At 44.5% G+C, this 239,676-nt stretch overlaps 6 protein-coding genes across 11 annotated transcripts in view; 2 read left to right on the top strand and 4 right to left on the bottom strand.

The window, feature by feature from the left end:
• The window catches only part of LOC122920077 (5-hydroxytryptamine receptor 3A-like), a 20,749-nt gene extending 20,037 nt beyond the window's left edge, over positions 1 to 712 (bottom strand). Inside the window, exon 1 of the mRNA XM_044269287.1 lies at positions 676 to 712. Coding sequence (XP_044125222.1) covers positions 676 to 712 — 37 coding nt within the window. The remainder of the gene's footprint in view (positions 1 to 675) is intronic.
• A 13,389-nt stretch (positions 713 to 14,101) lies between these two features.
• On the bottom strand, positions 14,102 to 98,330 carry HSF4 (heat shock transcription factor 4). The gene is made up of 13 exons (XM_044270981.1): positions 98,208 to 98,330; positions 44,338 to 44,446; positions 42,213 to 42,340; positions 41,513 to 41,637; positions 32,120 to 32,195; positions 30,266 to 30,330; positions 26,383 to 26,479; positions 23,926 to 24,050; positions 21,805 to 22,029; positions 20,618 to 20,723; positions 18,323 to 18,388; positions 16,894 to 16,978; positions 14,102 to 14,332 (listed from the first exon to the last, which is right to left on the bottom strand). The coding sequence occupies exons 1-13, from the start codon at positions 98,328 to 98,330 to the stop codon at positions 14,199 to 14,201; spliced, it is 1,464 nt and encodes a 487-aa protein (XP_044126916.1). The 3' UTR covers positions 14,102 to 14,198.
• Positions 98,331 to 111,655: 13,325 nt separating this feature from the next.
• Positions 111,656 to 127,597, bottom strand: FBXL8 (F-box and leucine rich repeat protein 8). Of its 3 annotated transcripts, none has more exons than XM_044270355.1 (3): positions 127,430 to 127,597; positions 124,357 to 124,534; positions 111,656 to 113,051 (listed from the first exon to the last, which is right to left on the bottom strand). In XM_044270355.1, exons 2-3 carry the CDS (start codon positions 124,506 to 124,508, stop codon positions 112,052 to 112,054), a joined length of 1,152 nt encoding a protein of 383 aa, XP_044126290.1. In that variant the 5' UTR covers positions 124,509 to 124,534; positions 127,430 to 127,597; the 3' UTR covers positions 111,656 to 112,051. The 3 variants fall into 3 exon arrangements, with proteins under 3 accessions (XP_044126290.1, XP_044126289.1, XP_044126287.1); XM_044270354.1 differs by lacking the exon at positions 127,430 to 127,597 and adding an exon at positions 127,295 to 127,423; XM_044270352.1 differs by lacking the exon at positions 127,430 to 127,597 and adding an exon at positions 126,892 to 127,023.
• An 8,678-nt stretch (positions 127,598 to 136,275) lies between these two features.
• On the bottom strand, positions 136,276 to 146,776 carry PDCD2L (programmed cell death 2 like). Its single transcript, XM_044270261.1, has 8 exons — positions 146,644 to 146,776; positions 146,225 to 146,326; positions 144,639 to 144,802; positions 143,406 to 143,475; positions 142,990 to 143,318; positions 141,149 to 141,262; positions 136,835 to 136,980; positions 136,276 to 136,741 (listed from the first exon to the last, which is right to left on the bottom strand). Exons 2-8 carry the CDS (start codon positions 146,321 to 146,323, stop codon positions 136,611 to 136,613), a joined length of 1,053 nt encoding a protein of 350 aa, XP_044126196.1. The 5' UTR covers positions 146,324 to 146,326; positions 146,644 to 146,776; the 3' UTR covers positions 136,276 to 136,610.
• A 2,429-nt stretch (positions 146,777 to 149,205) lies between these two features.
• On the top strand, positions 149,206 to 196,686 carry TRADD (TNFRSF1A associated via death domain). 3 transcript variants are annotated; one of them, XM_044269898.1, is made up of 7 exons: positions 149,219 to 149,302; positions 152,165 to 152,389; positions 156,830 to 156,915; positions 189,687 to 189,825; positions 190,658 to 190,938; positions 191,285 to 191,486; positions 194,284 to 196,686. In XM_044269898.1, exons 4-7 carry the CDS (start codon positions 189,696 to 189,698, stop codon positions 194,586 to 194,588), a joined length of 918 nt encoding a protein of 305 aa, XP_044125833.1. In that variant the 5' UTR covers positions 149,219 to 149,302; positions 152,165 to 152,389; positions 156,830 to 156,915; positions 189,687 to 189,695; the 3' UTR covers positions 194,589 to 196,686. The 3 variants fall into 3 exon arrangements, with proteins under 3 accessions (XP_044125831.1, XP_044125833.1, XP_044125832.1); XM_044269896.1 differs by lacking the exon at positions 152,165 to 152,389 and having other exon boundaries at positions 149,206 to 149,302; XM_044269897.1 differs by lacking the exons at positions 149,219 to 149,302; positions 152,165 to 152,389 and adding an exon at positions 149,311 to 149,597.
• A 16,791-nt stretch (positions 196,687 to 213,477) lies between these two features.
• Positions 213,478 to 235,503, top strand: B3GNT9 (UDP-GlcNAc:betaGal beta-1,3-N-acetylglucosaminyltransferase 9). Of its 2 annotated transcripts, XM_044269891.1 has the most exons (3): positions 213,478 to 214,189; positions 214,285 to 214,317; positions 233,112 to 235,503. In XM_044269891.1, exon 3 carries the CDS (start codon positions 233,172 to 233,174, stop codon positions 234,399 to 234,401), a length of 1,230 nt encoding a protein of 409 aa, XP_044125826.1. In that variant the 5' UTR covers positions 213,478 to 214,189; positions 214,285 to 214,317; positions 233,112 to 233,171; the 3' UTR covers positions 234,402 to 235,503. The 2 variants fall into 2 exon arrangements, with proteins under 2 accessions (XP_044125826.1, XP_044125825.1); XM_044269890.1 differs by lacking the exon at positions 214,285 to 214,317 and having other exon boundaries at positions 213,479 to 214,238.
• Positions 235,504 to 239,676: the final 4,173 nt, after the last annotated feature.

Raw genomic sequence — 239,676 nt, forward strand, 5'->3', positions numbered from 1 at the left:
CTTGATCTAAAATACCACACTATAAATTTAGCTTAAAGGGGTTGTCTATTGAAAAATATTCTACAGTTTTCAAGCCAGCAACTAGATCTGAATACTTGTGCAATTGCATGTAATTAAAAATTTAGCATTGCCACTGAGTTATTCACTGAAATCTATCTGTATAGCGCCACCTGCTGTTTTCCCTTTTTCTAAATTCTAAGGTTGACATACATACTCAGTTCCATCTTTCAACTGCCATTCAGCTTTTTGAGGAGGCCTCCTAGCAGCTTATCAAGCAAAGCAAGTCCATTGTATAGCAGCTGTGCTTGGTATTGCAGCTCTGGGCCATTGACTTGAATGGGACCAATGAACGGGACATCACTGGCCTACCGAGAGGCCGTGGCACTCACCAGTGCACCAAAGCCTCCTCAGATAGCTGATCAGTAGGGGTGCCGGGTGTCAGACCCCTGTTGGTCTGATATTAATGACCTATCCTGAGGTCAATATCAGAATCAGAGAAAACCCCTTTAAAATATTAATAGTCTAATGATAGCTTTACTAAAGGTAGAACTTTCTTCCAGATATGGCACCATTCTTGTCCATGAGCTGTGCATGGTATTGCAGCTCCATAATGGAGTTGCAATGTGTTATACTTACAAGTGGTGTCACATAAGCTATTTGAAAAAGAACACTTACCGCAAAGAAGAAGCATAAGAAGAAGAACCCTCTGCATTTCATAAGCAGTCCTGAGCCCTAGAGACACCAGCTTCCTTCAGATCTCATTGATAATCTTGAAACCCTTGGCATGTCAAAATCCAGCAGTGGAACTGGACAAACAACTTCTGTGGGGGTACATGTTCCTCCACAAGAACAGGAATCTGAGGATGGAACCTGGAGAAGCAGACTATATACTGGAGACAACACTAAAGCTGTAGATTTATATAGCGTGTACTTACCTGGGAGTGGTGGAGACGAGGGAGGAGAAAGCATGGGAAGGTGGAACCGAGAAACGATAGCTACTCTGAATGCATTCTTTCTTTTGTTAAATAACAAGGTTAATTCAGATGGATTGAAAAAAGAACAAAGCAGAATGATGACATGGGTAAAGGGGGTCCTGCTGCTAGATACTGTATGTCTCTATTCTGTCTCCATTTTAGAAACACAAAAACATCCAAAAATACAAAGAATCAAAAAATGACAGCAAATTTAGAGAGAGGTTCCAAAAAGAATATTCTCCAATAGTAATATGGGCTCCGTGCCGACCCATCAGCAGGCAACAGACTCTTCTCCGGTTCCTCATCACCAATTTATAAATCCAGCTTACTGACAAAAACTTCATAATACAGTTTTTAACCAAACCAGGGAAGTTAGAAGGGGAAATTCAATCAAAGTGACCTTCTGATATGTCATAGAACACAATGGTGAAATCTGTGATACTGGACCACCGCTGATTTCCAGAATAGAAGGGCCCCATAGGGAGCTCAAACCCCTTTAGACTTAGTGGAAATCTCTAGGTAAAGGGTCATTGATTTGAATGGTTCTTTGCCTAGATTATTATATTAGATTTTCATTTACCTTAGATCAGGTATTGAGAAGGGCTTCAACATACACTATGTGACTCCATTTAACTGGCCATACATATTAGATGTACAGTATGTCAGCCCACTGATTTTAGGGATTGGGAGACCATCTAATGTGTTAGGTTTCCTAACTCTCCCCCAATAGCAGATGGTGGGGGCATAAGGTTCAGACAATTGGATTTCACGTGCCCATTCCTTTTGTTCTCAGGGAGGTAAGCCACTGCCAGAGATGTATGACAGCAGCGTTCTCCCCTTTCCCATTCACAACATATGCACGATCAACCGAGCCGAGTGTGCATGTGCATGAGGGGACTGGGAGAGATAGGTATTGGCAGAACACGAGTGTTAAAGAGATCTGCCAGGCAGTTCCCTGCCAGAGCGCTCTGGATCCGGGATTGCCAGACGCTACCTGATGCCCACCAGTCCCATTAACTATAATGGGGACCAGTGGAGATCCAGCCTCAACCTGGCAAATATGCCAAGAATCAGCTGGACAAAAATTGCTGCATCCAGCGGTACTTGTCTGACAGATTTTCTGCATTATTGCCGGGTTGCGGCAGGATCTCTGCCGGCCTCCATTATAGTTAAAGGGGTTGGCAGGAATTCAGGCAGAGTCCAGCAATGCCAGATCCAGAGAGCTCTGCAGGGAACATCCTGCCAGGTCTTTTTTAACACTAAAGTAAAACTAACATGTGTATGTGCGGTATACCAGACCTCGCAGGCGAATTATGTGTGAGGTCACGGGGTGAGCATTAGGTGGGCCGAGGTAAATACAGTTCTGGTTACTCATGGTTATGTCGTCCCTGGGCAGGCTTGCATAAGTGATGAGGAGAATGGCACAAGGATTCTCTGGGGCACACTCTGGTGTAAGGGACACTGGCCAGATGGTGGTTTGAGGTGCCCTTGGTGGTCTGTATTAACCACTTAAGGACCACAGGTTTATACCCCCCTAGTGACCAGGCCCTTTTTTACAAATCGGCACTCCACAACTTTAGCGGTTTATTGCTCGGTCATGCAACTTACCACCCAAATGAATTTTACCTCCTTTTCTTCTCACTAATAGAGCTTTCATTTGGTGGTATTTCATTGCCGCTGACATTTTTACTTTTTTTGTTATTAATCGAAATTTAACGATTTTTTTGCAAAAAAATGACATTTTTCACTTTCAGCTGTAAAATTTTGCAAAAAAAACGACATCCATATATACATTTTTCGCCAAATTTATTGTTCTACATGTCTTTGATAAAAAAAAAATGTTTGGGCAAAAAAAAATGGTTTGGGTAAAAGTTATAGCATTTACAAACTATGGTACAAAAATGTGAATTTCCGCTTTTTGAAACAGCTCTGACTTTCTGAGCACCTGTCATGATTCCTGAGGTTCTACAATGCCCAAACAGTAGAAAACACCCCACAAATGACCCCATTTCGGAAAGAAGACACCCTAAGGTATTCGCTGATGGGCATAGCGGAAAATGATGATGATTTTATTTTTTATTTTTTTTCTTACAAAGTCTCATATTCCACTAACTTGCGACAAAAAATAAAAAATTCTAAAAACTTGCCATGCCCCTCACGGAATACCTTGGGGTGTCTTCTTTCCAAAATGGGGTCACTTGTGGGGTAGTTATACTGCCCTGGCAATTTAGGGGCCCAAATGTGTGAGAAGAACTTTGCAATCAAAATGTGTAAAAAATGACCGGTGAAATCCAAAAGGTGCACTTTGGAATATGTGCCCCTTTGCCCACCTTGGCAGCAAAAAAGTGTGACACATCTGGTATCGCCGTACTCAGAAGAAGTTGGGGAATGTGTTTTGGGGTGTCATTTTACATATACCCATGCTGGGTGAGAAAAATATCTTGGTCAAATGCCAACTTTGTATAAAAAAATGGGAAAAGTTGTCTTTTGCCAAGATATTTCTCTCACCCAGCATGGGTATATGTAAAATGACACCCCAAAACACATTCCCCAACTTCTCCTGAGTACGGAGATACCAGATGTGTCACACTTTTTTGCTGCCAAGGTGGGCAAAGGGGCACATATTCCAAAGTGCACCTTTCAGATTTTGCAGGCCATTTTTTACACATTTTGATTGCAAGGTACTTCTCACACATTTGGGCCCCTAAATTGCCAGGGCAGTATAACTACCCACAAGTGACCCCATTTTGGAAAGAAGACACCCCAAGGTATTCCGTGAGGGGCATGGCGAGTTCCTAGAATTTTTTATTTTTTGTCACAAGTTAGCGGAAAATGATGATTTTTTTCTTTCTCTTTTTTCCTTACAAAGTCTCATATTCCACTAACTTGCGACAAAAAATAAAAAATTCTAGGAACTCGCCATGCCCCTCACGGAATACCTTGGGGTGTCTTCTTTCCAAAATGGGGTCACTTGTGGCGTAGTTATACTGCCCTGGCAATTTAGGGGCCCAAATGTGTGAGAAGTACTTTGCAATCAAAATCTGTAAAAAAAATGACCGGTGAAATCCGAAAGGTGCCCCTTTGCCCACCTTGGCATCAAAAAAGTGTCACACATCTGGTATCGCCGTACTCAGGAGAAGTTGGGGAATGTGTTTTGGGGTGTCATTTTACATATACCCATGCTGGGTGAGAGAAATATCTTGGCAAAAGACAACTTTTCCCATTTTTTTATACAAAGTTGGCATTTGACCAAGATATTTTTCTCACCCAGCATGGGTATATGTAAAATGACATCCCAAAACACATTGCCCAACTTCTCCTGAGTACGGCGATACCACATGTGTGACACTTTTTTGCAGCCTAGATGCGCAAAGGGGCCCAAATTCCTTTTAGGAGGGCATTTTTAGACATTTGGATCCCAGACTTCTTCTCACACTTTCGGGCCCCTAAAAAGCCAGGGCAGTATAAATACCCCACATGTGACCCCACTTTGGAAAGAAGACACCCCAAGGTATTCAATGAGGGGCCTGGCAAGTTCCTAGAATTTTTTATTTTTTTTGCATAAGTTAGCGGATATTGATTTTTTTTTTGTTTTTTTTCTCACAAAGTCTCACTTTCCGCTAACTTAGGACAAAAATTTCAATCTTTCATGGACTCAATACGCCCCTCACGGAATACCTTGGGGTGTCTTCTTTCCGAAATGGGGTCACATGTGGGGTATTTATACTGCCCTGGCTTTTTAGGGGCCCTAAAGCGTGAGAAGAAGTCTGGAATATAAATGTCTAAAAATGTTTACGCATTTGGATTCCGTGAGGGGTATGGTGCGTCCATGTGAGATTTTATTTTTTGACACAAGTTAGTGGAATATGAGACTTAGTAAGAAAAAACAAAACAAAAACAAACAAAAAATTTCCGCTAACTTGTGCCAAAAAAAATGTCTGAATGGAGCCTTACCAGGGGGGGGGGGGGGGGGGGGGGTGATCAATGACAGGGGGTGATCAATGACAGGGGGGTGATCACCCATATAGACTCCCTGATCACCCCCCTGTCATTGATCACCCCCCCTGTAAGGCTCCATTCAGACATCCGCATGATTTTTTACGGATCCATGGATACATGTATCGGATCCACAGAACGCATGCGGACGTCTGAATGGAGCCTTACAGGGGGGTTATCAATGACAGGGGGTGATCAGGGTGATCACCCCCCTGTCACTGATCACCCCCCCTGTAAGGCTCCATTCAGACATCCGCATGATTTTTTACGGATCCATGGATACATGGATCGGATCCACAAAACGCATGCGGACGTCTGAATGGAGCCTTACAGGGGGGTTATCAATGACAGGGGGTGATCAGGGTAATCAGGGTGATCACCCCCCTGTCACTGATCACCCCCCCTGTAAGGCTCCATTCAGACATCCGCATGATTTTTTACGGATCCATGGATACATGGATCGGATCCACAAAACGCATGCGGACGTCTGAATGGAGCCTTACAGGGGGGTTATCAATGACAGGGGGTGATCAGGGTAATCAGGGTGATCACCCCCCTGTCACTGATCACCCCCCCTGTAAGGCTCCATTCAGACATCCGCATGATTTTTTACGGATCCATGGATCGGATCCACAAAACGCATGCGGACGTCTGAATGGAGCCTTACAGGGGGGTTATCAATGACAGGGGGTGATCAGGGTAATCAGGGTGATCACCCGCCTGTCACTGATCACCCCCCCTGTAAGGCTCCATTCAGACATCCGCATGATTTTTTACGGATCCATGGATACATGGATCGGATCCACAAAACGCATGCGGACGTCTGAATGGAGCCTTACAGGGGGGTTATCAATGACAGGGGTGATCAGGGTAATCAGGGTGATCACCCGCCTGTCACTGATCACCCCCCCTGTAAGGCTCCATTCAGACATCCGCATGATTTTTTACGGATCCATGGATACATGGATCGGATCCACAAAACGCATGCGGACGTCTGAATGGAGCCTTACAGGGGGGTTATCAATGACAGGGGGTGATCAGGGTAATCACCCCCCTGTCACTGATCACCCCCCCTGTAAGGCTCCATTCAGACATCCGCATGATTTTTTACGGATCCATGGATACATGGATCGGATCTACAAAACGCATGCTGACGTCTGAATGGAGCCTTACAGGGGGGTTATCAATGACAGGGGGGTGATCAGGGAGTGTATATGGGTGATCACCCGCCTGTCATTGATCACCCCCTGTAAGGCTCCATTCAGACGTCCGCATGTATTTTGCGGATCCGATCCATGTATCCATGGATCCGTAAAAATCATGCGGACGTCTGAATGGAGCCTTACAGGTGAGTGATCAATGACAGGGGGGTGATCAATGACAGGGGGTGATCAGGGAGTGTATATGGGTGATCACCCGCCTGTCATTGATCACCCCCCTGTAAGGCTCCATTCAGACGTCCGTATGATTTTTTACGGATCCATGGATCGGATCCACAAAACGCATGCGGACGTCTGAATGGAGCCTTACAGGGGGGTTATCAATGACAGGGGGTGATCAGGGTAATCAGGGTGATCACCCCCCTGTCACTGATCACCCCCCCTGTAAGGCTCCATTCAGACATCCGCATGATTTTTTACGGATCCATGGATACATGGATCGGATCCACAAAACGCATGCTGACGTCTGAATGGAGCCTTACAGGGGGGTTATCAATGACAGGGGGGTGATCAGGGAGTGTATATGGGTGATCACCCGCCTGTCATTGATCACCCCCCTGTAAGGCTCCATTCAGACGTCCGTATGCTTTTTGCGGATCCGATCCATGTATCCGTGGATCCGTAAAAATCATACGGACGTCTGAACGGAGCCTGACAGGGGGGTGATCAATGACAGGGCGGTGATCAATGACAGGGGGGTGATCATGGGTGATCAGGGGTTTATAAGGGGTTAATAAGTGACGGGGGGGTGTAGTGTAGTGTAGTGTGGTGTTTGGTGCGACTGTACTGACCTACCTGAGTCCTCTGGTGGTCGATCCTAACAAAAGGGACCACCAGAGGACCAGGTAGGAGGTATATTAGACGCTGTTATGAAAACAGCGTCTAATATACCTGTTAGGGGTTAAAAAATTCGGATCTCCAGCCTGCCAGCGAGCGATCGCCGCTGGCATGCTGGAGATCCACTCGCTTACCTTCCGTTCCTGTGAGCGCGCGCGCCTGTGTGCGCGCGTTCACAGGAAATCTCGGCTCACGCGAGATGACGCCAATCGGCGTTAGCGTAGCCTGGGAGCGCCGCGGAGATGACGCCTTTCGGCGTTAGCTTAGCGGTAAGTGGTTAATGTGCCAGTGGCAATGTCCCTTGTAGTCGTGACGCCAGTACCTTTTGTATGGAGGTACAACCATTTACTGTAGTGTTAATTGAGGAACTTGAGACTGAGGTAAGCAGGGTGAAATTCAAGGTGGAACTTTACTGAAGATGACTTTTGATAACAGTACATCCAAAGCATTAAACAGTCTGTTAGTACAGAGATATCACTACTGCAATTTCTCTGCTGACAGGTGTAAATGTCCCTCTCCAACTAATAAAAGTAATGAATTTGCAGCCTTATTGGTAGAGGACTTCAGGAATGGTCCTGGTGATCCTGGTACAGGCTGGTGAAGTTGCCAGAGGCTGGTGACTCCTTCACGTGGGGATCCAAAGGTCCTGAGGCACTAATAGGATGTGGCCATAATCCTTTGGAGGTCTCCTTTCTTTAGTATTCTCAGTGTATATAAAGCACTTCAGCTCTAGACCGAAATATGGCTGAGGGATCAAGATTGCAGACAGCACTTGACACAACTGGTCTCTCAACTGCAACTCTAGACTCAACTGAAACCAGATCTAACTGGCTAGGCCTAAACTGGACTATATATATAAGGGAGGTATTCTCTCCCCCTAGTGGTAAGCTCAGTGTAAATACAGCTAAACACACCTGTTAGAAGGGATTATGCACAAGGATGCATTGCAGCATGACAACAGGCTAGTATAATACAACAACTTTGCAGTACCCATTAGGGTAGTGGGACGCTGCATATGGCCAACATTAGGGGTGGACTTTACAGTACTGCTAACTATGATCACGCTGCAACAAATTTTTTGCGCTTAGTTTTGGGGAAGGTAAAGCAGAGGTTTTGTCCTACCAAATCACAACCATGTTGTGGATGTGATACAATGCTTTGGCTGGGACAGGATGTGTGGTTCTATTTGATGACAATACATCCTATGTCACCATCTTGCTCTAGCCTTGATCAGACCTCCAGAATGTACTTAAAAGAGAACTCATATTTGGTGCACAGTTTTAAAGAGACTTTGGTTAAATTCAATCTGGCCTGGTTACTGACTCTCCTAAAACCACGCACTGGACATTGCATCACTGTCAAGCACTGCCTTGAGCATTAACAACAAGGGCACCCCCAAACTACCATCAGGTAGAGAGCCTGCAACTACAGGGAGTGCCCCAGGGGAATATACTGTTTGGTGCCCCTCCTTGACTGCATCAACCCCAGGGTGCGATGGCCTGAGGAAGTCCACCATGACACATCATCAGGGCCACTAGGACTACCATCCTCTGCTCCAGCTCCCGATGGGCTTGTACTTGGTTTGTGTCTTTGGCAGCGTACAAGGCAGGAGTGCAGAAGCAGATGCAATGGCCATCGAATGGTGATGGAGTCATTGACCAGGCCAGTTGGTTGATATAAAGTCTTAGAATAGGAGTAGTAGCACATCCAACAGTATCAAGCCACAGTTTCAAGCAAATCACTGTGCAATTCCTCCCAAATAGCAACGTATGGATCACAGCAAAGATGGGTTGTGGTACTCCTCCTTCACTCTGTCTTTCTAAAGTCTCTCTGCAGTACCTTGGGCACACAGTTGAAGTTCTGGGTATATGTTCTGTAATTTCTGAGCTGAAGGGTACAGAATAAAGATAACGCTAGCCAGACTCTCTCAAAGTGTGGAAGGGTTTGCTAGCAATGTTCCACCTCACAGCAGCAAAGTCTCTTTCTGCTATAAATGACCATAATACCTTGGTGACTGACTGTAATGCACAGCCTTGTAGATTCTGGACCTTCTCATTTCTTTTCTCTCTTGAGCACTTTTGTAGTAGAGTAGCTCGCTTCCGTAGCTGTAGACTCTGATACTCGAGTCTAGCTCTAAGGAACTCACACAACACAGCTCTTCCTCAGACAATTGACTAACTCAAGGCCATCTCCTGGCAACCTAAAAGGGTTGAGTCACGGTGTTAACCCTGACCTATTCATACAATGCTGTTGGGTATACAAATTCAGTGAATCAGATCAATTTTAACATTACAATTTTTTGCAGCGACCCTATTCTAGGGTACTGTGGATGGGTGGGCAAAAGTTCCCACAGACACACTCCAAAATCTTGTAGAAAGCCTTCAAAGAGTGGAGGCTGTGTTATCTTCAAAGGAGGGGGGGGGGGGGGTCAAGTCAATATTAATGCCTATGGATTTGTAATGAAAGCTCCTATAGGTGAAATGTATAGGTGTCTCAATACTTTTGTCCATATAATGTATATTGAGGGCAGAAGGCATAGCAGTTCACATACTACTGTACCGTTGTATCCAGAGGCTATTTACTTACATAACCAGACAAATTTATTAACACTGTCCACTCCCCTCACCTGTGGGAACAGTGTGTTCAAAACTATCCTAGAACAAACTATGACGCGGACAAGCTCTGTGAGAAAACAATATTTATTGAATTTGGGCTGTTTGTAAAACTGTACAAATTTACAGCGTAGTGCAAATAGGTCTTATTAGTGCATCAGATTCAAGTAGAGCTACAATGTATACAGCTACTAGTCCCTACTATGGAGTATATACAGCAAAGAGCGAGGTACAGGTAATGGATATGGGAGGTGTAGTCTAAGCAAATATGAGGAAGTTAGCTACATTTCTATGACCACATAATGTATATAACATTTTAATACCATATTTTACTGATAGTCACAGAGAATACAGGTTGAAATGGTGAACACATAGGCGTCAGCCATGTTCATGTTCTTTCAGCAGTCATTTTTGTTAAGGCTCAAAAGTCTTGGCTAAGGTCCCATGTTTGGTAGAGCTTTGGATGGGGGACACCAGCGCTTCTTTCCTGGAACATATCATTTGTGGCCACCATACCTTCTGTATGAGAATGCTTTCTCAGCTGGTAGAGGACATGGCAGACGGCTGCACCACTACGTATAGGCAACAAAAGCGGCATGTTCTAAAGAAAGTAGACAAGAAGCTCTGCAAAGATCTCCACATCACAGAACCTTTGGTAAAATATTTTTTAGTGACTGGAGGCCGATCCTAACTTTGGCAATAATGTAATTTTCTGTTTTTGCCCAGAGGGTTAAGTTCAGACTGGGACTACCAGAAATCATTTCCTTGGACCACTAAGCTCATTAGACTACCATGACTTCATTGTTTCTCAACGCTGAGATTTTATTGCAGCAATCTCTTTGTTCTTCTGCCTGTCACCATGTAATCTTTGACTAATTTCTTGAAGCATTCCTTAAAAAAGTCTCAAGCAAGTCTACAGTGACACAACACAAACATAATGCAAGCGACTTTTTATGTGTATAAGGTGGACACATTCATAATTTAATTCCTAAACTGTAGCTAGATGGTAAAAAATAAATAAATCCTGACCTGATGGAGATGATCTCTTAAGACGTTAATGCACCAGTCCCATAAATATCAACATATGGGTTATCTAAAGACCTCAAGCACTCAGCCCTTCAATGCACACTGGAAATTGCAATGCTTGCTTAGAGATATCAGACAAGCAAAATAAATATCAACTTTTTAATACAACACTACACCCCAAATCTTAGCATACATTGGTAAAAAGAAGAATCAGCATGTCGATTATACATCCATGTTTAGAGCTGCTAGGAATTTCATGACTATATGAATTCTATGAGCGCGGACACTTATACGGACAATATGGGATTAAGCTGTGGGACTAGTGCATTAGACGCCTTTCATCATATGGTTATGGACAGGGAGTAAAAAAAGACAGAAATCTTCAAATCATAGGGAAGTTTAGCAAATCAAGTGTGATCCAATACATGATGCCCTGGTTTTCAAGAAAGTGGAAGATGATAAGAAGTCACCATGTATTGTAAGAAGCTACAGAGTACTTTCCATAGGTTATTTCTAATAGCTGCATATTAAGGTAAATTTTGACTCCACACTAAGCAGCATTAATTCTATCGGAAGTATCAAAGGTGGCATTGGAATAGGTGTAATTGATCTCTGTAGTAAAACAGAACCATAAAGATGACCAACGGTTGCCCTACCAGAAGAGTGACCTCTTCATGGCATGAATGCAGGTGAAATATATATGCCAGTTACAATGATACAATGTTCTTTATTGCGCTTGGCATGGAATGTCAGATGGCTAAATTCAAAATGGCTGCCATCAAGCTGAGTAGAACAGAGGTTTTAGGCTAGACTTCCTTTTAATAGATTGGTCTGATCCAAATGAATACTGATGGATCCCGCTTTTAAGATTAGAGCCTGTAACAACCATGTAGTTCTTAGTCACAGACCTCCATGCAATAGAAAAAAGCTAAATTATGGAAAAATGGCATAATACAAAGCATCATGTAGTCCATACAGGGGAACCGAGAGCAAACATGCCTTAAGCCTCATGGAAACAATACGTAAAAAGTGGAGGAATAAATTAAGCTCTAGAATTTGGTTGTTATGAGTAACTGGCCAACATTTTGTCTGCAATATGGGGTAACCAAATTGCCTCCACAACAGGAACAAATCAGAGTCCATGTTTCATGTTCCCAGTGCACTCGACGATATGAAAGCTACACTCCGATTGGTTGCTAAACTCTCCCACTTTTGTTAACCCCACATACTTAGAAGTTGATTGCAGTTTGGGGATAGTTGAAATACATACACAATTCAAGTCAGTCATGGACAAGCTGTCCAGGAGGCAGTATGCCAGGGGAGAAGATGACAAAGCAGCAAATTAACCCTTAGTAGTGTAAACGGTGCCCTGGAGTTAAAGGGGTTAAGATACAGAATACCGTCATGTTACAAAGAAACCTAGAAATATATGAGATGGGTAAGTTATATATAAAAAGAACAAAGCTCAACTTTGTTTAAAAAATAAAACCCTCTACCTGACCTTTAAAAACATCAAAAAATTACCAGCGCTTCCCAGAATCTATAGCGGCTCACGGCAGGTAACTCATTACATTCAGCAATACCCTATTACCTTCCTCACCGGGGCAGAAGAAAGGAGCAGTGAGGTCGAATGGGAACAGTTTTACCGCATAATAGGCCATAAACGTGTGGCATTAATCCCTCAAAAGCCAGGAGAGATTTACTATTCATGTGCAAAGTATTGATGGCTCTGAAGAGGTTTTCCATTTTTGTCTCATTTGATGGTTTGCTCCTGAATCCCGTTAATTATACATACATTCAAACGTGAAGGTGCCTTACATAGACACCCAGAATCCTCCTCTCCCCTGCTGAAAATGAACCTTCTGCAAGATATAGTAATACAGTATACAGTAGAATGAATCCAGATAGATCTAAAGAACTGGAAGAACTCGATATGCTATCTCTTTATGAGTGGTGGTGGTGGTCCAACCTCTAGGACCCCACCAATCCTGATAATGAAGGGGATGCAGCACAGTTTGAACACTATGGAGGGAATCAAAACTGGCGTGTGCTAGGCCAATCTTGATATCCCCTGCTCTGCCGTGTCCCACTAAAAATTTTCAAGCCAGCACCTGGATCTGATTACGCAAGTAATTACATCTAATTAAAAATTTAGTATAGCCAGTGAGTTATTCATTAAAATCTATCTGTATAACGCCACCTGCTGTTTGTTCTTTTTCTTAGTTTTCTGTCCATGTCACTGAGGTGGATGCACATGCTCAGTTCCATCATTCAACTGCCTCCTGAGCTGTGATAGGGAGAGCATGGACACGCCTCCTGAGCTGTGATAGGTGGAGCATGGACACGCCTCCTGAGCTCCAGCAGAACGGACACTCCTCCTGCCAGCTTCATATAAATATAGTAGAGCAATGAATGAGGAGATCTCTGGACCCATGTGAGGTCCAGGGCTGGTTCTAGTTTTGTTAGAAAGAGATTGTCATGTACTATATGATGTCTGATCTTCATTTTTTACATTTGCAGCAACCCATGGGAGAAGGCAGAGAGCATGGGAATGGTAGTTGTTACACTGATCAGCATAATGGTGGTTCGGAGTGGCTGCCCTCACTCTAACACTCGCTGGGCTGTGCAGTGGTCAGAGAGCGCACTCTTTTCTTCCCTTGGAGTACATCCTGAACTTTGATGTCTGATTTTCATTTTTGTTACATTAATCATGGTATAACCCCTTTAAGTGCATCCTCCAGCAGTCCATGCCTCTACTCAACTTTTCAGAAAGTGAAGAGGGTGGTGTAAAAACACCAAATGCTGCTAAGTTTGTGACAGGGTTTGCATATGGGGGTCGATGTATCTCCTCCTAAGTCCTTTTCTGAGATTTTCCTGCAAAGCAGAGCTCCTGACCACACATCGGGGGCAAATGGGGGCGGCATTGTGCAGGAAAAACAGTGAAGGAGACAAAGCACTATAACAGAGTAACATACCCTTCATTCTCAGGTTGGGTTGAAGTCCCATAGGTCCCTCTAGATCAGGCATGCCCAACCTGCAGCCCTCCAGCTGTTGCCCTGGACAGCCTACAGCTATTAGGGAATGCTGGGAGTTGTGGTTTTGCAACATCTGGAGGGCCGCAGGTTGAGCATCCCTGCTCTAGATGATAAAGTAATGACATATCCCAACAATAGGCATTCACTTTATAAGAGTGGTGTAACCCTTTAAAACTAGATTTTCAAGCAATTTACAGAAGAAAATACATTCAATTTGATTTGATTTAAAACACCAAAGCCATCATCCACCACTTCCATATTGTGTCCGCAGGGAATGAAGATAAAATAGGTGAAAGGACATTATACTTTTATACAGTTTGGGGCTTGGTCTGGATCCCTGAACCCGAGTCCAAGATAGAATTCTGAAAAGTGAATATTGCTCATTTCTGGCATCCTAGTACTGTATACAGTGCAGTAGCTCCATTTTCATTCATTATACAGTGTTCCAGTAAAGTGGCACTCTACATATGGCATATACTGTATATTAAGATGTAACGGTTATTCATTCCTCTCCTCTGGAGGGTGCAGTCTAAGGGCAGCATCGCCTTGAAGAATGCCGCTGGAGAGGTAGGACGCCATACTGTCATCTGCACCAAATAGTGACGAGGATCCTGCTAGGTTCACCATGTCTTCTGTCATAAAATGCACTGCATTCTCGATATCTGGTTCTTTTCCTGAGAAACATCAGAAATCTACTAAATATTGTAAGAAATTAGAGGAATGCATAATCATCACAGGGCAAACATCAGTGCAACTCCACCCAGAACCGATCACATTGCCCAGGCGACATTTTTCTTTAGGCATTTTCTAGTGCAGTATCCCCGACCTCGAGGTATCTGCAAAGGTATTGTATATTAGACTGTGTAGTTTTTATGTTTTGGCCATACATTCCAGTAAGAGGTATGGCAGGCAAATGGTTGGCAAGAACAGGGCTTACCACCATATTCCTCCCATCTTGGTAAGAGTAGGGTGGTCCTGCTTCCTGCCAGGAGGGGTAGTTCCTGTGTAGTCCAGGAAGGGAGAGGAAGCACACTTCAGAGCTCCTGCTCCTGGAAAAAGATTTCTCCAGAAAGACAGTCTCTATTGAGCCTCGAGTAAACACTTGAGAGGCAAGACAGCAGAGGGAACATCTAAAAACTGCATTACACACACTGCTGTAAGGAGAGAGACTACAGCTCAGACACCCATCACCCAAACCACAACTAGGTCAGAGAAAATTCAAGTCTAGACCCGACAGTGGACACGTATACCCACAAGTGCTAAGTTGCAGCCATCCAACCTGTCTCCATACCTCCTTAACTGGTGCCAGTTGCTGCTACTGAATGTAAGTTATATTTTGTATTACGTAAAAAGAGATTCTTATATGTTCACCTCTGGCCTCATTCTTTAAACTACATTTCCACTTCACTGATACCCAGGGAGCAACGGCCTGAGGGCGTACACTGTGACACAACTCCTCATCAGGGCCACTACCACTCTCATCCTCTGCTGCAGCTCCTCAGGAGCTTACTGCACTAGCAAAATAATTTAACTTTTATAAGAATTTACAAGTGTTTTTATCTTTTAGAAATCCCATTATTCTGTGATTTTACATCAAATATTTAGTGAAAAAAGGCTGTGGGACTGAATGCAAAAGCAACTACTGTAACTAGCAAGAGTCATAACCCAGTTACACACTAGGGGATTCTATGGTCATCTAGCTCTGGCCTTATTTTGTGCCTTTTGTTTTTACATTGCCGATGGGTTTGGCACACAGGTTGTGAGCAGTTAAAACCACATAAAAAGCTTATTGGATGCATTTTTGTTTGGCTTTTCAGTGTGGTTGTGGGTGAAGCTCATCTATTTAACATGTTTCACATGTGGAAAATCAACCAGATCGAAAACTTGGCATAAACGCATGCATTTTTTCATGTGATGCACCCAACCTGACCATCTAAATAAACTTGCCTAACCAAGATCTTGCGATGTCTGTCTCTCAGCCCAGCAGCCGCTGCTGCAGTCCCTAGGACAGTGCTGGGGGATATCAGGAGCACCACGTGAAGCAGTCGCCCAACCGTTCTGAAGGAGACAGGGGGTGGCATGTACTAAAGTTACCATGCTGGCCAGCCAAGCTAATCAGATACTTGGAACACTGAACCATCCATGGCTCTGGCTTGAGGTCCAATCACAGATATAGGTGGAGGATTTAAATGAGGCACTGACTGCTCAGTACCTGTGATTGTGTATAGAGTCCTGGCTCTTGTTTGTGCTTCGGTACTTTGTGTCTGAACTCAAGACCTTCTAGTTAGCCCTCTGTTTACCAACCTTTGCTAGTTACACTGATTAACCTCTCATCTACTGATTTGGCTACATATGTACTCTCCAGGTTAGGACCTTGGCTTGTTTAACTAATTAACCTCTTGTCTGCTGATTAGGCTACATCTGTACCCTCCTGGTTTTGACTTCAGGTAGTTTGATTATCCTTTCTGCTTTCTCTTGGTCATCTGTTCTGGTCTGTGACATAACCTGGGTGCTTAGAAGACAAGACCAACCTGCCTGGCAGCGGCTTTGGTGAATACCTAAGGTTTGCCTTATTTTCTACTAATTGGAGTGGTGTATGACGACAGGTAGCTGTTTCTGAGTTTTTTTATTTTTTTTCTGTGGTTCCTGTCACAGATCTCTGTACTTAACACCCTCAGAATAAATTCAGAATATTTTAGCTAAAGTGGATATTGATGACCTGTTCTCAGATTAGGTCATCAATATCAGATTGGCAGGGGCAACTCCCGGCACCCCCGCCGATCAGCTGTTGGAAGAGTTAGAGGCGCTTATGTGAGTGCCACTTCCACTTCAAGATTACCTGTGCATCATCTCGCTTGTAACGGCGGCACAATTTGAGGGAGAATGTATATCTGTGCACTGCACAACCCCTTTAGATCTTTGAACCCTCTTCCCCTGCCTCTAGCCCTGACAGCAGCTCTTATCTCTCCCTTTGTTTTTCAGACAGGAGACATTCTTTCAGAACTAGATGAGAAACATTTTCTGCACATGGAGAAGGAACCTGTCAGTTTTATACTCGCACTTGTTGACACAGGAACCAAGCACCGCACTCAGAAATGATAAGGGGGGGGGGGAGTTCAGCAACATTTCCACTCCTTGGGCCCAATAACTTGCCCATGACATGCTCACTTTTCATTTGAAATATTAGTTTTACCTGAGCAAGAGTTGAACTGTGGATTCATCCCTTTAGGATGCATTTCACTTGCATTCCTCTCCAGATCCATCGAGAGCTGTTGTACCTGAATATAGACCATAAAACTATTAACTACTATGACGTAGTATATTTTATGTGCCAATATTGCTAATCCCTAGATGCATATTTTTCAACTTTAACCAAAAGTGAATTTAGAGGTCCTCCAAGATGTTTCACCTTCCACCTCTACTGATTAGGGTGGCCAGATATTCGGCATCAGGCCAGACAGTCAGTCCAGTTTCCTGGCACACTGTACTCTGTCCGGCGCAGGGCCCGGCACCGTTACAAGGAGGTGGCGTGACTTACTAAAGTTGGGGGCATGGCTTAGCAGAGTTGGGGCATGACCTGCAATTTTCTCCTTTTTGGCTGGTGTAGTTTTCACTGTTCTTCTAAGCCAGAAAACTGGTGTAGAAGATGACATACAGTAAGTGGCGAGCCTCTGGCCCTACCCCCTTCCGCACTCTCAACACGCCTCCGCTTCAGGGAAGAAATGGCCAGCAGAGAAATGGCACTTGCACAACAGTTTTGTGCAAGTGCCATTGACAAAGTCGGAAACGTGCAGTTTGCACCTTTTTCACTGTACAAAAGTGATGTATTTTAATGGTAAATGTGGGCCAGTATGTCCTAACTGTATCAATAATACTGTACATTACTTGTACTTAGGGCTAGTGTTAGGGGGAAGGTGAACTGGGCAATTGCACAGGGCCCCCATTCCTAAAGGGTGCCCCTTACTCAGCTGTTCTATAGCCACTGCCACTGGGAAGATTGCATCGACTGCACACAGTGATTATTGTGTGGCACACTCTGTAACAACAACAGCAGTGACTACGAACAAGGACTTTTACTGCATGAGCTGACGCGTGATGGCGTCACAGTCATGTGTGCAGGAGGCAGAGCTCAGCAGTGTGAAGGACCTGTGATGACATCATCATCATGAGATCAGTGCAGGAGGCAGAGCTCAGTGCTGGTGAAGGACCCATGATGATGTCACCGTCATGGGGTCAGTGAAGGAGGCCGGAGTTCAGTGGTTGTGAAGGACCTATGATGATGTCACCATCATGGGATCAGTGCAGGAGGCAGAGCTCAGTGGTGGTGAAGGACCTGTGATGGCATCAGTATTTTAAAAAGTGAGAATGTTTCTGAGCTAAACTAAGGTGTGAAATACTTGGCAGGATGGTTTGGGATGATGCTACAGGGTGTTTTTCAGAAAATGAACAGGAGCATTCCTTCTGCTAAAGTGCAGAGGAGCACTTAACTGACACCTATCTGGTACTGAACCTGCACACATCAGAGGAACCTGCACCACCTTTAGACATCTAAGTGTTGAGAGATCTAGTACAAGGAGAATTCTTTGCAGAAGTCACTTGTAGAAAAACATAAACATTCTCACCGATGACAGAGAGGTGTCCACAGCTGGAAGACTCCATTCACCTACACAGAGGCCGGCACTGAAAACCTGCAAATAGTATTACTCCTGTAATATAATCAGCATACATATTGTGTCCACATAAAGGACATATTGGCATGGTTATACAATTTCAGGATGGGCCTACACAGCAGTGTTGGTTGTGTGACCATAAAATGTGAATATTTTATGGTATGATTTGGATATGAGTCGCATGTGATTTGGGATTTGTAGCACCCATTAGGGTCCATTCACACATCCGCAATTTCGTTCCACATTTTGCGGAACGGAATTGCGGACCCATTCATTTCTATGGGGCAGCACGATGTGCTGCCTGGATACAGAATTGCGGATCCGCACTTCCAGGTCCGCAATTCCGTTCCCGAAAAAAATAGAACATGTCCTATTCTTGTCCGCAATTGCGGACAAGAATAGGCATATTCTATTAGTGCCGGCGATATGCGGTCCGCAAAATGCGGAACGTACATTGCCGCTGTCCGTGTTTTGTGGATCCGCAAAAAAAAGTTGCGGACGTGTGAATGGACCCTTAGACAGTAAAAAAAAAAATGACATGTCAGCAGTGTCGGACTAGGGGTTTGTGGGTCCACAAGAGGAAATTATTCCCGAGGCCCAACCCCTATATCATCAATAGAGTCTAATAGGTTTTGAATCAAACTAATAGACCCTAGTGGCAATTGATTAGCTCAAAGGGCAACAAAATTAGTTTTTCCTCCTAAACCTTTAGGATCATCTATGGTATGGTCAGAATCTGGGCCCACCGGAGGATCCTTTTATACTCTGGTAGGCCAGTCCAACCCTAAATGTCAGTTACATGGGACCTACATTGAAGTCTATGCTGATGAAGCAGTATACAACCTACAAAATAAAATTCCAGCAGATTTGGATTTTTTGCCACCGTCACATATCAGACACTTGTTGTTTACTACAATGTGACCAAATTTACAATCACTTGCAATGTCGCATTGTGATCTGCATGTGGTGTGACCAAAGTCGCCATGTAACCCTACTCTAATATAAGGAAAATAGATATGTCCTTAGTTTTAGAGAAATAACCTAAAAAGGTTTCATGCTTTGCTAACATTCAGTGTTCTTTTTTTTCCCCTTCTGCCCCAGTGAAAGTTGTACTGGGAGCCACGTGCAGGTACATCTAGGAAATATTCCTCCATCCAGTACAATGACTAACACACCATTTAGGTGTGGCCTAGCCAAGGAGCAGTGTGCACCATGACGTGGACATACACTTAGGATTAAGATCAGCCACAAAGTGACGATCCAGCCATCAACATGTCGGAATACACTGGGAGACATACTTTAAAAAAAAAGTGTAAAAAAAACTAAGCTTAGTTTCAAATAACTTTGTCCCAAATTCCAATGTGACAGATCACTTCCTTGGTAAACCATAGTCTGCCGTTGGTTGCATAAAATTTAAACATTTTAAAATCTGCCATTTGAATTGACTTTTATTCTTACACTTCACTGTATATATGTACACTATTTCAGAACCCCAGACCTGGGGGTATCTGCAATAGTTTTATTTGCATTGTAATGTTATGTTCCTGCCGTACATTCCAGCATAGGTGAAATATGGTTGGCAATGGTTGACAGGAACAGGGCTAACCACCCTATTCCAACTCCTCTTGTTAGGAGTGGGCTGGTCCTATTTCCTGCCAGGAAGAGGAGTACGAGACCAACCAGAGGGGAAATAGGAAGTTCATGTCAGAGCTCCTACTCCTACTGTACTCCAAGGGACTGTATACAATTCTCCTGTGAGACCTTTACTCCAGGAAAAGTGCCAGATGCAAGAACACTGCTTCAGAAAAGCTTCATTGTGCCTACACACCAGAGTGATTAGCAAAATCACTGCTTTAAAGAACCTTCTGCAGGTGAGTGACTATGACTCAGACACTTATCAGCAAGATCTCTTCCTGAACAGTCAAACACCAAGACTGTATCACATTGTGAACACCTATATCCACAAGTGCCTGGTAGTGCCATTTAATTGCCACCTAACCAGCCACCACACCTCATCATTTGGTTTGCCAAACTGTACTTTGTCCCTAAGACTGGGGCTGGATGTTCCATACGTTATATGTTTACTTCTGGCCTGATTATTTAAACTACCTTTTTACTGTACTAAACCCCAGAGAGCAACGGCCTGAGGGAGTACACCCTGACACAACATCTGATCTAGTCCACTACCACTCCCATCCTCTGCTCTGGCTCCTCAGGGGCTCGCTGCACTATCCAAGAAATACTTACATCTAGAACAGCAGCAGAATCCAGACTATAATGCTGACTTCTGAGCAGCAACTGTAGTCCTTCCAAATTGACATCAGTACTGTCCAAAGAGTCTGGCAGCTCTTCCCTAGAAAAATGAATCGCCACAGTTTACTCATGCCTTTTTCAGGTTACATCCATGTGTGGTGTGCAGGGGTGGATTGGCCATAGACCTTACAGGGAAGTTTCCTGGGGCGCCGAGGCCGAGGAGGGCGCCTGAGCCTTCCTCATGGCCGGCCAGTAGAAGTTTTTGGGGATGTATTTTGTCTTGCTGGCAGTATTTTGTGATGCACTGTGGTATTTGTTCTGTTGGGGTGGTATAACTGTGCCACATCTATGGTTTTCTGGCCCTGCCTTCCATCAATTTGGACCAAACTACAAAATAGGGCCACTTTCAGTATTTTTTCCAGGACCACTTTAAGTTCCCAGTCCACCCCTGCTGGTGTGTGGTTCTGACTTTAATACAGGGTGCAGCGGTTGCAGCTAGTTCCCTCTTACTCGGTGCCACCAAGTCTCCTTAGAAGGAGGATTTGGATACTGTCTGAAGGCTCCGTGACATAGAGCCTCCATAGCCCCACAGTAAAATATAGCACTGATTAAATATTATTTGCAGAGCCAGGTAAACTAATTTAAAAAACGGTTAACCCTTGACAGGCTGGCAGCATGGGGAAGAAAATGGAAGATTAAATTAAATTTTAATTTGAAATTCAATTAACTGAAAACGAATGCACATAGGCCACAGTAATGGTATGGGGACAACAGAACAACTAAAGGACTTAGGTCTTCTGGTTACAAGTTAGCTAAGCAGCAGTACTCAATGTCAGACTGCAGCTGCAAAAGCAAATAAGATTTTAGGGTGTATAAAAAGAAATCCCAATGTACCCCTCTTATAAATCCTTTGTAAGGCCACATCTTGAACATGGGATTCCGTTTTGGGATCTGCATTGTAAAAAGGATATGGGAGAACTATGAAAGGTTCAAAGGTGAAGGGATGGGTGGAGGAAAAAAGATGTCTTAGCTTGTTGAACCTAATGGACACGTGTCTGTTCCTGTACCACGGCTATTATGAGTGATAAGATGCCCATAGCCTGCCTTGGTTATGGACCCACTGTTATTCTACTGCTGATGTAAGTCACCAATCATAATATGATGACCCAATATCCACCAACCTTGCCAAGGAACTGCTTTGTCCTCGTGCCTCCAGCTGTTGGGATCCTGAGGGCTGAGGTGGACTACAACTTTCTTTTCCTTCCAGTATGGATTGAACCATTGCCACTGGTAACACTGGTGGGTCAGTGCATGCACCGCAGCCGTTTAGGGAGACATCTCCTTCGGATGATCCCTTTACTACTGGACTGATCGGCTCTTCTTTAATCAGTAGAAGACACTTGCCCCTATAGGTAAAGCACACAGAATGCAGATACAATTTTAACTCCTTCACAGCTGAGAACTTTGGCATCTAGATGATGACATCAAGCGATAAGAGTAAACATTTTTTTATTTGTAATTCAATGGAAATAATTTAACCAAACCAGCAACATCCAAATATGTGGAATCCTGGCATCAGCTGGTAACATCAATTAAAGGGATTGTCCCACCATATGAACATATCCCCTGTCCACAGAATAGGGGGTAATACCTGATTAATGGGGGTCTACTGCTGAGACCACCAACAATCACAAGAATGCGGTGCCAGTGTGAATGGAGCAGTGGTCATGCCTGCACTTTGCCACTCCATTCAACTCCATGGTACTGCCAAAGAGGAACCGAGTACAGTGCCCACCTATATTTGTCAGTCCCACACAGCTGAATGGACGGCCATTCCAATCACTCCGGTACTCTGACTTCTAATTCCTGGGATCATGGCTGCTGGTTTCAGCAGTTGAACTCCCACTGATGAGATACTTATACTGCATAGGGGATACATTCTTATGGTGAGAGAACCCCTTTAAGAGATCATGGAGTCACCATTAGACCACAGAAATATGATTTTAATGGAGACAATACATTTGAGGCCTAAATGATCTGCCCAGATAGACCAACTTAGGGTATTCTTACGTTGGCTCATGCCATGTCAATAACAAGTGACGATCGACCTTAATAAAGTTGATGCAAAATGAATGGGGGGTTAACCATCGTTATTATGATCACTTAGCCCCCATTCACTTTTCATGAACCTACAAAAAACTAGTCTTTAAATGGCCAAAATAAAGTTTATTAAATTAATCGCAATAATATAAAAAGATTAAAAACACAACCACTGAAGTGTGGTACCACCCGAGGGACACGGTAAATGTATAAATATATCACATGTAAAAAAGGCCAGTATGACTGTAGGGTCAGTATAAACACCTCAATGTATTCAATTTTCAGACGTATGTATGGGTCATGAATTTAAAGTGCCTAGTGTCAAATACAAATTACCCAGATAAATCATAAGTCTGAAAGAAAATAACAAACACTCCTCACAACGGCAGAAAAGTAAGATCATACAGTGAGACAAAGCTTACCCATGCTGGTACTGACAACCTCAGGAGGACCGGACACCCCGATGCCCGTTTTGGCAAAACCCCTTCATCTCCCCCAGAAGAAGGGGTTTTTCCGAAACGTGCGTCAGGGTGTGCGGTCCTCCTGAGGGTGTTCCTTTGGGTAGTACCGCACTACAGTGGTTGTGTTTTTCATCTTTTTATATTATTGCGATTAATTTAATAAAGTTTATTTATTTTTAAACATTTGGCCATTTAAAGAATTTAAAGACTCGTTTTTTTGTAGGTACATACTATTCTCCTGAGTTGGCTTTTTTTGAGGGGAATTTAATGTTGAGACTCTTGTTGGCTGGTAACCTATATGTTCCCATTCACTTTGCATAGCGTCGGCAGCGTGTCTTCTGTTCACAGGATGATGTGCTGCAGATAAATGAGGACTTTAGGTGCCACATCAAAGAAGCAATCACCCAACAAACACGCATTATGCTCAGCAGTTAGGTGATCAGTGGAACCTTTACAGGGGCCAAAAGTCGGGAACAAGCATTTGTAGGATCTTTCATTCCCAATAACTGGTGCAAAAGGGCCCTTAGCCATCCAAATGTATAGCTACATCACATACTGTATATCCATAATGTGACCAACTACTAAGGTATCATCAGCTCACAGTCGGTGGTAACACAACAGGGCTGAAGTGAGACATGGAAATAAAACATGGCAAAAGAAAAAATTGTAGACAGAAAATACAATTTCCTATATGATAATGTTCTGTCTGGATCCAGCTCCAGATGTCTCACACATGTTTACCTTTCTCCTTCAGTGCTAGGCTGGGCAGTCACTGCGCTGGTGGGTAGAGTCTCTGTCACATCCGATATTATAGGCCCAGCACTGACAGCAGGACTGCTTAAAGAGGAAGCTGGATCTGTAGATGGCTACAGGGAGAATATATGAAAAAATCACAACCAACTATGAAGATCGCAAGGTACAAAGCAGGGAAAACTCTAAGATATAGACCGACTTGCACATGCCCCAACATGGGCACTCTCACTAGCCTGGACATGCTCAGAATACAATAGCACACTGCTACAATGGCGTGTTGGTTTCTTGAGGATTTAAATTTGGGCCTATTGTTTCTATGGTGGTTCATGTTGCCACTATTCTGTGCGTCCTGGCCTTAGTTACTTGTGGGTGTGAATTATTGCCAATGTGTTTGTATCTCTCCTCAGTTCAGTTTTGCATGATTTAATGTTCCCTGGTCTTGTTTTTTCATTTGTTTGTCTAATGAGTTTGTTAAAGGGGTTGTCCGGGTTCAGAGAATCGTTTTAGTCTTTTGTCCTGCCCTGGCTGTGCACTCTCAGTGTCTGCTCTCAAATTATGTTAGATTTTTGCATGTTCGGTCTGTGTCTGGATTCTGTGAGGTCTGTTCCTTGATTCTGTTTGTATTAGTTCTTTGTCCGTCGGCCAACTGACTTTGCCTGTTATCCTAGTTCTGTTTACCATGCTCTTGTGTCTATTCCGTGTGTGTCTGAATTCTATCCTAGTTCTGTTTACCAATGAATTCCCAAGTTCTAGTTATTCTCTGTTCTGTCTTGCTAAGTTTCTATACATGTATCTGCTATGTCTGAACTTTGTCCTGGTCTGTTTCATGGATTTTGCATGTTCTCTGCCTGTTAGTCCTCAGTCTGATTCTGTCCCTGTTTTGCCTTGCTTTTGCTTGTGTCCTGCTAGTTCTTTCACTGGTTCTGTCCATGATCTTGCTCATGTTTCCGGTGCCCTGTATGGGTGATTCTGACAACTACACTGGGATTATTCCAAGAAGTTGCGGCTTGGTGGTTCCCCTGCAACTAAGTTCAGATCCCTGTTTAAGGCTTAAAGGGTAAATACCAGGGGACCAGCAGGAAAACACCCTCAGGTGTAGCGCAACGTCAAACCATTCAGTTAGCACACTGGTTCCACAACCATTGTCTATAAGACATAGTTCACCACTGCCAGAAGGTGGTGGTCGCTGTAACCACTGAAGCCATGAAAAAAAAATAATGAACACACTGGATGGAAAGGAGTCAAGATTTTGAATGCTATAGTAAAGGAGAATGGTGGTATTTGCAAAATATGTATGTTCAAGCTTAACCTTTATTGTTGAGATGGGAATATCCCTTTAAGGGTGTACTGCCCCTAATTGAATAAGGTGATTATGTGTACATGGCATTCCAAAAATGTTCTCTTTATTGTATTGCGTTATTACTCCAGAACAAAATTGGAGATTAGGCCACCAAGCTTCTGAGGCGCAGCCTCACACACACAACACTATTTGGTATCTGCATTTTTTTTTCCAGATAGCACATTGACCCATTTATTTATTGGGGCCATTCACACATCTGTAGTATTTATAATTCTGTCTGGCCGTCCTGCAAATTATAGAACATGTCCTATTCTGGTGTAAATAGTCATTTCTATTGCTGGGAGTGAGAAAAATGCGGACTGCGCAAAGGAGGTATGCGTATTTTGTGGATCTGTTGACTGCGGACACTGGTGTTTACATGAAGTTTAACTTATTTAACGCCGTCCAGGTTTGGGAACATATGTATCATCATTTTCAGCACAAAACGCCCGCTACTTAGAAGGAATACCAGAAAAACCTAATAATAATACATCAAACAAAGGATATGTTGTTTTCAAAGGGAATCTGTCACCAGTAAGTGCACAGTTCAACCAGGCACAATGCCTCGTGGGGCTAGCTCAGTTGAACATAATGATTTAACTTAGTGATTCATTGCTTCATTCTAGAGAAAAAGTACTTTTAATCCATATGCAGATGAGCAGTTCAGTGCACAGAGGGCGGGCCTAAGCCACTAAGTGCAACCTTGCTCCCCCTGTTAACTCTCCAAGCCCCGCCCTCTCCTTTCTGATTGACAGGGCCTGCTTGTTATATAGTCATCTTGCTCGTCCCTGTCATATAAGAAGGAGATGGAGGGGCTGTTGTGCCATTCCTGTATTATTCCTACTAGAAGTTTGTGAATGAATAATAAAGGAATGGACCCTTGGACCATGAGAATAGATGCTCCAGAACTGTAATTACATTAGCAATGCGAGTAGTTACTAAAACAGATGTGTCAGGAGAGACCAAAGAAGATGGTACCCCTATATCTGTCAGTCCAAAATTTAACTATTTATGAGCAGCTCAATATTTTGCAATACACTGGTGTTTATGTCGTTAAATATGCCCCTGTGCCGACACCAAAGCAAGCAAATAATGGGAAAACTCACCGACTGAATGTAATATGGGTCATGCAAGGAGTCTACAGGATGTCTACTATATTTGGACACTGGTAGGCCAGAGGTTCCATCATCCAACATAAGGGGTCTAAAAAAGGAAAGGTAGAAATCTATTGTATTCACAGAAATTTCAGATCTATAGAAAAATTACATGAAGACAAACAACAGCAAGTGTCTTCTATATGCCCCATATTCTAAAAAAGTCCTGCATACTCAAGCAACAATTTAAGTGATTGACTAGATACGGGGTAGGAACAGGTAATAGGGATTTTTGTGTCAAGGCTTCATCTTGTTATACTGGTTTGCCACATTACACCAGGTATCGCTCCCTTCTGAGAATCCTGAAAACTAATCCAGAGATGTAAAAATGAGGAAGAACTGTAGATTTTTCAAAATTTAAAGGGTTTCTGTCATCAGAAAAATCGTTATGTATCTGGCTGGCATTAGCGATGTGCTAATGTCAGCAGAACATAACTGTATGCTTTATAACTCCCTGCCTGCCGCCGTTCCCTCAATATGAAGAGTTTTATAATATGCTAATGAGCCTCTAGGTGCTAGTGGGGCGTTGCTGCAGCACCTGGAGGCTCCGTCTTCTCACCCTTTGGCACGCCCATGTCCAGTGGATTGACGTCCTAGTTCTCCTCTGTGCCCATAAAATCCTGCGTGTGCGCCGTCCCGTTTAGTATTTGGCGCAGGCGCAGTGAGTGAAGCCGGCAGCAGGAGAACGTCCTTCACTCGTCCTTCGAATACTAAACGGGACGGCGTACGCGCAGGATTTAGGGAGCACCGAGGAGAACTAGGACGCCAATCAACTGGACATGGGCGTGCTTAAGGGTGAGAAGACGGAGCCTTCAGGTGCTGCAGCAACGCCCCACTAGCACCTAGAGGCTCATTAGCATATTATAAAAGTCTTTATTTTGAGAGAACAGCGGCAGGCAGGGAGTTAAAGATCATACAGTTATGTTCTGCTGACATTAGCACATCACTAATGTCAGCTACATAACGATTTTCCCTTTAAGGTATAATTAAGCTTTATTTTTTTGCACTTCCTCAAGTCTCCTATTACGTGCCATATTCACACATGATGAATCGAGACGTAATTTGAAGCCCCTGAGCTCCAATGCAAAATCTATTAACATGCATTTAGAATACTGGAGTCTACTTAGGTTGCCCTTGGGTCTCCTCAGGTATCGGGGTCTTGTTGCGGCTGCTACCTCTACACCCCCTATAGCTACATCAGTGCTTGTTTATCTTCAGACATTTGTCCATCAAGACACTGATATAAGCCCCTACCGAAGACTGAGGTGATCAGCCATGTCTGCTAAAACCAGAACCTTAGAGGACTATTTCATACTTCCTAACATTTTACTTGGCAAATTCGGGACATGTAAGCTATGCCCCAGGAATGTCTGAATCCAACCAGGGACCTTCTAATATTGGGAGATGCTTACTTAGTCCTCACCCATTTCAGTCCTGGACAGCCCAAATTTTCCAGGACTGTCTCTGAGCATTATGGAAAGTCCCTGAAAATTCAGGAATGTTTATAGAAAATAAACCTTCTTGCCCCAGGGGTGATCCAAGACTAGAAAAGACAGCAGAATATATAGTAAAATATAAAAAGAGACATACTACTCACCTGTGCAATCTCTAGCACACTAGATGCTCCTGTAGTCCCCCCGCTAGTCTTCATTACTTGCAAGTGGTGACTCCTGCAGCCAATCACTGGTAGAACTGGTGATTCCAGTAAGTACAAGTGAATATTAAGGCAAGTGATTGACTGCAGTGGTCACATACCAATCTGGCATGTAGTCAAAGAATGGAGGCGTTCTACTGAAACATCAGCACCTCAGAGAAATGTCCCTTATATCTTACTATACAGTCTGCTAAAATATTTTTGAATTTTGTTTCTCTTAGTCATGGAAAACTCTTTAAAAGGGTAGTCTGAGTGTTTAATATTGATAACCTATCCTCAGGATAGGTCATCAATATATGATGCCCAGCTCCTGGCACACCCGCCAATCATCTGTTTGATGAGGTCACGGCGCTCCAGTGCCAGTGACATCACGTACAATGGTCACATGACATGAGCGCAGCTCAGTTTCATTCAAGTGAACTGGCCTGGGCACAGCCACTATACAAAGAACGGAGCTGTACTTGGAATTCTGTGAAGAGTGCCACGGCCTCTTCAAATGTCTGATCAGTTGTAGTGACTGAGGACAGGCCATTGATATTATATTCCTAGAAAACCCTCTTTTTTTCCTCTACCTACAGAAATGGAATTCAATTGAGGTGACAGTAATCAGATTTTATTAAAAAAAATTCATGGACCATTTACAATGGTTGTGACCCTTTTACTATGGCAGGGTAACAAGGTGGTATCTATAAGTGTGATATGAACACGTTCATGGCCGAGCTGTGGATCCTGCATGCAGATTATTAATAAATGCCATGCTGCCCCTCTACATGCAGTTTGAAACGAGTAAAGGTGCGGCAAACCGTATAATAGAGCAGCACCCCAGAAGGACAACTGAATAGGGTTAATTACTATTAACAGACCAGACTTAATGCAATGTTTCTTGAGTTAAAATTTGTGATTTGGTAAGTACATGCACCACAGTATGGACAACATATGGTTAACCACTTGGCAAAGTGTGTTAGATTGTGAAGGTGATGGACCAGGTCCGTTCCCTGGTTAGAGAGAGTCTAGTCTGAAGCAACTTGGATAATAGACATGTGTAAGAGATCTCCTGTACAACTAGGCCTAACTTCAGATAACTCTAGTCTCTGAGCCTACAACTACCTAGAGAACAGCCATACAACCAGAATACCCCTGAAAGAGAGAGACCAAACATCTGAGAAGGTCTATAACCCATAAGGCCTGTGCATTGGACTCAAGACAGTAAGATGTTCTGCTTGATTATGGCAGAAAGAATTTACACCAGGGAATATTGCCAAGCCATTTTACTTTGAAATGGATTGGCCACCCATATCTCAGTTCTGCACCCCCTCAGTCCGGGACCTGCAGAACGACTTAACAATACCCTTATTGCAAGCCTGTGGTTTTGCTTAGAGACTGCAAAGTGTCTTTAGAGAGAAGAAATACTATAAAATCACTATCATTGTTGCTGTCCATACCCTGCTATAGACAGATTATTGCACTGTGATACTGTATACCTTAAAACTATACCTTGCTGCTATTTGTACTACATTAGTACCTAGTAAAGAGACTTTATTTATTACAACAAGCTGGCCTGACTATTGTCTCCAATATCCACGGTCCTGGCTTGCACCCAGCCAAACATCCAACTTCAAGGGCCCCCCAACTACCACCAAACAGGAGTCCCACAGGTGCACCCTCTAATCACTGTACGGCCCAAAGAAGCCATAACCACCACTCCCATCCTCTATTCACTTCTCCTGGGTCACTGCAATAGCACTCTTAATTTGGTAGAAACTAGTGACATCACTCTGGATAGTGAATTACCTACTGCGCATAATGGTTTGGTCCACAGTATGACTGAAATGTCCTGACATTCCCTTTCAGACAAATGTCAGTTTGTCTCAATTTTGCTTATGAATTTTAAAATGTTCACATCACCCCCTCTCTTCCGTACACACCCCTTGTTATCCGTATTGGATGATCATGCTTATCTGCCTATTTTGGGATGCCTTTTCCTTTCTCTGCCCCCACAATAGTCCCAGGAGCTGAGAGGGCACTTCATACACAGTATTTTGAAAGCCGGTGGTCAGCAGATCTGACTCAGCAGGTCCATTCAGCGCCCATCACTAGGGTGAGCGGGTCAGGTGATCTGCACTCAGGGCCACGCTGAGCTTGTGATTTTGTTGGTGGGGGTGATCTCCTGTAGGCACTCACATCTTTCTCTTTATCCCAGCACTGGAGGGGCCAGGAGGCAGCTGTCCGAACAGAAAGTGGATTAACTGTCATGAAAAAGCACAGAATTGGGTGTTAGTTACAGAACGCGCTGACCTCTCACCCTGTGTATGTACTGATAAAACCATAGGAAAAAAACTAATTATGATCCACACGCAAAAACACAAATGCAATCACACTCTGCAACCAGCACTCTGCCCTGCCTTTATGCTGGATGTTGAATAAGGCATTGGTGTACATTTTGGCCAAAGCGTAATTAGCCACTCACCACGTCAAGGTCGCCTTCATGAGTGGTCCCTAACACTAGTTCCTACCTGTTATGGGCCACGACAGCCACACAAAGTCCAGGGAGCGCAGATACAGCACCTGCATAGGGTTGTGCGGGCTGAACCCCCCATAATTATGATCCACACCTCACTTTATTAAGGTGCAATACAGGTGAAATATAATCTACCGTACATGCATCATCATACACAATCAGTGCATGCTATTCCTCATACAATGCTATGGAAGACTTAGCAGTATTAATATTTCAGTATCAGCATCAGGTCACCTGTGGAGATTGGATAGATAGATAATATAGATAGATAATAGCTAAAGAATAGTACATGATATGGATGACCTGTCCTCAGGGTAGGTCATCAGTATCAGATCAGTGGGAATCTAACTCCAGGCAACCACGCCAATTAGGTGTGTGAAGGGGCTGAGGCCAGGGGTGGAACGGCCATGGACCCTGCAGGGAAATTTCCCAGGGGGCTGATATCCAGGGGCCACTCAAGCCTTCTTGATGGCCGCATGCCAGGTACATAATGATCTGATGCTCAACAGCCACAGGTGCCCTCCTGAACTCAACTGTGATACAGCTGAATACTGTGGTTGGGGCGGCAGTATTTTGTGCTACCCTGTGGTATTTGGTTCTGCTGGGGCGGTATTCTGTGCTGCACTACAGTGTTGCAGGCACTGCCTACTTCTGTCGTCCCAGCCTACTTGTTTTGGCCCATCTTCTGTCAATTTGGACCAACCTACAATATGGGGCCACTTTTAGTTTTTTTCCAAGGCCACTTTAAGTTCCCAATCTGCCCCTGGCTGCGGCGCTCTTTAGATGTTTACCTGCCCACTGTCTAGACTGTAGTGGCGGTGCAGTGTAATTACAGCTTCCTCTCCCATTTCCGTGAATTACTGCAGGTGAACACCGAAGAAGACACAAGCGTGTAGCTTCTTAGAGCATCTGATCATCATCCTAAGGATAGGCCATCAATATCATGACACTGCACAGCCCCTTTATAGAGGACCTCCAATGATAGGCTTTGGAAAAATGTTCTTTTTTTTGTCTCTGATGATGTCCATGTGATATATGTGTGCTGTCCTGAGTTTTTCATGGACCACCAGACTTGGGTGAGCATGTTTGGGCAAAAAAAAGAACCAAAGTAGATTGTGCCACCATCTTCTTCTGCGAACCAACAGCCCACAGAAAAGAAAATGTAATTGAATTCACATCCGTGTGCTGTCAATGGAGAACATAGACAGCACACGTCTGTGATTTACTGGTGTGAGAATAAGGCCTAAGGCAGTCTTGGCATTCCTACAGTGAAATATCTGGCCAATGAGTCAATATTTGCTGCATTATCTAAGAATATGCCAGACCAGCTGATGAAAGAGCCTGAAGGCACCAACACCCTAAATAGCCAAAAGCTTTTCCTCCTAACCAATTCAACATGTGGAAGTTACCATACCTTATGTGTATGGGTTCAGGGGAACCCTATTAAACATAAGGTGGTCGGCTGGTCCTGCTGGTCTTAGAAAGTCTTAGACACTTACAAGGTCTTAGAAACTCACCTTGTTGATGATTTTTTGCTGTTGTGAATGGTTTTGTCTAAGGGAGACAACCTCTCTCCACAGGACTTCATTCCGCCTACAAAACGAAAAGAGTCAGTTCTTTTAATAATGCTGCTTCCTCTGTTTCCATGGTAGTTATGCCTCTGGATCATAATCACTGATGTTTGTGGCAATTGCTGCATTTCTACTGAACTAAACTTAGATCATCATAGGACCGAGTAGAACTGGAAGCTTGTTGAGCTCGTAATATGGATGGTAAAATACGGTCATATTATAGCTGTGTGACTGGATTTTACCATCCATATTATTCTTATACGTATTGTAATGTACTTAGAGTAAGCTATATGATTAGATTTTGCATCTGAACATAGTCAAACCAAACAAGGATTACTAGTGCAGAGGCCCCATGCACTTTCAGTATTGAAGACCAAGCTGTAGAAGACACTTGGGCCAACAAAGCAAAGCAACCTAAGGTTAGATGCCTACAGTTTAGCAGGTTGCTGAATGTCCTTATATAGACCAGTCCTGCATGAATACTTACTGGAAGTACTCCAGTAAGTATGTGGTATTGAGGCTTATTGGCAATGCCCAATTGGAAACGAATATGCAAAGAGTTGCCTCCCAAGAAAGAGAGCCATCTCGCCAGTGCCACCGATTGGAAGTGGCTCCCTACGGGTCGAATTCCAACTTTCCATCAAGCCTTAGGATTTGACAAGGGAATGTAACCATGCTAGATATCCATCTGTAGATAACTGTTTTGGGTTGCTTGTCCCTCATCAGTATGGAGTAGGATTCTGGTTGTCTCAGTGTGATGCCTTTGAACCATTTTAGGAAAGGTGCTAAATCTCCTTAAGGAGACCATTCCTGTATGGAGACTTACTGGAAGTATTCCATGGTATTGAGACTTATTGGCAATGCCCCATGGGAAACGAATATGCAAAGAAGTGTCTCCCAAGAAAGAGAACTGTAAACCCCAGAGTGGTCCTCCACACTGTGCATTCCTAATAATGTTATTATGTAACCGTTCAAGTAATATGCCTGGTTCACCAGCAGGTGGCAGCATACACGGCAAAGCTGTACTTAGGTAGAATGGAGCTCTCCATTCCATACTAACCCCCCTCTGCGAAGAAGTGGGCTAGCCCTATTTCTTGCAGGACGGGTGGGGACCAGTTACTTCCAGTTTAGGACTTCCCTAGACAGGGGAAGGGTGAACAGGGGGATGTCTCTGCTGGACGTGCCCACGCCAGCCAGAGCACCCTAAGCTCTGCTGGCCATGGAGGCCAAAGCGTAAAGCCTCAGGATTTAGGAGGAAAGTTCCCTGGCATAACCTAGAGTCAGACTACAGAAAAGAAGTGCAGCATACAGATGGAGCTAAGTTATACAACCAGCCCTGACAGTACAGGAGAGTCAGAGACAAACAGATATAGCACAGTGGAGTTTGCCTGCCAGTTTCATGCTAAAGCCTGCTGGAATCCAAGAAAAACCTGTAAACCATTTTGGAGAATGTTAATTGAAAGTAAAGCTGCCATTGAACTTCATCTCAAAGTCTGGACTCAAGTAATTCTTTTATCCCTCAATTATTCCCCCTATTTATTGCTTCAGAGCCAAAGCCTGGGGTCCAGCCGTATCCAGGTAGGAGCACCAGTGACACACATAAAGAGACGTTTTAGGCTGCAACATACCACTCAGCATTTCCTACACCTGGGATGCGCGACATATAGAAGGCTTTGGGCAGCCACCCGTTGCAATATTGACGCCACAAACAGGATTTACCTTTGTGTCTCTATACTACAAGGCCTACAGAATTGACAGAGAACCCCCTAAAAAGGCCTTTACTACATTTATTACGGAGCGACAAGCGCAAGGTTGTGCGCGCCAGATACCGAGGGGTTCATCCACCATCTTTGCCAGTGATGGCGTATGTTCTTTTTGTACCTTAAGAGCGGCAAAACAGGAAAACGCCCAGCACAAGAGTGGGAAGCGACAGCCCTGCCCATCGGGAATTGCCCAATGCAAGTGTAGGAAGTGAAGACCCCACCTCCAAGAGTATGCCCCTTTTACCAGTGTGTGCCGGAGAGACAGAGGAAGACAAAATGGCGCGACCTCTGTGGCCCAACTGGGGTGAAATGGTGTGGGGCGATGAGCCCGAGGTGCAGGCTGCCCTGCAAGAAGTACGTCTTTCCCAAGTACAGCGGAATACTAAGCGAGGATCGGAGGTGTCCGCCGCACTGGCTGGTCCGGGGGAGGCGGCCGGAGCGTCCACTCTGCCGCCCAGAAAGAGCGGTTTGTTTACACAGTTGAACCCCATTGCCTTGCCGGCAGTTACAGCTCATACCCAGACAATGTGGGATTACAAAAAAAGCATCGAGGACTGGGTGATCCACGTCCTGGACCACCCACAGTCAGGGGATCCTAAGCTGGAGAGGCGCTGAGGGACCATCCTGTGGTTCTCCATGGAAGGCGGCTCCGGTTTCCTGGTGGACGACGAGAGCGGCGAAGAACTAGTCGTGGGACGCACGTCTGTAAAATGCCCCTACCTGCCCCAGGTCCGTCATAGCTTATACGCGGGGGAGCACGTTAAGTACACCCCCATGGGCTCCCTCAAGGGTCCATTCGCCACCGGGGTGACCTTCCTGTCCAAACCCCTTGTCCTGTTGCCAGTAGCTGAGTGCTGGCAGGAGGATCCAGCTGCCGCAGGCCGCGTGTGCTGCCTCCAGGAGACCGCGGAGGGAGTCTTCTGTTTCCAAGAGAAACCAAAGCCCCAGCCGGAGCTTCTGATCCCGGGTCTGCCCCCGCCTCTAACTTTCCAGCTGGGATGCCTGTCAACCGCTGCCTTTTCCTACCACACAACGATGGTCAATTACCAGTTACCATGGAAGATGGCATCGGCCGCAGTAAGAGGGCCCCTATTATCCATCACCACCACTGGAGATATCCTGGCCACAGCACCTGCAGCCGGAGACCCTGAGCTCCCCTGCCCCGGCAGGAAGTTCTGGCACTTCAAAGGAAAATGTGGCTGCCGCCATAGCCAGTGTGACCACCCGGTCACTACCGAGGTCCTCCACTAGAGGTCAGCGGAGCACCACCTTGGCAGCGAGTTTGGCCTACAAGAGGCAGGAGTGCCCTGTAATGTCATTCAGTAGCTCCAGCAGCGAGGAGGATTTCCGATACCTCCTCTAAGGAGCCCCTCTATTGCATCCTGAAGAAGAAAAAAAAAACATGGACTAATGGGAGCCACATCATGGACGTTTTTTTGAAGGGTGAGGAATTGTTGGCTGTTTGCTGACCTTGTTTGGCCCTCATCTGGATGGACATGCTTGTAAGGATTCCCCCTCCATCTCCAGAAACACTCCCAAGTTGCACACGTCAGCGCCCCAATTCCTTCCCCCCCCCTTCTCAGGTTAAGCGAGAAACCCCCTTTTGCTCAAAGGGTTCTCATTACCATTGCTGCTATTTTATATTATACCCATGTGGATTACAAATGATGACATAGCTACCTCATGTGGATTACAAATGACTTTGGCCCTATTTGTTCCAGTTTGAAGCGCTTGACCCGCCAGCATTAAAGGAAAAGACTCCAATGTGAATTTGACTGCACTATGTTATTGCATAATATATTTGCACTATCTTTGCATTAATGTTTTACAGATTCAGCAACGTTCAAGTATTTAGCCCATTGTATGTACTCTGTATGTAGGTACAACAATGTGATCCCATGCACTACAAATGTACTTTGGACTTCATGCCGTTAGCCAGATAGCTAGTACCTTACTCTAATGCTCATATGGACTGCCTCTGAGGACATCAATGTAGAGTCACAAGCAGGTCTAACAACGTCAAGGGTAACCCCGCTGCTAATGTGTGTTTAGAGGGAGTATCCCTCATGGAGGATATGGGAGAGAACCAGCTCCTCCTCCTACTTTGGTGTGTCCTAAGGCTTGGTGTGCAGCCTTATGGATATGTATGTTTAGCTACCTGTTTAGTCGTCAAGGTGACAAAGCGTAAAGGATTATAAGGCCTTGGTGCTAGGAAGGGATTACAGGATGAAGACACCCTTCTATTTGCGGGTGTCTCATAGCATTGTGGAGGGATTACAGTACATGACACCCAGTATTTCAGCACTTAGTGCAGTATTTTTTGGGGGTTCACTGGTCATACCGAGAGGGCAAACTGTGAATAGACACCCTACTCATATGGGCAGGAACCTAGTGGTAGCCGTCTCTATGTTAGTATATGTATGTTATGATAGTCTGTAGTCTAAAGCAGCACTCTAACCTTCCTTGGGTATCCTAAGTACAAGCCAAGAACAGCTTGGTTTTAAGTAAGGGGGAATGTAACACCCTAGAGTGGTGATACCACTTCTGCACCCTGCTACTGTCTTTATTGGGCTATCCTGAATGTCATCTTATGTATTTATTCCAGGTCTTCGTTGTTATGTTACCGTTCATGTAATATCCCTGGTTCACCAGCAGGTGGAAGCAAACATGGCAGAGCTGTACTTAGGTAGAATGGAGCTTTCCATTCTAACCCCCCTCTGTGCAGAAGTGGGCTAGCCCTATTTCCTGCAGGATGGGTGGGGACCAGTTAGTTCCAGTTTAGGTCTTACCTAGACAGGGGAAGGGTGTACAGGGGCATGTCTCTGCTGGACGTGCCCACACCAGCCAGAGCACTCTAAGCTCTGCTGTCCATGGAGGCCAAAGCTTAAAGCCTCAGGAGCCAGGAGGAAAGTTCCCTGGCATAACCTAGAGTCAAACTACAGAGAAGAAGTACAGCATACAGAAGGAGCTGAGTTATACAACCATTTTGTCAATACTGCAGAGTCAGAGAGAAACAGATATAGCAGAGTGAAGTTTGCCTGCCAGTTTCATGCTAAAGCCTGCTGGAACCAAGACAAAACCTGTACAACGTTTTGGAGAACGTTTATTGAAAGTAAAACTGCTATTGAACTTCATCTCAAAGTCTGGACTCAAGTTATTCTTTTATCCCTCAATTATTCCCCCTATTTATTGCTTTGGAGCCAAAGCCTGGGGTCCAGCCGTATCCAGGTAGGAGCACCGTGACACACATAAAGAGACATTTTAGGATGCAACATGCCACTCGGCATTTCCTACACCTGGGATGCGCGACATATAGAGGGCCCTTGGGTGCAGCCACACGTTGTGGAAACCATCTCGCCAGTGCCACCTATTGGAAGTGGCTCCCTGCGGGTCAAGTTCTAACTTTCCAACAAGCCTTAGGATTTGACAAGTAAGGCTACTTTCACACTTGCGTTCGGGGTTCCGCTTGTGAGTTCCGTTTGAAGGGGCTCACAAGCGGCCCCGAACTGATCCGTACAGCCCCAATGCATTCTGAGTGGATAAGGATCCGCTCAGAATGCATCAGTTTGGCTCCGTTTCGCCTCCGTTCCGCTCAGCAGGCGGACACCCGAACACTGCTTGCAGCGTTTTCGTGTCTGCGTGGCCGTGCGGAGCCAAACGGATCCGTCCAGACTTACAATGTAAGTCAATGGGGACGGATCCGTTTGACGTTGACACAATATGGTGCAATTGCAAACGGATCCGTCCCCCATTGACTTTCAATGCAAAGTCAGGATGGATCCGTCTGACTAACAATTAGACTTAGATTTTTTTCTGAAATATAATGCAGACGGATCCGCTCTGAACGGATACCATCGTTTGCATTATAGGAGCGGATCCGTCTGTGCAGATACCAGACGGATCCGCTCCGAACGCAAGTGTGAAGCCAGATATCTATCCATAGACAGTGTGGTGGGGTACTTGCCCCTCATCAGTACGGAGTAGGAATCTGGCTGACTGAGTGCGATGCCTTGGAAGCTGCTTAGGCAGGGTGCTGAATTTCCTTAAATAAACCAGTCCAGAAGGAACTTACTGGAAGTACTCTGTGGTATTTAGACTTATCGACAATGCTCCATGAGAAACGAATATGCTGTCTCCCAATAAAGAGAACCATCTTGTCAGCGCCACCTATTGGAAGCGGCCCCCCATGAGTCAAGATCCAACTTTCCAAGAAGCCTTGGGATTTGACAAGGGAGATAACTTGGCATATACTTCTTTACATATGCCTGGAATTTGATAGGGATGTCACTGATTCCCTTTAACACACGTGTCCCAATACTTTTCTCTATACAGTGTGTATTTAGAATTGAAGAGAATAGAATACATCCACATGCCATGCATTATTCTATTTCTACTAAGTATAATGTATAACCATGAGCATGTATACTTCTGAACCACTCATCACGTCACGGTGACAGGCTGTTGGGCGTGTAGTGGTGGCAGTGGTCGCCGTGCGGAGCTGCGCCAAATTAGTGCAGGGACCCACTGAAAAGAGGGCGGTGTGACGTGATGAGGATGCCTATGTATTATGATAAGTTATACGATGAGCCTTGTATTCATGGTTAGAAATTAAAGGGGTTATGTCATGATTGATGTAAAAAATGAAGATCAGACATCATATAGTACAGGACAATCTCTTTCTACCAAAGCTAGAACCTGCCCTGTACCTCACATGGATCCAGAGATCTCCTCATTCACTGCTCCAATTGTTCTGCTAGACTCTCTCCAAGCTTTCTAACAGAAGATATGGCTGGTGATAGTTGAACATTTATACTGAGCATGTGGGAACACCTCCGTGAGGTGGACAAAAGCAAACAGCAGGTGGCTCTATACAGATGTGTTATACAGAATACCTCAGTGGCTATACTCATTTCTTTATTACATGCAATTACAAAAGTATTCACATCCAGGTGCTGGTTTTAGAAATGTAGAATATGTTTCATGGGACAGCTCCTTTAAGCTCAGTAGTAATAGATCAATGCATGGCATGTGGGTCTGCAATCCATATATTAGGCTACTTTCACACTAGCAGCACGGACCTCCTGCAGGCTGTTCCGTCGGGTAAACAGCCTGTCGGATGCCGCTAGTGACCGTGTGCCCCCGGACTGCCTCTCCGTCCCCATTGACGATAATGGGGGCAGGGGCGGAGGCACGGCGAGAGGCTGCCGGAATAAATGTCGGACATGTCGTAGTTTTATTCCAGCAGCCTCTCGCCGTGCGCTGCCGCGCCTCCGCCGGAACTCCACCCCTGCCCCATTACAGTCAATGGGGACGGAGCGGCAGTCCGGAGGTCCGTGCCGCTAGTGTGAAAGTAGCCTTAATTAGCTCTTTACAGTCAAAGCTAAACTCTTTTGAGGAACTTAAAGAGGACCTTTCATGGGTCCAGACATTATGGAATAACTAGCTTGTCTGGACGCCGCTCCGTTCCCCCACTATGCACCCCTGCAGTTTTCCGGGCTGGTATGCTAATGAATCGGTACAGGGAGGAGGAGACTGCCCTGTTTATCAAGGGCGTCTCCTTCTCCCTGGCTGTAGCGCCGTCCAATCACAGCGGAGAGCGTCAGGGAGAAGGTGAGTTTGTTTTTCTCCCAGACTGTGACACTCTCTGCTGTGATTGGACAGCGCTACAGCCAGGGAGAAGGAGACGCCCATTGATAAACAGGGCAGTCTCCTCCTCCCTGTACCGATGCCATTTATTAGCATACCAGTCCAGAAGATTGCAGGGGGGCACAGCGGGGGAACGGAGCGGCGTCCAGACAAACTAGTAAGCGATATTACATCCCTGCACAGTGCCCTACATAACAGTGCCCTAGTTATTTCATAATGTCTGGACCCATGAAATGTCCTCTGTAAGGCAGAATCTTAGGAAGTAAAGATGCAGTGCTTCTGCACTTGAAGGTGCATTGGTTTAGAAAGGAAAATCCTCTCAAATCAAGAGGGGAAAAAAAAGGAAATATATAAAGTGTTAGGGTATGAGAAGACACAAGATAATAGAGCAATGGAAGGATTCCTTGCAATGCCCATAAAAAAAAAAAACGATTGCATAAATGCTAATATATGTGAATAACTAGCTAAAGGACCCGGCTTCACACGGGTATATTTCATCTATTTCATTTAATGTTTGTGTGCGTTGTTAAAAAATATCGACAGTATCCACTATAACAGTGACATCTACAGTACCCCCACCTAACGGTGACCTCCACAGCCCCCCATTCCTTAACACTGACCCCCCTCCACAGTGCACTCCTTAAAGGGAACCTGGATTTTGGGTATAGAGCTGAGGACATGGGTTACTAGATGGCCGCCCGCTAGCACATCCACAATACACAGTCCCCATAGCTCTGTGTGCTTTTATTGTGTAAAAAAAACCTATTTGGTACATATGTAAATTAACCTGAGATGAGTCAGAGCTTGAAAATATGACTCTTCTCTGGTCACACAAGTAAGATATGACTCTTTTATGTTAGTTTGCATAAAAGGCAGGAAGTACAAAAATGCATAATACTTATTGAATTTGTCTGCAAATGAAATTAAAAGTGTAATTTATATGTTTAGAGTAACACAATGAACATTTAGAAATGCTCAGTGAGGGTAGCATAGTAGTGGTGACAGGTTCCCTTTAAAATGTACCCCGCTCCCTTAACAGTGACTGCCACAGTACACTGCTGCCCTTTTAATAGTGGCCTCCACAGTCCCCTCCTCCCTTAACAGTGACCTCCACAGTGCCCGCCCCTTTAACAGTGACCTCACCAGCGGCCTGCCCCCTTCACAGTAACATCCACAGCGGCTGCCCCTTTATTAGCGGCCTCCACAGTACCCCGTCTTGTTAACACTGATTTCCACAATAACCCGCCCCCTTAGTGGCCTCTACAGAACCCCGCCCCTTTACAATGAACTCCATAGTGGACCGATCCCTTAACTGTGACCTTCACCGTTTCCTGCCCCTTTAACAGTGACCTCCACAGTGGCCCGCCCCTTTAACAGTGACCTCCACAGCGGCCGCCCCTTTTTTAGTGACCTCCACAGTACTCCATCTCTTTAACAGTGATCTCCACAACACTCGGCTCCGCCACTACGGATTTTGCTCAAAATGGCAAAAGATACGATCCACATCTCACATCACATTGAGTTACGGGTGGATTCATCACAGATTTTGCTGTGGATTTGCAAAGGGTGAAATCTGCTGTGACAGAATCAATATGTTAAAGGGGTTTTCTGGAAGTACAATATTGATGACCTACTGTATCCTCAGAATAGGTCATCAGCATCTGTGCTGCAGTCGGGCAGCTGTTTGTTGGCTGCAGGTCGTCCTCTGTCAAAACAGGGATGTGCTGCCGGCAAACAATGAATCTGTATAGGGGGCATACAAAGAGGATGGCTACTGCATGTCAATACAGATGTGAACGGATAATTCTCAATCATTGCCTGTGCATTCTCCAGTGTAAATTGATGACACTCGTTGGGGTCTGATTACACCAAGCAAGTTCCCTGTCCTGTGATGATGCGTCACATAGTGTGCGGGCACTGTAGAACTCACTGCTTAATGTCTTGTATCTGGCACTCCGTGTTTTCTTGCTGACTCCGCATGCCCTGCAGCTCATACAGCAGTCTGCTCACATCCTCTTGTCGGAGTTTTGTCTCCTCGCTTTTCACAACGGATACCTGCAGTAGATGACAAAACTTAAGCGCAGTTTTTGAATGAAGTGATATGGACCAAGTGCAATGCTCAGCTGTTCATATACATACCGTAAAATTAAATGAAACATTACAGGGGTTGTCCAGCCTTATGTAAATATATTTTTAAGAATGGTGGGAACTCTCATTCTCCTGATTTTGAAGGTCCTCCAGTTTTATCTCCCTCTGCTCACATTTTTATGGCACGTCTAATTGATACACAATTAAATTTACTAAGCTAAAAATCTCTTCATTCCCTGTGGTAGATTTCCTGATGAATGGTAAGAGGGATCCTCAGGGGTGGGTCTTCACCAAATAGGTTTATGAACAAATTTGTTTTATTATGGTCTCTTTGGAGGTTACTTAGTGGGTGCAATTCATCTGTCTATTCTCTTTTGTTACGTATCATTTAAAGGATGCTGCTCACTTACATAGAATAGTTGATGTGGTGAATGATAGAGAAAAGGCAGAAACGATCAGAAACATTTCATAATGTTATCTTGAAATTCTACTGACATGATTTTTAAGATTTTAACCATATTGTTTATAGAAGTTAGTCTTACTTTCCGCTTGATATGCTCCAACATATGTTCATGTCCCTGCAGGAAGTACAGATGCTGAAACTCTGTGTCGTCCCTCTCTGGTTTCACTAGTCCTCCCTGTTCTATATTCACGACTTTTCTAAATCCATCTAAAATATAAATACAAATGAAAAATATCAGTTTGTTTTAACATTTCTTTTTTTTAACATGTTTGGAATATATGTCAGGAAATACACCAAATGTAAACCTTGAATGTATCCATAGGGTTATATGGCCTTGATATACAGGGTGGGCCATTTATATGGATACACCTTAATAAAATGGGAATGGTTGGTGATATTAACTTCCTGTTTGTGGCACATTAGTATATGTGAGGGGGGAACTTTTCAAGATGGGTGGTGACCATAGCGGCCATTTTGAAGTTGGCCATTTTGAATCCAACTTTTGTTTTTTCAATAGGAAGAGGGTCATGTGACACATCAAACTTATTGGTAATTTCACAAGAAAAACAATGGTGTGCTTGGTTTTAACGTATCTTTATTCTTTCATGAGTTATTTACAAGTTTCTGACCACTTATAAAATGTGTTCAATGTGCTGCCGATTGTGTTGGATTGTCAATGCAACCCTCTTCTCCCACTCTTCACACACTGATAGCAACACCGCAGGAGAAATGCTAGCACAGGCTTCCAGTATCCGTAATTTTAGGTGCTGCACATCTCGGCTGTGAAGATACGAGATGTGCAGCACATGACCCTCTTCCTATTGAAAAAACAAAAGTTGGATTCAAAATGCCCGACTTCAAAATGGCCGCCATGGTCACCACCCATCTTGAAAAGTTTCCCCCCTCACATATACTAATGTGCCACAAACAGGAAGTTAATATCACCAACCATTCCCATTTTATTAAGGTGTATCCATATAAATGGCCCACCCTGTATATTGTCCCAGAAAAAAAAAGAATATGTGATAGGTCAAGGTCACCACGTATACACAAGAAACACAACAATCTATCAAAAATAAATTCCCAAAGAAAGAAAACGTCTCTTTTTTTTGTTCACAGGGGTAGCTTGTAGTTAAGGGAAGAGCAGAAGAGCTGTCTTGGTGTTCATCAATGCCCCATCTTTTCTCCACCCTTCCCTCTATGTGACTTGAGTCCACCCCTTTGGTCTGGCTGCCTAACCCTTCCTTCTCACAGTCATTTCTATTTAACAATTCATGAGGTCAGCTCACTGGTTTTAACTCAACATTTAACATTTAACAACACAAAGTAATAATTAAAGGGATAGAACTAGGGATGAGCGAATTTCATATTTTGAAATTCGTTTTCGGTTCGGGTTGTGGTATAATGTGAATTGCATTATGGATTCTGTTACCACGGACCATAATGCAATTCCATAACGGAATGCATAACGGAATGCCTTTAGAGGCATTCAGTTATTCATTCTGTCATGATAGAAGTCTAAGGCCTGCATAACGGATCTGTCCCGTTTCCGTTATGCTAAAGTCTTCTCCTGCATAACGAAAATCGGACGGATCCGTTATGCAGGCCTTAGACTTCTATTATGACAGAATGAATAACTGAATGCCTCTAAAGGCATTCCGTTATGCATTCCGTTATGGAATTGCATTATGGTCCGTGGTAACAGAATCCATAATGCAATTCACATTATACCACAACCCGAACCGAAAACGAATTTCAAAATATGAAATTTGCTCATCCCTAGATAGAACCATTAAATAAATCTTACAACACAATAGATACAATTTTTTATTTAAAAAAAGTCATGCTGTCATGCTGTAGATTTATGTCAGGAACAGAAGGAGTTCAGCACCCCCCGCCCCCCCCCCCCCCCCCCCCCCCCTTCCTCCAGGGCTCAATATCAAGAACGTTCTGCTGGTCAGAAGGAGGATATGCAAAAAGCTATGAAAATTATTTTCTATTATAGATCAAATCCAAAAATCTGTGCTCATTTTTATAAATGTGCCCACTGACTTCTTGCCAAGTAACCTGAAAGTCCCATTCTCCATAGGGAGCATGTGACTGATCAGTGATTCTTATTTTCTCTCATAAAGTGGTAATAATCACATGTGTATTCTTTAATGATGAGGGCGACTATAGATATCTATAGGTCATTCTACACTTACACATATTCAGCTGCCTCACAAAACTGGCCATGTTATTGTGCTTGAAATACTTAGGCAGGACTTCCTTGGCAAACCTGCCTTGGTCAAAGACGTGGAAACTGGTTCCATTCTGAAAAAGAGTAAAACAAGGAAGAGAGAAGACTGAGAAAGGCCAACATTTATAATAAGTTGCTGACTGTTGTAGACTAAACAACCATACACCAACTAGCCACAACCTTAAAACCACCTGCCTAATATTGTGTAGGGCCCTCTCATGCTGTCACGTTTGAAGGTGGGGCCTTCACAGATGCTCAATCAAACTGAGGTCTGGGGAATTTAGAGGCCAATTTTTTCAAATTCCTCAATCCATTCCTGAACATTCTTTTTGCAGTGTGGCATGTGAACATTATAATCAACGGCCTTCTTGTGTTCTCTATGGCTATGCCAGGTCTTTCAGGATAAGACGCTATTTGTACCCACTCTCCACCATGGCTCATAGATGATGGGATCTCGATAATGTCATGATGCTATCATGGTGTTTTTAAGATGAGGTTCTCTATAGCAGACAACTTTTTAAAGGTGTATTCTCATCACATACATTAATGTCATAGTCACAGAATGCCATAAATGTCTGATATATGCAGGTCACACCTCTAGGACCACCTTCTAAATCCAGTCATGTGCATGGCTCTCTAGATTCACTTCTATTATCTGCTCTCTCCACTCAACTTCTAGGTGTGAGAAGAGATAGTCGTGCATATGTGACTGTAGTACCAGTCCGAACAGTGAGCAAGGACCCGCGTTCTGGAGATACAGCACACTGTATATGGGAAGTCTGGTAAGAAGAAAGACTGAAAACCTGAGCAAATTGGCCTTCAAATACATCTTTTTTTAAAGTTCCTTATAATCCAACCAGTGGTTTAATGTTCTTATCTGGTGAACCACAGTTTTTGTTTTTTTTGCAGGCCTGAAAATTCTGTACATAAATATATAACCAGGAATCAAGCTCTGTACATAATTATAGTACTAGAACCAAGCTCAGTACATAAATAGAGTACCAGTACAAAATGGCTACAAAAATACTGTATCAGAACCAAGTTCAGTACAAATATATTGTTTGTGCCATGTCAATTGAGCTGATGATGCTGTGCTGAGAGCTGGCCGTTTTTTCTACTGACAGCTCCGAGTGATGTAGTGTTAGCAGGAGAGCTTTGTTAGAGATGGAGGTATCCTTGAAAGCCTTGTGCTGCAGTCTCCATTGGCTCAGCACTTCTAATAAAGGAAGAAAAAGAATGGAAACGGAAGTGGTGGACCGGAAGCAGTAGGGAAGGTGGTGACCCCTGGACTATGCAAGGGTATTGGCTGGCCATTTAGTTAACTTAGCAGTTTCGCTATGGTCCTGAGCAGGGGCATAGCTAAAGGCTCATGGGCCCTGGTGCAAGAGTTCAGCTTGGGGCCCTCTTCACTAAGTGCTTTGTAGCCAGGGGACAGAGAAGCACATTGCCTTTGTGCTGCCTGAGGCAAAAACTGAAACGATACCCCCCCATGCAAATTTTTTGACCTAACCTCTTCCCTCCAGCCAGAGGTGTAACTTGACCAGCATGCACTTTCTATAATACCGGTGTCTTCTTATGTGGCACAAGGGTCTTTGGGCCCCCTCAGGCTCCTGAGCCCGGTAGCGACTGCTACCTCTGCACCCCCTATAGCTACGCCCCTGGTCCTGAGTCAGGACTCCACCTCTATATTCAGATGTAGGTGCAAATTAGGCAGGTAGCTACTCTTACGATAGTCTTAGTAGATCATTAGTGGCACATCAAATTCATGAACCTGCATAAGGAGACAAAACTACATGGGCTAGAAACAAGACAAACACCATGAGCTATTGAAACTTAAGAAACAAACTATTTACTTGAAGATGGGGTCAAACAAAAGGAGAGTGTAATGTGTATTCTGCTGAGGTAAGTAAGTAAATAGATTTATGTGTGTGCTTCGAAAAGACAAGAGTAGGTGATGACTTTGCAGCATACCTCCCAAATTTTGAAAAGACCAAGGAGGGACTATGTTAGGGATAAAATATATTTTTTACACTAAGCCACACCTCTAACTCCACCCAATTGTTATTTATATATGCCCAATCCTGTCAGTCCCTTTTGTGTATCCACACAGTAGTTATTTCCCCTTAGTGCCGCCTTAGTGTTCAACACAGTAATAATGCTCCCCTAGTGTTCCCATAGTTCATAGTAAGAATGCCCTGTTAGTTCCCCCACAAGTAGTTATGCCCCCTTACTGTCCGCACACAGTAGTTATATCCTATATACCAAATACCCTTTATTGTTCTCAGTGACCATATATAGGGACTTTAAATCAGTGGCAGTGAAGTTGCATTGAATGGGAACTGTCATTCAAATAATGTTAACTTTTTACCTAATTTGTAAGATCCACAAGTCAGAGGAAGCTTCCCTAGTAGGGCTATTGTGTCCAGGGTAAACTGTGTAACCAGTAATCTTTCTAAATATATGGACAAATGTATACAGGGATGCAACCAAGTGCTTCATGAAACATGTCCTTTAAATTCTGGATGTGTTAGACTGGCAACCAAACTATTAGACTTGAGATAAGTGAACTACTTGAAATTAGTTTTGGGTCTCATTTTCCAAATCTGTCAAAAAATTGATTTGGGTTGGAATTGATTCTACCCAAATTGAACGTGCTCCAATTTGCCTGAAAAACAGGTATATGGCACTGAAGTCTCATAGGACTCCTATTTTTTGTCTCTTGTCTTTCTCTTTTTTTAATTTTATTTTTGCTAATTCTCTCTCCACCTTTTTAATCTCTTTGACAGCAATAGCAAATAATACAGTATAAGAGTGCCACTGTCAAATATAGCTATGGGCAGTGTTGTTAGCCTGCTTTGCTGCATTAGTTTTTCTTTTTAATATTAGAGACATTCCAAAAATTGTACCTTATTGGGGGCAGACAGTGCTTAAACACACATAGTGCTATTGGGAAAAAAACGGGGTCTTATTCTGAACAAGTGATCCAAACAATAAGCCTAAAATTATGCCTGTCCCTGTTTATACACACATGAGAGTTTATGTCAAAAGAAACAGTGGCTTGTTATGCACAAACATCCAAAAATTATGACTTAATGGGGGCAGAGTTCTGCCCCTATTGATACACAAAACGGTAATGTCAGGAGAAACAGTGGCTTGTTATGAACAAGCCTTAATAAAATTCTCCCTTTTTTTTGCCAGCAGCAGCAGTACAGTATGCGTGTGGAAAGGATAACGTCTAAGGTGTGTTGGATTAATAGTGACATGTGGAAGTGATAGTAGTGGCAGCAGTAGCAGCACAGTATGGAACAGACAAGGCAGTAGATGTGTGTGTGTCTGTTTAGGGGTAGTAGTAGTAGTAGTGGCTGTATAGGGGGTAATAGTAGTGGCAGTAGAAAGAGTAGCAGCTGCTGCGGTGGAGGCAACAGCAGCCACAGCCACACAGTACAGAACATGATGGTAGGCAGGCAGACAGCAGCAGTGGCATGATGGGGCTGGCAATAAATAGCCACTGTCAGCAATGTCAGAGCTCTTCATTGGCCTCAGCCAGAGGTGTGTGAAAATCCTCACGGATCTATGCCTCCTTCATTTTGACAAACATGATGTTCTAAACACTGGCACTAGTTTGTCCATTTAGGAGTGAAGACGCCACCTGCCGCACTGAAAATGCACTCTGAGATGACACTGGAGGCTGGACAAGACAGTACAGATAGAGCAAACTGGGCCAGCACTGGCTACTGTTCTAATCTGGCTGTACAGTAGTCCATTGGGTCAGGGAATGCTGGAAAACATTGTTGCCTCCTTTTCGGCACCAGGAAAGCATTCCTCCATTTTGCATTGATAGTAATGGTTAAAAAACATGGAGAAAAAAATCCAGCTCACTCAATCAGCCTGGATTTAAAAGCATGGCTATCCAGTAATCATGAGATTACTTGATGCTATCAATACACCTGTCTGTAGGTAAGCAAACAAGCATACAGTCTGCCATGCTCACCAGTGTACCCAAGCACCCATTTCTTTCTGGCTCCACCACCAATGCGATGATTGGCTATCATGGCCAGTGTCATCATAATCATCAGCCTTGTCCTCCTGCACTAGTGACTCCTCCTCCTCCACCTCATCCTCAACTTCCTCCTCTATGGGACTTTGTCCATGTAGGTACATGAGGTTGCCCCACTCCTAACAACTATATAGTACTAGGGAAATGAGTTTGTTTTCCTGCCACTATAGTGCTCCTTTACCACCAGTACTGCACATTGTCTTTTCTCTGCAGGAACAGGCTATAGACACCAGTACCACTACATTAAACTGTACTGGTTCTGGGACTATAGTGTCCTTTTAGGATCCATTTACACGTCCGTAATTTCGTTCTGCATTTTGCGGAACGGAATTGCGGACCCATTCATTCCTATGGGGCAGCACGATGTGCTGCCCGGACACGGAATTGCGGATCCGCATATCCGGGTCCACACTTCCGTTCCGCAAAAAAATAGAACATGTCCTATTCTTGTCCGCAATTGGACAAGAACAGGCATATTCTATTAGTGCCGGCAATGTGCGGTCCGCAAAATGCGGAACGCACATTGCCGCTTTCCGTGTTTTGCGGCTCCGCGTATCCGCAAAACACGTTGCAGACGTGTGAATGGACCCTTAATAACTAAACAATTAAATAATAAACATATTGCATTGTCTACTTACCACCAGGACAATAAGATGATCTGGTCTCTGGCTCTGGGGACTCCCTTGTCACTCTCTTTTCCCCTCCCTTATCACTCTTATCCTCCCTCCCTTGTCACTCTCTTTCTCACCCCGCCCCTTGTCACTCTCATTTACTCCCCCCCTCCTTTGTCACTCTCATTTACTCCCCCCCCCTCCCTTGTCACTCTCATTTACTCCCCCCCTTGTCACTCTCATTTACTCCACCCCCTTCCCTTGTCACTCTCATTTACTCCCCCCTCCCTTGTCACTCTCATTTACTCCCCCCTCCCTTGTTACTCTTATTTACTCCCCCCCTTGTCACTCTCATTTACTCCCCCTCCCTTGTCACTCTCATTTACTCCCCCCTCCCTTGTCACTCTTATTTACTCCCCCCCTTGTCACTCTCATTTACTCCCCCCTCCCTTGTCACTCTCATTTACTCCCCCCCTTGTCACTCTCATTTACTCCACCCCCTTCCCTTGTCACTCTCATTTACTCCCCCCTCCCTTGTCACTCTCATTTACTCCCCCGCTTGTCACTCTCATTTACTCCCCCCCTTGTCACTCTCATTTACTCCCCCCTCCCTTGTCACTCTTATTTACTCCCCCCCCTTGTCACTCTCATTTACTCCCCCCTCCCTTGTCACTCTTATTTACCTCCCCCCCTTGTCACTCTCATTTACTCCCCCCTCCCTTGTCACTCTCATTTACTCCCCCCTCCCTTGTCACTCTCATTTACTCCCCCCTCCCTTGTCACTCTCATTTACTCCCCCCCCTTGTCACTCTCATTTACTCCCCCCTCCCTTGTCACTCTCATTTACTCCCCCCTTGTCACTCATTTACTCCCCCCTTGTCACTCTCATTTACTACCCCCACCCCATGTCACTCTCATTTACTCCCCCCCACCTCTAGTGTAGCGTGGCCGAGCTCTGTTCGGTCCACGGTACAGGAGCATTTGTTTCCTGTACCCGGCTGGACTGAAAGGAAGTGCACACTAAGTGAGCACTTCCTGTCAGTCCGGCCGGGTACAGGAAACAAAAGCTCCTGTACCGCGGACCGAACAGAGCTCGGCCACGCTACATTAGAGGCGCTTCCCTCCTGTCAGTCCCTCTCTTCAGGCTGCGCCCGGACGGTGCACAATCATAGACGCACCAGCCCTGGCAGTGTGAAGGGCCCGCCGCCGTACTTAAAAAAAATTGCAGCAACGCTTTTTTTTTAAACCGCACAGGGCCGGCGCCCCCTGCTAAATTGCGCCCTAGGCGGCTGCCTAGGTAGCCTTACAGGTGGCACTGACCCTGGACAGGAGTTACTGATATCTTTGTGAGAAAACAGGGCCATTCCTATCATTATGGTCCATAAATCAACAGTGTGACAAACATTCAGAGAGACGCCTAGAGGTCTATCTCTAATTGCTACAAGTGTCAGAATTAATCCCTATAGCTTTGAATTAAAGCTTCTAAGGTCAAATGTATGGAATATGTTTTATTCAGACTTACATAAGTTAACCCTTTATACTATGATGCAAATAGCTTATACAGCAGTGCCACCTAAGTATGAGTAGGTGACATTACAACAGTAGCAAAAGTGCATTCTGGGTAATGTTATGATGTCACATTTTTTTATCAATGGTCACGCCCATCCAACAATGATTGGAAAGTTCCAAACTAGGAAGGTGTGTCTAACTGATAAGTTTGTGATCATAAACCACACACAAGAGGAGAGAAAAGGAGGAGGAGAAAGGACAGGTTGAGCTCTCTAGAGGGGTCTATCAAGATGAAAGCCATGGTGAGATGCGCTATGATGGACCACCCAGCTTTCCTAGGAGCAGAAGTGAGATTCCTACTAGGTCTTGGTAAGGGACACAGAAAATGATATTTCTTTTTATTAAGACTAATTTGATAGTGTGGGTGAAATTATACTATCTAGGTTGGCAAATAAAAGAATTGATTAATTGATCATCTTCATATTGAGATTTAGTCAGGATATTGTGAGGCTTCATTCTACCTGAAGAAGACTCATAATCTAACAAAGCATAAAATAATTGCTTAGAGATATATATATATATATATATATATATATATATATATATACAGTACAGACCAAAAGTTTGGACACACCTTCTCATTCAAAGAGTTTTCTTTATTTTCATGACTATGAAAATTGTAGATTCACACTGAAGGCATCAAAACTATGAATTAACACGTGTGGAATTATATACATAACAAAAAAGTGTGAAACAACTGAAAATATGTCATATTCTAGGTTCTTCAAAGTAGCCACCTTTTGCTTTGATTACTGCTTTGCACACTCTTGGCCTTCTCTTGATGAGCTTCAAGAGGTAGTCACCTGAAATGGTCTTCCAACAGTCTTGAAGGAGTTCCCAGAGATGCTTAGCACTTGTTTGCCCTTTTGCCTTCACTCTGCGGTCCAGCTCACCCCAAACCATCTCGATTGGGTTCAGGTCCGGTGACTGTGGAGGCCAGGTCATCTGGCGCAGCACCCCATCACTTCTCCTTCATGGTCAAATAGCCCTTACACAGCCTGGAGGTGTGTTTGGGGTCATTGTCCTGTTGAAAAATAAATGATGGTCCAACTAAACGCAAACCGGATGGAATAGCATGCCGCTGCAAGATGCTGTGGTAGCCATGCTGGTTCAGTATGCCTTCAATTTTGAATAAATCCCCAACAGTGTCACCAGCAAAGCACCCCCACACCATCACACCTCCTCCTCCATGCTTCACGGTGGGAACCAGGCATGTAGAGTCCATCCGTTCACCTTTTCTGCGTCGCACAAAGACACGGTGGTTGGAACCAAAGATCTCAAATTTGGACTCATCAGACCAAAGCACAGATTTCCACTGGTCTAATGTCCATTCCTTGTGTTCTTTAGCCCAAACAAGTCTCTTCTGCTTGTTGCCTGTCCTTAGCAGTGGTTTCCTAGCAGATATTCTACCATGAAGGCCTGATTCACACAGTCTCCTCTTAACAGTTGTTCTAGAGATGTGTCTGCTGCTAGAACTCTGTGTGGCATTGACCTGGTCTCTAATCTGAGCTGCTGTTAACCTGCGATTTCTGAGGCTGGTGACTCGGATGAACTTATCCTCCGCAGCAGAGGTGACTCTTGGTCTTCCTTTCCTGGGGCGGTCCGCATGTGAGCCAGTTTCTTTGTAGCGCTTGATGGTTTTTGTGACTGCACTTGGGGACACTTTCAAAGTTTTCCCAATTTTTCGGACTGACTGACCTTCATTTCTTAAAGTAATGATGGCCACTCGTTTTTCTTTACTTAGCTGCTTTTTTCTTGCCATAATACAAATTCTAACAGTCTATTCAGTAGGACTATCAGCTGTGTATCCACCTGACTTCTCCACAACGCAACTGATGGTCCCAACCCCATTTATAAGGCAAGAAATCCCACTTATTAAACCTGACAGGGCACACCTGTGAAGTGAAAACCATTTCAGGTGACTACCTCTTGAAGCTCATTAAGAGAATGCCAAGAGTGTGCAAAGCAGTAATCAAAGCAAAAGGTGGCTACTTTGAAGAACCTAAAAATATGACATATTTTCAGTTGTTTCACACTTTTTTGTTATGTATATAATTCCACATGTGTTAATTCATAGTTTTGATACCTTCAGTGTGAATCTAAAATTTTCATAGTCATGAAAATAAATAAAACTCTTTGAATGAGAAGGTGTGTCCAAACTTTTGGTCTGTACTGAATATATATATATATTGATAGAACATTCTTCGCCAAGCTAAGTGATGGATTCCCACAGGAAAGACTTGTTTCAAGTCCTTCCCATTTAAGATATGATCTAGCAAAGATCCTAGATCCCTGTTATTTGTCTTAATATTCTTACCAACGTTATATGTGTGAAAATAGTCCAGGATGGGGTGGAAGGATACAGTTATCTCTTCTAAGTTATATCCTTGAATGGATTTGCCCATTCTGGAAGTCATGTGATGTGTAGTTGGTTAGAAGGGGGCGGAATGTTTTGTGCCATGCCTGTGTAGCACCCCAGACCTGGGGGTATCTTGAAAGTTTGGTTTGTTATGTAATGTTATGTTATGTTTGCACTTTACACCAGCAGGTAACATATGGTTGGCATAGAGGATGGGGCTACCCACCCAATTTCTCCCCTCTTGGAAGGAGTTGCCTGGTCCTAATTCCTGTCAAGAGTGTAAGCTAGGACTATGAGGAGTGAGGAAGTGCATCCTATTGCTCCTGCTCCATAGGACCTCAGGTACCAGAGAAACAACTCATCTGTGAGACCACTGGTCCAAAGAGACTTCAAAGATGTAACTACAGATATCTTCAAAGCTACAGTGTAATAGCTAGCAGTGTGACCAGCTACCACAGCTATATAGACTCTGCTGCAATTGAGGGACTACGACTCAGACATCCATCACCTAGATCCCATCCAGGCCATGCCAACTCATGAAAGAGTGTATTGTCACCAAGTGGATACATACAGCCACAAGTGTCAACTTACAGTTAATAGAAAGAAGTTCAGGAGTTCAGGGGAGAGACATTAGCAAGACAGCTACCAGAGGTACCATTATCTGCCCATTTGCCAGCCACTATACTTCATCATCTGCGAAGAGAAATTTCACTGTGTACAAACTACTGCTGGATGCACTAAAACTCATTTTGCACTTAAGAGAGACTTTTATTCTTTTACATCAGGGGTGGGGAACCTTTTTGCTGCCGAAGGCCATTTGGATAATTGTAAAATCATTTCTGTGCCATAAAAAATTCTGAACTTAAAAATGTGACTGCTATATTTGGTCAAACATATAGGGGTAAGTAAAAAATCTAGAACACTGTATTTTTGCAGCACAAAATGGCAACTCCACTATTTATATTACATATAGTACAGGCGCCATTTTGACCAAACATAGCAGTCTAATTTTTAAGTTTAGAATGTTATTTATTTAGTTCTTTATTTGGCATTAATGGCAGCCAAGCTAAACCCAGGGGGTCCAGAGAGGGGTTCACCTAGCTTTTACTCTGCCACTGTCCCTGGCTCTTTCCTTCGCAACTGTCCCTGTCTTTGTCGCTTTCTCAGTCTCAGATCTCCCCCCACCTCTATCAGCCTCCTATTAGACCCCCCAACCTACATCAGCCTCAGATCAGACTCCCATCAGACCTCTCAGCCTCAGATTAAATCCCATCAGACCCTCCCTAGCCTCAGATCAGCCCCATCAGACCCCCAGCCTCAGATCAGACCCCCATAAGACCCTCCCTAGCCTCAGATTAGACCCTCATCAGACCTTCCCTAGCCTCAGATCAGCCCACAAGGGTCCCCAGCCCCAGATCAGACTCCCACCAGACCTCCCAGCCTCAGATAAGACCCCCATCAGACCCCCCAGCCTCAGATAAGACCCCCATCAGACCCCCCAGCCTCAGATCAGACTCCCATCAGACCCCCAGCCTCATACAGTCCTGATCAAAAGTTTAAAACCACTTGAAAAATGGCAGAAAATCATATTTAGCATGGCTGGATCTTAACAAGGTTCCAAGTAGAGCTTCAACATGCAACAAGAAGAAATGGGAGTGAGACAAAAAAAAATTTGAGCATTCAATTTAATGAAAACAACGAATAAACTGAAACAGGCTGTTTTTCAGCTGATCAAAAGTTTAGGACCACACCAAAACAGAAATCCAACTTCCATACATGAACTCAGTAATGAGTAGCTCCGCTGGCACTAGTTTCGTTTCGGCATGCTTGATGCAAGCGTTTCCATGAGGTGAGTAGGAACATTTCTCCAAGTGGTGAAGACGGGCCGCACGAAGGCCATCTACTGTCTGGAACGGTTGTCCATTTTTGTAAACTTCCCTTGCCATCCATCCCCAAAGGTTCTCAATTGGATTTAGATCAGGGGAACACACATGATGGGCCAAAAGAGTGATGTTATTCTCCTGGAAGAAGTCCCTTGTCCTGCGGGCATTGTGTATTGTAGCGTTGTCCTGTTGAAAAACCCAGTCGTTACCACACAGACGAGGGCCCTCAGTCATGAGGAATGCTCTCTGCAACATCTGGACAAAGCCAGCGGCCGTTTGACGCCCCTGCACTTCCTGAAGCTCCATTGTTCCACTGAAGGACATAAAGCACCCCAGACCATTATGATGCCCCCTCCACTGTGGCGCGTAGAAAACAGGTGGGATCTGCTTGTCATGCCAGTAATGTTGGAAACCATCAGGATCATCAAGGTTAAATGTTTTCTCATCAGAGAATAAAACTTTCTTCCACCTTTAAATGTCCCATGTTTGGTGCTCTCTTGCAAGTCCTAAACGAGCAGTTCTGTGGCGTTCAAGGAGACGAGGTCTTTGAAGACGCTTTTTGTTTTTGAAGCCCTTCAGTCTCAGATGCCGTCTGATGGTTAAGGGGCTGCAGTCAGCAGGGCCTTACTTTAGGGTCGAGGATCATCCAGTGTCTTGATGGACAGCCAATTGGATCCTCTGGCTCAGTGCTGATGAGATTTTTTTGGGTCTTCCACTTGACTTTTTTGTTCCATAACCCTCAGGATCATTTAAGAAATTCCAAATGACTGTCTTACTGCGTCCCACCTCAGCAGCAATGGCGCGCTGTGAGAGACCCAACCACGTTCAAAAAGGGAGAGTTTTTTTGCCTTTGCCATTACAACGTGTGATTACCTGACAGAACATGACAATGAATCCACATCTTTGCACAGATTTGGCCTTTTAAAGGCATGTGGTCCTAAAATTTGGATCAGCTGAAAAACAGCCTTTTTCAGTTTAATCGTTATTTTCAATTAATTGAATGCTCAAAAAATGTTTTGTCTCATTCTCATTTCTTCTTATTGTATGTTGAAGCTCTACTTGGAACCTTATTAAGATCCAACAATGCAGGGCCGTCATTAATATTGATTGGACCCTGGGCAAAAATTTACTTGGGCCCCCTGGATCCTGCCTTCCCACACCTTAGCAGGCAATCACGCCTTCCCCCACAACACACTCACAAAAAATCCACACACCTGGTAGAGTACAGTGATATAAATACTTCCAGTTCTGAAGACTCCAGCGGCTCAGGATCAGTGCTCTGGGCAGCTGGGCTCAGGCTGGAAGTGGGCACCGCTCTGCAGGAAGGAGACCAGGGCTCGGCTCACCCTAGTGTTACAGTGCACCCCAGCACCCCACAGTATGCAGTATAGCACCCTATAGTATACAGCAACCCACAGTATGCAGTATAGCACCCCACACTATACAGTATCCCACAGTATATAGTAGAGCAGTATAGCAGCCCACAGTATACAGCACCCCACAGTATACAGTAGAGCAGTATAGCACCTCACCGTATACAGCACCCCAAACTATACATGATACAGCCCCCCCCACTATACAGCCCCCCACACTATACAGTACAGCAGTATAGCACTCCACACTATACACCACCCACAGTATACAGGCCCCCACAGTATACAGTCCCACACAGTATACAGTCCCACACAGTATACAGTCCCACACAGTATACAGCCCTCCCACAGTATACAGCCCTCCCACAGTATACAGCCCTCCCACAGTATACAGTCCCACACAGTATACAGGCCCACCGCAGTATACAGTCCCACAAAGTATACAGTCCCACAAAGTATACAGTCCCCCCACAGTATACAGGCCGCCCCCACAGTATACAGCCCCCACACAGTATACAGCCCCCACACAGTATACAGCCCCCCACACTATACAGGCCCCCCACACTATACAGGCCCCCCACACTATACAGGCCCCCCACACTATACAGGCCCCCACACTATACAGGCCCCCCACAGTATAGAGCCCCCCCCCCACAGTATACAAGTCCCACACAGTATACAGTTCCCCCACAGTATACAGCCCCCACAGTATACAGGCCCCCACACAGTATACAGCACCCCACTATACAGTAGTTTACAGTATATTAGCATAACAGCCCCTGTCACCTTTTTCTGATGTAATCTTCACACAAAAAAGCTCCACAGTTAACTTCTACAACACTCCTGCTAGGACCTGTGATGACCTCATAGCCATGTGACCAGTAATATTGCTAGGTTACTGGTCACATGGTGATGATGTCATCTAAGGTCCTAGATCACATTCACAGCTCTAACAGTACGATGCATGGACTCAGTGCCGGCAGGCATGGCAGCACCCCCTGTGTAGCTGACAGCCTGACACCCGGGGCAGTGGCTAGCAGGGCTCAAGAGGCAGCTGCCTTGGGCCCCCCAGGAGCAACTGGTCCCGGGGCAGCTGCCCCTTTTGCCCCTTGGTAAAGACGGCCCTGCAACAATGTAAAATATGATTTTTTGCAATTTTGCAAGTGGTCTTAAACTTTTGATCAGGACTGTATTAGACCCCTTCCAGCATCAAATCAGCCCCCCCCCCCCCCCAGCGTCAGATCAGACCTTCCCCACCCTCAATTAGCCTTAGATCAGCCCCTGTCAGGCCCGCCACATTCAATCAGACCTCAGATCAGATGATTACAAAAATAAAATAAATGTACCCCTCCAGCTCCTGACAAAGCTGCCACTTGGCAGATTCACTTACCCTCCCTGGTCTTCTTCCCGCCACGGTGTACTGTGACCTGACAGCGCACAGCGTCAGGTCATAGTGCGCGTCTACGTGCACTACGTCCTGACACTGTACGTGTCAGGACACAGAGCGGGGTCGGAAGAAGACCAGGGAAGGTGAGTACAGTGCAGTGCTGTTCTCACCTCTCTTGCCTCCCGCATGCTAATGACCGCTTCTATAATGGAAGTGGTCATTAGTATTTTCATTATATGTTATGGCAGGAGGCCAGGGGCCACATGAATTGATTGGGCCGGAGGTTCCCCACCCATTTTACATCTTGCCTGATTCCAGAAAGGAACAGCCTGATGAAGTAAACCGTGACACATCATCTCATTAGGACCACTACCACTTCCATCCTCTGCACTGGCTCCTCAGGCTCGATGCACCTGTGTCTCTGGTGTTTTCAAAAGCATCTGACCTCAGTAGGTCAGCTGCCAAGTATACTAGGACCATCCCAATAAGTTGCGGTCTGCACATTATATTGGTGCAATACAAGGTGTTAAATGACACTGATATATTAATGCAATTATTGCAGTACAATGCATTAATTAAAACTGCACAGTATCTTGAAGTAATACAATGTGTTGATTAAAACTGCTATATTAATGCAGTTATTGTAGTACACTGCATTCACTAAAACTGCACAATATCTTAACGCAATAAAATGCATTGAATGAAACTGTTATTTGAATGAACTTTTGTAGTACAATGCATGCACCAAAACTGCTTGATATCTTGATATAATACTATGCATTGAATGAAAGTTATATTAACCCCTTAAGGACTTATGACGTACCGGTACGGCATGTTTCCCGAGTCCTTAAGGACCCATGACGTACCGGTACGTCATGTGTATTTCCGATCACCACCACCCGGCGGGCGGTGATCGGAACTCGGTGCCTGCTCAAATCATTGAGCAGGCACCTTGGCTAAATAAGCGGGGGGTCCTGTGAACCCCCGTGTCGGCGATCGCCGCAAACCGCAGGTCAATTCAGACCTACGGTTTGCAGCTTTACCTGCGGTTTGCGGTGGGGTGTGGCGGTGCCATCGGGTCCCCATGCAGCTGTAGGGGGGACCCGATGGCATGGAAGGCATTGCGATGCCTAAGGAAGGCATTGCGCTGCCTTCCGGAGACAAGCCTGTGAGATCCAGCCCCCTGGATCTCACAGGCCGGAAGCTGTATGAGTAATACTCACTGTATTACTCATACAGCCAATGCATTCCAATACAGAAGTATTGGAATGCATTGTAAAGGATTAGACCCCCAAAAGTTCAAGTCCCAAAGTGGGACAAAAAAATAAAGTGAAAAAAAAGTTGAAAAAAGAAAGTTCCCCCCCCCCCCCCCAAATTAACCACTTAAGGACCACAGGTTTATACCCCACTAGTGACAAGGCCCTTTTTTACAAATCGGCACTCCACAACTTTAGCGGTTTATTGCTCGGTCATGCAACTTACCACCCAAATGAATTTTACCTCCTTTTCTTCTCACTAATAGAGCTTTCATTTGGTGGTATTTCATTGCCGCTGACATTTTTACTTTTTTTGTTATTAATCGAAATTTAACGATTTTTTTGCAAAAAAATGACATTTTTCACTTTCAGCTGTAAAATTTTGCAAAAAAAACGACATCCATATATACATTTTTCGCCAAATTTATTGTTCTACATGTCTTTGATTAAAAAAAAATGTTTGGGCAAAAAAAAAATGGTTTGGGTAAAAGTTATAGCATTTGCAAACTATGGTACAAAAATGTGAATTTCCGCTTTTTGAAACAGCTCTGACTTTCTGAGCACCTGTCATGATTCCTGAGGTTCTACAATGCCCAAACAGTAGAAAACCCCCACAAATGACCCCATTTCGGAAAGTAGACACCCTAAGGTATTCGCTGATGGGCATAGTGAGTTCATAGAACTTTTTATTTTTTGTCACAAGTTAGCGGAAAATGATGATGATTTTATTTTTTTTATTTTTTCTTACAAAGTCTCATATTCCACTAACTTGCGACAAAAAATAAAAAATTCTAAAAACTTGCCATGCCCCTCACGGAATACCTTGGGGTGCCTTCTTTCCAAAATGGGGTCACTTGTGGGGTAGTTATACTGCCCTGGCAATTTAGGGGCCCAAATGTGTGAGAAGAACTTTGCCATCAAAATGTGTAAAAAATGACCGGTGAAATCCAAAAGGTGCACTTTGGAATATGTGCCCCTTTGCCCACCTTGGCAGCAAAAAAGTGTGACACATCTGGTATCGCCGTACTCAGGAGAAGTTGGGGAATGTGTTTTGGGGTGTCATTTTACATATACCCATGCTGGGTGAGAAAAATATCTTGGTCAAATGCCAACTTTGTATAAAAAAATGGGAAAAGTTGTCTTTTGCCAAGATATTTCTCTCACCCAGCATGGGTATATGTAAAATGACACCCCAAAACACATTCCCCAACTTCTCCTGAGTACGGCGATACCACATGTGTGACACTTTTTTGCTGCCAAGGTGGGCAAAGGGGCACATATTCCAAAGTGCACCTTTCAGATTTTGCAGGCCATTTTTTACACATTTTGATTGCAAAGTTCTTCTCACACATTTGGGCCCCTAAATTGCCAGGGCAGTATAACTACGCCACAAGTGACCCCATTTTGGAAAGAAGACACCCCAAGGTATTCCGTGAGGGGCATGGCGAGTTCCTAGAATTTTTTATTTTTTGTCACAAGTTAGCGGAAAATGATGATTTTTTTTTTTTTATCTTTTTTCCTTACAAAGTCTCATATTCCACTAACTTGCGACAAAAAATAAAAAATTCTAGGAACTCGCCATGCCCCTCACGGAATACCTTGGGGTGTCTTCTTTCCAAAATGGGGTCACTTGTGGCGTAGTTATACTGCCCTGGCAATTTAGGGGCCCAAATGTGTGAGAAGAACTTTGCAATCAAAATCTGTAAAAAATGACCGGTGAAATCCGAAAGGTGCACTTTGGAATATGTGCCCCTTTGCCCACCTTGGCATCAAAAAAGCGTCACACATCTGGTATCGCCGTACTCAGGAGAAGTTGGGGAATGTGTTTTGGGGTGTCATTTTACATATACCCATGCTGGGTGAGAGAAATATCTTGGCAAAAGACAACTTTTCCAATTTTTTTATACAAAGTTGGCATTTGACCAAGATATTTTTCTCACCCAGCATGGGTATATGTAAAATGACACCCCAAAACACATTGCCCAACTTCTCCTGAGTACGGCGATACCAGATGTGTCACACTTTTTTGCTGCCAAGGTGGGCAAAGGGGCACATATTCCAAAGTGCATCTTTCGGATTTTGCAGGGCATTTTTTACACATTTTGATTGCAAAGTTCTTCTCACACATTTGGGCCCCTAAATTGCCAGGGCAGTATAACTACCCCACAAGTGACCCCATTTTGGAAAGAAGACACCCCAAGGTATTCCGTGAGGGGCATGGCGAGTTCCTAGAATTTTTTATTTTTTGTCGCAAGTTAGTGGAATATGAGACTTTGTAAGGAAAAAAGAAAAAAAAAGAAAAATCATCATTTTCCGCTAAATTGTGACAAAAAATAAAAAATTCTAGGAACTCGCCGTGCCCCCCACGGAATACCTTGGGGTGTCTTCTTTCCAAAATGGGGTCACTTGTGGCGTAGTTATACTGCCCTGGCAATTTAGGGGCCCAAATGTGTAAGAAGTACCTTGAAATCAAAATGTGTAAAAAATGGCCTGCGAAATCCGAAAGGTGCCCCTTTGCCCACCTTGGCTGCAAAAAAGTGTGACACATCTGGTATCGCCGTACTCAGGAGAAGTTGGGGAATGTGTTTTGGGGTGTCATTTTACATATACCCATGCTGGGTGAGAGAAATATCTTGGCAAAAGACAACTTTTCCCATTTTTTTATACAAAGTTGGCATTTGACCAAGATATTTTTCTCACCCAGCATGGGTATATGTAAAATGACACCCCAAAACACATTCCCCAACTTCTCCTGAGTACGGCGATACCAGATGTGTCACACTTTTTTGCAGCCTAGATGCGCAAAGGTGCCCAAATTCCTTTTAGGAGGGCATTTTTAGACATTTGGATCCCAGACTTCTTCTCACACTTTCGGGCCCCTAAAAAGCCAGGGCAGTATAAATACCCCACATGTGACCCCACTTTGGAAAGAAGACACCCCAAGGTATTCAATGAGGGGCATGGCGAGTTCCTAGAATTTTTTTTTTTTTTGCATAAGTTAGCGGATATTGATTTTTTTTGTTTTTTTTCTCACAAAGTCTCACTTTCCGCTAACTTAGGACAAAAATTTCAATCTTTCATGGACTCAATATGCCCCTCACGGAATACCTTGGGGTGTCTTCTTTCCGAAATGGGGTCACATGTGGGGTATTTATACTGCCCTGGCTTTTTAGGGGCCCGAAAGCGTGAGAAGAAGTCTGGAATATAAATGTCTAAAAATGTTTACGCATTTGGATTCCGTGAGGGGTATGTGTGTCCATGTGAGATTTTATTTTTTGACACAAGTTAGTGGAATATGAGACTTTGTAAGAAAAAACAAAAACAAAAACAAACAAAAAATGTCCGCTAACTTGTGCCAAAAAAAATGGCTGAATGGAGCCTTACCAGGGGGGGGTGATCAATGACAGGGGGGGTGATCAATGACAGGGGGGTGATCACCCATATAGACTCCCTGATCACCCCCCTGTCATTGATCACCCCCCCTGTAAGGCTTCATTCAGACGTCCGCATGATTTTTACGGATCCATGGATACATGGATCGGATCCACAGAACGCATGCGGACGTCTGAATGGAGCCTTACAGGGGGGTTATCAATGACAGGGGGTGATCAGGGTAATCAGGGTGATCACCCGCCTGTCACTGATCACCCCCCCTGTAAGGCTCCATTCAGACATCCGCATGATTTTTTACGGATCCATGGATACATGGATCGGATCCACAAAACGCATGCGGACGTCTGAATGGAGCCTTACAGGGGGGTTATCAATGACAGGGGGTGATCAGGGTAATCAGGGTGATCACCCGCCTGTCACTGATCACCCCCCCTGTAAGGCTCCATTCAGACATCCGCATGATTTTTTACGGATCCATGGATACATGGATCGGATCCACAAAACGCATGCGGACGTCTGAATGGAGCCTTACAGGGGGGTTATCAATGACAGGGGGTGATCAGGGTAATCACCCCCCTGTCACTGATCACCCCCCCTGTAAGGCTCCATTCAGACATCCGCATGATTTTTTACGGATCCATGGATACATGGATCGGATCCACAGAACACATGCGGACGTCTGAATGGAGCCTTACAGGGGGGTATCAATGACAGGGGGTGATCAGGGTAATCAGGTTGATCACCCCCCTGTCACTGATCACCCCCCCTGTAAGGCTCCATTCAGACGTCTGCATGATTTTTACGGATCCATGGATACATGGATCGGATCCGTAAAAATCATGCGGATGTCTGAATGGAGCCTGACAGGGGGGTGATCAATGACAGGGGGGTGATCAATGACAGGGGGTGATCAGGGAGTGTATATGGGTGATCACCCGCCTGTCATTGATCACCCCCCTGTAAGGCTCCATTCAGACGTCCGCATGATTTTTACGGATCCATGGATACATGGATCGGATCCGTAAAAATCATGCGGACGTCTGAATGGAGCCTGACAGGGCGGTGATCAATGACAGGGGGGTGATCAGGGAGTGTATATGGGTGATCACCCGCCTGTCATTGATCACCCCCCTGTAAGGCTCCATTCAGACGTCCGCATGATTTTTACGGATCCATGGATACATGGATCGGATCCGTAAAAATCATGCGGACGTCTGAATGGAGCCTGACAGGGCGGTGATCAATGACAGGGGGTGATCAGGGAGTGTATATGGGTGATCACCCACCTGTCATTGATCACCCCCCTGTAAGGCTCCATTCAGACGTCCGTATGCTTTTTGCGGATCCGATCCATGTATCCGTGGATCCGTAAAAATCATACGGACGTCTGAACGGAGCCTGACAGGGGGGTGATCAATGACAGGGCGGTGATCAATGACAGGGGGGTGATCAGGGAGTTTATATGGGGTGATCATGGGTGATCAGGGGTTTATAAGGGGTTAATAAGTGACGGGGGGGGGGGGTGTAGTGTAGTGTAGTGTTTGGTGCGACTGTACTGACCTACCTGAGTCCTCTGGTGGTCGATCCTAACAAAAGGGACCACCAGAGGACCAGGTAGGAGGTATATTAGACGCTGTTATGAAAACAGCGTCTAATATACCTGTTAGGGGTTAAAAAATTCGGATCTCCAGCCTGCCAGCGAGCGATCGCCGCTGGCATGCTGGAGATCCACTCGCTTACCTTCCGTTCCTGTGAGCGCGCGCGCCTGTGTGCGCGCGTTCACAGGAAATCTCGCGTCTCGCGAGATGACGCCTATTGGCGTTAGTGTGACCTGGGAGAGCCGCCGCGATGACGCCTTTCGGCGTTAGCGCGGCGGCAAGCGGTTAAGTTTCAAGTAAAAATAAACAAAAACATAATTTTCCCCAAATAAAGTAAAACAAAAATTGGTAAAAAATAGGGGGGGAAAAAGTATACATATTAGGTATCGCCGCGTCCGTATCGACCAACTCTATAAACATCTCACATGACCTAACCCCTCAGATGAACACTGTAAAAAATAAAAATAAAAACTGCTAAATAAACAATTTTTTTGTCACCTTACATCACAAAAAGTACAACAGCAAGCGATCAAAAAGGCGTTTGCCCACCAAAATAGTACCAATCTAACCGTCCCGCAAAAAATGAGTCCCGACCTGAGACAATCGCCCCAAAAAAAAAAAAACTATGGCTCAGAATATGGAGACACTAAAATATCATTTTTTTTGTTTAAAAAAGCTGTTATTGTGTAAAACTTACATAAATAAAAAAAAAGCGTATTCATATTTGGTATCGCCGTGTTCGTATCGACCGGCTCTATAAAAATATCACATGACCTAACCCCTCAGATGAACACCATAAAAAATTAAAACTGTTCTAAATAAACCATTTTTTGTCACCTTACATCACAAAAAGTGTAATAGCAAGCGATCAAAATAGCGCCAATAAAACCATCATCTCATCCCACAAAAAATCAGACCCTACCTAAGATAATCGCCCATAAATTAAGAAAAGTATACAAATTAGGTATCGCCGTGTCCGTATCGACCGGCTCTATAAAAATATCACATGACCTAACCCCTCAGATGAACACCATAACATTTTTTAAATAAAAACTATGCTAAATAAACCATTTTTTGTCACCTTACATCACAAAAAGTGTAATAGCAAGTGATCAAAAAGTCATATGCACCCCAAAATAGTGCCAATCAAACCATCATCTCATCCCACAAAAAATGAGACCCTAGCTAAGATAATCGCCCAAAAACTGAAAGAACTATGGCTCTCAGAATATGGAGACACTAAAACATGATATTTTTTTGGGTTTAAAAAATGATATTATTGTGTAAAACTTACATAAATAAAAAAGAACTAAAAAGATATATAGTAGGTATCGCCGCGTCCGTATCGATCGGCTCTATAAAAATATCACATGACCTAACCCCTCAGATGAACACCATAAAAATTTTTAAATAAAAACTGTGCTAAATAAACCATTTTTTGTCACCTTACATCACAAAAAGTGTAATAGCAAGCGATCAAAAAGTCACACGCACCCCAAAATAGTGCCAATAAAATCGTCATCTCATCCCACAAAAATCATACCCTACCCAAGGTAATCGCCCAAAAACTGAAAAAATTATGGCTCTCAGACTATGGAAACACTAAAAGATTATTTTTTTTGCTTCAAAAATGAAATCATTGTGTAAAACTTACATAAATAAAAAAAGTATACAAATTAGGTATCGCCGTGTCCACATAGACTGGCTCTATAAAAATATCACATGACCTAACCCCTCAGATGAACACCGTAAAAAATTTAAAATAAAAACTGTGCTAAATAAACCATTTTTTGTCACCTTACATCACAAAAAGTGTAATAGCAAGCGATCAAAAAGTCATATGCACCCCAAAATAGTGCCAATCAAACCATCATCTCATCCCACAAAAAATGAGACCCTACCTAAGATAATCGCCCAAAAACTGAAAAAACTATGGCTCTCAGAATATGGAGACACTAAAACATGATATTTTTTTTTGTTTAAAAAATGATATTATTGTATAAAACTTACATAAATAAAAAAAACTAAAAGTATATATATTAGGTATCGCCGCGTCCGTATCAACCGACTCTAAATAAATATCACATGACCTAGCCCCTGAGATGAACACCTTAAAAAATTTAAAATAAAAACTGTGCTAAATAAACCTTTTTTTGTCACCTTACATCACAAAAAGTGTAATAGCAAGCGATCAAAAAGTCACACGCACCCCATAATAGTGCCAATAAAACCATCATATCATCCCGCAAAAATCATACCCTACCCAAGGTAATCTGAATGGATGCGGATCTGTTCAGAAAATATTCGTTCGGCTCCGTATGGCCCCCCCTTCCGTTTTGCAGACGGACCCCAAAATGCTGCAAGCAGCGTTTTTGTGTCCGCATAGCCGTGCAGAGCCAAACAGATCCGTCCTGACTTACAATGTAAGTCAATCGGAACGGATCCCTTTGCATTGACACAAAATGGTGCAATTGTAAACGGATCCATCCCCCATTGACTTTCAATGTAAGTCAGGACGGATCCGTATTGGGACTTAGAAATTCTAATCTAATACAAACGAATCGGTCCTGAACGGATGCATTTATTTGTATTATCGGTGCGGATCCGTCCTGTACAAGTACAGGACAGATCCGCACGAACGCAAGTGTGAAAGTAGCCTTAGGGGGGTGATGTTTACATGAGATTGTGTGTTGGAGGCGGCTGGGGAGGAGGTGATGTTATTTACATGGGACTGTATGGTGGAGGGAGGATTATAACTGCAGGGGGCACTGCAGATCCAGGGGACATTATAGGCGGTCTTATTACTACTGGGGGCTCTATAGGAGGGTCTTATAGATCCGCCTTATTTCTACTAAGCGCACTATGGGGGCCTTATTACTACTGAGGGGTCTGTAGGGAGCTTTATTACCACTGGGGGAACAATAGGGGGCCCTATTTCTACTGGGGACTCTGTGAGGGTATTATTAATATGGGAGGGCTCTTCTAATAATGGGGGCATTGTTGAGGAGCATTATGACGGTTGGGGCTGTGTTACTAATGAGGGCATTCTAGAAGGGAATTACTATTGGTGGGACTATGAGGAGCACTATTACTATGGGGGGCAGTAATGTTTCTTCAGGATAGTATTTGGGGGTATTGGGGGGGCAGGGGCGTAACTAAAGGCTCATGGGCCCCGGTGCAAGAGTTCAGCTTGGGCCCCCCTTCCCTCAGTGCTTTGTGTGTCTTCTTATGTGGCACAAGTGTCTTTGGGCCCCTTTAGGCTCCTGGGCCCGGTAGCGACTGCTACCTCTGCACCCCCTATAGCTACACCCCTTGGGGGGGCACAGCAAGCAGCAGGATAACACTGTGGGGACTCAAGTTGGGGGATAATGATAGAATGCGAGGAAGCTAAGATGTCTGTGTGTCACACTCTGCAGAGACGAGGCGGCTGAGAGAAGTTGTCCAGACCGAGTGGAGAAGATGATGAGAGAGAAGATCTACAGGGAAGATGATGACAGAGAGGAGACGTCACCTGGAGGCCCTGGATGTGACAGGTAAGTGCTGCTGTATAGCAAGTACAGCAAAGTGCAGGGGGGGGCAACATATTTATTGGGGCTTGTGCCCCGGATCTTTTGAGACCCTAGCAACGCCCCTGGTGTAAAACTTACATAAATAAAAAAAGTATACATATTAGGTATCGCCGCATCCGTGACAACCTGGTCTATAAAAATATCACATGATCTAACCTGTCAGGTGAATGTTGTAAATAACAAAAAATAAAAACGGTGCCAAAACTGCTATTTCTTGTTATCTTGCCTCACAAAAAAATTTATATAGAGCAATTAAAAATCATATGTACCCTAAACTAGAACCAACAATACTGCCACCCTATCCTGTAGTTTCTAAAATGGGGCCACTTTTTTGGAGTTTCTACTCTAGGGGTGCATCAGGGGGGCTTCAAATGGGACATGGTGTCAAAAAAACCAGTCCAGCAAAATCTGCCTTCCAAAAACCGTATGTCATTCCTTTCCTTCTGCGCCCTGCCGTGTGCCCGTACAGTAGTTTACGACCACATATGGGGTGTTTCTGTAAAATACAGAATCAGGGCCATAAATATTGAGTTTTGTTTGGCTGTTAACCCTTGCTTTGTAAAAGTAAAAAAAATATTAAAATGGAAAATCTGCCAAAAAAGTGAAATTTTGAAATTGTATCTCTATTTTCCATTAATTCTTGTGGAACACCTAAAGGGTTAACGACGTTTGTAAAATCAGTTTTGAATACCTTGAGGGGTGTAGTTTCTTAGATGGGTCACTTTTATGGAGTTTCTACTCTAGGGGTGCATCAGGGGGGCTTCAAATGGGACATGGTGTCAAAAAAAACAGTCCAGCAAAACCTGCCTTCCAAAAACTGTATGGCATTCCTTTCCTTCTGCGCTCTGCCGTGTGCCCGTACAGCGCTTTATGACCACATATGGGGTGTTTCTGTAAACTACAGAATCAGGGCCATAAATATTGAGTTTGGTTTGGCTGTTAACCCTTGCTTTGTAACTGGAAAAAAATTATTAAAATGGAAAATCTGCCAAAAAAGTGAAATTTTTACATTGTATCTCTATTTTCCATTAATTCTTGTGGAACACCTAAAGGGTTAACAAAGTTTGTAAAATCAGTTTTGAATACCTTGAGGGGTGTAGTTTAGGCTCCTTTCACACTAGCGTTCGCTGGTCCGCTCGTGAGCTCCGTTTGAAGGGGCTCACGAGCGGACCCGAACGCAGCCGTCCAGCCCTGATGCAGTCTGAATGGAGCGGATCCGCTCAGACTGCATCAGTCTGGCGGCGTTCAGCCTCCGCTCCGCTCGCCTCCGCACGGACAGGCGGACAGCTGAACGCTGCTTGCAGCGTTCGGGTGTCCGCCTGGCCGTGCGGAGGCGTGCGGATTCGTGCGGATCCGTCCAGACTTACAATGTAAGTCAATGGGGACGGATCCGTTTGAAGATGCCACAATGTGGCTCAATCTTCAAGCGGATCCGTCCCCCATTGACTTTACATTGAAAGTCTGGACGGATCCGTCCGAGGCTATTTTCACACTTAGCTTTTTTTTTGCAATTTTAATGCAGACGGATCCGCCCGAACGCTAGTGTGAAAGTAGCCTTATAGAATGGGGTCATTTTTGGGTGGTTTCTATTATGTAAGCCTCGCAAAGTGACTTCAGACCTGAACTGGTCCCTAAAAATTGGGTTTTTGAAAATTTCTGAAAAATTTCAAGATTTGCTTCTAAACTTCTAAGCCTTGTAACGTCCCCAAAAAATAAAATATCATTCCCAAAATAATCCAAACATGAAGTAGACATATGGGGAATGTAAAGTAATAACTATTTTTGGAGGTATTACTATGTATTATAGAAGTAGAAAATGTTTTGGTAAATTTGGTATTTTTTTATAAATAAAAATGACATTTTTTTTACTTTATTTTACCAGGGTCATGAAGTACAATATGTGACGAAAAAGCAATCTTAGAATGGCCTGGATAAGTCAAAGCGTTTTAAAGTTATCACCACTTAAAGTCACACTGGTCAGATTTGCAAAAAATGGCTGGGTCTTTAAGGTGAAATATGGCAGGGTCCTTAAGGGGTTAATGCAGTACTCTGCCTGCACTAAAACTACACAGTATATTGACCAAATGCGATATGTTATATGAAACCGCTATATAAATGCTATATTATCTCAGTTATTGCACTAAAACTGCACGGTATATTGACGCAATACAATGAGTTGAATGAAACTGCTAAATTGAAACACTGAAAAGAAGTGCCCAATTAAAAATGATAGTTAAGGGGGTTAGCATTAAAAGAATCCGGAAATCCGTATGCAAACGGATATCATTTGGATATCATATGCCGATCCGTCTAACAAATGCATTGAAATACCGGATCCGTCTCTCCGTGTGTCATCCAGAAAAAACAGATCCGGTATTTATTTTTTTCACATTTTTAAAGATCTGCGCATGTGCAGACCGTCAATGCGGAAATTTCCGGAACACTTGGTACCGGATCCGGCATTAATACATTTCAATGGAAATTGAAATTGAAACGGCAAATGTTCCGGAATTTTGGCCAGAGAAAATACCTGTATTTTTTCTAGCCAAATACCGTAAATGGGACGGAACGGAAGAAACCCTGATGCATACTGAACGGATTGCTTTCCATTCAGAATGCATTAGGACAAAACTGAATCTTTTTTTTTTCCGGTATTGAGCCCCTGTGAAGGAACTCAATACTGGAAAACTTTAACACTAGTGTGAAAGTAACCTTAATTTTTCAGACAAAACTGAATGACTTTGTTTCATATTTTTCACTGAATGCATTCGCAACGCATCTAGACCTAATCCGGACACGCTCGTCTGCAAGAGGCCTAAGGCTGACTGTTTATATACCAACAAATTAGGTTGGTGCAGGATTTTGGTGATTGCAGAATTTGCAGTTCATACATGAGCTTTTCATTTACTGCCAGCACCTGCCCTTAGTATAAAAAACACATACACAAAACTCCCTATGCTTTCTCTTCCAAAACTTTTACATTTCTACCTATTGATTCAATCTCCCTAACTAAATAAAACGTTGCTATTTTCTGAAATGCATAGGACTATTGCTGGTCCATATGGCTTCCCATAGCACTAGTGATAACACTGGGCACTCAGTTTAGAGCACTGGCTTCAGAATATTCAGTGTTCCTGCAGGATGGGTTACACACTGCGATTAGTGTATGGTCAAAAGCATTCAGGACCCCCTGTAAGCAGTTACATACCTAACCGGAGGAGTGCCTTTCCATAGTGCAACCTTGTGTACATTCATTGTGTCATGCGCGTACTTTTAAGCGTTTAGCTCGTTTCTGGAATGGGAGGTGGTGGATTTGTCAGGTTGCAAATCCATCATTCACTACTTGGATAATTTCCTTTATATTGGGACCCCGGATTTAAGCGTGTGTGCACTGTTGTTGCACACATTGGGTACGTTGTTTGGGGAGTTTGGGGTTCCATTGGCAACTGAAAAAACTTTGGGGCCGGTCACTGAATTGAGTTTTTGGGGGATTGTGATGGATTCGATTAGGATGGAATGTAGATTGCCGAGGGACAAGTTGGAGGATTTAAAGGGGGAAGTAGCGAGGGCGACTCGGTTAAAACAGATAGAACTGCGTGAGCTTCAGTCAATACTGGGAAAACGTAATTTTGATTGCCGGATTATGCCCATGGGGAGGGTTTTTAGCAGGAGGTTAGCTGGGGCAACGGCGGGCGTAGTTTCACCACACCACTACATTCGTTTGGGTAAGGAATTGAAAGCGGACTTTGGAGTTCCTTTTTGAAAAGTTATAACGGTCACTCGCTATTCATGGGTGAGGTGGTGAACTCATTTGATTTCAAGCTGTTTTTGGACGCGGTGGGGGGTTGTGCTTTTGGATTTTACTGCGGCGGTCAATGGTGTGCTGGGGGATGGCCAGAGAGTTGAGTGGAAAAGGGCTGGGTAAAAAATTTAGCATTGTTGGAACTTTTTCCCATTGTGGTGGCAGTTATGTTGTGGGGGGAAGTTTTTCAGGATAAAAAAAGTTAGATTCCGCTGTGATAATTTGGGAGGGGTTCGGGCAATAAATGGGTTGTCGGCCTCATCGCCATTAGTGGTACGGCTGTTACAGCGGTTGGTATTCGAGTCACTCAATGCTTGGGTGGTGGCGGTGCGTGTGTCGGGGGTCGACAACTGTGTTGCTGATGCTCTCTCTTATTCACAGTTGGATCGTTTCTGGCAGCTGGCCCCAGAGGCAGAACAGTTTGGGAGGGAGTGCCCGAGTTGTCTGTGGGATCTTCTGGAGGGACTGTAGCAGGGCTCATTCATGATTTATTGGCGTCCGATACGTGGGCGACATATTTGAAAGCATGGCAGGACTGGGAGGAATGATGCAATAGGTTGGGCGTTGGGAACGATGAGTTAGAAGTTCCGCTGTTGTTGTTTGTGGGTCATTGTAGAGATGAGGGTTAGTTGGTGGCAAAAATGAATAGTTACATAGCAGGGTTGGATTTTGGGTTCAAGTTGAGGAAAATGACAGACTTTACGAAGTCCTTTTTGGTCATGAGGGTGTTAAAAGGTTAGCGTCAGTTAAGGGCAGGGGAAGATAGTAGGAGGCCAGTGTCTTTTGCATTGCTTTTGGGATTAAGGGAACAGTTAAAGGGGGATTGCAGTTCGGGTTGGGAGGAGAGTTTATTTAGCCTAGCGTTTTCTTTGGCGTTTTTCGGGGCATTGCGCTTGGGGGAGTTGGTCTGCAGTCCAAAGACGTAAGAGGGCATAGAGTAGTGTTGTTCGGTTTTCCGGACTGTGCAATGTGTACAGTGCGATGTATGCGGGAATATGGGGCAGCTACGAGGATTGGGGTTTTACCGTTGTTAGTGCATGTTGATGGGACTTTTCTGTCCCATTTTCAGTTTTCAGCAGTTTTTTTTAAATGTTTGGATCGGTTAGGGCTGGGTCAAACAGGGTATTTAAGACATTCATTTAGAATTGGTGCTGGGAATGAGGCGGCTCGGTGGGGGTTAGGTGATGAGAATATAAAGCGCATTGGGTGTTGGGAGTCTATTTGTTTCGATGTTTTATATCCGGTTACACTATTATATCCTCCAATAATATGACGACCCCCAACTTTTCCATTTAAAATATAGGGTTTGGGCTATACTCGCCGTATAAGACTACCCCTCTTCCAACGCACACTAAATAAACATTTTAAAACACCCGATTTGATTTCAATATGGTAATTTTAATTGAAATGCCCAGCCCTCCCTGTCTCAAAAACGATCTTCTCCAGTCTAGGGAATTGACCATGGCAGCAAGGGCTTCAGTAGCATCCTGGCTAACCGATCGGAGCCCCAGGATTACACTGGGTTAAATGAGTTACCCAGAATCTCATTGTTGTAATAAAAAACATACTGTACTTTTGTTATCCCCACCTGTGGTTTACCATATTTATTGCAAAAAAGCGATTTTATAGATATGCAAATTTCCAGTACCTTTGTGCCCAAGGGGCGTTCCCTCTGCCGTTTTGTGCCCAGCCGCGCCCCGAATCCTGGATCCCAGCGCTGCCACTCTCTTAATTTATTCACTGCACCTCGCTTTTTTTTATCTTCTAAAGCCGCTCGTAATCTAGCGCATGCGCAGTTAGTTGGCGCTGTCTCCTCTATTCCCTCCTACCTCACAGCAAGAATGAGCGAGTGCTCCAACTAACTGCGCATGCGCGAGATTACAAGCGGCTTCAGAAGAGAAAAAACGGAAGTGCAGTGAATAAATTAAGAGAGGTGCGGCGCTGGGATCCAGTATTCGGGGCGCGGCTGGGCACAAAACGGCAACAGCCCCTTGGGCACAAAGGTACTGGTACTGGTAATTTGTATATCTATAAAATCGTGTTTTTTTTTTGTTGCAATAAATAAACAAACCACAGGCCCCTCCTCCGGCCCTCTCTCATCATTGGTGGCAGCGGGCAGCACAGGGGGGGGGGGGAGGGACTGCTTCCTTCTCCCCTGTGCTGCCTAATACCCGGCGTATAAGACGACCCCCGACTTTAGAAAATGATTTCTGGTGTTAGAAAGTCGTCTTATACGCCGGAATATACGGTACATTATTACATCCTCCAACAATATACAGTGCATTATTATATCCTCCGACAATATACAGTGCATTATTACATCCTCCGATAATATACAGCGCATTATTACATCCTCCGATAATATACAGCGCATTATTACATCCTCCGATAATATACAGCGCATTATTATATCCTACAACAATATACAGCGCATTATTACATCCTCCGATAATATACAGCGCATTATTACATCCTCCAGTAATATACAGCACATTATTACATCCTCCGACAATATACAGTGCATTATTACATCCTCCAACAATATACAGCGCATTATTACATCCTCCGATAATATACAGCGCATTATTACATCCTCCGATAATATACAGTGCATTATTACATTCTCCGATAATATACAGCGCATTATTACATCCTCTAGTAATATACAGCACATTATTACATCCTCCAACAATATACAGCGCATTATTACATCCTCCAACAATATAGTGCATTATTACATCCTCCAACAATATACAGCGCATTATTACATCCTCCGATAATATACAGCGCATTATTACATCCTCCAACAATATACAGCGCATTATTACATCCTCCAACAATATACAGCGCATTATTACATCCTCCGATAATATACAGCGCATTATTACATCCTCCGATAATATACAGCGCATTATTACATCCTCCGATAATATACAGCGCATTATTACATCCTCCGATAATATACAGCGCATTATTACATCCTCCGATAATATACAGCGCATTATTACATCCTCCGACAATATACAGCGCATTATTACATCCTCCAACAATATACAGCGCATTATTACATCCTCCAACAATATACAGCGCATTATTACATCCTCCGATAATGTACAGCGCATTATTACATCCTCCGATAATATACAGCGCATTATTACATCCTCCAACAATATACAGCGCATTATTACATCCTCCAACAATATACAGCGCATTATTACATCCTCCAACAATATACAGCGCATTATTACATCATCCAACAATATACAGCGCATTATTACATCCTCCAACAATATACAGCGCATTATTACATCCTCCGATAATTTACAGCGCATTATTACATCCTCCGATAATATACAGCGCATTATTACATCCTCCAACAATATACAGCGCATTATTACATCCTCCGATAATATACAGCGCATTATTACATCCTCCAACAATATACAGCGCATTATTACATCCTCTAGTAATATACAGCGCATTATTACATCCTCCGATAATATACAGCGCATTATTACATCCTCCAACAATATACAGCGCATTATTACATCCTCCAACAATATACAGCGCATTATTACATCCTCCGATAATATACAGCGCATTATTACATCCTCCAACAATATACAGCGCATTATTACATCCTCCAACAATATACAGCGCATTATTACATCCTCCGATAATGTACAGCGCATTATTACATCCTCCAACAATATACAGCGCATTATTACATCCTCCAACAATATACAGCGCATTATTACATCCTCCGATAATATACAGCGCATTATTACATCCTCCAACAATATACAGCGCATTATTACATCCTCCAACAATATACAGCGCATTATTACATCCTCCGATAATATACAGCGCATTATTACATCCTCCGATAATTTACAGCGCATTATTACATCCTCCGATAATATACAGCGCATTATTACATCCTCCAACAATATACAGCGCATTATTACATCCTCCAACAATATACAGCGCATTATTACATCCTCCAACAATATACAGCGCATTATTACATCCTCCGATAATTTACAGCGCATTATTACATCCTCCGATAATATACAGCGCATTATTACATCCTCCAACAATATACAGCGCATTATTACATCCTCTAGTAATATACAGCGCATTATTACATCCTCCGATAATATACAGCGCATTATTACATCCTCCAACAATATACAGCGCATTATTACATCCTCCAACAATATACAGCGCATTATTACATCCTCCAACAATATACAGCGCATTATTACATCCTCCGATAATATACAGCGCATTATTACATCCTCCGATAATTTACAGCGCATTATTACATCCTCCGATAATATACAGCGCATTATTACATCCTCCGATAATATACAGCGCATTATTACATCCTCCGATAATATACAGCGCATTATTACATCCTCCAACAATATACAGCGCATTATTACATCCTCCGATAATATACAGCGCATTATTACATCCTCCGATAATATACAGCGCATTATTACATCCTCCGATAATTTACAGCGCATTATTACATCCTCCGATAATATACAGCGCATTATTACTTCCACCAATAATTTACAGCACATTATTACATCCTTCCACAATATAAGCGGCATTATTATTACAACATATTCCCATGTGGTAGATTTATTGTGGAAATGTATGGAACTCAATCATCTCAATCAGATGAATCATAGCGTTACATAAAACTGTACAACAGACCTGCTGTATATGAATTCACCCTTACATTGCTCAGCAATAGACAGTGGGCCTCATTTATCAAAACTATCTGAAATAAAACTGTATTTGTTGCCCATAGCAACCAATCACAGAGCAGCTTAAGAAATGAGAGCTGATTCCTGATTGGTTGCTATGGGCAACAAAAACAGGCTTACCATTAGACAGTTTTGATAAATGAGGCCCAGAGTGTATTTTACAGGATCTGCGATGAGCTCACAATGTGCATTATTACATCCTTCTGTAATAGACAGCTCACTATTTCAGCCTATCGCAATGTCCAGGTCTATAAACTGTATTATTACTGTAGAATAAATTTGGAGCCTATCAGATGCCTCTGTGATGGAATTGCATGATGGATAACTATCTGGCGGTACTTCTCAGCATTGAGGGCAGCATTAATCCTGACCAAATCCCCCAATCAATTTGCTGAAAACATACTGCAGCAGATGAAAGACACATCATGCTTTTTTCCCTTTGAAATGTGAAGAGAGGCGGCTGATTGTCTCCAAATGTATTCTGCAGCAGGACAACAACCCCAACATATTCCAAAGTCATTAAGGGTACTTTCACACTTGCGTTGTGAAGCTCCTGCCGGATCCGGAAATCCGTGTGCAAATGGATAGCATTTGTAGATGGATCCGGATGCGGATCCGTCTAACAAATGCATTGAAACACCAGATCCGAAATATAAAAGAAATCACAGCTGGCACTACTGAGCGCGATATAATGTCAATAACACTCTCTTCCAGGGAACATGCAGTGAAATCGGTGGTGCTCTGCTAAAGAAAACAGTCCAATAATCGCATAGATGAAAAATAGAGGAAAAAGCGACACTCACCAAATCTTCCCAAAACGTAGATTTAGTGGGCTTGACAAAGCGCGATCTTAGCGCGAAACGGTTGTTTTCTGACTTTGCTGCATTAGTGACCCCCACCTGCTGTGTTTTAACCTACATGGAGCTACGTTTTTTAAAGATTCGGTGAGTGCCGCTTTTTCCTCTATTTTTCATCTATGCGAAACACCAGATCCATCTCTCCGGTGTTATCCGGAAAAACCAATCCGGTATTTATTTATTTTTTGCTTTTTAAAAGTCTGCGCATGCACAGACCGGAAAACCAGATCCGTTTTGCCGGAACACTTTCTGCCAGATCCGGCATTAATGCATTTCAATGGAAAATAAAGTCTTCAAGAATGCTGCGGTATTTTCTCCACCCAAATACCGTAAGAGTGACTGAACTGAAGACATCCTGATGCATACTGAACGCATTGATCTCCATTCAGAATGCATTAGGATAAAACTGATCAGTTTTTTTCCAGTATTGAGCGCCTAGGACGGAACTCAATACCGGAAAACTTTAACGCAAGTGTGAAAGTACCCTAAGAACTACAGTATCTTCAGTGTAAAGAAGTACAATGAGTCCTGGAAGTGATGATATGGCCTCCACAGAGCCGAGTCTCAACATCATTACATGAAGAGACAAAAGAACTTCAGTAAGCCTAGATCCACATAAGATTTGTGGTTAATTTTTCAAGATTTTTAGAACAACCTCCCAGCCGAATTCCTTCAAAAACTGTGCACAAGTGTACCTAGAAGAACTGATGTTGTTCTGAAGGCAAACGGTGGTCACACCAAACATTGATTTGATTTTGATTTCTTTCTTGTGCATTCACTTTGCATTGAAATATGTACATAAATTATCCAAACCTCTATTTTTGAAAGCGCTCTTACTTTGCAAAAATTTTTCACATAAAATTTTTGCAGTACGATAGCTCAGAAAACCCTTTTAAAGACCAACCTATTTTGGGCTGTAAGCACCAGTATTTTTTATTTCATGTTCCAAGAGACTTTTTCTGTAAGGGGTAAGAATGCTGTTTTTATTAAACTTTACTTAACTGAATTTGGTTTTTTTGTCCAACTCGGGGACTTGAAATAGCAATCTCTTGATCATTTACATAATTTTTTGCAGCAATCCGAAATAGATATATATATAATGTTTTGGTCTAAACAGTTGTACCTTCTTCAGATACAGATTTCTACAGGAGAAAGTAGAATGTAGAGATCTGCAGCAGTGTGAAGCAGTGTATGATCGCTGGGTATATGACTGCAAGGCAATAATGCTTAGGCATACTAAGCATTATTCCTAAGCATTTTCGCCTTTTAGCTATACACCCAGAGGTTATACACCGGTACACACTCAGTATTCTACATTCTTCTGTAGCAATCTGAGGAAGGTCCAGCTGTTCTGATTGAAACGTTGCCAAATCTTCAGCTGTTGTGAAAACCCACCCTCCTTCTATCAAGCTTCTTAGATGCTGCGTTTGATATTGATGGTGGCATTAAAGTTTTTTTTTCTAAGTGTGCCGCACTGTCCACTCTGCTTCCAAATAGCAGAATGGATTGGCTGTAGTCTTTGCTGCCAACAGCTCATAGTTGTGGATTAGGAGACAAAGTGCTCTGCTCTGTCTTCTACTCCAACTTCACACCCCATTATATCCCAGAGCCAAAGAATTTCTCGTCACTTATTTCAATTGTGTGTGAAACGTTGTGACGTCACTGCATGAATGATGTCAGTGCTGCAGCAGTGTCGTAGACCAGGAATGGAGCAACAGCGCACATGCTCATCCACTGCTTCAGGGGCCTCTAAGGAAGGGAGGCCCATTCTACCATCCTGCAAGAGATGTGCAATCATTGAAGTGTGAAGTGTGACTGTGATGGTCCTACTTAAGATCTTCTTGTCAACGATCAGTAGTTTCAGAGCTAGGCTTACAAAGACTAGGGGATAATTCAGTAACCAATTGGTGTAAGTTTGTAAGAATAGTCACCCCAGATGAATGATAGCACAATGGGGCAGATTTACTATTGCAAATGTGCCAGAATTTACTACCTCTATATAAACAAAAGGGGAAGGGGAGTGGGAACTACCAATGTGGGTTACAAAACCACAATATGACTATGGGAAGTAGGAAACATCCCCTAACTGGTTGTAGAGCGTGGGAAAGATATCCTAGTGCAAAACACCAATACTGGCTAAAGTGGTACCCCAAATTGGCTATCTAACACCAGTACCACCTATTTATCTTATATATATAAACACACTCACCTAAAGAATTATTAGGAACACCTGTTCTATTTCTCATTAATGCGATTATCTAGTCAACCAATCACATGGCAGTTGCTTCAATGCATGTAGGGTTGTGGTCCTGGTCAAAACAATCTCCTGAACTCCAAACTGAATGTCAGAATGGGAAAGAAAGGTGGGCTACAACAGCAGAAGACCCCACTGGGTACCACTCATCTCCACTACAAATAGGAAAAAGAGGCTACAATTTGCACAAGCTCACCAAAATTGGACCGTTGAAGACTGGAAAAATGTTGCCTGGTCTAAAGAGTCTCGATTTCTGTTGAGCCATTCAAATGGTAGAGTCCGAATTTGGCATAAACAGAATGAGAACATGTATCCATCATGCCTTGTTACCGCTGTGCAGGCTGGTGGTGGTGTAATGGTGTGGGGGATGTTTTCTGGGCACACTTTAGGCCCCTTAGTGCCAATTGGCCATCGTTTAAATGCCACGGGCTACCTGAGCATTGTTTCTGACCATGTCCATCCCTTCATGACCACCATGTACCCATCCTCAGATGGCTACTTCCAGCAGGATAATGCACCATGTCACACAACTCGAATCATTTCAAATTGGTTTCTTGAACATGACAATGAGTTCACTGTACTAAAATGGCCCCCACAGTCACCAGATCTCAACCCAATAGAGCATCTTTGGGATGTGGTGAAAACAGGAGCTTTGTGCCCTGGATGTGCATCCCTCAAATCTCCATCAACTGCAAGATGCTATCCTATCAATATGGGCCAACATTTCTAAAGAATGCTATCAGCACCTTGTTGAATCAATGCCACATAGAATTAAGGCAGTTCTGAAGGCAAAAGGGGGTCCATAACGTATTAGTATGGTGTTCCTAATAATTCTTTAGGTGAGTGTATATATATATATATATATATATATATATATATATATATAAGCCACCAAGTGGTTAACTTAGAACAATATTAAAATACACTCATATAACTGATACCATATATGTGGTATCAAAAAAGTCATACCTGTTCAGAAATACATGATATACAGGGAGTGCAGAATTATTAGGCAAATGAGTATTTTGACCACATCATCCTCTTTATGCATGTTGTCTTACTGCAAGCTGTATAGGCTCGAAAGCCTACTACCAATTAAGCATATTAGGTGATGTGCATCTCTGTAATGAGAAGGGTTGTGGTCTAATGACATCAACACCCTATATCAGGTATGCATAATTATTAGGCAACTTCCTTTCCTTTGGCAAAATGGGTCAAAAGATGGACTTGACAGGCTCATAAAAGTCAAAAATAGTGAGATATCTTGCAGAGGGATGCAGCACTCTTAAAATTGCAAAGCTTCTGAAGCGTGATCATCGAACAATCAAGCGTTTCATTCCAAATAGTCAACAGGGTCGCAAGAAGCGTGTGGAAAAACCAAGGCGCAAAATAACTGCCCATGAACTGAGAAAAGTCAAGCGTGCAGCTGCCAAGATGCCACTTGCCACCAGTTTGGCCATATTTCAGAGCTGCAACATCACTGGAGTGCCCAAAAGCACAAGGTGTGCAATACTCAGAGACATGGCCAAGGTAAGAAAGGCTGAAAGACGACCACCACTGAACAAGACACACAAGCTGAAACGTCAAGACTGGGCCAAGAAATATCTCAAGACTGATTTTTCGAAGGTTTTATGGACTGATGAAATGAGAGTGAGTCTTGATGGGCCAGATGGATGGGCCTGTGGCTGGATTGGTAAAGGGCAGAGAGCTCCAGTCCGACTCAAATGCCAGCAACGTGGAGGTGGAGTACTGGTTTGGGCTGGTATCATCAAAGATGAGCTTGTGGGGCCTTTTCGGGTTGAGGATGGAGTCAAGCTCAACTCCCAGTCCTACTGCCAGTTTCTGGAAGACACCTTCTTCAAGCAGTGGTACAGGAAGAAGTCTGCATCCTTCAAGAAAAACATGATTTTCATGCAGGACAATGCTCCATCACACGCGTCCAAGTACTCCACAGCGTGGCTGGCAAGAAAGGGTATAAAAGAAGAAAATCTAATGACATGGCCTCCTTGTTCACCTGATCTGAACCCCATTGAGAACCTGTGGTCCATCATCAAATGTGAGATTTACAAGGAGGGAAAACAGTACACCTCTCTGAACAGTGTCTGGGAGGCTGTGGTTGCTGCTGCACGCAATGTTGATGGTGAACAGATCAAAACACTGACAGAATCCATGGATGGCAGGCTTTTGAGTGTCCTTGCAAAGAAAGGTGGCTATATTGGTCACTGATTTGTTTTTGTTTTGTTTTTGAATGTCAGAAATGTATATTTGTGAATGTTGAGATGTTATATTGGTTTCACTGGTAAAAATAAATAATTGAAATGGGTATGTATTTGTTTTTTGTTAAGTTGCCTAATAATTATGCACAGTAATAGTCACCTGCACACACAGATATCCCCCTAAAATAGCTAAAACTAAAAACTACTTCCAAAAATATTCAGCTTTGATATTAATGAGTTTTTTGGGTTCATTGAGAACATGGTTGTTGTTCAATAATAAAATTAATCCTCAAAAATACAACTTGCCTAATAATTCTGCACTCCCTGTAATATAGATAGGACATTATAATAACTCATAACATCTCACAAAAATCCAATTTCCTCTTGGGAATATATAACTCGAAATTGTATTATTCCCAATCCTAGTCCCAAAGGAGTCCAGACACGTTTCCCTATTACTTATGGTTCATCAGGTGATTAAAAGGGTTTACTGGATTTCTTTACTGATGACCTATCACCAGGATAGGTCATCAGTATCTGATCGGTCATGGTCCGACACCCAGAACCCTCACCGATCAGCTGTTTGAGATTGCACTGGCGCTCCTGTAAGAAAATGGACCAATATCACACATGTATCTGTGAACCTTTAGGATTAGCAAATAATTTGAAGTTGAAATCCAGAGTCAGATGTTTTCAATCAATGGGATGACAAACAGGTGTGAGTGGGCAACCTGTTTTATTGAAAGAATAGGGATCCAATCTTCACAACACACATTTGTGGAAGTAATCATGGCATGAACGAAGGTAATTTCCGACGACCTTAGAAGAAGAGTTGTTGATGCTCAACAGGCTGGAAAAGGTTACAAAGACATCTCTGAGGAGTTTGGACTCCACAATCCGCAGTCAGACAGATTGTGGGCCAGATTTATCATGACTCTGACAGCTCACTCCACTATAAGATATGGCTAAAGTCAGTTTTAGCCAAGTCAGATTTATGATCGGCCCTTTAAGACTGTAATAAATGTGGTTTGACGGTAGCAGTTTATCCGTCAGTACGCAGCTTTACAAAAGTCGCACATCTTTACGAAAAAGTCGCAAGTTTTTATGAAAAAGTCGCATGTTCTATTAAAAAGTCTCATAAGATAAGCATGGTCCTCACTGGAGTGAAATTGCGACTTTTTTGCGACTTTTTAAATAGTCCAAATAGTAAATCTGTCTAGAGATTAATTTACATAATAAAACACGCCCACTTTCAGAAAACTGGCGAGCATAGTGCAGAGCAGAAAAAAGTCGCAAATTTGTGCGCAGTTTTAGCGTTTGGGACTTTTTGGGGGACTTTTTCACTCCATTATTCTGACCTGAGCTAATGATAAATCTGGCCCTGTGTGTTTGTGTGCAAATGGAGGAAATTCAAGACCATTATTACCCTCCCAAGGAGTGGTCAACCAAAAAAGATCACGCCAAGAGTGCAATCTGTCAGATCACAAAGGACCCCAGGGTAACCTCTAAGCTATTACAAGCGTTTCTCAAATTAGCTAATTAGTCCACCATCAGGACATTGAATAATAATGCTGTGCATGGCAGAATTGCAAGGAAAAAGCTGCTGCTGTCCTAAAAGAACATTGCTGCTCGTTTGCATGGGGGCATAACTATCACCTTAGCAGCTGTAGCTCCAGCAGGCACAACAGCAGAAATTTTGAATGTTTACTACAGGGCCACCACACATGGCATGCAGGCCCGGACTGAGAATCTGTCCTATCAGGCAAATACCTAGTAGACTGACACTCCTGGAGGCCCCTTTATTTCATGTAATTGCCCCCCCCCTTCCACAGTGGCCCCTGTAAAGTGTATATTTAAATTTCTGCAATCTCCCCTGTGCGTGCTGTGTCCTCCCTGTCCTCTGGGTATGCTCCGTAAACCCGACGTTTGCTTCATGTCCCCTGTGTGTGCTTTGTGTCCCCTTTGTGTGCTCTATGTCCCCTATGGCCGCTGTGTGTGCAGCACTTTTAGGTTACCATATTCTATGTGCGTAGTAAGGTGCAGTTATTTAGAACAGCATTGTATAGGTATGTCAAATGGGTTCATTACAGATGTACTGTTACTATAAAGGCACATTGAAAAAATAGTCCTAAGTCTCTCTTTTAGGCGTGAAACCAAAGGGTTCACTCTGTTTTCAGCAGTTGGGTGGAACGGGAGCCGTGCCTGGAAGGAGGCGTAAATGTAGTTTTTTCGCCAGGAGCAAGGACTGCCATAGATGCGACTAATTTATAAAGTAGACGAATCTTACGGCAGCGCAAGAGGAAGCTAAGACTGACGTAAAAAGCCAGTGTTAGTAAATGTAACCCACTGACTTCCTTCCATCCGTGTGAATTGTTGTATATGCAAATTAAAGTCCTTGACAAGTTTCTGCATACACCCCTGGGTGATTATATTATAACCACCTACCAGACCACACTCAAGGCAGCTAGCGGCTGTTAACCAAACACATGGGGGGAGGATGATGGGCTGCAATAAAGGCATCTCTAAGGGCTCTTGCACACGACCATGCTTGGTCCAGGAGACACAACCCGTATGTGGGACGCATCTCCCAGACTGACCACTGCTCATCTGACCAGAACTGACTGCATTCTGATAATGTGAGTACAGTACAGCCGCCATTACATGACCTGACTATCGTAAATCATTATAATGCGGTCAGTTTGCGTCAGATGAGACGGCGGTCAGTCTGGAAGATCTGGCTGACAAAGTGTGCCTACATCATGCTGTTAACCATTTCATTACCATCACACTAAAACAACAATGCAACTCATACCAAAGAAAACATGCACAGGAATACAGACATTTAATTCTTGTCATTAAGACCTAAAGGGCCCATAACCTTCATTTTCATGATTAAGATTGCTTCCTTCCTAAGCAATTCTTTGTGTCGTTCACCCCATGTTCCCAAAAGGTGCACGATCTGCAAGCCAAGGCTGTGCATCTCCATTGTACATCATTTTAACATGCTCTCTAACTCTCTCATACAAACCACGGATTGTTCTTTCCAATATAGAAATAATTGCAAGGACAAAATATGGCATATACCACATGCTTTGTTCTGTAGTGTTTTTTTTTTTTTACATATTAAGGAAAAAGTAGAGGTATACATGTTGACAAAGAAAAAGCAATGGTTGACATGGTCATTGAGATTACACTGGTATCAGCATCACAGTATTCGGTGAAAACCATCTGCAATAATTCAATATAAGTGGCAATTACCCTCTGTTCCCCATTTTTACCCAATACAATTGCCCAACCTATCCAACCAAACCCAAAACAAAGTCTGCTCCATGGGTGAACCCAGATCCACCAGTCCTCCATACATTATCTATAATTAGCTCCTTTCTCCGCTCGGGATTTGTCTTCCCAAGATGCCCCTAGCCTGTTCCTCAAGATACCACGTGGTGTCTCAAAATGGTACCATCAATTCCATTAATTCTTTCCCTGTCAGAGAATACATCATGAATCTCCTCCACTTATGGAAAAAAGACTTTTGGTCACCTTTTCCCTATGTTTTTCTGTGTCTAATCTGTCCATGTATAAGAGTTGTTTCATGGTACGACGTTCTGCAGTTTATTAAATCATTTACTACCCAATTGATGCCTCCTATACTCATCTGCCTTAAAGGGGTTCTCCGGGCTTTCAATATTGATGACCTATCTCAGGATAGGTCATCAATATCAAATCGGCGGGGGTCCTACACCCAGCATCCCCGTTGATCAGATACATTGAAGGAAGGCGCGCGCAGTATGCATGTGCCATCTCCCGTCTCTCTTCCTGCTTGCTGCAGCTATGTCTATGGCAAAGCATCCTGAGGAGAAGTCATCAATATTAAAAACACAGAGAACCTCTTTAAGCTGCAATTGAAGTAACAGTATGAACAATTCCCACATTTGAAGTTACCTTTAGGGATCATTCTTTCCAACCAAGCACTAGGTGGTCTAGTATATCTGCTCCTAACTAATACGTCTTAAATGGTTCTTCTTTTCCTGAAATAAATAATCGGTTGTCTTTCTACCAGTTCACCTAACCCCACATCTCCCTCTAACAGGTGCCGGTTATTCTGTATAGCAGTGCGTATTGCTGATACCATTGGGCTGTGTTTAAAAGAAAATGCAGCCCTCTTTTCAGGAGTGAAGGGACCTTTTTTTGTGGGAGTGGAGCAATGTGCCCCTTTGTATTTGTGATGCTCGACTGAGTGCCTCATCTAGCAATTGATGGGGATACCCTCGTTGTAATGCTTTTTGAAAGTTGATCCTTTTCAGACGGATGTACTGACCGTATTGTACGGCTTTTTTTTACACTATATAAGTGGAAGCTGTCAAAATGTAACAAAGCGTTGATGGCAGTGGGCTTCCTGCATCAATCTGTTACAATACTTCCATTATGTATCCTCACCAGCACATCAAGGAAGTCCAAACATTCCTTGCTAAAATGTGAGGTGAAGCTCATGTTCATGTTGTTAGAATGATTAGGTAGCTCACAAAATCATGAAACGCAATATCATCACCTGACCAGACGATAAATATATTGTCCACATCACAAAGGAATAACAATGTGCTGGACGTATGGATTCTGAACCGAAAAAACTAAAGTGTCTTCAAACACGACGAGAAATATATTGGCGACAGTACAAGCGACGGGTGTACCCATCGCCGTACCCACCTTTAGATGGTACCACTTGCTATCAAAGGAAAATGGTCAAAACAAAGGCCAGTGCTTCCATAATGAATTCTAGAAACTCACCGCTTTTCTCTGTAGTCTCTAATATCCTACAAACAGAATCTACCCCTAGATCTTGTGGGATACGGGTTTAGAGGCTTTCTCTGTGGCCAATTTGTTGTCATCATGCTACTCAAACCCATAAAGCTGCTTCAAAAATGTGTTGGTGTCCTTTAACTACAAAGGTATTCTTATTAGAATGGGGCGTAATAGTCAATCCACATACTTTGACAGTTCAGAATCCATACGTCCAGCACATCAAGATATTCCTTCATTATGTGGACAATATATTTATCGTCTGGTCAGGTGATGATATTGCGTTTCATATTTTTGTGAGCTACCTAATCATTCTAACAATATGAACATCACATTTTAGTGAGGAAAGTTTGGACTTCCTTGATGTGATGGTGAGGATTCACAATGGAAGTATTGTAACAGAAGGATGCAGGAAGCCCACTGCCACCAACGCTTTGTTACATTTTGACAGCTTCTACTTATATAGTGTCAAAAAAAAGCTGTACCATACGGTCAGTTCATCTGTCTGAAATGTCTCTTCAAATGTGACATTGCGCCTGAAAACTATTCCAGCAAAATCTGCCCTCCGTTTACAATATGGCGCTCCTATTCTTCTGCGCCCTGTCGTGTGCCCATACAGCAGTTTACGATCACATATGGGGTGTTTCTGTAAACTGCAGCATCAGGGTGATAAATATTAAGGTTTGTTTGGCTGTTAACCCTTGCTGTGTTACAGGAAAAATTGATCAAAATGGAAAACCTGCACAAAAATATAAAATATTAAAATTTTCCCTCCATTTTGCTTTAATTCTTGTGGAATACCTAAAGGGTTAACAAAGTTAGTAAAATCAGTTTTGAATAACTTGAGGGGTTTAGTTTCTAAAATGAGGTCATTTATGTGTAGTTTCTACTATGTAAGCCCCAAAAAGTGACTTCATAACGGAACTGGTCCTTAAAAAAGTGGGTTTTGGCAATTTTCTTAAAAAAAGCCTTTTAACTTCCTGAAAAAAATAAAATGACATTATGCCAACATAGTTGTATGGGGAATGTAAACTAATAACTATTATGAAGTATCACTATCCGTCTTAAAAGCAGAGAAATTCTAATTTTGAAAATTTTCTGCAAATTTTTGATTTTTTTATGCATAAAGGTAAACATTATCAACTAACATTCACCACTAACATAAAGTATGATGTGTCACGAGAAAACAATCTCAGAATGGCTTTTATTCCAAAAGAAGCGTTCCAAAGTTATTACCAAATAAACTGACACATGTCAGATTTGAAAAATGGGGCTCCGGCATTTGGTCCAAACTGGCTGTCGCTTGAAGGGGTTAACAAGGCCCAGTAACTCCTACAGAATCAGTTTGGGGGCTTTGATGGCCTGCAGCCCACCACTGCTGTTCTCGTTGTAGAGTACAGTGTGCTAAAGAAGGCTGTACAAATCCACTACGACAAAGACAGGGTGCACTGGCTGACCACCTGCTTCAAAAATGGCGATATCCTAGTGGCCGACAGAATCAAGACCAGCAATTTGCCTCTATCTGTTTGCGAGCAGATTAATAACATCTACAGTGTAGTGGTCACTGAGTCCCTGAAACATCTAAAATTTCTCAATGTAGATCAGCAGAGAAACACCTATGACTGTGGGGTGTTCGCCATAGCATTTGCCTTTGAGTTTCTGGCAGATGACAGAGAACCCACGGCGATCTTCCAGCACAACGTGATGAGAGACCATCTAATAGCCTGCCTGCAGAATGGCAGGATCACAGGGTTTCCCAAAAAGGTCAATTAGCGACTCCATGTCTTTCATGACATGTCGAGTCTATGATGGGCCAAGAGATCGCCCTGACCAGAAGCCTGATATTACAGAAACAGACCTGGATCCTCTATGTCACCAAAGCTGCAATCTCTACCCAACCCCAGATTACAACCGCTGACCCATGGTACAGGTCTAGAACCCACAGACTTGTTGGCATCGGTAAGCAACCAGTGACTTTTCTAAGTTTGATCATCACCATGTACTGATTGTAATATTGTCTTCTCATGTAATAATATATGTATATGTAGTAAGTACTTAGACAACCACCAAAGGTTTGGGATAATCACACCCACAAACACTGGTCTTTTAGCCTATGGGCCCCATAACTTTTCTGTGTAGGTATAGTTATACCGATTTATGAGGGGGTATCTTCATTTATTATTTTAACTCAGTCCTAGAGACCTGATTATCAGGTAGTTGTGTCCCGGGCACATGTGTCAGACTATCAAATGATAGGGACCGTATCCATGAGAAGACCTTGTATCTTTATTGGATATATTGATGATTTGTAATTTTTCTGCTTCTTGATATTTCTGGAGTTTTCTGTATAATTTGGACACAGCAGTATCCACTGGTCACCACTGGAAAAAAAACAGCCTGGGGTTAAGAGGGCAATTGCAGCAGATCGGATCACCAGAGGTCTGAGACAAAATGAGGCGCAGAATAAACCATCTCCTGATCTTCCCCAGTGACCCCTGCTAGAAGGTATTGGTCTTAAGAACCCAAAAGAGCCCTAAATAAAGGTAAGATCCTTGTTATAGGAGTCATAAAATGTAATGTGATTTTTGACAGGAGCTCATAATAATAACAGACATGTTGCCAAGTTCTGGAGACACCAGAGTGATGACACAGAATAATTTAGGGTTTAGATTCTCCACAAAGATGAGCAGGGCAGTGGCCATTAGTTCAAAACCATCCAAATTGCCTGATACATGGCATATAAGTATGAGAGAATTCTAACTGCCTGAAGTCACCACTAAGGGGAGCTCCCATTGACCTTGATATGTAGATCACCTTGAACAATGGCTCCCAGATTTTTAACTATGGAAGTGTATAAGAAAGCAGGGGTTTTAGCGATATGTATCAGGAAAACTGAGCTCCAAACCCTAAAAAGATATATGAAAATAAATCAGCCCACAATTATAAGGTGTATTATGTTTATGTTGGATACAACAGTGGGTCCCAGAACAAAAATAACAGCTATAACAGTCAATGACAATGATAAGCATTGGAATTGCTGTTAGAAACATGGGCCCAAGTTTAATACAGTTAAAGGGATTACAATGACCCACAGTGACCGGGAGAAAATTGTGTGTCACTTACATATAATTTTCCACTGCTTCATGTTCAGTCATAATTAGTTATATTTTTTGAATCTGCAGATCACTGTACCAGAGCGGGGGTCTCACTGTGTCCCTGCAATGAATATGGGATACAGCTGGAGGTGATGACTCTACCACAAGTCAAAAACATGGTGGTGACCGTGTCGGGATCAGATGACCTGAGCTTCAGCAAGAGGCAGATTCCGGGCTCGGTCTCTGCACTCACCCACCAGACTTTCTGCAGTCAGACGTATTCACTAAAGAAGCTACTTTCCTGACAAAGGCAGATTCCAGACTTGGTCTCTGCAATAACCACTGGACTTGACATTCACCGTACTCCCCGCGGACAGATGTATTCACCGAAGAAGCAATTTTCCTGCTGCATCAAAAGGCAGATTCCAGGCTTGGTCTCTGCAAAAGTCAACGCACTTGACATTCACCATTGATTCAAGGAAAAATCTACCGCCCTTGTCACGTGTCATCATTTTCTTCCACTGCCTAGGGGAAGGGCAGTCCTTCAGCCATGGTTCCCTAGAGGTTTCCTCCACTGGGGGGGGTTTCCTCTCCTGAGTGCTGAAGGCCCGACTCTCCATGAGTCAAAGGCCCATCATCAACGGGGCCACATTTCAGACCAGTGCCCTGACTTCTAATGAGAACATCTACTGTACCTTTGATTAATTTCAGTTAATAAAGAAGTCAGTGTATATTAAGTAGTGGTGTGTCTGAGACTCTTTATGAATCTTCCTAGTCAACTGGATGGGGGTGCAGGGTGTCAGACCTCTGCTCATCAGATGGTTTTACAGCTTAGCTTATTTTTTTTATCCCCTACCTACAGGATAGGGGATAAGTGTCTAATCGGTGAAAATTGCTGGGTCACCCATGATCATGAGAACGGGGATCCTGTGTGCCCTAAGAACACCGGTCAACCATATTCCCTTCTGCTTCAGTCAATGTCTATGGGACTTCTGGAAATAGCTGAGCATTGTACTCAGCTATATCCAGCAGTTGCATAGAGAGTGAACAGAGTAGCTGTGTGCACGCTTGACATGCAACTTCATTCATAAGGGGACACAGGATACAGTTCTGGTGATCAGTGGTGGTCCCAGATATTCTGTGGATAGGGGAAAGTTTTGTATTGACAGAGACTATCTCTGGCAACATACAGACGTGGACAAAATTGTTGGTACCCTTTGGTCAATGAAAGAAAAAGTCACAATGGTCACAGAAATAACTTTAATCTGACAAAAGTAATAATAAATTAAAATTCTATAAATGTTAACCAATGAAAGTCAGACATTGTTTTTCAACCATGCTTCAACAGAATTATGTAAAAAAATAAACTCATGAAACAGGCATGGACAAAAATGATGGTACCCCTAACTTAATATTTTGTTGCGCAACCTTTTGAGGCAATCACTGCAATCAAACGCTTCCTGTAACTGTCAATGAGACATCTGCACCTCTCAGCAGGTATTTTGGCCCACTCCTCATGAGCAAACTGCTCCAGTTGTGTCCGGTTTGAAGGGTGCCTTTTCCAGACTGCATGTTTCAGCTCCTTCCAAAGATGCTCAATAGGATTGAGGTCAGGGCTCATAGAAGGCCACTTTAGAATAGTCCAATTTTTTCCTCTTAGCCATTCTTGGGTGTTTTTAGCGGTGTGTTTTGGGTCATTGTCCTGTTGCAAGACCCATGACCTGCGACTGAGACCAAGCTTTCTGACACTGGCTAGTACATTTCTCTCTAGAATTCCTTGATAGTCTTGAGATTTCATTGTACCCTGCACAGATTCAAGACACCCTGTGCCAGACGCAGCAAAGCAGCCCCAGAACATAACAGAGCCTCCTCCATGTTTCACAGTAGGGACAGTGTTCTTTTCTTGATATGCTTCATTTTTTCGTCTGTGAACATACAGCTGATGTGCCTTGGCAAAAACTTCGATTTTTGTCTCATCTGTCCACAGGACATTCTCCCAGAAGCTTTGTGGCTTGTCAACATGTAGTTTGGCATATTCCAGTCTTGCTTTTTTATGATTCGTTTTCAACAATGGTGTCCTCCTTGGTCGTCTCCCATGTAGTCCACTTTGGCTCAAACAACGACGGATGGTGCGATCTGACACTGATGTTCCTTGAGCATGAAGTTCACCTTGAATCTCTTTAGAAGTCTTTCTAGGCTCTTTTGTTACCATTCGGATTATCCGTCTCTTAGATTTGTCATCAATTTTCCTCCTGCGGCCACGTCCAGGGAGGTTGGCTACAGTCCCATGGATCTTAAACTTATGAATAATATGTGCAACTGTACTCACAGGAACATCTAGTTGCTTGGAGATGGTCTTATAGCCTTTACCTTTAACATGCTTGTCTATAATTTTCTTTCTGATCTCTTGAGACAGCTCTTTCCTTTGCTTCCTCTGGTCCATGTCGAGTGTGGTACACACCATATCACCAAACAACACAGTGATTACCTGGAGCCATATATATAGGCCCAATGGCTGATTACAAGGTTGTAGACACCTGTGATGCTAATTAGTGGACACACCTTGAATTAACATGTCCCTTTGGTCACATTATGTTCTGTGTTTTCTAGGGGTACCATCATTTTTGTCCATGCCTGTTTCATGAGTTTATTTTTTTACATAATTCTGTTGAAGCATGGTTGAAAAACAATGTCTGACTTTCATTGGTTAACATTTATAGAATTTTAATTTATTATTACTTTTGTCAGATTAAAGTTATTTCTGTGACCATTGTGACTTTTTCTTTCATTGACCAAAGGGTACCAACAATTTTGTCCACGTCTGTACCCACTAAAGTAAAAAAATGTGGATGCAACATAGACCACATCCTTTTTTTTGCAGATACGCGATTTGCAGACCGCAAAACAGATATGGTTGTGTGCATGGGGCCTTATACAGATTCTAAAAAAATAAAATAATTAAGAGGTACAGTCAGCAGTGTACTGTACCTCCAACGGAGGCAGACCACACATCTGCTATGGGGCCCCTGCCTCCTAATTACACTTAATTCTCGTTCCTGTCTCGAGTCCTTGTCTGGGGCTCAGGCTCTGCTTTCCAGCTCCCTGCTTCCTCTGCCCTGTCCTCAGGGCCCCCCTTTACTCATTAGTGTCTAGCGCTGCAGCCACTAGAGTCCCAACTAGCGCTCTATGTTGTCTCACTGCTGGGTGCTGAGCTGGGTTTGGGTTTTGCACAGAGTCCTGCATTTTTGCATGTTAGTGCCGGTAATTATCTGCATTTTCATTCACCTTGTCAGTTTGAATGTTGACTCATTTTTCAGCCAAATAACAGTTATAGGACTGCAATATGTGAACGTGGCCTTACAGAAGACTTTATTTTAGTGGATACCCCTGCAGATGTGTCATGCACAGATGACCCCCTAATAGTCTGCTGGTCACAAAAATTCCCATTACAATATATCTTAGATGCTTCTTAGAACAGCATATGTAAATGTGTAGATTTCTGGTTTCTCACTCCCCTTCTCTTAATTCCAATCCCATCCCATCCCTTGGTTGAACTTGATTGACACGTGTCTCATTTTCACCTGTAGTATACGGTTAGAATGCTTCTACGGTCAGTTTCACATGAGTGTTATGTGCCTGCTTTTCTGTTTCCATGCTCCCAAATGAGTGGATCGGTACAGGAGGGGGAGGTAGTTGGCACAGCACTGGCGTGTATGGGCTCATGAATCCTGCCCGTGGGACCTATTAAGAGATTCTATGAAGTGAACCCGTTAACAACCCATAATGGATTTATCCATCATTGATGGGCATCTATGGGGTGGGCTCACAAGATGATCCCATGATGATGCGGTGAGTGCAAGCTGTATAATACTGCTGATACCCGGTCGCAATGACCTGGATTGGTCACATCTCTCAGATGCCGCAGTCAGCAGCAACTGCAGCAGCTGAGCGATTAGACAGAGGGATCTTGACTAGCCCCTGGAGTGGGGGTTGCACGGAAGGGTGGGGTTTACAAGGAAGTTGGCAATGGGTCCAGCCTTTTCTAGTTACGGCCCTGCGGTCTGCAGTTTGCTAAAGATCACCTGGACAAGCCAGAAGGCTACTGGGACAATGTTTTGTGGACAGATGAGACCAAAATACAGTAGAACTTTTTGGTTTAAATGAGAACCATTTATGTTTGGAGAAAGGAGAACTCTGCATTTCAGCATAAAAACCTCATCCCATCTGTGAAACACTGTACTGATAGTAATATGATTTGGGCCTTTGCTGCATCTGGGCCATTAAAGCTTCCCATCAATGATAGAACAATGAATTCTGAAATATACCATCTCAAGAGAACGTGGGTCATGAAGAAAGGCAACGATCCTAAGCACAAGTCGTTCTACCAAAGAATGATTAAAAAAGAAAAAAGTTAAAGTTTTGGAATGGCCAAGTCAAAGTCCTGACCTTAATCCAATAGAAATGTTGTAGAACGACCTGAAGTGAGCAGTTCATGGGAGGAAACCCACCAACAGAACAGAGGTGAACCTGTTTTGAACAGAGGAATGAGCTCAAATTCCTCCAAGCCGATGTGCAGGACTAATAAACAATTACTTGAAACGTTTAGTTGCAGTTATTGCTACACAAGGGAGAGGTCACACCAGTTACTGAAAGCAAAGGTTCACATACTTTTGCCACTGACAGACGTGTGATGTTAGATCATTTTCCTCAATAAATAAATGACCAGGTCTAATGCTTTTTACTCGTTTGTTTGAGTTGGCTATCTGTATCTACTTTTAAGACTTGTGCGAAAATCTGATGAAGCTTTAGGTCAAATTTATGCAGAAACATAGAAGATTCAGAATGGCTCACAAACTTTCAAGGACCGCTGTATATAGTGAGTCCAGATATCCTGACTATTAGATGTCCATAGTCAATTAAACAAGATAAATGGGGCTTCCACTATGTTCCCACATGGAGGCCCTGTATTTTGTTAGGCACTGGGGCAGTGATGCATCACAAGATGGTATTGGATTGCCCCTATGGTATGTGCAGTATACCATCATGTCTGGGATATCAACATTACCATGCTGGGGCATATTTGAACTAGAGAATTCACATGCTGGATTTAACGCAAACTGTGTTATTCAAGACATCGGATGGCTAAGTCCCTATTATCCCACATTGGTATTTACTACTACCCCATCCTTTTTTATTTATATCAGGCATGCTCGACCTGCGGCCCTCCAGCTGTTGTAAAACTACAACTCCCACCATGCCCTGCTGTAGGCTGATAGTCGTAGGCTGTTCAGGCATGCTGGGAGTTGTAGTTTTGCAACAGCTGGAGGGCCGCAGGTTGAGCATGCCTGATTTATATGGCGAACACCTACGTACCAAAAACACATCACAGAAGTAAAAATATATATAAAATTGTATTAGATATCATTAAAAATAGACATTAAACAATTCATAAAGAACTTTCTGCGAAAATGCTTGTACATGCCCTTATCATCTCCCGCCTAGACTACTGCAACACTCTCCTCTGTGGCCTTCCATCTAGCACTCTCACACCCCTCCAATCTATCCTCAACTCTGCTGCCCGACTAATCCACCTCTCACCCTATTATTCCTCTGCCTCTCCCCTTTGCCAATCCCTTCACTGGCTCCCCATTGCCCAGCGAAGTCACTTCAAAGTACTAACAAATACATACAAGGCCGTCCATAACCTGTCCCCTCCCTACATCTCTGAGCTACTTTCCTGATACATCCCCACACGCACTCTCCGATCCTCACAAGACCTCCTTCTCTCCTCTCCTCTTATCACCTCTTCCCACAATCGCCTCCAAGATTTCTCCCGCGCATCCCCCATACTCTGGAACTCGCTACCCCAACATATCAGACTCTCACCTACAGTGGAATCCTTCAAAAGAAACCTGAAAACCCACCTCTTCAGACAAGCCTACAACAAGTGACCCTGCTCCCTCTATACCGCCATGACCAACTTCACCCGCACCTACTGTGTCCTTCTCCCATAGCATGTAGATCGTAAGCCCTCACGGGCAGGGCCCTCTCTTTGTTTATGATTAGTGCAATTGTCTGTATTATTTTTGTGCACCCCTTATCATATGTACAGCGCTATGGAATGAATGGCGCTTTAATAATAAACAATAATAATAATAAAGGAGTGGCAAAGAAAAAAAGGGGGAGGACAGCATAGGTGCACATATACAGACTATCATAAAGGAGTGCCGGAACTGAGATTATATATGAAAAATACATCCCGGCAAAGTGCTAAGTGCTGTAAGGTGAAAGAAGTCTTCAAAGGTAGCATAACTTGTATTGCGAATAGTACAAACATCAAATAATACTGACCACCAAGCTGGCTCCCAGCCCAACGCACGTTTCACCTCTGGCTTCCGCCAGGGGGTATATAGGGGTATATACTATTTTTTCATATATGATTTCAGTTCAGGCACTCCTTTATGATAAACTACAAATTGGCATGGCATTAAAAAGCAGGAAGTGCATAACCCCATATGCAGTGGGGCATCTATACCGAGGGGGGGGGGGGGGCAGATCCTGCACTTGTGGCCCGCTGCTAATGGCAATCCCCAGCAAAAATGCATACAATGGAGGATGCCTGCAGCGGACCACAAGTACCACAATGGACAGCCTACACAAGACAGCAATTGTGTGGATGTGATAAGCAGTCAAAATAACATAACAAAAACAAAGACAGGTGCACTCTGCGGTCACCGCAGAGTGCACCTGTCTTTGTTTTTGTTATGTTATTTTGACTCCTTTATGATAGCCTGTATATGTACACCGATGCTGTCCTCACTTTTTTTTTTTTTTGCAAGTGACTGAAACCCTTTTATGAATTGCTGTATGTCTAATTTTAATATCTAATAAAGTGATACATAATTTTATGCTTTTGTCGTGTGTTTTTGGTAGGTGTTCTAATGGCTTCTGTTACACTCCACTATCTATATCACACTCCACTATCTATATAGGTCCTGCCCATTTGTATAGGTGTTTGCTTTATGTGGAGGTAGTATATTGTAGTCTATGTATTTTATAAGGATCAATTAATAGTGGAGTTTTATGTTCAGTGATTAGTATAGTAGAAGAAGTGCATAAAATGATGGATGAACGTAGCGCCATCTAATGATAGGAGATAATTCAGAACTATCAATAATGAGGCTTTCTAATGATAACATTGCATGTTTGGTACCAAAGTGATCCGATACAGTCAAACAGACTTCCTTATGGACTATTGGACCGGGTTTTTCTCTTTCTTTTCTAAATCTGATTATAATTGTATATGATATACTTGATCGTTTTAGTGCAATCTAATGTGATTACTGTGGATGAACGGATATGCAGTCATGCTACATACAATAATTCTGCTTGTGAAAAATCCGCCAAGGATAGCTCCATGTGGCCATTCCGCAAATTATAGAAAATGTGTTATTCTGGTCCGGACGAGAATAGTCCTTTCTATTGATGGGAGTGAGAAAACGTGGAATACACACTGGAGGTATCCATTGCGGATCCGTTGTTTGCAGAACGAAATACGGATACAGCTGTGTGCATGAACCCTTAGGCCTGGTTCACACCTGAGCATTTTAAAGCTTTACAGGTGCTTCTTTGGGGCGTATTGTCGCGCGTTCCCGCACATAGACTTAGCGGGAACGCGCGACAATGGGCGTTTGCTTGTTTCCTTGAGTGTATGTAAACACCCGATAAACACGCTTGTAAACAGCGCTTATCGGGTACGCTCAGGTGTGAACCCAGCCTTAGGGTCTATTCAGATGGTGCGGTTGAGGTGCTGTTCCACAGCTAACCCAGTTGCAAAGCGATTTGTGAAAAAAACGCTTGTGGTTTTTGAGGCACAGTTTTTTGGCTGTATGGGAAGAAACGCACCTCATCTGAACAGACAACTCAGGGGCTTCTGCTGGAAGGTAACGCCTAGGCTCAGTAATTCAGACCTCCGGACTCTTAGGCTATGTAGACATCTACACCACAGGTTCTATATTATAAGCCCCTATTGCAGATTCCGTTAAAAATAATGGACAAATCAGGTAGGAGAAAATGTTGTTGCAAACCAGACAAACGCTTTGTAGTCAATGCAGGTCTATCATGGGCAATACTATGGGTTTTTCCCCCAATTTTTCTGTTCTTCTAAAGGAAAAAGCTGGCGTAGATGTGAATGTTGCCTAAGGCTACTGTCACACTTGAATTTTTACTGGATCCGGCAGGGCTCAGCAAAAACGCTTCCGTTACTGATAATACAACCGTCTGCCTACATTATGATCGGATTCGGTTGTATTATCTCTAACATTGCCAAGACGGATCCGTCACGAACACCATTGAAAGTCAATGGGGGACAGATCCTGTTTTCTATTGTGTCAGCGTCTTGCTCTGCACCCCATGACGGAAAGAAAACCGAAGCTTGCTGCGGTGTGTTCTCCAGTATGAGAACGCAACCAAACGGAACGGAATGCATTTTGGAGCACTCCATTCTGTTCAGTTACATTTTGTCTCCATTGACAATGAATGGGGACAAAACGGAAGTTTTTCTGGTATTGAGACCCTATGACGGATCTCAATACCGGAAAATAGAAATGATAGTGTGAAGGTAGCCTTCGTGTGGTATACAAATAACGGATCACTCAGCCCTCAGTCTTGTACAGTAAGTCATCAGTCATTTGGAGACTACCATGGGTACAACTATAGAGGGTGTAGTTAGAGGTTGCCGTCACACTTGGGCACTGGCCCCTGAGGGGGACCAAAGGCCCCTCTGCCACATAAGAAGACTCCAGTATTATATGTAGCACATGCAGTTACACTAGGGATGGGGGCTTCAAGTTACAGCCATATAAACCCATCATTACGTTGCGGCACGCTCCTGACATTGGTTTTATAACATTTTTACACTATCAAGGTGAGTACAGAACACAGTAATCTAACATGTCACTCTAGCCCCCAGTACGTACCACACTCCAGCATATAAGATGGTTGGTTTCAGGGTCTTCCACCAGAGTCCACAGCTTGGTGAGGAAGGCTGGCACGTTACTACAGTAGCCATCCATCGCCAGGGAGTTAGCAGATTCCTGCATGGTGGCAAATACATGCTACTCAAACTCCATGCCTGTCAGATGGTAGAGTGATAGGGAGAGCCGAGAGGGACCCATGTACCGAGGTCAGAGTGTCACAAAGAGAGTGGCTGCAGCTGATTCCCACCACCAGGTCACACTGATAGACACTCAGCAGTAATTTGCTGGCACTGACCCCCTCCCCACTACGGGACAATGGCCAGTGATGCGCTATTCATACTCCGACCACAATGCTCTGAACAAACATGCATCATCATGTAAAGAGATCCCACACCACCCATTCAGTGCCCTCTGAATCACAGCACATAACTGGGGCCGTTCAGCATTTGCTATGGTTGGCACATAAACCTTGAGAAAAAACTGCTCACATCGAAGTTATAGTCTATTTATCTTTTACTTGCATGGCACCAACCTGTTCTACGGCGGTGTACAACGAGGCATTCACGTCAGTGGGGCGATTAATCTAATTTCTCTGCACTTAGGTAAGATCAATGGCCAATATCAAGGTGAAGGCTACGTGGCGGCATGTGTCGTGCGACAAAAAAGGGTATGGCCACACAGCGACATTTGTCGCGCGACTAGAAAGTTGTGCGACATATCATGTAATGTATTTCAATGGTGTTGCAAGGTGACAGCCGCAAAAAAAATTCTTGCTTGGATGGATTTTTTTTAAACTGTCGAGTGGCAGTCGCAGCATGTGACATTGGGACATCATTGAAATACATTACATGAAATGTCACGTGACGTTCATGTCGCACGACACATGCCGTGTAGCCCTAGGCTAACATATGATAAGGCAAACCATGGAGAGAGGAACAAAGAGGGTCGGCCTGCGTGAGGATGGGAGAGGAGGTGTCTGAGAGTTGTCAAGAAGGATTTGGTAGATACTGATATAATCCTGTAGTTCACAGGAAGTCAGCCACACAGGAGAGACTGACCAGATCTACACAGGAGAGACTGACCAGATCCACACAGGAGAGACTGACCAGATCCACACAGGAGAACAAGCTCTAGCCTGGTGGTTAGACTAAACTCACATGTCAAAGCTTCTCATAATGAAAGGGTCCAAAATGTATGAAAACAACTGAGATGAAAGAATAGAATTTTGGCCGTGAGTTAGCATTATATGTAACAAAAAAAATAACTTTGGGTGCTTCTTCAACCTTTTTCACTCTGTGTTGTACTATGATGTCACAGAGTGCCGTAAAAGTACGTCATTGCGATGGTGCAGGGCCTGTGTCATCGCTTTCGGGTGCCAGTTACATGATACAGCAGGTACTGCCAGGTTCAGAGATAACTCCGATCCCAGCAGTTTGAGGGTACATCCACATATGATGGACAATACAGTGGAAAAGTCAGCTGTGGATTTTGCTGCTTAGGCTACTTTCACACTAGCGTTCGGCTGTCCGCTTGTGAGCTCCGTTTGAAGGGGCTCACAAGCGGACCCGAACGCTTCCGTCCAGCCCTAATGCATTCTGAGTGGATGCGGATCCGCTCAGAATGCATCAGTCTGGCGGCGTTCAGCCTCTGCTCCGCTCAGCAGGCGGACACCTGAACGCTGCTTGCAGCGTTCGGGTGTCCGCCTGGCCGTGCGGATCCGTCCAGACTTACAATGTAAGTCAATGGGGACGGATCCGTTTGAAGATGACACACTATGGCTCAATCTTCAAACGGATCCGTCCACCATTGACTTTCAATGTAAAAGTCTGGACGGATCCGCTCAGGCTACTTTCACACTTCGAAAATTTTATACAATATAATGCAGACGGATCCGTTCTGAACGGAGCCACCGTCTGCATTATATGAGCGGATCCGTTCAGAACGCTAGTGTGAAAGTAGCCTTATCTGCAGCAAAACACAACAAAAAACTGCACGTATTACATGTGAATTTTACCGTGGAACTGGCTGTGGATTTCACCCTCTCTCTTGTGAAGTGTAAAATTCATGGGTTGAGATCTGCAGCATTAACGTCAAATCCACACCACAGGTCAATTTACACTGTAGATTTTTTTTATGCAGTGTGTGGATAAGATTTCTTAAAATCACAACCACTTTGCTGGTACTGTACAGCATTGCAGATTTGCAAATATGTGTGAACATAGTTAACGCCACAGCATATAGCGAGGGCGTTTTTGACTGCAGATACTGTTGGCAGCTCATGTGTTAAATCTCTCATGTCTTCTGCCGGCATTGTGGTTTCTCCTGAAGAGGGGGGGGGGGGGGGGGTGTTTCCTTTAGCACTGTGCCTGCCTGTTTGAGTATTTGGTTCACTCCCTTATTCCCCCCTCCTTTTTCTCAGGTTCAGATCAGATGGTCTCTCCTGTCCCTCCCCCTAGAGTTAATAAATAGGAGGGCTTATCACATCTCTGTCTCTTTTCACCGGCACCTTCAACAGGAATTTTCTTACCTTAAAACCTCAGACTCCGCGGTCAATAGTGACTGCAGCACCTGAGAGGTTAGACAGAGGGATGGAGCTCTGTCTTCCAACCGACACCCTATGATTGTATTCACGGGGTGTCAAGTAGTTGTCTATTAAATTATCCTGCTTGGTGACGTGTCCCCCAATGGCACATGACCCAGCAGTGAAGTGCTGCTTGGGGACACCTCACCACTTTGGCTAGTGATTGGCCATAGAGGCGCACATGACTCTCTTACATAAGTTTACAGGTGGGGAACGGAAAATGTTAGGGACAAGTCATGGCTGCAGCAGCGGAGGTGCCCTAATCAATGCAGAAATTACAGTAACAGGCAGGAACCAGAAGTTGGGTGTACACAGTCCAAGAGCTACAGAGCGGTGGGGAGCAGACAAGTAGAGATCTTCTCACAGGTTTGGCTGGGTGGGAGTGGGAGAAATTTCCTGGACAACCTTCTTAAGTACCAAACCGGGCCGCATCATTTACTGGTAAACTAAGTAAACTAATAACTATAGGCCCCACAGTCATAGTCATTGGAGATATCAAACTGGATGACAACCAACATGGTCATTACATTACTTGGTGTAGCATGCTGTAAATAAGGAGGTGGAAAGGACAGGGGTTACAGTAAAGCTTTCTACATTTTAGCACCATCAGCTCTTCTTTACATAGATGGGTGACCTGCAGATGTTCGGCAAACAAAGTGACACAGTTCACAAAAGGATTAAGCCCACACTTGAGTCACCGCTCTACGGAGATGATAGCGGGCGAGGTAGGATTATGTCTATACAAAAAAAAGCCTAGATGGCTGAATAATACCTAACTTGACCCAGATATTAGTGTCTCAATAAAATATGACTTTTATTTATAGTCGGTAAAATTGGTAGGTGAGCCACACAAAAGGTTGTGACGCCTAATGTGTACAAGTTTTAATTCAACCCGCACGGATGTGCCCTCTGCCTGCTGCGAATCCACACTGGTCACGTTACTCTCTATGCTAGAAACTGCCCCCCACTGGGGGAAATAAAACTCGTACACATTAGGCGTCACAGGCAGGAAACTGTTTATTTTTAACCTTTTGTGTGGCTCACGTACCAATTTTAACGACTATAAATAAACATTATATTTTATTGAGACACTAATATCTGGGTGAAGTTAGGTTTTCAGCCATCTAGGCTTTTTTGTATAGATATAGGTATAATACCTACACCCAGACAGGGTCCGTTTGTGTTTACTGCACTTTGTGTTGAGTATTTACATTGTAAGTGTCCAAATGTTTTGTTTGGATTTCTTGGAATCTGATGCCAGGCACTGCCAGCATCAGCAATGGATGCCACACTGCGGACGGTGCACACTGCCATCTAGTGGACAATAGGTAGATGGCATGTTTTTCTGTAAATAAACATGGAATAATAAAGTAGTGTCGACAGAGCCTACATAGTCTTTTTAGTTTTTTGTGTATCTCCCATTGACTCCATAATATGCCACATCTAGAGCATGCTATGAAATCACCAAAATATCACTTAATACAAATGAACAGAAAATCAGATGTTTTCCATTGACTTATAACCATCATTTGACCACTGCTGTTGTGCATTTAAAAAAGGTGAGAAAAACGCACTTGAATGTACATGTCTCAGGAAGCTAAAAATCTGATGTAAACAATCTGATGAGACTGGAGAACGCGAGACACTTAAAAAATCAGAAAATGAAAAGTGATGCAGTCAGTCTTCTATGACCACCCGGCTTACCCCAAGGCGCTCTCTCCAGATCTGAAGGATGTGATAGAACAGATAGGTAGATGTATATAATACGGGGGATGCTAATAATTCACAGGTGCACCACCTTGATGGCTTCTCACATAACCATAATACCATGAGTTTACAATTCACCAACGACCGGCATAGACCCATTAGCTGATGAAGATGAACACTTCATACAGTATACTATCTCTTTCCTGACATAGTCACTTCTATGTATTTTATATGCTTTTCCTCAGCTCCTGTGCAAAAATGTCAAGACCCGCCTGGCATTTGTCACCAAAATAGAGAAACAAATGTTATTTGCTCCACTTGACTGGGTGAAACTAGAAGACAGAAAATTATCACCTCCGTTTTATAAGGCACTTGTAGATATCAGGGATGTCAGAGCTAAGTGGGATACTGTGTGGGAGGGGGATGGTACAGAACCTACAGTAGATGCTTCATGACCTGGAATGATTCCTCATGCCTGTACATTTTTTAGCTTTATTGTATTTCTGTACAGCATCCCAGTTACTCCATTCCTGTCACAAAAAGACGCTCAGAAACCTCCCATAACACCTGAGGAACAGAAGATCTTCCATACTAGTGACAGGTGGAGACAGCTACAACATCAAATAAGATTGGATTTCCAGTCCATCATACCACTGTGGAAGTCACATTGAGTTCTCCTGAATGCCTTGTATGACTTCTAGTAGTGAAAATGTCGCACCCAGATCTTATGAGAAACATATTGCTCTCTACAACAATGGTCTCCAACCTGTAAACCTGTGAAACTATGACTCTTAGCATGTGGCTTGTCTGGCATGCTGAGAGTTATTGTTTCACACCAGCTGGAGGACCACAATTTGGAGTTTGGTGCTTTACACAGCATATACCGGTAGATATACAGGTCCTTCTCAAAAAATTAGCATATTGTGATAAAGTTCATTATTTTCTGTAATGTACTGATAAACATTAGACTTTCATATATTTTAGATTCATTACACACCAACTGAAGTAGTTCAAGCCTTTTATTGTTTTAATATTGATGATTTTGGCATACAGCTCATGAAAACCCAAATTTCCCATCTCAAAAAATTAGCATATTTCATCCGACCAATAAAAGAAAAGTGTTTTTAATACAAAAAAAGTCAACCTTCAAATAATTATGTTCAGTTATGCACTCAATACTTGGTCGGGAATCCTTTTGCAGAAATGACTGCTTCAATGCGACGTGGCATGGAGGCAATCAGCCTGTGGCACTGCTGAGGTGTTATGGAGGCCCAGGATGCTTCGATAGTGGCCTTAAGCTCATCCAGAGTGTTGGGTCTTGCGTCTCTCAACTTTCTCTTCCCAATATCCCACAGATTCTCTATGGGGTTCAGGTCAGGAGAGTTGGCAGGCCAATTGAGCACAGTAATACCATGGTCAGTAAACCATTTACCAGTGGTTTTGGCACTGTGAGCAGGTGCCAGGTCGTGCTGAAAAATGAAATCTTCATCTCCATAAAGCTTTTCAGCAGATGGAAGCATGAAGTGCTCCAAAATCTCCTGACAGCTAGCTGCACAGTGTTCCAACACCAGCAGCTGACATGGCACCCCAGACCATCACTGACTGTGGGTACTTGACACTGGACTTCAGGCATTTTGGCATTTCCCTCTCCCCAGTCTTCCTCCGGACTCTGGCACCTTGATTTCCGAATGACATGCAACAGTCCAGTGCTGCTTCTCTGTAGCCCAGGTCAGGCGCTTCTGCCGCTGTTTCTGGGGAATGCGGCACCTGTAGCCCATTTCCTGCACACACCTGTACACGGTGGCTCTGGATGTTTCTACTCCAGACTCAGTCCACTGCTTCCGCAGGTCCCCCAAGGTCTGGAATCGGTCCTTCTCCACAATCTTCCTCAGGGTCCGGTCACCTCTTCTCGTTGTGCAGCGTTTTCTGCCACACTTTTTCCTTCCCACAGACTTCCCACTGAGGTGCCTTGATACAGCACTCTGGGAACAGCCTATTCGTTCAGAAATTTCTTTCTGTGTCTTACCCTCTTGCTTGAGGGTGTCAATGATGGCCTTCTGGACAGCAGTCAGGTCGGCAGTCTTACCCATGATTGCGGTTTTGAGTAATGAACCAGGCTGGGAGTTTTTAAAAGCCTCAGGAATCTTTTGCAGGTGTTTAGAGTAAATTAGTTGATTCAGATGATTAGGTTAATAGCTCGTTTAGAGAACCTTTTCATGATATGCTAATTTTTTGAGATAGGAATTTTGGGTTTTCATGAGCTGTATGCCAAAATCATCAATATTAAAACAATAAAAGGCTTGAACTACTTCAGTTGGTGTGTAATGAATCTAAAATATATGAAAGTCTAATGTTTATAAGTACATTACAGAAAATAATGAACTTTATCACAATATGCTAATTTTTTTAGAAGGACCTGTAAAGTAGACAGTTCTGTCATTGAAGCTCTTGTAAAACTCTGTTCATGTCCTCACAGCAAATGTCATTGACTCCTTTGTCGTCTTCATCATCTTCTTCCTAATCCAAAACATTGTCCTCATCATGCTAATCCTCAGCGATGAAGATCTATTCTCATGAATCTAATCCTCATGAATCCTCATCACAATGACCAGGAGAAGAATAGAATGGTAAGTTCCATTCCTAAGCATACGGCAGATACATAATACATAACTTGATATTAGCACAAAATCAAAAAAATAATTGCAGATACCCCATCTGGAGTATTTCATGTGTTGAAGATGGGCGGAAGTTAGTAGTGGCCTTGGAGTGTGGGGTATAACAGTTAGGCGGGGGTGGCAGAGACGTAACTAGAAGATGCTGGTCCCCATAGCAAACATTGAGTGGGCCCCCCAACCTCTGTCCCCGAGCATAAACATATACTATCTTCATGAGGCAACCTGCTACAGCCAAGGATTGGCTGCAACTACCATGTGTCCCTGTGTCCAGGAGTCATTGCTGAAGTAGGAATTAAGGAGAATAAGTAAACGGACCCGCTCTACTGCATACTGGCAAAAGATGCACCAATTACATACAAATATAATAAACAAAAGTCAATTAGGTAGTAATAAAGACTTACATTGCAGAAATCCAATGTGATATAAGAGGGTATTTAAATGGGTGCAATCCTTTATAATGTGCAATTACAATGTAACCGTAGCCCGTAAGGTCACTTTCACATCTGCCTTTGCTGGATCCATCATCGGTTCAGCAAAAACGCATCCGGTATATAATACAACCATCTGCATCCGTTCTGGACAGATCCGGTTGTATTATATCCCAAATGAACAAGACAGATCCGTCACTAATTCCATTGTAAGGCCTCATGCACACGACCGTTTTTCGGGTCCGCATCCGAGCCGCAGTTTTTGCGGCTCAGGTGCGGACCCATTTGTTGCTCTGTTCCGAGGCCCCGCAAAAAAAATATAGCATGTCCTATTCCTGTCCGTTTTGCGGACAAGAATAGGCATTTCTACAATGGGCCGCCCGTTCCGCAAATTGCGGAAAGCGCACGGGCGGCTTACATTTTTTGCAGAACCGCGGTTTGCGGACCGCAAAAAACAGAATGGTCAAGTGCATGAGGCCTAAGTCAATGGCCGCTGGTTCAGGTTTTTTTGTGTCTGAAAAAATTGATCTGGCATAAAACAATGTAAGTCAATGATGCCTGATCCGTTTTTGTTTTTTTTTATCCGTCATGTTCATCCGGCACCACTGACTTACATTGTGTTTCATGCCAGATTCATCTTGATCAGTATCCCATTACGCACTCAAAAACGCTCCTTGCAGCGCTTTTGTGTGTGCCATGGGAACACAATGGAACGGAACAGAATGTATTCTGGAGCACTCCGTTCCCTTTAGTTCAGTTTTGTCCCAATTGACAATGAATGGGGATAAAACTGAAGCGTTTTCCTCTGGTATTGATACCCTATGACAGATCTCAATATCGGAAAGGAAAACGCAGATGTGAAAGTAGGCTACTTTCACACTCACGTTTGGTGCAGATCCGTCATGGATCTGCACAGACGGATCCGTTCAGATAATACAATCATCTGCATCCGTTCAGAACGGATCCGTTTGTATTATCTTTAACATAGCCAAAACGGATCAGTCTTGAACACCATTGAAAGTCAATGGAGGACGGATCCATTTTCTATTGTGCCATAGAAAACGGATCTGTCCCCATTGACTTACATTGTGTGCCAGGATGGATTTGTTTGGCTCGGTTTCACTGCAGGCAGCGTTTTGGTGTCCGTCTCCAAAGCGGAATGGAGGCAAACTGATGCATTCTGAGCGGATCCTTTTCCATTCACAATGCATTAGGGCTGAACTGATCCGTTTTGGACCGCTTGTGAGAGCCCTGAACGGAAAGCCAAAACGCCAGTGTGAAAGTAGCCTAATTAAAAGGAGGCACCATGAGACAGTGATTACCGAGGGATGCCCCGAGGACTGTCCACAGTGTGTATGTAGTGGGTGCCATAATTAAGCGCGGTAATATGCTTAAAATGCAATATATTTCATAGAGTGTGAGATCACCAGGGGCGGATTGGCCATAGACCCTACGGGAAATTTCCCGGTGGGCTGATGCTCTGGGGGCCACTCAAGCCCTCTTGATGGCCGCAGGCCAGGTACATAATAATGTGATGCTCAATGGCTGCAGGTGCCCTTCTGATTTCAACTGTTTTACTGTCCTCATGACGGTGATACAGTTGAATACTATGGTTGGGGCGGCAGTATTTTGTGATGTCCTGTGGTAGTTGCACTACAGTATTGCAGGCCCCGACTCCTTGTTTTGGCCCATCTTCTATCAATCTAGACCCACCTACAACATGGGGCCACTTTTAGTTTTTTTTTTCAGGGCCACTTTAAGTTCCCAATCTGCCCCTGGAGATCACCGTGGCATAGCTGTAACCATGGATATGCAGTGTGCACACATACAAATGGTTCCACTCACATGTAATGGTCAATGCTCTCTTTATTACAGTGTACACGGATAATGTTGCCATGCAGTACATATAAATAACGCTGCCATACTATAAAAATAGATAATGACTATGAAGGATACAAATGGCACTCCTATATAATTAATACCAGCCAGAGTGGCTTCATTAAAAGTGCATGAGAGTATTTTTCTTAAAGGGGGAAAAAAGTACTTTTAATCTATAAGCAAGCGAACAGTTAAAGACGACCTTTCACCTGAAAATGAAAGTTAAAGGGAACCTGTCACTGGGATTTTGGGCATAGAGCTGAGGACATGGGTTGCTAGATCGCAGCTAGCACATCCGCAATACCCAGTCCCCATAGCTCTGTGTAAAGAAAACTATTAGATACATATGCAAATTAACCTGAGATGAGTCCTGTCCCTGACTCATCTCACGTACAGGACTCATCTCAGGTTAATTTGCATATGTATCAAATAGTTTTTTTTACACAATAAAAGCACACAGAGCTATGGGGACTGGGTATTGTAGATGTGCTAGCGGCCATCTAGCAACCCATGTCCTCAGCTCTATACCCAAAATCCCGGTGACAGGTTCCCTTTAAACTAAAGACATAGCGTTACTTCCATGCCCCCGGTATTGCTTATTCAGTCATTCATTTTTCAATCAGTGCCCCCCGGAATATTTGCCGCCTTGTATGCTAATGAGCCATTTGGCTCAACTGGGTGGGCCTTCAAAAGTTCTCCCGGGCGTGTCATTCTTCTCCCTGGCACGGAGCGCATCCAATCAGCGTGCTCTGCTCTTAGCCAGGGAGAAGACGACGCTCCAGTTCTCGCGAGATGGCGCCGGCTCCGGATGGATGAAATCGCTCCAGTTCTCGCGAATCTCGTGCGAACTGGAGCGGAGCGCGCTGATTGGATGTGCTCCGTGCCAGGGAGAAGAATGACACGCCCAGGAGAACTTTTGAAGGCCCGCCCAGTTGAGCCGAATGGGTCATTAGTATACAAGGCGGCAAATATTCGGGGGGCAGCGCGGACAAACGGGGGCACTGATTGAAAAATGAATGACTGAATAAGCAATACCGGGGGCATGGAAGTAACGCTATGTCTTTAGTTTAACTTTCATTTTCAGGTGAAAGGTCATGTGTCACAGAATTATTATTTTTTCTGTCAGTTAAAATCAGATAGCAGCAAACATCTTTTTTCTAACTTTTTTTTTCTATTTTCTGAACATGATAATAGAGGCGGCCATCTTGCATATAGCATTTGGAGAACTGCTTTACTTACAGCAGCCGCATGGGCCATAGACACATTGACTGGGGAGAGGGGAAAGAAGGAATAAAGGGTTAAAGGTAAGATAAGCAATGTGATACTTATTGTAATGTATCGGATAGGTCAAGTATTCTCATGTAGAGGGTATTTAAATGGGAAGGGAATGGATGCCCTACCACCCCTATTTATGTACTATCCTCTCTGGCTGATGCTTGATGTTTTTATTATGTAGGTGTAAAATGGATTGCTATTTTTTCTTTTTTGTAATTTATTAATAAAAAAATAAAAACATTAAAAAAAAGAAGGTGCGCCCAAGCCACTCTGTGCACTTTTGGTCCTTCTGCGTTCCCTGCTTGCCCTTTCCTCTCCTTCTTGGTTGACTATGCAGGATCCGGACCCTGTCAATCAAGAAGAAGAGGAAGGGGCTGAAGGAGAAAACAGAAGGAGTCAGTGCACACGGTCAGTGGCTTTGGCCCGCCCTCAGTGCACTTAACTGCTAATTTACATATGTACTTTTTCTCCAGAATGAAGAAACGGATCTCTAAGTGAAAGGTATCATTACTAGAGATGAGCAAATCAAAGCTGACGAAGTGGAATTCGATATGAATTTCAGGAATTATTCAATTCGCACCGAATCCGAATTTTCTCACGCTTTATGGTAACGAATCACATTTTTTCCTAAAATAGCTGCTGCATGTGTGAGGACATGGAGCAAGGAACTCTGGGAAGGCGGGATCACCCATAATGCCATGCATGTAGCCAATCAGCAGCCAGCCCTGTGATGTCACAGCCCTATAAATAGCGTCAGCCATCTTAGATTCTGCCATTTTCCAGTGTACTTAGTGCAGGGAGAAACGTCAGCAGGCGCTCGGGACAGTGATAGAAAAAAACGTCATTGTGCTAAAAAATTTACAAGTTCAGGGAAAGATTATTCAAGGTGTAGGGAAAGGATGCGGAGGAATCATTCCTGCATTTCTGTGGAACGGGGTTCAGTCGGGGAGGCTACAGCCTGGGTAATAGGAACAATCCTATGACACCTTGCTGCACTGACTGGAGATCCAAATTGCCATTATACAGCTCCGTAATTCCAGCAAACCGTTCTTATTACGATGGGTTCAGACCTGAGCGTTCGGGATGTCGCGCTCTGTATGCGCGATTCTACGGGCGTCTGACATACGCGGCTCCGGAACAAGCGAACGCCTATTGTCGCGCGTTCCCGCTAAGTCTATGTACGGGAACGTGCGACAAGACGCCCCAAAGAAGCTCATGTACTTCTTGGGGCGTCGGGCGTTTTACAGCGCGATCGTACGCGCTGTAAAACGCCCAGGTGAAAACCATTCCCATAGGAAATTATTGGTTCTTGCCTGTTGAGCGTTTTACAGCGCGTAGGAACGCGCTGTAAAACGCTCAGGTCTGATCCCAGCCTTAGGGTGCAAGTGCTGTTTGATACAGGCATTTAACAGGGTTCATTACAAGGAAATATTTTTACGTCTTATATACCGCTCTGCGGTGCATTTATATGTTCTAAAGCATTTTTTGTCTTGTATTAGTGGGAAAAAAGGGCTTATTAGCCGTTGTGTGGTGAAGTGCGAAAATTACAGCCCTTCTTGTCGTGTATTAGTGGCAAAAGAAAAATATATTTACCGTTCGGCGGTGCAGTTATATGTTCTAAAGCCCTTTTTTGCGTGTATTAGTGGCACCAAAAAAGTATTTGCTGTTGTGTGGTGAAGTGAGAAAATTGCAGACTTTTTGGGGGTGTTTTAATTTCCTTTTTATTTATTTATTAGATTTTTTGGGCATTAGCAATACTGATGAATTACTGACCAAATGCTGACCGACTTCCTTCAAGGGCGCATTCACACAACCACGCCATGTTTTGCGGTCTGCAAATTGGAGATCCGCAAAACACAAATGTCGCCCTTGTGCGTTCCACAATTTAAGGAACGGAATGAGCAGCCTATTATAGAAATGCCTATTCTTGTCCGTGATTGCGGACAAGAATAGAACATGCTCTATATTATTTGCGGGGCCGCGGAACGGAACAACGGATGCAGACAACTCAGGGTGTGCTGTCCGCATCTTTTGCAGCCCTATTGAAATGAATGGGTCCGCACCTATTCCGCAACGGAAGGCGGACTCATTTGTCGCAGGATAGATCATCAGCTTCTGATCGGCGGGGATCCGACACCCGGGACCCCCGCCGATCAGCTGTTTGAGAAGGCAGCGGCGCTCCAGTAGCGCCGCGGCCTTCTCACTGTTTACCGCCGGCCCACTGACATCACGACTTGTATCAACTTGCGTGGGCGGGGCTAATCGCCATTCAAGTGAACCGAGCTTAGCCCCGCCCACGCTAGTTGATACTAGTCGTGACGTCAGTGGGCCGGTGGGAAACAGCGAGAAGGCCGCGGTGCTACTGGAGCGCCGCTGCCTTCTCAAACAGCTAATCGGCGGGGGGTCCCAGGTGTCGGACCCCCGCCGATCAAGAGCTGATGATCTATCCAGAGGATAGATCATCAGTTAAAACAAAGTGCAGAACCCCTTTAAGCAATAATGCCAGCAGAGTGCATCCTATAGACTATTCTAAATAAATATCCCAGCAGTGGCGGTGAGGTGTAGCGGTATAATCTGTGGTAGTCTATGGCAGAGTTTTGGTGGAGTCCTCTTTGCTTGTATACTGTTTCAGTTGTGATTGCACTACCATTAAACAACATTATAGTCTGTTCCCACTGAAATTTCTCACTGATGATTTACAGTTGCATACATTGGGCCTCCTTTATCGAAACGTTATCGAAACTGGGAGAGAAATTTATCAAAACTGGTGCTAAGTAGAACTGGCTTAGTTGCCCATAGTTACTAATCAGATTCCTGCTTTCATTTTCCAAAGGAGCTCTGAGAAATGAAAGGTGGAATCTGATTGGTTGCTATGGACAACTAAGCCAGTTTTCCTTTGCACCCCTTTTGATAAATCTCCCCCTAGGTTTTGTCTACATTAGTTTTGATAAATGAGACCCATTGTGTGACTTACTGGGGGGAGGGGGGATTTATCAATAATAGTGCAAATGAAAAATAACCCATTGTCCCATGTAAACACTCACAGGTATCAGCTGACAAATGAGCAAACTCATTTGTTGTTGATCGCATCTTTTATGCCGGCATAAAAGTCACCAGTAGTAAGCAGCACATCGCCTTATGTGAACAGGGATGTGGTGTCGACAATAATGAAACTGTACTAATGAGTAATGGCATAATAATCATTCAGTGAGATACAGGACCATGTAAATACTTTTGCTATATCATCGATTGGCGCGTGTTATCAGCAAGAAAATTTGGTAGTGTATACGGTCTCTTACACTAGTCCTTTGGTGTTTTTGATGCCGGCTGGTGATAGGTTGCCTTCCAAGGATGTTTTTCTTTATCAACTTTAAGGGTGTACTTCTTCAGACGTGGACAGTTCTTCACAAAAGCTTCAAGAACGTTTGGGCCTACCACGCAGTAGCAATGAATTTCCTCGAGTTTAGTACATTTACTGGCTAAATGAGTAAGACTTGCGTTGAGAGCACTTGAGGATGTTGTCTGTAGGACAAGTTTCCTGAGAGATTGGGTATAGTGAGTACTTACAAAACTCAGGTCATTTGTCATTTCATTGTAAGTGTTGAGTTGTAATGTGGCCACCGGGATGTTCGGCTTCAAGAGCCGTCGAATTTTCCAAGCTGGGATTGTGTGGTCCAACTCTAGATCCACAGAGAGAGATGGGTGGCGTTGACAGAGGGCTCCCCAAACCTCATCAGAAATAGCAAGGGTGTACTTGTCTAGACGTTCACACAAAATATCCATTTGACGAAAGGGTGGTCTTTCTGGCTTCATCAGTTCTCTAAATACATCTTCGGAAAGACTAGAACAGAAGGCACCTAGAATGGTCAGTTTAGGACATACTCGTAGCACTTCTATTAGAGTGTCAGGAGTCACTTTGCAAACTAATGTTTTATTGTTGATATACAAACTACGGAGGTTTGGACTCCCGGTCGCAATGAGTCTTGTAAAGCCATCACTAAGAGTAAAGGGCAGTTTCCTTAAGTCAACGTGGTGGAGGTCTATTTGACTTTCTTTCCGACACAGCTCCATTATGCTGTCCAAAATCTCAAGTCCAGAGTAGAAAAGTGGGTTCTCCCCACAACAGGCGATATTCACACTCTCCAGCTTTCTGCTTTCTTTGGCCAAACAGATGAGAAATTGTGTCACATTTTTCCGGGTGGTTTCTTTTGATTGGTCGAACAGAATCTTTAAGTGTCTTATCTGACCGATAAAATTCTGTAGACCATCTATGGATAGAAGTTCTTCCTCCGACACCCAGCTTAAACAGAATAGAAACATAAGCAGTTAGGAAGTATTCATTGTAAAGATTGTAAAAACACACTGGAGGAGATCTATAAATGTCACTGCATCTGGAAAGTGTCTAGATTTGTGCAAAAGTTAGTGGTGCATGCCTGCTGCACCAAATATACGAGGTACATTTGCAAGAATGATATGGATTTTTGCACAAATTGGTCATAAAATGTGATCTGATCTTCATCTAAGTCATAACAATAGACATTCACAGTCTGCTTAAACTAATAACACACAAAGAATTAAACAGCTGATCGTACATGGACACCACAGTCTACGCGTTTCGGACAAAATAAATCTTAGTCCTTATTCATGACAGAGCAAAGTGTAAAAGAAAACCTTTTCTTTTTAAAGCAAAAAGACCCAACCCCCATGCAGATTACCTATTCCCGACAACTAAGTGAAGGGAGGAGGAAAAAACCAGCCAGGGAGGCACCCAGTTTGTGCATACATATATGAAAACATGTTTTCTTTTACACTTTGCTCTGTCATGAATAAGGACTAAGATTTATTTTGCTATTTGTATTGTAAAACCAAATCATGTTTTTTTTATTTAAACCATTAGGTGCGCAGCTCCACAAACTAAACATCCGAAATGCTTCTCTACTCAGAAGCTTGGATTTGTGGTCACCACCCCTGATGGGACGTGATACTCTTTCGATTCCCTGGACAGAAAAAGCCGCAGTGCTTTCTTTATGAACTATCGCAAAATGCGAACTTGCGGCAGATATATTTATTGTCCTAAAATAGGGAATGTCAGATAAATGTTTGCGTATCCTTGCTTTAATCTGTTTTGTTGTACATCCCACTTATTGTAATCGACATTCCTTGCATGTTATAACATAAACCGCAAATTCTGTATTGCAGTTAATAACCTGTTTTATTTTGTGTGATTTACCATTGGCTGAAATAACGCTCTTACTGGTCTCCATGTATCTACAGCAAATGCTCCTATTGCTGCCACATCTGTAGTTACCATTATAGGACAGCCAAGTCTGCTGTGGTTTTGTGTGTTCAGAGAATAGGCTAGGCTGATTTTCTGCCCCAATGTGGGTGCTCTGCGTGCCACGCACCTAACTCCAGAGGACACTATACCATCCCATCCCTGATCACTATTAAGTACAGGGAAATGTCCTCTAATAATTTTGCAGACCTCAAAATATTCTTCACTATAACTTGTGACAAAGGTGATTGGTTTATCCTGTTTACCAGCTGCTTCGAAAGCCTTTCTTATTTTTCTTACTTTTTTTGTTTTTTTGGTTGATATGAGCTGTCAGCTGGGTACAAGATTGAATACAAGATTCTGTCTGTCAAGAGACAGTACTGTTTTAGTAGCCCTCTTTATGTCATTAATATTATAATGTCTGGCCTGTAGTCTCATTTCTATTTTTTGTGCCTCCCTCATAAATCCAGAATCATCCGAGCAATTGCGTCTCGCCCTAATCATCTCCACCCTAGGCACATTTTTTACCACATGGGGAGGATGACAAGACGTTGCCAAAAGAGTTGTATTCCCCGCAGTGTCCTTCCTAAAGGTTGCAGTGGAAACAACCTGTAGGTGAGAATCACCCCGGAGGCAAAGATCTAGAAAGGAAATAGACTGTGTATTATATGACGGACTAAACTTGAGAGGGTCTACTCCCTGATTGAGGAAATCTCCAAAAAGTGGTATGTCTGCCACAACGCCCCTCCACACCAGCAACATATCGTCGATATAACGGCCATACCACTTAATGGAGGTAAAAAAAGGATTAATATCTGAAAACAAAAAATGTTTCTCCCACCACGCCATAAATATATTGGCAACCGATGGTGAGAATTATGCGCCCATGGAAACTCCAGAAAACTGAAGAAAAAACTATTCATTAAACATAAAAAAATGGTGTTTTAAAAGAAAATCCAGGGCCATGCAGAGAAAATCCTGTAGCTGCAATGTGTAGTTGCTGTATGGTATCAGAAACCAGCGCAGAGATTCAACAGCCAAATGGTGAGGAATGTTGGTGTACAGGGAGACAACATCTGCCGTTAACCAGACATAACCCTTCTCCCATATAAATTTATCAAAGGACTGCAATACAAAACGTGTGTCCTTTAAAAAAACAGGTATGTGGGGTACTAAGGGCTGAAGGAGGGAATCCACCCAGGGCCGGCTCTATCATAAGGCAGCCCAAGCGGCTGCTTGAGGGCGCAGAGAATGGGGGGTGGCAAACAATAAACTTGCTAACTTACATTTACCCCGCTGAGCCTGTGTGCCGAGCAGCCCGGCCGCCGCCCGCCCTCACTGTCTCAGTCACGCAGGTGACAGGCTGAGGTAGCAGCTGCAGCAACACACAGTCTGAGCTACAAGACCCTGGTGCATTTAAATCTCATTTAGCATGTCATTCATAAAAGTTTCTCCTGGGATTCAAACTTGCGACCTTTCACATCAGAGGCAAGGCACTTACCCACACAGGAATGAGAGCTGTATCGCCAGTTACTTAAAAAAAAAAATATAAGACTTGTACTGTAGGTAACTTTGATACCTAGTGTACATACACATGACAGCTGCCCCAGCACACTGTGTATGGATGTAGCAGAGCTGGGTGTGTTGGGGCAACTGTCATGTGTATGGTTGTACACTAGGTATCAAAGTTACCTACAGTAGAAGTCTATATATATATATATATATATATATATATATATATATATATATATATAGACTTCTACTGTAGGTAACTTTGATACCTACTTTACTGCCACGGGGAGGGGGGCTATTGGCGCCATGATACTGGCACATGGAGGGGGGAGGAGAGAGGCAGTTGATACTGGCACATTAGGGGGCAGGGGGAGAGGATGGCACTATGATATTGGCACATGGGGGGGCAAGAAATGGACATGAATCATGAGGGGCAGAAATGTGAAATGATGGGGGGGAAAGAAATGGACATGAATCATGAGGGGCAGAAATGTGAAATGATGGGGGGGGGGCAAGAAATGGACATGAATCATGGGGGCAGAAATGTGAAATGATGGGGGGGGGGGCACCAAAATGTAGATTTGCTTGTGTTGACAAAAATCCTTGCACCGGCCCTGAGTCCACCCACTCCGACAGCCGTTCGGAGTACGAGCCAATGCCGACCACAATAGGCCTCATGGGGGGTGGAAACCCTCCTTTATGCATCTTAGGTAATGCATGGAATATGGAAATGATCGGTTGTTCAACAAAAATATAATCTATGGTTTTCTGATCAAAAATACCCAACAAAAAGCCTTCCCGCAGAATTCCCTTCAAAAGAGACTGAAAAAGGGGCAGTAGGTTGTTTTTCAGTGTAATATATGTAGTTGTATCTTGTAACATTTTTGACACTTCTGTTTTATAAACATCACTGTCTAACAAAACCACTGCTCCCCCCTAAGGCTTCGTTCACATCCGCTTAGGAGCAGGAGAACGGAAAAGGCACATAACTGACGCCAAACTGAGTCAAACGGAGCCCTTAGGACCCCATAGACTATAATGGGGTCCGTTATGTTTCCGCTCAGAAGATGATTTTTAAGCGGAGACAAAGGTCCTGCATGCACAACTTTTGTCTCCGCTTAAAAATCATCTTCTGAACGGAAACATAACGGACCCCATTATAGTCTATGGGGTCCTAAGGGCTCCGTTTGACTCAGTTTGGCGTCAGTTATGTGCCTTTTTCGTCCTTTCCGTTCTCCTGCTCCTGAGCGGAGCAGGAGAACGGAACGGCTGAACGGTGATGTGAACGAAGCCTTAGCCTCTTTGATCACTAAATTGTGATCCTTCATTAACTCTCGTAATGCAACAGATTCCTCTTTACTAAGATTGTTCCTCCTCCTAGGAAAAGCATGCATGTTGTTACCCATGATATTATCATGACATCTGTCAAGAGCAGGTGATCTTGATTGAACGGGATAATACTCCCTGTTAGAAGTTCTAAAGAACTCTGAAGTATTTAATGTATAAGATGCCTGCTCCTGACACATTTCCTGCAGTTTGGCAACCTGCGCCAATTCTGTAAAATCAAAAGACGCAGCAAGAGACAAATCATGTATATCAGGGGTGGCCAACCTTACAGACACAAAGAGCCAAAAAACAACAACATATGACTACCAGGAGTCACAAGCTATACATTTACACAATAGTCACCGTATTTTTCGCCCTAAAAGATGCACCTAGGTGTTAACAAGAAAAATAAGAGAATTTTTTTTTTAATCTGATCTGAGGTCTGATAAAAATATTGTCTTCTTATTTTTCATTAGCAGAGAAAAAAATAAAAAATATATATTTCAGCAGACCTCAGATCAGACTCCTAAATCAGATCCCTAATCCTCATCTGACCTAAAATAAAATTCCCAAACCTCATGAGACCTCCAAATCAGACCCCCAAAATAAGACCCCCAATGCTCGGATCAGACAACACAAATCAGACTCCACTTTCAGACCCTCATTGCTCAGATCTCCCCCCAAATGCTCAGATCTCCCCCTTCTCAGATCTGACCCCCCATGCTCAGACCTGACCAACCCATGCTCAAACAAGACCCCCATGCTCATATCTTCCCCCCCTATGCTCAGATCTGCCTTCCATGCTCAGATCTGAACCCCGATGCTCAGATCTTCCCCCCATGCTCAGATCTAACCCTCATGCTCAAATGAGACCCCCATTGCTCAGATCAGAATCCCCCTATGCTCAGATCACAACCTTCCATGCTTAGCTCAGACCCCCATGCTCAGTTCTATAATAAATAAAAAAAATCTCTTCCCTCTCCTGATCAGGCACTGGGCATCTGCTACTCTGCAGGTCTGACACTCTCTCCACTGTGACCTGATGAGCACAACGTCAGGTCATAGTGCGTGTCTCCACGTACTACATTCTCACACTGTGTCCATCAGGACGTAGTGAAGAGTGAGCTGGAGCTGCAAAGTAGCAACAGTGCCCGATCAGGAGAAGAGATCCGAGCATGGGGTGGATAGTGAGCCGTCTGACTGCTTCCCGGCTCCATAGCTAGAGCCTCATCTGAAGAAGCAAAGAGCCACATGCGGCTCAAGAGCCACAGGTTGGCCACCCCTGATGTATATCAATAGGAATATCTACTGTGTCCGCACTGATGGAATCCCTCCCTGCCATTACATCAATATTATCCTGTACTGAAACATCATCACCAACCCTATTAATCTGGAAATACTTCCTTAATGTTAAATTACAGGCCAGACGATTGACATCTAATATGGTACGATATAGGTCAAAGTGTGATGTGGGAGAAAAAGAAAGTCCCTTCTTGAGGAGAGTTTCCTGCGCAGATGACAAAGGAGCTGTTGAAAGATTCACAATTTGAAGATCCTCTATTGATCCGATATGCGGCGAGATGGATACCGACATCCTCTTGCGGTGTTTCCTCCCCGCCCGTCGTTTTTTGCTGAAGATCTCCTGTTACGTGAGTCCACATTGGTGGATATGTCGCTGTTAGCAGAATGGGAAGGGACGTAAACATTGGGAATTTCTGCAGCTGAGTCCAAAGACTCCGCCTCCGTAGAACTGAAGGAAACCCGGGATGGTCGGTTCCTTCTGTAGCAAGTTTTTCATGCTTTTTAACATGTTTTCATATACAGTACAGACCAGACAGACCAAAAGTTTGGACACACCTTCTCATTCAAAGAGTTTTCTTTATTTTCATGACTATGAAAATTGTAGATTTACACTAAAGGCATCAAAACTATGAATTAACACATGTGGAATTATATACATAACAAAAAAGTGTGAAACAACTGAAAATATGTAATATTCTAGGTTCTTAAAAGTAGCCACCTTTTGCTTTGATTACTGCTTTGCACACTCTTGGCATTCTCTTGATGAGCTTCAAGAGGTAGTCACCTGAAATGGTCTTCCACCAGTCTTGAAGGAGTTCCCAGAGATGCTTAGCACTTGTTGGCCCTTTTGCCTTCACTCTGCGGTCCAGCTCACCCCAAACCATCTCGATTGGGTTCAGGTCCGGTAACTGTGGAGGCCAGGTCATCTGGCGCAGCACCCCATCACTCTCCTTCATGGTCAAATAGCCCTTATTTACATGAGCCAGTTTCTTTGTAGCGCTTGATGGTTTTTGTGACTGCACTTGGGGACATTTTTTCAAAGTTTTCCCAATTTTTCGGACTGACTGACTGACCTTCATTTCTTAAAGTAATGATGGCCACTTGTTTTTCTTTACTTAGAATTTGTATTATGGCAAGAAAAAAGCAGCTAACAGTCTATTCAGTAGGACTATCAGCTGTGTATCCACCTGACTTCTCCACAACGCAACTGATGGTCCCAACCCCATTTATAAGGCAAGAAATCCCACTTATTAAACCTGACAGGGCACACCTGTGAAGTGAAGACCATTTCAGGTGACTATCTCTTGAAGCTCATCAAGAGAATGCCAAGAGTGTGCAAAGCAGTAATCAAAGCAAAAGGTGGCTACTTTGAAGAACCTAGAATATGACATATTTTCAGTTTTTTCACACTTTTTTGTTATGTATATAATTCCACATGTGTTAATTCATAGTTTTGATGCCTTCAGTGTGAATCTACAATTTTCATAGTCATGAAAATAAAGAAAACTCTTTGAATGAGAAGGTGTGTCCAAACTTTTGGTCTGTACTGTATTGTATGCACAAACTGGGTGTCTCCCTGGCAGTTTTTTTCCTCCTCCCTTCACTTAGTTATCGGGAATAGGTAATCTGCTTGGGGGTTGGGTCTTTTTGTTTTATAAAGAAAATGTTTTCTTTTACACTTTGCTCTGTCATGAATAAGGACTAAGATTTATTTTGTCCGAAACGCGTAGACTGAGGTGTCCATGTATGTATGTATTTTACCGCAACAAGAATAAAGAAAACGTTTTTTATGGGAAGCTGGATCCATCCTCTTTTTCCCCACATTGTCAAGCCAGGTCCGGGCTTTTATCCGTGCCTCTCAATACGTATACAGGTGAGTGCTGCAGTTGCTTCTCTTCTCTATCCAACAGTCTAGTCCTATATTGCACCTTGTTTTGGCATGGTCTTGGATTTTGGCACATGTTTTGGACAAAAACTATTCCAGCTCTAAGGCTAGTTTCACACTAGCGGCAGGACGGATCCGACAGGCTGTTCACCATGTCGGATCCGTCTTGCGGCTATTTCGCGGTGCCCACGGACCGCCGCTCCGTCCCCCTTGACTACAATGGGGACGGGGGCGGAGCTCCGGCGCAGCACGGAGAAAGCCGCCGGACTAAAAAGCCTGACATGCAGTAATTTTAGTCCGGCGGCCTTTCTCCGTGCAGCGCCGTGCTGCGCCGGAGCTCCGCCCCTGTTCCCATTATAGTCAATGGGGACGGAGCGGCAGTCCGCGGGCACGGCGAAATAGCCGCAGGACGGATCCGACATGGTGAACAGCCTGTCGGATCCGTCCTGCCGCAAGTGTGAAAGTACCCTAAGCTGGTATAAATAGCAGTGTAACATTCTGATAGTATAAATCCCTATGGCACAATGGGGGATTTCTGGATTGTTAAATGTGTCTAAATCTGTGTTGTAGTATTAGAAGGTGGTGAAGGGAAGAGGCGGCACAATGTGTCGTAAAAAGCTCTATTTATGACACTGTGGGGGAGATTTATCAGACTGGTGTAAAGTAGAACTGGCTTAGTTGCCCATAGCAACCAATCAGATTCCACCTTTCATTTTCCAAAGGAGTTGTGAAAAATTAAAGGTGGATTCTGATTGGTTGCTATGGGCAACTAAGCCAGTTCTACTTTACACCAGTCTGATAAATCTCCTCCATTGTGTCACAAATAGGGCTTTTTATGACACATTGTGCCGCCTCTTCCCTTCACCACCTTCTAATACTACAACACAGATTTAGACACATTTAACAATCCAGATAAATACTGGTCATTAACTCGTCACAAACTATATACATGATATGATACTCAAAATAAACCTAAGGCTACTTTCACACTAGCGCTAATATTTTCCGGTATTGAGATCCGTCATAGGGTCTCAATCAGGGGCGTTGCTAGGTCAAAACATTCGGGGCCTGGACCTCTGATGTTTTGTCCCAGGCCCCGAATGTCCTCCCTACCTGTTAGATATAACTGTATTGCTGTCCTAAGGACAGCAATACAATTGAATCTAATGCACTGCAAGAGCTGAAGGACCTGTGATGACATCACAGGTCATGTGATCAGTTCTAAATGCAGTAGCTGAAAAGGACCTGGGATGATGTCACCATCATGTGACCAGTGCAGGAGAGGAGGGCTCAGCAATGAAGAGAAGCCCTGGGAAGAGGCTGAGGTGAGATCTGCTACATGAGGAGAGGTAAGTGAATATTACTCAGTGTGAGAGGCAGAGCAATGTTGGGAGTTGTAGTTTTTTTTTAAACTGGGACTGTATGTTAGGGCTGAAGGGAGGGAAGTTATTTACATGGGACAGTGAGGTGGAGTGATGTTATTTACAGTGAAGTGGCTGGGGTAGGGTGATGTTATTTACATGGGACTGTATGTTGAGGGGTAATAATATTTACATGAGACTGTGAGATCCAGCCCTGGAAGCTGTATGAGTAATACACACAGTATTACTCATACAGCCAATGCATTCCTATACAGAAGTATTGGAATGCATTGTAAAGGATTAGACCCCCAAAAGTTCAAGTCCCAAAGTGGGACAAAAATTAAAGTTAAAAAAAGTTGAAAAAATAAAGTTTTCCCCCCAAAAAATTTAAAGTTTCAAGTGAAAATAAACAAAAACGTATTTTTCCACAAATAATATTGGTAAAAAAAGAAAGTATACATATTAGGTATCGCCGCGTCCGTATCGACCGGCTCTATAAACATATCACATGACCTAACCCCTCAGATGAACACCATAACAAATAAAAAATAAAAACTGTGCTAAATAAACCATTTTTTTGTCACCTTACATCACAAAAAGTACAACAGCAAGCGATCAAAAAGGCGGTTGCCCACCAAAATAGTACCAATCTAACCGTCACCTCATCCCGCAAAAAATTAGCCCCTACCTGAGACAATCGCCCCCAAAAAATAAAAATATGGCTCAGAATATGGAGACACTAAAACATCATTTTTTTTGTTTTAAAAAAGCTGTTATTGTGTAAAACTTACATAAATAAAAAAAGTATACATATTAGGTAACGCCGTGTCCATATCGACCGGCTCTATAAAAATATAACATGACCTAACCCCTCAGATGAACACCGTAAAAAATAAAAAATAAAAACTTTGCTAAATAAACCATTTTTTGTCACCTTAAATCACAAAAAGTGTAATAGCAAGCGATCATAAAGTCACACGCACCCCAAAATGGTGCCAATAAAACCGTCATCTCATCCCGCAAAATTCATACCCTACCCAAGGTAATCGCCCAAAAACTGAAAAAATTATGGCTCTCAGACTATGGAAACATTAAAACATTATTTTTTTTGCTTCAAAAATGAAATCATTGTGTAAAACTTACATAAATAAAAAAAAGTATACATATTAGGTATCGCCGCGTTCGTATCGACCGGCCCTATAACAATACCACATGATCTAACCTGTCAGATGAATGTTGTAAATAACAAAAAATAAAAAGTGCCAAAACAGCTATTTCTTGTTATCTTGCCTCACAAAAAGTGTAATATAGAGCAACCAAAAATCATATGTACCCTAAACTAGTACCAACAAAACTTCCACCCTATCCCGTAGTTTCTAAAATGGGGTCACTTTTTTGGAGTTTCTACTCTAGAGGTGCACCAGGGGGGCTTCAAATGGGACATGGTGTCGAAAAAAACCAGTCCAGCAAAATCTGCCTTCCAAAAACCGTATGGCATTCCTTTCCTTCTGCGCCCTGCCGTGTGCCCGTACAGTAGTTTACGACCACATATGTGGTGTTTCTGGGCCATATATATTGAGTTTTGTTTGGCTGTTAACCCTTGCTTTGTAAAAGCAAAAAAAATATTAAAATGGAAAATCTGCCAAAAAAGTGAAATTTTGAAATTGTATCTCTATTTTCCATTAATTCTTGTGGAACACCTAAAGGGTTAAAAAAGTTTGCAAAATCAGTTTTGAATACCTTTAGGGGTGTAGTTTCTAGAATGGGGTTATTTTTGGGTGGTTTCTATTATGTAAGCCTCGCAAAGTGACTTCAGACCTGAACTGGTCCCTAAGGGCTGTTTCACACGAGCGGATGCCGTGCGTGACATCCGCTGCGTGAATGACAGCCAAGACCCGATGCGAACTGCAGAAGCACAGAGCATTAACATGACTGATAATGCTCCGTGCCTCTCTGTGATTTCTTTACGACGAAATCACAGTGACAACTTTATCTCACTGTGATTTCGTAGTAAAGAGATCACAGAGAGGCACGGAGCATTATCAATCATGTTAATGCTCCGTGCTTCTGTTGTCTGCATCGGGTCTTGGCTGTCATTCACGCAGCGGATGTCACGCACGGCATCCGCTCGTGTGAAACAGCCCTAAAAATTGGGTTTTTGAAAATTTCTAGATTTGCAATGTAATATGTCTTTGTACTTTATTTGGTTTGTAGAGTGCTGTTGCACTATGTGTTGTTCTAATTGTGTTTTCAGCCATAGTGACGCGCACCTGCACATTGGGATGTGCTGACTAACCCCCTTTTCCTCTTTTACACAACACTAATACGACTGAGTGAATCATGTGGATATAACTGTATATAATGTCATTGTATAATACTGTTGTGGCGGCTCTGACTATAAAATCTGTTAGTCCTCCTAGGTGGCCCCTTCTGAGTTCAGGCCTCAAAGCAGCCGATTCCCGTATAGCTACTCCCCAGGTATGCACTGTTTCCGTATGATGTTGTGTATGATATGGTCAGATAATCACTTACATTCATAAAAAGTACCTACCACTTATCCACCTATTCCACTTACCTTTACCTGCATACTCTTCCTTGATCCTTAGGATCTGCTAACAGCCTTATGTATGGGGTCAGGACCTGCCTCGTTTCCATCTTGCTATGCAAGCGATTATCTCTCCTTGTTCTAGCAGTCGGTGAGGGTCCCATCACTCAGACCCCACCGATCAAAACTTTTGACAAGTCACTATGATACATCTGAAAAGTTCCTTCAGAGTTCAGTGACCCAAAAGTCCCCTCTGCCTCACATGACCAGATCAGTTCTGTTAAAGATGCCCGATAGTTGGGGGGCATTACAGATTTTGCTTTAGAACCCAAGAACTTCAACTTTAATACCTTAAAACTGACTTTTTCAAGCATTTATCGATTTAATTCAAGTGCTAACCTGATCTCTGTGAAGTGCCAGACAGAGTTTGATGCCACTGCATTTGCCCAGGACTGGCACACCTGGGAAACAGCCCGTCGATCCACGAGGGGTAAGTAGTAGAATATTTGTGCAAGAATCTCCTGCGGCATGTAGTCCCATTGTGCTGACATTGTGCCTTGTCCGGTCTCAGGTGAACCTGCGTGTAAAGGAAATGTCGGGTAACGAGTAGTCCTTGTACAGGATGTTACCAAATATGGTCATCTAGGCGAGCACAGATTGCACAAGTTTACAGATCAGGTAAAAGGACAAGTGTAGGAGAAGAGAGATGTAAGGAGTGGCTTCCCATGTCCTCTGCTGTAAGTGCACATTCCTTAGGGTCCATTCACACGTCCGTAGAATGGGTCCGGTTCCATTCCGCAACGTTGCGGAAGAGATGCGGACAGCACACAGTGTGCTGTCCGCATCCGCATTTCCGGAGCTCAGTCCCGATCTTCCGGTCCGCGGCTCCCCAAAAAAATAGGACATGTTCTATTCTTGTCCGCAGTTGCAGACAAGAATAGGCAGTTCAATGGGGGTGCCGGCCAGGTGTATTGCGGATCCGCAATACACCACGGACGTGTGAATGGACCCTAACTGAGGTCCCAGAGAGCAGACATATAACCAATAGGTGCTTTCCTTACGGTATGGAACTTTACACCTAGTAGTCCTAGATACAATTTCAAATCAAGCATTCCTTACAAGGCACAATTCACACGACCGGTCCCTCTCCCATCTCAAGATCCTGTCGCACACAGCAGTAAAGGGAGGTGGGACCCACGCCTACTGTATGTGACATCGATGGCGTATCCTGTGTATACTAAATGCCATGAATTTCCAGATAGGAAAACCCCTCTAAGGGCAAGTTACACATCGCCGATTGTGAGATTGTCGAAATCCACACCGTTTTTTGCATTTCAATCTGGCGGACCACCTTGCAACTGTACAAGCCGCTGACCTCAGGGCTGCAGTTTAGTTAGTCTGCATTGTTAATGGCTCCACGGTATTGCGGGTACCGCGTGACCATTAACAATGTAGACCGACTAAGGGCAGGTTCTCTCTTGTGTTAGGGTATGCCGTTATAGGTTCTGTTCAAAACCGAATATAATGGGATTCGTAAGACGGAATGCAAAACGGAAGCCTCACGACTAGTTTCGAGCGAACTTGTGTTTTAAGTTCGGCGTCTAAAGGTCGGGTTCGGGTTATCGAAGAATCACGTTATGGATTCCGCTACCTCGGACCATAACAGAATTTAGAATCTATAACGCGATTCTTCGATAACCCAAACTTTAGATGCCGAACTTAAAACACAAGTTCGCTCAACACTACTCACGACCAGACAGATCCGTTATTCTTGCCCATAGACCTCGGCTCAAAATGCCTCTTTAAGGCTTCCGTTTTGCATTCCGTCTTAGGAATTCCGTTATATAAACAGTGTGGTCCTAATTAGTTTAATTAGAGCCCGCTGCGGCTGGTACGGTACAGCTGCGTGGTACACAAATGCAGGGCATCCTCGACACAACTGTGCCATCTAGTCGTACACCAAGGCCTCATGCACACAACCGTATTTTTGGTCCACATCTGATCCTCGTTTTATTTTTTTTGCATATCGGAAATGGACCCATTCATTTCAATGGCGCAGAAAAAGACGGGAACAGAACATGGTGTATGTCTGTTCCGCAAAAATGTAGAAAATATCCTATTCTTGTCCATTTTGTGGACACGATAGTGCTGGACTCGCAGAAGGGTAAAATGCAGGACATACACGGCCGGTATCTGTGCTTTGCGAATCCGCAATCTGCTGACCGCAAAAACAAATACGGTTGTGTGCATAAGGCCTTAGGCCTCATGCACATGACAGTATTTTTTCACGGTCCGCAAAATGGGGTTCCGTTGGTCGGTGATCCGTGACCGTTTTTTCGTCCGTGGGTCTTCCTTGATTTTTGGAGGATCCGTGCGGAGCCAAACGGATCCGTCCTGAATTACAATGCAAGTCAATGGGGACGGATCCGTTTGACGTTGACACAATATGGTGCAATTGCAAACGGATCTGTCCCCATTGACTTTCAATGTAAAGTCAGGAGTCCCTTTTATACCATCGGATCGGAGTTTTCTCCAATCCGATGGTATATTTTAACTTGAAGCGTCCCCATCACCATGGGAACGCCTCTATGTTAGAATATACCGTCTGTATGAAAGTAACCTACGGACACGGATGCCAATCTTGTGTGCTTCCGTGTTTTTTCAGGGACCCATTGACTTGAATGGGTCCGTGAACCGTTGTCCGTCAAAAAAATAGGACAGGTCCTATTTTTTTGACGGACAGGATACACGGATCACGCATGCGGCTGCAAAACGGTGCATTTTCCGATTTTTCCACGGACCCATTGAAAGTCAATGGGTCAGTGAAAAAAACCTGAAAACGGCACAAAGGCCACGGATGCACACAACGGTCGTGTGCATGAGGCCTTATACTGTGGATTGTTCTTTGGTAAATGTAAAGCAATTATACTCCACCTGGGTAACGTAGTCTTCGATATGTCGGTAATGTCCCAGAGCTGCAGAAGTGCAGTTTACAACTTGATATAACTGTTCTCTAGTGTTGAGCGAACTTATGTTTTAAGTTCGGCATCTAAAGTTCGGGTTCGGGTTATCGAAGAATCGCGTTATGGATTCCGCTACCACGGACCATAAGTTATGGTCCGTGGTAGCGGAATCCATAACGCGATTCTTCGATAACCTGAACACGAACTTTAGACGCCGAACTTAAAGCATAAGTTCGCTCAACACTACTGTTCTCCCTAGTTTTTTTCTCCAAATATCAAATAATTATGATATTATTAACGAATCATTGGCATCATGTCGAGTACAACATTTGCATAAAGGGTTAATGACGTATCCTGGCACATGCTGTACATACTATTTATTCTTCGTGAGATCACTGAGCCACACAGCAGCAGCAGCGTCAGGTCGTAACCGGACCGGCACGATATTCTATGGGGTCACTACAACCTCCTACATTCTGCAGCCATTGGAACACACCCCGAACACTCACCAGCGTGTGCTACTGACACTTCCTGAAGAAAAGATCTGCACCACTCCCATCATCCAGCATTGGTAGATCACAGTCAGATGTCACAGGCAGCCAATGGTGACACAGCCGAGAGGGAAAAAGAGCAGGAAGCAAGAGGAGCTTTTACTTGTGGGACTTAGGCTACGTGCATACGACCGTATGTGTTTTGCGGTCCGCAAATTGCGGATCTGCAAAAAAAAACTGATGACATTCCGTATGGCATCCGTTTTTTTTTGCGGATCCGTTGTAATAATGCCTATCCTTGTCCGCAAACTAGAAAAAAATAGGACATGCACTTTTTTTTTTTTGCGGGACAAACGGAACGGACATACTGATGCGGACAGCATACATTGAAATGAACGGGTCCGCATCCTATTCGCATAAAAAAACGGAACAGACACGGAAACAAACAACGTTCGTGTGTATGTAGCCTTATACCGAGAAGAATAAGTAAGGGGACGACCACACGCTCAGGTTTCCTGATGCAAGAGTGAATTCAAAAAACGGAAGTTGAATCTGTCCTTTATACTTTTTCACATTTCCTGAGTGACTCCTGATTTTGGCTTCCAAAACTGCATCAGGAAACCCGACCGTGGGACCGCACCCCTTGTTCCGTGCGGAAATTGACCCGCCGTGCAGATTTTGAAATGCAGTGTGTCAATTCTTTGAGCGAATTTCACTAGCCTAAGGGTAGGTTCACATGAATCTTCTCTGAAACCGAATCCCATTGTTTTCAATGAGAGGCCATGCCATAGTTCACGCAGCAGGAGTTTAGCGCGGGTTTTGCAGTGTGCGCCATGAATGCACACATCCAGTTTTGGTGCGGTTACCGCAGAAAGCCGCAGTGAGGACATGCTCGGCGCAGTTTAGATCTATTCAAGAGCGGGACCACACCATTCAAAATGAAAACCCACCACAGAAACGGCAGCGGTTTCTGCCATGGTATACACGGCGGACTTTGACAGTGTGTGAACCTACCCTTAGGCCTAGTTCACACGACCGTATGGCTTTTATTGTTTTTTGCGGTCCGTTTTTCACGGATCCGTTGTTCCGTTTTTGAGTTCCGTTGTGTTTCCGTTCCGTTGTTCCGTTCCGTTTTTCCGTATGCCATGTACAGTTTACAGTAATTATAGGAAAAATTGGGCTGGCCATAACATTTTCAATAGATGGTTCAGAATAAACGGAACGGAAACGGAAGACATACGGATGCATTTCCGTATGTGTTCCGTTTTTTTTTGCGGATCCATTGACTTGAATGGAGCCACGACCCGTGATTTACGGCCAAATATAGGACAAGCTCTATCTTTCAACGGAACGGAAAAACGGAAGGCATACGGAACACATTCCGTTTTTTTTGCGGAACCATTGAAATGAATGGTTCCGTATACGGAACACAAAAAAACGGCCCGTACACCCGCAAAAAAAATGTTCGTGTGAACTAGGCCTTAGGGCAAGTGGACAAGATGCAGATAACGTGCGGATTTTTGTGCAGAAAAAGAGCAGTGTAATACAGTACCACAAATCTCATGTACACTTAGGCCCCTTTCACACGGGCAAGATTTCCGCACGGGTGCAATGCGTGAGATGAACGCATTGCACCCGCACTGAATCCAGACCCATTCATTTCTATGGGGCTGTGCACATGAGCGGTGATTTTCACGAATCACTTGTGCGTTGCGTGAAAATCACAGCATGCTCTATTTTGGTTTTTCACGCAACACAGGCCCCATAGAAGTGAATGGGGCTGCGTGAAAATCGCAAACATCCGCAAGCAAGTGCGGATGCGGTGCGATTTTCACGCACGGTTGCTAGGAGACGATCGGGATGGGGACCCAGTCATTATTATTTTCCCTTAAAACATGGTTATAAGGGAAAATAATAGCATTCTTAATAATGAATGCATAGTAAAATAGGGCTGGAAGGGTTAAAAAAAAAAATTAAAATAATTTAACTCACCTTAATCCACTTGTTTGCGCAGCCTGGCTTCTCTTCTGTCTTCATCTTTGCTGTGCACAGGAAAAGGACCTGTGGTGATGTCACTGCGCTCATCGCATGGTCCGTCACATGACCCATCAACATGGTAAAAAAAAGATCATGTGATGGACCATGTGATGAGCACAGTGACGTCATCAAAGGTCCTATTCCTCAAAGAAGACAGAAGAGAAGCCGGGCTGCGCGAACAAGTGGCTTAAGGTAAGTTAAATTTTTTAAATATTTTTTTTAACCCCTCCAGCCCTATTGTACTTTGCATTCTGTATTAGGAATGATATTACTTACCCTTATAACCATTTTATAAGGGAAAATAATACAATCTACACAACACCTAACCCAAACCCGAACTTCTGTGAAGAAGTCCGGGTTCGGGTCTGGGTACCAAACATGCCAATTTTTCTTCCGCGCGTGCAAAACACATTACAATGTTTTGCACTCGCGTGGAAAAATTGCGTATTTTCCTGCGACGCACCCGCATCTTCTCTGGCCCAAAAACATGACGCCCGTGTGAAAGAGGCCTTAGCTTTTTTTTCTTCTGTGCCGAAATTGACCTGCTGTAGGGATTTAAAAATGTTTTTTTTTTATTATTTAATATTTGTTAGTGCCAATCCTTGCGGTTGGTAACAAACGCCAATCCACACGAAAAAACTTGATAAATTGAGGAGATTTATGTGCTTTTTTGCTGATTTTCTGCACACAAATCTGCACCATGTACAGCCACACTTAGGACTCATGCACACAACTGTATTTTCTTCCCATGTCTGTTCCATTTTTTTTGCAGCCCATATGCGGAACCATTCACTTCAATGGGTCCGCCAAAAAAAAGGAAATGGCTCCGTGTGTATTCCGTTTCCAAATGTCCACAAGTCTGTTCCGCAAAAATGTAGAACATGTCCTATTCTTGTCTGTTTCGCGGACAAGGACAGGCATTGTTACAATGGATCCGGGAAAAAAACGGATGCAACATAACATCACAAAGGATGTTATGCGTATTTTTAGCAGATCTGTGTTTTGCGGACAGTAAAATACATGCAGTCGTGTGCATGAGCCCTTATGGTGTCGATTTGTATGCAGTAAATCCACACCAAAACCGCATTAAAAACGCACTATTTATCAAGGTTTCGGTACGTTTTTTTGTATGGATTTTAGTGATAAATCCACACTATCGCAGTTTTTACTGTGGATTTTCTCTTTATGTTAATAACCCCTCTACAGAAGGTGTGAAATCGCACTAACAATTGACATGCTGCAAAGTACGGCAAGTCATTTCTGCACGTAAAAAATATGCAATGTGTCCATGGGATTTGTATAATCGCACACACTTTGCTGGTACTGTACTACGCAAGATCTGCACCGTCCGCAGTCACCCGGTGCAAATGTTCATGCAGAAAAACCACAGCATAAGGCCTCATGCACACAACAGTCGTTTTTCTCGGCCTCCGTTCTGTTTTTTTTTTGCGGATAGGATAGGGACCCATTCATTTCAATGGGTCAGCAAAAAAATGCTGATAGTTCATCCGTTTGTGTTCCGCGTCCGCTGTCCGTGTTTCCCTTCAGCAAAAAAAATAGTGCATGTCCTACTTTTTTCACATTTGCGGACAAGGATAGGCATTTATTACAAGGGATCTGTGGGAAAAAATGGATCCTCAAAAAAAAAAACTGATGCTGCATCCGTTTTTTGGGTGGACGCAAAAAAAAACAACTGTTGTGTGCATGAGGCCTAATACTGTACCAGCACAGTGACCAGCGTTAGACAAATCTCATTTACTTTGCTTTTTATCTTCAGTGTGGAGATTGACGCGCCGCATTTTTTTTAAATCCACAGCTTGTCAATTGTTTGTGCGATTTTTTTTTTTTGAGGATTTCACACTTTTCCATGCAAAGGTGAGAGCTGCAGAAAATCTATGTGAAATCCGCATCAAAAACTGCAAGTAAGGGCTCATGCACACGAACGTGTACTGGCCCTGCCTGTATAGCGGACCCGCTATTTGCACATACCGTGTGCGCACCGTATCACGGATGTCGGCCCATTCAATTGAATGGGTCCGCAATCTGGAAGATGCGGTGCAGTTTGGAACAGAGGCACTGATCAGAACCCCACGGATTTTCTGTCTGTGCCTCCGCACGCGTGCACTACTTTTTTGCGGTGCAGACCATCGGATGCGGACCCTATTCAAGTGAATGGGTCTGTGTCTACAGACGGCGCACACAGTTGTTGCCCATGCATTGCGGACCGCAATTTTCAGTCCGCAGCACAGGCATGGCCAGCACACGTTCGTGTGCATGAGCCCTAACACATGCGGTTTTTGGTGCAGAAACACAAAAATCAGCGTGAAAAACTGCAGATTTTCTGTTTTGAAACCCGTGTGCCATTACCCTAAGGCCTCTTTCACACGGGCGAGATTTCCGTGCAGGTGCAATGCGTGAGGTGAACACATTGCACCCGCACTGAATCCGGACCCGTTCATTTTTATGGGGCTGTGCACATGAGCTGTGATTTTCACGCATCACTTTTGCGTTACGTGAAAATCACAGCATGCTCTATTTTGTGCGTTTTTCACGCAACGCAGGCCCCATAGAAGTGAATGGGGCTGCGTGAAAATCGCAAGCATCCGCAAGCAAGTGCGGATGTGGTGCGATTTTCACGCACGGTTGCTAGGAGGCGATCGGGATGGGGACCCAATCTTTATTATTTTCCCTTATAACATGGTTATAAGGGAAAATAAGAGCATTCTTAAAACAAAATGCATAGTACAATAGGGCTGGAGGGGTTACATTTTTTTTTTAACTCACCTTAATCCACTTGTTTGCACAGCCGGCATCTCTTCTGTCTTCTTCTTTGAGGAATAGGACCTTTGATGACGTCACTGCGCTTATCACATGGTCCGTCACATGATCCATCACCATGGTAAAAGATCATGTGATAAGCGCAGTGACGTCATCAAAGGTCCTATTCCTCAAAGAAGAAGACAGAAGAGAAGCCGGGCTGCGCGAACAAGTGGATTAAAGGGACACTGACAGGCCCAAAAAGCATATTTAGGGGTATATATGACAGTATAGGTCTTATAAAGGGTATTAGAATCATCTAAGTATCCCCCCTGTCCGCCTCATAAATACAGTAATCTGAAGTTTTATAACCTGCTTTCCTGGCGTTCAATCTGCCCAAGGGGCGGTGCTTCATATCAACTTGCGCCCAGCCAGCCTCGCCACAACTGCCGTTTGAAGCGCCGCCCAGCTCATCAATATTCACTGAGCTGGGCGGCTACTCTGAAGCGCTGTACTAGTGTCCCCGGCCATCTTCAGCGCATGCGCCCGGCACCCTCACTGGCCGGGATCGCATCGCGCCGCTGCTTTATGCGCATGCGGGGCGCTGCTGTGCCCGGCGCATGCGCATAAAGCAGACGCGCAACGCGATCCAGGCCAGTGAGGGTGCCGGGCGCATGCGCATAAAGCAGACGCGCGATGCGATCCCGGCCAGTGAGGGTGCCGGGCACATGCGCTGAAGATGGCCGGGGACACTAGTACAGCGCTTCAGAGTAGCCGCCCAGCTCAGTGAATATTGGTGAGCTGGGCGGCGCTTCAAACGGCAGTTGTGGCGAGGCTGGCTGGGCGCAAGTTGAGATGAAACACCGCCCCTTGGGCAGATTGAACGCCAGGAAAGCAGGTTATAAAACTTCAGATTACTGTATTTATGAGGCGGACAGGGGGGATACTTAGATGATTCTAATACCCTTTATAAGACCTATACTGTCATATATACCCCTAAATATGCTTTTTGGGCCTGTCAGTGTCCCTTTAAGGTGAGTTAAAAATGTTTTTGGTTTTTTTTAACCCCTCCAGCCCTATTGTACTATGCATTCTGTATTTAGAATGCTATTATTTTCCCTTATAAGGGGAAATAATACAATCTACACAACCTTGAACCCAAACCTAAACTTCAGGGAAGAAGTTCAGGTCTGGGTACCAGAGTCAGTTTTTTATCACGTGCGTGCAAAACACATTGCACCCGCGTGATAAAAACTGAACAACGGAACGCAAATCGCTGTCAAAACTGACTGCAATTGGGTACCTACTCGCGTGGGTTGCCACAACGCATCCGGTCCTTAATCTGGACACGCTCGTGTGCCATTACCCGAAGGCCTCTTTCAGATGAGCGTGTCCTGCTCCATGTGTGAGCTTGTTTCGCAGAAGTGCACAGCTTTCTAATGATTTATAATGCCTGTGCGTCTCTGCATGACCTTACTGCTACAGAATTATACTGACAGCATCATGTCAGTGTATTTCAGAACTCCGATAACACAGCGTTACAGACCATTATAATGCTGTGTGATCCTGTCAGAGGAGCGGAGGTCAGAATAGGACCTCTCACTGACACATGCTGCCAGCTCTGTGTGTCTGGCTTTAGACTCAACTTTGACATATTTTACTATTGTTTATCTTGAGTCAGAAGTATCTGGACACCTTCCTCCTTCAGGAATGAATCGTTAACCTGCCATTGACCTTCCTTTTGGCCGTATTCCATCTGCAATATCTACTGTACATCACGAATATTCACCGACCCAGAGCAAACATTACTTTCTGACATTAGAGATCCTGTTAACCTTACAGGGTCCATCTTGCCTTGGAATAAAAATTAAAATAAAGTAATTTGTTTCTCATGGGCCTGAATTGCAGTACTGAACACTGCCTATAGACAGGAGTGGCGCTGTTTCTGACTCCTTTTTCCTAGTCTCAGATATCCCCCTTTAACACGCCTTGGCTCAATGTGCAACCTCTGGGGGTTTGGTGACTGGGATCCCCACGTTCTTCAGAAACGGAATCTTTTCCACGGTGATCCTCTCATCGATGCACTGGAATTGTAGCGCACCTCTTGTCAAGTGACTAATGGGGCTCTCTCCCAAAAGCCACCGCGGTTTCTGACCTTGAGTGCCAGGGACTTGCCAGCAGCAGCTGTCTGGACACCGCCCCAATAAGGGACGGCATTTTTTTTCAGCGGACGCAGCTTTAAGCCGTGAGAATGGCAGAGCTGGCTCCCCTTGCAAACAGTGGCAGGTGGAATTTGGGCAATGGAATCTGTACTAAAATTCCACCATGTGAATGGAACCTATATGATCTGATCGAAACATTCTGGAACAGGCATGCTCAACCTGCGGCCCTACAACTCCCAACATGCCTGGATAGCCTACAACTATTAGGGAATGCTGGGAGTTGTAGTTTTGCAACAGCTGGAGGGCCGCAGGTTGAGCTTCCCTGTTCTGGATGATAAGATGGTCATAGAAAAGGACAACTTAAAGGGGTATTCCGCTTGTTAGAAGTTATCCCCTATCCTGTGGCTATTAGATAAGTAGCGGTCCTAGTGGTTCCACCAATGAGGAGAACCGGGGCCCCATACCCCCTAAAATGAGCGTAGTGGCCAGTCAGGCAGGCACCCTACTGCTCCATTTATTTCTATGGGAATTCAGGAGATAGTGGGGTAGTCTCTGGAACTCCCATAGAAATGAATGGAGTGGCCGCACATGTGCAACCTGCCATTCCGCTCATTTCAGAGGGGGTTCAGGGGGTGCGAGGCCCCGGTTCTCGTGAGGGGTCGTACCACTGTGGATAGAGGATAACTTCGAACTACGAGAATACCGCAGGGACAGGGAGAAGTGCACACAGCCCAGACACTTATCAGCTGCTGGGGAGGACCTGGCTTTAATCATTTACTTAGTCCCTGGCTGTCTGTAATCTGACCCAGCACGCAGCCTGCTTCTGCGTCCTCCGTCCTTCAACACATAGACGGACCTGCCTAGCAACCTGATTTTAAGCACAGGTAAAAGCAGGCAGTACAGGGAACAAAACTGTGGAATTAAGGGGTAATCGAATACACAGTGAAAAGTTGAAATAGGGCCACAAGGAGATATTAAACACCACAATCCAATACTCGCCAAAAAATTAAAAATACAACTGCTATCCTTTAAGGCATAGAAAATGTTCTAAATCTACGGCAGCAAGGAAGCTGGTGCAGATTTAGACTGGCGTGGATATGGTTAAGTTACGTAGAGGCCGGCGCCTCTACATAACTTCAGCAGATCCACCACCAGCTTAATAAATGACCCCGTAATTGTATTCCATTGTTCTTCACAAATTTATGGCCACATGAAGACATTTCTGTGACTGGTAATACCAGTGTTCTGCCACTTTTCTATACCCGGACAAAACTCTATACCCGGAAGTGATGGATAGTAAAGAAATGGAGGGCTGGGAAAATGCAGGGGCGTTCTGCCAGATTAACATACTTTAGCAGAATGCGCTTGCGCAGCGCGCACACACCCTCCTCCAGCTGATTCCAATGCGTCTGCGTGACTTCCGGTGCAGCTACATCACTTCCGGGTATAGACTTTTGTCCGGGTATAGAAAAGTGGCAAAACACCAGGTCTAGATCTGACCCACGGTTGGACCAGGATTTATTTATTTTTGTCTGTAAAAGCGCCTACGGTATATAAGACGTGAGACACTGGTCTCACGTCTCGGCAGTGCTTATACTGAGCGTACACAACTCGTTCCATTTACGCTCCATTCACACGTCCGTGGTGTGTTGTGGATCTGCAACACACCCAACCGGCACCCCTATCGAAATGCCAATAGGACATGTTCTATCTTTTGCGGAGCTGCGGACCCGAAGTTCGGGGCCGCGCTCCGCAAATGCGGATGCAGACAGCACACTGTGTGCTGTCCGCATCCATTCCGTCACCATAGAAAACGAATGGGTGCGGAACGGATGCGGACCCATTTGCGGACGTGTGAATAGAGCCTTATACTGTACAATCCAAGCAGGAAACTGAGAAAAAACAGAAGGACTTTATTGGTAGTCTTGTTATAACAAGTTGTCCCCTATCTGCTGGGAGAACAGGGGTCTCGTACCTTGAAATGGACAGAGAAGATGGCTGGAAAACGGTGCCATCGCTCCATTCATTTCTAAGGGAGCACTGACGAGAGCTGAGCGTACCCCCACCGATCTGATAGTTCTCATTTCCTGTGGATAGGGGATAACTTGTTAGAACCGGAATACCCCTTTAATGCTGCTGTTTGGTGCCCTGCCGGCAGATGTCTTGAATCAGGGTTCTCATTTTACTGCAATATCAATGGTCATATAATGTAGAGGGATAAATATGCAGAATGTCCAGTTCAGCTAATGAAAGTATCTCTGGTCCGGGTCTTCCTGTACGACGCAGAATTCCTGTACTGGGATCTTGTCCTCGTCCTCCCAGCAGCTCCTCTCGCAGGTGAAAATGAGAACTGTCCCGAACTCCACCAACATATCTGTATTCAGGATATAAGATAGATAGGCATCAGGTGTCAGGTGTCTCACCTAGAAGCGGATACCAACTGCAAGCTTTTAGCAACATTGCTTACCCGCTTTTGATCCTTGCAACATGGCGACAAGAGCTGGCATCACCTGGAACTCATATACCCTCTGTGCTCCGCAGCGTGTGCAGGGGGGAGGCTGCGATGCCATATCTGGGGGGCTCATGTATAAGGGGTTTCCATTCCAGGAGTATCTGTGGAGGTTAGCACAGTTAAAGGGAACCGGTCATCACCTTTATGCTGCCCATACTAACGGCGGTATAAAGTAGAGACAGGCGAGTTGATTTCAGCGGTCTGTCATTTATAAGTAAGTGGTTGCCGAGAACCAACATCACAATCCTTGCAGACTGGGCCTGGAAGAGAGAGTCCCGGCCTCCTGAGAAGAGTCCTGGTTATTCACCTGCTGATGACTGACCGGCTTCTACCTAGTTTTCTCCCTTTCTCTCTAGGAGAGAACTGCCAATCATCAGCAGATGGGCCGGAGAGCAGGAGATTAGGAATAACCAGGACTCTTCTCAGGTAGATTTGACTCTTTTCCAGGCCTTGGCTGCAATGATTATGATGCAGGTTCTCAGCAACCACTTACTTTTAGCTCCTGAGTGACACCCCGCTGACATCAGCATTTCTGTCACTATTTTATACTGCCATCAGTGAGGTCAACATAACGTTGATGACAGGTTCCCCCTTAAAGGGGTTTTCTCATCTGATACAATGGTGGCATATCTTACTGCTCTCCAGCTATTAGTCCACACATGGCGTGTATATCTATCTGGGTCTATGAATGCCCTGTCTTTATAGACAATGATTCTGCGACAAATCAAACCATCAATAACCCACCCCCGGCCGCGTCAAGGCTTTCAGGATCGGCGTTTACACTGAATAAATTGTAATGAACAATCAAGCTTTTTTTTATTTTTACACAGTTCTTTTTTAAAGGGGTTGTCTCCCCTCAGACATTGATGGCATATCGCTAGAATATGCCACCAATGTCAGATAGGTGCGGGTCTCTACAACGGGACCCCCAAAGTGAACAGAGGGCAGTTGCAATGTGCGGCCACCCTCTATTCATTTCTATGGGCGTTTCGAAAATACTTCTGAGGTGAATGGAGCGGTTCTTGCACAGTACGCTCTTTCGGCTATTTTTGGAACTCCCTTAGAAATGAATAAAGGGAACGCTGCGCATGCGCAGTGCGTTCTCCTTCACTTTCGGGGGCCCGTTCTGGAGAGAAGTGCAGGTCTCAGAGGTGGGACCCGAACCTATCTGACACTGGTGGCATATTCTAGCGATATGCCACCAATGTCTGAGGTGAGACAACCTCATTAACTCTGTAAAAACCCATTGAAAGTTCATTAAAACATAAATGTAGGTGCAGCTCACACTTGGCACAATTTAGATCCTGAAAGCCTTGACGCGGCCAGGGGTGGGTTATTGATGGTTTGTTTGGGACATTTAGGACATTCATAGACCCAGTCAGATACACACAACATGTATGGACTAATAGCTGGAGAGCAGCGAGCAATCCGAAATACTGTAGCATTGCTAGCCCTTAAAGGGAATCTGTCACCTGGTTTGAGCATATTAAAGTGTTACTACTGCCATGTACGATAAAATACCTTATTTCTTGCTGTAGTCTTCATTTTTTGTTTCGTGGTTTCATTAGCGATAAAATCCACTTTTTCTGTTATGCAAATGAGTGTCCAAGGTGCCCAGATGGGCGTTATTGTCCTTCTCTGGCGCCCAGTAACTCCCCGTACAGTGCCCAGCCCGCCTTCCTTTAGAGCCCAAGCACGCCTCTTCCAGCATAAGTAACTGCCCGCACCCGAACTCTTCGCCTCCGCCGCCGCCCTCCGCTATGTGATTTTTTTTTGGGATGCAACTACGCCCACAGATTCCTTGCGTCCGCTCAGTGAAATCTCACGCAGGCGCAGTACCGCGGACTGCCTGCGCGATATAGACGCTCCTGGAGGCAACAGCTTCAAATGCGTCACTGGGCATGCGCCAAGCCCAGTGACAAATTTAAAGCTATTGCCCTCAGGAGCTTCTACATCGCACAGGCAGTCCGCGGTACTGCGCCTGCGTGAGATTTCACCGAGCGGACGCAAGGAATCTGTGGGTGTAGTTACATCCAAATAATGACATAGCGGAGGGGGCGGCGGAGGCGAAGAGTTCGGGTGCGGGCAGTTACTTATGCTGGAAGAGGCGTGCTTGGGCTCTAAAGGAAGGCAGGCTGGGCACTGTACGGGGAGTTACTGGGCTCCAGAGAAGGACAATAACGCCCCTCTGGGCACCTGGGACACTCATTTGCATAACAGAAAAAGTGGATTTTAATCGCTAATTAAACCATGAAACAAAAAATGAAGACTACAGCAAGAAATAAGGTATTTTATCGTACATGGCAGTAGTAACACTTTAATATGCTCAAACCATGTGACAGATTCCCTTTAGGGACACACAGCATGGCCAGGCACCGAAGTACAGATAGAGCCCTTGTGATTGGGATGAGGAACATCAATTCTTGAACGTTGCCCACTTGTTACTTACATTTACAAGCAGCTATGATTGCTGCTCGGTGGGGATGAACAATCACTACTGTGATCGTTTCTCCCTATACAGTGTCATTGTCAGCATCACATCCCTGTACACAACGTGCTGCTGACAAACAAGGGTTTCTGGTGCCACATGAAAGAGCCATCTGTCATCTGGAAAACCAGCTTTGCTCATCAGTGACTGGCAGCACATTTACACTGGCCAGTTATTGGAGTTTGCACAGGGTAACTGGCCCTATACTCTACCCCAGGGTAGGCAACCTCCGGCACTCCAGCTGTTGTGAAACTACAAGTCCCAGCATGCATACTTCCTCTACTCTTCTCAGACATCTCATAGAAATGAATGGAGCATGCTGGGAATTGTAGTTTCACAATTGCTGGAGTGCCAAAGGTTGCTGACCCCTGTTCTACCCACATAAAGGGGCCTGATTGGGGGCCTGAGCCGAGGTCCGATTAGCATCGGGGGCCTGAGCCGAGGTCCGATTAGCATCGGGGGCCTGAGCCGAGGTCCGATTAGCATCGGGGGCCTGAGCCGAGGTCCGATTAGCATCGGGGGCCTGAGCCGAGGTCCGATTAGCATCGGGGGCCTGAGCCGAGGTCCGATTAGCATCGGGGGCCTGAGCCGAGGTCCGATTAGCATCGGGGGCCTGAGCCGAGGTCCGATTAGCATCGGGGGCCTGAGCCGAGGTCCGATTAGCATCGGGGGCCTGAGCCGAGGTCCGATTAGCATCGGGGGCCTGAGCCGAGGTCTAATTAGCATTGGGGGCCTGTGAGCTGAGGTGTGATTAGCATTGGGGGTCTGAGCTGAGGTCTGCTGAAAAAAAACACAGTACTTGCATCCACTATGTCATAACAATTCTGGAGCATCTATTCGTATGCTGTTCCTTTATTATTCCTACTAGACTTATCAATATAAACAATAAAAAGACTGCAGAGACTGCATAAGCGTTGCAGCCCCGTCATGGATGCCTAGAGTTGGACTCCCATCAAACCGATGGCCTGTCCTTAGCATAGTCCATCAATATCCTGATTCCAGAAAGCCCCTTTAAAGGGTTTCTACCACCAGATTTGGTCCTATTTAGCTGACTGACACTAGCGATGTGCTAGTGTCAGCAGTCCATAACAGTGTTCTTACTTATCATCTGTCTGCTGCCGTTCACCTTAAAAACGTACTTTTATAGATATGCTAATAAGCCCCTAGGTGCTATGTGGGCGTCATTAGCACCTAGAGGGCTCCGTCCACTAACCATTTCAGCCGCCCATCGCGTCCCTCCAGCCCGCCCCGCTCCTGTTGATTGACTTGAAACTTCTCAGTATCTCATACCAATTCCCGCGCCTGCGCCATGCGCTTCTGTATTCTCCCGGCGCCGGCTTCCTCACTGCGCCAACTACGTTACAGTGAGGAAGCCGGCACCAGGAGCGCGGCATTCACTCACTACAGAAGCGCAGGAATTGGGTGATACTGAGAAGTTTCAAGTCAATCAACAGGAGCGGGGCGGGCTGGAGGGACGCGATGGGCGGCTGAAATGGTTAGTGGACGGAGCCCTCTAGGTGCTAATGACGCCCACATAGCACCTAGGAGCTCATTAGCATATCTATAAAAGTACGTTTTTAAGGTGAACGGCAGCAGACAGATGATAAGTAAGAACACTGTTATGGACTGCTGACACTAGCACATCGCTAGTGTCAGTCAGCTAAATAGGACCAAATCTGGTGGTAGAAACCCTTTAAGCTTTACTTACATACAAATAAGAAATCCCAAAATTTATAAGGGACAGTTGAGTGAGGTTTCCATGCAGGTAGGTGTTTACCAACCTAAGGATTTGCTGACGGCACGGGGAGATCTTCTTCATAAACTTGTGAAACACAAGGTCTCGATTTTGTAGGTCGCACTTTTCATATTTTTCCGCCTCTCCTTTCCCATCACAGCTGTGGAAGAACAAGATTTATCTTGAAGGCTATGGACACCTAGGGGCATTTTTTATGACTGTACTCATTTTGGGCTCAAATCATTTTTCAGTTAGTCTTTATGAAACATCTTCAGCTGCTTCTGAGATACAAGGGTTAAAAATCTGTCTGTTTGCTGTCACAGTCTGCCTTCTTTGAATTCCATCAACTGATGGCTCATGTGTTGCTCTCATCTCTGATCTCTTGACCTCCAAACACTTATTTAAGCGATATTCCTATCAGTTTGACAAGAATTAATAATGAATGTTTATGGTGCAAAGAAAACAGACTGTGACAGCTTGCAAACTGACTGATTTTTAACCCTTGTATTTCAGAAACTGCTAATAAAAGACAATTCAAAATGTGATTTTTAGCCCAAAATGAGTAAAATGCTAATAAAAAAAATAAAAAATTAAATTAAAAAAAATAAAATGCCCCCAAAAGGTGCCTGTAGCCTTTAAAATGTATAAAGCGTATAGAAATAGCCAGGGCCACTACAGAACATTTCCATACATTACTGTAACAACATAAAAAGACCAATAAACAAGTCATTGAGTTTTCATCTTTTGTCTAGTTGCCCATTCTATTCAGTAGTGACTGTTATATCTGTTCCCGGGAAAGCTGGGTGATAGCCAATATTTCCACTATTATTGCTCCCACAGAGGTTTTCTATACACCTTTTGTAAAGCAAGTCCCTGAGCACTGTGATCCAGCGGCATCATTCCATGAAGTGCGCATGCGCCGGCGGGATCTTGGCCAGTACATTTGATGACGCAAGAGGCTTACAGGGCAGGTCAAGCAACAGGCTGGGGAGGAGTGATGTGAGAAGAAGGGAGAGCGGCCTGGGCACTCGCAGCCCAAACGCCGCCCCTGGGCACTCGCAGCCCAAACGCCGCCCCTGGGCACTCGCAGCCCAAACGCCGCCCCTGGGCACTCGCAGCCCAAACGCCGCCCCTGGGCACTCGCAGCCCAAACGCCGCCCCTGGGCACTCGCAGCCCAAACGCCGCCCCTGGGCACTCGCAGCCCAAACGCCGCCCCTGGGCACTCGCAGCCCAAACGCCGCCCCTGGGCACTCGCAGCCCAAACGCCGCCCCTGGGCACTCGCAGCCCAAACGCCGCCCCTGGGCACTCACAGCCCAAACGCCGCCCCTGGGCACTCACAGCCCAAACGCCGCCCCTGGGCACTCACAGCCCCTCAGTTACACATGAATAAAACTGCGTTTTTGGCCCTGGTGCACATCAAAACAAAGGCCAAAGGTACCAATTGACTTAACTATTGGCTATAGTTATGCTACAGTGCTATGTAAGCAGTGTATAAAAGCCAATTTTGGTGACAGACTAAGTTTAACATGATTATTATTTTTTCCTTGAATCGGAGGATCGCTTTAAAATCAACAGTTATTTACAATCACCTGAAAGGTTTGCCCAAAATGCAGGACCCCACCCTACCTGCTAGATTCTCACCAGGGGGGGTCTGTAGGTGTATTATGGGAGGTCACTCAGGTCCCAGACAGTGGCTGTCATGAGCTGCCAGGCGTCACTGGTTAAACAGGTTCCTGGGTGGTCATGGCAGCTGCTGCGCTGATCTCTGAGAACCACACAGGTGACACTTTGGGTCTAGGACACTAAGAGCAAAGAACTGCTTGCAGTGCCCTGTCCTATCAGTGTATTGTGGCTCAGACATGCAGCGTCCTGCGTTTTCTCTCACCTTTGCAGGTCCAGGTCCATTACTGACGCTTCTCGTTTCTCATAATCCTTAAGGAGACGATGTGCATGGTCCAGATCCACGTCCCAGGCACAATCCTCCTCCTCTGCAACTGCTATATAATAAGATCTGAAGGCAGAGTCACTAGACTGTACAGTCTCTGATGTGTCCGTAAGTGACAGGTTCTGGAGCTGTGACGTCCAGTCTGTGGGCACAGGAGCGGCCGGGCAACTAGAGGCATGTGACTGGACGGGTGCGACTTCTGGTTCATCTTCATCAAACCCCCAATCATTGGCATCTTCACACCAGTCTGTAGCTGCCATCTTTTCTTCCTGTACCAAGACATTGGGCTCGTTGTGAAAACAGGATCCACTTGTGTGAAAGACATAACACGTATACATGGAGATCTGTTAATCTACCTGCTTCGGCACCTCTTGTGTGACCTGTGGGTTACGGGTCTCGAGGCACTGTGATCGTAATGCCACCCAGCTGCAAAACAGACAAAAAATACAATACAGATGACACTGACAAACGTAAAAAAATAAATAAATAAATAAAAAGTGGGTATGAGCAGATTCCAAAAAGTGCAAGAGCTGCAACCAATCTGGATTCACTAGTGATACATGTCCATGTCATACCACTACAAACCTAGGAAGTGGGCACATATCTGGGCAATACCTCATACACCACCACCTAAAGTCCTGCCTACGGCACACAACCGAGTGGATCACATTCAAAGCTGTAGAAAATTCTGGACCATGCCATAAAAGTGACGCTCCAATACAGATCCAGCAGTGCCATAGAATGGACATAAAGTAACGCAGAATGCAGGAGGAATTTACAGCAGCCTATAGTCTGCGAACGGAGCTGCGACTACAAATTGCTGGATAACGGAAAAATAAAAGTAGACAATATGTAAAGCCACCTAGCAGTAGGTGCAGTTTTGTGCGGTCCCTCATGGGGTGCTGTTCTGATGAGGTCACTCACTGTACTCACTAGGGGCCCTCTTGAAGTGGCTCATACAGTTTGATTCCCAACACTAGGATATGCCATCTATATACAGCATGATCAGTAGGGGAGGCCTCTGGAACCCCCACCAATCCTGATTTAGCTCTGAATCCCCTTCATGGCTTTTCCGCCCTAGCCACACAGCTACATTCCCTGCACAGCCGGGCGGCCAGAAGCACCACTGTGCATGGAAAGCTTAGAAGATGCCTTATCGTCAGGAGGCTGGACCCCCACTCATTAGAAAGTGATGACATATCCTAGCAATATGCCATCACCCCCTTTACATGGACCCAAGTCTTCAAAAGAAACAAATGATAATCCACTTACTCTGCGCTACCAAGCCCTAGTGGCCTCCAGTGCGGACCGCAATGCATGGACACCGACCATGTGCCCACCGTCTGCGGACGCGGACCCATTCACTTGAATGGGGTCTGCAATACGCACAGCCAAAAGAGGAGTGCATGCACTCTGTAGTACTTCCATGGGGTTCTGTGCCTCCGTTCAGAACTGCAGACCCCTTCAAGTGAATGGGTCCGGTGCACAAACGGACGGTGCCCGTATATTGCGGTCCCGCTATTTGCAGGCCGCCGTACAGGCACAGGCCAACAACGGCCGTAAACATGAGGCCTTAGAGAGATCTTTACCTATGACGTTTACCCCAACATGACTTTGTACTGCATGCAAACACGTGGATAATGCGATGGTATCGGGACCCCTCCAGGGGGCAGTACACCTGGATAACATGGCAGAGGACTGAGGAACATAGAGGACATGAAGGAAATGAAAGCTTCACATGTGGCACTTCATCCTGTCCAAAAAATGAAAATATCAGTGAATGGCGGCAGACAAGGTAAGTGCGGATATATAGACGCTGTCAAGGTTATGAGGTCCTGGAGCCAACCGGAGTGTAGGATGACAGGGGCGACTAGGCAAGGGAAGGGACCAATCAGAACTTCATTCTGTAAATGAGACCCCACCTTACTGATGACCGATCCTCAGGATGGGTCACCAATATCAGATCGGTGGGGGTCCGACTCTGGGCACTCCCACCGATCAGCTGTTTGAAGAGGTTGTTGCACTTAATCACAGCGCCATACATTGTGTAGTGGCTATGCTTGGTATTGCAGTCCATTTACTTAAAGGGGTTGTCAGGGTTCATACCCATAATTTCACCCAGGCAGCCCCCCTGATGTTAGCTCCGATGCTGGATCGCACAGGGCAATGGCTCTTTTATTTACAAAAGCACACTGCCAGGCGGAGGCTTCCGCCCATCAGTGTCGGTGACATCACCGGGCTCACTGCTGGGTGGAAGCCTCCGCCTGGCAGCTCTATGGAGAGCCCAGTTGTCACCCGAAATACAGAAAATGCCTTTGCCCTGTGCGATTTAGCGCAGGGCATAGGAGAGCATCGGAGCGTGAACTGCTCCGATGCTGGAGTCAGGGCGGCTGCCTGGGTGAGAATGGGGATATGTCCATGTTCAGCTCTGAACCCGGACAACCCTTTTAAGTAGAACTGAGCTGCACATAGGTCATGTGATCCATGAACATGACATCACTGGCCTAGGAACAAGCCGCTGCACTCACTGAACGCTCCTCAAACATCCTGAGGACAGGTCATCAATAGTAAACACCCAGAAAACTCCTATAATTTGTGACTGAAATAATCTGTCCTATGATTAGACTATTAAGAACATGGTCCCTTTAAATATTTAGTAGTAAAATCACCGGCGTGTCTTACCGCCAGACCCCCGATCTTGCCCGTCTTACCGCCAGACCCCCGATCTTGCCCGTCTTACCGCCAGACCCCCGATCTTGCCCGTCTTACCGCCAGACCCCCGATCTTGCATGTCTTACCGCCAGACCCCCGATCTTGCATGTCTTACCGCCAGACCCCCGATCTTGCATGTCTTACCGCCAGACCCCCGATCTTGCCCGTCTTACCACCAGACCCCCGATCTTGCATGTCTTACCGCCAGACCCCCGATCTTGCATGTCTTACCGCCAGACCCCCGATCTTGCCCGTCTTACCACCAGACCCCCGATCTTGCATGTCTTACCGCCAGACCCCCGATCTTGCATGTCTTACCGCCAGACCCCCGATCTTGCATGTCTTACCGCCAGACCCCCGATCTTGCATGTCTTACCGCCAGACCCCCCATCTTGCATGTCTTACCGCCAGACCCCCAATCTTGCATGTCTTACCGCCAGACCCCCAATCTTGCATGTCTTACCGCCAGACCCCCGATCTTGCTGACATCCCAGGACGAAGCCTTGCCTTCTAGCACTACATCTTGAAACCCCAGCAGCACGCGGGAAGTGGGCAGCGCCATCACCTTATACAAGGAGAAAGTAGTCAGACTGGTCTTCTATTACACAGGTGGTATCATGGGGGCAGCCAATGTGTACAAGCAGTGCTGCAGTGTAAAGCATGTGGGAGGGGACAGAGCAGGAGTCTCTGGGATGCAGAGGTGGTAACCAAATCTGCTTCATAATAGTGAAATCAGGTCCGGGGGTGTATTCTCCATCATGATCAAATGATTATTCAGCCAGCTACTTGTAAACCACAACTCCCAGAATAACCAACTATAATCTGCTGGGAGTTGTAGTTTCCCTACCACTGGAGAGTCATCTTTTGCCGGGCACTGGTTACCTGGAGGCCTACGAGACATCATACACAGAGCATGGCAGCCTGGCCTCTCTATACATGTGCTGTGTGTCGCGCGTCACACAAACACAAGACAGCCTAACCTGCTGCAGCCTCAGCACGTGACAACCAATCACCGTCTAAGGCACGCTGACAGCTCGGACCAGCTGACCGCGTTACTGACAGCGCTGCATCCAATCAGAAGTTATCAGAAAGCAGCCAATCACTGACAGCGGCGCAAGTCACGAGTCTAGAGGAGCAGGCGGGGTGTAATTGTTAACACTTTTGCTGCCGGGGAGCTGTAGCTGTAATAACCTGTATACCTTGGCTGTCAATTTAGGTCTAGTGAAGAGCGCGCTTTATTGTAGCCTTCATGGGAATCTTCCTGCAGTGGGCTGTCTGGGTGGGTCACACGTGGCTGCCATTTTCCCGCCACGTCTAAGGGGAGCTGCTGCTTTATGGTTTTGCTGTAAAAAAAAAAATTCTCATTTCATTTTTAGAGCAACTTTATATCATAACTGGTGTAAAGTAGAACTGGCTCAGTTGCCCATAGCAACCAATCAGATTCCGCCTTTCATTTTTCAGAGCTCCTTTGGAAAATGAAAGGTGAAATCTGATTGGTTGCTATGGGCAACTGAGCCAGTTCTACTTTACACCAGTTTGATAAATTTGGGCGATTTCAAGCACATTTTGACAGTTTTTTCAGCCGTTCGTGCTGAAAACGAGGTACCGTAGCTTTCTCTTGCAATCAGCTTTGTAAGGCCTCTTTCACACAAGCGAGTTTTCCGCGTGGGTGCGATGCGTAACGTGAATGCATTGCACCCGCCCTGAATTCGGACCCATTCATTTCAATGGGTCTGTGTACATGAGCGTTCTTTTTCACGCATCACTTGTGCTTTGCATGAAAATCGCAGCATGTTCTATATTCTGTGTTTTTTCACGCAGCCCTGGCCCCATAGAAGTGAATGGGGCTGCGTGAAAAACACATTGCATCCGGAAACCAGTGAGTTTTTCACTGATGGTTGCTAAGAGATGTTTGTAAGCCACGTGCGTGAAAACGCATTGCACCCGTGTGGAAAAAAATGGAACAACTGAACACAATCACAGACCAAACTGACTGAACTTGCTTGCAAAGTGGTGCGAGTTTTCCTGAACGCATCTGGACCTAATCCGTCACGCTCGTGTGAAAGAGGCCTAAAGCCATGTTCCCACAACATCATTTTGAAGCTGCAAAATATGGAGGGGGTTTCAAGAGATGATTTTGGTGTTTCCTTTTTTTTTTCCAGGCTCGTTCTGCACACCGAAAACTGAAAGCTGCTTTTGAAGCATTGTGTGACCATGGCCCTACTGTTAGGGCCCAATTTTGTAGACCGCACACTGTGGCAAGGATAGAGCAAGTCGCGGACAAGAATAGGCATTTTTTATTATGGTTTCGGCCATTTTCGGAACGCACATGGCCGGTGTCCATGTTTTTCGGATCCGCAGGCACTACAGTCATGTGAATGCGCCCTTAGAGGTCCGGCCGTGTGCATTTTACAGAACTGCCGCCCCCTAATAGAACAGTCCTAATCCTTGACCATAAGGCCTCATGCACACGTCCGTTCCATTTTTTTGTGGTCCGCAAAACATGGAAGCAGCCCGTGTGCCTCCCACAATTTGCGGAACGGGCGGCCCATTGTAGAAATGCCTATTCTTGTCCGCAAAACGAACAAGAATAGGACATGTTATATTTTTTTTGCGGGGCCTCGGAACGGAGCAACGGATGCGGACAGCACACGGAGTGCTTTCCGCATCTTTTGCGGCCCCATTGAAGTGAAAACTGCGGCTCGGATGCGGACCAGAACAACGGTCGTGTGCATGAGGTCTAAGGCTAGGTCTACACGACGACAGTTGTCGCGCGACATTTTGTTGCACCAATGTCGCACGACAATTTTTATAATGGCAGTCTATGGTGTCGCACTGCAACATGCGACATGCTGCGACTGCGACGCGACAGTCGCAGAAAATCCATTCAAGATGGATTTTTCTGCGACTGTCGCGTCGCAGTCGCAACATGTCGCATGTTGCAGTGCGACACCATAGACTGCCATTATAAAAATTGTCGCGCGACATTGGTGCAACAAAATGTCGCGCGACAACTGTTGCGCCCTATCTGTCGCGCAACAAATGTCGTCGTGTAGACCTAGCCTAATGCAGACAAAAATAGGACACGTTCTATTTTTTGCAGAACTGACACGGAATGCACACAGGAGCGTCATTTCCGTATATTTATTTTTGCAGTCCCATTTAAGTGAATGGTTCCACATACAGGCCACAAAATAACCCAGAATGAACACAGAAAAAAAAAAGTTTTTATAAATAAGGTGTGTATATATATATATTTTTTTTATGTTCTTTCCCCGTGTCGCTGCCGCGTGTAACCATAGTGCGGTTGTATTGTATGGCAGCTCTCCACAGCGCCATCAGGCAGCACACAGGCGCGGCCTGTCACTCTTATACAAAGGTTGTATTCAGCTTCGGATTTCTTGCATGAGGCAGTTTCCTGTTCTGTTTGGCAGCTGAAGTGTTAAGTGGGTGGGGAGCAGCCCGGGAGTCACAGGCTGGGGTGTGAGCTGCACCACAGATTTCGGAAGAGCAAATACCTCTGCAGGATTTGGGGGCACAGGTAAATAATGGAAGCGGCGGCGGCGTGTGCAGGGTTGTGAAGGCGCTGGACAGGAAGGATCTCTGGGGGAATGTAGAAGTACACCTAAAGTTGGTGACAACGTTGACGTCTTAATGGGGGAAAGGTGTCGTAGCTCCTGACCTCGAGATGTCACGTATTCCCCCGTCCTGGAGACCGTGACTATGACGGTGACGTTAATGTGCCTCGGAGATAGATGCCACTTTCATGTAAGGTGCCACGTTTGGAACCAAGTACTGAGACTTGCACAACCAATCTGGGCTTGGCAGGACTTACCGTAAGTGTTCTTTTTAGTGTTGAGTGAACTTGTGTTTTAAGATCAGCGTCTAAAGTTCGGGTTATCGAAGAATCGTGTTATGGATTCCCCTACCACGGACCATAACGGAATTTAGAATCCATAACGCGAACTTTAGACGCCAATCTTAAAACACAAGTTCGCTCAACGCTAGTTATTATATGTGACACCTCATGTGGTCCCTGAAAACTCTAGGGACCTCAATCGGGGGCAGATGCTGGTTTCCCTCAAGTCCAAAGCCGGATTGTCAGCGAGGAAAGAAAGAGAAGCAGCTTTAGACTCTTCTGGCCTCAGCTTGTCCAGTTTCCGATATTGATGACCTATCCTCAATATCAGATCGATGGGGTCCAACTCCCGACACCCCCGCCGATCAGCTGTTTGAGTAGAACGCTGCTTTCCTGCTCTTCACTGTTCACGACATTGTAGCGCCGAGCAGTGAATGGGACGGGGTGTAACTACAAATGCTCCTTCCCACCGAGCCCCAATCCCTCCTCCCCGCCAACCTGATATTGATGACCCTGAGCAGTGATGGCCAGTTCTCATTGTTCGCCAGCGAACACATGCGAGCTGCCATCTTAACTTACAAGTCCGGCAATGCACAGGTAAGCCCTTACCTGTGCCGATGTGAAACAAATGCGGTCACCGGGAGCAGGCAGTTCCGAGAACAGCCCGATGAAGGCCCCTGGCAGCTGTTATCGGAACTGCCTGCTCCCGGTGACCGCATTTGTTTCAGACTGGGTCGCGGCACAGGTAAGGGCTTACCTGTGCATCGCCGGACTTGTGAGTTAAGATGGCAGCCCGCATGTGTTCGCTGGCGAACACGGCGAACTGGCCATCACTGATCCTGAGGAGAAGTCGTCAACATCAGCAACTGGACAGCCCCTTTAAAATTGCTCAGCCGCACCACTTACTGATCGTGGAGCTAAACAGGAGAAACGGAAGTGGTCCAAACTTCCATAAAATGATACTTTACACTCCTGTAGCAATCAGGCCTAGGGGGTCATTTTAATGGGGCCGCAAAAGATGTGCTGTCTGCATCCGTTGTCCGTTTTGCGGACAAGAATAGTCACTTCCAACAATGGACAGGACATGCTGCATAGCTATTATCCGTGTTTTGCAGATTATAAAACAAATACTTTTGTTTGAATGCCCCCTAATCTGGAGGTTAAGTTTCCAGTGCTCCCAGTCACCGCAGTTCACACTATACAGAAAAACAGGTTTGTGCAGGTTCCCTAATCGAGCAGCGTTCTTCAGCAGACAGCTTTTCTCGATGGCTCCCACCACATAGGTGCTGTGAGTGAGCACCACCGCTTATGGCTGCGTTCACATGGTGGTGTGATGGCGGCATTTCCTGGACCATCTGTGGTTCACGTGAGGGGACTCATTGCGTCAGAGTGATCTATGATCCTGTGAGTTCCAGCCCGACCGCAGGTCTAAGGTCCAGTACTCGAATACAGGACAGTAGGCTCATGGCTGGGCCGGAACTCGTGCACACGACCGTATCAGTTTTTTGCGGAGCATGCCCCCATTTTTTCTAAACCTGTGTAGAAATGTCCTATCCTTTTCTGCAAAAGGGACAAGTATAGGACATGTTCTATCTTTATTTGCTGGGCCGCAGAACAGACACATGGATGTGGACAGCACATGGTGTGCTCTCTGCATCTTCTGCAGCACCGTTGAAATCAATGCATCCTCATTCGATCCACAAAATAATGTGGATCAGATGCGGTAAAAAAATACGGTCGTGTGGATGAGGCCTCATAGAACACTCTGATGCTGAGTCCCCTCCCAGGAGTCATGGTTGGCCATCACACAGAGCACGTTTCATGAACCTCTGGTAGAATAAAGGATCAGACATGCTAAAATCCAACATACCTGATCCTCATTTTTTTCCAGCATACGCTGATGGGGGACAGTCCCTATTTCCCTGTACCCATTAAATGGTTGGTGGTACTCCAACAACAATTGGGTGGAGAATGTATTAAGCCCTGGGAGACTATTAAGCCAAATTTATCAACTTTAATTTAAAAATAAATAAAAAATGGGAGGCAGCGCTGAGGTTCGCAGAGCAGCGGCTTGTTGCTGCGGTCTGACCGTTGCGCGATCCTCAGCACTGCCTCTCATTGAGATGTATGGGAGGCAGAGAGGAGAAGAATTTAGCCATTAGACAATGCGGATTTTGGTGCAGATATGCTGCAAAGACGCACATAAATCTACATGGAAATGTATGCAGGTGGTCTTGGGGTTCCTCCACATGGTGCAGATTTATGTGCAGAAATTCCTCATGAAATCCACACACAAATGCTCTCTCTATTCATTGCAGTTTTGGTATGTTTTTTATGTGGATTTGATGTCGTTTTGCAGCAAATATTACAATTCCACTGAAAAGGGTTAAATTTGCACAAGAGAAACACAACAATTGATATCCTTCAGCCTTCCCAATCCGCTGCACTCATCCCTACAGGAGTTTTGGAGACAGAGTACAGCGCTCAGCTATTGCAGGAACTCTCATAGAGCACATACCTGACCTGCTGCTTTGTTCATTTCAGGGGTCCCCGAGGGCTATGGGGTCTCTGTTCCCACGACTGGTGGGTGTCCCAGTGGTACGACCCCCACTGCACTAATAATTAGTAACTTATGACAACCAGAATACCCCTTTAAAGGCGTTATCTAGGTTTTAAAAATTGCTAGCCTATCCTTCGGCCTGGTCGTGAATATTGGAACTGTGGTGGTCCAACTCTCAGCGCTGCTAATCAGATGGCACACAGTAGCAGGCAAGTGGTCTACTTCTATGGTACATCACCTCTTGGCTCTGTTCATACCACGATTTTAGGCTACATTAAGGGGGGTTGTCCTTCCTTTTAAAGGAACAATGTTTAAAGAGGGCAATACTGGGGGGGCATTATATGTGAAGAGGGCATTACTGGGGGGGTTATATGTGAAGAGGGCACTACTGGGGGCATTGTATGTGAAGAGGGCACTACTGGGGGGGCATTATATGTGAAGATGGCACTACTGGGGGCATTGTATGTGAAGAGGGCACTACTGGGGGGATTATATGTGAAGAGTCCACTACTGGGAGTCATTGTATAATTATTATTATTATTTATTAAAGCACCATTCATTCCATAGCGCTGTACATATGATAAGCGGTGCACATACATAATACAGACAACTGCACTAAGCATAAACAAGACGAGTTACAAACTGGTACAGAAGGAGAGAGGGCCCTGCCCGTGAGGGCTTACAATCTACATGGTATGGGAGAAGGACACAGTAGGTGCGGGTGAAGTTGGTCATGGTGGTATAGAGGCAGCAGGGTCACTGGTTGTAGGCTTGTCTGAAGAGGTGGATTTTCAGGTTTCTTTTGAAGGATTCCACTGTATGTGAGAGTCTGATATGTTGGGGTAGCGAGTTCCAGAGTATGGGGGATGCGCGGGAGAAATCTTGGAGTCGATTGTGGGAAGAGGCGATAAGAGGAGAGGAGAGAAGGAGGTCTTGTGAGGATCGGAGATTGTGTGTGGGGGTGTATCGGGAAAGTAGCTCAGAGATGTAGGGAGGGGACAGGTTATGGACGGCCTTGTATGTATTTGTTAGTACTTTGAAGTGAATTCGCTGGGCAATGGGGAGCCAGTGAAGGGATTGGCAGAGGAGTAACCGAGTGAGAGGTGGATTAGTCGGGCAGCAGAGTTGAGGATAGATTATATGTGAAGAGGGCACTACTGGGGGGCATTATAATGTGAAGAGGGCACTACTGGGGGCATTTATGTGAAGAGGGCACTACTGGGGGCATTTATGTGAAGAGGGCACTACTGGGGGCATTTATGTGAAGAGGGCACTACTGGGGGCATTTATGTGAAGAGGGCACTACTGGGGGCATTTATGTGAAGAGGGCACTACTGGGGGCATTTATGTGAAGAGGGCACTACTGGGGGCATTTATGTGAAGAGGGCACTACTGGGGGCATTTATGTGAAGAGGGCACTACTGGGGGCATTTATGTGAAGAGGGCACTACTGGGGGCATTTATGTGAAGAGGGAACTACTGGGGGCATTATATGTGAAGAGGGAACTGCTGGGGGCATTATATGTGAAGAGGGCACTACTGGGGGCATTATATGTGAAGAGGGCACTACTGGGGGCATTTATGTGAAGAGGGCACTACTGGGGGCATTTATGTGAAGAGGGCACTACTGGGGGGATTATATGTGAAGAGTCCACTACTGGGAGTCATTGTATAATTATTATTATTATTTATTAAAGCACCATTCATTCCATAGCGCTGTACATATGATAAGCGGTGCACATACATAATACAGACAACTGCACTAAGCATAAACAAGACGAGTTACAAACTGGTACAGAAGGAGAGAGGGCCCTGCCCGTGAGGGCTTACAATCTACATGGTATGGGAGAAGGACACAGTAGGTGCGGGTGAAGTTGGTCATGGTGGTATAGAGGCAGCAGGGTCACTGGTTGTAGGCTTGTCTGAAGAGGTGGATTTTCAGGTTTCTTTTGAAGGATTCCACTGTATGTGAGAGTCTGATATGTTGGGGTAGCGAGTTCCAGAGTATGGGGGATGCGCGGGAGAAATCTTGGAGTCGATTGTGGGAAGAGGCGATAAGAGGAGAGGAGAGAAGGAGGTCTTGTGAGGATCGGAGATTGGGTGTGGGGATGTATCGGGAAAGTAGCTCAGAGATGTAGGGAGGGGACAGGTTATGGACGGCCTTGTATGTATTTGTTAGTACTTTGAAGTGAATTCGCTGGGCAATGGGGAGCCAGTGAAGGGATTGGCAGAGGAGTAACCGAGTGAGAGGTGGATTAGTCGGGCAGCAGAGTTGAGGATAGATTATATGTGAAGAGGGCACTACTGGGGGGCATTATAATGTGAAGAGGGCACTACTGGGGGCATTTATGTGAAGAGGGCACTACTGGGGGCATTTATGTGAAGAGGGCACTACTGGGGGCATTTATGTGAAGAGGGCACTACTGGGGGCATTTATGTGAAGAGGGCACTACTGGGGGCATTTATGTGAAGAGGGCACTACTGGGGGCATTTATGTGAAGAGGGCACTACTGGGGGCATTTATGTGAAGAGGGCACTACTGGGGGCATTTATGTGAAGAGGGCACTACTGGGGGCATTTATGTGAAGAGGGCACTACTGGGGGCATTTATGTGAAGAGGGCACTACTGGGGGCATTATATGTGAAGAGGGAACTACTGGGGGCATTATATGTGAAGAGGGCACTACTGGGGGCATTTATGTGAAGAGGGCACTACTGGGGGCATTTATGTGAAGAGGGCACTACTGGGGGGATTATATGTGAAGAGTCCACTACTGGGAGTCATTGTATAATTATTATTATTATTTATTAAAGCACCATTCATTCCATAGCGCTGTACATATGATAAGCGGTGCACATACATAATACAGACAACTGCACTAAGCATAAACAAGACGAGTTACAAACTGGTACAGAAGGAGAGAGGGCCCTGCCCGTGAGGGCTTACAATCTACATGGTATGGGAGAAGGACACAGTAGGTGCGGGTGAAGTTGGTCATGGTGGTATAGAGGCAGCAGGGTCACTGGTTGTAGGCTTGTCTGAAGAGGTGGATTTTCAGGTTTCTTTTGAAGGATTCCACTGTATGTGAGAGTCTGATATGTTGGGGTAGCGAGTTCCAGAGTATGGGGGATGCGCGGGAGAAATCTTGGAGTCGATTGTGGGAAGAGGCGATAAGAGGAGAGGAGAGAAGGAGGTCTTGTGAGGATCGGAGATTGTGTGTGGGGGTGTATCGGGAAAGTAGCTCAGAGATGTAGGGAGGGGACAGGTTATGGACGGCCTTGTATGTATTTGTTAGTACTTTGAAGTGAATTCGCTGGGCAATGGGGAGCCAGTGAAGGGATTGGCAGAGGAGTAACCGAGTGAGAGGTGGATTAGTCGGGCAGCAGAGTTGAGGATAGATTATATGTGAAGAGGGCACTACTGGGGGGCATTATAATGTGAAGAGGGCACTACTGGGGGCATTTATGTGAAGAGGGCACTACTGGGGGCATTTATGTGAAGAGGGCACTACTGGGGGCATTTATGTGAAGAGGGCACTACTGGGGGCATTTATGTGAAGAGGGCACTACTGGGGGCATTTATGTGAAGAGGGCACTACTGGGGGCATTTATGTGAAGAGGGCACTACTGGGGGCATTATATGTGAAGAGGGAACTACTGGGGGCATTATATGTGAAGAGGGAACTGCTGGGGGCATTATATGTGAAGAGGGCACTACTGGGGGCATTATATGTGAAGAGGGCACTACTGGGGGCATTTATGTGAAGAGGGCACTACTGGGGGCATTTATGTGAAGAGGGCACTACTGGGGGCATTTATGTGAAGAGGGCACTACTGGGGGCATTTATGTGAAGAGGGCACTACTGGGGGCATTTATGTGAAGAGGGCACTACTGGGGGCATTTATGTGAAGAGGGCACTACTGGGGGCATTTATGTGAAGAGGGCACTACTGGGGGCATTTATGTGAAGAGGGCACTACTGGGGGCATTTATGTGAAGAGGGCACTACTGGGGGCATTTATGTGAAGAGGGCACTACTGGGGGCATTTATGTGAAGAGGGCACTACTGGGGGCATTTATGTGAAGAGGGCACTACTGGGGGCATTATATGTGAAGAGGGAACTACTGGGGGCATTATATGTGAAGAGGGAACTGCTGGGGGCATTATATGTGAAGAGGGCACTGCTGGGGGCATTATATGTGAAGAGGGCACTACTGGGGGCATTATATGTGCAAAGGGCACTACTGGGGGCATTATATGTGAAGAGGGCACTACTGGGGGGCATTATATGTGAAGAGGGCACTACTGGGGGCATTATATGTGAAGAGGGAACTGCTGGGGGCATTATATGTGAAGAGGGCACTACTGGGGGGCATTATATGTGAAGAGGGCACTACTGGGGGGCATTATATGTGAAGAGGGCACTACTGGGGGGCATTATATGTGAAGAGGGCACTACTGGGGGGCATTATATGTGAAGAGGGCACTACTGGGGGCATTATATGTGAAGAGGGAACTGCTGGGGCATTATATGTGAAGAGGGCACTACTGGGGGCATTATATGTGAAGAGGGCACTACTGGGGGCATTATATGTGAATAGGGCACTACTGGTGGCATAATACTAAATAGTTGTGTCTAATTCTGCAGAAACAAGTTGTGTTCAGGAGACGTCATCTGTCCAGGACTGAGAAAATAAGGAAAGGGAACAACTCCAGCCAGAGGAGACATCACCTGTAAGTCACTGAGTGGGGGCCTAAACGGGATTATTAATTATTGTGTTTGCCCAGCCCCCCCACCCAATACCTCCACCTGCTGCCAACCCCTATAGGTCTGCGGTAAAATTGTCCTGCATGAAACCTGTCCCTGGTACAAAAAAAAAGTTGGAGACCGCTGCTTCAAAGTACTGTCATTTAAGCAATTCCCTCTCATACTGTATGTATGATGGTTCACCAAATGCTGAACTTGTTATTGCTGTCACGCCTCATCATGTCTGGCTTACAGTTGATGTAGGCAGCATGACAAAGGCTCTCACCATACCCACCACTTGGATAAGTTTGAAAATAATGGGAATTGATCAGGACAGTTTTGCTTTATGTCCCTGTGCACCCTTTGGACCCAATTGCAAAATGAAATCCTCTGTCGCTCTTGCCCATGCCTTCTGAGGACAACTTTAGGTGAGTGCTGTTGAAATCTGTGACTCAGAATGTTTTAGATACATAGTAACATGAAAAATGACATCCGTACATCCAGTTCAGCCCGTTGGGCCGCATTCACACATACTTAAATTTTCACAGACCACAGTGTAGATTATACAAGTGTATTACTGTACAGCGGCAGCGGCACGAAACGCACGGCGTTATAGCAACCAATGACACCATGCACTCAGCAGGACGGGTTTTCATGGACCGTGGTCTGTGAAAATCCACCTATGTGCGAATGCGGCCTTGTCCTGCAAGGTGATCCAGAGGAAGGCAAATAAACCCCTGTGAGGTAAAAGCCAATATTTCCCACTTTAGGGGAAAAAATTCCTTCCCAACTCCAATCAGGCAATCAGAATAACTCCCTGGATCAACGACCCCTCTCTAGTAGCTATAGCCTATAATATTATTACACTTCAGAAATACAACCAGGCCCCTCTTGAACTCTTTTAGTGAATTCACCATCACCACCTCCTCAGGCAGAGAGTTCCATAGTCTCACTGCTCTTACCGTAAAGAATCCTCTTCTATGTTGGTGTAGGAACCTTCTTTCCTCCAGACGCAGAGGACGTTAATCAAATGTAGATTGCTGAATTACTGGTTTTGGTTAAAGGCTAGGTTCATATCACCATTAAAGGGGTTGTCCCCTAGCATAATAATTAGCTTACCCTCTGTATGTTATATTCGATATGGCCTCCTCCTTTCCCTATTCCTAATTATTCTTTCCCTTTGTTTATTACTCATTGTCAGGGGTTACGGCCACCACAGTACTGCAGCAGTGGCCGAGTCTTCCGTTTCTTGAGCTGTGCTGTGGTGGCCGGGACCACGGAAGTGCATATATTCGAGCATGCGCATGGCGCGCATGCTCGAATCCCAGCCTCCCACCCCAGCCTCCTCTTTGCTGCTCCATAGAAACCAAAAGGGCTACTTTCACACCAGCGTTTTTGCTGGGTCCATCATGGATCGGCAAAAACATTTCCGTCATGATAATACAATCGTCTGCATCCGTTATGAACATAGCCAAGACGAATCCGTCATGAACACCGCTGAAAGTCAATGGTGGACAAATCAGTTTTCTGTCTTGCTCCGCACCACATCACGGACAAAAAAACGCTGCTTGCAGCGTTATTCTGTCCACGATGGGAGCGCACCAAACAGAACAGAATGCATTCTGGTGCACTCTGTTTCGTTCGGTTCAGTTTTGTCCCCATTGACAATGAATGGGGACAAAACAAAAGCGTTTTCCCCCACTATTGAGATCCTATGACGGATCTCGATAGCGGAAAGGAAAAGCGCAGGTGTGAAACTGCTTCTGGGCATCTTAGATCAGCCTAGCGGTTGTGAAGACCCTGTCGGAGTCCCACGATGGCGACCCTGATAAAAGAAACAGCTAGTAGCTGTATCGGGAGCGCGCTTGAACAGGCAAGTGGCGTGATGACCTCTACAGAGATCTGCTGCCTGTACTATCAATCAAATCGCTGCCGTGGAGAAAGGTTAGTGAACAGCGCAGATGGGACAACCTTTTTAAGGGTACTTTCACACTTGCGTTTTTCTTTTCCGGCATAGAGTTCCGTCACAGGGGCTCTATACCGGAAAATAACTGATCGGTTTTATCCCCATGCATTCTGAATGGAGAGTAATCCGTTCAGTTTGCATCAGGATGTCTTCAGTTCAGTCGTTTTGACTGATCAGGCAAAAGAGAAAACCGTAGCATGCTACGGTTTTATCTCCGGCGAAAAAAACTGAAGACTTGCCTGAATGCCGGATCCGGCATTTTTTTCCATAGGAATGTATTAGTGCCGGATCCGGCATTCAAAATACCGGAATGCCGGATCCGTCCTTCCGGTCTGCGCATGCGCAGACCTTTAAAAATGAAAAAAAAAAAAAAAAACTGATCCGTTTTGCCTGATGACACCGGAAAAACGGATCCGGTATTGCAATGCATTTTTCTGACTGATCAGGCATTTTTCTGACTGATCAGGATCCTGATCAGTCAGAAAAATGCCTGATCAGTCAGAAAAAATGACATCCGTTTGCATACAGTTTGCCTGATCAGGCAGTCAGTTCAGGCAACGGAACTGCCTGCCGGAATCAAACAACGCAAGTGTGAAAGTACCCTAAGCTTGACAAAAGGAAAGTCTAGATGTGCTGGGCCACCAGATTTAGCACACTACCATCCCCCAAATAATAATGACACACTCACTAGCCTGGAGAAAATTTTTAATAATCACTTTGATAAATACCAAACTTGAAATAATGATAACAACTTAATATAAAACCCACCAATGTTCCCACCAACAAATAAATAAGAAAATCAGGAGGAGTCCCAGAAGAGGCATCTGGATCTAGGCCATTTTTAGCTGCAAAAACACTATCTGTCTCCCACCTGACCCGAGCGCACCATTATTCGGAGACCTGCATTCCCCATTCTGTGGACCTTGCCCACTGGAATATGAATCATACTAGGTAACCACTCTACCTCCAAAATATCGACGGGACATTGGGGGAGTTAAACACGCCCCCCCCAAACTTGCCCCGTTTTTTATCTAAGTTATCCACCACAGATGCCTCCCGAGAACCCTCCTACTCCTGCTGCTGCAACACGAGCAATAACACTTAAAAACCATCAACTATGCCATCTAGAAACAAAAAAAAAAAAAAAGGGTGGGTGGGCAAATTTACTCTGCCACCTCGTGTGGCTTCCTTTCCCACCTTTACCCTGGGTTCAGACCTGAGCGTTTTACAGCGCGTTCCTACACGCTGTAAAACGCACAACAGGCAAGAACCAATGATTCCCTATGGGAATGGTTCTCACCTGGGCGTTTTACAGCGCATACGATCGCGCTGTAAAACGCCCGACGCTCAAACAAGTGCTTGAGCTTTTTTTTGGGCGTTTGTCGCGCGTTCCCGCACATAGAAATTCGGGAACGCGCGACAATGTGTGAACGCCAGTCTCTGTATGCGCGATTGTAAACGCCCGTACAATCGCGCATACAGAGCGCTCGTTTCCGAACGCTCAGGTCTGAACCCAGCGTAAACATTCCCCCATTGATAGCAGCCATAAACACGCCTCACTCCACCTTTGACTTCACCTAGCCTTCCTATGCTTCTCACCCTCCCCTTATCGTGCACCCCTTCACATCCGCTTGCAGTACGCTCCAGGGACTTACTTTCCGTTCTTCTGAGATGAGCAAAGTATTAGAAAATTCGATTGCTTCACCCAATTTAATAAAAAAAATTGCTTTGTGACAAGTTATTTCACCGCTCCCTGTCATTGTACCCCTTTAGATGCCGTGTTCATAGCTGCTTGCAACATTTGACAGTAATAACACAGTGTAAAAATTCAAAAATTTAAAATAAATTACACTTACGGTACCTAATCCATTTGATAGCGAAGCGCTGGCCACCACCATCTTGATTAAAGATCTAGCGCAACATCTCGCACGGCCTGTGGAGACATCATACGTCACTGTGCGCAGGATTTCACGCCTGTGGCGAATTCAATTTTCCCAGAAATTCTGATCGATTAGCTCAACACTCGTCAGAAAAACAGAAAAGTAAACAAAAAAAATGGATCCTGTATTTTAAGCATCCGTTATGTTCAGTTATGCACATTTTACATCCGTTTTAGCCATTTTCATCGGAGATATGTCATTTATGCAGGACTTTTTTTTTACGTCTAAAATAACAGATCTCAGATGGAAATGGCTAAAATGGATTTAAAATGTGCATAACGGATGCTTAAAATACAGGATCTTTATTTTTTTTCTTTTTTTCTTCTGACGGATCAGAAGAACAGAAAACTAAACTGTGATGTGAACCCGGCCTTGTTGGGTATTGTCCTACCGGAATGGAGGGGATTAATCAAAACTGGTATAAAGGAAAACTGGCTTAGGTTGGGTTCACGTCACCGTTTCATTTTCAGTTTTTCTGATCCGTCAGAAGAAAAAAAAAAATCCTGTATTTTAAGCATGTGTTATGCACATTTTACATCCGTTTTAGCAATTTCTGTTTGATATCCTTTTTAAGACGGGGGGAAAAAAATCCTGCATAGAAATGGCTAAACCGGAGGCAAAATGTGCATAACGGATGCTCAGGATCAGAAGAACAGAAAATGAAACAGTGATGTGAACCCAGCCTTATTTGCCCATATCAGCCAATCGGGTCCCACCTTTCATTTTTCTGGAATTTTTTGGGGAAAATGAAAGGTGAAATATGAGCGGTTGCTATGGGCAACAATTTTTTTCTTTATTTTATAAATCTCCCCCACTGTTCCCCCTAAGCCATGCCCTCTGGAAAGGAGATGGTTAAGAAAACATACTAACGAGGATTAACAAGCCCAGTAAAGCTTTACCCGCTGCAGAGTTTGGAAGCCGGAGCCGCCGGTTGCCAACTGTGTTACACAGCAGAAACCTAGAGGCAATGTCTGTGATCATTGATAATGCTGATCATGAACATTTAACTTCTCTGATGTTTTGGTCAATTGTGACCATGGCATCTCAGAGGCCTTTCCCTGTGCAGCGATTGAGGGAGCCATTCGGTTGCTATGGCAGCCTCGGGCCCTCTGAAAGATCTGAGGCATGCCACAGCTATGTTCCTATGGAGCCCTGTCTGTGGCATGGCTCCATAGGAACATAGCAAATGTTCTATAGACTGCAATGGTAATTCATTTCAGTCTATGGGAGAAGCGATCTGATGACTGCATGTTGAAGTCCCCTAGGGGGGCTTAAAATAAGTGTCAAAAAAATAAAATAAAAAAATCTTAAAATTGCTATCATCGCCATTTCACCATATTAAAAATAAAAATAACCAATAAAAACTAAACATCATAGGTATCGCTGCATCTAAAAATATTTATCCCATACAGTGATTGCTGATTTACCATTAAAAAAATATGATCACCCCGCAAAAATAGTTGTAACACATTTCCATAGACATAAATATAGAAGAGTTATGGGGATCAGAATATGGCGGAGCAAATAAAATAAAAAAAAATTCCAAAGTTTTTAGTTTTTTTGTATTGATGTAATCGTGCTGACCTGGAGAATAAAGGGCACAGGTCAGTTTTACCGCATAGAGGACGCTGTAAAAACCCATAAAGGCTCATGCACACGGCCATAAGCGTTTTGCACTCCGCAAATCCTGGATCTGTAAAACACGAATCCTGGCCGAATGCATGCCACCATTTATTTTTTAACTTCTGTACAAATGTCTTATCCTTGTCCGCAAAGCTAAAAAGAATATGACATGTTCTATTTTCTTTGCAGGGCTGTGGAACGAACATACGGATGTGAACAGCACACGGTGTGCTGTCTGCATCTTTTGCAGCCCCATTGAAATTAATGGGTCCACATCCGATCCACAAAAAATGCGGATCGGATGTGGACAGAAACTACGGTCGTGTGCATGAGCCCTAAAACTGTGGCGGAATTGGATTTTTTTCCAATTCCACCCCATTTGGAATTTTTTTTACCGGCTTCGCACTACTTCATATCCGATATTAAATGGATCTATTAGAAAGTACAACTTGTCCCACAAAAAAAAAAGTCCTCATATGGCTATGTTAACAGAAAAAAAAAAAAGTTATGGCTCCGGAAACGTCGGTGAAAACTGCGAACTGGCCATCACTAATTACAAATAGCAGATTTTGTTCTGGAGGACCTGGCAAGTCAGGGACAGCCAATTCATTATAATGGCCACTGTGTAATGCTCTGTCTCTCCTGTGGTGGCACTGCAGGGGAATTAAGCACTTGCTGCAGAGCTCCTCCCCTGATTATAGCTGATCTTTGTGATCAGCTTGTTTTTTAGGGACTTCTAAGACCTCTTTCACATGTCCGTCCCCACGGACAGAACACATACCCATTAAGTGCTCATGCACACGACCGTAGTTTTTGTCCGCACCCCTTCCGCATTTAGGATGGGGTTTTTTTTCACTCGTGAAAAGGAGACAAGAGACAAGAATAGTACATGTTCTATTTTTTTTTTGTAGGACCGCAGACCCACAAACAAAAAATAGAACATGTCCTATTCGTGTCTCATTTTCATCAGTGAAAAGAATGGCTGCAGACTCTGTGTTTTGCGGACCACAAGAACGGCTACGGCCGTGTGCATGAGCCCTAACTTTAATTAGTGTATTCACACATCAGTGGTTTTCCACAGACGCATGCCCTAGTTTTCCATGATTACGGATCCCTAAAGCCCATTATAGTCTATGGGTCTGTCAAAACCACGGACACAACGTGGATACCATCCAAGTTCGGTCCGTTATTTTCACGGATCATTGCTAGGAGATGCTCTGGAAACTAATTTTCAGCTTAGTGGTGTCCATGGAATACAGATGACATGTGGAGAGTAAAAAACTGACACGGACCAAACACGGATCCTTCAAGGACATCTTCACAAATGTCATTATGGACATGTGAAAGAGGCCTAGCTGAAAGGAATTATCCAAAGAAGAAAAGACTTTCAATGCATTTTTATTCTAAAGGAAAAGAAGAGAGTTCAAGGATATTGTTGATTGTTCAGACCTGACCCTCCATAATCGTCTATAAAATCGACATCATTGTGTATTGCTTTGTCATAGTTAGATTGGACTTTGTGTGTTGCCAAGGAATTTTCGACATGACATGGAGCCGCTTTTCCCTTCTGGTCTAATCGTGACTGGTATGACCCTGTTCCTATTGACTTTGTCTGCACTTGCCGTTGTTGGAATATTGGAACAGGGCAATTGTTTAAAGGGGTTTTCCAAAATTTGATAACTGATGTCCTGTCTTCAGGATAGGTCATCAATATCTGATTGGTGGCAGTCTGCCACTTGAGAACCCTGCCATTCAGCAGTTTGAGAAGGCACCGGCGCTCCTGCGCTTACCAAGCACAGCGCCATACATTGTATAGCGGCTGTGCTTGGTATCTCACTCTCCCCATTCATTTCCATGGGGCTGAGCTGCTCCTAGGCCACGTGACCGATGAACATGATGTCACTGGCCTAGAAAAAGTGGAGAGAAGGCAACGGCGCCCACAGGATCACTGGTGCCTTCTAAAACAACTGATCGGCAGTAGTCCAATATCGATAAATGGAGAGGTTGCTGCTCTGGCACTCCATTCCGTGCTATGGGACTTCCGAAAACAGCTGAACATGCCGCGATGAATGGAGAGCATGGCGCACATGCATAGGGGGCTGTCCTTTACTTTGAGGACCAGTTTCTGGAGATAGGAGAAAATCCCAGCTGCACCTATCTGACATTGATGGCGTATCATAGCCATATGCCATCAGTGTTCCAGATGGGCCAACCCTTTTAAGGTGCAAATACAGGTGCAGCTTGGCAATTAGCGGACAGGCCGTCCCATGTACGGGCTCCCTAATTGCAGAACTATCGGAATAACTGAATGGGGGTCATTTACAAAGACCAGCATTTTATGCCAGCTGGCAGGCAAAGCTTCTAATTTATGACGAGGCTGAGGAGGCGTCCTAAATTAGGTGCACCACCAGCAGTCAGTGCGTCTGAAATAAAAACTATTCAATCCCCTGACTAGATCCTTTTTCACGCCCAATTTACGCCTGTATCCAGGTGTAAAAGATGGTAAATGTGCCAGACCTGATGTCCTGACCCTGTTACTACTTCGCCACTCCCAAGTGGTGAGCACAGTGCAAAAATACCATGGTGCAAAACTATATTTTGTCTCATGGGCATTTAAAAATGATCAAAATTGGGTCTTTACTCCAAAAACAGCTGTAGCGCTCTTCAAAAATGACCCCCATTTCATTCTATTAAAGTGACTGGTCTCAGTGGTCTCATGCCACAAACCAGTGAGTCCAGTGTCTAGGTGTAGCGGTATGTATGAGCATGTCATCACTACAGCCAAAAAATGTGGACAGCCCCTTTAAAAGTTCAGATGTTAGGCCTCATTCAGATGTCCGTGAAGAATCCATGTTTGGTCTGTGTGTCTGTTTTTTGCTCTTTGTGTGCCATTCATATTCCAACAACACTGCTAGGCGGAAAATTAACTTCCAGGGCATCAAAACCATGGACCAAAGACAGATGCCACCGGTGTTGTGTCCATGGTTCACAGAGTCAGACTATAATGTGTGTGAGGGATCCGTAAGCATGGAAAAAAAAGGTCATACTTCAGTCCATGGATCTTTTGTGGCCCCATTGAAATAAATGGGTCCGCATCCAATCCAATGCAGAACAAACATACGGTCGTGTGCACTGTGCACTGTGCAGGAGGCCTTACGCTGGGTTCAGACCTGAGCGTTCTGAAACGAGCGCTCTGTATGCGCGATTGTACGGGCGTTTACAATCGCGCATACAGAGACTGGCGTTCACACATTGTCGCACGTTCCCGAATTTCTATGTGCGGGAACGCGCGACAAACGCCCAAAAAAAAGCTCAAGCACTTGTTTGAGCGTCGGGCGTTTTACAGCGCGATCGTACGCGCTGTAAAACGCCCAGGTGAGAACCATTCCTATAGGGAATCATTAGTTCTTGCCTGTTGTGCGTTTTACAGCGCGTAGGAACGCGCTGTAAAACGCTCAGGTCTGAACCCAGCCTTAGAGTGCAATTAGACCGGCGTAGTGGATTGTCACTATTTTTTATAGTATGTATAAAGAGCCCATTAAGGGCACATGCACACGACTGTGGATTTTGTCCGCATCCATTCCACATTTAGGACATTTTTTTTGTGTGTGTTTTTTTTGGTTTTTTTTTCACGTGAAAATGAGACAATAATAAGGACATGTTCTATTTTTTTTGTTGTAGGACTGCGGACCCACAAACAAAAAAATACAACATGTCCTATTCTTGTCTCATTTTCATCGGTAAAAAAAAAATGGCTGCAGACTCTCAGACGGTATCTGTGTTTCGCGGACCACAAGGACAGCTGTGTGCATGAGCCCTAACTTAAATTAGTGCATTTACACATCAGTGGTTTTCCACAGATGCATGCCCTATTTCTCCATGATTACGGATCCCTAACGCACATTATAGTCTAGGGGTCTGTCAAAAACATGGACACAATACTGGACGGCGCAAAAGTGCGTTTAAAAGTAGCATATTAAATAAAAAGTCGCAGCCGTATACACGTTTGATGTTTGTGAAACAGCGCATGTCTACCACATGATGCGATAATTTAATTAAAATTGTCACGTGGCACAAGTCATCTCAGACGAATAGAACTATACCACCCCTGGAGAGTAGTAAAAATTACGAATTTTTCAACAAATTCATACTTTACAAAGGTGCACGAAAAATTTGACAAGGTGCAAACCACTATAATAGATGACCCACATTGTGTTCCCTGATATCAGCACCCGAGGTGCTTATCTCTCTCATGCTTAATAATTCTCTGTTATTCTCCATTCAGTATGGAAACAGCTTATAGCCTTCTCTATCTATTACTGTTATATAGGACCAGACTGGAGGAGTGCAAGGTAGCCTGGTATGCCCCCCCCCCAGGATATGTCCAACTAAGGCTACTTTTACACTCGCGTTTGGTGCAGATCCGTCTTGTATCTGCACAGACGGATCCGCACCGATAATGCAAACGCTTGTATCCGTTCATAACGGATCAGTTTGCATTATTTAATTAAAAAAAAAGTCTAAGTCAAAACGGATCAGTCTTGACTTACATTGAAAGTCAATGGGGGACGGATCCGTTTTCAATTGCACCATATTGCGTCAGTGAAAAACGTATCTGTCCCCATTAACTTACATTGTAAGTCAGGACGGATCCGTTTGGCACCGCATCGTCAGACGGTCACCAAAACGCTGCAAGCTGCGTTTTAGTGACCGTCTAAAAAACGCAACGGAGACCAAACGCCAAATTGATGCATTCTGAACGGATCCTTATCCATTCAGAATGCATTGGGGATGAACTGATCCGTTTTGGGCCGCTTGTGAGAGCCCTGAAACGGATCTCGCTAGCGGACCCAGAAACGCCAGTGTGAAAGTAGCCTAAGTTTACAGTTTTGTCTTGAATGATAGTAATATAGCAGTCGTAAGGAATGACAAAGGCAAAGATCAAAAACTTAAAAGGGGTTATCCACACTCTTACCCCCATTCAGGGAGCTGCAAGGACCACAAGCCACTACTTGTAGGAGTAGTCTCCATTCAGAGGCCGCTGAGCGAGGCGGGTGAAGAGACACTGGTGCATAGCACAGGGCATGGACAGGCAGAGTTCATACAGTAGACAGGCAAAAGGTCTGTGCTGGCAGCGCAGGGTCAATACGGTGGTCAGGACAGGTAGCCTAGGGTCAGTCCAGTAAACAGGCAGATGTTGGCCATGGGAGAACAGAAGAATATAATAGATTATCTTCAGAGAATGAGACAAGCTAAGGCCACTTTCACATCTGTGTTTTTCTTTTCTGGTATTGAGATCCGGCAGAGGATCTCAATACCGGAGAAAAACTCTTCCGTTTTGCCCCATTCATTGTCAATGTGGACAAAACTGAACTGAACGGAGTGCATCAGAATGTATTCCATTTCGTTTGGTTGCGTTCCCATACCGGACAGAAAACCGCTGCAAGCAGCGTTTTTCTGTCTGGCATGGGTGCAGCGCAAAACGGATTTCTCGGACACAATAGAAAACTGATCCGGCGCAATCCGTCATTGCTATTTTAAAGATAATACAACCGGATCCTTTTATAACGGATGCAGCCGGTTGTATTTTGAAGTGTTTTTGTAGGATCCCTGCCGGATCAGGCACAAACGCATATGTGAAAGTAGCCTTAGAACCTAAAGCTCAGGCACCCTCCCATAGGCACCCTGTATATCCTGGGGAACGCTGCCATTGGATGGAGGCAGATTAGACCGTGCACATTGGTCCTTAAAAAGGTTGTCCAGCCTTTAGTAAGTGATGTCCTATCCTCAGGATAGGACATCGCTGGCTGAAGGTGAGGGTCTAATTCGGTGTAGCACTGTCACCAGAAGTTGGCAACTGAGAAACACTGTACCGTGAACATTGTAGTGGAGGGAGCTTACTACTAGAGAAAGGATCCCATTAAAGTCAGTTGGGGCAGCGTTGTATAGCGAGCTCCCTGCACTACAGTGTTGATGGTGCTGTGTAATTCTGGAGCTACACCAAACGGCTGTGGTTTTAGTCCAGACAATGCTCTGCATATTTGCCAGGTTGCGGCCGGAGCTCCGCCGGTCCCCATTATAGTTAATGGGGCTGGTGGGCATTCAGACAACGGTCGGCAGTACCAGACCCAGAGAGCTCCTGCAGCCTGAACTACAGTGTGAAACAAACCTTAAGTGGCAGGAATTGTGAAAAACTGATATGTGGTTAAGGCCTCATGCACACAACCGTATTTTTGGTCCATGTCCAATCTGCAGATTGCCGAATGCACACAGAACCGATTCATTTCTATAGGTCCGCCAAAAAAATTGGACCTCACACGGATGTCATCTGTGTGCTGTCCGCATCCGTATGTCCGTCCTGCGAATCAGAGAACATTTTACTCTTGTCTGCAAATGCGGACCACAGATCCATTGATTTATACTTGTACAGCGGAGGCCGAGCAGAGACACACAGCATTATAAATCATTAGAATGCCATGTGGTCCCGTCACGCTCCCACACAGAGCGCATTTCCTGCATGTAAACGTGTGACTTCAACTCCACAAGGAAGCGATCAGGTGAAATACTGTGTAGTAGTTGTAGCAAATAGTAGCTGTGGTTTCAGATACAAGATACTTGGTAATTTAGGTCGTGAGGCGATTCTAGGTATTTAACGGAGAAGGGACTTCCTTGTGTGATAGCTCGCTGCTCGATATAAGTCTTCATTCACCAGCTTCCTTTTTAGACAGTGGTGTGCAGTACAGGGAGTGCAGAATTATTAGGCAAGTTGTATTTTTGAGGATTAATTTTATTATTGAACAACAACCATGTTCTCAATGAACCCAAAAAACTCATTAATATCAAAGCTGAATATTTTTGGAAGTAGTTTTTAGTTTGTTTTTAGTTTTAGCTATTTTAGGGGGATATCTGTGTGTGCAGGTGACTATTACTGTGCATTATTATTAGGCAACTTAACAAAAAACTAATATATACCCATTTCAATTTTTTATTTTTACCAGTGAAACCAATATAACATCTCAACATTCACAAATATACATTTCTGACATTCAAAAACAAAACAAAAACAAATCAGTGACCAATATAGCCACCTTTCTTTGCAAGGACACTCAAAAGCCTGCCATCCATGGATTCTGTCAGTGTTTTGATCTGTTCACCATCAACATTGCGTGCAGCAGCAACCACAGCCTCCCAGACACTGTTCAGAGAGGTGTACTGTTTTCCCTCCTTGTAAATCTCACATTTGATGATGGACCACAGGTTCTCAATGGGGTTCAGATCAGGTGAACAAGGAGGCCATGTCATTAGATTTTCTTCTTTTATACCCTTTCTTGGCAGCCACGTTGTGGAGTACTTGGACGCGTGTGATGGAGCATTGTCCTGCATGAAAATCATGTTTTTCTTACCTTGCAGACTTCTTCCTGTACCACTGCTTGAAGAAGGTGTCTTCCAGAAACTGGCAGTAGGACTGGGAGTTGAGCTTGACTCCATCCTCAACCCAAAAAGGCTCCACAAGCTCATCTTTGATGATACCAGCCCAAACCAGTACTCCACCTCCACCTTGCTGGCGTCTGAGTCGGACTGGAGCTCTCTGCCCTTTACCAATCCAGCCATCTGGTCCATCAAGACTCACTCTCATGTCATCAGTTCATAAAACCTTAGAAAAATCAGTCTTGAGATATTTCTTGGCCCAGTCTTGACGTTTCAGCTTGTGTGTCTTGTTCAGTGGTGGTCGTCTTTCAGCCTTTCTTACCTTGGCCATGTCTCTGGGTATTGCACACCTTGTGCTTTTGGGCACTCCAGTGATGTTGCAGCTCTGAAATATGGCCAAACTGGTGGCAAGTGGCATCTTGGCAGCTGCACGCTTGACTTTTCTCAGTTCATGGGCAGTTATTTTGCGCCTTGGTTTTTCCACACGCTTCTTGCGACCCTGTTGACTATTTTGAATGAAATGCTTGATTGTTCGATGATCACGCTTTAGAAGCTTTGCAATTTTAAGAGTGCTGCATCCCTCTGCAAGATATCTCACTATTTTTGACTTTTCTGAGCCTGTCAAGTCCTTCTTTTGACCCATTTTGCCAAAGGAAAGGAAGTTGCCTAATAATTATGCACACCTGATATAGGGTGTTGATGTCATTAGACCACACCCCTTCTCATTACAGAGATGCACATCACCTAATATGCTTAATTGGTAGTAGGCTTTCGAGCCTATACAGCTTGGAGTAAGACAACATGCATAAAGAGGATGATGTGGTCAAAATACTCATTTGCCTAATAATTCTGCACGTAGTGTATGGGTGATCAGCCTAAAGAAACCTGATCAGAAACAATTACATTGCAAAAATCGCCTTCTCCTTAGCTGAGGTTTTCCTCTTCACTCTGCTGCCCTCCAAAAATAAGTAAATTAGCACAAATACAGATATGGCCACTTTTCCACTAGCGTACTGAAATCTGTCAGTATTCTGGCTCTGGATTACGTACGGATTCCTGAGGATATACCATCAGTATTGCTTCAGTATTTCATCAGGATTTACTTTCGTATTCCTTCCTCCCTGCATTCTTGATGCACTGACATAGGCCTCTTTCACACGACCGTATGGCTTTTTCAGTGTTTTGCGGTCCGTTTTAAATGGATCCGTTGTTCCGTTTTTTGTTTCCGTTGTTTTTCCGTTTCCGTTCCGTTTTTCCGTATGGCATATACAGTATACAGTAATTTCATAGAAAAAAATGGGCTGGGCATAACATTTTCAATAGACTGCTCCGCAAAAAACGGAACGGATACGGAAGACATACGGATGCATTTCCGTATGTGTTCCGTTTTGTTTTGCGGACCCATTGACTTGAATGGAGCCACGGAACGTGATTTGCGGGCAATAATAAGACATGTTCTATCTTTTAACGGAACGGAAATACGTAAACGGAATGCATACGGAGTACATTCCATTTTTTTTGCGGAACCATTGAAATGAATTGTTCCGTATACGGACCGTATACGGAACGCAAAAAACGGCCCGCAAAACGGAAAAAAAAAAAACGGTCGTGGGAAAGAGGCCATAGACTGAAATGTGCTGCGGATTTCAAATACTGATGGAAATTATACGCCCATGTAAATAGCCCTATTCATTAACATTAGCAGCAGATTCCGGTACAATCCAGCCCATATACGGATTGCAAATACGCTAGTGTGAAAGCGGCCTTAGGCTACCTGCACAGATATTAACCTGCCGTGCAGATTTTGAAATCATGACTACGTCAGATTTCTCCCTTTTTTAATGCAAACGAGAGGTCTACGGAAAACTCGCATCAACTGTGCACCAGAAACCGCAAGTAGCCCATGAGGCTTTAGGTGCAGATTTTCTGCGGAAAAGCAGAGAAATCGGCACTGAAATAAATGCGAATCTTCTGCAAGTTTACCTGCACCCATGTGAAGGAAGAGAATATATCACAGTAATATACCGTTCAGGGCCAGAGAAAAGCTCAGTGCGATTTCACATGAGCATAAATAATACATGACAGATAATAATACAAATACGGATTTCTGCATTGGTATTACAACCGCAAATCACATGGCCTTAAATGTTTTGCAGTTGGAAAACCACAAAACACGGATAGCGGTTGTGTGTACGCCACATCACGGTGCAGACTCTATACTTGCGGCGAAGCATAAGACATGTCCTATCTTTTGCAATGCAGCCGCACAGATGCGGAAGAACACAAGAAGCCCTTCCGTGTGCTTCCGCAACTGCGCAGCCACACTGCAAAAGGCAGGACATGTCCTATACACTACTTTGCCGCAGCATACAAACCCATTGAAGTCAATAGGTCTGCACCGTGATGTGGCGTGCACACGGCCGCTATCCATGTTTTGCGGATCCGTGGCTTGCTGACTGCAAAACACTTACAGCTGTGTGAATGCGCCCTAAGAAGAAAGCTGTTGGATCAGACTGGTTGGTGATAAGATCTGCAGTCAAGTTGGGATTTGCAGTCGTATTGCGCTCACGTTAAATTGGCCTAACATACAATGCTACCTATAAGGGCTCGCTCACACAAGGGGATTGAAACTGTCAAAATCCACCACCTATATACAGCAGCAAAAACTGCCACGGTTTCCCGCCCCGTTGTTCACTTTGGATCTGCATACACCTGGTATACAACAGACAACACACGGCGGCTGGAATTATGGCACGGCGTCTGCGTCAAAATTCCAATGGCAAATTCTGCCGTATGAATGGACCCTAAGAGCCAGTGGACTATATAAATGTATATTGCCATTGGGGTTTATTGGTCGCACAACACTCTATTGTTTGCGAATACACTCTAAGGCTATGTTCACACCAGGAAGGCACCTGACGTATATACATAGATTTTAATGAACCCAAATTGTTCAAACAAGAGAGTCTTTTTGGCACACGTTTGGCTGGCATGTGTCAGTATACCTGTATTAAAGAAATATAGTCTGTGGAGGGTCAAGTGACCAGTCCTGTCCATCAGCGGCCTACATTCACTTACACTGGGGACAGACAGGGGAACTAGCGCATGCGCAGTTTATCCCCAGTGTAAGGCCTCATGCACACGACAGTATTTTTTCACTGTCCGCAAAACGGGGTTCCGTGATCCGTGACCGTTTTTTCATCCGTGGGTCTTCCTTGATTTTTGGTGGATCCACGGACATGAAAAAAAAGTCGTTTTGGTGTCCGCCTGGCCGTGCGGAACCAAACGGATCCATCCTGAATTACAATGCAAGTCAATGGGGAAGGATCCGTTTGACATTGACACAATATGGTGCAATTGCAAACGGATCCGTCCCCATTGACTCAATGTAAAGTCTGGAGTCCCTTTTATACCATCGGATCAGAGTTTTCTCCAATCCGATGGTTTATTTTAACTTGAAGCGTCCCCATCACCATGGGAACGCCTCTATGTTAGAATATACTGTCGGATATGAGTTATATCGTGAAAACTCATATCCGACAGTATATTCTAACACAGAGGCGTTCCCATGGTGATGGGGACGCTTCTAGTTAGAATATACTACAAACTGTGTACATGACTGCCCCCTGCTGCCTGGCAGCCCCTGATCTCTTACAGGGGGCCGTGATCAGCACAATTAACCCCTCAGGTGCCCCCCCGGCCCCCTCTCCCTCCCTCTATTGTATTAATAACATTGGTGGCCAGTGTCTGCCCCCCCCCCTCCCTCCCTCTATTGTAATAATAACATTGGTGGCCAGTGTGCGACCCCCCCTGGACCCCCCTCCCTCCCTCTATTGTTATAATAACATTGGTGGCACAGTGTGCAGCCTCCCCCGGCCCCCCCCTCCCTCTATTGTATTAATAACATTGGTGGCACAGTGTGCGGCCTCCCCCGCAGTAGCGTCCTGGTTGCCATGGTTACCAATCGGAGCCCCAGCGATTAAACTGGGACTCCGATCGGAACTCCGCTGCCACCAATGATCAGGGTGGGGGGAGAGGGGAGGCCGCACACTGGCCACCAATGTTATTAATATAATAGAGGGAGGGAGGGGGGCCGCACACTGGCCACCAACGTATTACTACAATAGAGGGAGGAAGAGGGGGCCGAGGGGGGGTGCACACTGTGCCACCAATGTTATTAATACAATAGAGGGAGGGAGGGGGGCTGCACACTGGCCACCAATGATATTAATACAATAGAGGGAGGGAGGGGGGCCGCACACTGGCCACCAACATATTAATACAATAGAGGGAGGAAGGGGGGGGGCGAGGGGGGGCGCACACTGTGCCACCAATGTTATTAATACAATAGAGGGAGGGAGGGGGGGCTGCACACTGGCCACCAACGTATTAATACAATAGAGGGAGGAGGGGGGGCGCACACTGAGCCACCAATGTTATTAATACAATAGAGGGAGGGAGGGGGGCCGCACACTGGCCACCAACGTATTAATACAATAGAGGGAGGAAGGAGGGGGGGCGCACACTGTGCCACCAATGTTATTAATACAATAGAGGGAGGGAGGGGGGCTGCACACTGGCCACCAATGATATTAATACAATAGAGGGAGGGAGGGGGGGCCGCACGGGCCACCAATGAAATTAAAACTGGGGAGGGAGGGGGTCTGCCCCCTGCTGCCTGGCAGCCCCTGATCTCTTACAGGGGGCTATGATATGCACAATTAACCCCTCAGGTGCAGCACCTGAAGGGTTAATTGTGCTGATCACGGCCCCCTGTAAGAGATCGGGTGCTGCCAGGCAGCAGGGGGCAGTCATGTACACAGTTCGTAGTATATTCTAACTAGAAGCGTCCCCATCACTATGGGAACGCCTCTGTGTTAGAATATACTGTCGGATCTGAATTTTCACGAAGTGAAAACTCGGCTCTGAAAAAGCTTTTATGCAGACAGATCTTCGGATCCATCTGTATAAAAGTTACCTACGGATCACGGACACGGATGCCAATCTTGTGTGCATCCGTGTTTTTTCACTGACCCATTGACTTGAATGGGTCCGTGAACCGTTGTCCGTCAAAAAAATAGGACAGGTCCTATTTTTTTGACTGACAGGATACACGGATCACGGAGGCGGATGACAAACGGTGCATTTTCCGAGTTTTCAACAGATCTATTGAAAGTCAATGGATCCGCAGAAAATCGCGGAAAACGGAACAACGGCCACGGGTGCACACAACGGTCGTGTGCATGAGGCCTAATGCTGTAGGAATTTCAGCAGTTTGCATATGTGCCTCCCACTTGTTAAGGGACCAAAAGTAATGGGACAACTGGCTTCTCAGCTGTTCCATGACCAGGTGTGTTATTCCCTCATTATCCCAATTACAATAAAAGGTCCAGAGTTTATTTCTAGTGTGCTATTTGCATTTGCAATCGTTTGCTGTCAACTCTCAAGATGAGATCCAAAGAGCTGTCACTATCAGTGAAGCAAGCCATCATTAGGCTGAAAAAAAAACAAACAAACCCATCAGAGAGAAACCCATTGTGGTGGGGTATAGAGCCAAAAATGTTAGAATTGTGTCTATGTCCCAATATTTATGGACCTGGCTGTATGTCAGTTTCCAGGCATAAATTATAACAAATGTGCTGGGACAGCTCCATACCGCCCACTTTTTGGGTCGTGAATGTGGTACAAAATCACAAAAAAGGTGCAAAATTTTTCACAAGCAGAGTGTGCAAACTTTGCAACTTTTTGAGCTGTTTTCTGCAAGATAGGGGTTGATATATGTCCCCCTTGTTGTATATGTGAGGAGAGGACAGCACAGAGACTGTTATGCTGTGTCAGCTGTATGGACGTATATTTCCTCAAATTTTACCCACTAAACTTTTGTATTGAAAAAAATAACAAGAAAACAACTTTTGAAATTTGCAGAAGACCGTTATGAAATGTTATCTTTTGCTGACCAAGGAATAAAGCAGATCAGTGAGCAACCAAAATCACTTCAAGGCCTTGCGTCTTCAGTCTGCAGTATTAGGCCTCTTTCACACGACCGTTTTTTTTTTTCTGTTTACGGACCGTTTTTGTGTTCCGTATACGGAACCATTCATTTCAATGGTTCCACATGCATTCCGTTTCCATATTTCTGTTCCGTTGAGATAGAACATGTCCTATTATTGCCCGCAAATCACGTTCCGTGGCTCCATTCAAGTCAATGGGTACGCACAAAAAAAAAACGGAACACATACGGAAATGCATCCGTATGTCTTCCGTATCCTTTCCGTTTTTTGCGGAACCATCTATTGAAAATGTTATGCCCAGCCCAATTTTTTCTATGTAATTACTGTATATGCCATAAGGAAAAACAGAACCGAAACGGAAACACAACGGAAACAAAATACGGAACAGTGGATCCGGAAAAAATGGCCCGCAAAACACTGAAAAAGCCATACGGTCGTGTGAAAGAGGCCTTATGCATGTTACTCATGTAACAGAATATACACCATAATCTCTTGCCCTTCAAACTGATTGTACACTTTTCCTAGATTTTTGGATGACCATTCTGGACAGGATCTCACTACTGAGTTGCTTCTTGAACACTTAGGCCTCTTTAACACGGGTGTCACGTTTTGGCTCCGGCGGCGTCCCGGGCGAGTAGGTACGTGATTGCAGTCAGTTTTGACTGCGATTGCGTGTCTTTGTTCAGTTTTTATTGCGCAGGTGCAATGTGTTTTGCACGCACGTGATAAAAAACTGACTGTGGTACCCAGACCCGAACTTCTTCACAGAGGTTCAGGTTTGGGTTCAAAGTTGTGTAGATTGTATTATTTTCCCTTATAACATGGTTATGGTGATGGATCATGTGATGGACCATGTGATGAGCGTAGTGATGTCACCACAGGGCCTTTTCCTCACAGATGAAGACAAAAGAGATGCCGGCTGTGCGAACAAGTGGATTAAGGTGAGTTAAATTATTTTTATTTATTTATTTTTTTAACCCCTCCAGCCCTATTGTACTATGCATGTTGTATTCAGAATGCTATTATTTTCCCTTATAACCATGTTATAAGGGAAAATAATAATGATCGGGTCCCCATCCCGATCGTCTCCTAGCGACCGTGCGGATGCTTGTGATTTTCCCACAGCCCCTTTGACTTCTATGCGGCCTGCGTTGCGTGAAAAACACACAAAATAGAGCTTGATGCGTGAAAATCACCGCTCATGTACACAGTCCCATAGAAATGACTGGGTCCGGATTCAGTGCGGGTGCAATACGTTAACCTCACGCATTGCACCTGCACGGAAAACTCGCCCATGTGAAAGGGGCCTTGGGGCCTAGAGGGAAACAATGCCCTACAGCAGTTCAGACCACATTCATACTTGAGGCCATACACTTGCATTATTGGCACTGTGCTAGCTTTACACCAGTGGTCTGCAACCTGTCACTCTCCAGCTGTGGTGAAACTACAACTCCCAACATGTCCTATTAGTCGCATATTTTGCCCAAAGGTGGAGCTTCACTTTAAAGTGAATGTCCACCATATCACACAATTTTGTTTTTGTCCTGTTCAGCAACAGGAGCGCAGTTTTTTTACTAGAGCTCCAAGTTGCCATCATTACTAGAATAAGGGTACTTTCACACTTGCGGCAGGACGGATCCGACAGGCTGTTCACCCTGTCGGATCCGTCCTTCCGCTATTTCGCCGTGCCGCTGCTCCATCCCCATTGACTATAATGGGGACGGGGCGGAGCTCCGGCGCAGTTCGCGGTGAGAGGCCGCCGGACTAAAAAGTCGGACATGCAGGACTTTTAGTCCGACGGCCTTTCGCCATGCACTGCCGTGCTGCGCCGGAGCTCCGCCCCGTCTCTATTATAGTCAATGGGGACAGAGCGGCGGCACGGCAAAATAGCAGAAGGATGGATCTGACAGGGTGAACAGCCTGTCAGATCCGTCCTGCCGCAAGTGTGAAAGTAGCCTTAAATGATCAAATTCAGTATGCAGTAATCATCTGAGCCCCCTCCCCCTAGTGGCAGCAGCCATAATTTTATAAATGAAATGGGTTTCTGGAAGTAGGAGGTTGTATCCTGAATATCTGATTGATGGGGGGTCTGACTCCTGGTACCCCTGCCGATCAGCTGTTTGGAGGGGCCGATGTGCGGGTGAGCATCGCAGCCTTTTCCTAGGCCAGTGGCATCACGTTCATTGGTCAGATGGCTTATGTGGTGCTCAGTCCTACTGATTGGGCATGGGCTGCAATATCGAGCATAGCCGCTATACAATGTGCATGGTAAGTTGTGAGGAGCCTGCAGCCTCTTTAAACAGCTGATCAGTGGCGGTGCTTGGTGTTAGACCCCCAAGGATCAGATATCCTGAGGACAGGTCATCAATATCATACTCCGGGGCGGAGCCAGCAAGCCATGGAGTAGGTCGTCTTCACCAGAGCTCCACACCACTAACCCAGCTTCTTTAGCATTAATCAGTGGAAACGGATCCTACGATGGGGAAAACTCTCAGAGACAAAGATAATGCCTCCGGGGCCACTTTGAAAACAAAGAAGACTCAGGGGGACTTGAATAAGTTCCTTAACAGGAGATCTACATCGCACCCTGATGGAGGCAAGATGGCGCGGGAGGCGCGCAACCTCTCTGAGCGGGAAGGAGCCGATTCGGACGCAGACAGCTCGGATGCTGAGACTTATGACAAAAGTGAGTCGGTCTCCCTACCTCTCACCCGAAGCTTTCTCCAAGAGTCGCTGGCCCAGGCCCTCACTCCGGTCATGAGGGAACTGTCGGATATAAAATCCGAGTTTCTACAGCTCGGCCACCGGGTGGAAAACCTGGAGGATAGCCATGATCTCATGATCCAGCGGGAAGTAGGAGTTCACAACCACCTCAAGGCTGTGTCCAAAATGATCAACACAGCTTTCCTGAATCTGGAAGACCAGGAAAACCGGGGTCGGAGGAAAAACGTCCGCTTAAGGGGTATTCCCGAGACTGTTCAAGCAGAGGACCTAACCGACACAGTACGCTGTCTATTTGCCTCCCTGATAGGTGAGGAGAAGGCCGCCGCCATCGTCATAGAGAGCGCATAGAGTGCTCAGGCCCAAGCCGCCTGCAGGCGAGCCACCCAGAGACGTGGTATGTGCCCTCATGAACTTCTTAGATACCGTGGCCATCCTGAGAGCTGCTAGGGAGAAAGGGGACGCCTCGGTGGACGGCCATAAAGTGCTTTTATTTCAAGATCTGGCGGCTAGCACGTTAGCAAAGCGCAGGAACTTGCGCCCATTAACCACGTTGCTTAGAGAAAATAAGTTGCCTGTCAGGTGGCTGTTTCCTTTCGGCCTTAGCACCGCCATAGGAGGTAAACAGTACACAGTGAGACTCCCAGAAGATCTACCTCCCATATGCGAGGCCCTGGGATCGGAAGCCCTTGATATCCAATCATGGCTTCCCTGCAATCCCACTGCGGACCTTCCAAACTTACCACAGTCGGATGGTTGGCGCTTGGCACAAAAGAAGAAGTCTCCGAAGAAAAGGAATCCCTAACCTGCCTCTACAGGACTTTTTCTTGGGATACAATCTGATCCGTAATATCAGAGTCCACCGTCTTTGGGATTTCAGTATCCGGTGTGTTCCAGCCATACAGGACTCAGGTTCTATGCCTTCTGCCTAACTATTCCACCATTACCTCTTATATCTGTCTCTTTAGTTTTCCTCCCTTGATTGATTTGCGGGACATTATTCTATGTTATTCTATTTGTCTTGCCTCTTCCATTTCTCTCTCCCTCCTTATTGCTTTTTCCCCTCTTCCCTTGCCTTATTCCTAACATGTCATTAGGCCGTTATATATAGCATATTGCCTGCCGACCTTATGTGTTTTTTGCTGATCACATACGAGATCCAGTTACCCTGTCCATTTGTAGGTCTATGGTGGTGATGTTACGCAATATCTCAGGGAGCTCGTTCCATCCACTATGCTCCTGCTTTACATAAGGCCTATACAAATCCACTGTTCATCCTTATGCGTTGGGTTTGGGGTGTGAGCTTTGGCTCTTGCGTGTTTACACACTAGTTTACCCCCCTACTGGGGTCCTCGACCCTCTAGGTAGTTACTGTCTGTTTAGTACTTACCTTTAACATCTTCTTAGATGTTATGTTCATATCCCTTGTTATGTTGTTACCCTGTGTCGCCCTCTCCCGGTCGCATAGCTTTACTGCTCAGACCTACTCATTTTTACTATGTCTGACTTAAAGGTATTATCCTTCAACGTAAATGGTATAAACACACCGCAGAAAAGGAGCTGATTTAGTCCTCCTGCAGGAGACCCACTTTAGGCACCTACATATACCCAAAACAGAGAATAAACACTTTCCCGTTTGGCACCATGCCTCTTACTCCTCAGCAGCCAGAGGTGTCTCCATAGCGCTAGGACAGAACTTCCCCTTCACTTTAGAGGCCAAACTAGCTGACCCTGATGGCCGCTTTCTTTTCTTAAAAGGCAAAGTTGCAAACACCATGTTTACTCTGGTCAACCTATATGCCCCAAACAGTAGAAAAGTCACTTGGCTGATCCACACCCTGGAGACCCTAAAAGCATTTAGGGAGGGGTTCCTCATTATAGGAGGAGACCTTAACCTTACACTCGATCCTTCCATAGACTCGACCTCTATAGGTCGTCCTACCTCAAGAAGACAGCTGAGGAGATTACTTATCATTCTAAGGGACTTAGGGGTCTCGGATGTCTGGCGCATTCTCAATCCTGAAGGAAAAGATTACACTTTCCACTCAGTGACGCATAATTCATACCAACGCTTGGACTACATCTTCTTTGCAAACCACCTTTTACCCTCGGTCACTGAGGCCAGGATTGGTAACATAATCATTTCTGATCATGCGCCGGTGAGTGTGAGAGTGAGAATCAATGCGCTGCCTCCGAGATCCTGGGTCTGGAGGTTAAATGAGACGTTACTAGAAGAGGAATCCCACAGAAAGCCATTGAGATGTGTCTTAAAAACTATTTTCTAGAGAATGCCAGAGATCTTGTTAGTGGGACGTCTCTATGGGAGGCTCATAAGGTTGTAGTCAGAGGGGAACTCATCAGCCTAGGCTCTAGTGCCAAGAAACGTAGACAGAAACAGTTGGACTCCCTTCTTCAGCAGATTTCCACGCTTGAAATTCTCCACAAGAAAACAAAAACAGAAGAGGTCCTGGTGTCTCTTAAGTGTTTAAGGCATAATGTCATTGACCTTTTGAATATTAGAGCGGCTGGGGCCTTGAAGACTCTGCGCTTCAAACAATACCTTCATGGGAATAGAGGATCTAAGCTAGTCTCTAACCTTATTAAGAACCAAAGGAATAAATCCTTTATTCAAGCCATCAAATCTGCCTCGGGCCCCCGACTTATTAATACCCCGGCGATAGCTCAGGAGTTCTGCTCCTTCTATTCGAACTTGTATGACCTCCCGGTACCCCTTACCAGCCAGCAAATTGAGGCACGTTCATCCGAGTTCCTTAGCTCCATTAATATCCCAAGACTATCTGCGGTTGATATACAGCAGCTTCTTCAGCTGTTTACAATAGAAGAGGTAGAGAAGGTTCTAATGTCTATTCCTTCAGGCAGAAGCCCCAGGCCTGACGGCTTTCCAATATCTTATTATAAAAAGTATAAAGATATTCTAATTCCACACTTTGTTACAGCATGTAATCTCCTACTCACGGGAGGCTCTCTGATCCCACAAGCCCAGGAAGCACACATAACGATTATCCCTAAAGAAGGGAAGGATAAGGAGGCTTGTGGAAGCTATAGACCAATTTCACTGCTGAACACTGATCTGAAGTGGTGGGCTAAATTGCTCAACAGCAGGATGTCAGGGTTGCTTCCTGGGCTTGTGGGTGAAGAACAAGTGGGTTTCGTTGCAGGAAGAGAGGGCAGGCATAACATCAGTAGAGTGATACATGCGATCACCCACTCCTTCAAATCTAAGTCTCCTCTCGTGCTTCTGGGCACTGATGCGGAGAAGGCGTTCGATAGGGTTAGTTGGGCCTATATGAGAAAAGTACTACAAGCCTTCGGTTTCCCTGAAGACTTCATCAAGGCTATTTATACTCTATACTCTGCTCCATCTGCGAGAATTCTAGTTAACGGCACCTTATCGAACGCCTTCCAAATTAAAAATGGTACCCGTCAGGGATGTCCATTATCCCCCACCTTGTTTGTCCTTACCCTTGAGACGCTTCTTCTTAAGTTCCGCCAATCACCCACGATCAAAGGGGTGAAACTAGGTAAATTCGTCCACAAGATGGCTGCTTTTGCGGATGATTTGCTGCTCCTATTGTCCAATCCTGAAGAGGCTCTGCCGGAGGTCATGCAGGTTTTTGAATCTTTTGGGGCCATCTCAAATTTTAAGATAAACTTTGATAAGTCAGAGGCCCTTGGCATTTCCCTCCCCGCTGTCCTACGTACTAAAGTTAAAGCCCTCACGCCATTCAAATGGCCTGCGCAAGCTATAAAATATTTAGGAGCGATGATTCCGATTAACCCCAAGTTGCTGTTTAATCTTAATTTCCCTCCGCTGCTCTCTAAAGTCACCTCAATTCTCTCTAGGAGCAGTTCTCCCTTCCTAACCTGGCTAGGCAGGAAAAATGTCCTTACCACCTACATCCTGCCATTGATAATTTACACTTTAAGAGCCTTACCTATCCTGGTACCTATGAGTTTTATCAATAAACTCCAATCTATCATGAGCAGTTACTTATGGGATAAGAAGCGCCCCAGAATGTCCTTTCTCCTCCTTTCCCGAAGAAAGAAATATGGGGGTATCTCCCTTCCTGACCTACCGACCTACATACAAGCTATTAGTCTAGAAAGGTGGCTTAAACTAGCCAGACAAGAGACACATTGCATGCATATAGACTTAGAGTTGGCCTTGTTGGGGAGAGAGCTATTCCATAGGCTGTGGACACCTGGGAGGGCAGGGGAAGGGGCCGATGTAGTAAGCGAACTTACCAAAGGGATGCTTCATATTTGCCACAAGTCTTTGGTGTTAACATCTACCCAGGATAAGATATCTCCCCTAGCCCCCATCTCAGTTATCCCCACATTAATATATCCAAGAATTAAATCTCCGTCGGACATTTGGTTATCAATGTCGCATCACAGATTAGGAGATATGAAAGGGTTGCAGCCCACATCCAACTTTTACACTGCCCTCTCCGGTGCACCTGCCCTTGGTAAAAACTTTTTTCAAATAAATGATTTTGAGAATGCCTGTAGGCAATTTATGACATCTAAGTACTTCCCACTACCTGATCCGTCATGGTTAGAGAATTATGTCTTAATGCCAAACCTGCCCCATAAATGCGCTACCCTCATCTATAGACAGATTCTAAAAACGAGAGACTCTAACGCACCACCTTGGGTCACTGAGTGGGGAAGAGAACTTCATCTTGATTTTGATGACACAGATAGCAATTGGATTCAAAAATCCTCGCACGGCTTTTCCAAATGCATAAAGATTCAAGAAAACTCAGTTAAAACAGCAATGCGATGGTATAGAACCCCTGAGTTTCTCTTTAAAATCCATTTGCTGTCCACGGATCTTTGCTGGAGGTGTTCAACCGCCACCGGATCCATATCTCACATCTGGTGGTTTTGTCCTGCCATCAAGTCCTTCTGGGCAGATATAGAATCTGCCATTAACAAGATTTGTACATTGACCCTGAAGCTTTCACCTCAGCTGGTGTTACTTTGGATGCCTACCTCAAACTTTCGCCCCGGTAAAAATAATTTGGCCACTCATCTACTTACGGCCGCAAAGTTATTAATCCCAGTTAAGTGGAGGTCAGTTGATCCACCAACGCTGAAGATGTGGCGTAATAGGGTCCAACAGATATGCCAGATGGAGGAGTTGATAGGTTGGACTTACCATAGCAGGAATAGATTTTTACAGATTTGGCAACCATGGCTAGATTATAGGGCGAACCTCCTCAACTCTCAACTGTGGGAATCTGACTAGGATGGCAGGTAGATTATTGCCTCCTTAATCACTAGGCAATACCCCCTCAACTTCTCTCCTCTCATATGTGGTCATCTTTAGTGATTTAGCCAACAAACTGGTGTTCCATACCTAGGATGATATAAGCAGTATGCTTTTTCATAGATATTCCTGAGCAGGTTGTAAGTTCCACTCGGGGTCGACACACTGTTGGGGCTGTTCCCCCTTCCCCTTCCCCTCCATTGCTATGTCTGTTATGTAATTGACGTTATTTATAGATACATTGTAAGAGCAATCATTTCAAGGGCCTCTTAGCCCTAGACAAGTGGCTGTCACATTCTAACCTGTATTGTTAGGCATTGCCTTTTATGATCTATGACTATACTTGATTGTGTTGTGACATTCGCTGTACTGCGCTACATGCGATATGGTGATCTTTCCTGCGTGTCTAATAAAAAGAGATTTCAAACAATATCATACTCCTAGAAAACCTATTTAATGTCTATGCAGGGAATTTGGTGCCAGTTAGAAAAATAGAGAAGTAGAAAAAAATTAAAGGGGTTTTCTGGGATGTTAAGTGATGACCTATCCTCAGCCCTGTCTTTATCCCCACCTTAATGAACCCAGAAGTTACACCTGGATTCATCTCAGGCTAGAGGGAAAGTGCTGTACTGGAGTCGAAGTGGATGGCAGGTCCCTCCACCAAGACCTACCCACCAGTCAATAAAAATCCAGGCCCATTAAATACTTTAACCCCTTCCCGACCAGCGCCGTACATGTACGCTGGGACTTTAGACATGGCTCCCGCTACTGTGTGCAGTGGGCGCCATGGCCGCCAGGTGCCTGCTGTTTCTTACAGCAGATACCTGCAGCAAAAGTCCGCGACCGGCGTTAATGCTGATCGCTGACTTTTAACACTTCAGATGCAGTTTTCAAACCTGACCACAGCACCCGAATGCTCTAAAATAGGGATGCCCAATCTACGGCCCTCCAGCTGTTGCAAAACAACAACTCCCAGCATGCCTGGACAGCCTACAGCAGGGCATGATGGGAGTTGTAGTTTTACAACAGCTGGGGAACCGCAGGTTGAGAATCCCTGCTCTAAAACCCAGAAGGTCACGCATCTGGGTGTGCTCCGGCTCCCTCTGGTGGAGATCGGGGGAGCTGGAGGCATTGTGCGGTAGCTTCAGTCCTCCGAAATGGACTGAAGCTGCCTTACCATTAGTTCCCATAGAGCCCCAGCAAATGCATTGGATTGGTTATTATTACCTATGGGAACTATAAAATAGTGTAAAAAATATATTTTTAAAAAGTGAAAAATATATAAAAATTCAAATCACCCTTTCCCCAAAATGTAAATAAAAAAGTAAACAATAAAAAAAATACATATTATTGTTTTTACCACGTGCAAAAACGGCCATATTATTAAAATATAAAAATATTTTTCGCAAAATGGTCAAAATGTAATAAAAAGTCATCAAAAGGTCTTAAAACCCCCAGAATGGTATCAATGAAAAGTACAGATCGGCCCACATAAACATGAGCCCTCATCCAGCTCCATACACCTGACTACAATAAAGTTATAGGGGTCAGAATAGGGTCATAAAGAGAAAGGGAGGGAGTGAAAAACAAAAAACCCTCCGGGGCTGTAAGGGTTAAACAAAAATGCCCCAGCAAACTACCCTCTGCTGAAACCACCCAGCTTTCCTGGATTCCTTTACCTAACCCATCTGAGCATTCTAGGTGAGATATACACCCCCTCCAGTACTTTACCATACTCAGTATGAATATTAGAACTAAATTTCAACAAGACCCATACGTTTTTTCTCTACGCTATCAGAAGGGGTCGGCCTATCCCCCTCTCGCACATGCATACTCATCTGTTAAATAGTGCATAATTAAAGAAAAATGTGCTGATCTGGCAAGGCTGGGTTCACATCACATCAGAACAGAAAACAACAACAACAAGAAAACAGATTCAGTGTTTTAACACCTTGGGGTCCATTCACACGTCCGTAGTGTATTGCGGATCCGCAATATACCCGCGGGCACCCCCATAGAACTGCCTATTCTTGTCCGGACAATTGCGGACAAGTATAGAAAATGTTCTTTTTTTTTTTTTCCAGAGCCGCGGACCGGAAGATTAGGGGTGCACTCCGGAAATGCGGATGCGGACAGCCCACTGTCTGCTGTCCGCATCCATTCCTGCCCCATAGAGAATGAATGGGTCCACATCCATTCCGCAATTTGAGGAACGGATGCGGACCCATTATACAGACATGTGAATGGACCCTTAAGGACGTTGCCATTTTTCACCTTAAGGGTCCATTCACACGTCCGTTGTTTGCTTCCTGATCTGTTCCGTTTTTTGCGGAACAGATCTGGACCCATTCATTTTCAATGGGTCCTGAAAAAAAACGGACAGCACAATGTCAGATTTTTTTTCAGGACCCATTGAAAATGAATGGGTCCAGATCTGGTCCAGATCTGTTCAGCAAAAAACGGAACAGATCAGGAAAGAAACAACGGACGTGTGAGTGGACCCTTAGGACCAGGCCATTTTTTTGGAAACTTGACATGTGTCACTTTATGTGATAACTACGGAATGCTTTTACTTATCCAAGCCATTCGGAGATTGTTTTCTCACGACACATTGTACTTCATGATAGTGAAAAATATTAATCAATATTATTCACCTTTATTTATTAAAAAAAAACTAAAATTTACCGAAAATTTGGAAAAATTTAGCAATTTTCCAAATTTAAATTTCTCAGCTTTTAAGGCAGATAGTGATACATCATAAGAGAGTTATTACCTTACATTCCCCATATGTACATTTTGTAAATGTAATTTTATTTTTTTAGGATCTTATAAGGCTTAGAATTTTTAAGACATTTCCAAAACCCACTGTTTTAAGGACCACTTCAATTCTAAAGTCACTTTTTGGGGCTTCCATAAATGACCCCATTGTAGAAACTACACTCCTCAAGTTATTCAAAACTGATTTTACAAACAAGAATTATAGGAAAAGGAGATGACATTTTTAAATTTCACTTTTTTGGGCAGATTCTCCATTTTAATTCATTTTTTTCCTGTAACACATCAAGGGTTAACAGCCAAATAAAACTCAATATTTATTACCCCGATTCTGCAGTTTACATAAACACCCCATATGTGGTCGTAAACTGATGTACAGGAACATACTACAGGGTACATACTACTTTTTGATCGTTTGGTATTACACTTTTTGTGATGTATGGTGACAAAATAAAAAAAAATTTGCCACGGTTTTTATTTTTTACGGTGTTCACCAGACGGGTTAGCTCTTGTGATATTTTTATAGATCAGGATGTTATGGATACCTAATATGTATTTTTTTTTTTTTTTTTATGTATTTTGGTTTTAAAGGGAACCTGTCACTGGGATTTTGTGTATAGAGCTGAGGACATGGGTTGCTAGATGGCCGCTAGCACATCCGCAATACCCAGTCCCCATAGCGCTGTGTGCTTTTATTGTGTAAAAAACTATTTGATACATATGCAAATTAACCTGAGATGAGTCCTGTCCCTGACTCATCTCACATACAGGACTCATCACAGGTTAATTTGCATATGTCTCAAATAGTTTTTTTGACACAATAAAAGCACACAGCGCTATGGGGACTGGGTATTGCGGATGTGCTAGCGGCCATCTAGCAACCCATGTCCTCAGCTCTATACACAAAATCCCGGTGACAGGTTCCCTTTAAACAATTAAAGCATTTTTGAAACAAAAAAATGATGTTTTTATGTCTCAATTTTCAGAAAGCGATATCTTTTTAATTTTTTGTCCGATTGTCTTATATAAGGTCTAATTTTTTGCAGGATGAGATGACGGTTTGATTGGTATTATTTTTGGGTACATACTGCTTTTTGATCGCTTGGTATTACACTTTTTGAGATGTAAGGTGACAAAAAATGGTATCATTTTTTTAGCACAGTTTTTATTTTTTTACAGTGTGGGACTTCAACATTTCAGGGTCTGATCCCTGTTTCAATACAGCACAATACATCTGTATTGTCTTGTATTAAACAGTCAGTGCCTTACACTGTAAGACGCTGACAGTTGCCTAGGAGAACCAGCCCTGGAGCTGGATCTCTTGGGCTTCTGTAGCTGGCAGTCCTGATGTCTGCGCAAGACATCAGGGCTGCCATAGCAACCATCAGGTCCCCGTCACCGCAGCACGGGGACCCGATGGGGATGTACAAGCTGCCGCAAATGCCCTGTATGCCAGTGTTTTCACTGATGCTGGCAGATACAGCAGGGGCCCGGCTGTCAGTATCAGCCAGGCCCCTCCTGCTGATTGCGGCAGTGCGCGTGGAGCAGCCGGTTAACCCTAGGACGAGAATGCTCGTCCTAAGGCGTTAAGTACCGGACAGTTAGGACAAACATTCTCATTCTAGGTTGGCAACCTGTTAAGCATCTGTTATGGTCAGTTATGCACATTTTGCATACGTTTTGGCTATTTCCATCTGAGATCCGTTATTTTAGATGGAAAAAATTACTTTGTGTGGTATTTTTAGGATGCTTAAAATACAGGATCCTTTTTTCTTTTCTTTTGACGGATCAGAAGAACGTAAAATGAAACGGTTTTGGATCTGGTCAAGATACCAGGTAGATTGATGTACTGCTCCAAATTAGTAGAAAATTGTCTTGCGCTGGGTTCACACCTGAGCGTTTGCGATGGATCGCTCTGTATGCACGATTGTACCGGCGTTTGCAATCGCGCATACAGAGACAAGCGAACGCCCATTGTCGCGCGTTCCCGAAAGTCTATGTACGGGAACGCGCGACAAGACGTCCCAAAGAAGCTCATGTACTTCTTGGTGCGTTGGGCGTTTTACAGCGCGATCGTACGCAATGTAAAACGCCCAGGTGAATCATTGGTTTCTCCTTGTTGAGCGTTTTACAGCGCGTAGGAGCACGCTGTAAAACGCTCAGGTGTGAACCCAGCCTTAACGTGCACGGAGAAATCAAACTCTGACGCACCCAATTGAAGTCAAAGCAAATCTCTACTTTATTGTAAGTGTTCACTAAATGGTGGAGTGACTAAATGTGGTGTATTTTTATTGGTTACTGGGAAGCAATAGCTAGCATTCAATGGGTTAATCTTACACTTCTTTTTCATCAGGCTGACTTAAGAAATCAGCTAGGAGCGCAGCTCCGCACCCCCCTCTCACTGACATGTACATAGTGCTGTGGAATGCGCTCCTTCCCCCCTCCCATCTTCAAGATAGTGGGAAAGCTGTGTGCGTGCCTGGTGGTACATCCAGGAAGCAGGATTTCTCTACTTAGCGGTGTCTGAGCAGTGTAACGCCAGTGTATAGAACAAGCAAGTATTCATACAGTTTCAGTAGTTTCCAGCCTAAGCCGTGCATTGGAAAAAAGTATGGTTATGATCAAGCTTTATGTTTTATATTGGCGTCCAGAATATACCAGGGTCAGCCAGCAGTTATCTAATGTGTATAGCCAGAGGTGGGCCCTACATCTACCAGATATTTAGGACATGCCATATATGTCTAAAATTGACCCCTTTAAGTTAGCACTATTATCCCCTTGTGGTCAGACTGGTTGACTGATGCAAATTTCACACCTAGCGTCATGATCCCTACAGAGACTAAACCAAAGGGGGCTGCTGAAAGATGAAGTCAGGCTAAGCTAAAGAAGAAACAGCAGAAGTTACACAACGTATTTACCAAGATTATATCTGTATATATACAGTATAATATACTGGGCATATCTTTTCACTATAAAACATTGGATGTGTGTTTTTCAGGCCTTAAAGATGACATCCTGTCCAAGTGACTGGATTGGGAGCGTTTACCTCTTTATCCAGTCAGATTCTATCAATCTACCTCAGCAGTATGACCTGTACAAATCCATTGTGTACAATGCACTCAGGAACAACATTTCAGGTAAGACTCCTCTACATATCCACAGTTAGGACTGAAATATCTATCTACATATACCGTATCTTTCAAACTATAAGACGCACCTAGGATTTAGAGGAGGAAAATAAGAAAAAAATATATTTTCCATCAGACCTCATATCAGACCCCCAAGCTCCTTCAGACCCCAATCAGCCTCAGATCAGACCCCAATTAAATATAATGGTCCTGTGTAGTGATCCAGTAAATCTAATAGCCCTTCCTGTAGTGCTCCTAGTAGTTATAATATCCCCCTATAGTGCCCTCAGTAGTTACAATGCTCCCAGTAGTGCTGCCAGTAGGTATAATGCCCCCTGTAGTGCCTTTAGTAGTTATATAGTGCCCTCAGTAGTAATAATGCTACTTGTAGTGCCCCCAGTAGTTAAAATACCCCCTTTAGTGCTCCTAGTAGTTAAAATGCAGTGACTCCAGTAGGTATAATGCACCCTATAGTGCCCCTAGTAGGTAAAATTGTTGCCAGTAGATATAATGCAATCTATAGTGCCACAAGGAGGTATAATAGCCCCCTGTATTGCCCCCAATAGTTAAAATAGCCCCTTGTAAACCCCCAGTAGTTATAATGCTTCCTTGTAGTGCACCCAGTACTTATGGTGCCCCCTGTGGTTATAATGCTTCCCTCTCCCCATAGTGCCCCATTATTATCTAGCCCCAAAGTGATAAAGAAAAAAAAAAACACCTGCATCTTGGCACGAGTAGTTGCGATGAGAAGAGGCCTCTCTCTCTCTCCTTCTTTCTCACTCTCTCTCTCTCCTCCTCTCTCTCACTTACTCTCGATCTCATTTGTGTCTCTGAATTCCAGAATTCTCCGGAGGATCCCCCAACTATATTGACATCCTAAAAATTAGTAAAAGTGACCAAGAGCTGATCCTTCACCTAAAATTCTATGGAAAATTGGCCTCCGAGAGATTTCTTCAAGGCTACAGGGAGAAAAGGGTTCATCAGCACATACAAAATCAGCTCTGTCAATGTCTAAAAATGGAGGCTCTTCAAGTCCACCTGGAGCTTAGAGTGGGCACAGAGAAGCTTGACACCCAACTGGATGAAGAGGAGAAATGTCTGCAGTATATTTTCTCTTTAAAGGTAAATTTAGAGTTTATTTCTGAAATCATGTATGAAGTTGTAGTCTTTGTGTGATATGAGTAATGTAGACAGCTAGATCAGAAAAATCCACTCCTGCTGATCGTTGGATTTCTTCTATGAATTTACAGTTTGTGATGCCGTGGATCCACCTGTGAATTATCCCCATTTCAGTGGAGCTAATTCCTATGCTGGTACCCGGCCTTGTAGTTCATACTTTTTACAATTTTATTTTTTCTTTAATTCAAATTTAAATCAATGGGATGCTGAACACATGGGAATTTCGCAGACACAGCAGAGACATTTCACGTGAAGTCATGCTATCACTGTATATCTTCTTCCATTTCAGCCCTGTTATCAGAAGGATGATGAACTTGCAGACCTGGAGAGATGTTTTATGAATGTTTCATTGGAGACATTGCCACTTCAGCAAAACAGCAATGTGCCTCCTTCATCCTCTCCACAGAACTCCAACAAGGGATCGCCACCACATACCCTCCGCTCACTATCATCCGAGGGAAGCACCTTCCAATTCCAGGATCAAGAGTTTAGTAAGTTTTGTCTCTGTGCAATCTATCTATGTAATGTATCGTATAAATATTCTATCTATAGCCATAACGAGCAAATACCTTGCTAACACGCAGGACATTGTGATCCTAGACAGTCTTTGGATATCTGTTCCTCCTCCCCTCAGGGATTCTCTAATTCACAGAAATGATGTTTCTCCTAGAGCAGGGATCAGCAACATTTGGCACTCCAGCAGCTGTGAAACTACAACTCCCAGCATGCAAGCTATCTAAGAGTTATAGTTTCTGAACAGCTGGAGTGCTGGAGGTTGCTGATCCCTGTCCTAGAGAAATAGTCTGTTTCCTTGTCTGCAGATTCCCACAGGCTCATATTCATCTGCTCTTCTTAGAAGCAAAGGCCAAAATGAACTTAAATCTGCCCTGAATGGCAGGCAGAGCTAAATTGAATTGGCTGATGCAATACTAACTAGAAAGCTCCTCCCTCAGAGGGGAATGCTAGTTCCCTCTGCTCAGCCAGGGTATAAGTAACTAAACACTGCCACCTATAGACACCTTTTGGCAATTTTATAAATATACAGACGTGGACAAAATTGTTGGTACCCTTTGGTCAATGAAAGAAAAAGTCACAATGGTCACAGAAATAACTTTAATCTGACAAAAGTAATAATAAATTAAAATTCTATAAATGTTAACCAATGAAAGTCAGACATTGTTTTTCAACCATGCTTCAACAGAATTATGTAAAAAAATAAACTCATGAAACAGGCATGGACAAAAATGATGGTACCCCTAGAAAACACAGAACATAATGTGACCAAAGGGACATGTTAATTCAAGGTGTGTCCACTAATTAGCATCACAGGTGTCTACAACCTTGTAATCAGCCATTGGGCCTATATATATGGCTCCAGGTAATCACTGTGTTGTTTGGTGATATGGTGTGTACCACACTCGACATGGACCAGAGGAAGCAAAGGAAAGAGCTGTCTCAAGAGATCAGAAAGAAAATTATAGACAAGCATGTTAAAGGTAAAGGCTATAAGACCATCTCCAAGCAACTAGATGTTCCTGTGAGTACAGTTGCACATATTATTCATAAGTTTAAGATCCATGGGACTGTAGCCAACCTCCCTGGACGTGGCCGCAGGAGGAAAATTGATGACAAATCTAAGAGACGGATAATCCGAATGGTAACAAAAGAGCCTAGAAAGACTTCTAAAGAGATTCAAGGTGAACTTCATGCTCAAGGAACATCAGTGTCAGATCGCACCATCCGTCGTTGTTTGAGCCAAAGTGGACTACATGGGAGACGACCAAGGAGGACACCATTGTTGAAAACGAATCATAAAAAAGCAAGACTGGAATATGCCAAACTACATGTTGACAAGCCACAAAGCTTCTGGGAGAATGTCCTGTGGACAGATGAGACAAAAATCGAAGTTTTTGCCAAGGCACATCAGCTGTATGTTCACAGACGAAAAAATGAAGCATATCAAGAAAAGAACACTGTCCCTACTGTGAAACATGGAGGAGGCTCTGTTATGTTCTGGGGCTGCTTTGCTGCGTCTGGCACAGGGTGTCTTGAATCTGTGCAGGGTACAATGAAATCTCAAGACTATCAAGGAATTCTAGAGAGAAATGTACTAGCCAGTGTCAGAAAGCTTGGTCTCAGTCGCAGGTCATGGGTCTTGCAACAGGACAATGACCCAAAACACACCGCTAAAAACACCCAAGAATGGCTAAGAGGAAAAAATTGGACTATTCTAAAGTGGCCTTCTATGAGCCCTGACCTCAATCCTATTGAGCATCTTTGGAAGGAGCTGAAACATGCAGTCTGGAAAAGGCACCCTTCAAACCGGACACAACTGGAGCAGTTTGCTCATGAGGAGTGGGCCAAAATACCTGCTGAGAGGTGCAGATGTCTCATTGACAGTTACAGGAAGCGTTTGATTGCAGTGATTGCCTCAAAAGGTTGCGCAACAAAATATTAAGTTAGGGGTACCATCATTTTTGTCCATGCCTGTTTCATGAGTTTATTTTTTTACATAATTCTGTTGAAGCATGGTTGAAAAACAATGTCTGACTTTCATTGGTTAACATTTATAGAATTTTAATTTATTATTACTTTTGTCAGATTAAAGTTATTTCTGTGACCATTGTGACTTTTTCTTTCATTGACCAAAGGGTACCAACAATTTTGTCCACGTCTGTATATATATATATATATATATATATATATACAGCATAATACAAAGCATAAATTATTTTTGTAATGTACCAAATTTAACAATTTGCAGGGCCCCAGTTATGGGGACTGCATAGCTATCTAATCTACTTTATCTATCTATCTATCTATCTATCTACAGTATCTATTTCATTCCTAATGCACAAATATATATATATATAATCTCGGCTGTCTGACTTTAATGGCTAGAGCTACAGGCTCTGTGTGAAAGAACAAGGTAGTCTTAGGCCTCATGCACACTGCGGTGTCCGTATTTGGGTCTGCTAAAAACGGATCTGCAAAAATAGAGTTATTTCTCTCAATAGAAGAATAGAAAGGGGAATGATCATAGGCAAATACAAATCGGACCTGCACAGAGATTTGTGGATCAGACATACGGCTCCTTAAAGAAACGGATGTTTTCATAGCCCCATAGAAATGAATGAGTCAGTGTGCTATGAGTGATGGCAGCAGAGAGCACAATGAAGAATACATGGTATTCTGCATGAGCCTTTAAAATGCATCTTTCTGGAAGAAAACTGTAAGTGTCTTCCTGTGCAGTTTCTTGTTTCTAATGTTATATTTGTTCTCATGCAGTTGACAGGCCTCTGACCTCTGAACATCACCAGATCTTTGCTAAGTTTGTAGGAACATCTTGGAAAAAGGTGGGCAGGACATTGAAGGAGAACTGCCCTGCATTAGAAGATCCAGCCATAGAAACCCTGGCATACGAATATGGTAGAGAAAGCCTCTATGAACAAGCCTACCAGATGCTCCAACGTTTCATTGATTGTGAAGGGAAGAAAGGCACCTTACAGAGACTTGTGGATGCTCTCGTAAGAAATGGACTGACTGGAATCGCCGAGAAACTGCTATCTGTGCACGAAAACGGACTGAATTAAGAGACTGGGAAGAAATCAGGGGAGGACTTGTGTCATCTATAGTCACTTTGTTCTGTGCCTTTAAATAAGTTGATGGGCTTCCCTCATGGTTATACCTCATCTAGTAGTGTTCAGGGGGCTTGTGCAGGACCATTGACAATAATGTAAGTAATGGACCATCTCAGCAATATCATGAAGAAGGCTCCTAAATTGTTCCAGGACCTCCTTTCAACGCTCTTCCTTAAGTGACCAGTCTACTTTGGTGTAATGAACACTTTCTGATTACTATGGCCATAGACATTCCAATAGTTTTTAATACTAGTGGTTTCAAATTCAATGAACATCTCATAAAGAGGTTACTAAAGTTGTATGATATTAGAAAAAAGGGATCACCATTCTTCCATGGACTGTACCGTTACTGCAGCTCAGCCACATTCAACAGAATTGACCTGAACTGCAATACCTGACGCAGCCTATGGACAGGAATGGTGCGGTTTGTAGGAAAAAAGAGGATAGACCCATTTACGTTTTATTATCTGTACTACTATCATTATAGGGAAAAAAAGTAGAATTAAAACCCACCTAAGTGCCTCTTAGTAACAACCTCTTGTAAAGGTGGTCATACACCTGTTGTGTGTTCCTCCTGACTCCCCATACACATGCATGCTCAATTCAGATGAGTAGGACATGAGAGGAGAAAGCTGCCAGGCACCTCTGATGGGCTATCTCCTGCCAGATCAAAAGGATCATGCGTTGCAATTAGCTTGCCCAGTCCTTCTTTGAGGGAGTCGTAGACATTAGATACTTAGCCATCCCTGCTAAAATCAGTGGGTTCAGATGATAATAATCTAACATGTATTAACTGTGTGCCTTAAAGGGGTTATCCCATGACTAATGTAAAAATGAAAATCGGACATCATTTCTAACAAAGCTAGAACCAGCCCTGTACCTCACATGGATCCAGAGATCTCCCCATTGTTGGATCTGCTCCAATTGTTCTCTGACAGCTCAGGGGATGTCCTCTCTCCTTTCTGCTGGTGGCAGATGAAGGATAGAACTGAGCATGTGCGTCCATCTCAGTGAGCGGGACAGAGAAGTTAGAAAAAGAGCAAACAGCAGGTGGCGCTATACAGATATGTTTTATTAAATAATTCAGTAGCTATAATACATTTTTTATTACATGCAATTACAAAAGTATTCAGATCCTGGGGCTGGTTTTAAGACTATAGAATATTGTTAATGGGACCAACCCTTTAAGTGCCTAAATATTCTCAGAGCCTATGGAACTTAAAAGGGGAGCAAGTCAAAATCTACTACTTCTGATACAAGACCCCAAAGGTGACTTTGATTAGTTTTATTAGATAATTTTACCTGTTTAATACCAGAAAATGCATCAGGAATTAATAACCATGAACTATAAGGATGTACTCCAGCTTTTACATCCATAACTATTATTATTAGAAAGGTTGTCTGGAATGAAAAAAAGGATTAAGCCATCGATATACTGATCCTAGAAAAACACCTTTTAAAGTATATATGTATGCATATGTTCTGTATATCTAGAGGCCTTGTCTACTAAGGCCAAATTCCCATTCTGTGGCTGTTCATCATGGAGCCCCTCTCGTAAACCCTCCACCAGTGTGCCAGTTCCCGGTTAGATTGTAATTATGATCCATTGGAATCACTAACGTGGACACTTAGGACTCATGCACACAGCCGTTGCCGTTATTATTATGGCAGCTATCAGACATTGGTGGCATATGCTAGTGATATGCCACCAATGTTTAAGTTGACAGAACCCCTTTAAATTTTCTATTTAAGGCTGCTTTCACACAGTCAGTGTTTGATCAGTGATTTCCATCAGTGGCTGTGAGCCAAAAAGCAGGTGTTGGTCAAAAACACAGATAAGGTTCAGATCTTTCCTTACCTTATTTCTGTATAAGCTACGCTTCAAGTTTTGGCGCACAATCACTGATGGAAATCACGAATGAAACACTTGACTATGCAAATGCAGCCTAAGGCCTCATGCACACGGCCGTTGTTTGGGTCCGCAACCGAGCCGCCGCTTTGGCGGCTCGGATGCATACCCATTTACTTCAATGGGGCCGCAAAAGATGCGGACAGCACTCCGTGTGCTGTCCGCATCTGTTGCTCCGTTCCGTGGCCCCGCAAAAAAAAATATAATATGTCCTATTCTTGTCTGCACTTTGCGGACAAGAATAGGCATTTATATTGAAGGCTGTCCGTGCCGTTCCGCAAATTGCGGAACGCGCACGGACGCCATTTGTGTTTTGCGGATCCGCTAACCGCAAAACACACCTTGGTCGTGTGGCATGAGGCCTAAAGCTGTAAAAAGAGTATATAAAACGTTAGATATCACTGTATAATAGCAATTAAAGAAAGTACCAAAATGCCTCAGACTGATGCCATACAGTGTCGTCCATTCACTATAGAGTTCCATTGTTAAAAAATAAATATATATACTGTATATATATACTTTTTTTTTTACTATTGTAAAAAAAATGTATATGTTTTTTTACCGGACTGTTCAGGATACAAGAACGTGGTGTGCTGCGTTTTTGTATCCTTTTTTTTTTTTCTAAAGTATACGTCAAATGGAGGCATAAAACGCTATGTGAACCCAGCCTTAGGGTCCATTCAGATGTCCACAACTGTTTTGCGGTCCACAAATTGCGGATCTGCAAAACACGGACATCGGCCATGTGCATTCCGCATTTTGTGAACCACACATAGCCGGCACTATGATAGAAATGCCTATTCTTGTCAGTGGCTGCGGACAAGAATAGGACATGCTCTATCTTTCTTGCAGGGCAGTGGAACGGAAGTGCGTATGCGGAGAGCACACGGTGTGCTGTCCACATCTTTTGCAGCCCCATTGAAATAAATGCGGACCCATTATGCGGACATGTGAATGGACCCTAAGGCTACATTAACACATTTTTTTACAGGGCTACAGAATGGACATACGGATGCGGATAGCACACGATGTGCTGTCTGAATTTTCTGCGGACCCATTGAAATGAATTAGGCCTCATGCACACAACAGTGTTTTTTCACTGTCAGTGATTTGGCTTCAGTGGTCCGTGTCCGATTTTGCTTCAGTTGTGTTTCCTTGAGTCTACCTTTTTTTTTTTGTCTGACAGGGGAAAAATAAGGAAGGTTAATGAAAAGTGTAATTTTATTGCACCAAGGTCTTGTAGCAAAAAGCGGAAGCGGACATGGATGACATACCAGTTGTGCATCCGTTTTTTTGGACGGACCCATTGACTTGAATGGGTCCATCCTCCGTTTTCCACTGACAAGAATAGGACAGGTTATATTTTTTGGATGGACTGGAATCATGGATCACGGACGCGGAGAAAAAACGGAGGACTATAATTTTTTTTTTTACAGCTCCACAGAAATGAATGGGGCCTCCGCTAAACTGTGAAAAATGACGGAATGGACGCGGATGCACACAACGGTCGTGTGCATGAGGCCTTAATCTGCATCCTATCCGCAAAAAAAAACTGAACGGACACTGAAACAAAATACGTTCATGTGAATGTAGCCTAAGTGGGAAGAAACATACAACCACAGAAGGATATCTGTACACTGATGATGATGGGAGTTTTGTATTGCTTTACCAAGCCAAATATATATTTTTTAATATTTTAGAGTATCCCTCAGTGATTTGTATATCTGTAAGTATAAAACACTTTATTTTCTTACTGCACACGTTATGTGGTACCCATCAGGTACATATGGTCTATGGCCTTGTCAACAGTTCTCAGCCATCACTAATTTCTAGTGATTTAGGGTCTCTTCATAATGGAGTTAAAGGGTTTTTCTGGGAGTAGAGTATTGATGGTCTATCCTCAAGATAGATCATCAGTTTCTCATCGGTGGTCTGACACGTGGCACCACCACCAGTCAGCTGTTTGAAGAGGCCTGTGATCCATGAATGTGACACCACAGTCCTAGAAAGAGACAGCACTGCTCACCAGAGCACCACAGCCTCTCTAAAGAGCTGACTGACGGGGGTGTCTGGAGTCAGACCCCCACCGATCTGATATTGATGACCTATTCTGAAGATAGACCATCCATATTCTACTCCCAGAAAACCCCTTTAAAGGGTCATGTTATCTTTTGCAGGCCTCTGGTCAAAAACAGGTTCAGCTTAGCTGTCATAAATAGAAGCCATGATGTCAGTGTGAACAGAGCCTCGGCTACATTCCTATCAATATCGGTGCTGCCCACGATATGTCTCTCCCCAGTGTGTAGCTGACAGATAAAGCCTAAGAAATGAATCAAATGCATTTAATATAAAACAATAATGTCTCGGATATAAACTATAAGGGTTGATTCAGTTTTACAGATGATTACTCAGAGTTTTCTGTTGTTAAGAGCAATTGAAAGAGAGTTGCAATTTGTTATAAAATGCCTATTTGTTGTTATGCGAAATCTTGCCTCTAGGGGGCAGTGTACGTATTACAGACAAGATCATATACGGACAAGGAAGCAGAACAATACAATACTTCTTGTAGCCTCATATAGTAGAATAAAGATTTTGTACTAAGAATGGAGCAAAGACTGGCTATAGATGTTTGCTAAATGTCTGACTCCGTCTGGTAGTCGGACCATTCGGACCACTCATAGAGGACCTTTACATTGTCTTCAAGGCAAATGTTTGTTAGTCATATTGCCTCTGAGGCTACTTTCACACTTGCGTTCGGAGCGGATCTGTCTGGTGTCTGCCCAGACGGATCCGCTCATATAATGCAGACGATGGGATCCGTTCAGAACGTATCCGTCTGCATTATATTGTAGAAAAAATTCTAAGTGTGAAAGTAGCTGCAGACTGATCTGTCCAGACTTTACATTGAAAGTCAATGGGGGACGGATCCGTTTGAAAATTGAGCCATATAGTGTCAAATTCAAACGGATCCGTCCCCATTGACTTGCATTGTCAGTCTAGACAGATCCGTTTGCCTCCGCACGGCCAGGCGGACACCCGAATGCTGCAAGCAGCGTTCAGGTGTCGCCTGCTGAGCGGAGGCCAAACGCCGCCAGACTGATGCATTCTGAGCGGATCCGCATCCACTCAGAATGCATTAGGGCAATCGCCCCCCCCCCCCTATGTTGTTCTTTGCCCCCCCCCCCCCCCCCGGGTGCCCCCCCGCTGATTCCCCCAGGTGAATACTAATGAGCGCTTCCATTATGGAAGCGCTCATTAGTACCGAAGAACCAGGAAGCGGTGAACGCTCTGTACTCACCACTTCCTGGTCCTCGGCTGTCGGCTGTGCAGGGCTGCGCACAGCGTGAGGTCGCTCTGTGACCTCACGCTGTGCGCGCCAGTTTAGAGCACAGTCGACTGAGGAGGGAGAAAATTGCAGGCGGCGTCCGTCCAGAAGCAGCAGAGGTAAGTGTTTTTTTTATTTTATAAAAAATGTGACTGCTGGGGGCATATGGGGCTAATTGGAGGCATATGGGGGCCAATTGGAGGCATATGGGGCCAATTGGAGGCATATGGGGCCAATTGGAGGCATATGGGGCTATGGGGGCTAATTGGAGGCATATGGGGGCCAATTGGAGGCATATGGGGCCAATTGGAGGCATATGGGGCCAATTGGAGGCATATGGGGCTATGGGGGCTAATTGGAGGCTTATGGGGGCTAATTGGAGGCATATGTGGGCTAATGAGGCATATGGGCGCTAATAAGAGGCATAATGGGGGCTAATTAGGCATATGGGAGCTAATTAGGCATATGGGGCTAATAGGCATAATGTGGGCTAATGAGGCATAATGGCTTATAATGGGGGCTAATAAGAGACATAATGGGGGCTAATGAGGCATAATGGGGGCTAATGAGAGGAATAATGGGGGCTAATAAGGCATAAGGGCTTATAATGGGGGCTAATGAGAGGCATGGGGGCTGATATGGGGGTGATAAGAGGCATAATGGGGGCTAATGAGAGGCATAATGTGTCATCCACAGATGCCCCCATAACAGTGTGTCTTCCACAGATCCACCATAACAGTGCGCCTGCGCACTGACGAGAGACAGAAAGAAGCGGAAAGATTCCGCGGAAGCAAGCAGAGGACGGCACAGCAGACGACTGAATAGCTTCTTTTGTAAGTAAACTGTTTTATTATAAATGTATCCCTGCATATCGCAATTCTCTCGCATTTTGTAATCTTATTTATATATACTTATTTTGTTTCCCCCCCCCCCCATTTTTGACTGTGGTATCTTTGTGCCCCCCTATATATTGTTCCTCGAGTCGCCACTGCATCAGGAGCCCCATTTCTTCTAAGTATTTATAAGGAGAATGTGGATTCAAACCTAAAATGAAGTAGAAGTACTGCTGTCCGAAGCTGTTCACACCATACCGGCCATGCAGTTTATGGGGTACTCGGAGAAGGGGGAGCTCCAGCCCAGGGTCAGACTGGCCCACAAGATCCTCTAGTGGGTCTAAGCTCTGACAATAATAGAATAAATAATAAAACAGTGCCCTTAAGGTCCTGTCTACACAGAGGATGGGCCCTCTGAATTATTTTAGTCCAACGCTGCTCCAGCTCCATTATATGTTTTCTAAATGGGTGGTGAGAAACTAAGGTCCTTTTCACACGAGCGTGACAGATTAGGTCCGGATGCGCTCAGGGTGCGTTCAGTGAAACTCACACTATTTTGCAAGCAAGTTCAGTCAGTTTTGTCTGCGATTGCGTTTAGTTGTTCAGTTTTTTCCGCGCGGGTGTAGTGCGTTTTGATGCGTTTTTCACGCGCGTGATAAAAAACTGAATGTTTACAAACAACATCTCTTAGCAACCATCAGTGAAAAACGCATCGCATCCGCACTTGCTTGCGGATGCAATGCGTTTTTCACGCAGCCCCATTCACTTCTATGGGGCCAGGGCTGCATTAAAAACGCAGAATATAGAACATGCTGCGATTTTCACGCAACGCAGAAGTGATGCGTGAAAAACAACGCTCATGTACACAGACCCATTGAAATGAATGGGTCAGGATTCAGTGCGGGTGCCATGCGTTCACGTCACGCATGGCACCCGCGCGGAAATCACGCTCGTGTGAAAGGGACCTAAGGAAATCAGGGATGAAAAGTCTGGCCACAGCAATCACATGTCCGTGTCAAGAGGGAGCAGGTAGTAGAGACAAGCGTGGGGGGGGGGGGCAAAAAGTGTTATAACAGGAGCCTTGGGAGATCGGTATTACGTTTTATTTTTAGCATTTTTTTTCTTTGTTACAGCAGTGTCCAGCATCCGCTGCTGTTCTGCTCACCTCGCCCACCAACCTGAACTTGCTTCCACTGTCTTCTTCCTGGGAGGTCTGGCCACCGAGTCTGCTATTACCCTCCATGCAAGGCCTCTCCTCCTCTGCTTATATGGCTCATGTGTGTTCCCTCTGTCTTAAAGGACTAATCTTCCCCAGTCAATGGGTGGCAATGCTGGGGTACTTTAGGCTCCTTCCCTTATGGAAAGGTACCTGAACAATAGGTTTCCTAGTGTGTTAATGTTCTTCAAAAGAGTAAGTTCTGTTGTCTGCTCACGAACTTACTTTCTGCATATTTACTGGAATCTGACCTCCACTGCCTGACCTGACTCATGCTTGACTTCTGTATTGACCCTCTGCTGCCTGCCCAGACTTTGAACCATTTACCGTGCTGCTCGTACTCTGCCTGCCCTGACCTTGGCCTGACCTTGACTATGATTTTGCCTGACCCTTTGGTGCTGTGCACTGGTGTCTCTGACCCCGTGAGTCAGCTATCAGTCAAACAGAGACTACTCCAGGAGGTAGCGGCCTGGTGATTCCCCTGCAGCAAAGTCCAGATCCCTGTACAGGAATTAAAGGGTAAACACTGGGGATCTGCCAGGATGGCAACCTTAGGATTATCCAAAAGTCAAATCTGTTGGTTGACACAGTTGTTCCACACCCACTGCCATAACATTTTTTTAAATGTAAATTGCTGGAAAACCTTTTTCCTTTGCTTTGGGGCTCTTCTATTACTAATAATATATGCATGGTTTATTGAGTGGTTTAATGACCAGCTGTCTTATCATTCTTCCAACCAGGGCTGTCTTTAACGCAGTGCAAAAGGGGCAGCTGCCCCAGGCCCAGTTGCTCCTGGGGGGCCCAAGGCAGCTGCCTCCTGAGCCCCGCTGCAGCCCTGGTGACAAGTGGGGGGCTGCGGCAGGGCACAGGGAGATGAGCGCTTCCATTGTGGAAGCGCTCATCTCCATAGTCATCTGGATCGCCATCGTCAGGACAGTGATTCAGATAGATGTGCTGCGGCAGGGGAGGGAGAGGCGTCTCCCTTCCCCGTTTCTCTGATAGGCTGCAGGCACTAGGCCTATCAGTGGCCGCCTGAGCCATACAGCGTGGGACACAGGCTGGAAGAGGCCTGCATTGCATCGTTGCCAGCCTGATGGAGGTAAGTATAAGTGTTTATTTTTTTATATGGTACTACTTAGTGGTACATGATTAGGGGTCATCTATGGGGGCACTTGTTACTGGCACATTATTGGGGGCATCTATGGGGCACTTGTTACTGGCACATGATTGGGGTGCATCTATGGGGGTACTCGTTACTAGCACATGATTGGGGGGCATCTATGGGGTACTTGTTACTGGCACATGATTGGGGGGCATCTATGGGGGTACTTGTTACTGGCACATGATTGGGGGCATCTATGGGGGCACTTGTTACTGGTACATTATTAGGGGGCACTGTGGGGGCATCTATGGGGGCACATCTTACTGGCACATTATTAGGGGGCACTGTGGGGGCATCTATGGGGCAGTTCTTACTGGCACATTATTGGTGGCACTTTTTACTGGCACATTATTGGGTGGCACTATGGGGGCATTTATGGGGGCACAAAGAAGGGGTATTTTATATTGGGAAGGGGGGAGAGGAACGCTATGGGGGCTTCTACTGAGGCCACAAAGAAGGGGTATTTTTTATAGGGGCATTTTATACTGGGGCACATTATGGTGGGTACTATGGGGAAGGGGAGAGAGGATTACTATGGGCTCATCTATGGGGGCACTAAGGGTATTTTATACTTGCAAATTGTGGGGGACACTGAGGGCATCTGCTGGGGCACTATATATGGAGCATTTTATACTGGTACATTATGGGGTGCATTAGGAAGAAGGGGGAGAGGAGCACTATGGGGTCATTTACTGGGGGGCATTAAAATGGGATATTTTTTTCACTGGCACATTATAAGGAGAATTATTACTACTGGGGGGCATTATGATGGGCTTTATTATTACTGGGGGTCTATGGGGAACATGATTACTAGTATGGGCACTATGGGAGCATTATTACTTCTGGGGCACAGTGGGGACATGTCGGGGGCACTGTAGGAGCACTATTACTACCATGTGTGCTCTAGCAGAGAATTATTCCTATTGGTGGGACTTTTGGGAGCACTATTACTGTGGGGGCACCTTGGCACAGTATCAGCGCACCACAATTATTTTGGGGGGACGTTATGTTTACACTATTAGTGTCAGGGGCACTACTTGCTGGGCGCAGTTATTTTAAGGCACTGTGTGCCAATAATTATTGAAGGGCACTATCTGCATGGTACTAGGATTATCAGGGGGTTTATCTGTTTCTGCAGTATAGTATTGGGGAGCACAGCAGCACAGTATTGGGGGTGGTAGGATGATTTGTCCAGAAGATGGGAGGATGATGGAAAAGTAGTAAACTAAGTTTTGTTTGTCAAACTGCAGAGACGAGAAATGGCTGAAAAATGGTGGTCTGGTCTGAAGGTCTGAAAGGAGAAGATGAGGAAAGAGAACATCTACATCAAAGAGACATCACTGGATGTAAGAGGTATGTGGCGCTGTATTACCCTGTATGTAGGGGTGGATGGAGGGGTTAGTAGTACAGTACTATCTTCACATTGTAACAAAAATAATCTGCAAAATACTATATACAGGTCCTTCTCAAAAAAATAGCATATTGTGATAAAGTTCATTATTTTCTGTAATGTACTGATAAACATTAGACTTTCATATATTTTAGATTCATTACACACAACTGAAGTAGTTCAAGCCTTTTATTGTTTTAATATTGATGATTTTGGCATACAGCTCATGAAAACCCCAAATTCCTATCTAAAAAAATTAGCATATCATGAAAAGGTTCTCTAAACAAGCTATTAACCTAATCATCTGAATCAACTAATTAACTCTAAACACCTGCAAAAGATTCCTGAGGCTTTTAAAAACTCCCAGCCTGGTTCATTACTCAAAACCGCAATCATGGGTAAGACTGCCGACCTGACTGCTGTCCAGAAGGCCATCATTGACACCCTCAAGCAAGAGGGTAAGACACAGAAAGAACGAATAGGCTGTTCCCAGAGTGCTGTATCAAGGCACCTCAGTGGGAAGTCTGTGGGAAGGAAAAAGTGTGGCAGAAAACGCTGCACAACGAGAAGAGGTGACCGGACCCTGAGGAAGATTGTGGAGAAGGACCGATTCCAGACCTTGGGGGACCTGCGGAAGCAGTGGACTGAGTCTGGAGTAGAAACATCCAGAGCCACCGTGTACAGGCGTGTGCAGGAAATGGGCTACAGGTGCCGCATTCCCCAGGTCAAGCCACTTTTGAACCAGAAACGGCGGCAGAAGCGCCTGACCTGGGCTACAGAGAAGCAGCACTGGACTGTTGCATGTCATTCGGAAATCAAGGTGCCAGAGTCTGGAGGAAGACTGGGGAGAGGGAAATGCCAAAATGCCTGAAGTCCAGTGTCAAGTACCCACAGTCAGTGATGGTCTGGGGTGCCATGTCAGCTGCTGGTGTTGGTCCACTGTGTTTTATCAAGAGCAGGGGCAATGCAGCTAGCTATCAGGAGATTTTGGAGCACTTCATGCTTCCATCTGCTGAAAAGCTTAATGGAGATGAAGATTTCATTTTTCAGCACGACCTGGCATCTGCTCACAGTGCCAAAACCACTGGTAAATGGTTTACTGACCATGGTATTACTGTGCTCAATTGGCCTGCCAACTCTCCTGACCCGAACCCCATAGAGAATCTGTGGGATATTGGGAAGAGAAAGTTGAGAGACGCAAGACCCAACACTCTGGATGAGCTTAAGGCCGCTATCGAAGCATCCTGGGCCTCCATAACACCTCAGCAGTGCCACAGGCTGATTGCCTCCATGCCACGCCGCATTGAAGCAGTCATTTCTGCAAAAGGATTCCCGACCAAGTATTGAGTGCATAACTGAACATAATTATTTGAAGGTTGACTTTTTTTGTATTAAAAACACTTTTCTTTTATTGGTCTATTATAGCTTGGAAGAAAGACGAGACAGAGGGGATATGATAGAAACTTTTAAATACATAAAGGGAATCAACTCGGTAAAGGAGGAGAGAATATTTAAAAGAAGAAAAACTACCACAAGAGGACACAGTTTTAAATTAGAGGGGCAAAGGTTTAAAAGTAATATAAGGAAGTATTACTTTACTGAGAGAGTAGTGGATGCATGGAATAGCCTTCCTGCAGAAGTGGTAGCTGCAAATACAGTGGAGTTGAAGCATGCATGGGATAGGCATAAGGCCATCCTTCATATAAGATAGGGCCAGGGGCTATCCATAGTATTCAGATATATTGGGCAGACTAGATGGGCCAAATGGTTCTTATCTGCCGACACATTCTATGTTTCTATGGTCGGATGAAATATGCTAATTTTTTTAGATAGGAAATTTGGGTTTTCATGAGCTGTATGCCAAAATCATCAATATTAACCACCTCCCGACCGCCTAACGCACCGATGCGTCCGGGAGGTGGTTGATTTACTCCTCCTGGACGCATCGGCGCGTCATCTCGCGATACCCGAGATTTCCTGTGAACGCACGCACACAGGCACTGAAGGTAAGCGAGTGGATCTCCAGCCTGGCAGCGGCGATCGTTCGCTGGCAGGCTGGAGATGTGATTTTTTTTTAACCCCTAACAGGTATATTAGACGCTGTTTTGATAACAGCGTCTAATATACCTGCTACCTGGTCCTCTGGTGGTCCCATTTGTTTGGATCGACCACCAGAGGACACAGGTAGCTCAGTAAAGTCGCACCAAACACCACACTACACTACACCCCCCCCCCCGTCACTTATTAACCCCTTATGAACCCCTGATCACCCATGATCACCCCATATAAACTCCCTGATCACCCCCCTGTCATTGATCACCCCCCTGTCATTGATCACCCCCCTGTCAGGCTCCGTCCAGACGTCCGTATGATTTTTACGGATCCACGGATACATGGATCGGATCCGCAAAACACCTGCGGACGTCTAAATGGAGCCTTACAGGGGGGTGATGAATGACAGGCGGGTGATCACCCATATAGATTCCCTGATCACCCCCTGTCATTGATCACCCCCCTGTCATTGATCACCCCCCTGTAAGGCTCCATTCAGACGTCCGTATGATTTTTACGGATCCATGGATACATGGATCGGATCCGCAAAACACATGCGGACGTCTAAATGGAGCCTTACAGGGGGGTGATCAATGACAGGCGGGTGATCACCCATATACACTCCCTGATCACCCCCTGTCATTGATCACCCCCCTGTCATTGATCACCCCCCTGTAAGGCTCCATTCAGACGTCCGCATGTGTTTTGCGGATCCGATCCATGGATCCGTAAAAATCATTCGGACGTCTGAATGGAGCCTTACAGGGGGGTGATCAATGACAGGGGCGTGATCACCCATATACACTCCCTGATCACCCCCTGTCATTGATCACCCCCCTGTAAGGCTCCATTCAGACATCCGCATGTGTTTTGCAGATCCGATCCATGTATCCATGGATCCGTAAAAATCATTCGGACGTCTGAAGGGAGCCTTACAGGGGGGTGATCAATGACAGGGGCGTGATCAATGACAGGGGCGTGATCACCCATATACACTCCCTGATCACCCCCTGTCATTGATCACCCCCTGTCATTGATCACCCCCCTGTCATTGATCACCCCCCTGTAAGGCTCCATTCAGACGTCCGCATGTGTTTTGCGGATCCGATCCATGGATCCGTAAAAATCATTCGGACGTCTGAATGGAGCCTTACAGGGGGGTGATCAATGACAGGGGCGTGATCACCCATATACACTCCCTGATCACCCCCTGTCATTGATCACCCCCCTGTAAGGCTCCATTCAGACGTCCGCATGTGTTTTGCGGATCCGATCCATGTATCCATGGATCCGTAAAAATCATTCGGACGTCTGAATGGAGCCTTACAGGGGGGTGATCAATGACAGGGGCGTGATTACCCATATACACTCCCTGATCACCCCCTGTCATTGATCACCCCCCTGTAAGGCTCCATTCAGACGTCCGCATGTGTTTTGCGGATCCGATCCATGGATCCGTAAAAATCATACGGACGTCTGAATGGAGCCTTACCAGGGGGGTGATCAATGACAGGGGGGTGATCACCCATATACACTCCCTGATCACCCCCTGTCATTGATCACCCCCCTGTAAGGCTCCATTCAGACGTCCGCATGTGTTTTGCGGATCCGATCCATGTATCCATGGATCCGTAAAAATCATACGGACGTCTGAATGGAGCCTTACCAGGGGGGTGATCAATGACAGGGGGGTGATCAGGGAGTCTATATGGGTGATCACCCCCCTGTCATTGATCACCCCCCTGTCATTGATCACCCCCCCTGTCATTGATCACCCCCTGTAAGGCTCCATTCAGACATTTTTTTGGCCCAAGTTAGCGGAAATATATATATTTTTTGTTTGTTTTTTCTTACTAAGTCTCATATTCCACTAACTTGTGTCAAAAAATAAAATCTCACATGGACGCACCATACCCCTCACGGAATCCAAATGCGTAAACATTTTTAGACATTTATATTCCAGACTTCTTCTCACGCTTTAGGGCCCCTAAAATGCCAGGGCAGTATAAATACCCCACATGTGACCCCATTTCGGAAAGAAGACACCCCAAGGTATTCGCTGAGGGGCATATTGAGTCCATGAAAGATTGAAATTTTTGTCCTAAGTTAGCGGAAAGTGAGACTTTGTGAGAAAAAAAACTAAAAAAAATCAATTTCCGCTAACTTATGCAAAAAAAAAAAAAATTCTATGAACTCGCCAGGCCCCTCATTGAATACCTTGGGGTGTCTTCTTTCCAAAGTGGGGTCACATGTGGGGTATTTATACTGCCCTGGCATGTTAGGGGCCCGAAAGTGTGAGAAGAAGTCTGGGATCCAAATGTCTAAAAATGCCCTCCTAAAAGGAATTTGGGCACCTTTGCCCACCTTGGCTGCAAAAAAGTGTCACACATCTGGTATCGCCGTACTCAGGAGAAGTTGGGGAATGTGTTTTGGGGTGTCATTTTACATATACCCATGCTGGGTGAGAAAAATATCTTGGTCAAATGCCAACTTTGTATAAAAAATTGGAAAAGTTGTCTTTTGCCAAGATATTTCTCTCACCCAGCATGGGTATATGTAAAATGACACCCCAAAACACATTCCCCAACTTCTCCTGAGTACGGCGATACCAGATGTGTGACACTTTTTTGCAGCCAAGGTGGGCAAAGGGGCACATATTCCAAAGTGCACCTTTCGGATTTCGCAGGCCATTTTTTACACATTTTGATTGCAAAGTTCTTCTCACACATTTGGGCCCCTAAATTGCCAGGGCAGTATAACTACCCCACAAGTGACCCCATTTTGGAAACAAGACACCCCAAGGTATTCCGTGAGGGGCATGGCGAGTTCCTAGAATTTTTTATTTTTTGTCGCAAGTTAGTGGAATATGAGACTTTGTAAGAAAAAAAAATTAAAATAAAAATCATCATTTTCCGCTAACTTGTGACAAAAAATAAAAAGTTCTATGAACTCACTATGCCCATCAGCGAATACCTTAGGGTGTCTACTTTCCGAAATGGGGTCATTTGTGGGGGTTTTCTACTGTCTGGGCATTGTAGAACCTCAGGAAACATGACAGGTGTTCAGAAAGTTAGAGCTGCTTCAAAAAGCGGAAATTCAAATTTTTGTACCATAGTTTGTAAACGCTATAACTTTTACCCAAACCATTTTTTTTTTTTGCCCAAACATTTTTTTTTTATCAAAGACATGTAGAACAATAAATTTAGCGAAAAATTTATATATGGATGTCGTTTTTTTTGCAAAATTTTACAGCTGAAAGTGAAAAATGTCATTTTTTTGCAAAAAAATCGTTAAATTTCTATTAATAACAAAAAAAGTAAAAATGTCAGCAGCAATGAAATACCACCAATTGAAAGCTCTATTAGTGAGAAGAAAAGGAGGTAAAATTCATTTGGGTGGTAAGTTGCATGACCGAGCGATAAACGGTGAAAGGAGTGTAGTGCAGAAGTGTAAAAAGTGGCCTGGTCATGAAGGGGGTTTTAGCTAGCGGGGTTGAAGTGGTTAAAACAATAAAAGGCTTGAACTACTTCAGTTGTGTGTAATGAATCTAAAATATATGAAAGTCTAATGTTTATCAGTACATTACAGAAAATAATGAACTTTATCACAATATGCAAATTTTTTTTAGAAGGACCTGTATTTGTGTCAGAAGTTGTGCTTTTTCAATTTTTAGAAAAATGATACAGCCATTTTTTTTTTATACTTTTGTGCTGATTCTTTTTTTTACTCTATATTAAGGGACACTATAGTCACCAGAACCACAATAGCTAAACGTAGTAGTTCTGGTGTCTATAGCATGTCTCTGCAAGCTTTTTAATGTAAACACTGACTTTTCAGAAAAAAGGCAGTATTTACATTACTGCCAAGGAACACCTCTAGTGCCACTCATCATTATTAAAGTTTACTATTCTACGAGGTGTGTGGATTTTTTTTTTTTTGTGTGTTGTGGTGGAGGGCATGATTGCATGCTAGGGTGTGGGAAGGCGGGATCCAGGGGGCCCAAGTAAATTCTTGCCCAATCAATATTAAAGATGGCCCTGCTTCCAACTCAACCAAAGCTCCATATCACTCACAAACTCTTACCCTGCTTTCACACCTGAGCGTTTCTCAAACGCGCGTTGTTATGCGTGTTTTTTGTAATAGTAAACGCGCGTTTGAGTGATTGACTGCAGTGTCCTATGGCCACAAACGCGCGTCAAAACGCCCCAAAGAAGCTCAAGAACTAGATTATGCGTCGGGCGCTTTACAGCGCGATCGTACGCGCTGTAAAACGCCCAGGTGAGAACCATTCCCATAGGGAAGCATTGGTTTTCATGTGTTGAGCGTTTTACAGCGCGTTTCAACGCGCTGTAAAACGCTCAGGTGTGAACTTAGGGTTAGGGTGGGAATTAATTATCAAGACCAGCGTTCCCATGCACCAGTTTTGATCCCCTGTGCACTGGAAAAAGATGCTCCTAATTTAGGCCTCATGCACACGAACGTGGTGTGCTTTGCGGTCCACAAATCGCAGATCTACAAAACACGGATGGCACGGACAGCCTTTAATATAAATACCTATTCTTGTCCGCAAAGTGGGGCCATGGAACGGAGCAACGGATGCGGACAGCACACAAAGTGCTGTCCGCATCTTTTGTGGCCCCCTTGAAGTGAATGGGTCCGCATCCGAGCCGCCAAAACTGTGGCTATCGTAGATTTGAGCTATAACTTACACCAGTTTCTGGCATAAGTTGTAGTAAATCCAGCGGGACGAACCGCCTCCTTTTCCCACGACTTTAGAAAAGTGGTGAGAAGCTCAAAAATTTGCAAATATAGGATTATTATACTCTGTTCCTTGAGCTTAAAGGGGTTGTCCGGGAATACCCAAGTTTGTCTGATGCTCACAGCCTGCCTCTGCTGGTGTAAGATTCATCCTTACTTGCTGTCTGCTGCTCCGATCCTTTGCCCTTGCTCTCGCATGTCCATCTTCCAGTCCGCGGCATGTTTACTTCCTTCACCTGCACGGGCATGGTCACCTGTTCATTGTGAACATGTCATTGCTGAAGCCAATGCCACTGCTCACCGCTGAGATGTCGACAATGAGCAGGTAAACAAACAAGGGAAAGCTGCATGCGCACGAGTGCAACCTTCTCTTCAAACAGCTGATCGGCTGGGGGTCCCAGAAGTCGGCCCCCCGCCGATCTGATATTGATTACCTGTCCTGAGGATAGGTCATCAGTATTAACAAAGCAGACACCCCCTTTAAGGAAGCCAGCTGTGTATAGAAACTTAGTGGCAATAGTTTTGGGGGAAAATAAAATGCAAAGAGGTATCTCCCAGAGAAAGAGAACCGCCGCTAGTGTCCATTATTGGAAACCGTTCCTTATCAATGTCAGACTTTACAAGCCTTTGAACTTGACTTGAAAATAGCAGGCAGCCGTTTTGGGGTATTTGCCCCTCATCACTACAGAGTAGGATTCTGGTCGGCTAAATTAGATGCTTTGGAGGCAGCTTATGGGAGGTACTGGGTCTTCTTGTGGAGACCAACTGTGTGTAGACTTAGTGGCAATGCTCCATGGGAAAATAATATGCAAAGAGATGTCTCCCAGAGAAAGAGAACTGGCTTGGCTATTTGTCCTTGTCATGACTCCATACACATTAGATTAAAGCAGGCAAATACTGTGGCATCATAATGTGCATTTGGACCTCTCAACTATCTGCTAGCCCAGTTCTTTGTTGTCCCCTGAGATATGCTGCTGCCAGAAGAAGCAGATTTTGTCCCTCTCCTCATTGAAATAAACATGCATATGCGGCTAAGGCCAAATTCAGTTATTTGGTCAGTTATTTCCATCAGTTATTGTCAGCCAAAACCAGGTGTAGATCTTTCCATTATACCTTATCTGTGGGTAGGCTTCATTACTGGTTTTGACCCACAATAACTGATGGACCAAATAACTGAGGTGTGAACTCAACCTAAGACAAGCAAGCATGTTTATAGGGGGGTCGGGGAGGACAGATGTCGGCTAAATGTGCATATGGTCGACAACTATTTTATGTCGATGGCCAGCTTAAAATGATTTATCTATTAATGACATATCCTTTAGGATAGGTCATCAATGCCAGATTGGTGAAGGTCCAACTCTTCGGTACCCTGGCTAATCAGCTGCAAGCTCTCCATGCCAGGTTCGGTGCTGTACATTGTGTAGTGACTGTACCTGGTATTGCAGCTCCATCCCATTCACATGACTGGGACCGAGCTGCAGAACGGCCATGTGACCGATGAATGTAACGTCCCAGCCCCTTTAAACATCTGATCCTCAGGGGTGGGGACTTGGACCCTTGCCAACCTGATAAGATATGTCATCAATATTTAAGTCACAGAAAACCCCTTAAATATTAATTATTTTACACTTCTAGTTTACATGTTACATTTGCAGTGAAGTGCAGTCTGGCCTTACTACTTGGGCACTGTATTAAGAACCTGTACCATACAAAGGGCATGCCCCTAAGTCCTTAAAAGGGGTTATATGAGATCATGAAAAAAGTCCAAGGGAAAAATTGCATAAAACAATAAAAAACCCATTATTTATCTGGCAGTATGGGTGGTGTGGGATTTAACAGGTAAGTAATAGTTCTTTTAATGGCTGCTTTAAGGGCACCTGTCAGCAGATTTGTCCCTATGACACTGGCTGACCTGTTACATGTGCCCTTTAGCAGCTGAAGACATCTGTGTTGGTCCCATGTTCATATGTGCCTGCATTGCTGAGAAAAATGATCTTTTGCAAATAAGCCTCTAGGAGCAACGGGGGCGTTGCCATTACACCTAGAGGCTCTGCTCTCTCTGCAACTGTCACGCCCTCTGCACTTTGATTGACAGGGCCAGGTGTGATGTTGTTTTCACTGCTTGGCCCTGTCAATTAACGTTTGATCCATCCAGAGGTGCAGCTTCCAGCTGGTGGACCCCAGTACAGGATCAGTAACAGAACCCCCACCTCATGCCATTTATAATGCTGATATCTGGCAGAGGGACCTTTAGGCCCCCCATGTACCAGACCCACCTCTGCAGCCCCTGGATCAGTCTTCTCCGTATAGACTGGATATGACCTAACACTACATGTTCTCAGTTCTTCTTTCCATATTTGTAGAAGCTCAGAGAACGCACTTATGTATTCTGGCACTCCACAAACAGAACTGTACATATGTGGTGCTGGAGCCTGGCGCACATGGATACAAGTCCTGTCCTGCCTCTGGACGTCTGGCTTTGACTCAGCTTTTATTCGGGAGGAGAGGCTTGTGGAATGTACAGATTGAAAGAAATCCAGATGTGCTTATTTGGCAGTGCTGAGAAGGAGGCTTCCACACAAAGAATACAAGAGCCTGAGAAGGGTCCTTCATGGAGCAGCAATGGGACATCTGCCCGCTAACTACCCTTCTCCTCCCCATCATCTCATTCCCCTGACATGTCCAGCCTGGCAGACAGTCATGCCCATCATGGGGGATCCTGCAACGGCTGGCGGCTGCTTATGAGATTTCTGCTGCCTAAAAAAGTGCCCAGAACTTCATACTTTCTGCCACATCACAGACGACTTTAACACGCAGCAAGACGGATACAATTTCAGCTCCTGGAGATTTAATAGCTGGTCGTGAAGTTTCTGGCAGAAGATCTGTGTAATCTGAGAAATATGAGAGGGTAAATTATATATCTGATGACGGAAACATCTAATTGCTGAAATATAAAGGTACAGTAAAGCATTCAAAATATTGTTTCCTTCTCTTTTCCTTTAGCTCAGGGTTCCTAAGACCCAGTTCACACTAGTGGTAAGTGCACATGTAATTCCTGTCTGTGAACATAAGAAGTATGACTGGCTACTAATATTTCCATTAATTCCCTATGAAGATTGTTCTAGCGCTATTACAGTGTGAACTGGGCTTCATGAAGAATAATGGGAAATGAATGCTTCTCATCTTGTATTCAGGCTAGAGGCCATATTTCATCTGGTATCCAGGCTAGAGGCTGAATCTTATCTACTATCCAGGCTAGAGGCCGTATCGCAGCTTATATCCAGGCTAGAGGCAGTATCACATCTTATATCCAGGCTAGAGGCCGTATCTCACCTTGTATCCAGGCTAGAGGCCGTATCTCAGCTTATATCCAGGCTAGAGACAGTATCACATCTTGTATCCAGGCTAGAGGCCATATCTCATCTTGTATCCAGGCTAGAGGTCGTATCTCATATTGTATCCAGGCTAGAGGCCATATCACATCTTGTATCCAGGCTAGAGGCTGAATCTAATCTTTTATCCAGGCTAGAGGCAATATCACATCTTGTATCCAGGCTAGAGGCTGTATCTTATCTACTATCCAGGCTAGAGGCCTATCTCAGCTTATATCCAGGCTAGAGGCCGTATCTCACCTTGTATCCAGGCTAGAGGCCGTATCTCACCTTGTATTCAGGCTAGAGGCCGTATCTCACCTTGTATTCAGGCTAGAGGCCGTATCTCACCTTGTATCCAGGCTAAAGGCCGTATCTCATCTTGTATCCAGGCTAGAGGCCGTATCTCAGCTTATATCCAGGCTAGAGGTCGTATCTCATCTTATATCCAGGTTACAGGCCGTATCTCATATTGTATCCAGGCTAGAGGCCATATCACATCTTGTATCCAGGCTAGAGGCCGTATCTCATCTTGTATCCAGGATACAGGCCGTATCCCATCTTGTATCCAGGCTAGAGGCCGTATCTCACCTTGTATCCAGGCTAAAAGCCGTATCTCATCTTGTATCCAGGCTAGAGGTCGTATCACATCTTGTATCCAGGCTAGAGGCCGTATCTCATCTTGTATCCAGGCTAGAGGCTGTATCTCATCTTGTATCCAGGCTAGAGGCCGTATCTCGCCTTGTATCCAGGCTAGAGGCCGTACCTCATCTTGTATCCAGGCTAGAGGCCGTATCTCGCCTTGTATCCAGGCTAGAGGCCGTATCTCGCCTTGTATCCAGGCTAGAGGCCGTACCTCACCTTGTATCCAGGCTAGAGGCCGTATCTCGCCTTGTATCCAGGCTAGAGGCCGTACCTCACCTTGTATCCAGGCTAGAGGCCGTACCTCATCTTGTATCCAGGCTAGAGGCCGTATCTCGCCTTGTATCCAGGCTAGAGGCCATATCTCACCTTGTATCCAGGCTAGAGGCCGTACCTCACCTTGTATCCAGGCTAGAGGCCGTATCTCGCCTTGTATCCAGGCTAGAGGCCGTACCTCACCTTGTATCCAGGCTAGAGGCTGTATCAGATCTTGTATCCAGGCTAGAGGTGGCCCTACAGGGTCCTAGAGCCTCCTTTTTAGTTGTACAGTTTTCCTTATCCTTTCGCTGTAATACTGTAATCTCTTACATATATCATCCTTACAGTCACACATAGAAAGTTTCATCTGAATCCAACAATTTGGTGCATTTTTTTGGTCAGTGAGTGTATATGTAATGGGTAAATGTAACTTTTTATACATATGCACATTTCCTCTTTAAATAATCTCATGTTTTCTTGTTGCAGTACATGTTACTATACCCTGTACATAATGCTTACTAATGGGCCTTGTCCACAGAATCCAAAAATCTCTCAGTATTTTCTAGGAAATCCACATAAATGTAGAACAATATATTACTCTATTGAGACCTGTCATAGTGCGTTGTTTATGAATAATGGAAGATGAACAGGAACAATTCTGAAGCCGATCGGCAAACAAAGATGAAACTCCTGGCTGAGAATATTAATGAAAAAATTGAAATCATATAGTACACGACAGTCTCTTTCTAAAAGCTTAGAGATAATTTCTACAATTGTTCTGCCTGGTTTATTTCAAGCTGGCAGCCTGGGGGGGGGGGGGGGTGTCTTTCTCAAAGGGTGTGTCCTTTCAGCTGCAGCTCTCTCCCTGTAACTGTCATAGCTTCTAAGAGAAGAATGGAACTGAGCTTGTGTGACCACCTGAGTGAGGTGGACAGAGAAATAAGGAAAAGAAAAAACAGCAGGTGGCGCTATACAGATACATTGCTTCTTACACTACATCTTATTTGACTATGTGGTCCTATGAATTATAATGACGACTCTGATTTAAATCCAGGTGCTGGTTTGAAAAATGTAGAATATTTTTCGTGGGACGACCCCATTAATTTATGACCCAATTGGGCTGCATATATCAGAACTGACTAATAGTAGGGCTGTTTGTTAGCCATAGTAACGAGTCAGAGCTCAGCTTTTATTTTTACAGTGCGGTTTAACCCCTTAACGCCCCATCATGACATATATTCATCATTATGACCTTGTGGGCAATGTTCAATGTCCCAATGAGATTGCAGTAGGCGCATTACTATAAGGGCTCAGGCGCACAAATATGTGCCGGCCTGCAATCTGGAAGATACACAGCGGAGGCACGGAGAGTAAGGCCACGGAAGCACTTGGGGGCATTTTTGTGGTATTTCGGTCCGTACCTCAGCACAGCAAAAAAATGAGAACATGCTCTATTCTTTTTTTTTTGCTGTGTGGACGAATTGCAGACCCATTCAAGTTAAATGCGACTTAATCCGCCAGCGCAGGCCACACGGATGGTGCCCGTGCACTGGGGACCACAATCAGCAATGTGGGAACATATGAACATGGGACCAACACAGATGCCTTCAGCTGCCAAGCGCACATGTAACAGGTCAGCCGGTGTCATAGGTACAAGTCTACTGACAGATGCCCTTTTAGCAGATTCCCTGTAAGAGTCCCGAGAGCTTTCCCTTATTAATCTGGAAATGTAGATAAAGCCATGGCCAAGTTATTTCTGCCAAAGTAAAACAATACATTGTATTATTTGGCTACAAGGTTTCTCACATTGAAAGAACAATTGAGGCTCTTTGAAGGGAACGTTTCAGAGGGAAATCTCCAGCAGCAGAGAGATCTGGGTGACTGGGTGACTGGTACAGGTGGCTGGCAGAAGGAAACAGGCCAACACAGTAGTAAATTGGAACGATGGCTTTATTGATCACTTGGGGCAACAAGCTTGGTGGTTACAGCGTTTGTCCAAGAGGCAAATGGCTTGATGATTACAGTCTCATGTTGGTCAAGAAGCTTATGGTCTACAACCATCTCTCTTTGAGGACACAGGCATGGTTTGAGACAGATTTGGTGAACACACAGCCTCTTCAAGTGGCGTGAGACAACAACCAATCTGCCCTGATTCTGCTTGTTATAAGTCATGTTAATATAGTGGGACCGCGCTGCTCCTTGTTCACACACAAAGCGTTTTTTTCCAGGAATGCAGGTAATCACTTTATCTGGCTCAAGACAGATGTGCTTCTACGCAGATCTATGCTGGATCGTCGTAGGCTCCTCTGCAAGATGTCACAAACCGCACAATAGTGAGAGTACCTCCGGCACAGTTAAAAGTTCTGCTTTATTATACTCACAGAAATAAAATGATTTTTCAGCATATCAATATAGCAATATTCTTTCCACGCAGCCCGACCCGGGTTTCACATACAGCTTTGTCAGGGGCGAGAATCTCAGCCTACAGCAGGCCATTGTGGGAGTTGTAGTTTTACAACAGCTGGAGGGCCGCAGTTTGAGGATGCCTGGTGTAGAGGATGGCTAGGAGGATAGCAGTCGGCCAACAGCAAGGACCCGTGTATGGGCAGCTTTATTCTTTAGTCGAATTTTCCATACAAATCTGCTGCTCTGATGATAACACCCCTTGTATACGTCCTGAGCTTCTTTTAGTCGAATTATATTCAACCAGCAGATGAATAATTTCCACTTCAGTCTTGTTACATAATTTGGCTCTGCATATCATGTTGATTTTGAAAGAGTATCTGGTTCACAGATGAGAGGTTTGTGCCAAATTAGCTCCAGTCCAAAGTAAAACAACTGATGTTGGAAAGACGTGAGGTGATGTCAGTGCAGAAAGACAGTTAAAACTTAAAGGGATTATCCAGGTTTTTTTCCTTTTAAATCTCATCTTGCCCACAGTGGGGGAGTCTTACGAGAATTGCATTATGATGATTTTTTTATTGTGCTCTGGTCTAATTATGTTGCGGGCACTTTCAGGATCACGTGTCCTACCATAGGGCATGTGCTCCTAGCCCGGTTTCAGCCCACAATGTACGGGGGTTGCACCTGCACAGAGAGCCTCGGGCGCTGTGAACTGTCTGAGCCCAAGGCTGCCTGACGGCCCAGGGGCAACCCGCAAACATTATGGATTGAAACTGGGCTAGGATCACATGCTCAATGCACAAAATATAATTAGACCAGGGAGCGCAGCGCTCGCCAGGCAATGTAAAACAATTTATTATAATCAAGTCGCCACCTTGGGAAAGAGGGGATTAAAAAAAAAATGATAACCCCTTAAATACCACCTGCCTAACAGTGACCCATAAAGTCATGAGCTCCAGTTCAGCATTAACTTTTTCAGCAGTTTTCTACAGTAGCGGTTCTATGGGATCGGACTCCCCACCCACATTAATGATGCCCATGTCCCTGTCACCAGTTGTTCTTCCTTGGATCACTTTTGGTTGGTAACAACCTTTACATACTAGGTACATACACAAGACCTGCCATTTTGGGGATGCTCTGACCCAGTCATCTAGCCATCACAATTTGGCCCTTGTCAAAGTCACCCAGATCATGATGGTTCGCCATTTTTCCAGGTTTCTAAAAAAACTTCAAGTTCTAACTGTCCACTTTCTGCCTAATATATCCCACCCCTTGACAGGTGCCATAGTCATAAATAATGTTATTTCCTTCCCCATCAGTGGTGTATAGATGCTTTACATTAACATCTGGTTTCTTCGGGAAATTTGAGTGGTGGTTTTTATTTATTTTTTAACTATATTTATTAGTCTCACAAGTCCCTTTGATCACATACTTAATGCACAGTACCACTGTCGTGCAGTGTATTATATCAGCCTGTCAGTATTCATAATGACAGTTAGCCTATTATACCCTCTCTCTGGCAGGTCATAATAGGCTCCTGTATTAGGCAGACCCAGAGGCCATTGTTAGGTATCCTGTGATCATGTCGTGTGGGCGTCTATAAAATGACAGAGGGAGTCCTCTCCCTCTAACTACTTTAGTGCAGCGGTCGCTATTGACCACAACATCTTACCAGTATATGACCTCAGCGGTTGCCTAGCTGTATATTAGAGATGGCTCCTGCTGCTGATGGTGCAGTGACAACTGCTGTGCTGGTTCCATCCCAACAACATAGATGTCATCACATTGCCTTAACTTAGTTGGAGCAACAATATACAGTATGTCATGTGGCTGGAAGGGGTTAAACCTTTAGCAAAAATGGAAAATATATGGATATCTGAAAAGCAGAATAATTGTTATAAAAAATCCATATTGCGCATACATATTCGATGAATATTCATGCAAGTGTGAAGCAGACCTCATAGGTATGTACCGTAAATCTCAGACTTGTATGAGAAAGTAAGAAATGGATGTTGGGGTTCTGCTATGTAAAACAACCTAAACTGCCTGTGAAGGTGGCGGGCGGTTGGATCTGTGGTTTAGGGCTGGTGCCAGTGCTAATATTCAGTACAAGACACAGAGGCGCTATCTGCCAGTGATATCTCCCCTTCTTGTTGAGAATGACAGCAGGAATCAGTTGCGGTATTACAATGCTCACGGAAACGCTTGGATACTGGCAGCTTTCTCTCAGGGTAAATTATCCTGCAGTTATACTTTTTCTTCTTCCACCCTGTAACTTTTTTGTTGCTAATATACTAAACATACAGTATGTTATAAGCAGGAGACAGAAAGAATAAGGATTAGACCACATGGGTGCTTTTATAGATGTAATGATGGAGACCTATGGATCTGCATAGGAATTGTAGACAAATTAGATTTTAATCAAGACTATTTGCAAAATACTCTTAAAGGGGTTATGTCCCTTCAGCAAATAGCATTTATTATGTAGAGAAAGTTAAAGGGTTTCTGTCAGCAGGAAAATGGGTATTAAGCTTGCTGACATTAGTGATGTACTATTGTCAGCTGAACATAACTATATTAGTGCCATCCCACTGCCTGCCGCCGTTATTGAGAAAATAATAACTTTAATAATATGCAAATGAGCCTTTAGGAGCGGGGGGTGTTGCCCCTGCTACTAGAGGCTCCGTTCTCCCTCCTCTGGCCACGCCCTGCTACACTAGATTGACAGGGCCAGGCAGCGTTGGTCTCCTCCTGCTGGCCCTGTCTGCCGTTGAAATCTCGCTCCTGCACCGCCCTGTTCCGTATTCGGCGCAGTGAGTGAAGCCGGCAGCCAGCAAGCATCCTTCACTCACTGCGCCTGCGCTGAATACCGAACGGGACGGCGCAGGCGCGAGATTTCCATGGCAGACAGGGCCAGCAGGAGGAGACCAACGCTGCCTGCCCCTGTCAATCAAGTGTAGCAGGGCGTGGCCAGAGGTGGGAGAACGGAGCCTCTAGGGCAGGCTATGAGCTGTGCGCTGCGATTGGCCAGTGCTGCAGCAAGGGACACGCCTCCTACAAAAAAATCAGTCCAGTACAACAGATGGAGCTGAGACACCGGAGCCTATACCAGGTGAACGGAGCGGCGCCCAGGCATACTAGTAAGTGCAGGGGGACCCCTGGGCGCCGCTCTGCCCACAGATAGAGTTAGTTTTTAGTTTGTATACTAGTGAAAGGTCCTCTTTAATGTATTTATGCCCCCATATCCCACTCTTTGTGTTGTGGCTGAAGCCCCCGGGCTCCCCTCTTATTCAATTGTCCTAATAGTTCATAGGCAAACATGTTTAACAACATGTTATGTCACCCTTGCCATGTTCTTCTGGTTAAAAAGACACAGACTGAACCTTGGAGAACAGTCTGAGGACAGCTTGTATCTGTCCATATTCTGGATTAAATTATCCCCAGGATGTCCAAAGGAAGGTCAATGTATCAAATACATTATTGGTAAAATTTAAGGGTATATACCTTTTTGTATTCTTGAAAGTATATCTGTCTTTTATGTGTAGGGACAGTGGCTGTGTTTTTGTAATACACTTGTTATTAAAGAATTATTAGGAAACTGTATAAAGTCTCTCCTCTAACTAAAGGCTCATTTAGAGAAGTAGATAATGGTTACAATTTAACCACTTAAGGACCACAGGTTTATACCCCCCTAGTGACCAGGCCCTTTTTTACAAATCGGCACTCCACAACTTTAGCGGTTTATTGCTCGGTCATGCAACTTACCACCCAAATTAATTTTACCTCCTTTTCTTCTCACTAATAGAGCTTTCATTTGGTGGTATTTCATTGCTGCTGACATTTTAACTTTTTTTGTTATTAATCGAAATTTAACGATTTTTTTGCAAAAAAATGACATTTTTCACTTTCAGTTGTAAACTTTTGCAAATAAAATGACATCCATATATAAATTTTTCGCTAAATTTATTGTTCTACATGTCTTTGATAAAAAATAAATGTTTGGGTCAAAAAAAAATAGTTTGGGTAAAAGTTATAGCGTTTACAAACTATGGTACAAAAATGTGAATTTCCGCTTTTTGAAGCAGCTCTGACTTTCTGAGCACCTGTCATGTTTCCTGAGGTTCTACAATGCCCAGACAGTAGAAAAACCCCACAAATGACCCCATTTTGGAAAGTAGACACCCTAAGGTATTCGCTGATGGGCATAGTGAGTTCATAGAACTTTTTATTTTTTGTCACAAGTTAGCGGAAAATGATGATTTTATTTTTTAAATTGCCAGGGCAGTATAACTACCCCACAAGTAACCCCATTTTGGAAAGAAGACACCCTAAGGTATTCCGTGAGGGGCATGGCGAGTTCCTGGAATTTTTTATTTTTTGTCACAAGTTAGTGGAATATGAGACTTTGTAAGAAAAAAAATAAAAAGAAAAAAATCATCATTTTCCGCTAACTTGTGACAAAAATAAATAAATTCTAGGAACTCGCCGTGCCCCTCACGGAATACCTTGGGGTGTCTTCTTTCCAAAATGGGGTCACTTGTGGGGTAGTTATACTGCCCTGGCATTCTAGGGGCCCTAATGTGTGGTAAGTAGTTTGAAATCAAAATGTGTAAAAAATGACCTGTGAAATCCGAAAGGTGCTCTTTGGAATATGTGCCCCTTTGCCCACCTAGGCGGCAAAAAAGTGACACACATCTGGTATCGCCGTACTCAGGAGAAGTTGGGGAATGTGTTTTGGGGTGTCATTTTACATATACCCATGCTGAGTGAGAGAAATATCTCTGCAAAAGACAACTTTTCCCATTTTTTTATACAAAGTTGGCATTTGACCAAGATATTTATCTCACCCAGCATGGGTATATGTAAAATGACACCCCAAAACACATTGCCCAACTTCTCCTGAGTATGGCGATACCAGATGTGTGACACTTTTTTGCAGCCTAGATGCGCAAAGGGGCCCAAATTCCTTTTAGGGGGGCATTTTTAGACATTTGGATCCCAGACTTCTTCTCACGGTTTCGGGCCCCTAAAAAGCCAGGGCAGTATAAATACCCCACATGTGACCCCATTTTGGAAAGAAGACACCCCAAGGTATTCAATGAGGGGCATGGCGAGTTCATAGAAATTTTTTTTTTTTACTTTTTTTATTTTATTTATTTTTTCACAAAGTCTCCCTTTCCGTTAACTTGGGACAAAAATGTCAATCTTTCATGGACTCAATATGCCCCTCAGCGAATACCTTGGGGTGTCTTCTTTCCGAAATGGGGTCACATGTGGGGTATTTATACTGCTCTGGCATTTTAGGGGCCCTAAAGAGTGAGAAGAAGTCTGGAATATAAATGTCTAAAAAATGTTACGCATTTGGATTCCGTGAGGGGTATGGTGAGTTCATGTGAGATTTTATTTTTTGACACAAGTTAGTGGAATATGAGACTTTCTAAGAAAAAAAAATATATATATATTTCCGCTAACTTGGGCCCAAAAAAATTCTGAATGGAGCCTTACAGGGGGGCGATCAATGACAGGGGGGTGATCAGGGAGTGTATATGGGGTGATCACCCCCCTGTCACTGATCACCCCTCTGTCATTGATCACCCCTCTGAAAGGCTCCATTCAGACGTCCATATGTTTTTTACGGATCCACGGATACATAGATCGGAACCGCAAAACACATACGGACGTCTGAATGGAGCCTTACATGGGGGTGATCAATGACAGGGGGGTGATCGGGGAGTGTATATGGGGTGATCACCCCCCTGTCATTGATCACCCCCCTGTAAGGCTCCATTCAGACGTCCGTATGCGTTTTGCGGATCCGATCCATGGATGCGTGGATCCGTAAAACACATATGGGCGTCTGAATGGAGCCTTACAGGGGGGTGATCAATGACAGGGGGGTGATCAATGACAGGGGGTGATCAGGGAGTGTATATGAGGTGATCACCCCCCTGTCACTGATCACCCCCCTGTAAGGCTCCATTCAGACGTCCGTATGCGTTTTGCGGATCCGATCCATGGATGCGTGGATCCGTAAAACACATGCAGACGTCTGAATGGAGCCTTACAGGGGGGTGATCATCCCATATAGACTCCCTGATCACCCCCCTGTAAGGCTCCATTCAGACGTCCGTATGCGTTTTGCGGATCCGATCCATGGATGCGTGGATCCGTAAAACACATGCAGACGTCTGAATGGAGCCTTACAGGGGGGTGATCATCCCATATAGACTCCCTGATCACCCCCCTGTAAGGCTCCATTCAAACGTCCGTATGCGTTTTGCGGATCCGATCCATGGATGCGTGGATCCGTAAAACACATGCAGACGTCTGAATGGAGCCTTACAGGGGGGTGATCATCCCATATAGACTCCCTGATCACCCCCCTGTAAGGCTCCATTCAGACGTCCGTATGCGTTTTACGGATCCGATCCATGGATGCGTGGATCTGTAAAACACATACGGGCGTCTGAATGGAGCCTTACAGGGGGGTGATCAATGACAGGGGGGTGATCAATGACAGGGGGGTGATCAGGAAGTCTATATGCGTGATCACTCCCTTGTCATTGATCACCCCCCTGTAAGGCTCCATTCAGACGTCCGTATGTGTTTTGCGGATCCGATCCATAGATGCGTGGATCCGTAAAACACATGCAGACGTCTGAATGGAGCCTTACAGGGGGGTGATCATCCCATATAGACTCCCTGATCACCCCCCTGTAAAGCTCCATTCAGACGTCCGTATGCGTTTTGCGGATCCGATCCATGGATGCGTGGATCCGTAAAACACATGCAGACTTCTGAATGGAGCCTTACAGGGGGGTGATCATCCCATATAGACTCCCTGATCACCCCCCTGTAAGGCTCCATTCAGACGTCCGTATGCGTTTTACGGATCCGATCCATGGATGCGTGGATCCGTAAAACACATACGGGCGTCTGAATGGAGCCTTACAGGGGTTGATCAATGACAGGGGGGTGATCAGGAAGTCTATATGCGTGATCACTCCCTTGTCATTGATCACCCCCCTGTAAGGCTCCATTCAGACGTCCGTATGTGTTTTGCGGATCCGATCCATACATGCGTGGATCCGTAAAACACATACGGACATCTGAATGGAGCCTTACAGGGGGGTGATCATCCCATATAGACTCCCTGATCACCCCCCTGTAAAGCTCCATTCAGACGTCCGTATGTGTTTTGCGGATCCGATCCATACATGCGTGGATCCGTAAAACACATACGGACATCTGAATGGAGCCTGACAGGGGGTGATCAGGGAGTGTATATGGGGTGATCACCCCCCTGTAAGGCTCCATTCAGACGTTCGTAAGTGTTTTGCGGATCCGATCCATGTATCCGTGGATCCGTAAAAATCATACGGACGTCTGAATGGAGCCTTACAGGGGGGTGATCAATGACAGGGGGTGATCAGGAAGTCTATATGGGTGATCACCCCCCGTCATTGATCACCCCCCTGTAAGGCTCCATTCAGACGTCCGTATGTGTTTTGCGGATCCGATCCATGTATCCGTGGATCCGTAAAAATCATACGGACGTCTGAATGGAGCCTTACAGGGGGGTGATAAATGACGGAGGAGATCAGGGAGTCTATATGGGTGATCACTCCTCTGTCATTGATCACCCCCCTGTAAGGCTCCATTCAGACGTCCGCATGTGTTTTGCGGATCCGATCCATGTATCAGTGGATCCGTAAAAATCATACGGACGTCTGAATGGAGCCTTACAGGGGGGTGATTAATGACAGGGAAGTGATCAGGAAGTCTATATGCGTGATCACCCCCTTGTCATTGATCACCCCCCTGTAAGGCTCCATTCAGACGTCCGTATGCGTTTTGCGGATCCGATCCATGTATCCGTAAAAATCATACGGACCTCTGAATGGAGCCTTACAGGGGGGTGATCAATGACAGGGGGGTGATCAGGGAGTCTATATGGGCTGATCAGTGGTTCATAAAGGGTTAATAAGTGACAGGGGGGGGTGTAGTGTAGTGTAGTGGTGTTTGGTGCTACTTTACTGAGCTGCCTGTGTCCTCTGGTGGTCGATCCAAACAAAAGGGACCACCAGAGGACCAGGTAGCAGGTATATTAGACGCTGTTATCAAAACAGCGTCTAATATACCTGTTAGGGGTTAAAAAAATCACATCTCCAGCCTGCCAGCGAGCGATCGCCGCTGGCAGGCTGGAGATCCACTCTCTTACCTTCCGTTCCTGTGAGCGCACGCGCCTGTGTGCGCGCGTTCACAGGAAATCTCGGCTCACGCGAGATGACGCCTATTGGCGTTAGCGTAGCCTGGGAGAGCCGCCGCAATGACGCCTTTCGGCGTTAGCGCGGCGGCAAGTGGTTAAACACTAGCGATTCATGGTAGATTATAATTGTGTAATGTAAATGTATGTCGTGACCGAACGATTTTACTAAAAACACTTGTTCAACATTGATGCGAACAAGTAAATTATCATTTGTCGTTAATGCATTGTGGTAATAATGTAAATGTGCATTGTGTGACCTTTTGCCGACAGGCACAATGACTAGATCTGTCTGAACACAGTAAACAATCATCTTTTAAGAAAGTATACAATTGATTATGAACAAATTTGTACACAAATGCTTGTCGTTATCATTGGCGCTGTGTCAGTAGGTCACTCGCTTCATCAGTCTGAATTATTAGTTGTCTAAATGAGCCTTAAAGGGGTTCTGCGCTTTGTTTAAACTGATGATCAGCGGGGGTCCGACATCCGGGACCCCCCCGCCGATGCACTGTTTGAGAAGACAGCAGTTCTCCAGCAGCGCCGCGGCCTTCTCACTGTTTACCGCTGGCCCAGTGACGTCACAACTAGTATCAACTGGCCTGAACATGCTGAATAACTGTATGCTGCAGAGGCTTCTGAGCCTGCCTCTGGTCTCCCTGCCCCAGCCTCTGTCTCCTTACCCCAGACCTGCCTCCTTAAATGTGTAATAGAGCTTACTAAGACTAATGTGACCCTTCAGCTTATCTGCTGCCAGCGTTGATCATTGTCAGCAGTGCTTTCTGTTATCTTCCCAGCTTGTCTCTGGTTAGGGCTGGGAAGAGAAAGTGAGGAGCAGGGCTGTATGGTTCAACACTACAGTAAATATACAGGAACATATTATACTTTGTGAGTATTGAATGCTGCAGCCCCGCTCCCTTCCCTCTATTCCCACAACTAACCAGAGATACAATGCTGGAGTGTCCCTGCCAGTGATCAGCATTAGCAGGAAATAATCTGTAGGGTCACATTAGTTTTCGAAAGTTTTGTTACACATTTAGGGCTCTTTCACACGAGTGGATCCTGTGCGGGTAATCCGCTGCGTGACTGAGTGCCAAGCCCCGTTCCGGACAACAGAGACACGAAGAATTAACATGATTGATAATGCTCTTTGCCTCTCTGTGACCTTTTTGCTACAAAATCACAGTGACAACTTTATCTCACTGTGATTTTGTAGTAAAAAGATCACAGAGAGGCACAGAGCATTATCAATCATGTTAATGCTCCAGGTCTCTGTTGTCCGGAGCGGGGCTTGGCTCTCTTTCACGCAGTGGATTACCCGCACGGCATCCGCTCGTGTGAAAGAGCCCTTAGGGAGGCTGGACTGTGGTAAGAATGCAGGCAGAGGCTGGGACATGGAGACCAGAGGCAGGCTGAGAAGCTCTGCAATATACAGTTATCCAGCAGTAGCATGCTGAACATGGATTCTCCTTAGCAACACTTACTTATAGGGGAAACTTTACATTTAGTTTTCTAAGGGACATAAACACACTCACTGTCCCTATGCATTAAAAAATAAAATCACAGCTACACTTTTTACGTCATATAAAAAGGTATATACCCTTTAAGTTAAACCAATGATTTCATACATTGATCTTCCTTTGCACAAACTGGGGTTAATTCAACACAGAATATGGAAATATACAAGACATCCTGGGACTGTTCTCCAGAGTTCAGTCTGAATCTTGTCAACCAGAAGAACATATCACTCTGCAGGCAACACCTCCCTTTTCACAGATGGTTCCAGGATGGATCTGTTGTTGAAGATCTATTTAGCGAGGGGTAAAATCTGTTCACCCACTACTGGGATATTAGGTCAGTTGGATGAGAGGAGAGTCCAGGGCTCCAGCCCCAACACAAAGAGTGGGATACAGAGGCATGGTCACTACTTCATGAAACATATTGTGCTTGGATTTCGTAAGTATCTAAAGCCGCATCCTATGTTTCTGTATATTTAGTTAACCACAAGCAAATAGCACTTTTTTTTAAGGACGATAAGATCAGACAGATGCTTCTTTTATTAGTAAAATATGTGGTATGAAAGAGACAACAGGAAATAGCAGTCCTACAGAGTCATCTCTTTGAGCCTAGGGTTTATTCCTTAAGGTTATAGTTTGCAACCTGTGGTTCTCCAGCTGTTGTGAATCTCCGGCTATGAGGACCTGCTGGATGTCATGGTTTACTAGCTGCTGGTGAGCAATAGGTTGCAGTCAAGTAGCTTATGGCATCAATTTTTCTGTATGATTTTATTTGCAGCCAAGTCATTTGAATGCAATTGGGTAATGCAAATAAATACGGTGAATGTTGGGTTTATTTGATTTGGGCTCCACAATTTATCTCCATATTGTGTCATTCTGTGGCATAACTGCGAAGTACGTCTAGGGGACCCATAGGCACCAAACAACATGAAAAGACAACACTGATTTATGCAAAGATGGAGAATATGTGAAGATGGTGAATAATGAATGAAAAGGGCTCTCATTTAAAGGGGTGGTGTCCCACTAAAAGTATTACTATGCAATAAACAGGGCATTAAAAAAAAAGTATTATTACAATGTATATGCCATAAAATATTGAAGGCTTTTATGTACCGTATTTTTTTCCCTATAAGGCGCACCGGCCCATAAGATGCACCTAGGTTTTAGAGGAGGACAATATTTTTCATTAGACCTCAGGTCAGACCAGTGAACAGACACCAATGTTAATAAGACCCCAATAAGACCACAGATCAGACCCCAATGTGAATGACCCCCAATCAGACCTCAGATAAGAGCCCCAATATAAATAAGACCCCCATTCAGACCTCAGAGCCCCCCTGCCTCATGGCACAGTTTTTATTTTTTTTACAGCATTCACCTGAGGGGGCATATCTTGTGATATTTTTATAGAGCAGGTTGTTACGGACGCAGCGATACCCGACGTGTCTATTTTTTTTAATTTATGTTGGTTTACACAGTAAAATAATTTTTGAAAATAAAAATATCTTGTTTTTGTGTTGCCATTTTCTAAGAGCTATATATATATATATATATATATATATATATATTTTTAGCGATTGTCTTATGTAGGGTCTCCTTTTTGGCGGAATGAGATGACGGTTTGATTGGTACTGCATGCAGTACCTTTAGTCCGGCTGCCTCTCACCATGCGCTGCCGTGCCGCCGCCGGAACTCCGCCCCTGACCCCATTATAGTCAATGGGGACAGAGCGCCAGTCCGGGGGCACACGTGAACTAGCGGCAGAACGGATCCAACAGGCTGTTCACCCGCCGGAACAGCCTGCCGTTAATGTGAAAGTACCCTTAGTTGAAAGTCCTGGTGTTCCATTCACACCATGCTGCAGGTCCCGCATAAAGAGTCCAAGTCCAGACATGTTTTCACACTTTGCAAACAAGTACTCCCCAGACAGGTCGCAAGCATTTATCCAGGCACAAGCCTCCTACTGCCGTCCAGCTGGCTTTTTTAAGACAGCTAGGTGTTTGCAAAGCCCGAACCGGCACTTGACCTCACCTGGCTGTCAATCAGTCCAGCAGCACATGCTGGGAGGAAAATACCTTTCCCTCCAAACCAGACCTTTTAGGCTCCATTCACACGTCCGTTGTGTTTTGCGGACCCGCAAATTGCCTATAGAAATGCCTATTCTTGTCCGCAGCTGCGGACAAGAATAGGACATGTTCTATCTTTTGCGGAGCTGCGGACCCGAAGTTCAGGGCCGCGCTCCGCAAATGCGGATGCGGACAGCATCCATTCCGTCCCCATAGAAAATGAATGGGTCCGCACCCGTTCCACAAAATTGTGGAACAGATGCGGACCCATTTGCGGATGTGTGAATGGAGCCTTACTGTGTCACAATATCCAAATCCTTATGGCTGCTCCTCACCACAGGGAAATTCATTTTGCAGTCCTAATAGCTACATGTATTGCAGATCCTATGGAAAGAGTCCATTGGGGGAAGCGAGACACGTGCCTGAATGATAGTCATTTCTCAATTAGCCATGTTGCAGGAATCCCTTTCACTACCAGGAACTGACACTCATAAAGTTCACACTTAAGTTTTAGGCCTCAGACCCGGAAAATAAATGCTGACATTTCTATTCCACATTGATCATCTTCCACTGAACATGCACTAATATACCATGATCTGTGCGCCCGTCCTGCCATATAATAAAAGCAGCACTGTTCTCCCAGAAAGCTCGTTAAATTATTCACTGCAGATTATTAAACATACAAGAATTGGATTTTCTTTGCCAAACTCTCAAGTTTTGGCAATTGATTCTTAGAGCTTTTAAGAAACTTGACGTTCCAAAGCCAGGCTAGCTTCCAGATATACTTCCCAGCTGTTCCAGCCAGAGCTTGATCTGCAGCTTTGTAAGGCTGACTCACGTAAAACATTAACCCTTTGCTGCCTTGGGATCAATCTGAACTCATTTAAAAAAAAAAAAGTTTTAGATCAAGAGGATCTGAAATCTGTGTCTGGCTTCTGAAGACACTGCAATGCTGATCACCTCTTGCACTCTTTAGCCACGTGCCCAGGGATTTATAGAGTAGTTTAGTCACCAGCGACCTCCCTATCCAACCGTTTGCATAGACACATAGCTGTGGTTTACCGGATTAAAACATGGTTTTTCTTTTGTTGGTCTTTGGCTCCGTTCCTGAGTTATGATACTTTTCCCCTAATATGCAAATTAGGCCCTGTGCAATGGGGGCGTCACCAGTGCTTTTGTTGCACCCAAGCTCCGACCCTTTCTGTGGCCAGTCCCTCCCTGGCTGCTTTGATTACTAGGGCCAGCAGTTGTAAAGCATCGAGAGAATGGCTGGCCACAGAAAGAAGCCGAGATTGTGTGTAACAAGAACAAATTTTATTTTTCATATTAAGAAAAATTATAACTCTGGAACGGAGCCTCAGAAAAGGAAAAACAGCGTTTTTCATGTGGTGAACAGCAGCTAGGTGTCTATGCAAACATTTTGATCGAGAGGTCGCTGGTGACAGATTCCCTTTAAGTAAAAAAAAAAAACAATAAGGCGACATATCTCCTGATTTAATTTTATTTTTTTGTTGATCAGAGTTTTTTTTTAAAGACATCTACAGTACAATCCACGTTCCATGTTCAAACTGTCCAATCATTCTCCATGATAGGAAGTTATACTTTTGCAGATGTGGCGAACTGTAGGAAACCGAAATGCGTCTCCACAGAAGCCATGGTGGTGCTTTTTTCCTTACTAAAGATATAAACTACATCTTGAAGAGTAGTTCCTTTTAATCAGAAGCATTTTCTCCCATGACATGGGAATGGTGCATCATGTGGATAGTATGTGTGCTGATCCTGAGTCTCCAGATCTACAAGGCTTCCAAGATGAACTTTTTGTATGCTATAATCCAATAATTTTGAAATGTGTAAAAGTTGTCAAGTCTTCTTCTTTTCCATAACAGTTCTCATAGCTTCAGCTTAACATCCTATTTACACTTAGCACTCTTATTATATCTCTATGCAGTGTGCAAAAAGACTATCTCACTCTGTAACTGATAAAAGAAGACACCAAAGATCCAGATTTTTCAATTACCTGCATGTCATTTAGGGTACAACCTCGCGGTCAGGTTTCCTGATGCAGTTTTGGAAGCCAAAACCAAGACTGAATTAAGAAAAAAGAGAAGTAATATCTGTCCTTTATACTTTCTTTTCTTTTATGATCCACTTCGTATTTTGGCTTCCGGAACTGCATCAGAAAATCCTGCTAATGGTGGTTGGATAGTAGACACCAAGCCGAAGCGGTTGCATCGAGGTCCAGAACTTTGAAGTTCTTGGTTTTGCTTTAAGTCACATCAGTTAAACAAATTATTTCCATTTTTCATCAATGTATTATTAAATCTTGAACAGAACAGGTGGTAGTATATGATAAGGTTACCAATGGACTACTCAGTTTCAAGAGGACTTGTTGAGTGAATAATAGATAGAACTAGATATCACTTACTGTATCCAGTCACTTACCTTGTATAAGCGAACTTGCAAATCAAACAGGCAATGAGGAAAGCAATATCTTAGTGATTAACCTAGGTGATCTCAAAGCTAAACCATCTTCCACTGAGTCACCTATGGATGCCAACTTCTAGATAAAACTGATGCTATATGTCTTAAAGGGGACCTGTCCCTATATAAAAAATGTGAACAGTTGATATTGTCTAAATAGTGCTACTTCCCTGAATGTGGCATTGTCTATTTTATCTGCCTGCAACCTCCCGTTCCTAAAATATGCCCACCTAAACTTATCTTACAAATTTGTAGTTATCTATGGCTGACAACTACTTTGCTTCTCTGCAAAAGTAAGTCTCTATAATACTGTACGCAGACAGCGTCACGGTGGCCTGCTGCAGTTTAATTTAGCAAGATATAGCAAATGTCACCAGACCATTCTGCATACAAACTTCAGCCAGGACATCTCTCAGACTGGAGTGAGACTCTGCCACAGCTGCTCCACAGAGGACCCTGAAGCCCAGCCAAATGTTAGTATACAGAGTGTTCTCGTAAGATTTGCTAGGTCTTGCAAGATCCCGCTGCAACAGACCACTCTGATGCTGTCTGAGAATACTGGACTGGATGCCAGCAGGAAAGAAACCTTCACTTGCAGAGAAGTGAAATGGATGCCACCTCCATGGCTAACCACTTTGCATATTGGGCATTATAAGTTTTAGGTGGACATATTTCATGAATGAGGGAGGCGCAGGCAGATAAAATAACGCCACATTCACCATATAAAATAACTTTGATAGGTCCTCTAACTACAATACACAACTATAATTTGTGTGGCTCTCTTGAACATTCTGCTTCACATAAAGCCTGTTTTCTATTATTTCAGATGGTTTCAAGTGATTCTTCATGATATGAAAAACTAATACAGTTCAATGGTCGGACAACAATGAAAGTAAGACTAAAGGGAGAGGTCTTTTGCACCTTATTCCTGCTGATTGCTCTCTGCACTTTACTTTATACTTTGTTGAGACCAACACAAAAAATCTATCCAGCCAAGCCTAAGAAATCAAAGGTTCCATTGCAGACTGTAAAGCCAAAGACTTTTTTGGCATCTGAGGATAGCCTGAGTAAAGCCAAAATACTTTCGGTTGAGTACAATGCCCAGGCAACCAGTGAAGAAGATAAGCCTACCACATCTTCTGTGGTGACTGTGCCACCTTTTGACTTTCAACAGTATCTTAGGAACAAAGATTACCGAAACTTTACCCTACTGATAAATCAGCCAAACAAATGTAACAAGCCATCAGGTGATTCCTTCCTTCTCATTGCTGTGAAATCCATTGTGGAAGATTTTGATCGACGTGAAAGTGTCCGCAAGACTTGGGGAAGAGAAGCTCTCATCAATGGAGTAAGGGTACGAAGAGTTTTCCTTTTGGGGATTCCTAGGAATAAAACGTCAGTGTCTGTGTGGGAATCCCTCATGCAACAAGAAAGTCATTACTACAAAGATATTTTACTATGGGATTTTCTTGATACTTTCTTCAATTTAACCTTGAAAGAGATCCACTTCCTTAGCTGGGCAGAGGAGTATTGTGGCAATGTCAAATTTATATTCAAGGGTGATGCTGATGTGTTTGTCAACGTAGAGAACCTTGTTAATTTCCTGCAGGCTCAGGACCCCTCTGAAGACTTATTTGTCGGGGACATTATAAACAATGCTAAGCCAATAAGATCAAAGAAAAGCAAATATTACATACCAGAGACAATGTACGGGTTAGGAATGTATCCAGCATATGCTGGTGGAGGAGGATTCTTAATGTCAGGTGTCACAATGAAAAAATTGTCCAAGTCCTGCAAGGAAGTAGAACTTTTCCCTATAGATGATGTGTTTCTAGGCATGTGCTTGCAAAGGATTAATCTCACACCGATGCTTCATGCTGGGTTTAAAACATTTGGTATTGCAAAACCCTCAGCTGCTCCCAATTTACAGACATTTGATCCCTGCTTCTATCGGGATTTAATGGTGGTGCACAGCCTGAAGGCGGCAGAGATATGGTTGATGTGGAATCTTCTCCATAGCCAACAACCACCATGTTCTCAAAGGCAGAGGATAAAGAAACTTTTCCACTGGAAAAGAAAGAAGGCAAAACTACCAATCAAAGCAATAACTAGCTGAAAGCAGCGTCTACGGATAAATAAAATTAGGATCCTCATAATTTTGAGATCAACAATATGTTTTTGGGTCCTTCATCTAAAGGAGTCTTAATATAATGGCACGAAGACAAAAGGGTCCCAGAGTGATGGCCCAAAGCCAATTGGGGTCCAGGCTACAAGTTGATTAAGAGAACCTAAGTGAAAATTGATAAGGACTTTCCTAAAACAGGCTCATGTAATCACACGACTGCTCAACTGTAATGATTCTTTGACATGGGACAGTTCTCAGGAACAAACTATTTGTTCCTGATAATTGTGTTATCTTTGAGCAGAAGGGAGCCCTGCATTTACATGCAGCAATCATCTGTGCGGGATGATGCAGCTACATTGTTTGCAGGCAGCAGGGCGATGTGCTGCCTACAATGATTTTGGGTGCCAGCCAAAAGATACAATCACACAATTTACTCATTCAGTGGCTGATCAGGGTACCTTAACAAGGGACAATTATCGAGAACAAGCGTTTCTACAGTGCTCATCCCTAATGATGATCCACCAGTGTAAATGGACCTTAAGGGTGGCATTACATGTTCATGGCCAAATAGCGGGTACCACTAGTAGCTGTGCTTCATCTGTACTTGCCGTAGTTTCAAATTGCAAGTACAAATCCAGCCAAGCAATTGGTCGTAACACCAGTATAATACAACCCTGCTGCATGTGTAATAGCATCCCAAGGCTAGGGTTACACCTAGACCTTTTAGACCTCAGTACAAGTACAAAAAAAAAAGTGGTATATGACTATAGAAATGCACTGTGTAGCTTGAAAAGTTCTTCAAAATTGCTCTGGCCAAGTGAGTTGCTAAAGATTTCTTTATTTTTTTTATTGCCGCTTTCTGAAATTGCAAAAAGAAATAAAATAAAAAGTAGGAACTACTTTTTTCCTCCACAGGGGAACATGAAAATTACTTGGAAATCTCTTAAAGACTGCATTTTAAGGCTTTGACTACTTTATAGAAAAAGTCTTAGTGTAGCTCCAGCCTTACAAGCAGGTTTCAGAATACATTTTCAACACCTTCAATAATGGCTTTTTATCTAGCAGAAAAGTGAAATAAAAACCAGGAAATGTGGCTTTTACGTTTCTTCTTGTTTTTGTTGCGTTTCTAAAGTCACTGTGTGGCCATGGATCTAAGTGCCATTGAGAAAGACTCTTCTCATATACAATCTATCATTGCAGGAATAGTTGCATTAATTTCATCAATTATAAAACTGCAAAGCTGATCAGACATGGTGAGAGTGGACTTGGGGATGTACTAACTATAATTTACTGCTGCCTGCTAAACCAAACTACAGTAAAAAGTGGACTTACAGGTGAAACTCAAAAAAATTGAATATCGTGCAAAGTTCATTTATTTTAGTAATACAAATTAAAAGGTGAAACTAACATATGAGACTCATTACATGCAAAGCGAGATATTTCAAGCCTTTATTTGTGATAATTTCGATGATTCTGGCTTACAGCTTATGAAACCCCAAAGTCTCAATTTTGAGGTACCCTTTGCTCAGGGGGTATGGATTAATTAGCTGACTAGAGTGTGACTCTTTGAGCCTAGAATATTTAATTTTTTGAGTTTCACCTGTATGTTTTCATCATATGAATCGGGTGGTATTTGCAACCATGCCCTTATTAGAGTTGGGGCAGATACTGTAGATCTTACAAAGTGGTTCCATGCTCCAAAGCCCCTCTATGTGCAAGAGCCGCTGATAAACCGTAGTTCTCACTTTGGCAGAATCAAACTATCCATGTATTACGTGGACGGCCATTCACTTGACATCCCTTTAGTGACGGTTAGGTGTCCCTCAAGAAAATCAGATTTTGGCCTCATTAACAGGTCCATGGTGATACCCACAACATGAGGGTGAGTGCTTCATCTGAAGATGCCTGTGAAGGATCCATGTTTGGTCTGTGTGTCCATTGTGTTCCAGAGCATATTCTAGCAACGATCCTTGAAAACCATAAACTATAATGTGTGTGAGGTATCCGTAATCACGGACAAAATAGGGCATGCTTCCATGGAAAACCACTGATGTATGAATACACACATTAAAGTTGCTGGATTGTGTGATGTCCATTGAGACCACTGACAGCACATGTCCGTGATAAACTGATGTGCGTAAGAGGTCTTGCTGTTGGGGGGGTGAAACCAAACCCATGGCGACCCCATGTTGCACATTTCCTTTAAAGAGCAAGATCCAATAAATGGGAAATTCAGTAACTATAATATAAGGGTATGTTCACAACAGGGATGATCCTACCGTGGGCCGATGCCTAGGGGTCACCTGAGCCCTCCTCACTGCCGCCAGCCATGGTAAGTAGGCTTGAGCGAAACGACCTTCGGATCATGGATCGGAAGTTGATTCATTCAAATACGTCTATTTTAATGCTGTTTCCGTGCAGTATTATAGTGTATTGGCTCTGTGGAGCCTAAGCTCTTCTCACTTGAAGTCGTACAAGACTTCGGTGAATTCCTACTGTATTCATATCTGCATATTTAAAAACAATCTATGATCCAAAGGTAGATTCGCTCAAGCCTAATGGTAATTAAGGATCTGACGCTCTCCTCCTGACTTGAACTGTATTGCCATCCCAATCTACTACTAGAGGAGTAGGACAGAATGCAAGCAGCTGGCTCTGGTCACCACAGAGGGGCAGTTTTGGGGAGGTATTTTGGGATATACTGGGGTAGTATCATGTGCCACGCAATGAATTGCTGGCTCTACCTACTTGTGTTGACCCTGCCATCTGTCGACCACTACAAAATAGAGCCACTTTTGTAATACTGATGTAAAACTGGCACGGATCCGGCTAAAAACGTGCCGACATGTACGGAGCATTTTTTCCCATTCATTTCAATGGGAGATTCAGCTTGGATTCCCCCCAAGATAGGAAACGCTGCTTCTTTTTTTTTCCAGATGTGGTGCTGCTTCCAACTGAAATGAACGACAGGCTGTTTTGAGCCAGAAACGCACCTAAAAACTCTGTGTGCGCTGGCACCAAATCCTAACGGTGGCCAGTTTTGTCAGGTTTAAAACTGTACTCAGCCATAACTCAGCTTTCCTAGAAAGTGGCTGAATAGAATTTTAATAACTTTGGAGAAGACACCTTAAAATCTTATGTGTTTAATAATTTTTGGAGGACAATGCTTGCTGCATGAGATAGACTGTGTAACTCATGTACGAGTTTGATGTAATCGCACAGAGCAGATTGGTGACCTGCTAACATCTTCTGCCACTACCACCGCCATGTTGTGTCTTGAATGCTTGGTACATTTGGGCACTCGCAGCAACACACACACACAAGAAACACTGGCAAGAGCAGGAATTGTGACCAAGGGTCTCCCTTTTTATTGACCGGTGGGTACACATGCTGTTCAGGGCTACAGATCAGATTTCAGAGTATTTATTTAAAAAACTGTATATATATAATAGTAAAACAAGGAAAAGGCATGATCACAAACACCCTTATATTCAATTGTAATGAAATTATTCCTGAACTAACCCTGTACAGAAACAAAAAACCTGTACAAGATAAAATCTTAGGCTGTGAACCCCACAATGATTTCTAAATGTCTATTAAATCCATAAAGTCATTCCATTTCTTGGCCCAAGCGATGCTCCCCATCCCCCATGTACATCAGTCTCTTTATTTTACATGGACAGGTGATGTCACCATGACCTACCGGACATAATACTTAGAGGGATGAGCAATGTAAACAAGAACAGACACGAGCAGCGGATATGCTACAAGAGGAGGTTACCCCAGGACCGGAACAAAACTTGGGTGGTAATGTGCAGTATACTGTGTCCTATAAACATTTAGAATTGGTATGGGGAGGGGACAAAGCCTTGAAACAACAGTTACATAAAAGGTTATTTAGTGCACCTATGCACCCAAAATGGGGTAAAGCTATTGGCTTCCAGTCACCATCCACATCAATGGCTGATATAGTGACAGCTGCAAGTATCGAAAATTATGTGTATGGGGTCTGGGATCCCCAAACACTCCTGTGATGATACGGAGTCTCAGCAGGGTGTAGCTCATGAAGCAATGTTATGGGTAGTGGCATACACAAGGAAGGGGTATTTTAGGAGGACAACTACCCGTTTAGCATCGACAACACTGAGCATTCTTGGCTGTGGGTCCAAAACCGCGTCAGCAGTTCCCCTTGACGCAAGAGTAGGCAAGCAAGCTGTCAGAGACCTTTTGTAAGAGAAAATATGGAAGCAGGTAAGTGGCCACAAATGGCTCTTGAGGTTTATACCACATGTAATATGTGCATGTTACTGTAACACCCCTCACTGTGTACTCCATATACACTAAAGTAGTTCATTAAAGGGGTTTTCGAGGATTTTCATACTGATACTCAGAACAGGTCAGCTATGCGAGATTGATGGAGGTCCCAGCACCCACAACGATTAAGCACAGCGCCATTCATTGTATAGAGGCTGTGCTTGGTATTGCAGCTCGGCCCTATTCACTTGAATGAGACTGAGTTGCGCCTGGTAGGTCATGTGACTGATAAACGTGATTTCATGTCCTAAGACGAGTCATAATCACTCACCGTGGCCTCTTCATACAGCAGATTGGTAGGGGGTTCCTGAGGATAGGTCATCAATATAAAAATCAAGGAAAACCGCTTTAAGTAGTACTTCTGGAAGTACCCTCAGGCATTACTATAAATGTTTGGCTCAGCCAAATTAGTATGCTAACATTATAAAGTGGCGAAGAGGCTGGTAGACGCCCACATATCTTGGAGAAAATAACTTAGGGGAACTTAAGGACCCTTTACACTGTCTGATATTCGGGCAGATTATCACTAACAAGCATTCGTATGGCTGCTCAATAGTGATAATCTGCCGGTGTAAAGTTGCCACAGGTTACCCGAAGAACAAGCAAAACACCCTGCTGCCAGCAAATAATGATTTTGTTTGGGGACAAGCAATAGCATTGGCGATGATCGTTCCTCCCCATACCGTGGAAGAGATCACTGTATATAAATACAGCTTTCTCTTCCAATGATGAGCAAGCGATTATTGGGAAGGAACGCTTCCTACATCAGCCCATGTAAAGGGGCCTTTAGGGATCCATATCTTTGGGGGGGAAAATCCAACCAGTTAGATCTGTTTTGCTCCTTATGTGGACCTTGGGTAAGGTTCTACCAGCCCCAAACACTTAGGGGGGCTGAAAACAAATATCCTACATCTATAGGAAGCTTTACTCATCTGTAAGCACCTATAGAACC

Source organism: Bufo gargarizans, chromosome 10 (assembly GCF_014858855.1).
Source record: "Bufo gargarizans isolate SCDJY-AF-19 chromosome 10, ASM1485885v1, whole genome shotgun sequence".
NCBI classification, from domain to species: Eukaryota; Metazoa; Chordata; class Amphibia; order Anura; family Bufonidae; genus Bufo; species Bufo gargarizans.

Excerpts from the sequence above, each read along its gene's own strand:
- HSF4 (XM_044270981.1), bottom strand. The coding sequence starts at position 98,330 with ATGCAGGAATCTGCTAACTCCCTGGCGATGGATGGCTACTGTAGTAAC. Across the intron at positions 41,638-42,212 it reads TGGAGCATATCAAGCGGAAA|GTATCCGTTGTGAAAAGCGA; the intron begins GTAAGACTAACT and ends CATCTACTGCAG. Across the intron at positions 30,331-32,119 it reads AGCAAAAAATCATCAACAAG|TTAATCCACTTTCTGTTCGG; the intron begins GTGAGTTTCTAA and ends TTTTCATGACAG.
- FBXL8 (XM_044270355.1), bottom strand. The coding sequence starts at position 124,508 with ATGTCAGCACAATGGGACTACATGCCGCAGGAGATTCTTGCACAAATA. Across the intron at positions 113,052-124,356 it reads TGGCACTTCACAGAGATCAG|CTGGGTGTCGGAGGAAGAAC; the intron begins GTTAGCACTTGA and ends ATTCTGTTTAAG.
- PDCD2L (XM_044270261.1), bottom strand. The coding sequence starts at position 146,323 with ATGGCGCTGCCCACTTCCCGCGTGCTGCTGGGGTTTCAAGATGTAGTG. Across the intron at positions 144,803-146,224 it reads GCAAGATCGGGGGTCTGGCG|GATGAAGTGCCACATGTGAA; the intron begins GTAAGACATGCA and ends TTTTTTGGACAG. Across the intron at positions 136,981-141,148 it reads TGCCGTCAGCAAATCCTTAG|ATACTCCTGGAATGGAAACC; the intron begins GTTGGTAAACAC and ends TAACCTCCACAG.
- TRADD (XM_044269896.1), top strand. The coding sequence starts at position 189,696 with ATGACATCCTGTCCAAGTGACTGGATTGGGAGCGTTTACCTCTTTATC. Across the intron at positions 189,826-190,657 it reads ACTCAGGAACAACATTTCAG|AATTCTCCGGAGGATCCCCC; the intron begins GTAAGACTCCTC and ends TCTGAATTCCAG. Across the intron at positions 191,487-194,283 it reads ATTCCAGGATCAAGAGTTTA|TTGACAGGCCTCTGACCTCT; the intron begins GTAAGTTTTGTC and ends GTTCTCATGCAG.
- B3GNT9 (XM_044269891.1), top strand. The coding sequence starts at position 233,172 with ATGAAAGTAAGACTAAAGGGAGAGGTCTTTTGCACCTTATTCCTGCTG.